This window comes from Erpetoichthys calabaricus, chromosome 5 (assembly GCF_900747795.2).
Source record: "Erpetoichthys calabaricus chromosome 5, fErpCal1.3, whole genome shotgun sequence".
Lineage (NCBI taxonomy): Eukaryota > Metazoa > Chordata > Cladistia > Polypteriformes > Polypteridae > Erpetoichthys > Erpetoichthys calabaricus.
In genome coordinates this window covers 225,631,877-225,920,234 of record NC_041398.2, presented here as the reverse complement: position 1 = coordinate 225,920,234, position 288,358 = coordinate 225,631,877, and the positions used below count along the sequence as shown (strand labels likewise).

The window sequence follows — 288,358 nt, the reverse complement described above, 5'->3', positions numbered from 1 at the left end:
AAACTTCCAAGGGGGTGAATACTTGCTATAGGCACTGTAATCAGTTTTCAGCTAATCAGTTACTATTGAAGAAAGTGGCTGGAATGAAAACCTGTAGCCATAATAGAATTTCCAGCTGAGCTTTCAGTGCTGTTGAGAAAAGAGTGACATGGTGCAAGTGCCAAGTGGTTAATGCCCTTTGATATACACAGCACGTCCCCAGACATGTGACAATGTTCTCTTAATGGAAGCTGTCGAAAAATGTTCAGAGACACAGGAGATCAGCAGGATAAAGTCAGGTGAGTCAATACAAATACAAGGAAATCAGTGATGGACATGTAAAAGTTACTAAATTTTAAGGACTTTACATTCTATGAAAAACATTTATGTTCTGCAGTGAACACTATGCCATGTGATTAAGGAATTTATAAAGAGTACTGGCTGAGATAAGACTGAACAAGCAGCTGCTTGGCTTCCAGTTCAATGCTTTAGCCTCTAAGCCACACTTGTGGTGTTTCTGTGATCCACAGATCAGGGACTTCACCAGATCCTCAGGGCACTGTGCTGCTACTGCAGGACACAGGAAATGGAGGTCAATATAGACAAGCCAAGAATAACGTTCAAACAGAGCTCCTTGGCCTAAGTGCAGCACCACTGGTACTACCAATGTGAAAAAATGCAAGTATGCCTTGAAAAGAGAGTTTGTTCTGCTTACGTTTGTTTACATTTACATGTATTGCTTTTTACCATGCAACCTACAAAAGAGGTCAAACATAATCGAGTAACATCAGCCTGAAGACTGTTTTGAAAGTAGTGTTATGGAACAAGGCTACAAAATTGACCACCATCAAGTAAAGGGTGCTAAACAAAATGTAACCTAGTAAACCACTTTCCTATGTATTAGAACCTATCAAAGCTAGATAGAAGTACACAGAATCAGAGGGTCTTCAAACACTTCTTAAAGACATTGAGGGAGTCAGCAGAATCAAATGGAGGTGGGAAGCTTGTTCCACCAGCCAGAAGTTACACACAAAAAGAACCTGGATTGAAATTTGATGCCACACAGAGGTGGCATCACCAGGCACAGTTCAGCTGCGGATCTGAGCAAGTGAGAAGTAGCACAGAACCTTACATACAGTATACGGTATATCTCAAAGGTGCACAACCACCAACTACTCTGTAGGCAAGCATAGAGGATTTGAACTTCATACATGTGGTAACAGGGAGCCAAAGTAGTGATCGGAAAAACAGGAGTGACATATGCCTGACTCAGCTGGCTGAACACTAGATGTGCCACCACATTCTGAATCATCTCATCAGTTTGGTAACACATTCTAGTACACCTGCCTGCAGAGAGTTGCAGTAGTCCAGACGTGTCAAGAATAAAGCCTGGACCAGAAATTGTGCTGGAATTTCTTTCAGATACAGTCTGATCTTGTGGGTGTTGTATAGAGGGAATCTGTAAGACCAAGAGAAAGGACAGCTGGTCATCGATCACCACCCCAAGGTTGCTTACTGACTTGGTAGGTGTAAGAAATAATGAGACAAGCTGAACAGAGGTGGGATGTTGAACAGACAGATGCCATGAGATAATAATAATAATAATAATAATAACATTTATTTGTATAGCACATTTTCATACAAAAAAGTAGCTCAAAGTGCTTTACATAATGAAGAACAGTAAATAAAAAAAAATAACAACATAAATTAAAATAAGACAATATTAGTTAACATAAAAAAAGGAGTAAGGTCCGATGGCCAGGGTGGATAGAAAAAACAAAAAAAAAAACTCCAGATGGCTGGAGAAAGAAAATAAAATCTGCAGGGGTTCCAAGGCCACGAGACCGCCCAGTCCCCTCTGGGCATTCTACCTAACATAAATGAAATAGTCCTCTTTGTATTTAGGGTTCTCATGGAAGGATTTGATGATGGTGGACACGCAGACTTCTGGCTTTTAATTCTCCACTGTTGGAACATCATGGTGCTTTAAGTAGATGGTGGTTGCGAAAGCCACCACCAAAAGGACACCGGAAAAAGAAACAGAAGAGAGAGTAGGGGTTAGTACAGATTTTAGAGCTACCATGGATAGTTATTATAATGAATTGGATATACAGAGTATCAGGATTAAATTACAGTGCAATTATGAGAAGGCCATGTTAAAATAATGTGTTTTGAGCAGTTTTTTGAAGTGCTCCACTGTATTAGCCTGATAAAAGATAAAAGGCGATTCATCATTGCCAGCCTGAGCTATAGATGTTGCCCCTCCATCCAGGTTACAATATCAGTGAGACATGCAGAGATTCTTGCTGATACCGTGTGATCCTCTGGAAGGAATGACTGGTAGAGCTTAGTCAGCATAACATTAATTTGAGCAACCATGGAACTGGATGATAAATTCTAGTGTGTAGTGGTGCATAGAGATAAGAGGAGGGGGCCAGCTACAATCCTTGGGACACCCCTATGCATATCTGGTGTACCCTTGACATCTCTCCTTGCTCGGAGACATGATAGGATCTGTCCCAGATGTAGAACTCAAATTGCCTGAAAGCAGTCCCCAGTGATGCCAAGGTCAGAGTGTTTGGCATGGAGCTTTTAGGAAAGACCAGGAGATAGTAAAGTCAAAATCATCAGGGATAGCTGAGGTCAAAACCAAAAGGCAACTAAGCCCAATTTCTAAATCAAAGTTTAAAGTAGAAAAGAACATAAACAAAAATTTTTTTTTGCACTAAATACTCTTTAGAGAGGCAACTCGTAGCATTACAAATAATGGTTTTGTTTTGGGAATCCAAAATCTTGGATACCAAGAGGAGCACATAGTGTCCTTATACTTCCTGGAAGTGACAACACAATGTGCAACATCCCTGGATTCCCGTGACAGCAAATGGGAGGCATTTCTATACACAAAAAAGTATACACAATCTTCATGGCCATAAATGTTTGCACCTATCCCAGCAGCATCAGTCGCAAGGCAGGAATTAAGCTTGCATGGAACACCAATTCATCACAGGGTATTTAAGGCATATGCAGAGTGCAAAATCAGCAGGGAAAATCCCACACAGTCGGGGAAACCGAATTCAATGCTCAAATTATATTTATAACTATGATATTAGGACAGTAATAAGTTAGCTATGGTAAAACACTAATACCTGCCTTGTGACATCTGTCTGGTGATTTATTATGTCAGCTCTGAAGTGACCCATGCAGAGTGATGCTGATAAGAATATTTGACTAAACACAAAGGTCTGTAATCTCGCCTTGTTTGCTGTTTGAAATACGTGGCACTGTAATATTGGGGTTTCTGTGAAATATTTACACATGTTAGTCCCATTTTTCAGTATTTTAAATTTCACCGTTGATATTAGTCTTCAGTTTCAGGTGGGTTGCTTATCTAACACTTTTAGGTGGACTGCAATGACACTGCACAGGACAGGGTATGATTAGTTCACTGATCCTAAGGAGAGGAAGCTGTCTGACCTCTAAACAAACACCATCTGTCCATATGACAATTTATTGGACCCTTGACCTACTTTTTGAGGTCATAAGTACATTTAGACAGAAAGGAAGCTGGGGAATGACATACATGAGGTTTAGGCTGGAAATAAATAGAAAATAATTAGGGTTGACCAGAAAGGCTCTTTTACATATTCCATTCTATTAAGCCACTTTTCCTAATTTTCATTTATTTCTGCTCATGCAGTTAAACCTCTGACTCTCTGTACTTGCTTTAAAAATTAGAAGTTCAGATGTGTGGAATCTACTAATGCCATAAAAGAACTTCAAATTCCTATAAAGAGCTTGATTGAACAAAACATATCAGCAATTCAAGATCATATGGTTAAAGATAAATGTAAAATAATACATTTTATTTATATAGTGCCTTTCCCATTTGTAGTATCTCATACACAAAAGTCTCAGGAGTGCTCCTCTGTCTCTGATCTGGTAAGAATGATGGGGAAGAAGAAATCTGATCTGACGGAAAAGCAGATGACCAGGGATCCCAAGATACAGAAGTAAAATTCAGAAGAGGTATGTTTCACGTTATGATGAATTCCTTAATTTCAGAATTGTCCAGGCTTTTTGAAAGCCTAAACAACATATGTCACCTTTTTTGTCCAATTTTAAACTTTAGAAGCATGAGCATGGTGGAGATCTCAGTCTCTTGTGCAAATTTTATTGAAAAATTTCCAAAGGATCTGTCATATCATTTGAAAGATGAGGTGATTCACGTCAAGAACATGCATGACACAAATGTTAAGGTCTGAAGGTGGGCACTGTGATCGTTGATATCATATCATGAGATACATATACAGAAATAAAAATGTTGCAAAAATATACGTTGACTCTATTAGTAATTTTAATTCAGAGCTACCAGACCCACCACACATCATTAGACATGATATGCGATACGATATTATATAAATTTAATTACAGTTGCGCGAGATTTCAATGTGATTGATGTTAAGCTTGAGTGTAGCATACGCACGTCACTCGAGAATTTCTGGTGGCGGGGCTGCTCCATCTTGTCTTATATGTTACTATATATATGCAGTTATCATATTTCTATAATCCTTGTGTTTAGTAATAAATTGTTTTATTCTGTTCTTAAAATAAGTGTGTCTTAGTTACCTTGATATAAATCTAAAGGCTGGAGACTTGCCTCCTACAACTGAGAAAGTTAAAGTAAATAAATTAAGAGCCTTCCCGAATTATTTGATTAATTAACAAAAGCAAAACTGATAATTAAGCAACCCACCTAAAAATTCTTTTTCAGGTCCCCCATTGTCAAGGAAAAAATACAAATTAATCCAAAATAAACTAGGCAGAGAAGCACTTATAGCTTGGCCACCTCTAGAATGATTGTGACCTTGCAGTTTTTAGGTTTGTATATTTGAAGATCATGCACCCATTAATAAATTGTTTGTGCACTTCCAGTGATTTATGACTTTTAAACTCTCCCAAGTGTAACTTGTTTAATTAGCATCACTTTGCATCCTGATTGAGTTTGTCCTGGTTTAAGCCCTTCTCCTTTTCCCTTCCTTTGTTGATTTCCTTTTGCTTTCATAAAAGTGTTGCAGTTTCTCACAGTATGTCACTACTTAATGGTATTCCTTGTTCTAAACAAACCAGTATAATCTTCTAAAGATGGCATACTTGTTCGAAAATGCAATACAATGTGATGTATTACTTGTTCTCTACAGCACCGATGGCACTATTTGAAAATGTCATCCATAACCAGCGCAAAAGAACAACAAAACCAGTAATGCAAGTTCTGCGAAAAATCTCATTTTTCCATATTCCGCCAAACACTGAATGTCTTTCTACAAAAGAACACAAGAAATTTCACAAACATTTATTTACATTTACATTCATTTGCTTAGAAGACACTTTTGTACAAGGTAACTTGTCCAGAGTGTTTAAGAAAAAAAGAGGTCAACATAATTGAGTAACATCAGCCAGGTGGCCTATTTGGGAATAAGATTTACAGGACAAGGTCACAAAACTGATTACCACAAGTGAATAGCTCAAAACAAAATATAAGTGGCTTACAATTTCTGAAGAGAAAAGGAGAAAAGACCAAATATGATCCCAAAAATGGAAGAAAGAAACCATAATCTGGGACGAGGCAAGGTCAAAACCAAGAACTCAAAAATATATAGAAGTGTGTAAACAAACACGAAGATCCACAACAAAGGAAGGTCAAAACCTAAACAAAACCTTCTGCTAACCTCTTTAAATCTGATTATCATTAATAAGTAATTTTGTAACAAAAATATCCACTGCAGAATACAGGACATGTCGATCACTGCCATATTTATACTAGATAGTATATTGATGTCATATTCTGCGAACAACACGATTGTGTGGGAACTTCTGGTTGCAGTACGCAAAAAAAAAAGACATTTACAAAACTTCAGTTAATTATTGAATATTTTTTAAATAAATTGTAGTATTAATGTTCATTTATTTGTTTAATTTAGTCTATTTTTGCTTTGTGCCCTCCCCCAACATAACCTATCGTCTATGGGGGAGGAGTGAAGGCTTTAGATTCGTCAAAAATTTCGATCCCCTGATACCAAAAACATTGATATCTCCATGACGGGTGTATGTCTGTCTGTGTGTGTGTCTGGGGGGGGGGGGGGTGTGTGTGTCACATTTTCTTGAGGACGGTATAGAGCTAAAATGGCTGGATGGAAAAATACCAAACTCGAAACTTAAGCCTGTTATGAGATGACGATGTGCTGATTAGTTTTTGAGCCAAATTGTGCAAGAGCAAGAGGCACGGATACCGTAATTCTGCAATTAATTATGAATTGTTCCCATCAATTGCTATTGTAATTACCTATTCTATGATCAGAAAGATCAGCATCAGAGCAGTTAACAATTACTGAACTGTTATAGAATAGCTTGGGTAACTTGGTTCCAAGGGCGCAAAACCTACTGATGCTCATGTGCAAATTTTTTTTTTAATTGTGATGATTCCATTTCAGTTATTATCTTCCCACTTTGCTTTGTAATTTAAATGTTAATTTTCTTTTAAGTCTTAGTTTTCATTATTTATGTGACATTGCTTTTGAGGTCACATGACCTCGGTCATCTTGCTGTTGAAATAACAAAACCTATAAATATGGTGATGATCACACTATGCGTGAACCCTCAGTGGATGTAAAAGCCTTTTGATCTTCATAGTGATAGCTTTCTTTCCAAGTAAGCCCTAGCAGTATGATTTTGTGATCTGTTTACGACCGTCTGCTGTATCGATTTAGCAGGTGCACTTTAAAGTATTTATCTAATCTAATCTATTGTGTGATGCTTCATATTGCACTTGGCTTTACTTTAGAATAGCTGTGCATGTACCATCAGTCTGTGAGGGAGATGATGTGCCGAGTACATGATATTGTGTTTTATTCTCTCCATCTACATGTGTCACTCTGAATTCCAGACTCTTCTTTTCATGCCAGTTAATCCAAGCTTCAATTCACCTCCCGTTAAAGTATGTTTCCTTTTATTTTAAATGTTTTGGTTGTTTTTCCTGTATTTATAATTTCATGCTATTTCTGGTTTTGAGTTGGTTTTGTCTTTTTTGAAATTTATGAGATTTTATCATTTTTGTTAATAATGTATTGTTTAATTATTCATTGTTCATGTAGTGCTGCTATGCTGCTTGTGATCTGTGGATGTAATCCCAAGATTATGTCACTGCTGATGGCCTTTATATTCGGGCTGAGAATTAAGGGTCTTCACTGTGTCATGGAGTGTTATAATATGCTATGTAAGTATTGTTTAGATTTTTTCTGGTTTTTGGATTTTTGCTTCCATCTTTGTGGTTACTGATTTCTAGAGTATGGACTGGACTTGGTAACTTTGCTTTGCATTTTTATACAAACCTTTCTTGTCCTGTCCTTACCTTGTTATTTTGTACTTCCTTTTTGATTATTTATTAACTCTTTAAAATACAAAAGAACTTTGTTTTGTTCTTGTCCTGTAGCCAGAGGTATTAAATCTCAGTCAGTCTTCCTCCCTTGGCAGGTATTTAATTTCATGCTTTGTGTCTCTCTTGTTTATTTTTGATTCTTTTATTTATGTTGTTTATGTACATCATTATTTATTTTTGTTTTTTTCGATGTATATTAGTTTCCTTTGCTATGTTCCATTTTTTTTGTGAGTCGTTCCCGAAGAGGTGGGTGACCTGCCAATCCCCTGGTGGATCATTATGAACATGTTAGTGAGTTGGTGATTTTATTTGTGTTTTTTTAATTCATTGGATTTCTGGATGTTTTAATCTTATTGCTCTGTTTTTGATTACGCTTCTGGATTACTGTGTTGAGACTTATTGGCATTAGATTGCCTTTGCTTCTTGTTCAACCACAGAACTTCATTGTTATTGAAGAGAATTTTGAGAATGAACTTATTATTTTATAAAGATATGGTGCTTGCCCTTATTACTAGCCAAGGTTTGACTGTCATATCCCCCATCTAGTAGGTATTTTTGAAGAATGTTTAGAGCTTTCTGGGATTTATGTGCTTTGGGACTCCTAGGATCACAACAAGATGTTCACAGTTTTCATTTCCATTGAAGAACACTTTGATTATTTTCCCTGGTTTGAACTTTAAACATCTGAGACCCATTTGGGGCCTGTGCTGACCTTGGAGCCTGCCTTTTGAGTTTGGAGTCAGGTGTCTAGTGAAGTATGCATCTAAGTCAGACCAATGAAGTCCTCATCTATGTTGTTGCTTATTTTAAGGCCTGTGCTCCCATTTTGACATTTTGATATTGCTGAACCACACCACCACCCAACTCTGGACTCAAAGGGACTTTGCTGTGAGGTGAATTTACAGCATCTTCTAAGGTCCTTATATAGGTCTACTAGCAAAATACCCGCGCTTCGCAGCGGCGAAGTACTGCCTTAAAATTGGTATTAAGAAGAAAAGTAAACATTTTTAAACTGAGGGAAAATATACAAATAATTATTTGTTAAGGATCTCTTTGAATACCACGTTGTCAGTTCAGCCCTACAAAACCTGCTTAACTTTTGTAAGTAAGCTGTAAGGAATGAGCCTGCCAAATTTTAGCCTTCTACGTACACGGGAAGTTGGAGAATTAGTGATGAGTGAGTCAGTAAATAAGGACTTTGCCTTTTATTAGTATAGATACCCTACAAAGGCGGAGCCATGATTCCGGTTGGACTTGATACTGTTGATTTACTGTGGGAATTAGTAGTAATTGACAGTGGAGACAAAGAGGTAAAGCTCAGTTCCCTTAACCCACCTGAGATCTGTGAATTCTTATTGTCCACCTCACTCATATTTTTGCTTCCACTTTCGCTCTCGACTGGAGCCGATGCTGCAGTGTGAGGTCCAAGTAGATCCATTCCTTCGCCAGTCTCTTCCAAATAAGTCTCTGGCAGGCCGTATTGTAAACTTAAGACTGGATTAGGCTTTGATGAAGCTTTAGTTGCCTTTTCCTTATCTTTCTGAACCTTTGATCTTCTGCTCATGATTTAATGTACATATACGTAATTAAAACCTCTCAGGTTGATTAAATACAGAAAACCTCAAAAAAGGCAAAATAACATCGCTGTCATTAGAGTTCCATCATAGACATCCATTTCTCAAAATGGATGAAACCAACAGTTCTTCGATGTGTTCATTTAGCTCTTTATGAAGAGCTTCATTTTCCAAACAATTTACTCTTACCACCAATTTTAAATATGTACTCCTTTAAACCATTATCCGCTATATTCTTTATAGCAAAATACCCGCGCTTCACAGTGGAGAAATAGTGTGTTAAAGAGGTTATGAAAAAGAAAAGGAAACATTTTAAAAATAACGTAACATGATTGTCAATGTAATTGTGTTGTCATTGTTATGAGTGTTGCTGTCATATATATATATATACACACACAGACACACATAAACATATATATACATATACATATATATACATATCTACATATACACATATATACATATATACATATACATATCCACATATATATACATATATATATACACATATCAACATATATATACACATACATATACACACACATATACATATTGTCACGGATGAGCGGGGACACTGCCCGGCCGGGACGCCTGGATAGTCCCCGAGTTGGACAATACTTCTCCTCGGCCATGTTTGGGCAGCCGCCTGGGCCTAATTGGGGGCCACAGGAATGGAGCCAGGACACTCACCACTGTGAGAAGACGTGGCCACCGCCAGGGGGCGCCCGGACAGTTAGGGAGTCCTGGATGGCAGCACTTCCGCCACACCAGGAAGTGCTGCCGGAAGTAATCCCAAGGGCACCCGGTGTACTTCCAGGTGCTCTCCTGACACTTCCGCCACACCAGGAAGGGATGTCATGGGGAGCACCTGGGGCTCATCCGGGTCATAATAAAAGGGGCCACCTCCCTCCACTAAGAGAGCCAGAGTTGTTCCCATACTCCTGGGTCCGTCCTCTTAGTAAAACCAATCCCAGCTCTCCCACCCTAGGACAGTCAACTTCCTTGTATCAACACAGAGGACTCTTTCCAGCCTAGCAGAGTCTTGCTCTCTTTCTTTAAGAAGGCCCAGGTTTCTCTAGCATCTACTGAGCTGGTAGAATACTGCACAGTTCTATCCAGGGAATATTGTCTTCTCTGTCTCCTGGTTGCACTTGTATATAACAGTATGACAGGGCTTACTGCAAAGGCTGCAGCCTTTGGTTGTAGCTGCTAGGGGGGATCCCACTGAGCATGATTGCAAATGTAACAATATTATTATTATTGTTACTTTCAAATGTAATTCTTAAATTAAAATTATCTGGGAAAGAAAGTCTGATTGAAGTATGTTTAGTCCTCTACCCTTTAAATTTACACCCACAAACTGTAAGTGAAACTGAGCCTACTTGAACATTACCAATTTTAAGTGTACAGTATATTGAACCTATAAAATACATACAAGCTTAACACTGAAAATCAGACAAATTATTGAAAAAGATGTTGAAGCTAATATGCTTTATAATAAGGAGATCTGAAATATAACTTACTGAGATTTGAAAGAAAACTGTAAAATATAGCAGCCCACAAACCAACCAGCCTGATGCTAGCCCTGTCAATGTGCACATGCACAAACACACAATGAAAGAAAAAAATTGTAAAGATTGCCTTGAACAGATAATGATATTATAAAGTTCACTAACATTATATGGTCAGAAGACAACAAAGGGGAGGAAAACAACAACAACAACATTTATTTATATGCACATTTTCATACAAATAATGTAGCTCAAAGTGCTTTACATGATGAAGAAAGAGAAAAAAAGACAAAATAAGAATTAAAATAAGAGAGCACTAATTAACATAGAATAAAAGTAGAATAAAATAAAATAAAACTTTTATAATAAAAACAAACAGCATTCCTGGAAAAAATTCTGTAAATCTCTTGGCAGTTCAAGGTTATAACACACAAAGTCACAAGGAAAGTCAGACAATGCCACATTTCAAACAACCTAGTCCACCTGAGTGCCCATTCCCCCTGTAAATTCAATAATATTATTTAAGTCCATGCTGGCAAACCTAATAATAATAATAATAATTAATCATTTGATCTTTGGATTCTAAAGTTCCTTATACAGTATTTCTGGTGACATTTTAGACAGGCAGAAGTAACAGGTGGACAATGTAACAGTGGCAACAAAATCCAACGGCAGTTTACCAAAAAGAGAAACACAATAAAGAAGCTCACATCTCATTCTACAAAATCATAAGTATATTTTTGGACAGTGTAAAAAGACAATGAATGCTGTTGTGGAATATGACCCGGACACAGACAGGCAGACATGTTGTAATCACCCCACACACATTTATTGAAGCATTCCATATTTACAAATCAGTCACTCACAGACCCCCAATACCCCACAGTCCAGGCCAACACAATGTCTTCTCTCTCTCTCTCTCTGTCTCTGTCTGTCTGTCTGTCTGTCTTCAGACAGCCTCCTTCTCTCCTCCAGAAACCTTGTCCTTCTCCCACCCGACTCAAGTCCATCTCTGAAGGGAGGCGGCCCCTTTAAATAAGCACCCGGATGTGCTCCAGGTGTGTTCCCGGCAATCTCCCACTGACACTCCCCAGTGTGGCGGAAGTGTCGGCTGTCTCCCCGGAAGCACTCCAGGTGTCCCTGTTCCTCTTCCCCCCAGCACTTCCTGGTGTGGCGGAAGTGCTGAGGTCCAGGGTCCCCCAGGTATTGGGGTCCCCCTGGTCGGTGACCACGGGCCCCTACAGGGTCGAGCTTCCCAGCTCTGTACCCGCGGCCCCCAGGGCGGTCGCCCCCTTGAGGTCTGGAGGAGGCACAAGCCCTCCGCCGGTCTTCTCGGGTGTCCCGGCTGGGTACCACCCCCATCCGGGTACCACACTGTTCTCTTTGATTTCAGACTTTTAATTGCTCTGGCATAACTTTCCATGGTATTGAGTAGTAGCTTGAGAATGTAGCAGTGACCCTTCTTCTATTCAGGACAGAAACAGAATAGAGGAGGGTAGTTAAAAGTCAGGTGAGAATACCTCTATTAAATTATCCTATCAGAGGATCATAGCTTGGGCAGTTCCAACCAGTCTGACAATTTAAGTAGGAGGCCTGCAAAGACTGGCAGGAGACCAGTTCCCTGTACAAGGTGGCAGAGCACAGTCAATGATTGATAGGAGAGAGAGAGAGAGAGAGAGAGAGACAAAGTTTCCCCTAAATGGAATGAGCTGCCTTGGAAAAACTTGGCTTTAAGGGCCTCTGAGTGCTTTGCAGCACAGGGTCAGTGGAGCAGCTAGATGGAATTATACTCTGGGGTATCTTTATCCAAAAATTGTCACCCCTGGTACTGGAAATGATTCAAGGACTTGGCCCAACACTGACCCTAGAAGGGGTTAAATGTGTCTGCAAACATTTAACAGTGGGAGTAAAAGAGAGAAGAGCAGTGAGAGTGAGAGAGATAAAGAGAGAAATGGGAAGTGAGGAGGAGGACTACTTTAGAGTGATACTTAAGAAGTGAGCAAGTGGCACACAGTGATTCGATGCCTGTGACTGACTGGCCGCAGGAGCTTTGATTGTTTTTGTCTGTTCATTTGTACTTTGAGTTCTTTTTATGTTTTTTGACCTTGTGTGGGTTTTATATTCTAAAATACACACACCCGTTTTTATATAGGTAGTGTCCTTGGCATTATTCCAGGTGCTGAGAGATGCCAAGAGGTCACTCCCAGTTTCAATTAAAATAAAGTTTGATGTGTTCTGAGTCAGAAGCTCAACAAACTATGCCTTCCTCTTTTCATTTCCTCACTGCATAAAATTTCCTAATGAATTCTTATAATCTTTAATAAAATGTATAATGAAAAAGTCTGACTGCACCCAGGTAGCTCCATATTCTACCTTGCTAATGATGGCTCCACCACAACCACCATTTGCATAATAACACATGTTTGCATTTGTGCATTTTAGTGCAGTTTCTCAAAAACTATAATATAAAAATGTAACTTATATTTACACACAGGCCACAAAAATGCAGAAAACTAACACATGCTGCTTCTTATGACAGCATTAGCTTGTGCAAATCTCACAGAGAATGTTGCTGCCACTTTGCTCTTCAGTCCTCTATCAGGTCATTGGTTATGCCCTTTCTCTGGCTACCAGTGACCACCTTTAAATCTGAAACCCTGACATTCTTGGCTCTATGTACCTCCAGAGCAGCACATTCCTCAGGTAGACCTTCTGCTTCACCTTTCATGGTATCAGTATAGAAATTCAGCCCCAGACCTGCAATGTTGAACAGACTTCTCATTAAAAATATTAGAAACAATTTACAACAATGGTTACATCGTTGCACTGTTAGTCAGATACTACCATGTAACAAGACTTTAATAAATTCTTTCTTTTGTCCCAGTAATACTGTCATGATACAAAGGTAGAACAATAATGAGAAGAGGGAGTGAGGGCTCCAGAAGGCTTCACCCTAACAGGTGTGGTAAGCAGCCCGGACACAGACAGGCAGACACCGATGGTTCAAATCCAAACACACGTTTATTGTACATTTCGCTATATACAAGTGCGTACACACAACCCAGTGCCCCTGCACCAATCACCCTTAGTCCTGGCCTCTTTCTCCGATGCCTCTCTTTCTGACTGCCTCCACTCCTCTTCTCTGAGCTCTGTCCTCTTCCACCCGACTCCAGCTATCGAATGGAGGGAGACGGCCCCTTTTATGCTAACCCAGACGTGCTCCAGGTGCCTCCCGATGAACTTCCACCGGCACTTCCTGGTGTGGCGGAAGTGCTGGCTGAGCACCTGGAAGCACTCCGGGTGTCCCTGGTATTCCTTCCGCCAGCAACTCTGGGTGTGGCGGAAGTGCTGACGTCCAGGGCTCTTTAGGCATCCGGGCGCCCATCCGGACCCCTATAGGGTTGAGCTTCAATGCTCTGTTCTCATGGTCCCCATACCAACCAGGGCGGCTGCCACCTCGTGGTCTGGAGGAGATGTAATCCCTCTACCAGTGATTCCGGGCATCCTGGCTGGGTACTGCCCCCAGCCGCTCACCGCACTGGCTTAATCCAAACTCCATTGACCCTCCTCAGGCTTTGCAGGCCCAAAAGGGAATTAAGCCTTAAAAATAAACTTAAATGTCTCAAAATAGCAAAATGTCTCTCAAGGAAAGGAAATCATAAAAACATTTGGTTAAAAACACCAACAAAAGAATCTTTGTATGTAAAGAAATATCTATTAGAAGAGAAAAAATGCCACAAAAGCTAAAAAAAGAAGTAATAGGAGTTGCCTAAAAAGGCAATCCACAGCAAACAAATCTAAGGACACAATCCATTAAATATAATCAAATATTAGTGCAATAATTAATCAAAAATCTGGAAAATCTAACAAAGAAACACAATACTTTCTGAAACTCTTTCACAACTACAATGCACTACACCTTGCCGCTTTCAACTCAGACCTGAGTAGCCAGCGGGAGGCTCCGGGGTGGTGACGTGAGGGTGGCCACACCTACACAGTACAAGGAACAATGGAGAATGTCCATTCACACATAGAAACAAAACATTTATACAATAGAAAACCCACCAACCTCCAGTCCTTCCAAGACCAAGGTTCCAGCCCCAGAAATTTCCGAGTATCAGTGGGCTGCTGTGCTGCAGTCAGCAAATGCCAGAGCTATCATTCTTTTTCTAAAATTTGTTTTACACTCAGCAGATATTGCTGCTCTTCCTTTAATTCTGCCATGTCACCTTCTTGATCAATTTGCCTATACAGTTTGCTGTAAGAAATACACAAACCCAAATAACTTCATGGAATTGCCTTTACCCATATTTTTTGCTCCACCAGTGCATATCACGTTACGGCTTTCAATTAAGACCAAGATCAATGTTTTCGCCTCATTGTTTTACAAAAAATCAGATTTGAGACAGCCAAACCTTTATCATCTTTTATATATATAAAAATATATATATCCATCCATCCATCCAGTTTCCAACCCGCTGAATCCGAACACAGGGTCACGGGGGTCTGCTGGAGCCAATCCCAGCCAACACAAGGCACAAGGCAGGAACCAATCCCGGGCAGGGTGCCAGCCCACCGCAAATATATATATATAGTGACAGATAGGGGACGCTGTCGTCCCCTTGAAACCTCAGATCAGATGCCAGACACCAGATAAAAGTCCAATAATTGACTTTATTACAATAATAATGTGCACCAAGCACCCTCCACTCCACAATACTCATAAATGAACAATACACAAATCACTACTATAATCAATCCTCCACTTCCAGACGCATTGTCACCCTTCCTCCCGACTCAGCTCGCCCGTCTGGGATCTCCCACAGTCCTTTATAGTCCTTGACCCAGAGTTGCTTCTGATCCCTGATTTCTTAAGATCATCGAATGTATCATCAGCTTCAATTTGAACTTCAGAGAAGAGCAGCTGATCCTCAATGTCGAGAACACGCTATGGCCCTCTTACTGGGAGCAGATGTTTTGCTTAGCTTCGAGATGATTTTGCAGCGTTGAGACTCATTGAGACGCTTGCCGTTTGGTTTCTTTGACATCGTAGAGAAATGCAAGCTATTTGGGAGTGGCGGCTAAGTACGCGCAAACTTCGCAGGTTCAAGTTGTTTTTGGGAGTGGCCAACCTAAAGTACGCACCTACTGGCTAAGTACGCACAAATTTCGCAGGTTCAAGTTGCGTACTTAAGCAGGAGACTACTGTACCTTGGCTGCTAAAAGGGTTTGAAATAGTTGTGAGATATTCCCAAGACTGAGTCCAAAACAGAACTGATGATGTGGAGGCAAGATGGCAGCTTTAAAGGCCAGGGCAGGAAGTGATGTTGTCTGGGCCGGAACCGGAAGTGATGTCATAAAGACCAGAAATTACGTCATCAACAGGGTCCCCCCTCAGAATATATATATTTTACCTAGTTTCAGTTACTTTGTTGACACTCACAGATTCTACAGTTGTGGCCAAACATTTTGAGAATGACACAAGTATTGGTTCTCACAAAGTTTGCTGCTTCAGTGTTTTTAGATCTTTTTGTCAGATGTTTCTATGATATACTGAAGAATAATTACAAGCATTTCATAAGTTTCAAAGGCTTATATTGACAATTGCATTAAGTTTATGCATAGAGTCAATATTTGTAGTGTTGGCAATTCTTTTTCAAGATCTCTTCAATTCGCCCTGACATCCTGTCAATCAACTTCTGGGCCAAATCCTGACTGATGCCAGCCTATTCTTGCATAATCAATGATTTTTGATTACACGTTTCCATGCAGAATGGAGAAAAAGAACCTTATGACATAACAAAAGGTGATATTGACCAACTATGTACAATGACAAAAATGTGAAAAACATTCATGAAATAAAGAAAAACACAACTCATGTTACATGTGTCACATAAGTCACATGTCAGTTATCACAGCTGTATGGAATCTAAACCCTCATGGGATTGACTTTTTGAATTGAAGAGAGGACTCTTGACAAATGAATGAGAGAGAGAGAGGTGGGTATCTAAGTTTGATGGCTAAAGTTTTGAACTGCTGTGCAAAAGACCTTTTTCAATTTATCCAGTTAATGAACCTTTGGCCTGAGTTTTTGATCATGTTTTGGTTTTGATGAAAGATCTTTTAACTCTCATATTAGGCCCTGGTCTGTTTTCTGGTCATTTTCATTTTTGTTTTTCTTTTCTATTTAATTCAATTAGGTTTGATTTGTTAGCTTTGGGTTGCCTTTTTAGGCAAGCCCCTTTTGCTTCAATTTTCATCCTTTTTTCCCTATTTGTCTTTGCATTTGCTTCTATTTTGATCATATATAAATTATTCAGCGTTAACATTTTCTATGTACAATGCAATACATATGTCTCTGTTTTATGCTGTTTGGTATGGGATTTGTTGAAGCAGAGATAATGTTTGTGATGTGCCGTCTACTGGAATGAAAAATGCAATGCACTTTATTACTAAAAATGTTTATTGTGCACCATATGTTAGAATGACAAACGAAATGCATTTTATTATTGAAAATGTTTGTGATGTGCCACACAGACAGACACCCATCCTTTTATTAAAGTAAATGAAAGCTGGATAGGCTGGTTAGAAAATTGATGGATGGATGGATGGATGAATGGATGATGGATGGATATCTTTTAGTGCACTGGGTTTGCATTCAAAAGAATGTCTGACACCATGGATGGTCATTCTAAACTCTCCAGTCTGTTTGTATATGAGGCTAATACTGCTTAGAAAAAGTAAATACCAGTTGAAGTGTAATTTGAGTCGTGATTATATCTTCAGTATTTTTTTAAGGAATTTAGATGTACAAGAATGGTTGCCTACGTCAAGGTATGACCTCTAGCACTATAAACGCAAACTGTGGTTTGAGTCATTGAGGAAGTCATGGCTAAGACATGGCTTTGAAAAATGAACAACGAAAATCAGAGGCAGCTACTTAACCCCTAGATGTCTGAACTCAAAATAATCAGTGAGCTTAGTCGATAGAGAAGTTCTTAAATTTCAAGAAGTGTGTTATGCAAAATGATGAGCTGTGTTTTAACTTTGCAGGAAGCCCATATGGTGGTGCAGGGATAACTTATACAGTATTTGGAATGAAGCAATCTGACCTGGATAGATTCCAAAATTGAAAGAAACACATATAAATGTAAAAAGTCTCAGTTTTTGATTTTTCATAAATTTGCCAATTTTTCTGAAAATATGTTTTCAGTTTGTCATTATGAGTGTAGATTGATGAGCAAAAATGGCAAATGCACATTTTAAAATGAAATCTACAACAAAATAAAGTGAAGGGGTCTGAATACTTTCTGCATCCACTGAACTGCATAGTCTTCTCTCACTATCTGATCATGAACATTTGTTGTTCTTGTATATTGTGCTATTTAACACTAGGCTTCTCCTAGGCCTTGACATTACCTACTAGTTTTTCTGTGGTTCTCTCACACCAGGTAGGTGAGACTGAACAATGGTTCAAGAACAGGCATCACTTGCACCTTAAGCCCCACTCTGGTCCTTTATAAATTGTCTCTACTGTATGTACATTTTTAGTTTGCCTAATGGAGCATAGCAGCCATCTGACCACTTACTTACTAACCCAACTATCCAAATCAGGTTTCAAGACAGAAATCAGCCCTGGACAGGGTGTGAATCTACTGCAGGGCTCATTCATGTGCACACATGCACTCATTGTCACACAGGGCCAATTTAGAATCCCCAGTTAACCAAGTCTTTGGCACAAGGCAGGAAGTCCAAGTACCCAAAGAGAGAAAACAGACCAAATATTTAAACTGTACATAGACAGAATGGGTGATAATTGAAGGTAGGACTATGTAGGCTGTATATCTGCTGTCTGATCTTAACAAAAACTTGCACCCTATGCTAATATTGTGAGTATTTATATCAACAAGTGATCTCAAGAGGATTTCTATAGCAACAAGACATCAGTCTTACATCACACAGACTGCAAGAAGTGAAAAAATATCATACACTCATAAGAATAAAATATACATAACATGATATAACATAACATTCTCAAGCTCGTCTGAACAAAATGTAAGTGTTTGCAAAAACATCCATTACCTGCCAACACTGGATAAAATCCATGAGATCCTGTGAGTGTGAGTAAGCGATTCTTTGTCTGCGTCAGTTTGTATCCTGAAGGCAAAAGGAGTTGCCAACTACAGTACAGGTGGCAAGGAGAGAACAAAAAAAAAAAAAAGCAACAAAAAAATACGCTTGTAGTATTTGGCAGATTCATTAATTCTCTCTCTGCAACAACAAGCTAAATTAGCTGAGGAATTTGAAGCATGGGTACAATTTGTACGTGACCAAGCCTGAGCCGTGTGTCATTCCAAGGTCATATGCTGAATGCATAAAGGCCAGGAGGATCTTAGTTGATTATAATAGAAACGATGCTTCATTAATCTTCCCAGAGCCATGTGTCTGTTTGGAGCATGAAGGTGAATGAATTATGTAGGCTCTCACCAAGGACGTGTCACTGGAGTACAAGCTGTATAAGATGAAAAAATCACAGGCTGCAAACACGGGAGAATGTCAGGTGGCTGTTCAGCCATACACTATGTTACACCAGAAACGTGCTGTTGACCACATTGCAGGGAGCCTCCAGAGTGTTTTTGTGGGTTTGACCAAAACTGAATAGCTTCTTCTTCTTCTTTCGGCTGCTCCTGTTAGGGGTTGCCACAGCGGATCATCTTCTTCCAAATCTTTCTGTCCTCTGTATCTTGCTCTGTTACACCCATCACCTGCATGTCCTGTCTCACCACATCCATAAACCTTCTCTTAGGCCTTCCTCTTTTCCTCTTCCCTGACAGCTCTATCCTTAGCATCCTTCTCCCAATATACCCAGCATCTCTCCTCTGCACATGTCCAAACCAACGCAATCTCGCCTCTCTGACTTTGTCTCCCAACCGTCCAACTTGAGCTGACCCTCTAATGTCCTCATTTCTAATCCTGTCCATCCTCGTCACACCCAGTGCAAATCTTAGCATCTTTAACTCTGCTACCTCCAGCTGTCTCCTGCTTTCTGGTCAGTGCCACCATCTCCAACCAATATAACATAGCTGGTCTGACTACCGTCTTGTAGACCTTCACTTTCACTCTTGCTGATACTGTCTGTCACAAATTACTCCTGACACTCTTCTCCACCCATTCCACCCTGCCTGCACTCTCTTTTTCACCTCTCTTCCACAATCCCCATTACTCTGTACTGTTTACTGATTTAAACTCATCCACCTTCACCAGCTCTACTCCCTGCATCCTCATCATTCCACTGACCTCCCTCTCATTCACACACATGTATTCTGTCTTGCTCCTACTGACCTTCATTCCTCTCCTCTCTACACCAAACCTCCAACCATCCAGGGCCTTCTCGACCTGCTCCTTACTATCGCTACAGATCACAATGTCACCAACAAACATCATAGTCCACGGGGACTCCTGTCTAATCGTGTCTGTCAACCCGTCCATCACCATTACAAATAAGAAAGGGCTCAGAGCCGATCCCTGATGTAATCCCACCTCCACGTTGAATGCATCCATCACTCCTACTGCAGACCTCACCACTGTCACACTTCCCTCGTACATATCCTGTACAACTCTTACGTACTTCTCTGCCACTCCCGACTTCCTCATACAATACCACAGCTCCTCTTGAGGCACCCTGTCATATGCTTTCTCCAGGTCCACAAAGATGCAATGCAACTCCTTCTTGCCTTCTCTATACTATTCCATCAACACCCTCAGAGCAAACATCGCATCTGTAGTGCTCTTTTAAAACTCACTCAGGACACTCAGATCAATTTACAAAAAAATGCTCCATTTGAAATTATGGTTTAGCTGCAGAGCATCTTAATTCATAATGGTCTAAAATAAAGGACACCCTAACACTGGTCTCAGTGTTTAAATCAGCTGATCACAGACCTGTTAGAAATACTTGTGAGGCTGAACATATTATTAATCCATCAATTCCTGCACCTGTTTACACTGTTTTGGGTTGCAAGCAGATGGAGTCTAGTCCAGAAGTGCTGGGCATAAAGCCAGAATCAACCCAGGATGGGGTGCCAGAGATTATTCTCAGGCCACACTTGCTGATATCAGGCCACTTTAATTAACCAAATCTAAACATCTTTGGGACATGAGGGAAAACATACAGTGCCTGAAAAATATTTTACATGGGCAAAGGAGGATTGTGCCGCAAAAACAATTTCTTATTGCTAGAAATGACTGTCAATTATTTTATCATCAGCAGGGCCATAGTGAAAAGTGTGTGAGACCTTACAGTAAACAACCAGAACTGGCCAGGACCTCCACTGGCTTGTGCAAAATAGCATCACCCCATCCCAGCCAGCCCCAGCACTACTACCTGCAGCTATGGCCTAACCAGGCGCAAAATTATGGAAACTGGCTTTTAAAGTTCAAAATGTCTTTAACAACAACAACAACATTTATTCATATAGCTCATTTTCATACAAATAATGTAGCTCAAAGAGCTTTACATGATGAAGAAAGAGAAGAAAATAAATAAGAATTAACATTAGGGAACACTAATTAACATAGAATAAAAGTAAGGTCCGATGGCCAAGGAGGACAGAAAAAACAAAACAAAAAAAAACTCCAGACGGCTTTAAGTTCCAGAATTTCTTAGATAACTGTCAAGGGGTCGGAAACTATTAAAAAAAAAAAAACTTTGACTAGAAGAGGCAGTCCACAAAACAATTTTTTAGAAAATAGGATATTTATTCAGAAAAGTAGAAAAATAAAACAAAGGCTCAAAAAGGGTACAAAGGGAGTTGCCTAAATGACAATCCTAAGAAAACAAGTCCCACAAACCAAACCAAAAAGAAGAACAAGAACCAGTAAATTAACACAAAAAAACAACACTCACAAATAACTCCAATAAACTTCAATTCACTACTCCTGAGATCCTCATCTCTAGACATTAAATAGCCAGCGGGAGGTCTCAGGAGAGGTGATGTCTGGGTGGTCCCTCCTCTAGAGGTAACACACACAGAACACCAGGGACAGAAGAGAACAATGCATTACACATAGATACTAAATTCCACCTAAACATAATGATATTAACAAAAATTTTTATGAACACCTAAAAATACTTTAAAATAAACAGAAAATATATAGATAAAGAATATAAATCTAAGGCAGGAAAATAAAAATCTGGCTAAAATTTAACACATTTCTCCATCTATCCATCCATCCATCCAATGTAGAATGAGGGCAGGCATCCAAGTCTGGGAGGTGGGTGATTATGTACATGGATGGCATTCAAGACAAGAATGGCAGATGCATTGGCTGGTGGAACAAACAAAAATCTTTGCATCTGGCTGGTAACAAATAATGGAAGGACCAGTAATAGCCAGGAGTCAGGAGCAATTCCATCCCCTATACTCTAGGTGGCAGTAGGCCTCACACGGGAACTCAGTTGGAGGACCTCCCTACTTTCATTATGGCCCGGAAATGCTACCTGGAAGACATAGCGTGACATTCCTGGGACCGGCATAAAAGGGAATTTGCTGCCTTACACGACTGAGTGGGCAGCACTCAACTGGAGGAGAAAGGAAGAAGCATTGAGAAATTATTGTGTGTTTTGGCTGATTTCTGGAGAGGTGATTATGAAATGTTGCATTGTTGGAATGAAGAATTCTTTATTTTAACTGTAGTACTAGGGTGTTATACTGTGTTAGCAATTATGGATGTAATGAAAAGTCAAGCAAAATGACACCTTTTATTGGCTAACTAAAAAGATTACAATATGCAAACTTTCGAGGCAACTCAGGCCGCTTCTGCAGGCAAGATGAAGAAGAAGGGGCCTGAATTTCCTCGAAAGCTTGCATATTGTAATCTTTTTAGCCAACTAAAGGTGTCATTTTGACTTCTCATTACATGTATTTTATCTCGAAAGTGTGCTGGGTATTACTGTGTCTTGGTATTGGGGCTGAGTGGCACCCCCTGGTGGTTACACCATCCATCCATCCATTTTCTAAATTTTCTAAATTGAGTTTTAAGCTTTTGGGAAGCTGGAGCCTAAACTGGCAACACTGGTCAAAAAGCACTAACCAGAAGAAACTTGAGCCTTCTTCAAGAGGAAATATGCTCTATAACATTGGTGAGCATCTCCTTATTTGTAGCCTTGACTTTGAAATGGGTTTGATATCATCAGTGACACACAGTTTTAGACCATCGACATTTTTACATATATGGTTGTCAAACAAACAAGCATGGGGAGAGTCTTATGGTTATGGTGAAAGGACAGATACACTACCAATCAAAACTTTTTGCACATTTAGAAATGTTCATGTTTTTGATACTGTTGATGAGACTGAGATGGCATTAAATTGATCTAAAAATACATGACTAGTGTTGCTAATGGCTATTACTGCTTGAATGACTGATATTTAATTATTATTCACATATGACTGCAAAAGTTAATTTTCAGTAGCCACTCCTTCAGTATCCTAATGGTCAATTCCCTTAGCTTATCCTTAATTTGTCATTTTAAATGCTAATTAGTTATTAGAGAAACTGTTGCAATTGTGTTAGACCTGGTAAAACCCATTCTTCTTTTTACGTGGGTTGCTAGATAGTGACATCCCAAAACGTTCAATTCTGGGTTAGAAAATGGCCAAAATGAAACAGCATTCTCAAGAAACATGTCAGTCTATTGTTTTTTTTTTCAGAGAGATGGGACAGATTGCCAAGAAACTGAAGATTTCATATAAAGTTGTCTGTTACTGTCTTGAGAGAAGATGGTGAACTGGGTAGAAGAAGAAGAAGGGGAAGGCCCAGATGTACAGAAGATAATAACATCTGAGACTGCAGCTTGTCTCAGTTCTTTTCTTCATTAATTACACTCCAAACACACAAAAAAGACAACGCCAGAATGCTGGCCATATTGGCAGAGTTACAATGAAAAAGCCATATGTCCATCAATCCATTTTCCAACACACTGAATCCAAACACAGGGTCACGGGGGTCTGCTGGAGCCAATCCCAGCGTGCAAGGCAGGGAACCAATCTCAGGCAGGGCGCCAACCCACCGTAGGACACACACCCCAAGACCAATTTAGAAACGCCAATCGACCTAACCTGCATGTCTTTGTACTGTGGGAGGAAACTGGAGTACCCGGAGGAAACCCATGCAGACACAAGGAGAACATGCAAACTCCACGCAGGGAGGACCCGGGAAGCGAACCCGGGACTCCTAATTGTGAGGCAGCAGCGCTACCACTGCGCCACCGTGCCGCCAAAGCCATATGGGAATCTGTCAAATAAAAAGAAAAGTTTTAAAGGGGCAAAAGAGCACAGACATTGGATGGAAGATGACTAGAAAAGCATGTCATGGTCAGCAGTCATAGATAGTCATTGATGATAGTGAAGATATCACTGATGTTTAGTGTGTATTGAAGGAAGAAGCCAACTGAGGACCAGTAAGATGTTTGTTTCTCAGTGTCCATATCCTCTTGGGCAGTTGTGAATCGCAGCCTTCCCCTTCATCTTTAGTGTTGCTTAGGTCTACTTTGCCCTTGTCTCTCAACGCAATTGATGAAATCTTCTGTTTCTTGGTAGTCTGTCACATGGAATAAGCATAACTTTGCAAGCAAACAAACAACAGACTTTCTTGTCTCTTGAGAACGTTATTTCACTTTGGCCATTTTTGAACCCAGAACTTAACTTTAGGAATGCCAGTATGTTTCAACCCAAGTGAACAGAATAGCAGGTTTCAGCGGCGCTAATGCGATTACAGAGGATTCTCTAACAATCAATTACCATTAAAAATTAATTAATTAAGGATAAGCTAAGGAGGTTCACCATTAGGGCACTGAATGAATGGCTGCTAAAAATGGGGCTTGTCAGTCATACTGTATGCCAGTAATGCATTAAAAACCAGATAGCCTAAAAAAACTTAGATCTACTTAAGAACATTTATGTTACGTGGAACGCCCAGTTCGGCCTGGGTGGCCTTTTGACTTTGACCCCCTGCAGATTTTGTTTTATTTTCAAGTTTGTTTTCTAAATTTTTTCTGTCCACTCTAGCCATCATCGGACTATCATTTACAAACTTAAAAAAAATTCTATACTCTACTTCTATTAATTATATATGTTTCTTATGTAAGTGTGCATTATTTATTTATCTTTTGCAACCTAGTTATTAATTTTATTCTTATCTAAATTTAATTTGTTTTGATTTGCATTTAACTGCTTCATTGACATGTTATAAAGCACTTTGGGCTACATCATTGTTTGAAAAAGAGGAGGTTGGGAGCATGCGCATCCCTCACATGACGAACCACCCAGATTGGGACCCAAGTAGAGCCGTACAACAGGTGACACCTCAGCACCACACTGAAACAGTGTGAGGGTTTTTACGATGGCTGGAATGCTGATCCTGCCACCAACAATCAACTTTTTCCTGCAGTTTGGAGGACCTACTTGTAGGGCTGGATACAGGTTAACATCATACCCAGGATGGAGCAATTGCAGGTTAAGTCAATTAGTAGAGTCACTTCTGGCATTTATGGCATTCTAACCGACAACCTTCCCATTGCTGATGCAGATCCCTAGCCTCAGAGCCAGCACTCCAACCCAAAAAGTACTATGGAAAAAACTCATTATTAGAAACACCAGTAATGCCTTGGCTGCATTTGTAATGTACAATCAATGTAATGGTATCATGATAAAAAAAAGGAATTGATTTCTATCGAAAACATTAACATTTCTGGGTGTATCCAGACTTTTGACAGGTAGGAGCAGACACAGTGGCTTAACTCTTTTCTGCTTTCATCCCGAGAATGGACAAGACATTTTCAGACCAGAGGTCGGGCTTCTCAGCAGTGAGGTTTAATAGTGGTTAGAAATTCCTGTTATGCTGAGTATTTTGTTACTTGCCATGCTTTATTCACTCTGGGCATGAAACAGGAACAACAGCTGTTTATTTTTATGTATGTGCTTTGTTTATAATGAATTAAGAGTTTCTTGAGAGTTGTGGCCCTCCACACCTTTCAAAAGACTGTATTTGGCCTCCAGCATTTTACATAGGAAATGAACAATCAGAAGGCATGAATCAGCATCATGGGGTGAAATTGCTACAGCACTCAAACACAGAGCCTTGTTCTTTGATTGTGACATAAGAAAAAGGCAGAACACACCTTCTTTTATAGTGCTTAAAATCAACACATCGGAAGTGATACGGAGGAATGTACTGGCTGCTCCTTACTGTCTGATGTTATCAGTCAGAACATGACAGTGCTTGACAAGAGTAATATAGAACTCAGTAGCACAGAGAACAGAAAGTTAGTTGAATGCCACGAAAGGCCTTTGGATAAGGATTAAACCCTGAGTATGATAACATAATACATGCATTCTCAAATCTGCTTAATACAAAGCAGGATACAACCCGGGAAGGGGTGCCAGTCCATCCTATGGCCAGGCATACACTGTGTGGTTTTTAGGAATCATTGTCAAGCAACTACTCACACTGCACGATTGAGTCACCAGTCGCATATGTGCTCAAACTGTACAAGGACATATAATCTGATTGACATGCCACGTGGGTGATCAGACTATTTGTGTACTTGGCTCTGACAGATGGCTTTACCCGTTGACATTTTGTAATAAAGCTTTACCCATTCATAAAAACAACGGGGTCACAGGTGTGTTAAGATCCCAACAAAGAAAAGAGCTGTGTTGCTGATTCTTGCTGTACTGTGCTCAGAAACTACAAAGAAAAGAAAAAGGTATAGCTGGGCATACAAATGGTTGGGAAATTAACATTGGACATTTAATTGTATGTGTGTTGCTTTATGACAGTTAGCGTTTTGTAATCAACAAGTTAAAATTAACATGACAACTACAATACCCAATGTACAACATCCAGCTATTGGACCTGCTGTTGCCAAGACTAACAAACCCTTGCCTCTCAGTCAGATAGGACGTACACCACTGGAGGGCAGTGCCAGAGATACCCAAAGTGTTCTTCATCCTGCAATAAAACTGCAACAAAACTGAACTCCTTGGGATATTCTGCCACCTCATCCAGGACTGTTTACTTCTTTGGGCCGTGTGCTGGTGGGTAAGTTCTGATGGATGAGTTTCTTGACTTTTCTTTCCAAATTCAAACACTTGTTAACTCTGAATCAGCTTTGTTTAATTGACTGATTGTGTCTGTTTATGTGCTGTTCTGCTGAGATCCTCATTGAGTAGGCTAAGAGTAGCAGTGGAAGCCATATTGTCATGTGTAAAGAGCAATGTGAAGCCCTAACTTGCATGTTTGACCAACATAAAATATGTCACTGTGAAAACAAAAATGAAATAAAATATTTAACTTTATTTAGGTTTATGAATTCTTCACACTTCATTTTCTGGAAGTTTACAGGAACAACTTCGGTATAGTTACCTGTGTCAGTCCCAAGCAGGTTTACAGCCCACAGCTCAGAAACCGCTGATCTACAGTGCCTTTAAAAAAGTATTCCATCTCTTGGATGTTTTCACATTTTATTGTTATACAACACTGGATCACTGTCAATTTAATTTGACTTTTTTGACAATAATCAACAATAACAACATTTATTTCTAAAGGCCATTTTCACGTAACCAATGTAGCTCAAAACGCTTTACAAGATATTAAAGAGAAATTTACAAGAAAAGTAAAACAAATAAGATTGGTAAGAATATTAAAGAGAAGAATAAGTAACACAGAAAACACACAAAAATCTATGCGATGTTAAATAACATGGAACAAGTAGAAGAGTAGCGTCTTTACATACAATATTATAATATAAGTCTTTAAAGATGAGTCTGGTGATAAGGTCAGATGGCTGGGAGGACAGAAACAAAACAAAACAAAACCCCAGTTATGCTGGAGAAGAAAAAAGCAAAATCGACAGGGGTTCTAAAACCAAAAGACCACTCAACTCCCACTGGGCATTCTACCCAACATAAATGTTCTTAAGTGAGTCCCCTTTAGTTCAAGGTTTCATATGAGAGGAGCTGATGCAGTGGGTGTTGTTGACAGCTGGGAAACCTGGCTGCGTTACAGCATCACAGATGGCTGCATGGTGCCATGATCAGGTGGTCCCACTACAGACAGGCAAAAAAGTAGAAATTATTAGATTGAAAATCTCTGAAAAATATTATAATTCTATGCCTATATAGTCTATTATTAGTACAGGGTGGCCCACGAAAAAGTGGCCCACCTCCAATCGATCCCACAACGTTGCAAAGAGTGTATGTGAACATACTGAAACGGGCACAGAGATGTATTGATGCACAAGGAGATCACTTTCAGCATCTTCTGTAAATGTGAGTACCAGATTCGATCATTTTTCTCTTCACCACGTAATGCAGTCGTCTCGGTGGAGGTGTGCCGCCCTGTATGACTAAAATGTAGCTACAATAAAGCCAAATAAAAGTAATTAAACTATCTCCCCCGGAACACTAGAGGGCAGCCCTCCTGGCTTGCAGTGTGGCCACGGGTTTGGAGCATGGAAGCTCAACCCTGCTGGGGCCTGTGAGCCCTATTTACCACCATTTGCACCATACCCGGAAGTGCTTTCGGAAGAAGCTCATCGGACACCTGGAGTGGAGGCGGAGAAAGAGAGAAGAAAAGGACTGGGCTTTGGTTCTGTTTATTTGTGTTGTGCTGCTGTGGGGAGCAAGAAAAGCGCTTTCCATGTGAATAAACGTGTGTTGTGTGGCAAACTCATGTCTATGACTGCCTGTTTCGGGGTTTGGGCGACTGGAGCGCCCCCAGTTTCCACACCAGATATACGATGCTGATAGAGTGGGTGACACCTTTGCACACAGACTGACAGCTGTCATGGCTGCCAAAAGTTACTACTACTACTACTAGTCTACTAAATAATGACTTGAAAGGATGAACTCTTGTGCGATCAATTATTTTATTTGATATTTGAAATTAATTTAGACCACTTTGCATAGATCTGTTATCATTAAAAACTTAAAACAGAAATCAGTTGTCATTTGACATTAAAAAAGTCTTGTACTGTTTAATTTTTCAAATTAAATTCATTGTGATTCAATGTTGTATAGCAATAAAATATGAAATGTTCCAATGGGTAAAAGGCACTTTATATTACGATTTTTGTGTAAACTACTGGTTAATATTTTTGTTTGTGAATACAGAAGACACAGAGTAACAGTTACTCCTTACTCCCAAATGGTTTCCTCAGACCTTCACTTTCAAGACTTTCTGGGCTGAACACTTTCTACAAGTGCAACTGATATGGAGAAAGGACTTGTCAGTCTATTAAGGTACAAAACAGCAGCATGTGTGTTGAAAAATCAGAGATCTGTTCTACTGGTCTCTTTTCAATCATGGTAATTGCTTTTTTTATCATTACATTCAGTCTTGACCACAATGTCAATTTATAAAAACTAACCACATAATGTGACTCATCTGCACCTCTATTGTAAATATTAGGAATTCAAGTAAATAGGAAAAAGCAATTCTCCAATGCTGCCAGCACAGAAGCTGAATTAATAGTTAAGCTTAAAGCGTGATTTGCTTTACCCTGATGATTATAGATTTCAGAAGAACCCAAAGGCATTAAGAACACATAAGTGTATTCAGATGAATCATCTCTCGTTTGAAGAGGACAAGCGAAAAAGATGTACTTCAAATGGCCCAGCCTGTTGTTCAGCATGGAATATGTGAGTCACTCTTTAATGTTAGTGTATCCTTCATCTATTTATCCCTGGAGCTATGTCCCTTATTCAGGAGGTTTGTGGTATTTCAGAAATACAAAAATGAATACTCCTGACAAGATTGAGAAGCATCAACTTCATTAAGGAGCATATTGTGGAGGCCGTATTGGGACAGGTCATGTGGGGTGAAAACTAGAGTAGAGATTGAGAAAAGCACATAATATAGGAGATATGAAGGTCATCAATTGTCAACGTGGAACATGGAACAGTATGTGATCTGGATGGAGTGGAGTTGAACTTCACAGAACGTTTAAAGCAAATGTTGCCATTTATTTTCCTTAATTTTAATGTTGTATTGTTTCCCTGGTGCTGCTACATTGCCCCAAGGTTCTGTGATGCCCACTACAAAATGATGACATGGGAGTAGGGTTCACTTAGCTGCCATGAGATTTATACAGCATGGTTACATGACTCTGGCAGCCATTTGGAATCAGTGATTACCAGACTTTTTTTCAGCTTTTAACTTGAGAGAGAGAGAGAGAGAGAGAGAGAGGTTGGGAGCATGCGTGTTGCCGCACTCACCACATGAAAAAAACACCTCAGGATCCCAAATTAGGACCCAAGTGTTTTAACTTGGCAGAATTTTTAATTTTCTTGCCACCTGTGCCCATGATTAATAATAAACCATTTTTCAGCATATTTGTATATTTGTTGCACCTGTTGTACAGCGCATTCAGGAAGAATTTACCCCCTCATGTTCTGCATAGTTTACTGAGTTGTAGATTTAATGTTAAAGAGATACATTTCCATTTTTGCCCATCAATCTTATCTCAATAACCCATAATGACAAAATAACAATGTTTTCAGAATAGTATGTAAATCTATACTAATAAAAGGCAAAGCCCTCACTGACTCACTCACTCACTGACTGACTGACTCACTCATCACTAATTGTCCAACTTCCCGTGTAGGTGGAAGGCTGAAATTTGGCAGGCTCATTCCTTACAGCTTACTTACAAAAGTAAGGCAGATTTCATTTCGAAATTCTACGCGTAATGGTCATAACTGGAACCTCTTTTTTGTCCATATACTGTAATGAAGGAGGCGGAGTCACGTATCGCGTCATCACGCCTCCTACGTAATCACGTGAACTGAAAACAAGGAAGAGATTTACAGCACGACTCAAACGCAAGAACGAAGGTAAATGATGTTAATTGTTGAGTGTCTTTTAATACTGTGTAAGCATACATATTAACACATGTGCAATTAAACGTGTGCATTTACGGGGTGATTTCTCAGGCTTAAAAGCTCGCCTTTTATTAAAAAGGTAAATACAAACTGTTTTCATTCTGAAGGGCACAAACCACGTTAGATTTCAGCCGTTAAACGTGCAAAAATGTCGGTACACCAGATAAATAAGCGCAACATATTATCAGTTGTATTGTATGCTTACAATACATATAGAAATGTGTTAATCATTAACTAATAGTATGGGATGGTGTTTTTCGACTCGCGCCTTGATTTAAACGATTGCATGTCTTGGTGGGTTTGCGTAGGTTATTGTCAATATCTTTACACCTCTTTTTAAGACTTATTGACTGAAACTGGCTTTCACGAAAAAAGTTAGGGCTTTGCTACAGGATACACCCTCCACAAGTTAAGGAAGTAAAAATAAAGGTATATATTTCTGTTTTATTTAAACCTTTTAAGTTCGTATGCATAGCCCCATTTGGCTGTTTTAGTTTTTTTTTTTTCTTTCTTCAGTAATATTTAATCTCCTTAAAGAAAAACAACATATGCATTTTACTTTTTTTGTATCTCTTTAGTAATATTTTAGTGTAAAAGAATAACCAGTATTTAAACCTTTTATGTTACTTTATAAAGTTATTTTACACAATGTTGAAAAATTAATAAGAAAGCTACATATTTTGGCAGCTGCTGCTTTAATTTTCAATGAAATGAAAAAAGCTCTCCAACAGAAAACCTCAATGAAGAAGGAACAGTTTGCACTATCTAAAAAGGAGAAACCCTCATTTATAAAGGTTTGCTGCAGATGACTTAACTGAAAATAAATGAATAGTTCCTATGTGTATAATACATATTTATCTATTTGATTTATGCCTTTATTCCAGCAACTTGCAACATCTGAGGTACAATTTGTTACATTACTTTTGTTTTTTGCAGCACAGGCAGGTGAAGTGACTTCCTCAGGGTCACACAGTGGTGTCAGTACCAGGATTTGAACTGACAAGCTCCGGGTTTGCTGAAATATTACTGAAGAAAGAAAAAAAATGAAAACGGGCAAATGGGGCTATGCATACAAATGTCCATCCATCCATTATCCAACCCATTATATCCTAAATACAGGAGCCAATCCCTGCCAACACAGGGCACAAGGCAGGAAACAAACCCCGGGCAAGGTGCCAGCCCACCGCAGGGCGCACACACCCACACACCACGGACAATTTAGAATCGCCAATGCACCTAACCTGTATGTCTTTGGACTGTGGGAGGAAACCGGAGTACCCAGAGGAAACCCAGACAGACACGGGGAGAACATTCAAACTCCACACAGGGAAGCGAACCCGGGTCTCCTAACTGGCACCTTTCACTGCGCCACCATACCGCCCGCATACAAACTTAAAAGGTTTAAATAAAACAGAAATATATACCTTTATTTTTACTTCCTTAACTTGTGGAGGGTGTATCCCTGTAGCAAAGCCCTAACTTTTTTCATGAAAGCCCCTTTCAGTCAATAAGCCTTAAAAACAGGTGTAAAACTAAACTTGCAGCACCGCTATTCAATTACACTTGCCTAACGCCTCTCCTAAGGGGAGATACTGTGGGATCTGTGCATCCGTCAAAGCAACAATCACAGGCCCGATTAGAAAGCGGGAAGCTGTGATTTGTCGTCTCCCTCCCATGTAACAATCACAGCCCGTGTTACAAAGCACTATGTATGTATGTGTAAATGTATATATGTGTGTATATATATGTTGATATGTGTGTATATAATATATATATATATATATGTGGATGTGTATATGTATATATATATATGTATATATGTATATGTAGATATGTGTATATGTAGATATGTATATATATGTATATGTATATATATGTTTACATAACCTCTTTAACACACTACTTCTCCGCTGCGAAGCGCGGGTGTTTTGCTAGTGTGTATATATATGTTGATATGTGTGTATATAATATATATATATATATATATATATGAGGATGTGTATATGTATATATATATGTATATATATGTATATGTAGATATGTGTATATGTAGATATGTATATATATATATGTATATGTATATATATGTTTACATAACCTCTTTAACACACTACTTCTCCGCTGCGAAGCGCGGGTATTTTGCTATTTATTATAAGCCAAAAACTGAAATTTCTCATTTACATAACTATTAAGACTCTTTGCTGTGGCGCTCCAAATTGTGCTCAGGTGCATCCTGCTTGCTTTAATTCTCCTTAAGATGTGTCAAGATCTTGATTGGAGTCCACCAGTGGCAAACTGAATTGATTGGACAGATTATAAAAAGGCACACACCTCCATATACTGTATAAGGTTTCACAATTCACACTGCATGTCAAGACAAACAACCAAGTCATTATGTCCAAGGAACTCTCTGTAGCCTGCCGTTTTGAAATTATAATGAGGCATAGAGCAGGGCAAAGGGATACAACCATTTCTTACGTTTTGAGTGTTTCCAGGAACACAGTTGCCTCAATAATGTGAAATGGAAGAAGTCTGAATCCACAAGAACCCTTCCTAGAGTCAGACTTCCAGCCAAACTGACCAACTGGGCAAGAAGGGCCCTGTTGTGGGAGGTGACCAAATCCAGGTGTGCAAGGCTTGTAAAGACTTACCAAAGAAGACTCAAAGCTGTAATTGCTACCAAAGGGGTTTCTACAAAGTACTTAGTTGAGTGTGGATACTTACAAGAATGAGACATTTCAGTTTGTGATTATTAATAAATTCATAAACCTTTCTGAAAACATCTTATTGTGTCATTATGAGATATTCAGTGTACGTAGAGTGATGAGCAAAAACGACAAAAGTATCCATTTAAAATTAAATCTACAACAAAATAAAGTGTATATAAAGTGATGAGGTCTGAACACTATCTGAATCCACTGCATGTGTCTTCATGGAGAAACACAAGTGGGAGGCCTCTACTTGAACTACTTAAGCTGTAGACTAATTTTAAACTTGATCTTTTACATTTAGGGTCAAGATGGCCTGACAGCAGCCAACAAGCTGACTCAGTTAAAGAATAATAAAAATGTGATCAGCTGAGAAACCAGACTTATAAAAATCAAACCTGTCTCTTTAAGCAATAGCATAGTAAAATGGTTTGGTTTAAAACTGAAAGATTGAGACAGCTGGTGGGTTGAATTTCCAATGGATGTCAAAGGTCAAATGAATAACTCTTATCACTGTTATCACTGGAAAGACTTTTCTTGAGCCTTGGCCTAAATACTACTGTCCACGTCATTTTCATATTTATGTGTGAGTGGGATATGTCTGTTCTGTCTGGAGATGGTACAAGACTAGGTGTTCTTGTCAGCAATGTCCTATTGATATGGCTTTCAACAAGGAAAACGCAGTTTTAATTTACTAGATTTCAAAACTCCATGCTTACTGAACATAATGCTCTATACAAGCTGTTGAAGTTTTAAACATCCATCAAGAGCATACAAGAAAGCAGAGAGAAGGATATACAACCCTGATGAGCAGCCATTGATGTGTAACACATTGATTCAGTGGTTAGCTCTGCTTCCTTATAAATCCTCATTGACTGTCAGGTTTAAATTCCACCTCAGTCGCTCTCTGTGAGAGGTTTGCATGTTTGTATGTTCTCACCATAACTGTGAGGTTTTGTCCTTTTCTTCAGGACAAGTGACTTAGTCTGAACTATTCCCATGTGTGTGAGTGAGAGAGTGCAGAAATGCACCCTGTGGTGGACTGGTGTTCCCTCTTATGGAGTTTTTGTATGATCCGTGGATGATAATCAATGGGTGGCCACTGATGTTACAAGATCATATGCAACAAGAAGGAAACAATGAAAATGGAGAATTCCCCATTAGATTTCACTTTGACCAAACATCTGCTTCAGATAGCTAAACCAATAGCCACCTTGAGGACCAACAGTCCTCAGTTTGAATCCATGGCTGCCTTAAGTGTTTTGATGTAACTGGGTGCAAGGTCACACTTTCATGATGTTGAGATAATAGGCAGTAACGGCAGTGGAGACCTCAGAATAATCTTTAGGCAAGTGAATGCAGAGTGGCTTAATGGCTGAATTGTTGAATTGTAAATCACAAGGTTGTCAGTTCCCTCATAAGTAGTTTGCCTAATTGGAAAAACATGGAACTGGTTTACTATGCAGTTGTTATTTGTAAGTCACTTTTGATAAAATCATCATCTAAGTAAAAAGATTAAACCTACAGTATATAAATATACATATATATATATATATATATATATATATATATATATATATATATATATACATACATATATATATTCACGGCATTCGTAGTCTGAATCACAATCTGATTGTATGGGTGGTTACCTACCAGGTAACGCTTGTGGTTGGTCAGCAAGTCGGCTAAAATCCGCCACGATGCCCTCAGTTGTGAGAAGCAGATCATAGAATTATATATATATATATATATATATATATATATATATATATATATATATATATACTGTAAAAATGTGGTGGACGGGATGCCCAAAGTGAAGAAGGATAGGGAAGGCAACTACTGTGAGACACTGTCTCCCCCAAGACACCCAAGATTGTGAGTTCCCTGCAGCATAGCAGTGCCCCGGATTCCCGCAGGGCATCATTGAATTTGTAGTTCAGCATCATAGCCCTGCTGGGTACCATGGGTGCCGCCAGGAGATGCTGCAGGAAGATCTGGGGATTTGTATTTCCCATATGCCCGGAAGTACTCCCAAGTCATGGGGTCAGAAGCCCCAAAGTACTTCCGGGCTGAAGAAGATCTCAAGTCAGACCTGCATTTGTCCCAGAAGTGCTGGTAAGTCACGGGGGCAGAAGAACGGAAGCACTTCTGGGTCAAGGACTATATAATGGACTACTGAAGACCCAGCAAGCGAGCCAGAGTTGGAAGGTAGTAGGACAGAGCTTGCTGGGAAGAGTGGAGGAGAATTGCATTGATTTATTGTTTATTTATTTGTGTATGGTGGCTGTAGTGCGTAAAAGGCATTTTGAAGAAGAAAAAAATAAGTAAAAGATCTTTTATATTTTTGTGCTTTTACCTTGTGTCTGCGTATCTGTCTGTTGGGTTTAACCAGTGCCCCCTGGTGTTCACTATATATATATATATATATATACATATATATATATATATATATATATATATATATATATATATATATATATACACACTTGGGGGACAAGCCCCCCTGGTGCATTAGGCGCCCAACCCCCAGTTGCAGCCAGTCTGCAGCTCGTGTTGTGAAGAGGGGGGCTGAACACACCCCAAGAAGACACTGTTGCTCCTCCAAAACCCCCTCTTAAACAGTGATACAATGGGAAACAAATACAATTTTTTTTTTTACTTGCTCTTTGCTCAATCAGCTGCTGGCTTGCTGCCGTGCCACATGATCTGCATCTCGCGAGGTGCTTCAAACATTTAAAAGCCTGTACAGCAGCTCTCCTACTCTACTGGTTAAATCTCTTAGCACTCTTGGTTAAGTCTCGTCTCGTGGGATGTGAGTTCTTGATATTTTTTAGTTTATAATTTAAAAAGAGAATAAGAATTTTAAAATCTAACAACATCAAATTAAAGTTTGATAAACCCTGAAAAGAATGATACCAAACATATATATGTAGGTTTTAAAATAAGCCCAAATTAAAGTGTGACATAAAAACGTTGCATATAATCGTTGCACTTTTATATATATATTGTGGCATACGGCTGAGGCCCTTGCCCAGCCGGGACGCTTCTACACGGGAAGGACCAGGGGAGAGAACAAATGTACAGTATTACCTCCCCTGGAGTGCTAGGAGACAGCCCCCCTGGGTTGCAGCGGTGCCTAGGACTCCCACAGGGCTTCTTGGGAACTGGAGTTTCATCCATTGGTGCTGTCAGGGGGCGCTGCAGAAACTGTTGAGCCCTGTGTTATAGTACTTCCGCCACACTCAGATGTGCTGCCAGAAGAAGGTCAGTGGACACCTGAAGTGCTTTCAGGTGTTCTATAAAAGGAGCCAGCCACTACTAGTCTGGGAGCCAGGGTCGACAGGAGGTGGACTAAGCTTGCTGGAGGCGGGGTGGAGGCGAAGAGAGAGAAAGAAAAAAGAAGAGGGAAAGAAAGAGTTTTGTGCTCAGTATTTGTGCTTGAACAGTGCTGTACAGGTGGGAAACGGGGGAAGGCGTTTCCCACGTGGAAAAAAAGAGAAAAAATAAAAGTATGTATGCTGCAGAAAGGCATTTCCACAACCTGATGCTGCCACGACCATGCTTCATGGTGGGGCTGGTGTGTTTTTATAATGTGAAGTTATAGTCTTGCTTCAAAAATTGACAAAAAGCCCAACTGAAGGTCTCAAAAGACATTACAACCTTCTTACACCTGAGTTTTTGGCATATTCGCTATGCATTATTTTTTTACCAGTGGCTTTCTCTTTGCCTCTCTCCCATAAAGCATTCAAATATATCACCAGTCACTTGATGGCCTTCTTCAAAAGTGTTGCATGATCACTCATTTTTTGGATGGCCTGCTCTAGACAGATTTACAGCTGTGCCATAATCTTTCCATGTGTTAATGATTGATTTAATTGGACTCTAAGAGATATTCAGTGACTTGGATATTTTCTTGTTTCCTTCCCTTGACTTGTACGTAGATCCTCTTTCCACAGAGTGTTCTTTTGTCTTTATTGTGTAGGTAAAGCCACCAAACTGACTCACCACAAGTTTGACCTTTCACATTAAAGAGAATTTAGGCTACAATCACTTGATACCCCAGAGATCTGAAATAATTCTGTGATTTTTAAAACCAACTTGCTGCAGCAGTGATGAGTTATGGGTGTCAAATTAATGGGGGTGAATACTTATGTGATCAATAATTTAGTATTTTATATTTGTAATCAATTTAACCCACTTGCAGACATCCGTTGTCACTGTGACAATTAAAAGTCTTTTTCTGTTGATCAGTGTCAAAAAGCCAAATTAAAACAACTGTAATAAAATGTTGTATTAAAATACATGTGAAAACTTTCAAGGGAGTAAATATTTTTAATAGGCCTTGTAGCTCTGCATTGCTCTTGATGATGCTAAACTTGGTCATGCACCTGTAACCTTTAACCTGAAATAAGCATGTTCAGGAAATACATGAGGAAAAGTTTTGTCAGGAGTGAAAGCATTGAGGCTTGCAGCTTTGCAGGCAGCATGAATGATTCCAAGGTCAAGCCTGAAATTTTTTCCACAAGAATACACAGAATTAAAAGTCAGAGGGAGACATACATGACGAAGTTCACCGCACACAATAACAACCAGCCTCCGTGATTCAGTGGCATTTTTACCCAGTGATCTGGCATCCTAATGGAAAGTGAGCATCAGCAGGATATAAATAATACAAGAGGAATGGTTCAGCTTTTCATTTCAAACAAATGATAGCTGGCAGTTTATAAATACTAAGAAGAAAGCTTTGTTATAGATGAGCAGACTAGATAGACATGGCTTTCTAAACATCATAAATGAGTGGTGCCTTAAGGGAGCACTGTTGCCTCATAAGCTCACCATCCAGGGTTCAAATCCTGGATCTATGGTCAGCAATGCAGTCATGGAGGCACCCCTCATACCCCCAATGCCCACACACATATTTCTGCATTAGCCTTTCTCTATAGTCAATCTACATCATGGGACTGTATTGTCTCTGTTCAGGGATTCACTTGGTAGGACCAAGTGTAGCAAGGGTTGGGTAAGCAATATTTCAGCAAGATTAGGAGAAAAAGAAAGAGAGAGAGGGAAGAAGAAAGGAATGGAGGGCCTGCAGCTTCATAGAGACACCCATGGCCAGTATGCTCTAAAAGGAGCTTCCCTGGCTCGAGGAGTTGTTCTGTAATCCAAAGGTCCTAGGTTTGTGTCTGTTTGTCTCAGGTAGGGTGAGCAGCTGTTAGTGTGTGTTGCCCTGAGCAGAGACATCATGCTTTTGCCTGTGTGGAGTTTGCATATTCTCCCTGCATCTGCGTGGGTCTTCCTCTGGGTATTCCATTTTTTCTCCTGCATTCCCAAAAGATATGCTGGTTAGATTAATTGGTGATTCCAAATTGGCTGTGTAATATTGTGTGTGCTCTACAATAAATTGTGCTGCCAATACATTTGAAAGTTAGAACAACTGTGACAAAACAGGCCATTTAGCCCAGTCCTGAGTATACTGATGCTGTTGTTCAGAGCACACCTTGTCTGGTCTTGGGCTAGCTCTGTATCATTTGTTTGCTACCTGACGCATTTATTCAGTCCATTGTTTATGACATTTCCAGTGATCCATATTCTATTCTCCACAAGAAAGAACCACACTGCTTGGCCCAGAAAAAGGGACAATGGTCCGTGAAATGTATAGGTTGTTCTGCTTTGTGGTTGCCTTCTTCACATGCTTCAAAAAATATGAAACTCAGGAGGTATTTCTTGGTCTTTTCAGTGACTATTCCCTACTTCCTCAGGATAAAGTACCTTTAGATAAACTATTATAATTACTTCTGAGTCTTTTCCTGCAAATTAAAACGACTTGAAACAGTTACTAATTTAAGTACATTGATTTATATTCTAACATGGTTGTCAGTTTATTTGCTGGTTTATATAATTGTTTTTTTTTATATAATCTACAAACCTAACCAGCTTATTAATTATATTCTTGCCCAGATCATTAATATATATTAAAAAGAGCAGTGATATGACCCTGAATTGGGCTAAGCAGGTTTGAGAATATTACAGTCTGTTACACTGGGGATGAAATGCTAGCTTTGCTCAGCGACAGTCTTTTGTGCTGACAGCCAAGATTAAACAAAATACATCTGAGATGCCAGCAATGCCTAAGTTGACACTGGTATCTGAGTAGATTTTATGCCTGAATAAGTTATTAAAATGCAGTTGAGCAGTGTCACTTTTGATATCCATTACTGGGTTTTGTTCATTTTTTTGTAAGCAGTCAATCAGAAGACCTCCAATCTCGCCCTTCTAGATCTGGCTCCTGACTTGCACCCAGTGCCCTAAATTGGTTTAATGAACTGGAAAACAGATGGATGGTGTTACTTACAAGAGAAAATATACTAAGCCTTATGGGGATCCATTTGGAATTAGCACCGGTGAAGGATATGGGGAGTTAGGACAGCCCTGGTTTGTCTAATTTTTCCAAAACTGCAAGGACAAGGCCCAGATGAGTCCTTTTGAACCATTCCCTCACCAATGATGACTCATCAAGTCATTAATATCATCCAACAACTGTAATCAGCACACCAACATGACCAGACAAAGAGCAAAATAAAAAAAAAACAACAGAGAGCACAGATTTATTACTCTTGTTTTCTTTTTCCTTTCAATTTCCCACTAAGCAACTAAACAGGGACCTCTACACCTACCAGGATACGAATTACTTATCATCTTGTGTGTTTCTGACCTGTTCACAATAGTCATCCATAAACCAGATTCACCTGCTGTGAAAAGTGGCTACAAGAAAATATAAAAAAAATGAAATGGATCAACGCTGACCCAGCATTTTCCAACATTTCTTAAAAACAAAAAAATAACAGGAAACCCATCATGCTGAAGAACTACTCCTATAGCCCAAGAGCCATCTGTAGCTTGTGGTTACATGTCTTACAACATCACTGTCATTCTCCATTTGTGAACACCCCTCCTGTTTGCCATTACCTAGACTGCCACTATATACTGACCTTAATGTCCAAGTTGTCAAGGGCTGTGTGAGATAACTGACTTTAGAAAAGTTAGATGTTCAGTATGTATGTGTTATGTGCCAAGTAAATCAATCTGCCAATCAACAGTCATTCAGACAAGCTTGCTTGCTTCAAGAGTCTGATTCTTTTACTGCTGTAAAGGAGTGTGTGAACAAATAGTTGACATGGTTGGAGTGGTTGAGAGTGTCTTACCTGAACAATAAACCAGAATAATGAATGAGCAGTTGTGGACTGCATGCCAAGACAATATATTCCCTCATACCCAGTATGATAAACCTGCCAGCTGCATATCTATTGATAATGCATGTCAGACACATGAGCTTTTTGGTCTGTGACAAGGTAAAAATCCAGGGGAAGGAAAATGGTGTGAGAAAGTCATTTATCAATTGTTCCTCTTTGCCCTTAGAATGGAAGAAGACACTGTTGATAGATATTAATGCAAGAACACAAAGAAGCTGGTTAAGAAGTCTGGCATGGTGCTAGGCAGGACTGTGGAAAGGTGTATGGGGAGGAATGTACAGACCATCCTTGACTGTAGCGTCATCATCTCTGCAACATTTTGGTTGGTCAAAGAAGTAAACACAGTAGTCATCTTCTCTAACAACAGAAAGCTTTAGTAGCTCATTTGTTCCTACTGCTGTGAGATTTTATAACTCTGTTAACAACACAAGTAATTCTTGACCTGGTCACCACTCTACCTTCTGACATTGTAACAATTTACCATTTGTACTTTTCACTATTTATTTATGTTTTGTTTTCCTTGCCTTTTTTGTAACAATTTTAGATAGATAGATAGATAGATAGATAGATAGATAGATAGATAGATAGATAGATAGATAGATAGATAGATAGATAGATAGACAGACAGAAATTCTGTTCTGGATCATGTAAATCCCATCACTTCTGGTTTATTTGCTACTTTAACAACTTCACCACCAGAAGTCACTATCATTTGTAGGACCAGCTTTGAACAAGGATGGACCTCTATATCATGAGTCTTTTTGTGGAGTCCAAAGAAGCTCTTGATAGTTATTGACTACTAACATGTGGGACCCACCAAATCTTTTCATGCATACTTTTCATGCCTACTTTGTAGCAGGCACCACACAGAAAACAAAGCTATCAAAAAGGATAATTAATGTGTAGTGTGTGTGTATCAAGCCCATCTTCCAGACACATGTCTTAATATTATAATATAACATAATTAAACCTGCTGAATGCAATTTCAGGCCATCAGCAAGCAGCGCCAATCCTAGCAGCATTAGGTGTAAGGAAGGAATCAACACTGAACCCTTAACTAATCACAGCATCTACTCACATGCATAGCTAAAAGGACTAATTTAGGGTGACCAATTAACCTGACCTATACATCTTTTGAAATATAGTAGAAGAACCGGAGGAAAACCCATGGGGACACAGGGTGAAACATACCAACTCCACATGGATAATGACCAGCCATGGGATTCAAATCCAGCAGTCCTGACCACTGTGCCACTCATAACTTTATTAGCTTATGCCTTTACCCAATGTGACTTGTTATGTTATTGACATTGTTATGTTGCAGCCTGGTGCTAAAATCATTTACATTAATTTTTTCCCCTCATCAAGTGACACTCAATACCCAAAAATGGCAAAGTAAAACCAGTATTTTAGAAATTGCTGCGAATTTATTAAAAATAAAAAAACTGGAATATCACATTGATACAAGCAATCAGAACATTCGCGATGACACTTGGAAACTGGGTCTGCACCCCATTCTATTAATCATCGTTGAGCTGTTTCTACACTTTGTTTAGAGCGTAGCTGTAGTCAATTGAATTGATTGCACATGATTAGGAAAGGCACACAGTTGTCTAAAGAGGGTCCCACAGCTGACAATGTATATCAGAGCAAAAATCAAGCCATGAGGAGGAAGGAATTGCCTGTGGAGATTAAAGACAGGATTGTGCCAAGACATAGACAATAGACAAGATGAAGGCTACAAAAATTTTCTACATTATTGAAGATTCCCAAGAGCACAATGGCCTAAATAATTCTTAAATGGAAGAAATTTGGAACAACCGCAACACTTTCTAGAGTTCAGCCAGACTGAGTAATTGTGGGAGAAGGGCCATGGAAAGAGAGGTGACCAAGAACCCAATGGTTACTCTGGGTGAGCTCCAGAGAACCAGTGTTCAAATGGGAGAAACTTCCAGAAATACAACCATCACTGCAACACTTCACCAGTTGTGGTTTTATGGAAGAGTGGCCAGACAGGAGCCTCTCCTCAGTAAATGACACATGGAAGCCCACTTGAAGTTTGCAAAAAGGCACCTGAAGGATGATCAAACTATAAGAAACAAGATTCTCTAGTCCAATGAAAGGAGGCTTTGCAATACCATTTCAATGTTCAAGTATGGCCATCATGCTGTGAAGTTGTTTTTCAGCATCAGAGGCTGGAAGACTAGATAGGGTGGAAGGAAAACTGAATAGAGCAAAGTACAGAGCTATCCATAATGAAAACTTGCTCCAGAGTGCTCTGGACGTCAAACTGGGACAAAGGTTCACTTTCCAATAAACAATGGCCCTAAGCACAAAGCAAAGACAACAAAAGATTTACTTGGGAACATCTCTCGAATGTTCTTGAGTCATCCAGCCAAAGCCCAAATCCAATCATACATCTCTGAAGAGATCTGATAATAGTTGTTGTAGATGCCACATGGGTGGGACAGGCATCCCAGCCAGAAGAGGGGATAATTCCTTACCCGGACAAGAGGCTCCTCGTAGGCAGACAGGCATCCTGGCCGGGAAGGAGAAGGGGATCAGACCCAGAAGGAAGGACCAGAAGGGATGGACAGACAGCCCACTGAAGATGGAAGATATTGCTGGGGGCTTTTTACCTCCCCAACAAAAAAGACTGCAGTGGCCCCAGATATCGGTGCCCAGATGTATAGTCTGGCAGAGCAGCCCTGCTGGGGTCACTGGGTGCCACAAGAGAGCACTGCAGGGAGACAAGTTTCCTGTTGTAATGGACTTTCATATGACCCTGAAGTGCTTCCATCGAGCAGTGGCCCTGGCACTGGAGGTACTCCCGGGTCCTTAATAAAATGGACCGCACTCCCTTATCCAAACGAGTCAGAGCTGGGATGGTGTGGAGCAACACTCATTTGAAGGGGGGCAGTGCGTGGTGGTAAGAAGTATTGATGAGAGAGAGAGAGAGAGAGAGAAAGAGAATCTTGTGCTTGTGTTAACTTTGTGCTATACTTGGTTAACTTTCTTGAGGAGTGTCTGCAATAAACGCACTGTTATTTGAACCCGGGACTCTTGGTGTGATTGTGTTTGGGGGTTTGGGGCTGACACCCCGGTTTCCATCACACTGTCCACCGATAATCTCCATCCAACCTGACAGAGCTTGAGAGGAGGATCTGCAGATAAGAATGGCAGAAAATACCCAAAATGTGAAGTCTATCAGGTCAAAGCCAAAATGACTCCAGGCTGGAATCACTGCCAAAAGGGCTTCAACTAAGTACTGAGTAAAGGATCTGAATACTTGTGTCAATGTGAGATTTTAGGTTTTATAAATTTCCTATTTTAGTTTTGTCATTTTGGGGTACTGAGTGTTGCTTCATCAGGGATGAAATAAATGTAAATGGTTTTAGCATAAGACTGCAACATAACACAATGTGAAAAAATGGAAGGGGTCTGAATACTTTCTGAACTTACCGAATTTATCGTAGGATTGGAGGCAGATTAAGTGACCTCCTCAAGGTCTACAGTAAGTAAAAAGGAGAGATTGTGGTTTAAAGTTCAATGCTTTAGCCAATGGATAACACTATCAATGTATTGGTTAGATCTTCCTGCCCACTTACAGCTCTAAGTGACATATGTAATTTCAATCCCACTCACAGTGTGAGGTTTGTGAGTTTCCTGCTTCAGTACAAGTTTTCATTTGATTTCCTAAACATTGCATTCTTTAGCAGGTCTTAACTGGCCTGATATTAATGTGTGAGAGTACTGAACTATTGTCTTCACCAGGTTTGTTCCTGTTTTGTGATCAATGCTACAATCATATTCTCTGTTCCCCCAAAGCCTAACTTAACCTAGTTTGGGAAAAAAGATTTTTCAATAATGTCGACAGCCTGGTGGTAAAGTAGTTAGAGCTGCCATCTTACTGTATTTGGTCTTCAGGTTGATTTTTACCTTGGTTAACTTCTGTATGGAGCTTGTGTATTCTCCCTTCATTTGGCACACTATTTACCTATAACATGATTCACCCTGATGAAGAACGGGAAGGCAGCTGGACCTGACGACATACCAGCAGAAGCCCTAAAAGTAGACCTGGAAGTATCGGTGGAGATGCTGTACCCCCTTTTCGAGAAGATCTGGGAGGAGGAAGAGATACCGACTGACTGGAAGGAGGGTTACCTAGTCAAGCTTCCAAAAAAAGGGGACCTAAGTAATTGTAACAACTACAGAGGCATCACACTCCTGTCAGTGCCAGGCAAGGTCTTCTACCGGATCCTCCTAGAGCGGATGAAGGAAATCGTCGATCCACAATTACGAGATGAGCAAGCAGGTTTCAGGCAGAATTGATCATGCACAGACCAGACTGAAACGCTACGTATCATAGTCGAGCAGTCCTTGGAGTGGAATACACCGTTGTACATCAACTTTGTCGACTATGAGAAGGCGTTTGACAGTGTGGATCGAGGGACCCTGTGGAAGCTCCTCCGGCACTACGGCATCCCAGCCAAGGTGGTCAATCTGATCAAGAGCTCATACGAGGGAATAACCTGCAGAGTGATCCATGGAGGGCAGCTCACCAACAGCTTCCAAGTGAAGACGGGAGTCAACAGGGATGCTTGTTATCCCCGTTCCTCTTCCTCATCGCTATCGACTGGATCATGAAGACATCCACTAGTGAACGCAGGAATGGAATCCAGTGGACCTTGTTGAGTCAATTGGAAGACTTAGAGTTTGCCGACGATCTTGCACTTCTTTCCCACAGTCAGCAGCAGATACAAGAAAAGACAAATGTGTTGGCAGCCACATCATCACAGATTGGACTCAACATACACACGGAGAAGATAAAGATTATTAAGATCAACTCCAGCAGCAACAACCCAGTCACCTTAAATGGAAGATCCCTGGAGAAGATACAGTCCTTCACCTACCTGGGCAGGATCATTGACCAGCAGGGTGGATCGGCAAAGCAAGAGCCACCTTTATCCAGCTCAAGATCATCTGAGCTTCCAGAGAACTGACCTTGACCACCAAGATCCATCTGTTCAACACAAATGTGAAGTCAGTACTGTTGTACGGGGCCGAAACCTGGAGGACAACCAAAACCACCACCCAAAGAATCCAGACTTTCATCAATACCTGTCTCAGAAAGATCCTCCACATTCCCTGGCCAGACACCATCAGTAACACTAATCTATGGGAAAGGACCTGCCAACATTCAGTAGAAGCAGAAATGTGGAAGAGAAGATGGGGATGGATAGGGCACACCGTATGCAAACCGCAAACCAGCATCACCAGACAGGCTCTCAGATGGAACCCCCAAGGAAAGCGGAAGAGAGGCTGTCCAAGAAACACCTGGCGACGTGACCTCGAGGCAGACATCACAAGGATGGGCTACACCTGGAGTCAGCTAGAAAGAATGGCTCAGGACAGAAACCTCTGGAGATCTACCTTTGGCGGCCCATACCCCGGAAGGGGTGGAGGGCATAAGTAAGTAAGTATGATTCATTAATCAATATTTCCAAATTCAGAAGCTAGAGATACTGAAGTCTGCTAAACAACTGTACCTGGTGTAAATTTGCCTTTAAGCTGCAGCCCACATACTCATCCCTGGAAAGTATTCAAACCTGTATTTCAGTGACTTTTCCAAATCAAAACCTAATGGCAAAAGGTGCAATTATCCCATAAATCTTTAATTCCTGTTACTTTTGACCTTTATCTTCAAGTTTCTGGTTTTTTTTTACATTTGTATTTATTTGGCTTTACTCTGCATGTTTTTACCAGAGTCTCTGCAAACCAAAACATGTGCAGATGAATGCCGGCTATAGATGACACACTCATACACACACACACACACACAGGATAGGTGTCAATGAGTTGCCTTGCTTTATTTTTCATTCCATCTGAAGGTTTCTCTTTTCCCTCTCCATTCGCTGCCGCCCACAGTACAGCAGATTCCTGCCATGGTCACATTGAACCACATTTGGCAGTCAGTCTGTGCTGTACTACTTAAAACATTGGCCTCCTCCTGGCTTTGAGGCATAACCTCAGTGTAATCCAGGCATGCATTCTGCAGCCATGGAGCTCATGAAAGAGGTTCTGTGGGACTCCAGCCATGTCCTTGCTTTCAGAGGAACAAAGAGAGTCAATCTTTTAACCAGTAAGATTCTTGATTTCTATTTTAACCTGACAGTAGAAAATTATTTAGATCATTTCTTTCATTAACAAACATAGCAAAATATTAGTTCTGATACAGCTGAATTAGACATTCTTAGGATTTCAAGGAAATAGATGGTGTGAGATTTTCCCGGACACCACCAGTCGGAAACCACATCTTTATCAAATCCACACGTTTATTATTCATAAATAAAGACAGTGTCACACAGCACACAATGCACACAGCAATAATCACCCTTAAATAACTCTTTTTCTCAGACCTTGGCCACCTTTCCTCTCCTCCTGGGAGCTTCTTCCTACTCCCAATCCCGACTCTGGCTCTCCGACTGTAAGGAGGCGGCCCCTTTTATTCCTGCCCGGATGTGCTCCAGGTGACTGATGACGTCCATCCGGCAGCACTTCCTGGTGTGGCAGAAGTGCTGCCCTTTGCCCTGGAAGCACTCTAGGCGTCCTTGGCAGGTTCCTCCGCCATCTTGCCGAGTGTGGCGGAAGTAACTATATCCGGGTACCACAAGGTTTAAAGCCCCCTCTGGCGGTGGCCACGGGTCCCAACGAGTCAGAATCTTTGCTCTCTTTTCCCGTGGTCCTCTCCTGCTCCATGGCGGTTGCCCCCTTGTGGCCCGGAAGCTATTCCTGCCACCTTCCAGTCCTTCTAGGCATCCTGGCCAGGTAATGACCCCGGCAATCTGCCACAATTGATATGTGGAAGGATTGGTTAGGATTCTAGGGGCTGCACACAGCTTTTAACTTTTGGACACAGTTGATATCAAAAGTCTACACATCTTTATTGCTCCTGCCTTGTGCCTGGCACTGCCAAAAGAAGTTTTACCATGAAGTGACCCTTAATGGGAATAAGTGCGTCAGCAAATGTTGGATGAAAGTGAGTGTGTTCATGAGTTTGCCCTGTGATGAACTGGGGGCCTCATCCAGGATTAGTTTCTGCTTTGTACCCAATACACCCAGGCTTCATTTTACATGTCTGTATTAATGGGCCCCTCCTAAGTCTCATAACTGTGGAAACCAGGGGAGCGTAGAGCCGTCCTTACCCGACACAGATAGGCAGAGACACAAGATTTTACCACACAGCACACGATTTTATTACTCTTCCTCATGGGAACCAATCTACTTCACTTCCTACCATTATAACACAGATCTAAATTACAGATCAGCACACAACAGGTCATCTTCTACTGCTTTCTGCCTCCACTCCCTCTCTGGCAAGCTCTGTCCTCTTCCTACTGACTCTCGCTTCCAATTAGCAGTGGCTGGCTCCTTTTAAACAGATCCTGGGAGTGTTCCAGGTGCTTCATCAGTATTACCTGGAATCACTCCCAGGTGTGATAGGAATCCACTGCTGGACTCTGCAGCTCCCCCTGGTGGCCCAAACTCTCATACCCAGTCTGCGCTGCAGGAAGCCATGGTGCAACAGCCATCCAGGAGGGCTGCTCTCTAGCGTCCCAGGGAAGGCGCTCTCTACCCAGGTCCTTCCATCCAATTGCCGTCCATCACACAACATCTTACCCCTTTAAGAACCACAGATGTGGACAAATTTGTTGGTACCTCTCCACAAAAAAGAAGAACCCACAACTGCCTCTGAAATAACTTGAAACTGATAACCTTTAGAGTCAATCACTGCAAATAAGCTATTCCTGTAGCTCGCGATGAAACCTCTGCACCTGTCAACAGGTTGTTTGGCCCACTCTTCCTTCACAAACTGCTATAGGTGTGTCGAGTTTGAAGATGGACTTCTCCAGACTGGATGTTTCAGTTCTTTCCATAGTGTTTGACAGGATTCAAATCAGGGCTCATAGAAGGCCACTTCAGAATAGCCTAATATTTTGTTCTTAGCCATTCTTAGGTGCTTTTTAGCTGTGTGCTTTGGCTTGTTATCCTGTTGCAGGATCCATGTCCTGCAACAGAGACAGAGCTTTATGACACTGGACAGTATGTATCTCTCCAGAATGTCTTGATAGTCTTGAGACTTCATTGTTCCCTGCACAGATTTAGGGTACCCCCTAGAAGACGCAGCAAAGCAGCCCCAAGAAATAACCGAGCCTCCTCCATGTTTCACCGTAGGTATGGTGTTCTTTTCTTTGAAAGCTTCATTTCTTTCATCTCTGGACATAGATTTATGTGACTTGCCAAAAAACTCCAGTTTTGTCACATCTGTGGCTTTTCAATATGCATTTTAGCAAACTCTGGCTTTTTTATGTGGACTCCTGTTGGGTCAGGGGTCCTCCATCACGATCCTGGAGGGCTGCAGTAGCTACGGGTTTTCATTCCAGCCAGTGGCCTAATTAGAACTCAGTCCTTGCTGATAATGATGTTGGTGTTTAACTCTATGCCTTGTTAGTGCTTTCATTCATCAAAGACAAATTTTAGTTAGTTTGTAGATCAGAGGTCTTTAATTACAGTCCTGGAGGTCTGCTATGGCTGCAGGTTTTCACTTTAACCGATTTCTTAATTGTTTTTTTGGGTTTAATTTTAGTTCTCTTTCCTGTTACCATTCAGAACCCTTAATTGTGTATTTTAGATTTTAGCAGCTGCATTTAAGTTTTAATTGTTGCCCGTTTTCTTAGTCAGACATTAGTTAATAATAAGATAACCAATAAACCAGCAGCTCTCCAGCTAACGTGCTTACCATGAAGTATCTGTGATACAAAATGTTTAGAAATGAATGAGAGGGGAATTGGAAGGGCTGTAAAGTTTAAATCTATTCTGGTCCACAAAACACTTGGATAATGTTTTCACAGAAGGAAACTCTACAGTGCAATTAAAATTGCTCTTGGATGAATGCAAACATTAACAAACAAAATAGTTCGATACCAAGTTTCATTATCAGCATGGACTGTCTTCTAATTGGGAAACCAGTTGGAATAAAAACCTGCAGCCACTGCGGCCCTCCAGGACCATGATTGATGACCCCTGTGTTAGGTCTTCTTCCATTGAGGCCACTGTTACTCAAAAAGTGACAGATGGTGCAATCAGACACTAATGGACCTTGACCTCGGAGTTCAGCTTATATATCTTTGGAAGTTATCCTTGGCTTTTTTGTCTACTGTTGTCACTATCGTTCTGCCCATTATGGGGCCAGTTTTCTTCTTGTATCCACATACAGGGAGGTTGGTTACAGACTCATGGACTTTAAACCTCTTAATAATTTTTGCGACTGTAGTCACATGAACATCAAGCTGCTTGGAGATGGGCTTCTAACCTTTGCTTTTAGCATGCTTGACTTTGATTTTCTTTCTGATCTCCTCAGACAACTCCCTTCTTTGCTTTCTCTTGTTCAGTGTGGGACACACGATTATACCAAATAGCAGTGGGATGACTTTTCTCCATTTAAATCAGCAGAATGACTGATTGAAAGACTGGAGATGTGTGATACTAATTAAAGAAAACAGCTAGTTTGAAAATCACTCAAATCCTGTTATTTATGATCTTTTCTAGGATTACCAACAAATGTAGAATATATTTGTAGAATAAGCAATACTTGATCTCTTGTCATACTTGCTTTGTTTTGCATTGAGTTGTAAGGGTACCAATAAATTTGTCCACATCTGTATGTTATAACTGAATGTATCAACATGCATTTTATAACATTACAAACTAAAAGCAAAATTACATAAACACATATTGTGTAACATTTCAGTACAAATGCAAAACATTACCAGTGTGTATTTTTTACATTTCATTTGATAAAAGATGATCAGTTTGTGTTTTGTAACACTGCAAACCAAATGCAACAAAAAACAAATATAGTAAATGACAGGTCTATCGTACTGCACTAATCTTTACAGAATCCACCTTCAAGCTTTGACGATAGTAAAGTAATTGATGACATCCACAAAATTCACTTGAGGCACAAATATCTACTCGGGCAAGACTGCAAGTGTTTTGAGGTTTTTTTGTTATGTCATTGCACGTAAGTAGATAATTTCTCATGGTTTTAAGACCTCAATTTTAAAAGCACTGCTTAGTCAGGCACTGCGGAATAGATGAAATATGGCTGATGAGGTAGGAAACTTTTGCCCCGTGGTGGACAGTGGGGCACCAAAAGCAGGGAGCTGATTTGCACAGTGGTCCGCTTGTTTCAAGTTAATATGTATTTTCACCTTCTGTAGCCCCATGCGGTTGTTGCTACCACTCTCACTAATGTTGTTACTGATGACGTCTTTACAAAAATAATGAATTTCTGCATTGACTGTCTTGGGTCTCCCACCAACCCATGGATCTAGGAAAAGTTTTCCCATTCCCTCCATCAGTTCCCTTGCCCCCAGAATAACAACTATGAAGTTGAATGGGACTGAGCAGGTCAGAAAATGGTTGACTGAGTGAATGTGGGTCTGTTCATAAATGTGGCCTATGATGTACTGGCATTCTTTCTAGGGTTAGTTTTTGTCACGGCCACGACTCTGCCAGAACAGACTAGAGCACCTGAACTGTTCTAAGTAGGTAATAAAATGAATAGAATAGTGTGTTCTTCAGTATGCCCTGTGATAAACTCAAAGCTTAACTAATATTTGTTGCTGTCTTGCACCAAATGGTTTTGGTAAAGGCTTCTTCTCAAATCAGTCTGGATTTGGACTAAATGAGTTGGAAATCAAATGGATGAATATGATTTAGTGCACTCTATGAAAAACCGGTGCCAAGTCCACAGCAGTTTGTTCCGACTGTATTTTTGGTGTTCCTGGCCACAAGCAAGCCCATATTGGAGTAAATGAATAACAATTTCCTGATGCCTTTGTCCAAGGCAATTTGCCTATCGCAACTGCTAATATGGATTGTGTCCATAACTGAAACCCCTGACAGGTTATGTGATTTGTGCCAGTGGAAAAATGCACCAGTAGCCCGGTGGTAAGAGGTTCAGCTAGGTCTCACCACTTATCCATGTCAGTACTGATTTATATATTTAACCCACACTATAGGGTTATGGGTTTTTCTCTATGTTATACGGTTTTATGCTCCAAAGATGTAGTGGTAGGCTTGTTGCAGACTCCTGGTGTTTGCCCTATGATTGACTGATGTCCTCTCTGCAGTTAGCTCTTGGCTTACACATTCAGTTGGACAGGGGTCAGCACCCTTGACCTGATTAAGCAAGTTCAGTAATCAGTGGATAATTTATCCCACACCAAAAAGGAGCACTACATGGAGGTCCTTACAGTGCAAATATTATTTCAGGTGTTGGCATGAGTATAATAAATGTGGTTAAGCTGGCTGATTGTACTTGGCTCTGTGGGAATGATCTGGGACTCATGAAACACTGATATTACGAGAATGTCAATGACTCTGCTGAAGACTCTTATTATTAGATTTGGTAATTTGTGGTTAGATGCACAATTATGATTCCACTGAAACTCTGCAGACTAGAGCACTGCATTTCCCATGACAAACTGTTTATGTTTTTCTAACAAGCTAGTAACAAGAAGGATTTTGCAGAGTGTGTGGTAATGGGTAGAATGACTCAGTTATCATAATGCACCTTCATCCGCTTTCCAAACTTCACATTGTCCATACCAGCAGACACCTTACTTCTTCCTTGCACTTCAATTTAAAACCCAGAAGATCACAGTACCTGTAGTATCTTTGCTACCCCAATTTGGAAGGATGATTATAACTTGGAAGGATAGTTATAACTTAATGAAGAGGTCAAGGGCTGGATTCTACTTTACACCGAATGCTACCAGAATGAGAGTCTACCCTTTATTACCCTGAACTGGATTATGTGGGTTCAATGATGAACAGATAGGTTTGTAGATGATACCATATGATAATACTAATAGTCCTGTTACTGGCCTTATACAGTATCTTTCTATATATAAAATTCAATGTCTGTCTGTCTGTCTGTCTGCTTTTCACGAGAGAACTACTTAACAGATTTTGATTTTTTTTTCTTTAATTTGCTTGAACATTCCGGTTGATTTTGCGACTTCTCTCATCGCGCTAAGAATCATGGTTTGCTTGCAGGAGTGATATATTCGCGCTAATCCAAGACAGAGGCTGTGGGCCGAGGGGAAGGGGAAGCATGACATCAGGAGTGGGGAGCCGGGCAGGGCCCAACTCACTGTCCTGTTTCACTAATTACACGGGTGGAGCCGCGGGGGACGGCTAGTAAATAGATAAAATGAAGACATGGTAAGAAAACGGGACTCAGAAGACTGAAGAAGACAGACTCCTGTTACCTCATCTGGAATTCCTTGAGAGTTTTTGTTGAGACATTGTTAAGCATGTGTGAACGCCAGGGGTTGCTGTTGCCCCTTTGACCCCAACAGACAGACACACACTTTCCTTTCTTTACTTTCTTATTCTCTTTCTTTTTCTCTCAGTCCTTTTCTTTTCTCTTCCACTTCTCCTCAGCAAGCTTCGTCCTCCTCCTCCCAACTCTTGCTTTGAGTAGTGTCTGCTGGCCCCTTTTATAAGGCCCCCAGAAGTGCTCCAGGTGCTTGATGGTGTATTTCCGGCAGCACTTACGGGTGTGGCAGAAGAACCGTTCTCCAGGGCTAAGCCAAAGTTGTAGCACCCACTGGCGACGCCCTCGGATCCCAACAGGGCTGCACCAAACTCCAAATCCCATGAAGCCCTGTGGGAGTCTGAGGCAACCCTGACACCCAGGAGGGCTGCAATCTAGTGTTCCGGGGGAGGTAACGTTCTGGCCACATTTGCTCCCCCGATCCTCCCAGCATGGAGGCGGCCCGGCAGGGGATGGACCCCAGCTGTCAGCTACACATGCTAACCACTATTCTGCTCTCCTTCATTTTTTAAATTGAATTTATTAAAAGCAAGTAACATTCCATAAAAGCAAGTCAAACCTGACCAAACTAAATTCAATTCTAGTGTCTTGCATTTGAATCCTGCACCTCGTCTCTGTCTGTGTGAAAATGGTTTTCTTCGCACGTCTAAAACATGTGTAAATTGTTATCAAATGTTGACACAAAATGTGTGAAAGGCCTCCAAAAGACACATAAACCACGCTAGAGCCTTCATTGGTCAGCATATTCTAATGACAGACTTCACACCAGGCAGCCCGACCCCAATCTCAATAGGCATTCTTTAGTCTCCTTATGCCTGAAATACGGGAATGGCTTTAAAAGTTCAAAAATATACTTTAAATTCTATACGCACAAAGAATCCTTCAAGGGAGAGGAACACTGGCTTTATATATACAGGCAACCAAAGAATCTCTATAAATAAAGAATTTATTCAGATAATGACAAAAATTACCAAAAATAAGGCACAAGGGATATGACAAAAAGGAATCCAAAAGTTAACAAATCCAGATTTTAATCCAATAACCAGAATCCAAGAACAATAAGCAAACATCCACCAGAAACCTATAAACATTGTATTAAATATATACTATTATATTAAGTATATACTAAAAATGCATTCCATGACAATCAATGAACCTCTGCTGTTGGTTTGCAACAGTAGTGACATCACTATGGCGCCACCTCTTAGAGGTTCCACTTACAAAATACAAGGAATGAATGTTAAAAGAACAAATACAAAAAGTAAATAGTATTTAATAAAACAGTATTAATAAAATTTCATTAACAACCACAAACACATGAAAAATAATAATTCAAAATTAACAGAAATGAAAAAACATACATAAGCTAGGGAACACATGCTGACTGACACATACTGTAATATATACCGGTATAAGGTTTATTGGCAACTCTGCAAAAGCCCCTTGGGTTTGTGGGTCTGATTGGGCACTGTGATGGTCTGGCCTCCTGTCCACAGTATTTTCCTGCTTTGTATTCAGTGCTTCTTTTTGACATATTCAGGTTTTCTAAGAATGTTTTTTATTTTTAATTAATGGCACCCAAGTCATGTTTCAAACATTCTACTGCCCTAACTGGCTGTTCTAAACAATAGCCTATCAATATGTGACTGAATGCAGTATTATTTACTGTATCACAAATTGTTATTTGTTTGGGGTATTCTTGTAGTATTGGTATTTGTGTATTTTATTCTACCTTACTGTTGCTTATTCATATTCAGTGTTTTGTATATCCTGTATTATCTTTATTTAGTACTTTTTACAGATATTATTTGTATCCATTGTTGTATATGGCCTGTTGTTCGTTTTGAATTTCTGTGAAGAGCTTTGAGCAAAGCTAAATAAACTTTATTTTTATTATTAAAATGAATATGCTGTTTTACCATTGTGCTCAGACGACATTCTGAAGACTCTGTACCATTTCAGTTTATACATGCCCTCTGGTGACATGCAATGAATCTGCAGCATTAAGAAAAGGCTAACTGTTCTGGACTGTTACATGTTATGCTTGATTGCAAGTAGAACAATCATTATTTGGCACTCATTTGCTTCATATACAACTTTGCATTTCTACCTATTTTACTGTGCGGCTTTGCTGCATTAAGATAGGAGGGTTACTTTGTTCCAGACTATTATTAGTTTGTAGCCAGGTATTTTTGCAAATGGACACATACTTAATCCAACTCAACACAAAATGGGTTTTCCTTCTGAAATCTATCAAATTTCTAAATGACTTATTCACTTCAGGATTGTGTCATAGAATGTAGATTCCATTGTGGCAACATTATGCATAAAACTACAGCCATTCTGAATGGGACATTATTCGGTAATAGCACATGCAAGTAAGAGTTTCTCTTACTCTGTACACATATCAATAACGACCCCATCTACTATACAATAAAATGCTGAGGTCTGTGTGTGTGTGTCTGGGCCCTCACAGAAATTTGATTGGTCAGTTTGGCTTTTGTGTATTTGGTCAGTTTGGCTTTGGTAACTGTGAGTGTGAGACACATAAAGAGGAGTGAAGACATAGGAGGCAAGCTTCGAAAATGGGAAGAATAAAAGTGTAGAGAAGGCGAGCAAGTAACCTTGAAATAATAAAGTTGGAGAAGAAGGCTTTATGTAAGCGTGCTCAACAGAGGGAGCGTTGGTCAAGAGAGGTTTAGACATCGAGGATACAGAGGAAAGGCAATTAAGGTGCACAGTGGGAAAGAGATATAAAATATTTTAAAATGTATTCTATTACCTGTCTTTGATAAATAACATGGCTAGTAAATCTATAAATCCTTAATTGTCTGTACTTTGTAAAAAGAAAGGGAAGACATGCTGGTAAAAGAAAATTAGTTACAGTTTAGATTTTTTACTTTTGCTGGTCTGCTGATTTTGAGTTTGTTTTGCCATTTTGTCTGGTTGGAGTTGTATTTCGTTGTTTGGTTTTAACAAAGGTGAAAGCCAATCACCTCTAAAGCTTGTCTCAAATTACAGGATTCAACACAGTTTCTAGTAGGAAAGCATGTCAAATTTAACAACTATAGGTCCATTTGTTACCTAGGAGGACTCATAGGGGGGACCAATTGTGCAGCTGTTTTCGTCACAATTCTAATTCTCCCATTACATGGGAAAATTATTGTGAGATTGCCTCATTTTGTTGCCCAATCAACTTGAGGTCATTTAGTTATCCTAGAGACTGAACAAGTGCTTACCAAGTACTGAGTTCAGCCGTAATATCTGCCTAAGTTTTTCTTTTTTTTTGAGCAAAAAGACTGATGAGCATCTCCTCCAATTATACAGTCCTAAACACTTATTTTCTTTCCTTTATTGCCCACTGCTTTTGGGCATTATTTCAATTGTGCTCCTGGTCAAGTGCTCACCAGCTGTCAACTTGCACACTCACTATCCCTATTACTGTAACTCACTACAAGAAAATCAAACCAATATGAGTTAGTCATAGCAAATCACAGAATGCTATAACTGAGTTGGTCGAGGTGTCATGATACTCAACTAACAGTCAATATCACTTCATGACGGTCCATGACTGGCTGTAACTTTCTTAAGATTAATTAAATTAAAGCTATGACTAAAAACTCATAAAAAAAATCATCTACTGTGCTACTGGCTTAAGAAATACCTCTTCTGTGCTGTTTTGATTTCTTATTTTGCCATAAAAATTGTCATACATGGGTGCCTGAGGATAACCTTCATGGCACTTCTAATAACATGCCAGGGCAGAAGGGGACACTGTCACTAACTGTCTTGTCTCTTCCATCTGCAACTCCAAGAAAATGCTCAATGAGGGTGTCTCACCCACTTCCAATGGCCAGAGAAGGCCAAAACTCTATAACTGCAGGTATACCTGGAAGGAGGCGTCTTTTTCAGAGCACAACGCCTAAATGGACCTGCTCAATACGAGTATCCTAAAGAGGAAGCCAGTTAAGACATTACAAGTGGCCAACAAACCTAAATTCTTTTGTTTATCAGGTGCCATCATGTACTTACGTTTGTTTACCACAAAATTAAATGGGGTGGCCTGGCTGGCTCCCCAACTATTACTTTGGATCCCTCTTAGTTATTTGGACCACAACAAAATCCTAATGTGGCTAACATCAATAGAAAGTCCCTCACTCTCCAAATGGTTGTTGATATATAAGCAAACAAATAAGGTTTGTGCTTATACCGCCAAGTCACTCCACCATCAGGATGGGAACCCAGGTTGTTTTCTGTTCTAGCTAAGCCAACAGAGAAATTCTCATAGTGCTGCAACTCTTTGGCCAGTTGATTGTTAAGTCTTGATGTTACTTATTCATTGCCCTGTTTTATTTAACTCTCTGTCCACACATTGTCACACATGTGTGAGTAGGAGGCAGCTAAAGGGCTTACATAACTGTAATAAAACATTTGACCAGGGGGTGGTGGGGTGCACTGGCTGTCTTTCTCAGTTCCCTCCAGACCTTTCCCGGGAAATTCTGCAAGGTTCCGGCGCCTCCGAACACATCACTTCCGGTTTCCAGGGCCCTTTGAAGAGGTCACTTCCGGTTAATTATATTTGTATTTGTGGGGCTGTGGGGTGGGGCTGGGGGGTAATGGGGGGTATGGGGGGGGAGGGTTACTGGGGCTGGGGGCCTTTAATGATGTCATTTCTGATCCAGAAGATGTCACTTCTGGTTCTGGGCCCGTTGATGACATCACTTCCTATACAGACCTTTAAAGCCACCACCTTTACCACATGTAAGTAGTTCTGTTTTGGACTCAGCCTGGTGAACATCTCTGTTACTGAAAAGCCTTTTGAAGGCAGGGATATTATACGAGTGGCTGCCCCAAACCTTTTTATAATGTCTGGACTCAATTATTATCACAACATCAATTCACATTTAGAACCTCAGGAGATCTCTGTCCATCACAGGGTGTCATTGCTCACTCCGGGCCAAACAAGAGTGACCAACTGACCTAACTTTGTACAGACACCATGGGCGGTTTGACTGGTTATGTGTTGGAAATCCAAATGGTATGCAAGAATTTGTAACTCAACACTCAGCATGCAAACGTGCATTGTACACACTTTTCTAAATACATAAAATATGACCTGAAACAAACTTAGTTGAATAGAGATGTAAATAAGATAGGAATTGGTTTGTGAATAGAACATTGGTGGGAAGAAAACCCAGCAGTTGTTTTGGGGTACCAGAGCCAAGTCTAGGAACCCCTGCCTGATATTCTCACTCCACGCACTTTGCCTTCTAATTCCACTGGAGCACTCTGTGACCAATAACAGTAGGCAGTTTTGATAACAACTACTATTCTCAAAGGGAGAAAAATTCAAACAGAGGATGAGTTCTAATGAAGCAAAAACATTTTTTTAATTAAGGGTATTATTATTATGTGATTAACAGCTCAGCCAGAACAAAAACCCAGCAGACACGAAGGCCTGCCAAGAGCAGGGTCCGCGCCCCTGGTTCAGCCACTCAGTTTGACTTTGTTATCCAAGTGTGGGACAGGAATGCAAGTAACTTCACCCTCTAGTGATGAAACAAAAGAGCTACAGTTACGGTGTAAAAAAATAATGTTTATATGGTCACAGAGCCATAATAACTACCTTATCTCTAATGCTCCATGTTTGTTATCTGAAAAAATCTCAAATAACATTTGTCATAACCAAGAAGCCTAACAAATTATATACCAAATGTTTATTTCAGTGAAGTAGGTAGATAGAAAAGTCTCCTCTGACTAATATTTGTGACATTAATGGAACCCAATATTCTACCAATATAAAAAAACAGGTGCATTGCTATTGCACATGCCCATATATTGACTACAGGGTGTTTGACTCAGAGAGTATTTCAAGGGATAATATAATATAATGCAATTTTAAGCAATTTAAAATAAAAATCAAACCACATCTCATTCTCTATTGAAACAAATACAATAGCACTTAGTACATTAAGTATCACCTTATTATTGTTGCTTTATCAGATTAATGGTTTGAATATGAAAACTAAGGAAAACATTTCAGTAGGTATACTAACTGATGCACTCCGTAGGCTTAAAAATATCACTTTTTAGTATTGTTGAGCAAAATGATTTGCATGAAATTAAACTCTCAGTGAAACTCAGAGATTCACATCACAAAACAAAATTTCATTTCCTGAAACATTTAAGCCATTCACTCAAGAGGAAAGGCTTGTAGTCCCTATGCGAAAGGATTTTGATGTACTGATTCTGCAAGAATCTGACTGGTATTTGGATTTTAGGGGAATACTCCACCAAAAAATTATATTATTTGTTATATGTTATTAATGGCATGTAGTTTGTATAGATGGCCAACAAAAAGTTTAATCTCATGTTTTCATACAGGAAAAAGTTTATGATATAACAGACCCTAATGGAGACCCATGCTGTACAATGGCAAATAGTGTTAAAAATGTCCATAGAAAAACAAAAAAAATTCTAACATTATCATGTCTCATAATCCACATGTTTTCTGATACTTTTTCTGATACTTCCGTTAGTTACCTGCCAGTAACTAATCTGTTGCTTTGTCGGACCTCATTGGTATAATTCATCAGAAGTCTGCTTCTGACCACGAGGGCTTATGTTAAATGGATTTTTAAATGGTTACCTAATTCCAAATCACCTATCAAATTGATCTACGTGAAAAAACTCAGTAAGGTTTCGGATACAACTATTCTGGTGCATGTGGCACTATGAACCATATGTGCCATTCCATGTCCAGCATCATTTAAATCTTCAGTGTCGCCCATTCTCCCTCTGAATTACACACACATGAACACTGGCCACCAGCACCTGCCTGTCTGTACATACTGTCTGATGTAGTCACTGACTGACTAGCCCGTTACTTGAGAAGGGCATGTGGACCTAATGAAGTGGGGGCTTGGTGCATATTCATGCACATCTATACATACAAATATCCATTCTTCAACCAATTCAAACAAATCAAAGCAATCAATATCAATCCAATTCAGTTGAATTTTGTATAGCACTCTTCACTGAGTGCAAGCTTAGAGCACTGTGGCAAGTTCAAAAGTAAGAGACAAACACAAATCTTACATGTGTGCATAATGAGTACACATATAGGCAAAAATTTGTTTAAACTAGGGGGCTCTGCCCCCTGCTCACTTCACTCGCCCACCCCCCATGTTTGATTTACCAGATATATAATTTAAAGAGATTGTTATTTTCATGGGAATTGCTACATATGCATTACTTTCACTTTTACTTTAAAACTTTTGTAAAAACAATACTTGTCCTTTATTTCTGGGGGGTGGGGGCTGAACACACGCTAAGGAGAAGCGGTCGGATCATTTGCTGCCTGTTCTGCTTGTCACGCTGCCCGATCATTTCCAAGTCTGTACAGCAGCTGTCCTTTTGCCACTTTGCATCTTTGCCGCTCGCATTGTGGGATGTCTGTTGATTTTAAGGCTCCTAGTATGTATGCCATCTTTACTTGAGCAGAAAAACAGTAGATAAAACTTTCCTCATCTAGTGCAGTTGTAAGGCCTAACATAGCATCATCAGTCACACGTTAGGAACCAACACTGGATGGGGGTGACACACAAAAATTAATTAAATAATACACTGAACATTCTTCAGGTATTTTGCTTTAATTTTCCTAAAATAAAGTATGCTAACAAAAGATATGGCCAGTTCAGAACACTGAGTAGATAAAAGGAAGACCTATTGACGAACTCTGTGTCAACACAGTCCTTTGGAATAACTTAAGTCAAGGCTCAATTGGCCTAGGCCATCTTTCTGTTCATCCACTATAAACACACAATTTATCCAAATTAGGGTCACAAACGAGCATTCTCTAATCATAAGCTCACCCCCATTCCACACACTATTATTCCCTCAACTCAACCAAACTCGATGTTACCTCGGCTATTGATTCTCACACATTTATTTTTATTTCAAGACTTTGGAAGCATTTGATCTGTTATTCTTTTATTCTCTAAACATTTTTCCTTTGGCATTTTCTTTCATCTTGTCTAATATTACAGTTTCCTTTGTTCTATTTAAGACTGACCCTCCCAAATGAGTACAAGTGATCCGCTGATGCTTCCTGACAAGCTCCATTAATTGAGGTGAAGCTCCCAGGGCCCTGAATGGCTGTGTTCCCTGCAGTGAGGAGGGTGAGCACTCAGGTCTCACAGGCACACTTTGTTTCCGTTTATCTCATGAGGTCAGACATACAAACACTTTACAAGGAATTCAGTGCTACCTTGAAAAAGATGTTATTATCTTCTATGTGAAATACCAGACAGCTATTCACAGCAATGTCAACACTACTATATTTTCATTTAAAATGTAGTCTCTGTTTTCAACTTTTGTCCACACTACTCCCAAAAAGTGAGACTTTTGAAAATGTTCTCCAGAGCTGTATATTTCTGAAAACGATGACTTGACGTTGCAGTGTTGCCAGGTGAGAATGTATGGTTTTGAAAATACAGATCCTAACCGTACTCTTATACTGTATGTTTGTGCTTATTATGTAGCGTTTCTTTGATTGGTCCAGCACATTACAATGTCTCATTCCCTGACTGGTCACCTTTCATAGAAGAAAACCGTATTCTAACATTACAGACATAGCGCTTTTTGAGTTGCTTAACCTTTATTCATCTAAATTGCATTTTGTACAATTTGAATGCTGCTTAAATGTTCAAAAGCCAAATAATTTACTGGTCACTACAGTTTTCAGATTACAGTAAATCTAAGATCAGCTGTGTTACCAACCCTTCAAGGATTTCTCTGTCAATATGTGCATGCCCAGTGTAGGCAAATGTCTATGACATATGCATTTTTGGTCATTTTAGTGTGGGCGGCGATACTTTCATAAATGATGTGAAAGTGGTAGTGTGGACAGAGATCACTCTTGTTTAAAAGCATACTTTTTAAATTAAAACATGGTAGTGTGAATGTAGCCTGATTTTATGTGTGTCTTTATGTGTACTCATTATGTAATTAGTAATTTGTAAAGTTCTTATTTGTATCTACAAATAAGCTTGTTGTAGTGCTCTACGTCTGCACTCAGTGAAAAATGCCATATAAAATTAAAATTAGTTGAATTTTACATTAAAGCAGGCGACACCTCACTAGTATAACTGCTAGGATAAAGATGTCATTAACATCCCAATGACCCAAAGAATGGATACAGAAAAGCTGGACTAGTAATAAAGGCTGGCATGGCATGATGATGTCACCTTGAATGGGGGCTAAGTGTTATGGCACATTTAGAAGGGTTTCAGTGCAGTAGATAGTTTTACTTGATGAGAAAGACATTTATGAATTAGAACACAATTGCCAAAATAAGAAAAATCTGAACAATTAAGCAGCAAAAGGCCAAACCTGCTGCTTTAACATCTGGACATTCTAGCTACTAACGTTAGATTGAACCTCATAATATTGCGTTCTTTTGAATCCAATATGGAATACACTAAAATCTAAAAAAAAAAGGAGGCATTATTTAATTTGGCCATGTTTTAGCACTCCAGTATAATATTCTAAAAAAAACCCACTTTTTTTTATTATTATTTTAATGCACCTTAAGTGTTTTTCTATGCAACTACACAGTGCAGCCATCTTAAAAATATAACAGGTCAATGTTGCCACCTGCTGTACAATTTGAAAATTACAGAAAAAAAGGAACTTTTTGAATTTTATTTTTCCTTGCCTCATACATTGCTATATCTGAAAGAAACTGGAAATCAGAATCAGAATGCCTTTTATTTGCCAGTACATAATGCTCAGGAATTTACCTTGGTACCTTTGGTGTGGCTTATAACAGAACACAACATTGGATATAAATAACATAATGAGCATAAGTTAACACACATTATACACAGTAGCAGAATAGTGCAGTTATAAAGAAAATGTGCAAATGAAAGCATTTGTGTGTATAGTGTGTATGCACATACACCAACATACATGTACATATACTGTACATACACACAGTATATGAATGAACACACAATTGAGGGCAACGGGCTAATTTACTTGTTTGCAGGGGCTATGGCACTGGGAAAGAAGCTGTTCAGATGGCCATTAGTTTTAGTTTTAACTGACCTAAAGTGTTTGCAAGAGGTGATTTTTTGGAACAAGTGATGAGCTGGGTGAGAGGAGTCAGTGGTGATACTTTGCACATGGTTTATGACACTAGATACATATAGGTCTGTAACAGAACTAACAGCACTGACAATTTGTTTCTCAGAAGACCTCACAACATGCCATAATTTAATTTTCAAGTAGATTTTTGCTGAAGTAAACAACACAACAATCAAGAATGTGATCACACTTTTACTTATGGCTTTGTAGAATTGTACTATGATAAACTGGGGAATTTTTAATTTCTTTAGATGGCATAAAAAGTACATCCTCTGCTGAGCCTTCTTAGTGACAGAGGTGGTATTAATATCCCAGCTATGAGTGTTTGTGATAGTTGTGCCTAACAATTTGAAGGATTCCATCATATTAACTGTACAGTCATTCATTTCTAGTGGGAAGGGTTGTAACTGATGTTTGCAAACGTTTCTAGTCTTGGTGGTATTGGGAATCAGGTTATTGGTAGCACACCAACTCCTGAACTCCACATGAATTCCATTCTATAGGCTGTTTCATCTCGGTTGTTAGTAATTAGTCCAATAATGGTGATACCATCAGCAGATTTCGTGATTTTTACTGAAGTGTTAGAGGACCAACAGTCATTGGTGTATAGGAAAACGTAAGGGGGTGGATTAGTATACAGCCTTGGGAGGCACTTGTGCTGATATGGGGACAGTCTGAGAGTTTGGAGTTCCAAACTGTTTCATGTTTGTAAAAAAACTGTAAATCCATAATACAGATTGAAGCATTCAGTACAGTATGTAGACCTTTAGTTAACAACACTTCAGAAACAATGGTGTTAAATGCTGAAATCAAGAGTATTTTGGAGTAAGTGCCTATACAGTCCAGATGCCCTAGTACAAACTGAAGGCAACCAAATCAGATGTTTTCAAAAAGGTACCACAGAAATATAGATTAAACACTATAGGATTTCTTATTTGTTTTTCCAATTTTTTATTGTAAATAAGTATTTTAAGGTAAAGAAAACATTTCCCTTACATTGTTCACAAACAAAAGATACATGAACAACAACACTGAAGACAGACAGACAGACAGACAGACAGACAGACAGACAGACAGACAGACAGACAGACAGACAGACAGACAGACAGACAGACAGATAGATAGATAGATAGATAGATAGATAGATAGATAGATAGATAGATAGATAGATAGATAGATAGATAGATAGATAGATAGATTTTAATCAAGTAAGTGGATAGATTTTTTTCCAACTTCTTCTCTGTTTCCTCCTTTCTGGTGCTACGCAACACACAGTCATCAGCTTTAGAAGATGGAGGATTGAAGATAAATAGGTTGGAGACAGAATGTTTGAGGTTTAATTATTAGGATTCAGAAGTGAGTCTGTAGGGAGAGCTATTGAAAATAGTGAATAGGTTTACATATCTATGATTAGTGGTGGCCCAAGATGGATAACTGGATGCAAAGATAACCCACAGAGTGCAGTGTGGATGGAACAACTGGAAGAAGGTATCAAAACTATTGTGTGATGAAAGAATTACAGCAAAGATGCATGGAATTCAATCATGGGCAGTAAAGGAAGCACAGGAGAAGAAGGTGGATGTGGCAGGAATGAAAATTTTAAAATTGATGTGTGCGATTATAAAGAAGAAAGAAGGACATGAAACATTGAGAAGTACAACAAAAGTAGGAGAGATATCTAAGAAAGTACAGGAAAGTATGTTGAAGTGGTAAGGACATGTAATGACGAGAGACAATGAATATGTGGGCAAAGAAGTGATGGGAATGGAAGTAAAGGAGGAGAGAAAGTGGGAGAGGACAAAGCAGAGATGAATAGATACAACAGATGTGAAGGAAAGGCGTCTCACTGGGGAGGAGATGCAGGACTGAGCTGTATGGAGAGGTAGACTACTGACGCTACTTCAAATTGTCTCCCGGAATGACTGATGCTACCACCCCAACTACTATACAGGGATTCACTAGACTGGAAGTTGGTGCTCATTGTCTGGTGGAGTCAAAACCCATCCTCAGAAGAGCCTCCAAAGAGGGAAACTTGAAAGTAGACACCAGACATTTCAAGTACTTCTCTTTTTTGTTTAAATTTTGAATGTTCATTTATCATCATTAAATGTGGTTACCCTGAATGTCAGAAACCTCTCACCTTGTTCTGTTCTCATTGTCCATACATGGAGGTCTAGAGTTTCTGCATGGCTTTATTTCTGTCTGTGTACTTTTCTATTCTCCCTATGGTCATTATGGTCTTTTATGTGTATGTTTCCTTTTTAATAAAGGCATTATAGGATGGTCCAGATCTAACTATGCAACTTTTAATGCAATGCAATGCAATAATTGCATAATTAGATCTGGACCACCCTGTATTTTTGATAAATTAGGCTCCTTGGACCTATTCTTGGTAAGGAGGGCCACTAAAAGGGTGCCCAGTCCAATCAAATGTAATTTTATAATAATATTAACTTGCAAATGACATGGTTTGTAAATCAAAGAATACATTTCGCAAAGATAAAAATCTATGACAAAAATTAATTTCCCTAAGTAATGCTGCAAGTGCGGAATTATTACCATAGTAACTGTTGTACATGAAGCAGCTGTTGCCATAGCCCCTTGATTATGAATATTATATGAATATTATTACTGCACTTACTGTAACTAATAAGAGCTAAACAATCTAAGTTAATTGTGAAATTTGTAATTCCATATTTGATTGTGAGAATATTCATATCTGCAGTCAATTGCTGAACTCGACATTACTACCTGTTTTGTTTTTTTACCTGGAGATGAAAGAATATAAAATGTACGTGAAAGGATCAACTAAGGTCAGGTACAGAAAAGACAGAAAGATCATTCGTCAAGATTCAATACACACTTCAAAATCACTGTCAAAAGAATACATTTAAAGGATATTTTGCCTTAATTCACTAGAAAACTTCACTAACAACACATAAAGATTTTTAAGGAAACCAGAATCTTGGATGGTTACTTCAATTGCAGCGGCAGTTTAAATAATGCTGCATAGCTGATGTCACCTGGTGCAACTTCTGGTAACTGGCCACTACTGACTCAGTGTCAAAACATGGCAAAGGCAGCATGCTGTGAATGGTGACAACATGAATTGACATAGACTGGATGTTCTGAGGAATACAGAGTAAAAGAAGAAGCTTGTCATAGCCCAAACACAAACCAATGTTGAAATCTACAAAGCAAAAAGGTCCTAAAGTGTCCTCTGAAACTCCTTTTAACTCATTTATAAAGCAAGAGCAAAATAATAAAATGTTTACATGTAAGGTATAGCCACCATTTAAAACAGAGCCTAACCTCTCTCTCTCTCGCTTTCTGTTTAGAGAACACATCACAAAGTTCCTGTAGTCTTCTCTGAACTTTGTTTCACCTTTCATTAATCTATAGAAGGAATGCAAAAGAAGGAAACGGATGAAATGCTTGGATGCCTGGTATATCATCCATTGTGCTGCTGCTTTGCAGTAAGGAGACTGTGGAAGATTGTGGGTTCGCTTCCAGGTTCCTCCCTGTGTGGATAGCGCTTTGACTACTGAGAAAAGCGCTATATAAATGTAATGAATTATTATTATTTTAAATAGGGTTACACTGGCAGCAACTATACAAAAAACAAAACATAAAATCACTTTATTATCAATAAAAATATAAACAACTAATGAAAACAGCCTAAAAATGAAACAAAACTCTTCCCAAGATACTAAAACCCAGACAGTGTAGTACAATGAATGGAATGAACTAAATCCATAAAAAGATATTCTTAACAATACAAGTTTAAGCTTTACTTAAAACCAACAATATATACACCATAGAGCACCTCTAGTGCAGCATTTTGCCACTTTTTCCCTGCAGATATTTTCCTACAATAAGAAAAAAAAAACTAAAAAAAGCTTTACCTCTATAACGATTACATCAAGCATAAGCAACATCTATAATGTACCTTCCCACATGGTAGATATGGATAAAATTACTGTAAGGCTACTTGTTGTTTTTTTCTTCTTTTAACACTCTTGTTTCTTATGCCTTTTTGATGCTTGTCTTAATGGCCCACTTTTTTACAAATCAAAGTGTCCAAGTCTTGTTGAACACTATGTCTCTGTCCCAGGTTTATAGAGAGCAGATTAAAAAGAGACAATGGAGGGGGCAGAGTTACTAACTTGCTCGACAAAGATGGCAAAATCTTCTTCTTCTTTTGGCTGCTCCCATTAGGGGTTGCCACAGCAGATCATCTTCTTCCATATCTTTCTGTCCTCTGCATCTTGTTCTGTTACATCCATCACCTGCATGTCCTCTCTCACCACACCATAAACCTTCTCTTAGACCTTCCTCTTTCCTGGCAGCTCTATCCTTAGCATCTTTCTCCCAGTATACTCAGCATCTCTCCTCTGCACATGTCCAAACCAACGCAATCTCGCCTCTCTGACTTTGTCTCCCAACCGTCCAACTTGAGCTGACCCTCTAATGTACTCATTTCTAATCCTATCCATCCTCGTCACACCCAGTGCAAATCTTAGCAACTTTAACTCTGCTACCTCCAGCTCTGTCTCCTGCTTTCTGGTCAGTGACACCGTCTCCAACCCATATAACATAGCTGGTCTCACTACCATCCTGTAGACCTTCCCTTTCACTCTTGCTGATACCCTTCTGTCACAAATCACTCCTGACACTCTTCTCCACCCATTCCACCCTGCCTGCGCTCTCTTTTTCACCTCTCTCCCATAATCTCCATTACTCTGTAATGTTGATCCCAAATATTTAAACTCATCCACCTTCACCAACTCTACTCCTTGCATTCTCACTATTCCTCTGACCCCCTGTCATTCACACACATGTATTCTGTCTTGTTCCTACTGACCTTCATTCCTCTCCTCTCTAGAGCATATCTCCACCTCTCCAGGGTGTCCTCAACCTGCTCCCTACTATCGCTATAGATCACAATGTCATCAGCAAACATCATAGTCCATGGGGACTCCTGTCTAATCTCATCTGTCAACCTGTCCATCACCACTGCAAATAAGAAAAGGCTCAGAGCCGATCCCTGATGTAATCCCATCTCCACCTTGAATGCATCTGTCACTCCTACCGCAGACCTCACCACTGTCACACTTCCCTCGTACATATCCTTTATAACTCTTACGTACTTCTCTGCCACCCCCAACTTCTTCATACAATACCACAGCTCCTCTCGAGCACGCAAAATAAAGACTACTAACTCAATGCAAGATCAACTGTAGACTCAGTCTCCATCCCAACATGACTTGTCCATCAATAAAAAAATCTCAAAGACTCTAAACAATATTGCATTAACCATTAAAGGAAGAGAAACTTCCTACAGCAGGAAACTAAACAGCAGAATGGCATACAGTGCCTGCCAGTATATTTTTAGTCTATTTGACTTAAAGTAGCCCAAAACTTTTGACAATTTCTTGTAGATAATTTGGTTACAATTTGTTAAATGCCCAAAGTGAAAGCACAAAGAAGTGTACAAAATAGTAGTTTTTCAAATTCTGCCTTGCAATTTGCATGTAAACAGAGGAAGATGCCAATCTGTGTCTGCAATGTCACCACAACTTTGTTGAGACATTCTAATTGGTGCAGGATCCACAAGCATAGCAGAAATAAAACGATCTTACAAATTCCAGAGGTGGTTCCAGGAACCTTTAGGAAAATAAAGAGAAAAAGCAGTAGTAGAAGAAAAGGGACAGTCTTCATGGAATTTGCTATGTCCTTCCTTTGTAATAACAGGGTTATCATCCTAATAAGATGTATAGGTTGGGTAAATTGATGATTCCAAATTGTACCCAATTAGTGACTCTGCAATTGACTAGTGTCCTGCCAAGGCTGTGTTTTGCCATGCACCCAGTGTTGCAGATACAATCCTACCTTTAAAACCTAAATTGGCTTTACTTACAGAAGAATGTAATGAAAATGATGAAAAAGGAGCCAAGTGTTAATAGAGGAGGGTGAATGTGAATTCATAGTTATTTGCTAAAACTATTGTAAACTTCTGGGCACTGTGCCATTTGGCAGCTTTTACAGAAGGCCTCAAACTATTTTTTTATTTTTCAGAATTAGTACTGTATTTTATGTTATGTATTATTAATGTTAAGATTTGGCCTCTGGATTGTTCCTATAAATTTTAAATGGATTTTTAAATTGAAGATATGTCATTCCATCTGAAATATAAGACATATCACAGGATGAGAGGATTGGACAGCTACCTTATGTCTACAACATCTAACAATGCAAGAGACTCAAATGAACATAAAGTGGGATATATTAAATATTTCCATTATTAGTTGTTAGCACTGTAATCACTGTCTAAGTAGAGTCCTGTTACACTTTATCAAAGGATCAGCTTGTCCAAGGATGTAAAGGGCAATGATCCAGAAGGAGGATAAAAGTAAAGGTTTCATATTCAGCTTTGTGGAAGAATAATTTTAGGGTAACATAGCATTCATCTTAAAGAAATAGTGCAAAGGATTAATAAATGTCAGAAACCTGTTCAGGCACACCAGGAAATCAGACAAAGGTCAAGTGAACAACAAAATATACACTGAAATATAAAAATGAGTTTAGGAAAAATACTGAGATGGTCAAGTAAATAAAGAATGTACCAGAAGAAAGGTTGATGTAATATACAAAATAAACTGAAGGATGACTAAAAGATGACTAAGCAGATGTCCTATAAACGAGAATGGACAGTTGTTATATGCACAGAAATTTCAAGGGTGGTGGCGCAACTCAAAGGTATAAGAAGAACCAGAATATAACAGACTTTTATTTTATATAAATCATTTGGGTGTAAACCAATGAACCAACCAGACTAAAATGTATGTACTGATTGACACTGTATGTAAACTCAACAGTTTATAAAATTAACCTCTATCCTTTGTTTCTCTGACCATTCTGATCATTCTGACCATGTTGTAATGGACTGCTTTTTGAAGAATGCTCCCTCCAAGGCATTTTGCTGAGGAGTAATTAAAAGATACAACGAACAGCTTTTCTCCTGCCTGATTACTGAATTGTCCTGTTAAGAGGATGTTTCTTTCTTTATTAAGATGTTAAATTTCTACCACAGCTTGCCTTCATATACAGTTAGGTCCATAAATATTTGGATAGAGACAACTTTTTTCTAATTTTGGTTCTGTACATTACCACAATGAATTTTAAATGAAACAACTCAGATGCAGTTGAAGTGCAGACTTTCAGCTTTAATTCAGTGGGGTGAACAAAATGATTGCATAAAAATGTGAGGCAACTAAAGCATTTTTTTAACACAATCCCTTCATTTCAGGGGCTCAAACGTAATTGGACAATTGACTCAAAGGCTATTTCATGGGCAGGTGTGGGCAAGTCCGTCGTTATGTCATTATCAATTAAGCAGATAAAAGGCCTGGAGTTGATTTGAGGTGTGGCGCTTGCATGTGGAAGATTTTGCTGAAAACAGACAACATGCGGTCAAAGGAGCTCTCCATGAGGGTGAAAGAAGCCATCCTTAAGCTGTGAAAACAGAAAAAACCCATCTGAGAAATTGCTACAATATTACTAGTGTCAAAATCTACAGTTTGGTACATCCTGAGAAAGAAAGCAAGCACTGGTGAACTCAGCAACTCAAAAAGAGACCTGGATGTCCAAGGAAAACAACAGTGGTGGATGATCGCAGAATCATTTCCATGGTGAAGAGAAACCCCTTCACAACAGCCAACCAAGTGAACAACACTCTCCAGGGGGTAGGCGTATCGATATCCAAGTCTACCATAAAGAGAAGACTGCATGAAAGTATATACAGAGGGTGCACTGCAAGGTGCAAGCCACTCATAAGCATCAAGAATAGAAAGGCTAGATTGGACTTTGCTAAAGAACATCTAAAAAAGCCAGCATAGTTCTGGAAAAACATTCTTTGGACAGATGAAACCAAGATCAACCTCTACCAGAATGACGGCAAGAAAAAAGTATGGAGAAGGCATGGAACAGCTCATTATGCAAAGCATACCACATCATCTGTAAAACACGGTGGAGGCAGTGTGATGGCTTGGGCGTGCATGGCTGCCAGTGGCACTGGGACACTAGACTTTATTGATGATGTGACACAGGACAGAAGCAGCCGAATGAATTCTGAGGTGTTCAGAGACATACTGTCTGCTCAAATCCACCTAAATACAGTCAAATTGATTGAGCGGCGTTTCATGATACAGATGGACAATGACCCAAAACATACAGCCAAAGCAACCCAGGAGTTTATTAAAGCAAAGAAGTGGAAAATTCTTGAATGGCCAAGTCAGTCACCTGATCTTAACCCAATTGAGCATGCATTTCACTTGTTGAAGACTAAACTTCAGACAGAAAGGCCCACAAACAAACAGCAACTGAAAGCCACTGCAGTAAAGGCCTGGCAGAGCATTAAAAAGGAGGAAACCCAGCATCTGGTGATGTCCATGAGTTCAAGACTTCAGGCTGTCATTGCCAGCAAAGGGTTTTCAACCAAGTATTAGAAATGAACATTTTATTTCCAGTTATTTAATTTGTCTAATTAGTTTTGAGCCCCTGAAATGAAGGGATTGTGTTAAAAAAATGCTTTAGATGCCTCACATTTTTATGCAATCGTTTTGTTCACCCCACTGAATTAAAGCTGAAAGTCTGCACTTCAACTGCATCTGAGTTGTTTCATTTAAAATTCATTGTGGTAATGTACAGAACCAAAATTAGAAAAAAGTTGTCTCTGTCCAAATATTTGTGGACCTAACTGTAGTTATGAATGTTCAATCGCTTTTAAATAAGTTGAACAAACTGATATATCTCATGGTAAGTCAAAGTAAGTTCAGATAATCTGCCATTTTGGGTACTAAAGAGAACTTGCCTAAACTTGTTATTTCATGTTTTTTAATGCTGGATGGGTTTCATCTAAAAGAATCAGACAGCATAATAAAGGCAGGAGATCAAACATTGTGTTGCACAAAAACACAAACCCAGCAACCAGGATCAGCATCTTGATGACCGATTGATGAAATTGTGGCACACATTAAGAAAGAAAATAGAGATGCGATAATTTTGATAATAGTGACATTAACAGTAGATGTTATAATTATTACCCTGTTGGGTTATTTAGTATGCGTTTCATGCATGTTTTGTCATTTTTTTACTCATTCTAATTTAATTTAAAACTAATCATTTTAGCTTTATGTGACAAACACACCTCCATTTTGTGCCTTGTTGACTTCCAAATTTTGCTGCCATTTTGCATTTTGTTCAGGCAGCCACAACTGGTTTCTATAATGAAGGTACTGTACAGTAGTCATATCTCATCATTCATCTCATTGCGTCATCATCTTCAAGAGCCTATATATTGGTTGTTCAAGGTTTTGGGCAAACTGTAAGAATTGTGTGAATAATTAGTTTGTACTAGCTGTGTAAGCCCGTGCTGTAAAAAGCCTGGGGTCCTAGAAACTATTGAAATGGTCAGAATAAAAATTGAAATGTAGAGATGTCAGGTAATTGAAAGGAATTACTCTGGGCGTCTCTCTCCTAGGACGATTCGTTTTGCCGACGTACTCACATCGTTTGTGCATTAGCGGCTGGAAGAAAAGTAAAAGGGATACTGTTTTGCTGATGTTAGCGGCTAAGCGACTTTGTCTTTCTTTGGAGGTTTCGTTTTGCTGATGTGCTGGCCCCGCTTGTGTTATTAGCGGCTAAGCGAGTGTTCTGTTTCCTTGGAGGCGGAGCCCTTACCCCGACTCCACCTCTCACTTCTAGGCCGGACAGACACACACACTTCCACACTTGGATGTTTATATATAAGATACTGTACTTTGTTCTCACTTATATCCAGTTAGTTTCAGTTAAGTGTTTGAGTAGATCACATTAAATCACATTCTATTGGAGTTTACATCCATTACTGATTTGATCTGTTCATAGAGGACCAAATAGGTCAGAATAGTTGCACAGGTTAAACAGATACCTCTTTTAAGGCCAATTCAAGAAGAATTACCTTGACAGAACAGAGGACAATTCACTAACATTTCAGAAATCAGAAACCAACAAATAAAACAAGCTTGAAAGTGAAGACAAAACTGGGTTAAAACTAAAATGACCAGAATCCAAAAGGGTGGAAAGATGATATTATTATGTGCCAAGATTACAGTTTTCATTTCAATCATGATAACACCCTCTTAAACGCCATGGCTATGCTCCTTCATATCTACAGAATCACATCTTTATAATGCCTGTGACTGAAACTACTCTTCTTATCTTTTGTAAATTCAGACATTTTTTTTCTAATTAATTCTCTTTTTTTTTTAGTCATTCTGGTGTGTATTTGAGAGAGGGGTTGTTGTTTTTCATAATATAACATTTATTGTTTTATTTCTTGTGTTCCAGATCCAGCTATGGGAGATAACATGTCAGAAATTACTGCTAATAAAGAATTTGACCAGAGAAGCAGTTTTGGAGAGTTCAGATTGGCCAGGTGTGAATGAGTATGCCCTGCAATGAAGTGATGTCCTGTCAGGTTGCTTTCCACCTTACACTCAATCCAGGGATTGGTGCCATCTCCCCACAACCCTAAACCAGATAAGTGGGTTCTAAAATGGATGGCTAGTATTGGTTACATTTTTTTTGTTTTTTCAATTGGAGCACACTATTGACTCAGGCAATTTAATATTGTTTTTTATCAGTATGCTGCTGCTGGAGTATGTGAATTTCCCTTTGGGGATTAATAAAGTGTCTATCTATCTATCTATCTATCTATCTATCTATCTATCTATCTATCTATCTATCTATCTATCTATCTATCTATCTATCTAAGAGGTGCTGAGAATTAACTGTTAGACATAAGAACTTAAGTAATTTGACAAAGGAGATCAGACATTCAGTCCATTAAGCTTATTTGTTTAGCTAACAGCCAAGCTGCCCCAATAATGCTGAATAATATCTTTAAACATATGGAACAATGCCAAAATCTTCTGTACATTTTTATTAAGCTTTCAACAATACCTATCATTCTATTCATCTACTCTAGCTGCCAAGACGCTGATAAAACACAAGCTTAGTTCCAAATAAATTATCATAGTACAATTTCCCTGTGGATCATAGCTAGTAAGTTTTTCTTAAAACAAACTGCTAGTGCTCCATAAGGCTGTGTTCTCCCCACCGTATGGTACATTTTGTGAACCAATGAATGCTGGGTTAATAGTGAGTCATCAAATTGTATAAATTTGTATTCTGCTAAATCTCATACTATAAGTATAAAGAATAAGAAAAAGAAAGTGATAGGCTGACATCTTCAAATATTTGGAGATCAAGGTCAAAGAGATTTTCTACAGTAATTTACATCAAAGACTTACTTTCTTACTTAGACGGAATGACCTCAGCGACAGCAGATGTATTTTGCAGATTTTTTTTTCATCTGGCACAGTCTGTGTTTTAAGAAAATACAAGATAAAGATAAGGTTAGATTTAATGTATGATTAAAACATCAAGCACAATGTCTGGGGATAGTTGTACATCAGTGGAACAGATGCAAGCAGACCTCACCCTAAAAAAACTTCTTCAAGTCCTTAATGATCCTGTTCTTTCTTAAACATATAAAACCCCTGCCATCAAGACAGAAAGATATATTATAGCATTCAATGCCATACCATCAGACTGAAAAACAGTGTTCAGCTGCAGACCAATAAACTGATACAATTAGGTATTTCACCTGCGACTGAGGCTCTGTTATGTAAGCACAGGCTCTAGCAATCACTTGCATTACAGACTCAATGTTACTGATCATCCATACCTCAATTATTTATATTGTGTTGTGGTTACTTATTCTGTCTCATACAATATATATATAAAGTATTCACCCCTTAGTAGTTTTCATACTTTTTTTTTATTTTACAACATTGAATCATAGTGGATTTAATGTTTTTTTTGACACTGATCAAAAAATGAGTCTATAATGTCAAAGTGAATAGAAAGCTCAGCAAAGTGATCGAAATGAATCCACCTCAATAAAAGGATAAGTGTCTGCATGTCAGTTTGGTTGCTACGCTTTTATCATTACAAAAGATGGCACATCACAAACATTTTTAGTAATAAAATGCATTGCATTTGACATTCCAATAGAAAGGGCATCACAAACATTAACAGTTTTTACAAATCCCATACTAAAGGCCATATAATAGAGAGATATGCATTGCATTGTGCACTGCAAACATTAACGCTGAGGTCTACAGTACTTTGATTACTTGGATTTTAACCTGTTTTAAACAGGTTCCTCAGCTAGTTCCTAATATAAAACACATGATATAAAACACTGTAAATGTTGTATGTTGATATATGATATTTATTTCTACTTTTAATTTGACACTTTACTCTGTCATTGTTTGATTTAGTAATGTGTGCTTGCTGTGCCTTTGTACCCTGAACTGTATTATCACTGCATACTTCTGCTTCAGTGGGACTAGTAACAAATACTTTTATAGTATCATAAGATGACAATTTATTTAGTTAAGTAAAACATGCATTAGCATTGTGAAAAGCAATAAAGACAGGAATAATAATAATTTGATACAACAGATGATTTATCCCTTTAGTAATCACAGGGCTGTTTAATGAGGAAGGGTTGCTCAGGACAAAATATAACACATACTTTATGGTGTTGTTTTTATCTCAGTGTGTATTTTGTCTTTCTTCATTTTGATTCTTTTTTGACATTTACCTTTAAAACAAATAACTCACTGAATTTCTCAGGCAAAATAAAAGTCACCTTGACCTTTATCTGAATTGCCCTGAATTGATTCGACTCAAAATAGGTGCAGAGTCTTCTTAGTAAATCTTACTCAAATAAATATTTAATTATACATCACTTATAAAAATTACTTAAAAGAATCCATTTGATGTTCTAGACCTACCCCATCCACAATCTACCCAAAAAATAGTTCGTATTTGTCATTTTTGTAGTTAGGTCTTCTATTGCCAGCAGGGGGCTCTATTGGGCTACTTTCATTGTGCGACAGGTAACTGATGGGTGTTGTTACTCTGTTTCACTGTAATGTTTCCTCTCTTTGTATATCATATTTGAACAGTTCCTAATTTGTGTGTGCATTCACTTGAGCACCGACCTGATCTTTTGTATATCTTCAGTACTCTAGAGGAGTTTCCCTTCAGAATTCCAGTAGATATCCCCACATTGCGAAGGTGGTTGGAACATAACAATAACTAAATAAAGGAGATGTGTGTTTTACTAACTTGGCATTTATCAAGTGGAATCAAAACGATTCTATTTTGCGGTGCATTTTTTATGCAGATCTATGTGTAATATATAATTCACTCATTTATTTTGTTCTTCATTTATTCTTTACTAGCCAAGGTACCTACAGGTAATGGAATAATTAAAAAATATTTGACTTCTCTTATCCTAGGTGTACCTTCAGCATGTTTACTTTGTGTTTGCATTTGTGAATGTCTCTTGACCAGCGCCCTCTTCCCATAAAGCCTGCTTGTCAAACTTTGTCATTATTTTCGAGGCGCATTTCTCGTATCCTGTCCGCTTTTATACTTCCCACCTTTGTAGGTGACTCTCTTAGTTTGCCTCCAATGCCTTTACTCCTCCTCGTGCATCTCACACTTCCTCTTTCGTTGTGTCAAACTGACCAATCACACCAAAGCCAAACTGACCAATCAGATTGCTCAGATGGACTGGACACACAGCCCTTAGTGTTTTATTATATAGTAGATTCCAAGACAAATTTGTGATAAACTGGAATATAGAAGACCAAACAATGTTGTTAAGCCAAGCAACAATTTTAAACTCAGAAACAGTCCTATTTTCACAAAAGTCTAAACTTTAATCAAAAATCATAGTCAGGAAAACAAAGCACAACGATATCTGATCTGAAGTAAAAAAATGAAGCAATGCTTAGTTTATAACTGAGCATATAACTCCAGTTCCTAAACGGGTTTACTAATTTCCAGTTTAGAGCCCATTTTAAAATCCTTCTCACATACAAAGTCATGAATGGTTTAGTCCTCACTTTACCTTAAAAATATATTAGCACTATTGTTCCAGGTCATATATTATAATCTTAAAATGCAGGCCTTCTTTATATTCTGAGGGTAACTAAAACTAGTGTAGGAGTCAAAGCCTTTGGCTATAGGGCATCCAAACCATGGAAAAAAATGCTTTATTCATATTTCATTAGGAACTCCAAAGGTGACTGAGTGATCAATAGGAAATACTTGAACGGTGATTGCAAAGATATATGAGATCTGCTAAGTCTTAGCAATTTCCAGAACTATAAGGAGTTGTATCAAGGGCATTTAATACGTAACGAGACCTGGCCTCATAGGCTATTTTCTGTAAAATGTTTGTAGGAATATCATCATAATACAAACTAGAATTTAAAGGTGAGACATAAAAACATTTAAATTTATTTATTTGACTGACACCTTTACCCACGGAAACTTGTGGCATTTATGATACAATTGCTTACATCTCTTTTGGCTTTCCAATTGGAGCAGAGGCAGGTCAAGTGACTTGCTCAGGGTCACACAGTGTCAGAAGCAAGATTTGAACCCACTGCCTCAGGGTTTGAAGTCCAAAGCCTTAACCACCACACCACACCGCTAACAAGAAGTTTTTATGATTGAAGACATTCAACATACAATGCTGAGAGTATTTTAGTTACAAAGCAGCATACCATAACTGGAATGTTTTAATAACTTCATCATTATGGACTAGCCGCCCATTTAAAACAATAGTCATATGTCAATGAGCTTGTGTTACTATTTGGCCCATTTGAATGAGTGTACTCTGATATGAAGTATAAAAAGCAAGCATTAATCCATAGGTATTGGGTTATATGATGAAATGTAAGTTAAATCAAATAGTGAATCAAATGTACAACATCAGCCATCACATTGAACTTAAAAAATCCAAGAAATGACACCATACACTGATAAAAGGTTAGGGTGACTGGTACTTGTAAAATTGTCCCACTGCAGTGAGTGTGCCCTGCTATCGAATGGTGGGCTACTGTACTTTGGGGCTAATAGGTTGACCCTGAACTCTGTATAAGGCAGGTTTGAAAATGGATGAGTGGCAATAAAACAAATGTCCACGGCTATCCACACTTTCATATGTATAGTAATTTTTTTTTAAATAGTCACTTTTAAAAGTAATAGTATTTCCAGTATTGATTATTGATAATTTTGCACATTTGATATTGTTATTTGTTTGCTTGTAAAGTACCTCGTAATGACACTGTTAATGTACTGTTGATCAAGCACTTATGCATTCATGTGCATACAACATATCACTGATTTACTTTTTCATTATACATTGGATAATCATTTTCTTTCATGGGTGGCATGGTGGCATAGTTGTAGCACTTTTGCCTTGCAGTAAGGAAACTTTGGTTTATGTCCCGATGCTCCCTCGGTGAACATTACATGCTCTACCTGAGTTCACATAGGTTTCATCTCACAATCCAAAGACATGCAGATTAGGTGTATTGATGATATTAAATTGGCCCTTGATCTGTGCATTTGTTCACTCTGTGATGCACTGGCACCCTGTGCAGGTGTCATTCCTGCCTTGCACTCAATGATTTCTGTGTTAGGCCCCAGCTGCCCCATAGACCTTGCCCTTGTAAGTTTAATGGCAGTTATTGTAACATGTATTAATTCATCCATTTACTTAACCCACTTATATCAGTCTTAGGCTACCTTGGCTGTACCAGGATGAAGGCAGGGACTAATGCTATCCATCACAGGTCACATTCGTTCATATACTCGCACTGGGCCCATTTAGAGCCACCTATTAACCTTGTGAAAACATCTTTGAGTTATGTGAGGAAGCCAGCATGGCTAATAAAAAAAGAAGCTCTAACCCTTGAGCCATCATGCCACCCACATTATAATGCACACATTTTTTAGAAAAACAAAATAGATGTTTGGATATTTCTAAATTGACAGATTCAGTTCAGACACAGGAAAGATATTGGTTTTAGTTAAAGAAGGACTTTAATTGAAGATGGCAAATCAATGACCTAATTACTCAATCATTCTATTTTAGAAATTTACTTACTTTGCTATGGGTTCAAAGGAGCTGGAGCTTATCCTGGCATCTCAGTATACAAGGCAGGTATTAACTATGGATGTGGTACATTAACTCATATATTATTAGTAGTAAGATTAATAATAGTAGTAGTAGTAGTATGCAAATGTTCACACCCAGAGCAACTCAGAAGAAGATGACATGGCATTTGTTTACAGTGGGACTCAGGCAGGTTAAGTACATTTCTTGGGGTTCACAGAAAAGCAGAACTGGAACTGAACCTTGTGCTTAAAATCAAGTCCCCCAGTGTACACTTAGTCTACAATGCATGAAAAAACACTGTCTAGCAGCAGCATTGTCAGCATTTATATAAAAGTTGTTTTTTACTGGATGTAGTCTTGCTATAATAAACCAACTGAAGATCCCTTTAACCCAACACACCTTGTATTGCATACTTCCAGTCACAATGCAGCATTTGTACTTCCCAGTATACCAGTATAGGGTCATTGACTCTTAAAGCACAGAAAAAAAGAATGGAACAGTATTGATCTGATGTAGACTACTTGAGCATTCCCCACATATTAACTATGACTGGAACAAAATGTGCCCTATTTTAATATTGAAATCTGTCAAGCCGGAAACCAGACTCTCCCAAGCATAACTTAGGAGTATAAAGGTAGTTGCACAGATGAGAAAGCCCTTCCTCTACAAATACAACACAAATAATGAAATAAAGATTAAGAATGGAAATATTTAGACTAACTTTAAATACAATCATGAACAAAGCAACTGAAATCAATGCACTTACTTTGTAAGAGGTAAAAATAGATAAAGGTTAATTTCATACTTAATTCATAAAAAAGTTAACAAGGCAGTTTTTCTTCTGTTCAGTCACCATAAGTTGTACAGTATAATAATATTGCATTAGTCTACATACAGTACTTTCAACGGCAGGTTTTTCTAATGCCAATATATTGATGTTTTTTTTCCAAACCCATGGGAAATCAGAGTTTATTCAAGTAGCACTGGCTCTACAGCAGAAACCAGATCTGGAAGGGGCATTAGTCCCTTAGTCAGCACAAGGTCACACTCAAGCACGCATCCCCATACTGACTGACACCTAGTCAATTCAGAGTTGCCAGTCAACCTTAATGCATATCTTTAGACAAATGCAAAAAACCCTACCTAAATCAACCCAGTTAGAAGTTTAAATGTTGTAAATTAAAATATGTTTATAAGTAAAATACAGTTTTATCTTCTAATTTAGCAAACTCCTAAAAAATCTTGGAAGGCTTTATTATGATTTGTCATTTTAAAACACTTCAGTCATGTCTCCAATTAATTTTTATTTGCTCATACTGAAAAGGTTCATCTCCTTCAATATCTTCTCATAGTTTTATCTCCTAGTCTTAGAATCAGCCTTGTTGTTTTTCATCGGACTTTCTATCGCACTACTGTGTCTTTTTTGTAATATGGAGACAAAAACTGAACACAGTACTCCAGATGAGGCTTCACTAGTGCATTATATAATTTAAACGTAATGTCCCTTGACTTGTACTGCACATATTGTGATATATGGTGTCACACACGCATGTTTAGGGGACAACCAAAGAGCCTGAATAAATGTAGTTCCACGCTGGACCAGGGGGTGGCAAAGTGCGCTAATTCTCTCTCTCTCAATTCCTTACAGACCATTCTTGGGAAATCCCACCCTGTTTTGGGGTAGCCAATGACGTAACTTCTGGTTCCAGTCCTGATGACATCACTTCCCCCGTGAGGGTTTAAAAGCCGCCATCATAAAGATGAGACTCAGTTCTGTTTTGGACTCAGTAGTGTGAACATGTCTTTGTCTTTTGACAGATTTTGCAGCCAGGAAATATTATATGGGTGGCTACCCCAAACCTTCCCAATGTCTCTTGCTTATTCTTGTGATAGTGGCATAGTCGGCAGGAAGGAAGAATTCCCGGATCTGACTTATGAACAGGTGGGAGAATACTGGGGCCGAGTTTCCGGGTGGGAGTTCGTCTGGAAAGAACCGGTGCAGACTCCGCTTCCTTTGTCTAGTTCCGGGCCACATAGAATGCATAGGGAGAGTGTCGAGGGGACACACAGAACTGGGCTGGTCTCTGTGGGGGAAGCGACAGGGACTTATTATTCCCTCTCGGACGAGAGGGTTGTCCTCCCCACCAGGGCCAAGGCCCCAGAGAAGGGTGGGGATTCCCCAGACCAGCAGGTGAGGTTTTTGCAGACCTGGAAACTACATCCCGAGAGATCTACCCAAGAGCAAGTGGATGCTCTTTGGGAAAAGGTGGCAGAGTGGTTGAATCCCTCTGAATGCTCCTCCTTTTAAATAGTAAAAAAGGTGACCATCTTTATTTTTTTGAATAAAATACCTGAGCATTTCACCGAGCCGGTCTGGGGGGAACTCACTAATATGGACGAGCTCATCAGGCTCATAGAAACCACCAGGACAACTTTACAGTCTGGGACAGCAGAATGGTCCTTTAGCGGACGCCATGGAGGTTACGTCCCTGCTAAACTGCTCCCTCGGTACAAGCCGGAGTTTGCACTGGAGTCCCCTAGTTCGCAGGTGCACCGCTCACTTGGGGATGAGGCGGGATGTAAGCAGAGAGGGGGAGTTGGATTGTGTGCACTTTCAAACCCCCTAACAATGCCTCATATGGGAGTGGTAATTGTTAATGGATTCAAAATGGAAGCCCTATTTGACTCCGGCAGCAACATTTCCATTGTTGACTGCGGTTACGTACTGCTGCGATAATAGATAAATGTAAAGACCAGTATAACTTGTGTACACGGAGATATCCGGTACTATAAAACCGCCCGATGTTTCATCAGCAAAAGGAGGACTGGTAAAAAAGATCCCCATAGTGGTCCTCCTGAAGTACCCTTTTGCTGTGATTATAGGGCGGGACTGGCCTAATATTAAAAGCGGTGAAGCACTACTCACTCCCGATACTAATTTGGGCCTAGTAACAGACGGGAATAATGCGTCGCAGGTTGTCTCCACGCCGTGTACTCAGCCGGTGGAGAGCAGAGGTGGATGGGGAGCTTCCCAGTCCGTCACAACCTGTGACGTCAACAGAATGCGCCTCAACGGATCGGGTCGATTCCCTGGCCCTTGAGGTCAGACCAGACCTTCTCTCTGATCTAGGTTTTCAATTTAGACAAGCACCAGCCTCATTAAAAAAGGAAGCAATGGAATGATGACTCCCTGAAGTTTGCAAAGAATGCAGTGGTAATAGTCAACAGCCAATGCACCAATCAGCCCATGCCACAGGGTCCCCACTTTGTCATTGAAAATGATTTGTTATATTGGGTTAATGAACATAAGGGGGAGGTACGGAAGTTGTTGCTGATTCCATGAACCTTCTGGCGGCAGGTTTGTGAGTTAGCATACACCCACCTCCTAGGAGGACACCTGGGCACCGAAAAAACACTGGAGTGAATTAAGCTCTGATTTTATTGGCCTGGAATTAACGAGGAGGTTCACCGCTTTTGTATCTCTTGCCCAGAGTGTCAACTGTGACAAATTCCTAGGAGGGACCGTGCTCCTCTCGTTCCCCTTCCCTTAATCAATGTCCTGTTTGAGAGAATAGGGGTTGATATTGTAGGACCCTTGGACCCCTCAGCCTGAGGACATAAATATATATTAGTCCTCATGGATTATGCAACCGGTCGATATCGTAGGACACTTGGAACCCTCAGCCTGAGGACATAAATATATATTAGTCCTCATGGATTATGCAACCCGATATCCAGAAGCTGTTCTGTTGCGCTCAGCTAATCCAAAACCATTGCACGGGAACTGGTGGGGGTCATTTCGCGAGTTGAACTCCCTAAGCAAGTCCTTACGGACCAAGGGACGCTGTTTACCTTGGAGACGTTCAGGGAGATGGCCAAGTTACTTAAAATAAAGCATCTAAAGACTGCTGTGTTTCATCCTCAAACCGACAGTCTAGTTGAGAGATTTAATCAGATTCTCAAACAGATGCTCCGCAAGGTGGTCAGTGGGGACGGAAGGAACTGGGATCAACTCCTCCCCATCGTGCTCTGTGCCTACAGGGAAGTCCCTCAAGCCTCGATGGGGTTCTCACTGTTTGAATTATTATACAGACGACAACCCCGGGTCATATTGGACATTTTGAAAGAAGGGTGGGAAAGAGAGGCTCTTCCCTCAACTAATATTTTAGAATATATCGCGCAGTTACGTGATAGATTTGGCAAAATTCAACCTATCCCAAAACGTCACATGGAGGAGGCGCAAGCATCACAGGCCCGCTGTTATGACCGTGGCACAATGCTCTGGGAGTTCCAACCGGGGGATCGGGTCATGGTGTTGGTTCCCACCTCCCACTCTAAATTACTTGCTCATTGGCAGGGACCATACGAGGTTAAGGAGAGGAAAGGGCTCATCAACTATTTGGTGAAACAGCCCAATCGTCGGCCGAGTGAGCGGGTATATTATATGAATATGCTGAAACTGTAGAAGGAAAGGGATCCCGATCCCTCCTCCGGCCAGCCCCGCACATTCTTTGCTCAGACCAACACCATTAACTTTGGCTCTAACTTAAACACTCGACAGAGACGAAAGCTCGAAGCAGTTATCTCATCCATCCTGGAGGTGGTAGACGAAAAACCCGGAAGGACCTCTCTGATTGCCCACGACATTGTGACCAAACCCAGGGTTATAGTCCGAGAGTGCCCCTATCATCTTCCTGAGGCAAAGAAGACTGAAGTAGAACTTGAAATCAAGCGCATGCTGGACTTAGGAGTCATAGAAGAGAGTTACAATCCCTGGTCCAGTCCAATAGTCTTTGTTTCTAAGCCCGACGGGAGTTGGACATTTTGAAACGACTTCCGTCGACTTAGTCAGGTTTCCCAATTTGAGGCTTATCCTATGCCTCGAGTGGATGACCTCCTTGGGAGGCTGGGGACAGGTGGAATGCTTGACCACACTTGACATGACCAAGGGGTACTGGCAGGTTCCTTTAACAGACTCTGCAAAGGTCAAGACTGCGTTTAGCTCCCCTAGTGGACAACTGGCAGTATCGTGTCCTTCCATTCGGGTTACATGGGTCTCCTGTGACTTTCCAGCATCTAGTGGACAAACTGTTAGGCCCCCATAACCTGTATAGTGCTGCCTACCTAGATGACATTGTCATCTATTCCAGCACGTGGAAGGAATACCTACAGTATGTCCGAGCGGTATTACGGACACTGGGTGAGGCCGATCTTCAGATCAATCCAAAAAAATGTTTTTTTTTCTGTTGAAGGAAGCCAAAAATTTAGGCTACTTGGTGTGTCGTGGTACTGTGAAGACACAGTGGTCCAAAATAGATGCCATTTTGAAATGGCCCCATCCGCAAACCAAGCAGTGGGTCCAAGCATTTGTTGGCTTAGCTGGGTACTACTGCCGGTTTGTGCCTTGCTTTTCGGAGAGAGCGGCGCCCTTGACTAATTTAACTGAGAAGAGGGCCCCCAACACTGTGGTATGGACTGATGTGACAGAAGCTGCATTCAGTGACTTAAAACGGGCCCTGACATCAGCACCTGTTTTGAAAGCACCTAACTCTGCCCTTCCTTTCACTCTCCAGACGGACACTTTGGACACAGGCCTAGGAGCAGTGCTGAGCCAAAGCGTTGATGGTGCTGAACACCCCGTCATGTTCCTGAGCCGGAAACTGCTGGATCGGGAGATCAGGTATGCGGCGGTGGAAAGAGAGGCTCTTGGAATCAAGTGGGCAATTACACAGTTGAGGTACTACCTTCTGGGTCGGGAGTTTACACTTGTCACGGAGTTTATACTTGTTACGAACCATGCACCTTTACAGTGGATGGCCCTACACTAGGTGGTTCCTTGACCTGCAGCCTTATAAGTTCTCGCTCATTCATCGGAAGGGCACTCTCCACACCAACGCCGATGCTCTCTCTCGCGTTCACAACCTCTTGGTGCAAGGCGCCCGACCCAGTGGGTCTGGGCTGAGGGGTCCTGTCACACACGCGTGTTTAGGGGACAACCAAAGGGCCTGAATAAATGTAGTTCCACGCCGGACCAGGGGGTGGCAAAGTGCACTAATTCTCTCTCTCAATTCCTTGCAGACCATTCTCGGGAAATCCTGTCCTGTTTTGGGGTAACCAATGACGTCACTTCTGGTTCCGGTCCTAATGACAGCACTTACCCCGTGAGGGTTTAAAAGCCGCCATCTTCAAGATGAGACTCAGTTCTGTTTTGGACTCAGTTGTGTGAACATGTCTTTGTCTTTTGACAGATTTTGCAGCCGGGAAATATTATACAGGTGGCTGCCCCAAACCTTCCCAATGTCTCTTAATTAATAATAATTATTTGCATTTATATAGCGCTTTACTCACTACTCAAAGCGCTCAGCAATCGCAGGTTAAGGGCCTTGCTCAAGGGACCAACAGAGCAGAGTCCCTATTGGTATTTATGGGATTCGAACCGGTAACCTTCCGATTGCCAGTGCAGATCCCTAGCCTCAGAGCCTCCACTCCGCTGTTATTCTTGTGACAACAAACATCCTATTAGCTTTCTTATACACTGTCTGAATATGAATTGTGGTGAGGCCATTATGATTCACAGGTGTTTCTCATAAGGTGTACTTTCAAGTTTCAGAACTCCCATTGTGTATTCAAATCTAACATTTTTACTTCTTACATGTAATACTTTATATTTACTTACATTAAATTTTTCATCTATCGAAAATTGATAATAAGCTTCAATGCTTCAAAATCTCTCAATTACAACTTAGCTGATTCTAAATTATCTACCTGGTATCACCTGCAAACTTAATAAACTTAGGAATTGTATTCTTATCCAAATTGTTTATTTATATTAACAACAGAAGCAGCCCCAGCTCTGGCTCCTGAGGGACACCACTTTTAACATCACCTGACAAAGTTCCTCTGACCTTTACTCTTTGCTTTCTGTGTTTGGACCACCTACAGACTGTGCTCTGAATTCCCACTTCTTTTAATTTGATCAGTAAATTTTCATGTGGCACTTTATCAAAAATGTTCTGTAAATCAAGCTAAAAATATCATATCCACCTCCCTTATTGTATACTTTTGTTGCTTCCTCATAGAATTCCAGCATAACAGTGAAACATAACCTTCCTTGTCTGAATGCATGGTGAGTATTACCTAATACTCCTGTTTTAATACTTTAAGCAGAAGGAGGTTAAGAGGAGATATGATTAAAGTTTTTAAAAATTATGAAGGGAATTAGTCCAGTGGATCAAGACTAAAATTTTTTTAAAACTTTAAAATGAGTACTTCAAGAACACGGGGGCACAGTTGGAATCTTGTTAAGGAGAAATTTCACACAAACATTGTGAAGTTTCCTTCACACAGAGAAACATAGACACATACAATAAACTACCAAGTACTGTGGTAGACAGTGGGACTTTATGGACCTTCAAAACCAGACTTGATGTTATTTTGGAAGAATTACATGGATAGAACTGACAAGCATAGTTGGGCTGAATGGCCCGTTCATGTCCAGATTGTTCTAATGTTCTAGACAAGTGCTGCTCAACATTTTCCCTGATAATTCCTTCATGTGTTTTTTTTTGTTTTCTATGTTAATGCACTAAATTAAGATCTGTTCTGGTTTTCTTTCTTTTTTAAATAGAACACCTTAAACAGTTTTATATAAAACTCCTTTAAATTCCCCAATTGCTGAAACTGCTTACCTGAATTTAGGGTTGCAGGGAGTTGGACACGAGTAGCACTGGGAACAAACTGGGAACACACTCACACAATTTAGAGTTGCCGGTTGAGTTAATAAACACACATCTTTAGGACAGTGGAGGAAAACTGGAGAACCAGAAGAAAAACCCACAAGTACATGAAGAGAACATGTCAACTCAGGCTAGACAGTGACCAGATCCAGATTTCAATAATGTCTCCAAGAAGTACAAGGCAGCAGTGATTACCACCATGGCACCTTAATTTCAATGCAATGTTTATAAAGCTCACTTCTATAAAGTCATCTAAAGTATTGCACAGATCTATAATATGCTGTGAATTTAAGGACAGATAAAATAACAGGCTGGCACTGTGGTTCATAAGAACAGTGGTGAATCAATCCAAAGTTTGAATGTCTTACCCAGTTACTGTCTGTGTAAAGTATGCATGTTTCATCTGTGTCTGTGGAAGTGTTTCGACAGGTATTTCATTTCTTTCCTTGGTAAATGTTAAATTAACCGTGTGCACGAATGAGTGAGTCCTGCAATGGACTGGTGCCTTGTCTTGCCTTGCTCGGAATGCTATAGTCACCAAAGAGCCTGATTTAAATTAACTTGGTTTGAAAATGTTTTTAATCGATAAACACGATTCTTTCTGTATTCTTTTCAATCTTCAATGCACTAAACTGTACTTTGCGTCTTCCTTTTATATATCCATCCATTTCTTGATTATGAAACCCACAAATCCAGTTCAGAGTCAGTGTTCAGGTTCATTACCAAAGTTCACTGCGTTCGAAAAACTTCTGAACTGTTTTACACATTCGCAGCGTACGGCTAGAACTGAAACCAAATTACGGGCGGTATTCTACTTAGGTCGAAACGGTAATATTCGATCAAATGAGAGTGTCTGCAGGCAATTACTAGTACGCTAAAAAAAAGTACCGGACTGATAAAACATACATCGTCGCGATACACTGATAATCGATCCAAGTGCGGGTGTTGGGTGCGCTTTTTTTCCTTATTAAGATGTTTAAAGAAGTACCGAGTATTGGCCCGCTTTAAGCACTGCGGCATCGACTACCCCATTTTCCTTCAGGCGTCAATTCAGTAACCACTACTGTCCAATCATTTACATCTCGCTATTTGCGAGCTTCTTTCCTGGTTCATTCCCTCGCCTTTCCGATTTAACTTTTCTTTGGAAGTACCGTGCGTCAATTGTTTGATGATGACTCTGACCACGGTATTAAATTCCGCAACTTGACTTTTGCTCTTACTTGCAGAAGAGCCAATGAAAAGCAGACTTGGCCGGATGTGTTATGTCCAATCGGAATGTACTTATTTATCGACGGTGTAACACTAAACATTAGGAAGACAGCATTTTTGTAAAACCCCCACCACGGCTCGATGACGTGCTTAGAAAGGAGGGACTGCAGTGCAGCTCTGGTAAGTACTTGGGTATTTGAGCGCAAGAGTTCTTGAACACCGCCCTTGCTGGTGACGTACAGGTGCGCTGTAGGGTCTTCAGCTAGTCATGCGCCTGGGGGGCGGTGCGACCGTTATTAACTCCACCTTCTTTTTCGACGCAATACGAAAGAGGATGTGATTTTGAAGATTATTGGAACAGGGGTTAAGTGGGCGTTGCGATAGTGATGACTCCACCACTAAACGTTGACGTGCCGGGGAAGGAGGGTGTGCACCGCGGCTTCAGAGGTAGCTGGCTGCACAGAAAGGCGAGGAGTGCAGCTCTGCCGGGCGGGGCGAGTGTTTCGGTCGCTGGCGGCTCGGACTTCAGCGGCGCGTGAATGGCGTGTTCTCGGAGGAGTCGTCTACGCTCCACATCGGCTCACCGCTTGCACGTAGCGTTACAACTAGCTGCACGAAAACGCGTTTGATGGGAGCGGCTGTGCTTTCTTTCCTCAAAACGGTGGCGCAGAGATCGAAGATGCGAAAAATCCCTACTGTACATCTCCTTCATGTGAGTGACTTGGTGATTTGAACGGGCAAGGAAAAAATGCAGCAAGAATCGCTGTCTGTGTTTGCCTTTCCGATATTTGGGATACAGCAGATCATACTAATTATGAAGGAGACAGCAGTGATGCCCATGCTGCCTGGGTAGTAAATCCTGCTTCTCTCAATGAAAACAAAGAGGAGGGGTCTGGCTGAGCCATGGCCGAAAAGGAGAACAATCTGAAAACAGCCAGGTTATGGAGAGATGCTGCCTTGCGCTCCAGGAAACTAAGAAGCAACTTACGCCATCTCACCCTCAGCACCAATAGTAATCAGAAGATTGTTCTGCCAGAGAACATCAGTGAGATAGAGGCGCTTAACCTGGGCAACAACTCCTTGCTGGAGCTGCCAGATGGCTTGGGGGCTGCCCTCACCAACCTGCGCATTCTTGTGCTTAGGAGGAACAAATTTACCAGCCCTCCTCCTGCTGTCTTTGAACTGGGATATTTATCTGAGCTGGACATAAGTCATAATAGTCTCACCAGCTTTTCTGAGGATATTGTATGTTTAAAGAGCCTGAAGAAATTGTGCATCAGCCACAACAAACTGAAGGCCTTGCCGACCCATATAGGAGCACTGCAGAATCTGGAAGAGCTGGATGTCAGTTTTAATGAGCTGTGTCAACTTCCTTCATCTTTCCAAGAACTCCAGAAGCTTAGGACACTGGATGTTGATCACAACAGACTGTCTCAGTTTCCCCCTGAGATCCTAAAACTTGGCGACGTTGAAGAGTTGGATTTTTCTGGCAATAAAATTGATTGTTTGCCTGGTGGAATTTCTCAATTACAGTCACTCAAGATCTTGTGGTTAAGTAGCACCAAAATCTCTGAGTTACCTCAGAGCTTTTGTGCGCTGAAAAATCTGGAAAGCCTCATGCTGGATAACAATTCTTTGAATTCTTTACCCCAGCCCTTTGGTCAATTGAAAAAGCTAAAAATGCTTAATATTTCCTCTAACATTTTTGAGCAGTTCCCACTAGTTGTCCTGGAGATTGTGGGTCTTGAGGAGCTATATCTAAGCAGAAACAGGCTGACTTTTGTTCCTGATGAGATATGCCTCCTTGGCAACCTTGCAAACCTGTGGCTGGACAATAACAAAATAACTTACCTTCCTGACTCTATTGTGGAGTTGGATAAGCTAGAAGAACTGGTCTTACAGGGTAACCAAATCGCCATCCTTCCTGATAATTTTGGGAAGCTCTCTCGGGTTAACATTTGGAAAATTAAGGACAATCCATTAATACAACCTCCTTACGAGGTGTGTATGAAAGGTATTCCTTATATTGCTGCCTATCAAAAAGAACTGGCCCATTCCCAACCGGCTGTAAAGCCACGATTGAAATTGGTTCTAATGGGGTTAAAGAATGCTGGAAAGAGTTGGCTGAGACACTGTCTCATTAGTAGTAAAACGAAGGATATTCTTTCAGTGCCTGGAAACAAAGGCATTGATTTGGCAACATGGATGGCTGATGTTGAACGGAGTCTTACCTTCATTGTGTATGATCTCTCTGGTGATCAAAGCTATGACCTTATTAAACCATTTTTCCTTTCACCTGGTGCTTTGTACATATTGGTTGTAAATTTAAAGGACTATATGCCCAGATATTTTTATACTTATGTAGGTTACTTCCTGCACCTGCTCAGTGCCAAGGTCCCACATGGTGTAGCCTGCATCGTGGGGACCCACACAGATTTATGCGATGAACTAGAAGTAGAAGAAAAATGTCTAGACATCCACCGCCAGATAGCTTTCCAGGAGAAAAGAGATGTGGAATTCTTACAAGGCCTGGTGCAAAATGTAGATCAAGCTCTTGGGCAGGATTATGACATTAGAGCCTCCAATCCTCATGCCTTGTTTTATGGTGTCTCAGACAAAAACTTGCGACGTAAAAAGTCTCAGCTGCAGTACCTCCTTAATAATCGGCTTCAAATCCTCTCCCCGGTCTTGTGTGTCAGTTGTGTTAGGGACCTAAGGAATATCCAACATCTAAAGGAAAAGCTTATGTCTGTAGCTGAGCACCGTGAGATTTTTCCTAACCTTCATCGCATACTGCCAAAATCTTGGCAAATGCTAGAGGAGCTACACTGTAAGCCCAAGGAACTATGGCTCTCTTGGTGGGATTCAGCTCGTCTTGGATTGCAAGCAGGGCTAACTGAGGACCGTCTGCAAAGTGCACTCTCGTATCTGCATGAGAGTGGCAAGCTGCTCTACTTTGAGGACAGCTCTACTCTCAAGGAGTACGTCTTCCACAATCTGACCAAGCTAATTGACATACTCAACATTTTCTTCCAACGGGATGCCACTGTTTTGCTGCAGAAGTTGCAGAATGATGCTGATGCAGACCACCTATGGGCAACACAGCTAAATCATTATGTGGAAGGCTTCCTTCTGCATGGCATCTTGCCCTCTAATGTTATTCGGTTACTTTTGAAGCCGCATATCAAGACCCAGCAAGATCTTTACCTCATACTTGAGCTGCTGGAGAAAATGGGCCTCTGCTACTGCATTAATAAGCCAAAATTAAAGCCTCTGAATGGTGCCACTGTCTGGTATAAATTCCCTTGTTATGTCAAAAATGAGGTACCCCATGCTGAGGCTTGGATCAATGGTGGCTCCACCCTTTTGGGCCAGCTGTTTTCTGTTGAGCAGCTCCAGATTGAGTACAGCTTTCCATTGTTTTTTCCCCCTGGTCTGTTTGCCAGGTACAGTGTACAGATCAATGCCCATGTGGTGCAGAGATCAGATGGCCGGTATCAGATCTTTGCATATAGGGGCAAAGTTCCTGTGGTGGTTAGCTACCGGCCATCACAGGGTGGCCTGCAGGCAGGCACTTTGTCCATCACTAGCCATGCTTCACTGCCAAATATATGGACTGCCTGGCAGGCTGTGACTCCACTGGTGGAAGAACTGAATGTCCTTCTTCAAGAATGGCCAGGGTTGTACTACACGGTTCATGTCCTCTGTTCCAAGTGCCTTAAAAGAGGGTCGCCTAACCCACACACCTTTCCAGGTAAGTGCATAATGGAATAAGAAATATGATACTGGCATTTTTATGTAATGATGAGTAAGGATAATGCAGTCATTTGTAAAGGAGGGATTTGAATGTTGTGACATTTACATTTACATCATTTAGCAGACGCTCTTATCCAGAGCGATTTACAACAGTGTTTGTTAGTTTTTTTTTTTTTCGCATACCCCTTGGGGTCAGAGCGCAGGGTCAGCCATTGTACAGTGCCCCCTGGAGCAATTACAGGTTAAGGGCCTTGCTCAAGGGCCCAGCAGAGTAGGATCTCTTTGGCACTGACGGGGATTCGAACCGGCAACCTTCGGGATACCAGCGCAGATCCTTAGCCTCAGAGCCACCACTCCGCCCCCGTGACAACACAACATGGAGAATTTTTAGTCATGTGTTATTTGTAGCTGTTCATCTATCCATTTGTTACAAATTCTTCAAAAATTACAGTCAAATGCTTGAAGTTTAAGGTGGAAATTGGGAAGATTACAATTTGTTGACAATGGTGTGAGACAAGAAATTTGACATGGATGTAAGCAAGCCACCTTAAATGCATACTAGAAGTAGCATCCAAGTTTTCAAGTTTAAGGCTTTTACTTTGCTTTTATTTTTATAATCTTTAAAAGGCAGGTTATTCCTTGAGCCCTGGTAAACACTCCAGAAGTATGTATCATATCTTATGAGAATGTTGTTAGTTTTACTGAATAAAAAAAAAAATTAAATAAGTTTACAGGTCAATGTAAGGGTGAGCCTGTATATAAATGTTAAAGCTGTGCTGTCCTGACAAGCTGATTGATGACCTTAGTAAATGTATTTGTACAGTGTTGATAAAATTAATGCAGATAGTTAAAAGAAGGTTACATAGTCAAGTAAATTTTGCCATGGCCTTTCTTGAGCTGTCACATCTGCCCCCTTTTTCTGTCCTGCAGTGATATTGTAAGTCTGCCTTTTAACTTGCTTGTCCTTTCCCTGCACAGAAAGATAGCATAATCAGATTAACATGGCTTTGACTTTTGTACTGTCAGAGTAAAGCTCTTAAGGTAATACTTAGCTATAGCTCTATTAACAGCTGCTTAGGTTGTGTGTATGTGGGTGGGTAGCAAAAGAGTGCCATTGTCTGGGTATTATGAAATTATTCTCATGACCTGTGTTTCATTCTCCTCTTCTCTTTCATGGTGGGGAGAGGGGGGCGAGACGGATGTAGTATAGAATTATTAATACCCAGGGGTGTTTCTGAATGGTAGATTGGATTGGGTGGATAACAGACCTGCTCTATGAAAAGGCACAGAGCAGACTCAAGAAAAAATTTGATGTGAATTATTTGTTGGTGCTGCTGCATTCGGTGTAGAGGGAGAACCATTCAGTATATCTTTATAATCATTCATCTTTGTTTTGTACATATTATACAATTTTTATCTTTATGAAACATTTTATATGGTGATGACTTTCCTCGAGATCTTTTTGAAATACAGAGCTATAGTACATTTGATCACATGTGTTTTGTACAGTTAGATTAGTAGCAGAGTAAATGTTACAATTAGGGTGATATACCTTGCCAACATTTGGTTTATCATCCAGAGGCTTAACTATTAGGCCACATTGCCTAATCTTACATGTTCTGTGAACTGTTTTTTTATCGACAGCAGAGAGTATGACATTGTTGTAATGTTTTTTAGTAAATTAAAACTAGATAGATAGATAGATAGACACTTTATTAATAGGTATACTGTTTCTGGTTTACTTACACTAATGAATTCCTGCATACATTCCAAACACCTTCACACATGTTACTTTCAATTTCAACTCATTTGCTCAGTTGTTTTAAGGAAAAGGTGGTACTTTACTGCAGGGTTTAAATGTTTATTAACAAAGATAAATATTACACAGTTGTTTGTATACAGTAAGCAAGGTATGGAAAAATATGCTGCCATATCATACATCAGAATTTTGTGCTGAAAAACAGATTGATTCAATGCTATTGAGGTAGGTATTGTAATACAGATTGGTCTTGCTGCTTTAATGTGACTCACAAAATGGCCTCTGCCCAGTACTGGTCCTTCGAGTGTAATTTTAGTGTGTTGATAAATGCTACTGTGGATCTTTCAGATAGGAGTGGTCTGGAAAATACAAAAATGAACCTAAAACATGAAATATGTTGTTCCTTTCTTTTATTTCCTTGTAACATTTTATCCATTATCCCACTATTTCATCATTAGAGAAAGCTTGCCCAGGTGGTAGGAGGATGACATTCTATTTTAAAACATCATCCTGTATGGACTAACTAATTAATTTATATGACCCTCTGTGATACTCAACTGGATATGGGGCTTAGAAAATGAATGACTGGATAATTTAATGTGACCTTTGAACCAATGTCCAGGAAATTCAAGCAGGAACATGCAAAGAATGTGAACATTTTACTGTGACTGGTACTTTAGGTTAAAATTCTGAATATTAAATGGGTAACACATATTTTGAATAGTTTTGTGCCTTATTATTTCAGTTTGTCACTTGTAAATGTGCTTAAATGCCCCAATGCCTATCTTCTGAGAAAAGCTGTGGAGGAGAATAAATGAAATTGAATAATTTGTGGATGGTTAGGAGTCAAACGCCAGCCAGGTCTCTGTGTGTTTAGATGTTTGTGAATTTTTTCCCTCTATACTCAATTCTCAGTACTGGCCCCATGTTACCCTGCATTAGAATCAATGGGTTAAGAAAATGAATGAATAATTCATCTTGGTATCTTGCAGCTGGAAGTAATAGAAGCAGTAATATTAAGTAAGCTAGATAGAGAGAAATGGGACAAAGTTTCCTGGTTGTACTGAATTGAGCTCTTATGCTGTGTCTTTTCTTACTGGGCTGGATGCAAAAATAAATACAGAGGTTTAATGACAAAGATAATTGTACCTTTTTTTCTATCAGAGCACAATATATCCACTTATCTTGATGTCTAGTTATTTGTAAGTAGTTATGGAGATCCAGGTTATTTACTTTTTTTTTTTTCTTTTTTTTTTAAGACATCACCTTGTTTTTTTAAATGTAGCTTTTATGTACTCTTTTTTGTTCTTTTGTGTCACTTTCTTGATGATGCCTTCATGTTGCATTGTGGATGCTTTCCATTTTCTGCAGTGACATTTGTGCATGCACTAACTGATGAAATGCATAGAGGTTAGCGGTGCAATTACTTTTGGTCATAACTGTACTAAAATATAATAAATACAATTTTTGTTTAAGGAGGCCCAATTTGACAATTTATCAGTCAAATGTACGACTTCTGATTTAACCCCATTACAGCTTGTCATAGCTTTGTTTTGTGTTCAAAGTTATGCTGCACAAGAATTAACAATGTTCACATGTATCCACAGATGTCCATCTATGGGTATATTATGACACATCTATTAATCTATCTCTCAGTGACTAAATGCTAATTTTGAACTTTGCACACACAGCCCTGGAGAACTATTGTGTTTCCTCAGACATGCACTTCTTTTTCTTTCACAAAGTGAAATTCAGCTGCAGATAATGCTTAGACCAGCACCTCACTTGGTCAAAGGTCAAGCTGCACAACCAAGCTCATGTTGTGAAAGAAATTTTTCTAACATGCTGTCAGTGATCACTTTTTGGTTTGAAATTTGCAACAAGACATTGCCATTATGACTAAATTTAGCTGTTTCAGACAGAATTTACTTTGTATAGCACCTTTGCATAGTGAGCAATGTTAGTAAATTCACTGCTGACTGTAAAAAGATAAGCAGTACACAGTAAAAGAAATAAAGAAATGTCTACAATATGATTATAATTGATCTGGGTGAGTACACTTTGCAGTATGCTGTTCAGCAGTATCACATCTCATCTAATTTTTTTTTTTACTGCTTTGTCCTGATGTCGATCTCGATGGTAACCTCCCATTCCAGGGCAACAGTTTCCAGCTGAGAGAGAGACGGAGAATCCCTCCAGCAAGTCCCAGGGGCCCTCTCAGAAGGCAATGCCCTGTACACTTCTATTGACAGCACAAAGGGTAGCTTCACTACATGCCCTATTAAGCTCCTTAGCCTAATAGGGAGAGTGAGCCTCTCCAATAATATTGGTATCCTTAGTAAATAAAAGAATGGCTGTTAAAACATGCCTATTGTTAATCTTATTGATGTTTCATTCAAAATGTTATGAAAAAGCTAACCTTAAAGTAAAAAAATTGAAATGGGAAAAATTCTTATCATAAAACAAATATTTTTCTCAAATATATGTGTGCCACAGTTAATGACTTTATGCAGCCTACCCTTTGCCAATATAACAGCTCTGAATCTTCTCCTCTAATGCTTAATAAGGTTGAAGAACATACAGTTAGGTCCATAAATATTTGGACAGAGACAACTTTTTTCTAATTTTGGTTCTGTATATTACCACAATGAATTTGAAATGAAACAACTTGGTTGCAGTTGAAGTGCAGACTTTCAGCTTTAATTCAGTGGGGTGAACAAAACGATTGCATAAAAATGTGAGGCATCTAAAGCATTTTTTTAACAGAATCCCTTCATTTCAGGGGCTCAAAAGTAACTGGACAAATTAAATAACTGGAAATAAAATGTTCATTTCTAATACTTGGTTGAAAACCCTTTGCTGGCAGTGACAGCCTGAAGTCTTGAACTCATGGACATCACCAGATGCTGGGTTTCCTCCTTTTTAATGCCCTGCCAGGCCTTTACTGCAGCGGCTTTCAGTTGCTGTTTGTTTGTGGACCTTTCTGTCTGAAGTTTAGTCTTCAACAAGTGAAATGCATGCTCAATTGGGTTAAGATCAGGTGACTGACTTGGCCATTCAAGAATTTTCCACTTCTTTGCTTTAATAAACTCCTGGGTTGCTTTGGCTGTATGTTTTGGGTCATTGTCCATCTGTATCATGAAACGCCGCCCAATCAATTTGACTGCATTTAGTTGGATTTGAGCAGACAGTATGTCTCTGAACACTTCAGAATTCATTCGGCTGCTTCTGTCCTGTGTCACATCATCAATAAACACTAGTGTCCCAGTGCCACTGGCAGCCATGCACGCCCAAGCCATCACATTGCCTCCACCGTGTTTTACAGATGATGTGGTATGCTTTGGATAATGAGCTGTCCAGGTCTTTTTGTGTTGCTCAGTTCACCAGTGCTTGCTTTCTTTCTCAGGATGTACCAAACTGTAAATTTTTCCACTCATAAAATTGTAGCAATTTCTCGGATGGGTTTTTTCTGTTTTCGCAGCTTAAGGATGGCTTCTTTCACCTGCATGGAGAGTTCCTTTGACCGCATGTTGTCTGTTCACAGCAAAATCTTCCACATGCAAGCACCACACCTCAAATCAACTCCAGGCCTTTTATCTGCTTAATTGATAATGACATAACGACGGACTTGTCCACTCCTGCCCATGAAATTACTTTTGAGCCCCTGAAATGAAGGGATTGTGTTAAAAATGCTTTAGTTGCATCACATTTTTATGCAATCGTTTTGTTCACTTTTGAGCCCCTGAAATGAAGGGATTGTGTTAAAAATGCTTTAGTTGCATCATATTTTTATGCAATCGTTTTGTTCACCCCACTGAATTAAAGCTGAAAGTCTGCACTTCAACTGCATCTGAGTTGTTTCATTTAAAATTCATTGTGGTAATGTACAGAACCAAAATTAGAAAAAGTTTGTCTCTGTCCAAATATTTATGGACCTAACTGTATGGCAAGGATTCTGAGATCCTTCCTGCATATAGAACCTCTCTCTAGATATTTCAGATTTCAAGGTCCATGCTTGTTGACTCTCCTCTTCAACTTATCCTACAGGTTTTCAATGGGGTTTAGATGGCAAAACCTTGCGTTTATGGTCACTGAACCATTTTTGTGCTTTGGACCATTGTCTTCAAAGAGGATCCAACTATGGATCACTTTAAGCTTCCTCATAGAGGGACTCAGGTTTTGATTTAATGTCTGCTTTTACTTGAGGTTCATATACCCTAACAAGTTGTCAATGACTTTTGGAAGGAAAACAGCCACACAACATTAAAGATGTATCACAACACTTTACAGTGGGGATGAGGTAATTTTCTTTATGCTTATCATTTCCTCTACTCCACCCCTGGTGTTTGTTCCTAAAAAGCTCGATATTTTTGTCGCATCTGGCCATGGAGCTCTTTCCCATTGCAAGTTCCAGTAATGTTTCGCAAACTGTAATGCAGCGTTTCTCAACCTTTAAGTATTTGCGACCTGAGTTTTCATAACAATTTTAATCGCGCCCCCCCTAAGGTTTTTTTGAAAGGAGCCCACTAATGCCAATTTGTTTTTTTAATTAATGATAAATTAAACAGACAGATGCATATTTTATTATACCTACGTAACTTTTATCTACATTTGTCTAACTCTATATTTATTTTCTAGTATCAGAATGTAGTTTAAGTTAATTTGTTTTGGTTTCAATAGATGTATTTTCCATATTTTCGATTCTTGTTTTCTTTTTTTTCACATCTTCGCACCCCCCTAGGGGGGCCTGCCCCACAGTTTGAGAACCACTGCTGTAATGTGTAAATATGTTATCGGATGACAGCAGATGATTTTTTTTCTAGTAACCCTCACAAACAACTTGTGGATGTGTTTGTGGTGTCTGAACATAGTTCGGGAGACCTTCTGACACCAAGATCCAACTAACATCTATAATTCTCAAGCTGTGATCTTTGAAGATTTTTTGGCCACTCAAATCATCTTCCTTGCTGTGCATACAGTCAGTATAGAGACTTATCCTCTTCATAATATCTCCATTTGCTTTAAACTTCTGAACTAATGCCATGATAGTGGAAATGGACATTTTTAACCATTTACCAATTTACTAATTGCATTTCAAGATTTGTGTATCTCGAGAACCTTTTCTCAAACATCATTACTGTGTTCTTGGGTGTTTCCCATTGCCATGTAAAACTAAGGGAATCTGGACTTTATGTTTATATGAGGAACTGAAATAGGACATTATGGCTGACCAGTTAAGTATTCTCACATACTGAGATGAATTTGAAAATGTAAAATATGAAAAGGAATATACTTGTTACATTTTTTACTCATATGACTTTGTAGGGATACTAATAATTGGGGCATATTTGAGAAAAAATTATTTTTTTCCTTTGAATTATTTTCCTTCAGTTAAAACTTGGATTTGTGCTAATATTTTGAATGAAAGACCAAGAGATTAAACAATAAAGACGTTTTTTACAACCCATTTTTCTTTTATTTACCATGGGTGCCAATATTACTGGAGGGTCTGGTGAACTATGGAAAAGCTGAATATGAATTAGTTGTTGTTCTCTTATGTGCAACTGAGACATGAATCAAAACATTTTTAATGACTGTTCTAAATTTTTTATAATGTTTAAAGTTACATTTTTGGGGGTGCGAATGTCAGATTTTTATTATAGCTACCAGTACTGCTGGACATTACCCTAACTAACTCAAATACTTCCAGATTTATGCCCTGTTCTTTTTACTTCCTTTTTTTATTTATAAAAATGTATGTGGAAAGTGGCAAAATATTGCTGCCACACAGCTTGATCTTGGATTTAATTCCTGGTTTTTAAGTGCAGTCTGCATGCTCACCAGGACCAGGATAGTTTGCCCTGCTGTCATTCTGACAGGCAGCCTGGCCTCTGCTTTAAATTGCTATCTTATACAGGTTTGGGTCTTATATTATAACTTGTTATTATTACTAATGATAGTTAGAGTGAGGCCTTTGATTAAAGGGGACTTAAAACATTTGAGATAGAGTTGGTTACATTTCTTTTGTTTTTCCAGTTGGAATACAGGCAGGTCAAATGACTTACTCAGGGTCACATAGTGTCAGAAGCGGAATTTGAACCCACAACCTCAGGGTTTGAAGTCCAAAGATTTAACCACTTGGCTAAACACTTGTAAATGTTTGAGAAAGGGTTTTGTTCTCCACAAAACTCAATGTGTTTTTAAGACCAATTTCTATCTTTTTTTTTTTTTTTTTAGTGAAGCTAACTTATAATTTTAACAAAATCAACTTTCATGTAAAATGTATCTAATCAATATAAGCCAGGACAGCTAATTTGAATTCAATGCTAAGTTGTTATTTTTCCTTGCAGTGCTATATAACCGCAGTTGTTGACTGTGCCCAAGTGGTGCAAAAAATTGCAGCAACAATACAGGGCAGGGTAGAATGACAGAGCATGCACAAGTTTTAGATACATTTGGTGTGTGATTGATTTTTTTTAAATACTATATTAGAAATATTACACACATCTCTGACTCAGTCCTTCCCATAAAATTCACATACAATTTTTGGGTTTCAAAGCCACATACTAGCCACTGCTAATCACAATATCATGGCTGTTTATGTAATTATGCGTGCCTTGTGCACATACTGTTAGTTAGGGCTATCATTCATACACTGTGTGGGAACTAATTAAGGGTTGTAATCCAGATGGATTTTGTTCCAGAAAAAGAGACTATGTTTCTTATTGTTGGGAACCTGGTTATCCATGTAGAGCAGTGGTAGGAACTGTGCCTGTTACCATGAAGGAGATCAATTTTAGAATAATTTCCATACTATGTTCGGTGGAAGAAAAACGGAGCATGTCCTGTGCTATAGCAATAATGCAGTGGTCTACTACAGAATACTACTAAAGTGAATGGCTTTATTGTGTTTTTAAATGGGTAGTATCATTCTTCAGTTAACCTTTGATACAATGTAGCAACTTTTCATTTCTGCACTTAGCAGTACAAGTCAAAATGTTGCACTGAAACACAGAATACAATACAAAGACTGCACATTAGACTAGCTTTAAAGTCAGTAGCACAATAAATCAAATAGACAGAAAAAAGATAACAAGTGACAATTTACATGGTTTATGATGTATTGGATAAAGCAGACAAGTGGATTGGTTGGCACTGCATGTTTGCTCCAAGTGTGGCTGGGAGAGGCTACTGCCCTTGTGACACTAAATTGGTTAAGGTGGGTTTGATAATGTTGCGCTTTACCACAGTTCTTCAACCCTTGCCCTCAATGTCATGAAAATAAAAGATTCTTAGACTCCTTGTTGTTCAGTATTTTAAGTTTGGGGCCATGCTGCACTTGTGGGTCTGTGGCGGCCCCATTGAAGATGATGTTTTAAAGATTGTCTTTACATTATTTAATCAAGTTTTTAAATAAGCCTAACTCAAAATGTTATTCAATTATTACTTTAAAGTAGACATATATCATTGTAGTCAGTGACTAAAGCTGCAGGTTTGCATCTTGTGTAATGTGTGAGCAGTTCTCAGGTGATACTTGAGAGAACACAATAAATAAATAGGGAAAAATCGTGGCAGCTGAAACTGCATCTCAGTGTTCAACTTCACTTCACTTCAGTTCCATCTCTCTGCTAGACTTCACTCCCATCTCACTAATCCCACCCTGTACTCCTCCTCTGTGTCCACCATCTGTGCAAACTAAAGTCTCCCCCACCTCTTTGCCAGATTTGCACCTGCCTGAAATCTAGGCATCAAAACTGCTCAATTTTTGCAGAAAGGATGAGTGCTCCCTTTCTCTTACCCTCCACTCCCCAACATGAAGTTTGCACAGTTTGTGTATGTGTGTCACTCTCTCTCTCTCTCTCTTTTGTCCAATCTGCCAACATTACAATATTTGTTTTAGTTTTGCTGAGTGTTTTTAGTGTAATATCATTTTTCTAACAGTTGTAGGAATTGTCAGACTGATGCAGAAAAATATATAATTAGGAACAAAGATGAATGTTAATTTTTAATAAAATAAACATATCTAACTTTTTTTTTGACTAATATTAATCAACAGTGAAAAGCTTTTGTTTTTGACAGGGTTGTCCATATTCAGGATTTTCATCCTTCCTTAAAAATAAATACAGGAACAGAACTAGGTACCCATGAAGCAGATGCAACCTTCATATTAAATTTAAATTACTATGGTATTTTTTTTCACCTGAAGTAGTATGTAACTGCTTCTTTTGATCTTAATTCATATGTATCCTTACAATTTTTGTAAAAGCATTTTTCTTACATAAGAAAAATTAAAAGACACACACCCACAAAAATTTTTTTTCATGATTACTTGTTAAAATCGCAAAATGTAATATTAGGGATGGGGGATTGAAGAAACATCACTTGTTGTTGTTTGTGGAGTGCATAGTAAGAGATCAGTACTTAACAATTTAAGACTAAACAAATTGTGGTAATTCCTAGAGGAGGTATGCCAAGAAAAATTATTGAGGACCCCAGTCTTACACATATCAAACAACATTTGATCACATATGTCTCAGCGGTCTACTGTAGTTAAGCTTAAGCATTTACTTTGATTAATGGGTCTTCTAATATCCAAAATCATGTTGTCTGACTATTAATAGCAGTAACCAAAAATCCAAGATCATGCTGTACTTTGCAGCATTCAGTTTACAATAGTGGAGAGCCCCTGAACATTGTTTTTGGGGGCCTTGGTATAAAAAAGTTTGGCAAGCCCTGATCTAAGTCACAGTTGCCGTCCAGCAATTAAAGTGCAAACTGTCAATAAAATACAATGATGCACAGTTCTACAAAACAGGAAAATAATTGTTTCTGTCAAAGCAGTGTGAAGAACACATTGACTGAGAGTGTAGGGTGTTTGCCAGATGTGATTATCTAAAAGGGTCTATTCTGATCTGTTCTGTTTTTGAACTGCTTTGGCAGGAGGAGCTTTTTGACTAAGTACTTTCATTAATGGAGAATTTTGCATCACTTAGCCTTTTTGCTGCCAGCATATACTCCTTTGGTTATTTATGGTTGATTTTATGTTAGTTGGCGACCCAAATAGTGCCCTGTCTAGGGCTGTTTCATGCTTTGTGCCAGTTCCTGCCATGGTTGGCTTCATCCCCGCTTCAATCCTGAACTGAATTTTGTGAGTTTGAGAATGTTATTAATTTAACCTGATACAGCATGGTGATACATTGTTTATCAGCATCCTGGATTAAAGTCCTGTGCCCTGTAGTCATCTGTGTAGATTTTGCATGTTCTATCCATGTCTGCTTGGTACTTTCTTCAGACGTTTTCCTCCCACATCTTTAAATATGTGAGTGTTTGGTTAACTGCAGATTTTAAATTGGTCCTATGTGAGGTTAGGTGTGTATATGAGTGGGCCCTGTAATAGACTGGTTCCCTGTCCAGGTGGGTTACAAATGTAACAACTCTAAAATTAATTAGACAGACTCATATGTGTGTGTGATTTTAACCTCTTCTTTCTCTAAAATGCATTAGTGTCTGAGTTTGCTTTTCTTTAACATGCTTACAGATTAGTGTTATTTTTTTCAAGAAATACTGGTTCTGGCACCCTGCAATGTAAACCAGGTTTAGAAAACAGATGAATGGGTATGTCTAAATTGTTTAACAGATTTCCACTGAAAGATAATTGTTGCTGGTGATTTAGACCCACAAAAATGTTTTACTATTGACAGATTCGTAACCGTTGTCCATAGATTCTGAATCAGGAGATTAAAGGATGTGTTTGGTATTTTTCAAGTTAAAGTTATATCTTCACAATTATGGTATATATTAATTCGACAAATGAAGTTTTGTTTTATATATTTAAAAAAGCATCTAGCCCGTTTTTATGTTTTAAAAAGGAAGTGATGGGGGTCAGGGTCCAAACTAACCTTCATTAATCTGTGAATTTCATAACCAACTTTGAGAGACTTAGTATTTCATTGATCAAAAACATTAAAATAATTATTAAAATAAATTAGGGAAATTATTCCCTGGTGACTTGTGTCATTGTATGAAAAAATGGAAATATACTGTATATTTAAACACTTTTATCCTTATTTAAAAGAAGAATATGGAAAACTATTTTGATTGATTTTTCTCCTGAAAGTAAGGAATGGGGTCAAGTAAGCGAGACGATCAAAGACGTTGACAAGAATCATTTGTTTTCCCTGTAACACAGGAAGCAAAAACTGAGTGAGTGCATTTCAGATGCCTTTGACTGAATATAATGATGTGTGAAACAAGCTTCAAAATGTAGAAATTGAGCTGTTTTACATAAAGAGAATTTATTATAATCAATTCCACAGATTAAGTGAAATCAATTTATTACTGTATTAAGATTAAGTAGTTTAGTTATTTCATTCGTTCAGTAGTATGCATCTAGACTTTATAGCTGGATTCTACTTATGGTGGTTTCACAAAGCATTTTATTTCTTTTTAAATTCTATTCTTTAACATATGGTGTTCCAGGAGAAATCTGTGGTTGTCCTTTTTCTAGAGTCAATGAAGGCAGCCACTATTAAAAGTGCTGTGTTGAATAAAATGCAATTCTTTGAGAATTATAGGGGTTACCTGTCACTTAGAGTGTCCTTTCCTTGACTTAGTCTGCACTGATTCCTTTAAACTGGAGGGCAGACTCCTGACGGCTTGTGTTGTCTAAGCGGTGTTCATTGCTTGCAGTAGATAGTTCTGACATTTGAGGAATGAAGCACTTCTTGTCACAGGGGACTACTAAAGTCTGTGAGATTGAAGATTGTGATCTTAAGAGCATTTAGCATACACCGAGTATACAAAACATACCTGTTATTTATTTTAATCTATTTTAATTTCTCAGCCTGTTGTGATGAGTGGTTGGGGACTTGCTCAGCTGGAAAGCATATATTGGAGACAAGGACACTATCAAAGACTTTGGCTATTACCTCATCTGTAGAAGGAAGAGAGTGTGTGAGAGTTGCACTGGCAGAATAGAAGTACTGCAAATGCCAGTGTAAGAATGCAGAGGCCACTAGGCACTGGGTACTGGCTGATCTGGAAGGCTATAGGTAGGCATAGCAGTACAGATATATGAGAGAGAGATGTGACCTGGGAGGAAGTATGATGTTCCACCAAGATGCTAAGTGCAGGCAACTCTAACTAAAGAAAGAATAATATTAGGAAGGGGTGGCAGGTGGCTCACAGCTGGTATCACATAACCACAAGCTGAGGGAAGATTGCTCATTCCAGGGCGAGTCCAAAAACGACCGGCATGTGACTATTTGCTGTAGGAAACATGGACCCAACTGTGCTTCTCCATTTAGGGAAATTTGACAGGCTTCTTTTGGAGACTGCCCCCTTAATGGCAACTGAAAGCATATCCGTGGCTGCTGGGTGGAGGAAGAGTAAAAGTAATCCCTAGAAGTGATTCCAGGGCTTGTACCAGAAGTGACCCTTGCAAAAGGGTGCAAAGCCAAATCTTTGAGCCTAGAGCTGGAAAGAGAATTGGGGTAAAAGGTACTCCTGTTTTTCTTCACATCCCTAAAAAAACTTGCACATTAGGTTAATTCACAATTCTGAATTGTTTGTGTGTGTGTGTATGTGTGATTGGGGGCTACAGACCATATGATGGACTGCTTCATTCAGGGTTGCTTGTTGCCTTGTGCCTAATACTGTCTGAATAAGCATGAGCTCCCCTGAACCTGTTCCGTCACAAATAAATTTGTCTGAACATCTTTACATCAGGCTTTACTGTGGATCTCACAACAACTGTTAACAGGCATATCACACCACTGCTACTCAGGTCTTTTGGCAGCCAGCCAGCACAATGAGGATCACTATCTTCACTTTGTTTGCTGTAAATTATAAGGACAACAGTACTGAGTGATAGCCTATATAGGAAAGGTCATCTAGCCTTTGTTCCTTTCTAAAAGCTTCACTTCAGTTTTTGTTTGATTATAAACATAAGGCTCCAGAAATATTCTGTCATACTGTTCACAGGAATATACAGAACGGTTGTACTTTGAAATCTGTCTCTTGATTCGTAATATACATGGTCTCGTTTACAGTATCTCCTTTATTCCATTTTGTGTTGCAGGAATGTTGGCCTCAGTTTAAAAAAAGTCGTTGCCAAAAGTTATATACACATACAGCCAACATACACCAAACCAGCTTATTTTTATTAGCACAGGTAGGAGAACTCATTAGTTGAATCAGCTGATTTTAGTGCTTTTTCGTACTGTGTTTAATACTTCTTTTTCTTGTGTCATTTCACTTTATTGTATATAACTTTTTATGGATTGGAATGTTCTTTGTTGTTTTATTGAGTTAATACCAATGTTTGGTCTAAATGTCATGTCTAGTTGGAGAAATATCTCCTGCCTATAATAAAAATATATTATAGCAGCCCAACCTAAAATAATAATGTGTAATGGTGTGAAAAGTTAGCGGCTAAAGAAATGGTGAAAAGAAAAAAAACAGGACTCTGAAGGAGATGTCATTATTATATATAATCTTACTTCATTAACATATTACCACTTCAGTATAAGGAAAGGTAAAGAGACAAGACAAAAAGACACAATCTGAAGATTCAATTGGTGTTTTTAGCAATAATCAGTTTTTAATAATTCTTTCCCCAGTTTTTTTTATATTTCTTTTCCCAGGCATTTATATTTCTTGTCTCTACTTCACCTTTGTATCAATCTTGGTTTTGTAAAATTAAAAGGACTCAAACATCCGTTAAAATTATCACCATTTTCACTAGTTCACTCCCCTGTCGTGGTCACATTTCAGATTCTCTTATGTTCAACTTTTCTTGGAGAGTAAAATGTGCTTGGGGGCACTAGAGAATCCTTGAGGGGCTTCTTGTAAAGGTTATTGATGGGATCAGCTTTGCTGAGTTTAAAAAAAGAAACAAGGTCGAAAGGTAAGAGCTGAGGTCAGTAGCCAGAACTTTTGAAAGGCTACACATTAGAAGGAGAAACTGAGGATAATAATAAGGACTCGGGTCAAAAAAATTTCCATGGATTATTTGTTCTGAAACGTGAGAGGCAGAAACTGTAGACAAAGTACCAGAAATAGTAAAGGAAACAAATTACAAAATTAAAAGTAACATTCAAAGAAAAAGGAACTATGGAGACACAGAGACTTGAAAGGAACTCTATAACTGGAGAACCAAAAAAATAAAGTAACACGACTGGTTGCTGGGGTGAGCTCCGGCCTCCCGCAATCCTTCAATAGATAAAGCAGGTTTAGGAGATGAATAGATGAATTGTTGTTCATGGTGCTGGCCATCTAAAATTATGAGGCTTGCATGTGAGTGGTGTCAATAGAGGTAAGCAGCATGAAAGAAGCGTGGCTAAAACAGAATTCTAGAAATTGCTGTGGTTAAGGGAGAAGCATGGAAGTTTCATATTCATTTCACATTCTACATGGAAGATCCTGTTCTTGTCCTTGGATGGTTTAATGTATTTAAATAAAGAGAGAAGGGAGGTATAAACAATGGAAGAACAAGAATGTACAATGCTAATAAAACTGAATCAAAAATCTGCTTTGCTCTGGACCTACCAGCGCTGGAATTATAACCCTGCTTAACAGTAGAAATACTGTATTTATCTTAACTGTTCAATAGACTTATGTGTGTTTCTTTGTAAAAGTGTAGAGGGCAACTTTTGATGCAGTTGATAATTTTTGTATGGCATTCCACTTTTTCTTTGTATTTGGTTGTGTATTAATCCCAGATTAATTACTATGGTATTTACCACATGGCATTTATGTTTGCGGGGGAACCTGATAGTACGTGGGTGCCCCTTCATTTATTTCCTTTTTTACGCAGGTTTTTCTTTTTTGCTGTTCAGATCATTTTTTGGAATGAGACTTGTGTCCTCTATAACGTTAAAGTGAAAATTTGGAGTACTTTTGGTATACCATTTCAGTCATAAAATATTAAAAGCATTTTTGAATATTGTTCATTATTTCCACTTCTCTGATGTGTTTGGAAATCTGTGCCAAATGAGGACTTACATAAAGCTTGCGCATTTCTTTTGTCATGGGAATATGGAAGGATTTACAGTATATAGTGTTACAGCATTATTCATTTTAGTATGTAAAGCAGTAACTTAATGAAACAATTCTTATTTATTTATATTTACTTGCCTTTGTAAATAATGTATTGTTTTCCTCATTTTGCATCAATTTAACTGGGTGCGTTTGCATCCTAAGTTGAGTTTTCATTATGATTCATGTATTGCTAATGAGAAGGTGTTTTTATGCAGTTCTGTAAATTCCATTCCAGTTGACTGGACACTAGCTATTGGATTACATAATTTCCCACTGTAGTATAAGTAGACCTTTGCTGAGTAATTGATGGAGGAATGGCTGGAATGGAAGTTGACCCTGAGTAATATTACTTTCTCTGCCAGCTAATGGCTACTGCTTAATTTAGATGTGAAGATCTGATTTAGAAATGCTCCTGCACTTTAGAATGTCTTATCTGCAAACTCAACTAGCACAGCAATTTGCATATTTTTCTACATGTAAATATTTTCCATGTTGGCATCAGTTAATGGAGTGTAGGCTTTGTCGTCAGTGACCTGGAACCAGATTATGAGGCTTTGTATGTCATGTTTTATTTATTTATATATGCATACACTGTGTATGTGTGCGTTTGCATGTGTATGAATGCATGCAGATTGAGAAACTGGTCACATGCGGTATATATGCACAAGTACAGGATGTAAGCACTAACAGTCAGAAGTTTTAGAACACCTCAGATGTATCAGTTGAATTGCAGTGAATGACATAAAATCGTGAAAAGGTAAGCATTAAACTGCAAGAGGTTTAAATTTAAAGTTTAGGTTAGCAAAAATTGAAAAAAGGAAAATTCTGAATATTACAAATGAGCTTTATTCAGGGAACAAGTAATAGGTTACAACCTACAGATGTTCTGCAGCAATTTAAGTAAAATAAGCCTTTCACGTTGAAGCAAACAATTTGCACAGGTGTCCCAACTTTTGTTGATTACAGTACTTAAAAGCCCTCTGTCTATCTTAAACCAGAATTGGAACAGACTGTGTTGCTACATTCTCTGAAGTACTACTTGGACAGTATTACACTGTAGAAAGTTGTACATTCAAGTGATAATGGCAAGAAAATGTCAATTAACAAATAAAACGAAACAGAGCATTATAACCCTTAGAAGTGTATGCCTTTCATTTAAAGAAACTGCAAACAAATCAAAGTATCAGTGAGTATGGTGTCCTACACAATCCAGAGTGAATTGGAAACTGGACAAAACTCTGATAGGAAAAGATCTGGACAGACTCTTCATCTGTCCTCTTATCTTAGAAAATAAATTATCTGTCATGTTTTAAACTTATTCAAGAATTTTAAATAGCAAGCCTTTGCACATACAGTTCTTGCTTTTGATGTCTGAAGATAACTTTAAAGCTCGTTGGTTGAATATACATATCGGACCTGCAACAAAAACTTTGATATACATTCAGCAAAACAGAAACCCGAGAAGTCTGAATAACTATTTGGCGAAGTGTTTCCTCTATTCTCAGAGGCAGATCAAATACTGCCAGTTCAGATTGATACACTTTGCAAGAAAGAACTTTTGATCTAGATTATCAGAATTTCCATATTAGTCCTTTCTCCATCTGACATAACCTGATCCAGGATCAGATATGTTGTGTTAACACATCTATTATCCATAACGACTGGTACAGTGGAACCTCAGTTCACGACCATAATTCGTTCCAAAACTCTGGTCGTAACCCAATTTGGTGGTGAACCGAAGTAATTTCCCCCGTAGGATTGTATGTAAATACAATTAATCTGTTCCAGACCATATGAACTGTATGTAAATATATATATTTTTTAAAGTTTTTAAGCACAAATATAGTTAATTAAACCATAGAATGCACAGCGTAATAGTAAACTAAATGTAAAAACATTGAATCACACTACGAACCGATTGCTGTAAACAGAAGTGAAAACAAAATCAAGCCCGGTGCATTCTTTAACTGCCTTATGCGTCCAGCCCCCTCTCTCGCGCGTCTGTATGTGTGTGTGTGTGTGTCTCTCTCTCTCTCGTGCGTCTGTGTGTGTGTGTCTCTCTCTCTCGCGCGTCTGTGTGTGTGTGTCTCTCTCGCGCGTCTGTGTGTGTGTGTGTGTGTCTCTCTCGCGCGTCTGTCTGTCTGTCTGTCTGTCTGTGTGTGTGTGTGTGTGTGTCTCTCTCGCGCGTCTGTGTGTGTGTGTGTCTCTCTCGTGCGTCTGTGTGTGTGTGTGTGTGTGTGTGTGTCTCTCTCGCACGTCTGTGTGTGTGTGTGTGTGTCTCTCTCCCGCGCGTCTGTGTGTGTGTGTGTGTGTGTCTCTCTCTCTCTCGCGCGCGTGTGTGTGTGTGTGTCTCTCTCGCGCGTCTGTGTGTGTGTGTGTGTGTCTCTCTCGCACGTCTGTGTGTGTGTGTGTCTCTCTCGCACGTCTGTGTGTGTGTGTGTCTCTCTCGCACGTCTGTGTGTGTGTGTGTGTGTGTCTCTCTCGCGCGCGCGCGTGTCTCTCTCTCTCGCGCGTGTGTGTGTCTCTCTCGTGTGTGTGTGTGTGTGTGTCTCTCTCTCTCTCTCTCTCTCTCTCTCTCGCGCGCCTGTGTGTGTCTCTCTCTCTCGCGTGCGCCTGTGTGTGTGTCTGTCTCTTGTGCGCCTGTGTGTGTGTCTGTCTCTCTCGCGCCTGTGTGTGTGTGTCTCTCTCTCTCGCACGCCTGTGTGTGTCTGTGTGTGTGACTCGCGCCTGTGTGTGTGTGTTGCGCTCTCTCTCTATCTCTCTCTCTCTTGCTTGCTGCACAGGAAATGCACAGGGAGAGACTGAACACGTATAAACTGAAAGGGAAACTGGCTTGTTCGTATACCGAGTCGTGAACAGATGCAAAAGTTTGGCAAACTTTTTGGTCGTAAACTGATTTGTACGTGTTTCGAGACATTCGTGAACTGAGGTTCCACTGTATAAGGAACTTTAATTTTTGTTCATGCCATTGTAAATGTAACCCCAGGCTCAGTAAAATTGGGGTCAGGAAGGAATGAGACCAGAGGAGGAAGAGGCCAGTAGAAGGATGCCTGTTGTAGGGGGGCCTGTACATTTTTTTTAGATTTATCATCCTTAGTCCACATGATTTTTTAATTTATTTTCTCAACTTTATTTTCACTTTTATACGTCTTGTCTATAACTGTGTAATATATTCTGCTAAATACATTTCATGTATTACATTTCATAACTGGAACTCAGTTTTCCTCACAAACCTGATGTAAGATGCATTCATGTAATTATCTAAACAAATATATTCAACTGTAAACATGACCTAAAGTGAAGTATTCTGGCAATCCTGTATGTGTTTCAAAACCTCAGTGGTCAATTTATACACCCTTTTATTTTTGTTTAATGGACTTTAATTCTTGTGTATAAGTAGAGAACAAAAAAATCTGTGTGATCCAAATTTTGTAGAGCAGGACTGCAGAATAGTCTAGCAAGTAGTTAAAGTCGCTAACGATGAGAACTTTCAGGGCAAGATATTTATTCTCAGCTACATTGTAATAATTTTTGCTTCACAGAGAAGGGCATCTTATATTTCAACTTCACTACAGCAGAAAGTGTTAGTATTAAAGCAGACTCTCATGCCTTTAAACACACTGCAAACATTGGGAAACAATTTAGGGATGAAATTATTAAGGCAAGTTTAATATAAAACAAAACATTCAAAAGAGCAAGTTATTTATCTAGAAGCTTCTAATAATTTGAAAATTATTGATGGGCTGCTGCCTTGCGTCTTCCATTTTGGATCTGTGGCTTAAATCATTCTTCTGTGGAAGAACTGCATTAATGAAGAAAGAGAAAAACAACAAGAAACTGCTTGGCATTGTAAACTGAATGTGCACTATGACAGTGCATGTGAAACATCTTTTTCTTTCAACAGTGGGATTTGGCTTTGCTTTTTGCACATTCCTTGCTTTATACTGTATGGTATACTTTTATTAAAACCATAAACAACATTTACCTGTACAATAGAAACCAACACCCTTCTTTTTGGACATCTTTTTCTTAACTTAACCTGCCAGCGTTGCAAAAAGTGCAGAAGTGTTGTAATGTGCTTCGAGTAAAAGAATAAACTAAATAAAATAATAACATACAAAATTCATACAGTTTATGTTCCTTTTTATGGACTGAGCTAGTAGAGAAGAGTGAACCTACAACCTGAGAGTTTACAGCCTAGTGGCATTTTTCTTCGTCATTCTGGCTTGAGAAATCTGAAAAATTATGTTGTGTGATGTTTCATCCTTTTAGATAGTTTAAATAACACTCATGAGCCCTAAATAAGCTTTGCATTGTTTTCAGAGTTTAAATGGACATATTTTGAAAATTCATGTGCTATTTTAAGAAGAGCAGTGCGGCACTCCTGTGTGCTTTTTGAATCCCTTGTCTATTGAATCATTGTTCATTCTTGTATGGATATCTGTCCTTCAAAATTTCACAAGAGCCTTAACTCTTTGAAGGAAATAAATCTAGCTAGATGGTATTAATACAAGGTTGCATTTCAAGGTTGGCTCTTCTACTGGACACTGAGATTAGGGGGAGATGGGAGGGGGAGTGTCCTTGCCTTTAAAAGAATTTAACCATTGAATTAAAGCTATTGAATGGCAATTAACCGTGCTAGTTGACTAAGGAAAGAATCATCGGTGGTTTCTAACAAGATGCTACAAATTTTACAGTGATCACTCAGGACAAGAGGCAGCTGTGAGGGTTCAATGTCCTTTACTAAGAAAATGCAGTTAAAAAGTGAAATGTGTGTGTATTGGAAATGATGCTGAATAATCAAATGATCACATTTGCTAAGATCATCTTCAATATTTGAAAGAGTTCCCAATACACAGTGCAGTCAAGATGCTTTAAAATTCTGGAATTTAAAAAAATAAATAAACCTTAGTGGATGTATTTTATAACACAGGAAAATAAAAGATCTTACCACGAGTAGCATATTTTATGGCCTCAGGTGACACTAGTAAATGCTGCCTTTTTCTTATTAATAAGCTCCTATTTCATAACATAGTGCAAATGATGATCATTGTTCTCCAGATTTAAAAGATATCTGTGTATTAACAACCGGTGGGCCAATGCCTACTGTCTTTTATTAATATACAGTAATGAAGCATCCAGACACCCTCATAGTTTGGTTTACACTCTTTTGAGAACATGTCTGGCAGTCCGTTTTGTTGAAGAGAAAATAAAGAATAGACTGATGCCTCTGAGAGTTATGTTAAGTATTAGGTTACCCATAATTTAAAAAAAATAATCTTTAGTATGGTAACAAAATCAAACAAGCAACTTTGGAAAAAAACAATACTGTTGATTATGATTCCTGTACTGGGCTAAATACTACTGAAACAGCATGTGTTGTCATGATCTGATTCAGGATTCCCCTCACTTTGTCAGTCTTTCAGCATTGTAACTCTGACACTGACTGAGGCATCTCCCGCTAACCTATTTACATGACCAAGGACAGTCAGCCTGAATCTATAATGTCGTACAGTATGTGACATTGCTGATAAGTGTTTGAAAAAAAATATGTCACAGACCCCCACCAAACAGGTAGTGGAATTGAATAATGCAAATGGTGAAATAAATATAATCGCCTGTCATAGGTAACGGGAAAACAATATTAAGAAATGACAAAATTGCAACTGATAACATTTTCTTTTCTTTAAATTTGCAAAGCTTACATTATTTTCGACTTTGGAAGAGTTAGAGTTTAATGGTGTTGGAAGAGTAGTAAAATATGAGTAAACATTGCATACAGAAACAAACCTATAGTGTATGGCTTTATAAACAGATTACGTAACCATGAAGGATCACAGCTGCAAAAGTGACAGGCAAAGAATATTTTTTGGTGCTGTCACAGTTTTGCGGAGTGATTCAGGATTGTGTGATTCAACGAGAAAGCAAGTATGTTATCTCCTTGACCTAAATAACAATCACATGTTTATGATAGTTATAATCTCAACTAATATTTTTATTTTTATGATACAGACAAGTTTATATAATTATTTCGTAAGACAGCATTAGACAGATTATCAGAAGTAGCTTATGAAGCTGGATAGCAATATGATGACTTGGCAGGGTACAAAGAGTAAAAGAAAAAGAAAAGCAGAATTTCATATTCATCAGTGGAGTCTATCAGGTATTTGAGAAAGGATGTTAGTTATACTTTAATATTAATGACACACATTAAGATTATAGTGAGTAATACATTTTCTAATGAATCAGAAACTAGAGGGACAGTACATATCGAGGATGCAGCAAAAGAAATTCTAAATGACATGAGAACGTTCAAATTAAAAATAATGAATGTAAACTTATCTGCCCCTCAATTTTAAATGTTTATTTAAAATATTTCAAGGTCACAGGGGCTGGAATCCACTGTAGAAATATAGAAAATAAAATATAAACTTGAACCTGCTACATGTTAAAAGTAACTTAGAAAATGTAATAGAGAAAATATTGGGACCAATTAGCTATTTACAGTATTAACTATAAGTAATCTTCATGAACCATCAAGGGGGAATGAAAGTGTGACATTTACAAGACAATATAGTTCTTTTTTTACCAAAAACATGCAAGTCTGTATTTTTGTTCTCTTAAAACAATTACAAGTTGTCAAACTGCCAAAAGACAAAGTAAAAGACACCTCCCATGCCAATAATAACTGAAGATGAGCCCACACACCTACAGGTAAAAATATAATTGAAGCGATTACAGTTATTTACAGAAAATAGACTCCAGTTTTAGAAAATATATAAAACAATTACACCCTTGTCTAACTTTCTCAGTTTGGATGTCATTCTGCATTTTCTTTTCTGGATTCTGCACAGTTGTACATTATTGTTGGTATAGGATTTTATTAACAATACCATGTGTCCTCTGTCTCTCCATGCAATGTATAGTGCAGTGATTCTCGAGTTCAGTCTGGTTGGGTCCACTGTGGTCACAGGTTTTGTCCCAATCAGACATCCATTTTACCACTAACTGATTTCATTGTTTAATTAGCTGATCTTTTTTATTCTCTCTTTGCATTGAAAAAGATGAGTATTGTGAGATTTCCATTACATATGTAGAAATATTACTATTTATGCCATAGTTTTAAGTTCTTAAACCTCTTTTGTCATTTTCCTATTGATTTGCATTTTTTTCTGTGGACTTTATTTCTTTAATTGAGTCATAATTGTAACAATTAACAGTGAATAAAGTAAACAGCACATAATGATGGAAGGCTTGACTGTAGAAATTTCAAAACAGGGTTTGCTAAATTTTATTGGAGTATAACAAACGTGTGTATGAGACAGTGTGATAATTTAGTAGGTTTTTATTTTTGTTGTTAAGATTTTCAACATCATCATCATCACCACCATCAATATCAATTTGCTTCTGCTTTTCCAGGTGTTCTGGTTATTTATGCCATTATTTATTAATAAACAAGCTAGTGGATCTAACACTGAAGTAGCTGTATGCTTTCAGGATTTGGGTGCCTTTTGTGCTTGTGCAATGATCATAATCTACTGGTATTTGTCTCAGTGATCATCATACTGATTAATAATCTTCAGAATTGAAAAGGTAGTTTAGCATTATTTCCAGTCTTTTTAAATACTTCCAGTGAATTTCTTTGTTGATCCAAGTTTTTGATTAATCAGGCAGCTCACTCTAATATTTTTTAGGGATTAAGAGTGCACTGGTATAGGTTAAGTTAATAGGCAACTGTGCATTGGCCATGTCAGACAGTGTGTGGGTGTAGTGTGTAGATTGTCCAGGGCTGGTTCCTGTATTGTGACTAGTGCTTCTGGGTGGAGCACCACCTTCTTGCATACTGGAGATAAATACAGCTGATAAAATGGATGGAAAACTTGTTCACGGGACCAAAATTCTTAAGGTTTTTTTTATCTCATCAGTTAACTGTGGGCATTCATTTGATTAAGACGCTTAGGTAAGAAATATCTCTGACTTTTTTGTTAGTGGCTAGATAAGTGCCTCTAGCATGGTGTTTTGCTTAAAATATGCATGTATTTTAGGGAGCAGATTAAAGCTACTGACATACTTTCAGCAAAATGGGCACAGCTTTTTCACATTCATGTAAAGTAAAAAAAAAAAGAAAAATAATTGCAGTCATTATTTACATATTATAAAAACTTAGCATTAAATGGCAAGAGTACAAAACTGGTTCTGCCTGTATTGAAGCCTACCCACAAAGATGATTATATTTGCTATTTATTCTTTCTTTCTGTACTTTCCCTCTCTATAGCAGTGAATTTGTAAAATATTCTTTATTAGTACTGTATTTGGTATGATTTATTGTCTGATATTCTGTCATTGTCATGATGATTAATTAACTTCAGAATTAACAAAGTAAGCAGTTTTTCCAGTCTCTTTAGATACTGTACTTCTAGCCCAAATTGAAATTCTTGATTAATCAGATGGCTTGCTCAACTTGTTTTTTTGTCAAAGAAATTATTAATGATGTGTTTAAATTTATCAAAAGTCAACTAATCATCCTTGTATTACACAGTTTGGGATTACAAGGTCTGAAGCCGGTCTTAATTAGTACCAGGAGATGGCAAAGATAGGGTGTCAATTAAGCATGTGTCATAAACGAAAAAAAGATAACCACCAACAGTAACACCATTTTGTTCTCTATGTACAGCATATTAACCATTAGTTGGATTTTTATAAGAAAAAAAAATTAAGCAAAAGCATTCCTGGTTTGTTTCTTGTACTTGTTTTTAAATGACAGTCACTTCTGTACAGTTTTGTTTCTCTTTTTTGGCTTTATAGTGTGTTCCTGAAAATGAACTTTTTTTGTTTAAGCTGCAAATATTTATATTCAACAATAGTTTCAGGTTTGGTAAAGAACAGGCTTATTACCTGTTGCTGTCACATAAGCTTCAGCTCCCAGTGACCCTGACCACCAAGAAAAGTAATTTAAGAAATTGAGTGGTTTGAAGTTTATGGAAAGATTGCTCTTTATTTTCTGTTGTGCACTTGTTCCAGTAATATGACCATCTCAATTCTGCTTTATCTAATTCAGAGTGTTAACGGGCCACAGCTTATCCTGATAGCATGGAAATAATCTCTGGTTGGGGCACCAGTCACTTATAGGGGCCACTCATGAACACTCAAAGAGACCAGTTTAGAATGGCCAACCAACTTGTCATGCACATTTATGAAAATGTAGAGAAAACTAGAGTAGCCATGCTAACAAAAAACCCACATAGAAGTGGGGGACTTGACAATGCTAATACTACTGGTATTATATAATCCACACAGGCAACTTTTGAGCGTGGCCTTATTTACTTATTTATAAGGGTCTCACATGTGACCATTTATATGCTAACATGTATGTTTTTAGGGTGATGAAGGCAGACTTTGCGAAGAGCCTACATAGTCCCTATCACACAGTGATTAGATGGGGTATTGGACCTACAGTACTAGACCTCTAAGTTAGCATTGTCATCAGTACTCCAGTCCGCTACCCCAGATTAAAAAAAGATACTATATAATTACATATAAGTAAATGGAGCAATAACAAGTTAAATTGCGTGCTTAGTGTTGGCAGTAGGCCATTCTATCTGTTAATTTGGTTATTGGAAACACACACACCACTGTAAAGTGAACCTGCTTCCTAATATACTAAACTTTATAAATGTAGTTCAGCAGTAGTTTTTAGCTTGGCTTATTGCCTAATCACAAATATCCTGTATTTCATTGTATGTTCAGTATGATTTCATACTGTAAATATTGTTTTAGCTGTATATGACCATTTTTACCAGTCAGTGAAACATTTAATATATAGAAAGAAATAAAATTTTATTAAGCCAATGTAGCCACTTCTATTTTGTTTTCTTTTATACCACCATATATTTCAAAACAGCAGGGAACATTTATTTTTGCAGTGCAAACTAATAGAAGCACAGCAGGTTAGAAGGAAATAAGAACCATCTCTGTGTATGTGTAGCTAAAAGCTCACGTGTTACAACATTTTGCACAAAAAAAATCTCCCAATTTCACATATGTTAGGAGTGCTTTAGTTTATAAAATGCTTCCAGAATTTTCTTGTCAAGGTGTGTATTTTGCATCTAGGCCAGTTTTATCTAATTTATTTTTTTTTTCTTTCCTGTTTCTGTGAGGACATACAGATTTGCTTCTAATTATTATTTTTTTGTCTATCCCTCAACTCCACTTCCATCTTTTGACATTAGGTTTTCTCAGGTGTATTGAATACTTTAAACCTTTTTTCTGCCAACTAAGTTATGTTAATTGGTGACTTTGACTTGTGAATGTGCCCTGCGATGGATTGGAGCCTCATCCAGAATTGGTTCCTGTCTTTGGCATATGGATGCCTAAATTGGATCCATATGAGATGGAATGTCAGAGTGTGTATTTTTGTCACTGTGCCCTTCAGCAGGTTGCTTTTGTTCCCAGGGGTGGTTCTTTCCCTTTGCCTGATACTGCAGGGGTAAGATATCCATCCCCAGCAAACCCTGGATTGGTTTAAAGGAGTTCATCAACTTGTTATTCTAATTAATACTCTTCTTCATAATGCACTATAAGTTCCTTTTTTTTTTTTTTAACTAGTTCCATATGTCTCTTACAGTATGCTTTTAAATGTTACCATCGCATTAAAGCCATTACTATTATTATGTACCGATTCTGTACCCATTTTTGATTTAACCTTATAACTTTTGTATTAATGGCACTGGTGGGACAAAGAAGGAAGTACTCAGCCCATAAAACATGGCACAGCATCTCAGATACTGGCCTTGCCAGTCAGATAGTTTCTTGGCCCTGGAAAATTTCTGTTACGATGGCAAATATACAGTGTATCCTGCTGGTTTTAATGAAGTATTTTTGCACAAATGCAATGGAGAGAAATTTAATCTGAACTTTATAAGATGACTTCTAAACAAAATCTAAATGGAAAAGCTGAAAAAACATAAATGTAATAATGGTAAATTCTAGATTTCATAACTGCTCCACCACTAGATACTGAGAGTTAGAATAGTGAAAAAATATATAACTCTTAACTGATTAGTTTAACTGGAAGAACACTGTTTACAACAGCACTTGCAAGCAAGAATTTGACTGTGTTCTATACATGCGAGAATACTGACCTTATAAACCTACCATTTTTAGTGTACTGTAGAATAAGTACAGTATGGTGGCAGGTGCTCTAGACAGTCCTCACTAACAACCCACACCACGTGTAACTCTTAGCAAGTCCTTTAATCTGCCTCTGCTGCAAATGCAGAAATATAGAAACAGTGGTATGTGTAAGGATCTTTGGATAAAAGAGTGCCTTGCTTTCCAGTTTGTATGAAAATTATTAAGTATAAAATAGTTTAAAAAAAAAAAAACAGTGGCAGATTTATAGTTTGCCAAAAAATCAATTGGATGATAAAATATTTATTGCCTCAGAATCAGGTATATATGTTAAGAAGAGTTAGAAAATAGATAGATATTCATTATAAAGTATTAATTTATTATCCATATTACTAACCGAGAATAAACCGGATATGGACGCAGGGACATGGCGATGGGACCATGAGACGTACTGCGCAGGCGTGCGTCTCATAAACCGCAAGCAAAGTCGTATCCACCGCGAACGAAGGAGTCACGGCCCAAGAACGAAAGAGCTCAACTAACGTGAATGAGAAATGAAGCAACAACGTGCCCATAGCTACCACTAACGACACAACCACACAAAAAAGAGGATTCTGCGCTGCACCCCAGAGTCAAACGTGAGAGGCTACGGAGGCCCCACAGGTCCACAAAGACAGTACGAAAGGCGCATGCGTCACCGCCATATTGTGAGTGGCACTACTGCTTAGTGAAGTTAGGAATAATGTGCTGCTTGGGATTGTACAAACTGCTGAACGCTTTACACCAAATTCAAACTCAATACAGCTCAATGATACAAACACGAGCCCACCTGGATAAGATCAGTGAACGCAGGCGCCTACAACGCGCGTCTGAAACTGCGGAAGCAAAGCAGGCACGGGTTCAAAACGAAAGACCACAACTGACGGAGATAAATAATCTCTTTCAAATCTATTTCGGGTTACCCAAGACCAGGGGTTGGCGAGCGAAGTGAGCAGGGGGCAGAGCCCCCTAGTAAATTCCTGTTTGAGTATTGCCTGCACATAAACTAGCAAAATAAGATTCCACACAAATAACAAAAACAATAATAATAATTAAAAACAAATAGAAACCTAAAGGATAACATTTAAGGTTTGGGTATCTACCGAACTGGAAAGAGAATCTACTAAAATATAGACATACAGACACTCATTTATACAGGCCCAATTTATTCTTGGATTAATGCAACACATTTTTCCTTAGGATGTGAAAGAAAAACAGTGGACGTGCTAAAAAAGGGTTGCTACATATACATATACATATGTTGCTGCTGGAGTATGTGAATTTCCCCTTGGGATTAATAAAGTATCTATCTATCTCTCTGTCTGTCCTTCCATGCAAAGATGGAGATCAGGCAGTGTGGTGTAGTGGTTAAGCCTTTGGACCTCAAACCCTGTGGTTATTGTTTCAACTCACGCTACTGACACTGTGTGACCATCAGCAGTTCACTTCACTGGCCTGTGTTCTAATTGAAAAAACCAAAAAAAAATGTAACCAGCTCTTTCTGAATCTCTCAAATGTTTTAAGTTCCCTAGGATAAAGGTGTCAGCCAAATAGTAGGCAGTAGTAATGATACAGACCAAGCTAAGATTCAAATCCAAAATCCAGAATCCTGAATCACAGGTCTTTTTATTTGATTAAATTTAAATGATCAGAATAAGAGCAACATCAAGGGCGATTGTTGTAAAGAAGCACACCACAAAATGATGATCTGTGTATTCCATTTTTGTTTTTCATGAGCTGGTTGAGTAACTCACCAGCCTCATAGCTGATTAGAGACTGTCTGAAATGTGCAAGACCAGTTGCATAGCTGTGCAGAAATCAATAAGTTGTATTACTCTAATTGGTGAAGTAATTTTCTGTAGGGCTAGAAGTAAATGGAAAAAGAACCTGAAAAGAGTCCATATCATGGCCTATCTAGGTTTTATGGAAAACTCCAGATTTTGTCAAAATGTTTTGTAGGAGTTAGCACTGCTTCTTCACAGCTCCAAGGACTTGGATTCAAGTAACAGCCTGGGTACCACTGACAATGGAGTGTTTTCATATTCTTGCAGTGTCTAAATGGGCATTTCACCTGAACCTCAAAAAACTGTACAAAAGGAACTTGTAAAATAGGTTAATTGGTGTTTATAAATTATTAGTCAATTTGTTGGTACTATAATCAAAAATTAACAGTATATGTAGCAGCAAGAAATTACTGTATAGACAATATAATATATATGAAATAACAAACCCAAATTGTGCACATGACCAACCTTCTACTCTTGTGTCAAGTCCTGTAGAACAGCACCAGAAAACACAATGATACCAACTCACGGCCCCGCCAGATCCAGCTATGGGAGATAACATGGCAGAAATTGCTGGTAATAAAGAATTTGACCAGAGAAGCAGTTTGGAGGGTTCAGACTGGCCAGGTGTGAATGAGTATGCCCTTCAATGAACTGATGTCCTGTCCTGTCTGGTTGGTTTCCACCTTACACTCAATCCAGGGATTGGTGCCATCTCCCCAAAACCCTAAACCAGATAAGTGGGTTCAAAAGTGGATGGCTAGTATTGGTTACATTTTTTTTTTGTTTTTTCAATTTGAGCACACTATTGACTCAGGCAATTTAATATTGTTTTTTTTTCCAGTATGCTGCTGCTGGAGTATGTGAATTTCTCTTTGGGGATTAATAAAGTATCTATCTATCTCTCTTCTCTGAGATTTAAGTTTTGCTGAATTATCAAATAAATGATGATGAATCTGGTGAATATTATAAAACATGTCCGTTACCAAAAAAAACTAAGAAAAAAGAACATTTTAAAGGATGGAGATGAAATTTCAGCAAAAAGTAAATTGTCAAGAAAATAAAAGAGGTGGTAATGCTCATCATTGAGAGGCCTTGATCACAGCAAATGGAATGAGTGCTGATAAATTTAAAATTGATGTGCGTGTTGAAGGAAAGATTAAATAAGATGATATAAGCTATATGTATTGGTAAAGAATGGAACTGTGCATTTTACAACTGTGTGTGTATATGCATAAATCTTCATGCTTCGATGAATGTTGTCCATGCGCTATTCATTTGCTAAAGCATCTGGTTTCATCTACAGATTTTTCCTATTCAGATAGAATGTGTTTATAGTTAAAGCAGCAGGGAGGATTGTGTTTGTCTCTTATCCTCTGAAGTGGACAGGAATTGTAAGAATGCTTTGAAAAAAAAATGCTTTGGCAGTACATCTTTTTGTAAGGCTTTCAGAAATGTAAAACAGGGAGCAATGTTCATAAAACCAGAGAGGTTTACTTTTGACAAAATGCCAATATTTCTCAAGCAGAGCAGAAAGCAGATATAGTAAGCAAGTGTTATTAAAAATGTCTGTAAACAAAAATGTTATTCAATTTGAAAACTTTATTAATTTTATTGATAATTTTAATCAATATATATGAGTGCATTTTATGGTTTAGCTACAAACAGAAAAGAGTTTGTGCATCATAATGCAGTAGGCCACTTCATACAGGCAACTACAACTACTGAATGTAAATTCTTCATTAACAGTTTTTCATACATCAGATTTAGCTCTCTGTGTCAAGATTAGCCACTGAATTTAAATATAATTGGGTATTCATTTCATGACGATGTATTTGTTACATGTCCTTTTATCTGTTAAATCTCCTTTATTCTGTTCAGAGTCACAGGGGGGCTGGGTTCCAGTCCAGCATTGGAGCCAGTCTTGGATGGGAAACCAGTTCTCCATGAGGCAAACCTATATGAAGCCAACTTAAAGTTCTCTGTTAACCTGGTCTGCCTGATCTGTGGAAAACCCAAACAATTACATTGTGAATAGGTGAAATCTACAAAACAGTTCCATCCTTTATAATTCCAGTTCAACTCTGGGCAATGATTAATTGTAAGCATATTCAGTCACTTACACCGTGCCAGTTACCGGTTACAACTAGATCTACCCTGCATGTGTTTGAGATATAGGAAGAAACTTGAGACAGTGTCGACTCCATACAGACAGGGTTAAGGGAAAGGTGTTGATCACAGGAGTCTAGAGCTGTGAGGCAACACTGTTAGCCACTGTTCCACCCACTATTACAAATACCAGCTTACCCAGTGTCAACACAAACAGTTGAAGGAGACTGTCCAGTTCATTTCTTTGTATATGGAAGGTTGCGTGTGTATTTAAACAACAGCATGAATTTTAGTTTGTGCTAAGCTGAATAAGCCTGCTTTTGATGCCAATATATACAGTCTGGATGTTTGTTTGAATTTGTTTCCTTTTATTGTACAGTGCCAACAGGAAAATGGGAAAAAAAATAATAAAAACCACAAAAGGTGGAACAAGTTCCAGTTAAATTTAGCTGATAACCAAATCAGTGTCCACATTTTTTGGCACACCAAAGAATGTTTTCCTCTCCTTCAACTGCAGGAAGCAGCACCACATCAACTAGCAAAAAATGAGCCATAACATCAATAATTCAGATATCAAGTGTTTGTTTTGGACTTGAAGGAAAGGAAAACAAGCTGTGGTTTTTTGCTTTTATGAAAAGAGGTTTTTGCAGCCATTCTTTATAGTTGGCATGGGAATTATAATATGTAGGTAATTATTACTGCAACAATGAAAGTAGTACAGAGAAACAAATACATTTCCAGCACTTATTTTCTCCACCATTGCTCAAAAATGAAACTAAATTTGTTTTCTAGTCTAACTATACTGATAATTTAGCTTCTTAAAATGTTTTACATACCTATTAAAATAACTAAAACTTTTTCCTCTTCTTCTTTCTGCTGCTCTTATTAGGGTTTGCCACACGGATCATCTTTTTCCATATCCTCCTGTCTTCTGCATCTTGTTCTGTTACACCCATCACCTTCATGTCCTCTCTCACCACATCCATAAACCTTCTCTTAGGCCTTTGTTTTTTTTCCTCTTACCTGGCAGTTCCATCTTTAGCATCCTTTTTCCAGTATCTCTCCTCTGCACATGTCCAAACCAATGCAATCTTGCTTCTCTGACTTTGTCTCCAAACCGTCTGACCTGAGCTGACGTTCTAATGTACTCTTATCTAATCCTGTCCATCCTCGTTATGCCATGCCCAATGCAAATCTTCACATCTTTAACTCTGCCATCTCCAGCTCTGTCTCCTGTTTCTTGGTCAGTGCCACTGTCTCCAACCCATATAACACAGCTGGTCTATCTACTGTCCTGTGGACCTTCCCTTTCACTCTTGCTGTCACCTGTCTGTCACAAATCACTTCTGACACACTTCTCCACCCACTCCACCCTGCATGCATTCCCTTCCTTACTTCTCATCCACCTTCACAAACTCTACTTCCTACAACCTCACCATTCCTCTGACCTCCCTCTCATTTACACACATTTATTCTGTCTTGTTCCTACTAACCCTCATTCCTCTCCTCTCTAGAGTGAATCTCCACCTCTCCAGGGTCTCCTCAACCTGCTCCCTACCCTCGCTACAGATCACAATGTCATCAGCAAACATCATAGTCTACGGGGACTCCTGTCTAATCTCCTATGTCAACCTGTCCATTACCATTGCAAATATGAAAGGGCTTAGAGCTGAACCATGATGTAATCCCACCTCTGCCTTAAATGCATCGGTCTCTCCTACAGCAGACTTTACCATTGTCACACTTCCATCGTACAGTACATATCCTATACAACTCTTACATACTTCTCTGCCACATCTCCTTTCTAGGCACTTTGTCATATGCTTCCTTCAGGTCCACAAAGGCACAATGGAACTCCTTCTGGCCTTCTCTATACTTCTCTATCAACATCCTCAAAGCAAACATTGCATTTCTGGGGCTCTTTCCTGGCATGAAACCATACTGCTGCTCGTTAATCGTCACCTCCCTACTTAACCTAGCTTCCACTACTCTTTCCCATAACTTCATGCTGTGGCTCATCAATTTTATCCCTCTGTAGTTACTTCAGCTCTGCACATAGTCATACCCTTCCTTCTTAAAAATCTCTACCAGTACACTTCTTCTCCTCTCCTCAGCTTCCTCTCACTTTCCAAGATTGCATTAAACAATCTGATTTAAAAACTCCACTGCCATCTCTCGTAACCTTTCCATTCTTCATCCTTTTCATAGCTGACATTACTTCCTCCTTGCTAATCGTTTGTACTACCTGATTCACTACCTTCACATTATCCAACCTTCTCTCTCTCTCATTCTCTTCATTCATCAGCCTCTCAAAGTACTCTTTGCATCTGTTCAACACTCTTCTTGCTTGTGAGTACGTTTCTATCTTTATCCTTTATCACCTTAACCTGCTGCACATCTTTCCCAGCTCCCTTCTTGGAGTTCAACCTTGCATTTAGCTCATCATATGTCTTTTCTTTAGCCTTCGCCACCTCTCTCTTCACCTTAAACTTTATCTCCTTGTACTCCTTTCTACTTTCTGCATCTCTTTGACTATCCTACTACTTCTTTGCCAACCTCTTCCTCTGTATACTCTCCTGTACTTGCCCATTCCACCACCAGGTTTCCTTTTCCTTCTTCCTTTGTCTAGATGTCATGCCAAGCACCCTTCTAGCTGTCACCCTTACTACTTCTGCTGTCTGGTAACTCTTCACTGCCACCCAGTACCTGTCTTACCTCCTCCCTGAACTCAACCTTGCAGTCTTCCTTTTTTAACTTCCACCATTTGATTCTTGGATCTGCCCTCATTCTCCTCCTCTTTTTGATCTCCAACATCATCCTTCAGACCACCATCCTATGCTGCCTAACTACGCTTTCCCCTGCTACCCCTTTGCAGTCTACAATCGCCTTTAGACTGACCCTCCTGCATAGGATATAATCTACCTGTGTGCAACTTATGAATCATCATAAATAGGCCTGTAAAGGTCTATTAATTTTTTACTTTTAAGATGTCTCACTTCAATGTTTTCCAATGCAGTATCTGTCTTAGTGTCTATATAACACAGGGAATTCCTGTTTCTGTATTATATCTTGCTTGAAGAAGGGGCCTGAGTTGCCTCAAAAGCTGGCATATTGTAATCTTTCTATTTAGTCAATAAAAGGTATAATTTTGCTTGACTTCTCATTTATCCAAGAGAAATTTTAATTGCACTATACATTTTCCTTCTCTGAGAACATTATCCATGTGTTTTATGGTCCAGAACAATCATTTTTTAACACTGATCCTTCATACTGCATATGCAGAGGTTTAAAAGGAAGCACGTTAACAGGAGAGCTGCTGGTTTATTGGTTTTCTGCATTCCATTATTAATTAATGTTTGGTTAAAAAGCAGACAACAATTAAAACTTAAATGCAACTGCAAAAACTAAAATGCACAATTAAGGGTTCTGAGTAGCAACAGACAAGATAACTAAAATTAAGCCCTTAAATGTATTGCTTTAGTAGTAAATAAATGATTTCTAATTAAGAAATTGGTTGGAGTGAAAACTTGCAGCCCCTGCAGATCTCCAGAACTGTAATTGAGGACCTCTGATCTACAATATAACTAAAATTTGTCTTTTATGAGTGAAAGCGCTAACAAAGCTTATAGTTAAATGCCAAGTTTCATTATTATGAAGGACTGCGTTCTAATTAGGAAACTGGCTGGAATTAAAACCTGTAGCCCTCCAGGGCTAGAATTGAAGACCCCTGGTTTACAGCATTCATTAGCTGTCCCAATCTACTAAATAAAAAGTTTGACTCTAGATACTGTATCCTTAATAGAAAAAAACTCCAGTGAATGCTCTTAATAGCATAATTTGTCAACATAATTATTGACAGCATCATTTGAAGCTTTTAGCGCTACTGAATAAAAGAAGTGTAACCCATTTTACTGCAGTTGTCTACTCCCCATCCTTCTCGGCCTTTATATCTATCTCTTATTTCCTCAATTGTCTCTAGTGATACTCCACTCTCAATCCATGTGTTTCCTCCTGGACTTCCCTATGATTTTTTTCTCCTTGCACACTTTTTTTGTGATCAAGTTAGCTCTGACCTTTGCTGGAAATTTCCTAATTTTCTGATTCTTTTTCCCACTTACACAAAAAAAAATTGTATGTGTTTCTTCATATTTCAGGTTGTTAATGCATTGGATCTGGTTCTTTTTTCAGTATTTTACTGTCTTTTAAATAGTCTTCTCAGTTTGCCTATTTTGTTCTTTTTGTTTTTATGTCTGTTGCTTACTGTACATAGGCAGATGGCTTGTGGTACCTTCATTTTTTCAGTCAGTCTAAAGAACTTTTGGGACACTTTGCCCATGACTTTATAAGTTTCCTGACTCCACTTCAGCATTTCATTATTATGAACTTTCTTAGTAGGTTATGCAGTAGTTAAACCACTGGTGGAAATTTACAGTAATTCAGAAAACTAAAACTGAATGGAATTTCCAAAGATCTGTTATGAGGTTTACAAAACCTTCCAATGGGGGCATCAAATTTTTAAATAGGCGTGCGTTTAAAGTAGTTAGTGAATATCCATGGATTGTTTTATATCAGTAGAATAATAGTAATTTTTAAATAATTTGGTCAGTGATATTGTGTGATAAGAGGTCCATGGCGAAGTGCGGTTTTAAATAAATAATCAAGTCTTGGAGCATGCAGCCTCTGGTAGGGTATGAGTGCGTGCATGCTCGCACTCGCTCAGGGGTTGAGTGTGGTGCTTGGCTGATCGCACATTTACGTGCAAATGTAACTGGATCAGTAAAGTGCCTCATTCACACCTTGGAGTGTATTTTTTATGGATGACCAAATGGATAGAGAGTGAAATATAAAAGGCACTACATAGCAGGCAGACTGAACTTCATTGATTTTTGAAGGGGAAATTCACTTTCACCTCCAGCAACATAAAACATACAAATATATTGCAAAATAGTGAAACGCTGCAAGCTATCACAAAAGTGCTAACTCAGAACTACACACATACAGTATGTATTTTTTTTACATTTTCTATAGGCATGTATGATAACATAGGAAATGCTGTCCCTATACCAGCGTGTCTGTTATAACTGGCCAGGGTGAACACAGGCCCAATGGGAGGAAGGATTATACAGTCAGATTATATTAGTGTTTGTGTTGAGTTTATTAATTACAGTTGTTTGCACAGTGTGTGTGTAGCACAAGATACAGTCTACTTGCACAATGCATCAGTCCATCCATTCATTTTCAGACATCTGCAATCTAATACAAGGATATAGGGTACTTGATCCCAGCAGCATCGGGCACAAGGCAGGAAGCAACCCAGGATGGGGTGCCAGTCCTACAAACCCACAATTGGGCAAATTTAGAGTCCCTGCACATCTTTGGAATGTGGTAGGAAAACCAGTGTACCTACAGAAAAATATACTGTAACTTGCCGAACATCTGCAGAAAGTAAAGACACCCCCATATAGTAACCAGGGAAGAATTTCAACATAATCCTTGTGCTAATGTGCTGTTCCAGTTTTAAAAATCTAAATAAAAAATCATCTTAGCATCAAGGATTTCTTTTTAATTATACTATTATAAAAATGCACAGGTCAAGGATGGCCAGCAGTGAGCAGTTAGTATCAGGACCACCTTTAAAATTATGCCTGGCTGACATTTGAAAAAGTAATCATTCTACTTAAGACAGAGTCCTACCAGGAAATCTTGAAGGCCAAATGTCATTCTCAGATTACAGAGAAAAAGTCTTAAGATGAGATGCATTTGAGAGGTATAAACTGCTGATTGGGGATGATTGATTGATGGAAGACATGCCATGAAAAAAAATGATATTAAAAAAAAAAAAAATATATATATATATATATATATATATATATATATATATATATATATATATATATAATGTGTGTGTGTGTGTGTATGAAAGAAAGAAAAAAAAATTGTAAGATACGGAAAACTGATTATTTCTTTTCAGTTTCGTTTCAACTATATGTTCATATAAGACTCGACTACAAAGTAAAAAATATTTAAAGTGTTCAATTCTTTTTGTGTGTGTAAATGTGTGTGTGTATATATATATATATATATATATATATATATATATATATATATATATATATATATATATATATATATATATATATAAAATCATCACAGAAGAGCGACTAGACTGATTCTGGGACTAAGAGATGTGAACCATAAGTACAGATTGAAGGAATTAATTTTTTTCAGTTTAAGGGGAAAAAAGAATAAGTGACAATATAAGTGTTTAGTTAGTACGGAGGATCACAGCTGTTACTAAATTATTAAATAACACAGGGACAAGTTGTTAAGGACAGATTTCATACAAATGTTGAAGTTTTTCTTCATACCAGGTAGTGTGAAGGAGAGTAGGATTTTAGGGACCTTCAAATCTCTACAATCTAGTTGAATAGGATGGATGGGCTTGTTGGGCTGAAATATCTGTTTCTCTTCACAACTGTTGTAATGTTTTAGTGTTATTAGATAATATTGTCATGATTTGTTTATGTCAATCAGATAGAAATCGCTGTCTTTTACTGCACATGTATGTAAACTATGAATGGTTCAACCACTATATTTCTGTAACTGGAAGTTTAATTTGCCAGAAAGCCTATTTCATGTGTGACCAAAATGTAATCATCAAACAACATTTGCATTGCTACAGTATTAACTTTGGAGAGTGCTTTGCCGTGTACATGTCAATAGTCTCCTTTGTCTTAAGTCTCCAATGTAAGGCAGAAATTACAATGTTGTTACTATAGATGTGAAGGGTTTGGATAGTGGCTCAAGCTATGGTTTCCTTAATTGTCAGCTTTTTTTTAATTCCAGTTTGATTAATAACTGTCTTTTGTTACTGTCTTTTTTTCTTTTTCAGGTCACACTATCCTTTTCCTTTGGTTTAATAAAACAGACATATTTAATCTCTACCTCAAAGTGACTCCCATTGTATTGAATATATATTTGATCTTTATATGCAGTATACAGTGCATCCAGAAAGTATTCACAGCGCATCACTTTTTCCACATTTTGTTATGTTACAGCCTTATTCCAAAATGGATTAAATTCATTTTTTTCCTCAGAATTCTACACACAACACCCCATAATGACAACGTGAAAAAAGTTTGAGATTTTTGCAAATTTATTAAAAATAAAAAAACTGAGAAATCCCATGTACATAAGTATTCACAGCCTTTGCTCAATACTTTGTTGATGCATCTTTGACAGCAATTACAGCCTCAAGTCTTTTTGAATATGATGCCACAAGCTTGGCACACCTATCCTTGGCCAGTTTCGCCCATTTCTCTTTGCAGCACATCTCAAGCTCCATCAGGTTGGATGGGAAGCGTCGGTGCACAGACATTTTAAGATCTCTCCAGAGATGTTCAATCGGATTCAAGTCTGAGCTCTGGTTGGGCCACTCAAGGACATTCATAGAGTTGTCCTGAAGCCACTCCTTTGATATCTTGGCTGTGTGCTTAGGGTCGTTGTCCTGCTGAAAGATGAACCGTCGCCCCAGTCTGAGGTCAAGAGCGCTCTGGAGCAGGTTTTCATCCAGGATGTCTCTGTACATTGCTGCAGTCATCTTTCCCTTTATCCTGACTAGTCTCCCAGTTCCTGCCGCTGAAAAACATCCCCACAGCATGATGCTGCCACCACCATGCTTCACTGTAGGGATAGTATTGGCCTGGTGATGAGTGGTGCCTAGTTTCCTCCAAATGTGACGCCTGGCATTCACACCAAAGGGTTCAATCTTTGTCTCATCAGACCAGAGAATTTTCTTTCTCATGGTCTGAGAGTCCTTCAGGTGTCTTTTGGCAAACTCCAGGCGGGCTGCCATGTGCCTTTTACTAAGGAGTGGCTTCCGTCTGGCCACTCTACCATACAGGCCTGATTGGTGGATTGCTGCAGAGATGGTTGTCCTTCTGGAAGGTTCTCCTCTCTCCACACAGGACCTCTGACAAGAGTGACCATCGGGTTCTTGGTCACTTCCCTGACTAAGGCCCTTCTCTCCCGATCGCTCAGTTTAGATGGCCGGCCAGCTCTAGGAAGAGAACTGTCAACTGTGGGACCTTATATAGACAGGTGTGTGCCTTTCCAAATCATGTCCAATCAACTGAATTTACCACAGGTGGACTCCAATTAAGCTGCAGAAACATCTCAAGGATGATCAGGGGAAACAAGATGCACCTGAGCTCAATTTTGAGCTTCATGGCAAAGGCTGTGAATACTTATGTACATGTGCTTTCTCAATTTTTTTATTTGTAATAAATTTGCAAAAATCTCAAGTAAACTTTTTTCACGTTGTCATTATGGGGTGTTGTGTGTAGAATTCTGAGGACAAAAATGAATTTAATCCATTTTGGAATAAGGCTGTAACATAACAAAATGTGGAAAAAGTGATGCGCTGCGAATACTTTCCTGGTGCACTGTATGCCTTGGATACAAACCAAACAAAATCATTTGCTCATCATTTTTTTTAATCCTGTGACTTCAGATTCTTTATTCTTGCTTTATTAGCCACAAGTTTGGATCCCATCCTAGATAGGATACTAGTCCTACCCTCACTGATACCAGGCCACAATAAAGCTGACAATTAACCTAACACCCTAACACACACACACATAGAGAAACTAGAGAAAATCCTCATGGGCTTTGGTAGAACATGCAAATTCCATATTGAGACAAAATTTGAAATTAAACACCGACCCCTGGAGCTGTGAAGCAATAGCAGTAACTTCTGAAACACATTACCACCTTGAATTTATGTAGTATTTGAAAAATATTTAGAAAATACCTTTTCACCCCTTAATTTTCTATACTGCCTTTATAGCCGTGTGTGTTAGGCTAACTGGTAGCTCTAAATTCCCCAGATGTAATGTGCGACTATGTTCTGTGATGGACTAATACCCTATGAAGGACTGGTTCCTGCAAGGTACTTAGTTGGCCTGAGTTAAGCATTGGCTCCTTTGCACCCTGAACTGGGTAATTTAAGCACTTAAATAATAGGACCTTACAATTGAAATTGTTTGTTCTTTTTTTTTTTTTTAACTGTTTTTGCAGTTTCTCTTATAAACCATACATTTTGTTATATGTTTTTAGAAATTGAAAAGTTAGTATTTTAGATGCCACAGTATAGTACTGAAACTGGTAAATGAGACTAGGAAAGCTAAAATAAAAACTGACAAAATGTAATATGTCATAGCCTTACCATGATGGAGCGGGGTTGATAGAGTAATTAAAATTCTAAAGTTCTAAAAATATGTTGTTCCTTTGTGACACTTAATTTAGCATTTACATCTTAAATGCACTTTGTTTATCATACACAGGGTAGCTGAATAAAAACTAAGTCTGCACCTTTTCCTCCATATGTAAAGATTGCTTAGGTATTATTCATTTGAAAGTATCTTCCTTCAAGCAATTTTTGCTTCAGAATCTTCTCAAGGATGTGTAGCAGAAAATGTTTTTTGGTTATTTTGAAAGATGTCGTTTTTTTTTCCCCCCTCAACTCCTCATCAGATGAAAATTTAATTCAGTGCAAGATGTTGTGAGGTTAGGAATTGTTGAATGCTGTGCTGCTCATTGTCTATTTTCTGCCAGTATGATTCAGGTAAGTATTGTGGTGCGTTTGAGGCTTTGTGTTTTTTAGATGGCAAGTGATAGGGGTATTTAAGGCAGTCCCCGGGTTACGTACGAGATAGGGAGTGTAGGTTTGTACTTAAGTTGAATTTGTATGTAAGTCAGAACAGGTTCATTACTTTAATAAATGTTATTGTTGACTGACTGTAACTAAGTGCTCTGCCAATGAATGATGGGAGTTTCACCTCTTTCTGACCTTTTTATTATTTCTACTTTATTTTCAATGGTGATGGTTTTTCTCTTCTTTACTGTAGCACCAACACTTGCATCAGATTTATGTTTCAGAGACATTCTTGAAGGGTGAAGACAAAAGGTTAAGATGAGCTCTTCTGTACAGCACTGTACACGCTATCACAGCAGATTAGGCATCAGTCGTCAACACGTCTGATGTATAGGATGGTCCAGATCTAATTATGCAATTTTCATTACGTTATAACTTATTCAGTTTATTACATAGAAAATCACCCGAAAAATCCCGGACCATTGAGAAGTGTGCGAACTGACGACACGAAGAATCATCTTCGCGCTGAACTGAAATCGTCCCCACATAAATCAAAGTCATCCAGACGATCTGGATCTGCAAAATTAGACCTGGACCACCCTGTACTGACAAGAGACAACTTCCTGCTATGTGCGTAACAGTACAAGGAGGCTTGCTATTGAGAATGAATGGGGGCAGCGAGGGGCGCTTCATCAGCAGCCCACATCACAGTCACCTCCACTAAAGTATGCTGCCTGCAGTGTCCGCTGCACCACCGCCCCCATTCAACAGGTAGCCACCCAAGGCACACTACAATGCTACCCCCCGCCTCCCCGTTCACCCTCAGTGGCCTCCGTTCAGCCACAACAGGGTCACCACTTGCTGCATTACTAGCCGCCCACCTAGAACGAACGAGGAAGCCGTGTGTGGTGAGTGGGCAGTGAAACCACTTGCCGCTGGGAGCCGCCCAACGGACACTACACTGCGCGAGCATCGAAATCGACCCCCTCCAGCCACTGCTTGCAGCGTCCCCGGGCCGAAGATGACGGAGCGGCAGTTACTGAGGCGCATGCGTCGCAGCTGCGGCCCCGTTCGTATGTCGTAGGTCGGATGTCCGTAACCTGGGGACTACCTGTAAAATGTTTGGAAGGAGCAGATATCACACAGTTTACAAAATATCATTTGTGGCCACCATCTCAAAGCAAGGATTAAACTGCAACTCAAGGACTAAACCAAAACTTGTCCAATGACTAGTGTACAGGAACCAGACCTTGACCTCAACTCCTGCACTACATCACAGGACATGTGTGATGCAGTCACTCTCAAAATGTTTCAGTCAGCTTTTATAGTGAATTATAATTTCAATCATTTGCAACATAAAGAATATTTAATTTTTTTATTGTGCTTAGTCACTGTCTATCTTTACTTACAACATTTTGATAGTAACAATGAAACAGTATTTTTAAAGAAGAAAGTTTCATTAAGTCTAGCATATGTGTGGGAATTATTGTCCTAATGTGGTCACCTCAAAAATGTTTATTACATTCACCTAGTTTAAAAAGTTAAAAAAAAAAACAATGAATCCCTGTATTTGAAACTAATGTAGTAATACGATCCTCTGCATTGAATGGGCTTTAGAACAGTAGGCAGGGCTCGCAAAATTGCTAGCCCTACGTCCCGGGGCTATTGTGTCTTCCAGTCGGGCTACCAAAATCTATCTCAGCCCTGCCCGTCGGGCTATCATAGGAAGGAAAAATATATGTCAATGCTTTTGCATTCTTTCGCAAATGTAACTGGGTAATTATGTAATTTTCGGGCATCGATGAGCCACTGTCAATATGTGAAATGTTGAAATCACGTTTGAATTCGCGCTTGTTTTTTACTTTCACTTTGCGATCGCGCGAACTGTGAATAGAGAGCGGCAGTACTGATTGGTCAGTGACGGATTAATTGCGCACCAATTCCTCTGACATCGTCTTATCACTCATTAGCTTACTATTCAAACGTGACAAGTGAAATCTCCCGCAGCAAGCTTAAACATATGATAGAGGTTGATTGCGCAGAGAATTTAAAAAATCGCCGACCGTTATGTGTGTGTGTGTAAAAATAGATGGATTTACGCAGGTATTTTAGTTCTGCTGAGCCAAATAAGACAGGTCAGGGTGAAGAAGGGACAGCCAAAGAAAAGCCTACCACAAAGCGGAAAAGTTATGACAAATCAAACTATGAGGCAAAAAAAAAAAAGCCTGACTGATTCATGGTTCATGACTGACTGATTCATGTTCTACACAGTTCTTACAAGTTTATAGAAATTTCTGTTCAATTAGAACCAAATATTTGAGTTGATGATTGTAATTTTTATACAGTTGTTGTAATTTGTGTTTTAACAATTTTTTGATTGATGTTTTGTTTCCTTTACAATATTATACATTTAAAAATAATCTTTTTTTATTCGGGCTACTTAAATTTATTTTGGGCTACCAAAAACTGAAGAGTGCCTGCCCGAAGGGCTACCAGGGATTTTGAAATTTTGTGAGCCCTGGTAGGAATGAGGAAAAAAGTGAGAGAGACAGTTCATATTCTATTTTCCTTGAATTCTTCACAATACTTTACATAGTATAGGGCGGAGTGGTGACTCTGAGGCTAAGGATCTGCGCTGGTATCCAAAAGGATGCCGGTTCGAATCCCCGTCACTGCCAAAAGAGATCCTACTCTGCTGGGCCCCTTGAGCAAGGCCCTTAACCTGTAATTGCTCCAGGAGCGCTGTACAATGGCTGACCCTGCGCTCTGACCCCAAGGGGTATGCGAAAACTAACAAATTCCTAATACAAGAAATTGTATAAGGCGAAATAAAGAACAAAAAAAATACTTTACAATGGAGTCCATGGTCTGCAAAAAGTGTCATATTTTCTTTTTTTCTTTTTTCAGTGTGTACTCACCTAATGTTTTCAGGCCTCAGGCTCTCCCTTTTTTGTTGTACTTATAGTATAATAAATGACTCTGTTGCAGAAGGTCCGGGCTTCCATTTGGGAATGATCTTGGCCAAGTAGCAAATTTGTTTTTGAATCTAAGACCCTTGATCCTTGCCGACTGCATGTTTCTTTTCTTGTGTCGACAGGTTCAGACCATTAAAACCTGAGATAAAAAAATTTATGTTGGCATTCTATGCAACTCCATTGCTTGGGACTTACTTATTTGAATGTTTGTTATCTTCTGAACTTTCAGGCGATTTTTTGCAAAATCTGATTTGCAGTGATACAACAAAGCTTATATATAATACTTTGATCAGTTTGCTAACAATGTACAGACATTTTTCTTAAAAAATCTGAAATTGTAAGTTTATCTGTAAAGGTAATTGCATGTTGTAAAATGGAAACTGAATATAAATGGAAAATGAATACAAATGAAAGTTAAGTGGTTTAAGAAATCTGTCTTACTAGAAAGATCTGTTTTAGTGTACTTATGTAAAGTAGTTGACATTAAAGTAATAGAAAAAATTCTGCTAGACTCCCTCCTATAGGATGGAATAGAGTAGGACTGTTTTGAAGCATGAAGTACTTGTATGCTATAGTGAATACTGAACACATGGGTAGCAAGGGGTTGCCAAAACAAGCAATGGAATCAACTTTGTGGGTTCATGAAAAGAAGAATGCATCCTAGTAACTGAAGATCTGCTCTGGTCAGGCAAAGAGTCTTTACTTAAACAAACAAAAAAAACAGACATTTACTTAGAGGATGCTATGGAAATAATTATTCACTGAAGTAAAATAAACATCACTAAAGAATTGACAGAAGGTCAACAGTATTCCACCAATCTATTGTGTGGCAGTAGATGGTTCCTATATGGAAAATATGAGACCCAGCTACATTTTACATAGAGTCCCACAGATGCAGAGATACCTGGAGGCATCAAAAGATACTCTGAGAACAGGTCCTCGGGATTTCCAGAGAGCACATCTAGAGGGTCTAAAAAGTTTTACTTGCAGGTGGTTCCATGAGTTTCAAGTCAAGAGGTGATTTTAGGCAACAGCTAAGTTGGCAAGGAAGTAATGCAACAAGAGAGTTGAAAAGGCATGAGTATGTACTGGGGGGTGATTGGGCAAGATTTTGAAAAGGTGTTTACCAAAAATTGCAGTTTTGTTCTTTCTTTGTCCAACCCTCCTTTGTGTGTTTTGTTTAATAAAATAAGTGACTGATAAAGACTTTGTTTCGGTTATATATTAATTGGTTGTAAGCAGCCCAAGATAAGGATCAAATCTGGAAGGAACAGTTATCTAACAGTTGGAGAAATATTATTTGTGGTGACCTGTCCAAAAATGATTGTTAAACTGCAGCTTAAGGACTAGAATTGGACTGTCACTAATTTTTTTTTAAACATTTTATTGAATTTATTAAAAGCATGCAACATTCCATACAAGCGAGTCAAACTTGACAAAGCTAAATTCAAATCAACCCCCACCCAGAGCTAGGCCAACAGTTTTATACACAATTTACATAACATTTCTATTATTATTAAAGTTATTAAGCAGTTCGCATACATTTGCAATCGTAGATTTTTCTTCTTTTTTTGCATATAACAAAGACATATGCTTTACATTTGCCAATCCAACAGATTGCACATCACAAACATTAACACTGCAATCTTTTTTTCGTGTCTGCCGTTTCTATAGGTGGGTGACAATGAGTTAAATTCCAATGGATGTTTTTCAAATGTTGACAAGCAATAAGCAAAAGGAATCAATGAAAACTACAGACAACAAAAACAGCAAAAAAAAAAAAAACAGTACTAGGAAAGTTTGAAGAAAGAGATTTTTTTACAATGTTTCTGTTTGGGGATCGTTGTGCAAACAGGCACAACTGAGCTGCGACCACAGATCTAACTGCTCTGTGGATGATTCGTTCAAGCATTTCAAGGTCACTTCGTTGTAATGAAAGCATCTGTTGAATGTACTTCGTAGTAACGTGATTTCTATAGACTCATGTCATATGGGGAAACTGTCTGGACCATAAAATACTTTGTTGTAATAGTCTCTCACCTCGGTCTCTCTCCTCTCTCTGCACCGCTGCAAAGCCCCACCCGCCAAGCGTTCTGAAAAGTCTGAGTGAGTTGCCGTTGCCGGCAGTTCTCTCGCGGCCCGGCTGTCAGATGGCTGTGGACCGGTAGTGGGCCGCGGACCGGGGGTTGGGGACCCCTGCTGTACATTACCACAATGAATTTTAAATGAAACAACTCGGATGCAGTTGAAGTGCAGACTTTCAGCTTTAATTCAGTGGGGTGAACAAAACGATTGCATAAAAAATGTGAGGCGACTAAAGCATTTTTTTAACACAATCCCTTCATTTCAGGGGCTGAAAAGTAATTGGACAATTGACTCAAAGGCTATTTCATGGGCAGGTGTGGGCAAGTCCGTCGTTATCTCATTTTCAATTAAGCAGATAAAAGGCCTGGAGTTGATTTGAGGTGTGGTGCTTGCATGTGGAAGATTTTGCTGTGAACAGACAACATGCGGTCAAAGGAGCTCTCCATGCAGGTGAAAGAAGCCATCCTTAAGCTGCGAAAACGGAAAAAACCCATCCGAGAAATTGCTACAATATTACGAGTGGCAAAATCTACAGTTTGGTACATCCTGAGAAAGAAAGCAAGCACTGGTGAACTCAGCAAAGCAAAAAGACCTAGAAGACAACAGTGGTGGATGATCGCAGAATCATTTCCATGGTGAAGAGAAACCCCTTCACAACAGCCAACCAAGTGAACAACACTCTCCAGGGGGTAGGCGTATCGATATCCAAGTCTACCATACAGAGAAGACTGCATGAAAGTAAATACAGAGGGTGCACTGCAAGGTGCAAGCCACTCATAAGAATAGAAAGGCTAGATTGGACTTTGCTAAAGAATATCTAAAAAAGCCAGCACAGTTCTGGAAACACATTCTTTGGACAGATGAAACCAAGATCAACCTCTACCAGAATGATGGCAAGAAAAAAGTATGGAGAAGGCGTGGAACAGCTCATTATCCAAAGCATACCACATCATCTGTAAACCACGGTGGAGGCAGTGTGATGGCTTGGGCGTGCATGGCTGCCAGTGGCACTTGGACACTAGTGTTTATTGATGATGTGACACAGGACAGAAGCAGCCGAATGAATTCTGAGGTGTTCAGAGACATACTGTCTGCTCAAATCCAGCTAAATGCAGTCAAATTGATTGGGCGGCGTTTCATGATACAGATGGACAATGACCCAAAACATACAGCCAAAGCAACCCAGGAGTTTATTAAAGCAAAGAAGTGGAAAATTCTTGAATGGCCAAGTCAGTCACCTGATCTTAACCCAACTGAGCATGCATTTCACTTGCTGAAGACTAAACTTCAGACAGAAAGGCCCACAAACAAACAGCAACTGAAAGCCACTGCAGTAAAGGCCTGGCAGAGCATTAAAAAGGAGGAAACCCAGCATCTGGTGATGTCCATGAGTTCAAGACTTCAGGCTGTCATTGCCAGCAAAGGGTTTTCAGCCAAGTATTAGAAATGAACATTTTATTTCCAGTTATTTAATTTGCCCAATTACTTTTGAGCCCCTGAAATGAAGGGATTGTGTTAAAAAAATGCTTTACTTGCCTCACATTTTTATGCAATCGTTTTGTTCACCCCACTGAATTAAAGCTGAAAGTCTGCACTTCAACTGCATATGAGTTGTTTCATTTCAAATTCATTGTGGTAATGTACAGAACCAAAATTAGAAAAAAGTTATCTCTGTCCAAATATTTATGGACCTAACTGTATGTTCAAAGACTGTGAGGCGGGGGTTCCCTCTTTGGTGGCTGAAGCTAGATATAATATGTATATTAAGTCAAACAATTGAAGACTTGAGGGGGTGTTGGGGGCGGGGGTTCATTCCCTCTTGGAGTTCCTACTAGTACTAATAAATGACTATTGAACGGTACTTGAAAACTACCTTTTACTTTTGATATCAAAATTAAAGAAATCCTGGTACTGTACTGTTTTTAAAAAAAAAAAAAAAAAAAAAAAAAAAAAAGTGGCTATTTCTGTACTTTTTTTCAGTATCTGTAAACGATGCAGTTGTATTAAGGATTGAACAGAAAATGTCCTGTTACTAACGTGCTGTATTTTTGACAAGAAAATGAGTGCAGATATTTTTCCTAAATCTCATGTTAACACTTCCACTTTGATCTTTTTCCAGTCATGACTAGACAGGGCAAATTACCAAATGAGCTATGAAAAGGCAAATATCATTTGCTCATCTAAAGGCTAACACGATGAATTGAGAAAATAAAGTTAACAGATCTTGTAGTTTGATTGGGCAGAAGACAAGAGATTACAACAGTTAGAATATGGCTGGAGAATATCTTTTGATTTAGAAAAATCTTCTGACACATGAGGGGTGTTGCTGTCTCTAGACTGTGCTAAATTAGAAATAACCACCAAGAAAGTGTACATGTGCTTCTTCCACAAAAGCCAACAGATCACCGCCATTACTTAGAAAAGTGTTTTGGGCGTAATGCCCAGTCCTAAATAGAATAGTAAAGGTATACAGAGAAATGTTGTTTGAATGGCTTGCTAGCCTTGTGCTTTATAACAAGAACCTGCTCACACAGCTATAGAGTCTCTTGTTTGAATCCTACAGTATATGCAGTTTACAGCAATTCTGAATGGGATGTGTTGCTGTTTTAGTTTAGGCAGTTCCCAGCCAACACATTTTCCTGGACAGTAGGTGGCTGAGAGACCCATGGTTTTATGTGTGAAGCCTGTGGTGTGTACAGCTACCCTAATCCAGACAGGTAGGACATCACACAGAACATGATTTATTTACAGTTGGGGAAGCGTTTTTTCTTCTCTTCCCCAAAATACAGCACGGTCCATACAGCACCTCAGTCTCTTCTGTTTGCTAGTCCTTCCATCTCCATTCCTCCTCATGAGCTTCGTCCACTTTCACCCGACTCAGGCCATTAAGTGGTGGTATCTGGCTCCATTTATAGGCTCATCAAGATTACCTAGAATCACTCCCAGGTGTGGTAGAAGTCTGTTATAGGGCTCTGCACCTCCCCCTGGTAGCACCCATGGAACCCAGCAGGGCTGTACCAAACTCCAGCTCCCAGGGTGCCCTGCAGGAATCCGTAGTGCCACATCCACCCAGGAGGGCTGCCCTCTAGTGTCCCAGGATAGGTACTGCCTCATCGACGCTGTCTCCCCTGGTCCTTCCATTCTGTTGGCATCCTGGCCAGGTAATGGTTTTGGCCGCCTGTCACATATGTAATATTTAAATATATATTTTGGCAGATACTAATATACTGATGCAGGGTTAGATCTCCAGGCTCTGATGTATCCCATCTTAATAAATGAGTGGAATTTTACACTGGTGCTGGCCGCATCATTGCTGCTGTTGTATCTCAAACAGGAAATTCCTACATGAAGTCATGAAAGTGTTTGCTGAAAAGGTCATCGGTTACACATAAGATGGATAATGGTTGAAAATTGATGATTCATTTTCTTTATCTAAATATCTTTTGTCACAGATGTCCAACTGGATTGATACTTGATACAAGGAGAGGCTACTGAAATTAATTTAGTCTTTTTCTGGAACCATTCCATGATTTGATGCATTATTCACCAGAAAAAGACTATTGTATCAAAAAAAATAAGAAAAAAAGATGCACTGAGCCTCAAAGGTTTACTGCATGATGTTATATCACCTATATTAACTGTGTTGTTTGAAAACATTCACTGACTTGTTTCACCATAAGGTCATGCAGTGTGCTTAATATAGCCCTCAGAAATCAACTCCTGTAGAGCAGCAGCTCAGGCCCTTGAGTATAGAGTGAAAAGGAGTCAGGTTGCAAAAGAAAATTCAGATGAATTTCTGGGATAAGGAGCAGCCAAAGTGAGATACAAATTCTGAATTTAATAATAATACAAAAAATGGAATTAAATTAATAGCTGTACATCCAAAAGAGTAGTATAAAGGTAGAGGGTGAAAAGCAAATGAACAGTAAACGGAGTTAGGCATAAAACAAAGCAGTAAGTGACTGCTCTCAACAATAACTCAAACTGGTAAATATAAAATCCTTGAAGAAAACTACAAGTTTTTACAAAGGCTGATTAGGTACAATGAGTACAGAGCATGGCTGTCCCTATTTCGTATAAATGATATATATTGAATATTGCATACTAGCAATACCAAATTGACATGACTTGAAGCAAACACTAAGTGCTGGGAGAGGCCAGGGATGGGGCAGAAACAGTTAATTGATAATTATTAACTCCCAGTGGAAGTGATACATATTTTCTTTTGCTATATCCTGTTATTCCCTTCAGCTTCTGTCATCTGATATTGAAATTCATTAACCCAGTGTTGAGTATAGATGTGTGCATGAGTAGGCCCTGCAGAGGCTTGGCACCCAGAGCTGCCTAGGTAGGTTCTGAATTAGAGTAAACCGTTTTAGGTATGTTATGATGTGGTTATGTTGTTTTTTAAGGATTATCATTGTTTTGTGGACATATAGTAAAAAAGTGTGCCATGTTAACATGCTGTAAAACACATAACCCTGTTCTAACAATTTGTGAGCAAACCCAGACACATCAGTGATTCAGACAGTAAGTTAAAGAAATTATTTAAACTAAGAGTGAAATCTACAAAAAAGGCTTGGAGTACATTAGAACAACTTCTGCAACCAGAGCATAATTTATACATTGCTACTTCATTTGATACAATAATGGGCTAATAATAGGCAACAGTGCCCTGCTTAGTGTAATTCTAGTGAATGACAGTGTCCATCAGCTGTTCATAGTACCAGAAGACTGCAAGGAGTGTCAAATGCTATAATGAAAGAAAGCCAGCCATATTCTCGAGTAGCATTTGGTACATAATACTTGTTTTAAAGTTTTTAGATAATACATAGTTTTTATTTCCCTTGAAGATTTAAAGCATTTTAATAAGAATGATGCTTTTAAAGTTAATTTACATAATATTTGCTCCCATTTAAATGCCATAGATTTTAGTCCTCCTCGGGGAAGGAATATGCGTGTCCTTTTCTTTAGTTAAATTCCTGAGTATGCTATCTTGTTTTTGTTTTGTTCTTGTTATACTTTATTGTGCTTCCTCCTATGGTCCCAAAAGATTATGTAAAGTTTATTGGAGTCACTAATGTGATTATGGGCTTATGTTTATGATTCCAATTGGATGCCCATTGATACAGGGATTGTCCAGACTTTCATCCACCTTGCACTGGAAAAAGTGGGCATAGATAATCTGTGCTGGGATCATTTTATATATAGATTTGTGATTTTGTTAAAATATAAAATGATTTTTTCACTTCTCTCTTTAATAGGGTCTAATGTGTATAACACACAGCTATTACATAAACCAAATTCCAGCAGTACTTTATCATAAATGTGAAATATGAGTCTGCAAATGAAATTCTAGAACACATCACATTAACAAAACATCTCTGAAGATATTGAAAACTCATTTAATTGCATATTAGTCACAGTTTGGAGTCTTAGTTAATTAGTCCTGTAAAAGTGTGTGTAATAAATGTTAAATATGTAACTTTGATAAATAAACATTGATAGGATGCTGTCTACAATTCTATTAAGTTTGTAACATTAGAAAAAGTAAACAGCAGACCAATATGGTTCCCATCTTCATCAATATTCATGAGCTCTTCATAAGTACAGGTAGTTTGCTATAAATGTTCATATCTGAAACCCATGCTGTTAATACAAAATATCTTCAAGCATTTTACAAGTCATTGTGAAATCTAGATTATGTACTTTAACAACCACATTATTCTCATACGTTATCTGTCTTCTGTCTTATTGTATTTGCAAAAGTTCTTCTTGATTGATCATGTACCCCTCTTGTTTAATAATTATCTCTGAACCTTCAATTTTTAGTTATTTGTGTCTCTTGTTTAATTAAAACAAATATAAAGTGTTTCTGTCTTTGATTTTTTTATTCATCAAATGACTGATAAGTGTATAATTTAAAACTTCTTAGGCAGACTTTTTGGCATCTAAAGTCATGTCTAAAGTTCACAGCAGAATTTTGGCAGCCTACCCGCAGAACAGATGAAGTCTGCCTTGATATCTCCTTGTTTGGAAGAATCATATACACAAGTAGAGGGTTGGCTGGCTCTTTGCTGAACCAAGAAATGTTAACTTCATCTCTCTCTTGTTCCTAGTCTGTTAGTAATTCTGTGTTGGAGTGTTAGGTGTCCAAAAATGGAAACAAATGTATTCTTGTTTAAAAGGTTGTAACTAAGAAGTGATATTTTTGAGGTTCTGAGAACTGCCACGTAAAGTGTAAATGCTTTAGTTTTTATATAATAACATTTTCAAACTTACTTAATCCAATCATCTGGAAAACATAAGTCACAATGCAGAAATCAACCCTGGACAGGTTGCTAGTCCACTCATGTTCATCCCAGCATAGGGCCTAATTATAATTTCTGAATAAATTAACATACTCTACATGCCTCGGGGGATTAGAAGAAAACTGGAATTCCCAGACAAAAATCAATACTGGGTTTGAACCCTGATGTGAGAACCATTAGGCAGCAGTGCTGAACACTGTACTATCACTTTTTAGTTAATGTAAAATTTGAAAATTATTTTTGTACCTGGAACTGTTTCTGGTTGAGATGTATCAGCCATATCATTTTCATTAATTTATGTATTAGGCCTGGAGCCTTTATAAGTCTGTCTATAGTACACTTTAATTTAGGGTGGCCTTTTTATTATGATGTCATTCTTCTTGTAGTAACAGCCTTATTTTGCTACTCCCTGTTCTTTAATTGCCTTCTCACATGAGCTCAGAGTGGATTGTTTCTATGTGACTCCAATGGCAACTGTCTCCAGTGACTTTAATTTTCTGTATTGTTCTAATATATCAGAATTTGTTTGATGCTAAATATGTCAGTGTGAATTCATACCTATCAAGTCTGACCCACTTTTTTAGGTAAGATTCAGTTAAAATTATTTTTGTATAGCAATCTTCCCTGAGAACAGGCTCAGAGCACATGCACAAATTTACAGCTGTAATATAAAAACAAAATATTACCAAACCTGGCAACATACAATACCCATGTAAGTTATGATAAATAGGCAGTAAAACTTGGCAATTTCGATTTGAATAACACAACTTTATACTATAAGTCTAATAACATTGGATCAGCTGGTCAGTTGGTAGGCACACAACAATCTTAACTTGAATTCCCTGAAAAAAGTAAAAATGGTTGTGGATTTTAAGAGACACTCCCCAAATCCTGCTTCCCTAGTTATTAATGATGTCACTGTCAATTGGGAAGAATAATAAAAATCTCTTCGCACAGCTGTTACTCACAGTCTAAACTGGGATGAAAACATACTGTAACTGGTCTTAACAAAAAAAAAAAAAAAACCTCAACAGCAGATGCTTTTTCTTCATTAATTTAAAGAGTTTAAGCTGTTCCAATCAGTGCTGGTCCAGTTTTGTAGAACCGTGACTGAAAACATCCTCACTTTCTCCATAACAGTCTTGTATGGCAGTACATTTTTATATTGTCATGCTTGGGTCACGGATTTGCACAGAAACACAGGAGGTTGTAGAGAGACAGGAACGTTATTCAAACACTGCAAACAAACATTTGTCTCTTTTTCAAAAGTTTAAACTGTGCTCCATGACAAGACAGAGATGACAGTTCCGTCTCACAATTAAAAGAATGCAAACATATCTTCCTCTTCAAAGGAGTGCGGGTCAGAGAGAGAGAGAGAGAGACAAAAAAAAGCAAACAGTCAAAAATCAATAGGGCTGTTTGGCTTTTAAGTATGCAAAGCACCGGCGGACAAAGTAGCTGCGAGGAAGGGAGCAAGCATTTTTCAGCATTTTTTAGAGGAGCGTCCGTATCCTCTAGGCCAGTATGCGAACAGCCCCTCTGCTCACACCCCCTCCGTCAGAGCGAGAGAGAGAGAGAGAGAGGAAAGCAAACAATCAAAAATCAATACGTGCTGTTTGATCTTTTAAGTATGCGAAGCACCATGCGGGAAGCATATCGCTTGCAAAGCAGCCACATGTAAGTAAGCCCAGCAAAGAAGGGAGTACTGTGAAGGTAATCTTTCAGCTTTTTTTGAGGAGCGGCCGTGTCCTCTAGGGGTTCGAACAGCCCCCGTGCTCACAATATATTTGAGGAGTTTTATTTAATACATAATACGCGCTGTGGTTGGGTAGCTTCTCAGCCATCTGCCAATAGCGTCCCTTGTATGAAATCAACTGGAAAAACCAACTGAGGAAGCGTGTACCAGAAATTAAAAGACCCATTGTCCGCAGAAATCCGCGAACCAGCAAAAAGTCCGCGATATATATTTAAATATGCTTGCATATAAAATCCGCGATAGAGTGAAGCCGCGAAAGTCGAAGCGCGATATAGCGAGGGATTACTGTACATTTTTTTCAATGGCTGGAGGGAGGAAGAGCTGGAATGTTGACAAAATGGCTGGAGGGAGGAAGAGCTGGAATGTTGACAAAATGCATGAGAAATAGCCTGTCTTGTGGGTCCTGGAGTCATTTCAGTGACATTTTCTGCTGCCATCCTGCCTATAACTTGATGTAGAAGTGAGGACAAAGTGATAGCATTGTTTTTCAACATAAATGTCTCCCTTGCTGCGTCAGAGTCATCTTCATCCTCTCCCTCAGAGTCCTCTTCATCAGAGGAGCTGTAATCAGTTTTCCTCCATGTTGTTTTCCTGCTCTTAAACATTCTCCTCCAAATCATGATCTTCTTCCTCATCTTGGAAGATCAGCAACACAGTAAGTCTTGTTGCCATAACCTTAGTCACTGAAATGGCAGCTCAGATAGCTTTATAATCTTATGACCCTCAAAGCCTCTTTTGATCTCTGTTCAAATCTCAGGTAGCTCAGAGAAAATTGATTTTAATTTGTTTATTTTTAAATTATTTTGTTATATTACAGGTGCAGATGTTGTGTCTGTGTCGAGGCACCCTCTGACCTCTGTATGACCTTTGTTCCTTATGTGCACCATGTATAATCACTCCTATGCTGTTTTACTATTTCACTGTTTCATGATTCCCTCATGAACCTTCAAAGACCAGCAGGTGGGCAAACCTGGGCAAATGTGGTGGGAACACACAGAGTTCTCGTGACAGTGTCAAGATCCTCCTTGAACTCTGTCATCGCTATCCCATAATACTGTAAATACACACAGACATGACATGTATAGTTTCACAGTTTCAAGATTCCCTACAACCACTCTTTTCCTTGATTTGACCCACACTAGTGAATCTAAAATCCATCTCATTAGATACAGTTCAAATTTGACCCGGAACAACTTCAGTGTACAAAAATTTGTAGTGCTTGTACAACAGTACAGTAATCCCTCGCTATATTGCGCTTCGCCTTTCGCAGCTTCACTCCATCGCGGATTTTATATGTAAGCATATTTAAATATATATCGCGGATTTTTCGCTGCTTCGCGGGTTTCTGCGGACAATGGGTCTTTTAATTTCTGGTACATGCTTCCTCAGTTGGTTTGCCCAGTTGATTTCATACAAGGGACGCTATTGGCAGATGGCTGAGAAGCTACCCAGCTTACATTTCTCTTTCTTTTGCGCTGACTTTCTCTGATCCTGACATAGGGGGATTGAGCAGGGGGGCTGTTCGCACACCTAGACAAGATACTGACGCTCGTCTAAAAATGCTGAAAGATTATCTTCACGTTGTGATCTTTTGTGCAGCTGCTTTCTGAAACGACATGCTGCACGGAGCTTCGCATACTTAAAAGCTCGAAGGGCACGTATTGATTTTTGATTGAAAAACAAACTCTGTCTCACTTTGTCTGCTCCTGACGGAGGGGCTGCCGCCTTCAACAGCTTTGTGCCACGGTGCTTCACATACTTAAAAGAAAAACAGCCCTATTGATCTGTTTGCTTTTCTCTATCTCTCTGTGACAGTCACTGCTCCTGACAAGCACTCCTTTGAAGAGGAAGATATGTTTGCATTCTTTTAATTGTGAGATGGAACTGTCATCTCTGTCTTGTCATGGAGCACAGTTTAAACTTTTCAAAAAGAGACAAATGTTTGTTTGCAGTGTTTGAATAACGTTCCTGTCTCTCTACAACCTCCTGTGTTTCTGCGCAAATCTGTGACCCAAGCATGACAATATAAAAATAACCATATAAACATATGGTTTCTACTTCGCGGATTTTCTTATTTCGCGGGTGGCTCTGGAACGCAACCCCCGCGATGGAGGAGGGATTACTGTATACAATTTTAAAATATTTTCATTATTGTGTATTTTAGTCACTTTAGGAAAGTCATCAAATTTCAGGCTAAAAGAATGTCAAATGTCAAAATAGGTTAAATATGACTTGAACAGTATGTAAGGGTTCAGGGTCATACCTGGCTGGTCTAGAATGCCAATCAGTTTAACTACATATATTTCTGGGATGTGAATGGAAAGCCAAGTGCAGTATTCGACTTATAGAGTGTTGCCATAATTGGTGAATGTAGTAGAATACCTTCCCCACATGCTGGTAAGTAAAGACCAGACAAAGACAAATGTGGCAGTGAGCATTTATATTAATCAAATTATTTCACAACCTTGACCTATACCCATTGCCCTTGACAGACCACTGATCTGCATTTCTGAGCAGTATTCATGCCATTAAGCAACAGCCTGCTGCCAAAGTGAGCTGTTTGAATTTTATTTTATTTTCTGTACACTGGGAAGGTGGTTTGCTCTAAAGCAGGCATACTGAAATTCACTTCCTTGGGTGCTACTGTGGCAGCAGAGTCAATGTTCATAATTAAAAGGCACTTATTTCATATTTTTGGTGTAACTTTAGATTACTCACTTGCTAAGATTCAGAATCCCTAATTACTTCCTTTCAGTTTTAAAAAGAGTCTTTAACTGCTTAACTCCTGACATTTAATAATGAGATGAAAGTAACATGGAACCAAAAGCTGACCAGCCCTTTTGGTCCCATTTGTATGTGGGTGTATTTGTCATAAAGTATTCAATTCAATAAAATATTAGAAAAGAAATAAAATTGAAAAATTCAAGGTCCACAAGCCATTTGGATCATATCCCCGCCCAATTAAAAATGTACAGTTTTGGAAGTGGTATTACATTCAGTGTTTCATTAACAAAAAGAATTATGTTCTAATTAAGAAATTGGTTAAAGCAAGAACCTGCAGCCAGTGCTTCCTTCTAATGTATTAACTGAGTTTGATGCAACGCTACGAAGTGTGATATGTGGTATATTCTGTGGTTTTGGATGACTGAAAGATAAGTCTCTCGAACAATGTTTATTCATTTCCTCTAGCGACTATTGAAAAGTGAGTAGAGGAAGAGGATAGTTCTATTCCTATACCAAAAAAACAGGATGTCAGATTTTTTTTCCTTACATTTTTTACAGTTAGATTGCGTGTTAAGTGTTTTGGGAAGGATTTCTGTCTCGCACTGACCGATTTCATCTTTTGACGGTGTATTGTCATACCAGCTGTGTGCAGTTTCATGTTCTGCAATGTTTATTTTGGTTTTCCCAGGAATTTTTTTTTTTACTAAGTTTAAAGTTAAGACATGAGTGTACAATGTTGTAAAATATTGCTGTGGTTTTTTTTATCTTTGTTATATGGCAAAATCATCTACTTGTATTTGTTGGTAAGACTAATTTATCAGACTCCATGTTACTCCTGGGGAGGGTTTTTTGGATGTGAGGACATTTTCCTTATATAGTCTTCTTTTGTAAATTTTAAGTTTAGGTTTATTGTTAAGTGTACAAAGTGCAATTGGATTTTTAATTGCATGTCACCTACAGACCTCGCAGTTAGGAGACCCGGGTTCGCTTCCCAGATCCTCCCTGCGTGGAGTTTGCATGTTCTCCCCGTGTCTGTGTGGGTTTCCTCCCACAATCCAAAGACATGCAGGTTAGGTGGATTGGAGATTCTAAATTGTCCCTAGTGTGTGCTTGGTGTGTGGGTGTGTGTGTGCGCGCCCTACCCGGGGTTTGTTTCCTGCCTTGCACCCTGTGTTGGCTGGGATTGGCTCCAGCAGACCCCAGCAACCCTGTAGTTAGGATATAGTGGGTTGGATAATGGATAGATGGATGGATGTCACCTACAGACTAATGACAGTAGTATAATAAAATAATAATAACAAAAGACAATAAATAAACTTCAACTAAACTTAAATACAACACAGTGAGTACTGATCACACATTAACTACAGCAGCAGATGTTATATCAGCCTCTTTACCTTTAGATAAAAACGGTCCCTAAAGCTAATGGTGAAAATGCTAACCACTCAGAAAAGAGAAGGGATGAAAGTGACCATGCAAGATAGCTGCTGTCTCTATGATTTGCCCTTAGGTCTGTGCCCTCAAATAAAAAGAAAAAAAGAAGGGTTTCCTGTACAGTTAAAATAGATGATACATAAATAAACCCCCAACTACTGCAAATTAAAAGTACTTAAGTAACAGTGTGTTCACTTACGTTTTATTTTACACTTTTATTAGCCCACATTCCATTAAGGTAGGTACTTGGCTGAGTCAAAAATCTGTGTTTAATCATAACTGTCTATACTGGGGGATATCCAGCTAACAGTGATCCAAAAGTGGGACTCATATAGCCAAGGACACTATAAGAACTGAGCATTTTGCTTACAAATGCAATGCAGCTATTCTTACAAATAAAAAGAACCATGCATGCAAGTAGTACAATTATGTTACAGCCTGAAGCAGAGTGGAGAAGTTTATAAAACAATAAGAACAACTAGCAAACACCACTGTAGTTCAAAGAAGTGGATTGAATGGATGACATGTCTGTTGTATATAAAGGAGACACAGCAGTAGAACTGGACCGATGGACATGGGAAGAACATGTCAGCTGCTCACAGAAGGCACCTAAAATGGAAAATAAACTTACCCTACTATCATCGTTTAATCTTATTAATGTTTACTAGTAAAGTTACCTGTCAAGACAAATCATAGAATACATTTAAAAAATATTTGATATATCTTGTTCTACATATACCTTCAGGACCTTTTCTTGGTACCCTTGCCTTAACCTGTCTTGACTGGGGTTCACTCTCTCAAGCGCATTCTGATTAAGTCTGCTTCTCAGACTGTCATTGTTTTCAAAGCGCCTTGCTCACCTTGCCTGCTTTTATATTTCTTGTCTTTGAAGGCATCTCTCAGTATGCCTCCTATGGCTTTACACTTGTGTCTCACACCTACACTTCCTCTTTCAATCGCATTACCAAAGCCAGACTGACCAATCAGATTGCTTGTTGTGAGCAGACGCACCCACACACAGAGACCCTAATGTTTTATTACATAGTTGATTCATGGTTTTTCCTTTATTTATTGAAACTATTTTTCTGTTGAAATCTTTTGATGCTTTAGTCATACTCTAGGACATATGTGTCAAACTCAAGGCCCATGGGCCACATCCGGCCCGCGAGATCATTTTATATATTATTGTTATTAATGGCCCGGCGATATGAAGCACTGGTAACACAATAAACTACAGATCCCATAATGCAGCGCTTCAGCTGCCTTGTCGAACACTTCCCGCGTTAATCAAGTCTAGCTTATGATGCTGCAAGTTATTACGAAGCTAGCCCTCACGATGCCGAAGACAAAAGTTGATTCTGAAAACAGAGCCTTTAAAAACCGATTGGAGGCTGAGTATATGTTTACTGACATTGCCGGTAAACCCATGTGTCTCATTTGTGGAGCTAATGTGGCTGTAATTAAAGAATTTAATCTAAGACGGCACTATGAGACAAAACATCAGGATAACCTGAAAGACCTGAATGCAAAGCAGAAGATACAGAAAGCAGAAGAGTTAAAGAAGAACCTGACACTTCAGCAGCCGTTTTTTACCCGTGCAAAATCACAAAGTGAAGCTGCTGTGAAAGCAAGTTTTATCATGGCAGAGGAGATCGCCAAATCAGCCAGGCCATTTACCGAGGGAGAATTTCTGAAGAGCTGCATGATCAAGGTGTTTGATGTCTTATGTCCAGACAAAAAGCAGATGCTGGCAAATGTAAGCCTGAGTAGAAATACGATTGCTGATCGAGTTTGTGAGATGGCCACTGATTTAAGAACACAGTTGAGTGAAAGAAGCAAAGACTTTATTGCATACTCTCTTGCTGTGGATTAAAGTACTGACATGACTGATACTGCACAGCTGGCCATCTTCATCCGTGGAGTGGACTCCAATTTGCGCGTTACAGAGGAAATAATGGACATTAACTCGATGCACAGGACAACGACTGGAAAAGACATTTTTGAAAATGTATACCGACATGAAACTGCCCTGGGACAAACTTATTGCACTTACAACTGATGGAGCACCATCTATGTGTAGTGAAAAAAGTGGACTAGTGGGAAGGATGCGAGTAAAGATGCAAGAGGAGAACTGTACTGGTGAGTTAACGGCATATCACTGCATCATACACCAGGAAGCACTATGTGGCAAAGTCCTGAAGATGGACAATGTAATGAGCACTGTAACACAAACCGTAAACTTTATCTGAGCTAAAGGTTTAAATCACCAGCAATTTCAGTCCTTTATGCGGGAGATAGATTCAGAGTTTGCTGACATTCCTTATCATACAGAGGTGCGTTGGCTAAGTTGGGGAAAAGTTCTCAACAGAGTTTTTGAGCTCAGCAACGAAATCTGTCAGTTCATGGACAGTAAAGGAAAAGACTCCACCAATTTTAGGGATGAAAAGTGGAAATGCGAGTTGGCATTTCTGGCTGATATAACAGCTCATCTCAACACCTTAAACCTCCAGCTCCAGGGACGTGACCGCATGGTCACTGACATGTGTGACGCAGTGAAGGCATTTCAAGTGAAGCTGCTTTTATGGGAGACACAAATGCACCAGTGCAACTTGCCCCATTTTCCCTGTTGCCAAGTAATGTTGAACCAAGTCGGCACAACGGTGTTCCCAAATACGCACTTTGCTGATAAACTGAGCGCACTGAGTTCGCACTGCGCTTTGGTGACTTTGAAGAACAAAAGTTCGCAACCCATTTGCCATCGATGTGGAAACTGCACCTGTGCAGATTCAGATGGAGCTGATTGAGCTGCAGTGTAATGGCACACTGAAGGCAAAGTACGATACTGCAGGGCCCGCACAGTTTATTCACTCCATTCCCGCAGAAATGCTCCAGCTCCGTCTACATGCGGCTCGAACCTTGTGCATGTTTGGTAGCACATATCTGTGTGAGAAGCTCTTCTCAGTGATGAAGACTAACAAAACAGCACACAGGAGTCGTCTCACTGATGAGCACCTGCAGTCCTTCCTGAGAATCTCCACAACACAGAACCTCACACCAAACATAAACAAACTTATTGCCAAAAAAAAGATGCCAGGCGTCCAGCTCTGATAAAATGACATAAGAGCAAAGACAACTAAATGATTTGATTTGTTATTGCTGAAAAGCACAAATTTTATTTATATTTCCAGGTTTTGTTATGCAGCATGTTCATATTTTGAATTTGTATAATTTTGACAGGAGAGCAAAATCCTTTGGGATATTTAAAATTTAAGTTTATTGTTTATATAAAAAGACATAAGAGTAAAGAAATTTGAATGTTTGTTCTTTTAACGTTTACTTTATTTCTAACTTGTATAATTTAGACAGGATATATTTTTATGGAGAGCAAAATATTATAAGTTATTTAAGGTTTGAGTTGATTTATTACGGAATATTATTCCTGTCTGTTTTTATTCATATTTATGTTCAAAAAAGTTAAGTTTTAAAAGTTTAGTTTTAGTGTGTTCAATAAATGTTTATCCTGTTCGGCCTGCGACCTAAAGTGTGTTTTGGATTTTGGCCCCCTGTGCCCTAGAGTTTGACACCCCTGCTCTAGGACATCTCAGTATGACACCACTAACTTTGAATGTAACTCTTAACTTTATAACTTAAATATACTATATTAAGCTGTTTAGTACGGCATTAAGTCCAACAGAGAACAGATCTGTGTTTCACATTCCATCTGGGATACATCCCACTGTTGTGTAATAACCCTTCACATATTCTGCATTCACTGGTACTTGATTGGCTTGGTTCATGTGACTTTGTGCAAACAGTCTTAAAAGGATGCATTAAAATACTTTTGCTTAAAGTATTTTAAACATCTTGCCCCATATCTAGCCTGGTGACATTTAGTTTTCTTTTAAAGAATTTTTTCATCCTGGTAGCACTTTTTTTTTTTTTTTTTTTCCTTTTTCCATGCAGTGACCTGCGGGCTATTGCAGCTCTGGTAATATAAACAAAAAGTACTGCTGAAATTCTGCTGCTCTAATAAAGGCAGTTTGGCCTTGCGCTTTAGAAATTGGATGGCAAACCTCAGGGTCACTCTTTCAGTGCCCTTCATTGGCTCAGTGGTTTAATCCTGAGCAGGTTTCTTCACAGGCTAATGACATTTGTAGTTTGTGGAGATGTTTAGTAACCTGTACTAGACTATTCTAAGCTTAATATAATGAACCATGTACCCACATTCCATACCAACTGGCATTAATAATTATTATACCATTTCTGTTTAATAAATTCATTTAGATTTTTCCATATTTTTTTATTTTGGGATTAGGTGATATGAAACATGAATAACAAGTACACTGAATTATGTAGTGCCCAGCAACATTGAATATGTACAGCATCACCCAAAAAAGTTGTTGAAAGAGTATGTTAAAAGTATTCAGATCACTCCAATGATTCTTCTTTCATACAGTTAAGATATCATAATTCTTGGGCCATATAGATGAATAAAAATTTGTCACTAAAAATGTTTCAGTTTTGGTATAACTATAATATTTAGGATTTGTGATTACACAAGGTAAATACACTACCAGACAAAAGTCTGGACACACCCAGAAATGTTCATGTTTTTGTTTAAATTGATGCTTTTTTTATCAAGAGTTCATTAAATTAATTTAAAAATAAAGCTAAACTAGAGAAGCAGAACTCTGTGATGCTGATCATAATACACTTTAAACATTTCTGTCTATTTGCCTGTTTCAGATATGTCTTTTCTTTGAAAACCTCCCTCTATGGCCAGCATCCCTTAGTGAAATTTCCTTGTTGCATGACACTGGTATTTGGCATGTATTTAAGGAAGAACATACCTGAGGTCCTGTAAGGTATAGGTCTCTCAAACTACAGACTCTGATGCTCCTATCCTCTTACGTAGTTGTGCACTTAGAACTTTTCTCTTCTTTTTCTATTGGAGTTAGATCCAGTTTGTCCTCTTCTCTGAAGACAGTAATTAGACACCTGTGTATGAAATCTTATAGTTTCTTGGTAACCTGCCACACTGAATAACCTTCATTCTGTATGAAAACAATAGCCTGAAAGAATACTCTTAAAGAAGCTGTTTCATTTTGGCAATTTTGAACCCAAAGCTAAACTTTAGGAGTGCCAATTCCTTGCAACCCAAGAGAACAAACTAACAGGTTTCAGCAGTACTATTGTAATTGCAAAAGTTTTTCTAGTACCACTTGCATTATACGTGACTAAAGAAAAACTAAGGGAGTTGACCATTAGGACAATGAAAGAATGTCTACTGAAAATGGGGCTTTGCAGTCATATGTGAATCATTTCAAGCAGTAAAATCCATTAGCATAATTTTAAATCAAGTTTAATGATATCATGAACATAAACATTTCTGAGGTTTGTCCCGACTCGTGACGGGTAGTATTATGTGTGTGCCACTGTGCAGTCACTAAGCCTGAATATTCCTTTAGCTATACCAGTATCAACTGGTAGTGTATATCCATAGAAGATTGGCAATATACAGTGGAACTGTTTAGAGCTTTAAACACCAAAAAGTAATATTTCAAAATAAGTGGCAGGCTTCACTTTAAGCTGGTATAGTTCTTTTGACACAGGAGATGTGATCAAAAAATTTAGATGTGGTTAGCACTTGTGCTGCAGCATTCAGAACTTGCTGAAGCTTTCCCATAGTTTGATGAGGTAAACAGCAGAATACAATAAATGATTAGTAGTAGTTTATATGTGGCAATAGAGGCATAAAGCAGTTCCTCTGCAACCACAGATTTTTACTGTAGGAATACCTGATGTGCAGTATTACCAGACAGCATACCGCATGTTTTTTTTTTAAAAGTACAAGATTCTCATGCTAACTGTATTTTCATCCGAATAAGGATATTGGATTGCTACATTTTAATAACGCTCATTCTCACACATGGGGAGCTGATGCAGAATCATCACTAATTTACAGCATCTGCTGCTCGTATGTTTAAATATGTTACAAGGGTAGTTATGCTCTATTATGTTAAAGTAAGTTATGCGAGGTGTGACAATTTAATTCCTGGAATGAACCTATAGAAAAAAATGTCTGCATATCTGAACACTAGCAGCTACTGTACCTTCAAAGTAATCACCTTCGACAGCTATGCATTTAGTTAGACAGTGCTGGAAACATACTTCAAAATCTGTTTCTGGAATACCCTTGTGTTCCTTTGTCATATTATGCTGGATGTCAGAAATGTCTGAAAATCTGTCTTTTTGTGGCAGTTTTTATTTTTGTGAAGAGCCAGAAATCACAAGGGGCTAAATCAGGTGAATAGGGAGGAAGATCCAATTTGGTAATTGATTTTTTTTAGCCAGGAAGTCACCATGGCTTGGGGGCATTGTCACAATGGATGATTCACTTATCATGCTACAGTTCAGGTCATTTCCTTCAAACACAATCCCATAACCTTTTCAGCACTTCTGAATAGCATTGTTGGTTGCCTGTTCTCCCTGTTAATCCTCTTGTGATTAACAAAGCACGTGATTTTTACCCACATGGGTGACACTTCATGGCTGCTCCCAGAATTAAATTGTCACACCATGTATACTTATAAATAGCTATTTTGATATTTGGTCACATGTATTCATTGTAAATAATAAGTATGTCCATGTTCAGGTCAGGTCACGGTAATTGAATCGGAGGGTTTATTTGCAGGCCACATTTGGATGAAGTTTTATTGTTGCAGGCATGGGTCTGATATCATTCTTTAAAATTAAATTCCCACAGGTCTTTACCATGTGAGTGTGCATGAGGAAACCTTCCAAATTGAGGCTGGTTAGGCTCCAGGCCTCCCAACTTTCTCAACTGAATTAATTGAATTTAAGAATGTTATGGTATATTTTTAGCTAAATTGTTTATTTAAAATCGAAAAAAAAGCACAAAAGACAACACTGTGTTATTTAAGGGAATTAATTTAACAGAATTTTGCACCCAGTTGCACATCAATTCATGAATCCTTATCTCTCTGACGGGATACCTTGTCAGAAGTTTTTAAAGTCAGAGTTTATTATGTTGTACACTCAACTATAATTAAATGCACATGCTGCTTTCTCTTTAAACTTGGCACATTAGAGAAACATGATTTCACCATCAATTTGCATCATGACTCTTCACTAACACACCTGTACTGGACAGCTGCTTTATAATTCAATCCATCTATTACTAAGCCCACTTAGTCTAATTTTCTGGTCATGGTAAACTGGAGCCTATCATTGCTGCATAAACTAACATGCACACTTTTTAAGATTTGCGATGAGACTTGAGAAAACCAACATAGACTCAGGGAAAACATACAGACTCCACCTAGACAGTGCTGCTATTAATTTAACAATTATGTCTGTTTCAATGACTGGCAACCTGGATCAGTTCCATTATGTTTTTGTATAATGATGTAATATATTTAGCCTCTAGTTTTTAATAAATCTGTTATTTTAGTGATGTCTGAAAAGCCTAGGTAAAGTGTTTGTGTATATATAATCATTAGCGTTTTTAAACACTGTAGGGTAAATGCTGTCCAATCCTAGCAGTTTATTTGCTTTTTTTAATCCATAGAACACTTCACTCTCTATAATACCTTTTAGTATGTCTTTAACATTATTGGAGGCAATAAACCTCCTCACAGATAAAATCCAAGCATACTATAAATTAAGAGTATTCTTTTTCTGTACATTTCATTTTCCCCTTCTGGCTTTTTGATCATCATCTGTGTAATTTTGAAAGAACCCAGTAGTGTAATCTTTTGCATTAGCAGTATTCCTAACTTTTCTTTTATCTATACACTAAACACTGCTATTATTTGTCTAATGTGCACTATAGAAATTACCAAATGCCAGATTACTTTCCTTACAAATGGCATATTGGCATGTTTTACTACTCATTGCCCTTGGACTGTGGGTCTATTTTGAGATGGAAATGGAGTTTGCAAGTTGTTTCCTTGTTTATTAGCCATGTTACCAAGGACTGTAGGCTCATTTAAGTTCCTAAAGCCTGCTGGCAGAATAAATAGAGATGATAAATGGTGCTGTTGTGAATGTGTGCCATGCAACAGAATGATGTCCTTTGCCTTGCATTTACTTTTTTTTGAAACAGACTTTGTTCCTTTCAGACCCTAAACTGAATTAGCTATGATAAGGAAAAGAATTGTTTGGTTTTTAACCTGTTAGTATTCTTGGTTATTACTGAACACCACTGTTCATTTTGTTCATAAAGAAAGGCAGTATATTAAAGTTATCATAAAAATGTTACTTTTGTCTGTATATCTCTTCATGAATTTAGCAGCAGAGTTACCATATGCCACAGTGCATATTGTCCTAGATGGGCTAGAGAGACTAGCATTCAGCTTGATTAGTGCCATGGAAATTGGACCATTCTGGTATCACTCCAGGACATCTCAGCCTTGAGGTTAGCCAAAGGTTAAATAATTTGGAATTGATTGCTTGCTGAATTTATGGTAAGTCTTCTCGTGATATAGTAAGAGAAAAAATCTGAACTAAAAATTTTGATGATGAGGAGAAGGCATGCTAATATTTTCCACAAGCTGCTCTTTATCTTTAATAAATATGGACAACAATGGCAGCAAATCAGAATGTTTTTTGTTCAGTAATTTTAGAGAAAAGAAAATAATTGTGGTACCCTTTTATAAATAGTTGTGTAACATTCTGAAATCCATTTAGTAATTTAGGCTAACAGGATAGCAGAGCCTATTCCGACAGCACTGGACCTAAAGTAGAAAACAGACCCGGACAATAAATCAGTCCGTCTTAGGGCCCACTCACGCACTTACCCACAATCCCACAGCATCAATTTAGTGTTGCCCATTAATCTAACCAACATATCTTTGGGAGGAAAGTTGAAGTACCTGGTAAAAAACCTCACATGAACACAAAGAGAATATTCAGAATCCACACAAATAGCTGTTGGGCACAAGATTGGTTTTGTGTGTGACTATGCCCTGCGATAGACTAGTGCTCAAACTAAGTTTGGTTACGATTTGTATTCAATAGATAAGCACTACAACAGTTCCCCACAACCCTGAACGCGATGAGCAGGTTAGAATATGTAGTGTGTTGGTCTCGTCCGTTATAGGAGATGGACGTCTGAAGCAGAGCTCCTCTGGCAGCGGCTTTATTTTCCCACGTATTTCATATTATTTAGAAGTATCCTGTATTTAACCCAACCAAGGAACTTCCACTACAATATACAAGCATGAGTAACAAGCAGAAGAAAAGTCAGAAAGAACCGGAAAAGAAACTTAAAGCTGCATCAAAGTCTGGACAGACATCCGGCCCGAGTGCAAGGTATGGCCTCTTGGAGACGGACCTGGAACAGGCAGACGAATGCGCAGATTTCCTGGGTCCCCGCTCCATTGTATCGTCTCCAGTCGAGAGTGAAAATGGGAGCGAAGGTGCAAGTGATACAGGTCGCGATGGATCGCCAATTTCTGAGGATCATTCGAGACTAGAAAAGGCCCTACAGGATGTGCTCTCATCTACTCATCGCGAGCCCGCAGCACCTGCTGTAATAGGAGCTGCATTTCCACTCGCGGAGCACAAAATCCGAAACGAACTGTACAAACTGAAAGAGATCATCGCTACACTGGCCACTGCCATGGCTACGGCCATAAATGAGCTTAAGAAGGATAACAAGAATGAGCTTAAAAATGAGCTTAAGAAGTCTAACATTGAGCTTAAGAAGGATAACAAAGACCGGGAAATGCGTCTATTTAAACGTTTTGACGTGAACTTTAAAAGCATGTTGTAGAAATTAGAGGAACACATCAAAGAAAATAGATCCAAACTGAAAATACTTGCCGACCAGATTAATGACGTTACAGATCAGCTGGATGACGTTAAGTAGGCATTCACGGCTCGAGTTGAAACAGCGGAACAATTGGCGTCTAACGGTGATGAAAAAGCTACAGCTGCGAATTCCGAATGCAAAAAACTCGGAGACAGACTTGCGGCCCTGGAAGATGGGTGCAGAAGAAATAATATAAGAAATGAGGGTATACCTGAGAAACGAGAAAGCTCAAGCCCAGTGAAATTTGCAGTAGAATTACTCTGTAAAATAATTGGAGATGATTTTAAACTCGACATTGAGATAGCAGCAGCTTATCGCATATACAGATCAAGCACCTTTAAACCTAGGTCTTTTATTGGCCGCTTCGAGCGATTACGATGTAAGCCTGATGTGATGGCACTTCTCAGACACAAGCAAGAGATTATATTTGAAAATAATCTTATTCGTATTTTCCCCGACTTCTCACCATTAACAGCTGCAAAACGCGCAGCCTACTTTAACATTTAAAAAGTTGCTACAGAAAGCCGATATCAAATACAGCCTCTTGTATCCCGCTAAACTGAAAGTGGAAGTTCAAGTCCAATATTATGTACTAGTCATTTAGCCCGTTACAATAACGGGCGCTAGAACAGTACTGCATAAACATTAGTAGGAACAGTCTATATTAAATGGCAAGGGACTTTGACCTCATTCTTTTTGTTGGTCGTATTTTTCTTTCTTTCAGCCTTTCTTTTGTTGATGTTTACTTGCTGAGCTGACCGTTCTTTGTGGGCTGCCGCCGTGTATTGTGTGTCATTTTCTGTGACAGTAATACTGTCTTGTACGTCCGCTGGCTTGTACGTCCGTAATATACCTTTAATTTTCTCTGGCGGTAATACAGGCGTGTGCGTCGGTAATATGCCTTTAATCTCCTCTGACAATAATACTGGCTTGTACGTGGCTGTAATATGAGTCACTGTATTGTGTACCTTTAATTTCCTCTCGCAGTAATACTGGTTTGTATTTCCGTAAAACACCTGTAACTTTCTGTGACAGTAATATCGCGCATCGCACCGCGCATGCGCACTTCACCAGAAGACACACACACAAGGACACCTGGATGCACACAGGGATTTTATTAAAGAGGATTTTCAAGCAAGGAGGAAGCTGAAAAGGAACTAAAGAAGCTGTTTCCGACACTCTTTTGAAAGTTAATAAGGAGCTGTATTCTGTCAAGGCATGGGAAGGACCTATCATCTGCTGTCGGATCCACTTTTAAAGAGACTGGTATTATAATTATACATCCTTTTCTTTACTTGGACATTATATGTTTATGTCTTAATTACAGTTATAGACGTAAGTGTGGAAGTAATTAAAGTAGGGTTTGGTTTTTTGTTTTTTTTTTACTACCTTAAAGTAGACTGTTTTACATCATACTCTTGGTTTATTGCTATTTCTACTATTACATTACTATTACTATTACACTACTATTACATTTATACTATTACATTAGGATTTACTATGTTTATCCTAGACTACTTTTTAAAATCATTCCCAGGGTTCATTCTTTTATTATCTTAATATCTTAAAATTGCTGAAGATTATTTTAAGCTTAAAGACTGTTAATGATTATATTTTCAGCAGATAGTATTTAGAATTCAGCTGCAATAGATATCTCTTTGTTTTAATACTCAAACGCCGCTGCGGGGTGGGGTTTGTTTTGTTTTGGACGTGCTCTGTCTCTTTGTATGTCAGAGGACCGGGACATCGCAAAGTGGGATCAAGCCTCATGTGGGGAGGAAAAATGGGGGGGGTGGGGGATAAAGGGGGGAGAGAAGGAGAGCAGGCTATATCTAATCTATTCTTCTAATCCTTATAATTATAAATATCAATGCAACAATAGGCTAAAATGCAATAACTCATGGGGAATTTTGAAATTAAGATTAAAACTGCCTCACTACCAGTTAAGACTATAAAATGACATTAAAAACGCAGAATCAATGTCTCCATGATGGGACAGTTAACTTTGTGAGCTGGAATGTTAAAGGCCTGAATCACGAATTAAAGAGAAAGAAAGTATGCTCTCACCTAACAGGCTTAAACGCTTAAATAGTATTTTTACAGGAGACCCACTTACTAAGCAAGGATCAGTTCAGACTACAAAAAGACTGGACTGGCCAAATGTTCCATTCTAGCTTTATAAAGAAAACTAGAGGGGTGGGAATTCTCATACACAGAACAGTTTTATTTGTAGCATCAGATGTAGTATCGGACCCTGAAGGGACATATGTGATGGTCATGGGCAACTTATTTAACAGTAAAATGATTTTGATAAATGTTTATGCACCCAATGTCGATGAAAAGGAATTCATGCAAAATCTATTTGCATCCATTCCCAATGTGAACACTCATAAAATTATAATGGCTGGGGACTTTAATTGTGTTTTAAATCCACTCTTAGATAGGACTCCTGTGGCAGGGGGGGACGACATCTAACACTGCAAAGACAATTACACAGTTTTTAACATACCACAACTTATCAGACCTCTGGAGGTTTCTTAACCCAAACTCAAGATCATATTCGTTCTACTCACCAGTGCATCATAGCTACTCAAGAATTGATTATTTTTTTTATAGATAATAATTTCCTGCCTACGATTAAATCGTGCAAATACGACACAATTGTTATCTCCGACCATGCCCCTCTAGTCTTGGAGCTAAAATCATTAAGCCCCTCACACTCACCTAGTAGATGGCGTCTTAACCCTCTTCTATTAACAGACAAGAACTGCACAGAATTTATATCCAAACAAATCCGCTTCTTCCTAGAGACAAACACGCCTACAGAGGTTTCTGCAGAAACACTCTGGGGAAACTCTAAAGGCCTTCTTAAGAGGACAGATTATTTCATATCTTTCCCACAGAAATAAATTAGAAACCACGAAAGTGTCAGAGCTAAGAAGCGAAATTACTAGAATAGATGAAGAACAAGCCAGGCGTCCAAGTGAAGCTCTTCACAGGAAAAGGCAGGCCCTGCATACAGAACTCAATATCTTAACAACTAAAGAAACTGAACAACTTATTTATAAGTCAAGACATCATTATTATGAACAAGGAGAAAAAGCTAATAAGCTTTTAATTCAACAAATTCACAAACAAGAAGTTCGCAATGCAATACCAGTAATCACCAACACGAATGGAGAAGAAATCATTGACCATAAAAATATAATGCACGCATTTAGAGATTATTATGAATCCTTATATTCTACTGAGTTTAAAGAAGACAACACACAATCTTAATGCATTTCTGGAAACATTACAGACACCACAAATAGATGCTTTAAGTGCTGAGGAACTGGATAAACCTCTGACGCTAACAGAATTACTAGATGCTATAAAGTCTCTTCAAAGCGGGAAATCAGCAGGCCCTGATGGTTACCCCGTAGAATTTTATAAGAAATTCTCCACTCAGCTAGCTCCCCTCTTATTGGCAACATTTACAGAAGCTAGAGACAGCCAAATACTACCTCAAACATTTCATCAAGCATTAATCACCATCTTTCCTAAACAAAATAAGGACTTGTTACAATGTGCATCATACAGACCAATTTCACTCCTGAATAATGATGTTAAGATACTCTCAAAAATTCTAGCTAGAAGGATGGAGAAAGTGCTGCCCTCGGTAATATTACAGGATCAAACTGGATTTATTAAAGGCCGACACCTATCTTCCAATCTCCGACACTTGTTTAATGTTACATATTCACCAGCAAAATCAAACACCCCAGAGATAATACTACCATTAGACACAGAAAAAGCATTTGATATGATTGAATGGAACTACCTTTTCACTGCATTGGAGAAATTTGGGTTTGGCCCGAATATTTGTGCATGGATCAAACTACTGTATACCAATCCAGAAGCTTCAGTTTGTATTAACAACATTTGTTCAGACTACTTTAAGCTAGAACGTGGTACCAAACAAGGATGTCCCTTGTCACCACTGCTGTTTGCAATCGCCATTGAACCACTGGCGGTTCACTGTCGAAATTCTCATCAGATAAAGGGGATTATCAGAGAAGGACTGGAACAGAAAATTTCTCTATATGCAGATGATATGGTTTTATATATATCGAACCCAGAAAACACTGTGCCTGCTGTTTTAACAGCACTCACAGAATTTCAAAAGATATCTGGTCTTAGAATTAATCTGAACAAAAGTATACTCTTTTCAGTGAATTCACAAGCATATAATATTAGATTGGACACCCTACCTTTTACCATAACAGATCAGTTGAAATACCTAGGGGTAAATATCACAAGTAAACATAAAGCTCTTTATCAACAAAATTTTGCCGTCTGTATGGAAAAAATTAAGCAAGACATGCATAGATGGTCAACCCTTCAACTCACTCTAGCCGGAAGAATTAACGTTGTTAAGATGAATATCCTTCCTAGACTTCTTTTTTTATTTCAAAACATTCCAATATATATCAATAAATCGTTTTTTAAGCAATTAGATTTAACAATAACCTCATTCATTTAGAACTCAAAACACCCACGTATCCGAAGAGTGACCCTACAAAGACCTCAGGCAGAAGGTGGCATGGCTTTACCTAATTTTCAGTTTTATTACTGGGCAGAAAATATACAAGCCATAAAAACCTGGACACAAAAAAATGGAACATACACAGGATTGGTTCACAATAGAAGTAAAATCCTGTAGTACTTCTTTATATTCCCTGCTCTGCGCTCCAATAAATGCAAGTTATCGCAAATATACTAATAACCCAATTGTGCTCTACTCACTAAGAATATGGAACCAACTTAGAAAGCATTTTAAGATGGAAAATCTTTTATCCGTGGCACCTCTGCAAGAGAACCACCTCTATCAACCCTCGCAAACATATCCAGTTTTTAATACCTGGAAAAGTTTTGGGATTAAAATGCTCAGAGATCTTTACATAGACAACATATTTCCATCTTTTGAACAATTACGTTCCAAATTCAACCTCCCAGCTACACATTTCTTTCACTATCTTCAAATTAGAAATTTTGTTAAACAGAAACTGCCAGATTTTCCTCACCCTCCACCATGCTGGAAAAAATACTGCTCAATTTCGAGGAATTAAACACCATTTCCGCATGATATAAAATCTTATTAGAGTCCCTACCTTTCAAAGACCCAAGAGGACATTGGGAAGAAGATCTCTTAATCAATATATCAGAAAAGGAGTGCAAGGTAGCAAAGCAGAGAATTCACTCGAGCACCATATGCGCAAAGTATAGAATTGTTCAACTAAAAATTATATATGGAGCTCATCTGTCTCGCTTAAAACTGTCCAAAATGTTTCCAGGGCAAGATCCAACCTGTGAATGCTGCAACCAAGTTCCTGCCTCACTGGGACACATGTTTTGGGCCTGTACCAAACTAACATCATTTTGGACCTTTTGGCCTTTCAGACAGCCGTGGGGTCACAATCCCTCCTAACCTATTAACAGCTGTGTTCGGTGTTCTTCCAGACAGACTTGAAGTGTAGAAGGACAAGCAAACGGTGATTGCACTCACTACACTTTTGGCACGCAGACTTATTTTGTTAAATTGGAAGAATCCTAACTCTTCTCTGATAAGTCAGTGGGAAACTGATGTTTTATATTATTTGAAATTGGAAAAAATCAAATTCTCAGTTAGAGGATCTGTACAGAATTTTTTCAAAACCTGGCAGGATCTAATCAATATTATTTTAGAATAAGAGAAATAACTATTACCGCATTTATTTCCCTTCTAACTATAACCGCATTTATTTCCCTTCTCCATTTTTTATCTACCTATATATATTTCTTCCTTTCTTTTGTTTATTGTTGCCATATTAGAAAGCCCTAAGCAATTCTCCTTTGGCTAAGCTCTCCTTCTCAGGGGTGGGGTTTGATTTGTCTTCAATTTTTTTTTTGTTATAAATTGATCTATTTGTATGGAATGATTACAATAAAATTTATATATATATCAAAAAAAAAAAAGAATATGTATTGTGACGATGACTAGAATGCTGTCAGTCACTGTGATTTTTCACATACCACTTGGGGTAAAAACAGTTTCTAAATGTGATGGCCTGAGTTCTGTTATACCTGATAGTAGAGGTGAGAACAGATTGTGGAAAGAATAATTAAAACACTATTATAGAAAACGTTTGTTTCAGCAGAGGTTTATTTGGACCGCTACAGTTGATGGCAAGTCTGAATCCTTCACTTTTTTGGAGCAGATTTTAAAACCTTCTATATGCCTTTTAGTCATGTGTGGTTGTGTTACCATACCAAACTTTGAGCTGCTTTCTGTAGTACATGGATAAACATTCAAGAGTATCATATTACTCATCTCACATTGCTTGAAGTATGAAGTCAGTGTTGTAGATCCAAGACTAGCTCATTTACTTATCGGCACATTTAATTTAGGTTCTGAACTGAATCTGTGGTAAGCTGGAATACATTAAAATATATGTTGTTTACAATGCCTCCAGTCTGCAGCATGTGTTTGCCTTATTATGTGTTTATTGTAAATGTCTCAGCATCATGCAGAAAATAAATGCATTTTTCTGTCTATGAACTGACAGAATAATTGATAATGGATAACAGAGAATGTGTTTAACAAATTATAAATAGTTTCCCCAATAAACAGTTTCCCCAGAAATGTGAAATGCTAAGAACTGCACCTCGAATGCCAAAATATATAGTGCAATCTTAGCCTACTCTGTGCAGATAAACAGGAAATTGCAGAATTGTCAAACTTGCAGCTTTCCTTAAATCTATTTGGTCTCTTTCTGGGAATGGATTAGAAATCCTGCTTGTGTGTGTCCTGGCCTAGCCCTCAGTGTCCTGGTTTATTTTTAGAGGAGTAATTCTTTGCGAAGCAAGCCACCGCCACTATAATTATCAGTGGAATTTCCTATGCTCTTACAGTATCTGTAGGAAGCTTGGAGGGTTGTAGCCAGAGAAATGTGGGGCACTTTTTATTTCAACATTTCATCTTATAGTTTATTTATGTATTTGTCCTTTTTTGATCCACTTTCAACCAATCTCCCCCCCTCCCAAAAGCTCATCAAGAGACAGTGCTGTGCTCCTTTTTTTTTTTTTTAAGCATGTGTCAGTACAGGGAATTATGATTCGGCCTGCTGAAGGTCAGCACTTTTACTTTCTCTCCACACTCTGCACTGTGATTAAATCTTTATCCGACATTTGTTTAAACCCTTCAAATTGTAGGCTGAGATAATTAAGCCTGTCAAGCTGGGTTTCTTGTGGTAACCTAAAAACAACTTGCTGCACTTTCTGGATATTACACATTTGTCTGTAAATGTTTTGGGTAGGATATGATTGAATGCTCATGTAAGCTCCTGGAAAAGCTACAGCAGATGATGAGATACAGTTTATGTACGTTGTGACATCTTTAAAAATTACATTGTTTAGTCTAGGGCTCTAGTGTGTCTTCAAGAATCTACATTCTTATAAAAAGAATAACATTCTCTAGACTGATTTATTTAATTCCAGCTAACAGAGTGTCAGAGCCAGCACTAGACACAGACAAGAAGGAGCTCTGGACAGGGTGCCAGTCCAAGCCATGGCCCACTCTTGCACATGCCACACTCAGACTCACTAAGGGCCAGTTTGGAATTACCAATTTATGAAACATGCACATCTTTGGGAGTGTGGTGGGAAACCCCACACTGACATGGGAAGACTTTGCAATCCTCATTCAGAATAGTACTGAATGCAGGAATCAAACACAGCCTGATTGGTGTGTTTTAGCACATTTTATTTAGCTTACTAAGGGTCTAATACTAGATGCTTGTTTTTATACTTAAAATTGGCATTATGTACCCATCCACTCATTCATCTTCCAAATTCACTTAGCCTGGGTAGGGTTGTGGGGATGTTTGAGCCTATTACAGCAAGCGTCTGACACTGATAGGAACAATCCCAGAATGGGATGCTAGTCCATTGCAGGGTGAAAACACACACACACTCTCTAGGGCCAATGTAGCAACGCCATTCCACCTAAATTGCATCTCTGTGTAAGGAAACTGGAGGTAATCCATATGGACATGGAGAAAACACGCAAACTCCACACTGTGAGGCAGCAGTACCTTGTATCTTCCAGTCTTATTTCCAGCATTTTGAACATTTGAATGTTTTAGATGAGAACAGGCCAACATAGCTCACCAGTCCTATCCATTTAATTCTTCTAAAAAAGCTAGTCTAGTTTTGAAAGTCCCTAAAGTCTTACTGTCTACCGCGCTCCCTGGTAGCTTATTCCAAGTATCTATGGTTCTCTGTGCAATGAAAAACAAAGGCAAATGGTTTTTTTTTTTTGCTCTGTACACTTGAAATATACTGCAAGTTTCAAGAAAATAAGTGAATGGCTTGTTATATCATAAAGGTGCAGTTTCTTAAATATTTATTTTATGTTTCATGCTCTCTAGACATCTCTTGTTGGACAAGGCACATCCCAGCAATCACAACATAGAGTTTTATTTAATTCTTGTGGTCACTGTCACTTTCTGTACACAAGCAGTAAGCTTTTGTAAACATCAATTTTTTAATACTGTTCTTTCCATTACTGAGTAACTTGATATGATAAGGGAATGCCATCATACACAAGTCTAAAGCACACAGGCTCTTTGGTTATAAGAATAATGTAGAATAGACAAAAAAACAAAACAAAACAAAAAAACAACTCAGCACTGACAACTTGAGTATGAGCACATTTTATCCAAACAGAAACCAGGCCAGGAACTGAACACAATACACACTATTGTGCAACCACCTTTTATTACTGTACTTGTATAAATTAGATTAAGTGGGTTTAAGTATGTGTGTGTGTCTGTATGTGTGTGTGTATATTATAACATATATAGAAATACAGTTCTCATTTTATTAGAGCCACCTATCTAGTACAAAGTAGGACTTTTGTTTGCCTCAAGAATAGCGTAAGCAACCACCAAGGCTGTACCTTTGGCACAAGGCAGCGTGGGTCCTTGGATTCAAGTTGTATACGTCCAAATTCTGACCCTATCATCTTCTTACAGCAGAAATGAAGATGCATCAGACCAAGCACCATTTTTCTAGTTTTCAGTCTTACATAGTTTGGGTGCCCACAGTAACCTCATCTTTCTGTCCCTAACATGGGATGATCATCTGCTGTTGTAGCCAGTCCTCTTCAGAACACCCTTGTTGTGTGTTCAGTGATGCCCTTCTGCACGCAGCTTTTGAGACTCTGAAGACTATAGTCCATGAAAATCCCAAAAAGTGTTTTAGAGGTGCTTCTGAAAATGTCTTACATTATACATTTTACTATTCTAATGTTTGGTCAAACAACACCTAAATCTTTTGACCAAGTGTATATACAATACCATTGAGTTACAGTGACAAATCTGTCTGTTTGGAAGAGTTGGCTTTTTGTTTTACGCCAGTGTACCAGATAAATTGGCCACCGAGTGTATATTAAGGCTGTCAAATTGGCAAAAATTCTGATGTGAATGTTGATATAAAAAATGTATATATTTAAGCACAGATTACAAATTCTAGATACTACGTCTATGCTTGTTCTGTTTCTTATAGTATTATTATAATTAATATTTTTGCTCATAGTATGCCTAAATCATGAAGTGCTTCTGACTCTTGTACTGCAGATTAAATTATGCTTTTGAAAACTGCAGCTGGAGCACTTGCAAACACACTATTTCACCATAAAAATAGGAATCAGTGCACACACAATTATAAGAAAATAATTAAAGAAAAAATGCAGCCACTTTTTAGCTGTATTGCATATAAGAAACCCCATCAAAGTCATTTGTGATTACTCAAACACTTTAAATGCAGTCAATTATTTTTTTCTCCCAGCCTTCAGAAAATATAATGTCCCTAACCCATCTTTCATTTATATAAGCTGAGACATTGTAAATCATTCATTGTCTCATAGATAAAACTGAATATACTAAATGTTACACTGTAATACTCAAGTATTTCCTTTTCAGTATAATTATGTAGCAGTTGCTTTATAAAATGAGAATGAATGTTTTACACTCACACTTTCAAGTTGCTAAGCAATACCTAACAAAATGTTAGAGTGCAAGAAATGTATTGTATAGTTGGCTCTGTATGTAGATGAAAAGTAGCAGTCTTAAAAAAAACTAAATAGATAACTGATCAACACTAGATATGGTTTACAGGATCTGAATTAATACTTTGCAGAGTAGAATGCTAGTTGAGTGCCACAGGTAGAAGCAGGCAGGCCAAGAAGAAACTTACAGGACTAAACTCTGTATTTCTAATTAACGTTTACTTTTTCCCCTTTGCAGATGCAGCAAACATGCAATACATGTCCATCATCAGGCCTGGCATTGAGACACTATTTAAGCCAGCATCACAAGTCAGTCAGGATCCATCAAGTTTGCAAAGAGATTAGTTTTTTAGATGCAATGAATTTCTGACTAGATTTTAAGGCTTTTATTTTTTTTTTACATATTGGGCTTTGATGCTTTGATCATTTCATTTGCAATTTTGACCTCTGCTAATACTTTACTGATGATATCTTCTCCTTATTCATCATCTTCCTGCCCTTTGGGCCCTGCCAAATTTTCACCTGTGCCAGAACAGACACATGCTCCAGAAAATGACACAGGCAGTAGTTACCAATAAACTGTGATTTTATTTTTAATGTCTCCTATACCTATCATGCACTATTATTGAATGTTTTGAATAGTTAGAGTTAAGAGGGCAAACCAATTATAAAATACTTAGGAGTCTGTAAACCTCTGTCAAACGTAGCTACCTTGTGGAAATATGCACTGTCTTTGTAGTCTTTTTAGAAAGCTCTCCTTCCCACCACCCCAATATGATTCACACCTTTGTAAAGTGTGAAACATTAATTGCTTTTTATAGCATTTTTAGTACTTTTAACTGTTTTACAGCTGCAATACTCAGCACTGTGTATAAAATCTTTCAGATTTAAAATAAAAAAAAAAAATCAAATGACTGTAAGGAGACACATGAGAGGCACTAATTTTTACATTTTCTCGATTTTTATGAACATGGAAATAGCCACAAAAACTATACAAATGTATATTGTACATTTTGTGAACCTGGCTGTTCCAAGAGTTGAAAGTATCTCTGCAATACTGAGTGCAGAACTGGAGGGAACCCTGTACCAGCCACCAGTCCATCACAATTCAAACTCACACATATACCATATACACATGGCCAGTTTAGAGTTGCCAGTCCACCTACAATGGAATTTATTTGGGATGACACAGAAAGAATGTACAAACTTCATGTAGATGATGAGTGGGTCATGCTTTATACTCTGATCTCTGGAGCTGTGAAGCCAGAGCCTTAACCAATACACCATTGTGCCACCAGCTATAAACACATGGGTATGATTATGTTAAATAGTTCTCATAATATACAAACTGTATCAGAAATGTCTATATAGTTAAATGCTTATTTTAGTTCTCCGTAGCAGTAAAATATATGCCCACCAACTATTAACGTTAAGGGATTGTGTAAGATATACAGTATTACACTTTTAACAAGAAAACAATCCCCATTACATGCCCACACACAAGCATCACAGGTCAAGTGCAGATGTACAATAAATGTCTGTGGCCGAGTGACATAACAATGATGGCACATTGTTTTTTTTTTTTTTTTTTACATTGTGAGGTATTTTAATGCTGTTTTCAATAGTTTGCCAGTAGCTTGGACCAGATCTGTCTTCCCAATTTTTCAATGAGCAAAAACATAAAAGGGTTTGATGTGAAGTAATCATTCATAGACCTCCCAAGGGCTATGACAGTTTCAGCATGCTTAATTATGCCAGAAGAATATTAATAAACATCTTCTTTATTCCAAAGAAGTTTTGAAGAGAATCCCAAACAGAATTTCATTCTTTTCTAATTTTAATAAAATTCGGCTTCCATTTCCCAGGGTGTTATGGGATGTGGTTAAGATTCTTTCAGCTGTATAATGCTAGCACTGTAGTCTAAGTTACCATTAAGCAGGGAAATCCCTTTGGGTATTACTAGTGATGGTGACATGAAGCTTTATGAACCACCAAACCATTACAGCAAAGAGGTTCAAGAAAAGGTTCATTTCTTGATGTTTTATATCGACACTATACCATCTGTTGGCAGCATGTGAAACAGGCAGAAATACTCTAGTCTCACTTAGTAATTTGCGATCTCTCATCAGGCCTTTAAATTAAAATTGTTGAAATTATAAATAAATGAAAAACTTTGTAAGTCTGGACTTCACTAAGAGGCATATATTTATAATAAAACTATTACTATGTAAAACAAAATACAAGTTAAACTGAAATTTTCAACTGTATTCTGGCAGAGACCTTTTTTTAATTACCTTTCCTGCCTTTAACAATACCTGTTTACAAAGCACAGATGAGGCTGGAGCACACAAAAACCCCATTGCCTGCTTGTTACCCTTATTTACCAAATCTTTGCCATCTATCAAAGTAATTTTCTATACACGGACATCCTGCTCTATGATTCAAGCCACGAGCCTAAGCAGTCACATGACACGGATGTGCCAAGAGGTGTCAAACGTCATTGATTATGTCAAAGGTCCAAAACGGCCTCACGGAATATTTCATGGATCACTCGAAGCATGTTTCAAAGGCTCAATGTTTCACATAATATCACTAGATAGGTATTATTAATACAAATGCTGCTACAGTGTTAGAAATCACTTTCTGAAAGTTAACCTAGTATTTTACTCTAACGAGGTGTTAGTATTAGTAGTAGAGTACAGTGCATCCGTTTTTCTTTTGTAAATATCGCTTTCATACTGAAAGTCTACACCAGGGGTGCCCACACTTTTTTGGCTTGCGAGCTACTTTTAAAATGACCAGGTCGAAAAGATCTACCTACATTAAAAATGATATATATATATATACACAGTGGAACCTCGGTTTGCGAGTAACTTGGTTTATGAGTGTTTTGCAAGACAAGCAAAAATTTTTAATAAATTTTGACTTGATAAACGAGCGAGGTCTTGCAGTATGAGTATTATGTATACGCTTTGTCTGCTGAGCGTCATGTGATCACAACTGAGCTGATGGTTCTTCTCTTCTCTCTCGCTGCGGGATTGTGGGCAATCATCTCCTATTCTCCGTCTGAGTCGGCGTGCCTCACTCATATAGTCAACATCCGTACGAGCGTATACTGTTTACTGCAGCATTAGCATTGTGACTGTGTGTATGTGTGTGTGCGTGCTCGCTCGCGTGCGTGCGTGTGTGTGTGCTCGCTCGCGTGCGTGTGTACTGTGACATGTGAGTCCCCGTCTTGCACCCTAAAACACGAAGCTGAGTCTCAGTACTTTAGCAACACTAGCTTTATTCAGCTTGAAACAGCAACAGAGCAGTTATTTATTGTAGCGGGATCTGCCACTCTCCTATACACAGACACAGCAGTCAGGCAGGGCCCTCGCATTTATAATGTTCCTTGTATCACCCATCGACGGCGAACTGCTACAGCGCTGGGAGACTGTGATTGCTTTGGGACACTCTTCTGCATGTCGTCCCATTGGGTGCAATCCCACAAGAGTTTAGAAACTCACTCACACCAGCCATGATTCATTTCAAAGCTAAAGTGCAGGTTAATTTGTTTTATGTATTTTTACTTTATATTTTGTATTAATCATTTTTATATGAATAGTTTTGGGTTGTGGAACAAATCATCTGAGTTTCCATTATTTCTTATGGGGAAATTCACTTTGATATACGAGTGCTTTGGACTACGAGCACGTTTCCGGAACAAATTATGCTCGCAAACCGAGGTTCCACTGAGTGTATATATATAATATATAATAAATATATATATTATATATAAAAATAGAGAGAGAGTATACTTTATACGTAAAGTATATGTCGTTGTACCTTGCATAACTGAATAACCCTTATGGCACATTAACAATTCAATACATTTATGGTCACTACAGTATTTGGATTTAATAATCTTCATGTGGGAAAAGGCTGACTCGCATACATAAGTAGAGCCGAATAATGCAGTCAAGGAGGTAGCACATTTCCTCATGTTTGGGTACTTTTCCTTTGTGACTAAGTTCCAAAAGTGTCCAAGAGCCCCAGACAGCTGAATGTCATCCTGTAGTGTCAAAATCTCATCCTCCACTGTAGAGGAGTTTTAGGTGAAACAGTGTTGTAATTTTTGATGCGGGTGAATCACCCTCAACATCTTCCCTAAATGCAGCGTTTCTCAACCTTAGTATTTGTGACCCGAGTTTTCATAACAGTTTTAATTGTGCCCCCCTGACGTTTTTTTGAAACCCTAATAAAATTTATTCCTATATTTTTTGCTGCCGATACAGCGCTACAAGTTTAAAATTTTCCTATGAATAGCGAAATTACGCCACATATGGCAACATTCGCGCTCCCTTTTGCTTCGGTGTGTCTGCCTTTGCTTTTGAATTCAGCCGAGTGAAAAGTGATGGCTGTCCAATTAACTGTGATTTTAGTTCCCTCTCCTTTCTCTTTCTCAAATCGCTTTTCAGAAGGAGTCAGTTTCATAGTTTTTATGAACAGTTCGAAAGTGCCTTTCCACATTTTCCTTCTTTGGAATATCAATGATAGTTTGACAGATCAGGCAAATGCACTTCGATTGTGAGAAAAAAAAATTCTCTTCCAATTCCACATCCAGCCCAAACCCTCCTCAAACAATTTTTTTTAAAAATATCTTCTTGAGTCGATTATAAATTGGAAGGCTAACTAGATCACAGCCGGAGTTTTGCAGTAGCTCGCGCGTTTGATCGTGCGTGCGGGATGACCAGTGTGTTAGAAGAAAACAGATCTTAGACTGGCCGCCCTGTATGTCAATAAAGTGGCAAATGCCATAGGGAGGATAAATGATAATTTTTTTTAAATGTTAGTCTTTTTTTGAGTGCAACGCGATCTATCAGTCGATCACAATCGACGCATTGGGCACCCCTGGTCTACACTATAAGCTCATATTCTTTGTTTTATTTTAGTACCAGTATGCTTTGGTAGAGAGCCATACTAATAACAATTATGTCACTATCCAAATATTTATGTTTATATAATGTGCAATTTTGACTTGAATTAGACCGTGTTTCACAAAAATTGGTAAAGGAGTATATTTTAATGATTACTGCTTTCCATTCATTTCCTGAATTTAAATGTCCAGTTCCTAGTGCTGCCTTACATTATTTAAGGGTGTACTATTTTAAAGCAACTGGAAAAGTCTGGACATACTACTTATGGCTTCATCAGTGATAGGCAGTATTATCGACAGAGAAGATCTTGAAGGAAGGTTAAGAATGATGGCTAGTGTTTTTTTTTTTTTTAAACAAAATGACTAACTTGCTTATAACAGAAGATTTGTGTTGTTGAGCGGTTATATTTTAGCTAGGGTTGTTCAAAAGGTATAAATAAAATTACAGCGTAAAATACTTCATTACCAAGGGCGGTCCACATGAGATAAATCATGTGATTAAAGGACTAAAGAACAGCAATATATATGGTTGGCTTGAAAAGGTTTGGCTCAGCTAGTGTTTTCTGCATTGGTACCATACACTGAGTGAGGTACTGAACAACCAGACTTGTGCTTGGTTGACAGTAATTATCAGCCAGTAGCCTACAGAGAAAAGCACAGCATACGTGACAGAATTAGTGCAGGATTCCCCCACAATGACTAACCAAATTAGAATGGCGTCATTGTTTCACAAATGCTTTTATAGTTTCATAATCCATACTAGATTTACAATCAAGTTGTAGAGTTGGAAATTAGGCAGCACAATTAATTTCTTAACAAACATGCCTGCATTATAGGAAAAGCAGAAAAGTGAGTTAATATTGGATCTCACTTTTGAGGTACGCAAGTTGTATCGAACGATTCTGCAAACTTGAACATGCTGCAAGTCTTAGGGTACTGTATCTGGTTTCTCAGGTATATTACATAGAGATATGTTAAAATAATAAATCTTAATGAAGCAAAAAAATATTCTGGTTTACTCTGCTGAAAAGGAAATTGCCCGTAATGTGTTCACAATTCTCTAGCAGAGAGTGATGAAGTCAAAAAAGGTGTGTGATTGAACTAGAGGGAATTATTCAGCAGAAATTTGTAAGGATGGATTTGCCCTGTTTTTGGCTAATTAGTTTAGACATTCCCTGCATTCATTTTCACAGTGCTGCTGGCAGAATGTCTCATTTGTCATTTTTCACTTGATCATTAGACACAAAAGACATCAACTTTGTCTGTTGGATGAATTATCCAGGCCCCATTGTTACTGTCTACACAGGAGCTCATTCCATTGTTGTGACTTCATAGGAAATAAATGTAGTCCATTGACGCATCACATATGCCAGCACATTGGAATTCAGAAGTCAACTTTAGAGCAACACAAGCATAAAGACTGTGGTGTTGGAAAAGATGTGGGTGATCGGCTGTTTGTGTTGTTTTATGTTTGTCATGTAAGATCTGAATGTATAATGTATAATATACATTGAGAACACCCAGTGCCTGTGGGATGCTCAGTGCAAAAAAGTATGTGTAAGAAAATATTTTGTGGAGGGCCTAGAAAAATCCATATATACAAGTAGAGAATGGGTAAACTTCAACTAGACAATTACATGCCAGGAGTTCAACCTGATGCATCACTGCATCACTATACTACCTTCTTATATTAACAGACATTAAAAAAAAAAAAATATATATATATATATATATATATATACAGTATACCACTGATGAGACAAAATATTATGAACACATCCATCAGAGTGAATGACACTGACTATCTCTTAACAATGGCACATGTCAAGATCAGGGATATAGAGGTGGTAAGCTGACATTAGGCACTCATAGTCAATGTGTTGAATACAGAACATATAGGCAGGTGAAAAGACCTAAGTGACTTTGATAAGAGTCAAGTTGTTATTGCCAGATGACTGGGTCAGAGCAAATTGTAAAGCTTGTGGGGAGCTCACAGTCAGCCGTGGTGAGTACTTCCTGACAGTGGTCTAGGAGGGAAAAAATAGAATCGGAAATAGAGGGTGTTGGGTGGTTAAACCTCATTAATTCAAGAGGTCAAATACGGCTATCCCGTCTGGTAGAAATCAACAGAAGGGTTACTATGAGACTAAATGCAGATAATATTAATAATGGTTACAGAAATAATGTGCCGTGGCACACAGTGCATCAGACCCTGCTGTTTCATCATATAGACGGCCAGGTCATTTACGTGGCTAAGAAATGGCACCAGAATACACTGTGGGAAGAAGGCAAGCTAGAGGAAGGAGTTGTGATGATCTGGGAAAAGTTCTGCTGGAAAACCATAGGTTTGGGCATTCATGTAGACATTATTTGATGTATATCATTTACCTAAACGTTGTTGCAAACCAGGTACACTCCTTCAGGGCAACAGTATTCAGTAGTCGTCAGTATCTTTTAGTAGGATAATGTGCACTGCCTCACTGAACCAGTTGTTTGGGAATGCTTGAATAAGTCAACGCGTTGCCCTGGCCTCTGAATTCTCCAAGTTTATATCTACAGAAATAAACATTTAATGTTATCTCTTGGCTTAATCTTATAAGAATGCTTTGTAATCTTGTAGGCTTCTGCCTACCACAAATATTGCTGTGCTTGCTTAACATTCTTTAGCACAACCAATGTGATGGCTTTTAGTCTCTGTGAGGGAATTTTTACATAATGTTTTGCAAAATGGGTTGTGTAGCAGCATAATGTTTAGAGTGGTTGTTTCACAGATTCTGGAGACTATGTTAGTATCCAGCCCTGTCTGTGTGTGGGTTATCTCTGGGAGTAAATCTTTTAATCAAAAAAAAAAAGAACGGTTTAAAAAGCAGCATAAAATGTATCATCATTCCACAAGTACCAAAGCAGCCCACACCTTTCACCCTTCACCCAGAGAGCACAGTAGAGTCTAATTCTGGCATACTTTTTGTTTGTCTAATGTTAGAACTGGTAAACTAAATTCATTATGCGTATTTATTGGCTTTGTTTGTTTGCTCCTTGACTGACTTGTTACTTTTCATGAGGTCTTTTGGTTACCATGTCTTATCTAACTACAGCATAGTATTATGAAGAGACATTCCCTGCATTCCCTATGCAGGTTAATAGATTTAACATGTTCACTTTATCTTGTAGAAATGGTACAAAATTGTAGATATTATCAGATAAACATGCAGAGGCTCAGTTTCCTTGCGTGCTGGTGATTGTTTTGGACAGAGATAGGGTCTACTCCTGTCATGCAGGAGGATTTGGAAAAAAATAGACAGGATGCAGCGAGATGTGTGTGTGTGTGTGTGTGTGTGTGTTTTGTGCCTGTGACCTCAACTTAAGGGAACAAGATTCTGAGGAGAAACTAACAGTTGATGGGTCATTTAGATAAGACCCACATTGAAACAAATGCATGCAGTAGCTGCCTAAACAAACAACTGTGCAAACCAGAATGGTGTTAATTCGGCATTTATTAGCAAGAGAGCTAATGACATGTTCAAGTGCATAGCACAAATTTTGTTAAGGGGCTGCACAACACACTTGTGAGGCCTCCTCTGGAACAGTGCTTGCAGCTTTGGTCTCCGTATAGCAGTAATAGAGAAAATCCAGGTAAGAACTCATAAAAGCTTATTTCAGGGGTGTTGATCCATGAAAGATTGAAAGACTTGAAACTTTCCAATGTAAACAAATTAAGATTAAAATATGACTTGAGAAAAGTGTTAACAATTATGAATTTATATAGTAGGGTGTATGACGGCTGTTATTTTAAAGTGACCTCTTCAGCTTGAGCACAAGTCCACATATGATGATGGTTAAGAGTAAATTTTGCAGAAAATATTACTAAGTCTTTCATCACAGAGAGATTAACAGATACATGGAATGAATTATCAAGCAGTCTAGTAACGGGGTCCTTCAATTCTCAACTTAAAATATATTTTACAAATGTCAGATGATCTTTTGTGAGTATAAAGATCTGTTTTCTGGTGTAATTGTAAATAAACCAGTGATGTTCGGCTGGAGGTGGCAAGCTTTAGTCACCATAACAGATTACAATACTCTCATTTTATTGTAATAGTTGTATATTGAATCTCCTACAAGATACATAAGACAGTGCTAAAATTCTTCACTACCTCTCACAACCCATTATCATGACAGCCTGTTCTTATCACTTTCCTGTGTTTATTCCAGAGCTCTTAGTTTTCTCTATGTAACAGCTGTGTAGGCTCAAGCGGTGTCTGTTTCACATGTAGTGCTGCTTAGAATACAGCAACCTCATGGTTGCCTAGAGCTAATATAACAACACACAGACAGAAAAACATTTTGTTTTTTGCTTCTTCATAATGTCCCTTTGGTCATTTGTATTTTCTACGTGTGTACTCATACACACTTTTATATATCATATTTACAGATCCAACATCTTGTGTTCAAAATGCACTTCTAGCTGCTGTTTATGCTGATTCTCCTGTCACAGTCCCATGCCCAGTCATTGTCTTCACATTCTCCCAGTATCTGTGTGTTTTTTTTGATTTGGGTACTCCAACCTTCCCACACATCTCCAGTGTTATAAATATTGGAGGTTTTAAGCAGGAGTGTGTGTGTGTGTGTGTGAGAGAGAGAGAATGAGTGCTATGATGAACTAGCACTCTGTCGAGGATTAATATCTTCCATGCACTCCGTGCTGCCATGGATGGGCTTCAGCAGACAGTGACTCTGAATTGGATTGAGGAAGTTATGTTATACTTTATTGGACGGTAATATAATTTTATTACACATCTAATTTTTTTTTTAATATGTTGTTTATTTTGACTTTAAGAGTGAACATGCATTTGTTATTTACTGCAGAACGGTCAGCAATAATCTAAATAAATGTATAGTTTTGTCTGTCTTTCTGTTACTATATCAAGAAAAAGCAATAGATAGATTTGTATGGAAAATATTTGAAAAATATGCCAATATAGGGTACAGATTTTTTTTGGTTTCCATAATGAAACAAAATGATAGCCAGAATAATGGCAGAACTATTAAGATATTGATTAGTAGACTGGTTTAAAAAAATTGCATATACCATTAGGGCCATTTTCAATGTAAACATTTTAACAGGTGCCAGTAATAAAGGCAGTTTCTTAGGTGTTGTATAAGCGGAGTCATGGAACTCAGTCATCACCATCCAATAATTTAGCCCCATGTGACCACATGTATAAGTGGACCTTGTGATAGACTTGGCACCCATTACAAGATTGGTTCGTTCCTTGTACCCAATGCTGCCTTGAAAGGTCCTGAAGTGAGTTTGAAAATGTACAGTAGATGTGCGCATGAGAATGACCTTCAGTGAGTAGGCACCCAGTGTAAGACTGATTCTTAGCTTGTGTCTGATTCTTCATCTTCAGTCTCTGACTTCCTACAATTTTGCAATGTAAATATAAGTTTTAGAAACAGATTTCCAGTTAAACAAGATTTTGCATGGCTTAGTTTTACTTCTGCTTACATAATTGGAAGTGGATGATCTGGAAATTCAGGTGCAGTTACACTACACCAAGAAAACTTTTTTTAAATTTAGAGAGAAATGTGTCCTGTAATAAAAAATTACAAGTATCATTTAAATCTCACCTTTAGCTAAACGTAAGTGCAAATAAATTGTGAAATAGTAAGTGGCATATACTTATGATCTAGAAGAAAAGGAATGCTATGGGCATTAATTAGAGTCTTGTCTAAGCACAACTTGTGTTATATATAAACGTCTATGTGTGGAAGTGTGTGTGCCTGTCCAACCCGGAAGTGAGAGGTGGAGTCGGATTTAGGGCTCCTTCTCCGAGGAAACAGAAAAATCGCTTAGCCGCTAATAATACAAGTGGGGCCAGCATGTCAGCAAAACGAAACCTCAGAAGAAAGGCAAAGTTGCTTAGCCGCTAACATCAGCAAAACGGTATCCTTTTTACTTTTCCTACCACCGGTAATGCACAAGTGATGCGAGCATGTCAGTAAAATGAATCCTCCTAGGAGAGAGATGCCCAGTGTAGTTACTTTCAATTGCCTGACATCTCTTCATTTCAGTTTTTTTTTCTGACAATTTCAATAGTTTCTAGGACCCCGGCTTCTTACAGCATGGGCTTATACAGCTAGTATATAGCATAAGAGACATAAAACTGAAACTTGTCATTAGTGTTGAAAATTTAAGGGAGAAAAAAAAAATCACAGAATTGGAGAAAATGTGTCACGATAGGAAAATCAAGGTCTGGAACATGGGACTCGAGTAAATCTGTCCACAGTAGGAATTACCAGTGTTAACACACAAGATTAACTTGACGTTTTCTTCACCCCAGATATGCTGTGTGATCAAAAAGTTTTCAGCCCATACCTGACAAGTTATTCTATGGCACTAATTTTGTAAGAGGGGCCAAGATTATATTGTAGCTTCCTTGTTTCTAAACCAAGTCAACGTGGATGCTAAACACTGAAAGTCAAATGTTGGTTCATCACTAAATTTTTAATGCTAGAGAACAATCTGCTTTCAGAGATTCAGTCAAGCCTAGTCAATGTTAACAAGAACCTCTCTATTTCATATGCCAGTGTGGTACAGTGATTAAGGATTTGGGGCCTCATGTATAAACTGTGCATACACCCGTTTCCACTTTCACTTCGAGATGTATAAAAACTAAATTTGGCATAAAGCCACACACATTTTCACGGCAACCTTACACCTTACGTGCACATATCTGCTTGGTTTTGCAAATGGGTGGTAGCACTGTTTGTGTCGTTTCCCTTTCTTTTTTAGATTTGCATCCATGACAAAAGTTTTATCAAATAAACTGAAATTAATTGCATATCATTTATAAATTTAAGACATTTGATTTGTAATCATTCTGTAACCATATAATGGTGCCCAGAATTTCCAAACTATTCCAGCCACCATAGCTGCTTTAGCATTGTTAGAAGACATCGCAAATGGAAGAATTAGAAGAAAACGCATATTTACAGATCATACCGACTTCTTGACCCATGATGATGACTGGCTTCTAAGTCAACTTAGATTTCCAAGAGCTATTCTCTTGGAGCTGTGTGCTGTTAGAACAGTAGGATTTATACTTGATATAACGTTTACAATTAAATGCCATTAAATTATGTATATTAAATTTAAATAATGTATATTGTTCATAATTAAACATGTGGGGGCACAGTGGTGCACCAGTACTGATGAGCTGGCATACCGTCCAGGGATTGTTCCTGCCTTGTGCTCTATGCTTGCAAAGACTGCCGCAACCCTGGATGGATGGATGGATGGAATAATTGAACATGTATAATGAAGATTTTTCAATGTTCCTTAAAAATCTTGTAGAATCGGCTTTCTAAGCCTACAGCTGGTTTTACATTTATTAGTGACGCTTATTGTATGGCGATTGGTTACATGGAGAAAGAAATGGAAGGACAGGAATTAGCTATTGGTACGTTTGACAAGGATGGTACTGCTGCAATAAATTATTCCATGCAGGGTCACGCATGTCCCATCAAGCATCTCATGGGGCACCAGCTCATTGTTTCTGCTGTGCCACTGTGCCCCCACACGTTTAGTACATGCTTTAATGCATTTCATCATTAAAATGATATCAAGTACAGTAATCCCTCCTCCATTGCGGGGGTTGCGTTCCAGAGCCACCCGCGAAATAAGAAAATCCGCGAAGTAGAAACCATATGTTTATATGGTTATTTTTATATTGTCATGCTTGAGTCACAGATTTGCGCAGAAACACAGGAGGTTGTAGAGAGACAGGAACGTTATTCAAACACTGCAAACAAACATTTGTCTCTTTTTCAAAAGTTTAAACTGTGCTCCATGACAAGACAGAGATGACAGTTCTGTCTCACAATTAAAAGAATGCAAACATATCTTCCTCTTCAAAGGAGTGAAGCAAACAAATCAATAGGGCTGTTTGGCTTTTAAGTATGCGAAGCACCGCCGGTACAAAGCTGTTGAAGGCGGCAGCTCACACCCCCTCCGTCAGGAGCAGGGAGAGAAAGAAAGAGAGAGAGAGAGGGACAGAGAAAAACAAAGTCAAAAATCAATACGTGCCCTTCGAGCTTTTAAGTATGCGAAGCACCGTGCAGCATGTCGCTTCAGGAAGCAGCTGCACACAGAAGGTAGCAACGTGAAGATAATCTTTCAGCATTTTTAGACGAGCGTCCGTATCGTCTAGGTGTGCGAACAGCCCCCCTGCTCACACCCCCTACGTCAGGATCAGAGTTAGTCAGCGCAAGAGAGAGAGAGAGAAAGTAAGTTGGGTAGCTTCTCAGCCATCTGCCAATAGCGTCCCTCGTATGAAATCAACTGGGCAAACCAACTGAGGAAGCATGTACCAGAAATTAAAAGACCCATTGTCCTCAGAAATCCGCGAACCAGCAAAAAATCCGCGATATATATTTAAATATGCTTACATATAAAATCCGCGATAGAGTGAAGCCGCGAAAGGCGAAGCGCGATATAGCGAGGGATCACTGTATACAGCTTAGCATTCTAAAAATGTTCAGAGATTTGTAATATAATGAATGTTATATATTCTGTGCGCCGATCACTGCCTGCATGCTCCTTTTGGCGTAAGAGAAAACCAGTTTAAGAAGCACAGAGTGATTAATGAATGGGTCGGGGAACACTTACAATATGAAGCATTTAACGTGCTATTTTAGTTACACTGAGATTTGAGAAACTAGTAAATTAAACATCGATTTTTAAGATGACGTTTACAACTTTCTACTTTAATGACAAAATAATCTACAAGTTTAAAGTGGAAATTTCAAGAATAAATTCGACATTTCGACTTTAATCTCGACATAGACCTTTTTTTCCCTTCAGTGTTTCCCTATTTTTTTTTCTTCTCTGTGGTCCTAATACACTTCCGTATGAAACTCGAGACACTCGCCTTTTCTTGTTGACCACTATCTGACCACTTGTGTGTCTTCACCACGCTATAACACTCTCATCTGTTTCCATTGGTTGTTTTCACCACTGCCTAAGCCACCAAACAGTATGTTTTTCATTGCCTCCACTAAACAGGACCTCCATTTCACAGTCACCAAAATTCTTCTTTTTTGCTTGTGCTGTTGCATTGTCTTTTAACAAAACACTGAACAGAAGGGGCTATTTATATTGATTTGCATATTCAAATATGTGAAATTCACGTTCATTGGGACTTATAAAGGGGAAGTGCATGGAACTTTGCTTATGCACAATTTTATGCATCTGAATTTGTTTGTGCGCACACACATTTCTAATTTTGTCTGTACGCCATGTTTTAGTATGAATTCTATGTGTTTTAGTTTGAATTCTATGCTTTATACATGAGGCCCCTGCACTTTAGGCATAAAACTCTGGGGTTGAGGGTTCAAATTCCATTTCTGACACTATTTGACCATGAGTAAGTCACATCCCCTGCCTGTGCTCCAACTGGAAAAACAAAAGTAATGTAACCAATTGTAAGTCACCTTGGATAAACGCAAAACAAGAAAAGAATAACAATATACCAAATCAAAACATGACCTTCAGAATTTCATCATAATAGAATGTCTCTCAAAGATGACTTGCTAGCCTTTCAACATCAGCAACAGAGAAGAAGCACTGTCAGTGTCAGTGTTGAGCAAACAGAATCTCATGCTAAAGAATTAAGACTGTGAGAAATTTAAGAAATATTTCATTACCTGGGGTATGAGACTTGGATACTCCAGACAACAGTCAAACCAATAAAAGCATGGTGATTCTCCAACAGCAATGATATGTCTAAGCCAGTGTCTGCAATATCATGTGCAGAATTTCTTATTATGTTGAGGGCATTGTACATATTGATTACATGCCTCAGAAGGGCCAAATAGCCTGTGAGTACTACACTGAATTGCTTTACTGTTTGTGGCTGTCAGTTAATAAGAAGCAATAGCTTGTGCTATATTAGTAGTGCAATGTACAGTTGACAGTCAGCCCAACATGCATATCTTGGGGGTGAAAAGGAATATTAAGATACCAGGAAAAATCCCTATGCAGAAAAGGGAGGAATGTGTAGACAGTGACCAGGCCCAAGATGCAATATTCAGTAGCTGTAGGGCAATATTGTTTATTCCTGCGTTACTATGTTATTGAACATTCTATTCAGCCTTTTCTTGTATAGTGGTCTTTACTGATGTCAAGCTGAAAGTACTTTCATAGATTCATAGATACAAAAACACAAAAAATAACAATAATCTTGCAATACAAACATTGTGAATTTCCCATTGGGATTAATAAAGTATCTATCTATCTATAGCATATAAGCCCAAATATATTTAAAGTAATAATAATAATAATATGTGGTCTGTTTGAAGTGGTCAGAAGGAAGGGTTTTAGATGGCTGATTCAGTGGAACAAAGCATTGTAGGTGATGTGTCAACAATCACCCCACCCCACCTGCTCCTCTGGGTTCAGCATGCAGCACTGACTGCCAAGTGCATCTCTCAAAGGAGCAGTACTCCTTTGTTAACTGAGCAATTTGCGTCACATGAAGGAAATCCCCTGGTAATATCCTGGATACTATTGTTCATTCAGTGTGTGTCCCCTGAAAACCAAAATAGGCCTAGAATGTGTGTATAGAGCACAAAAGAGGTTTGTTTTTTCCCTTTTCTCTTAAAGCCAACAAATTATTTGAGTTTCACTAGGATGACTTTTCATCCTGGTATGATGTCATCCATTGAGCAAGCAGGACAATGAATGAAAGTGGAATGCAGGGCAGTCCTAATCCAGTTGGATGACTCAGACTGGAGTACCTTCATATTGTTCATATATTTATTAGTTAGTCGTCTAAATTCAGCATCACATCTTTGGAAGACAAGTGAATTTTGTAAAATAAAAATGTTAAATCACCGCATCTATTAGAGTGTTCATTTTTGGATTTCAACAATATGAAGAAAAACTGCATTGCAGAATACTAAATGATATACTCATGCGAGAGTTGCCCTTATAACATGATAAAAAAGCATCCATTACACACTGCCTTGCCATATCATTAACTGAAAAATTTTAAACATATGTTGTTTTTCCACTTGGTGCAAGCTTACATTAAAAAGGTACAATAATAATTTGGCTTCAGCTGATGAAATATTCAAATCATCTCAATGTTCAGAAAAGCCCAAAATGTCATGTGTTAAATCACTCATCTTGGCCACTGATTGGCTTCTATAAATGCTAATATCTTCACAGCTGTCCTACTGCAGTTCCCTAATGAACATTGCTTAAGGCTAATTGATGTCCCCAGATGAGACTCGTGCACTTCATAACTCTTCAGAGTGACAGAATTGTTTTGAAGGGGCTTTCATTTTCACTTTGTGCTCTCGTCTGTAAATTCACAGCAGACAGTAACAGCTAGTTGAAAGCAAGTAGTTGTAAGTGCAACCATAAGACACTACATGAAAATAAAGTTTGAGCGAACACAAACAAACAATTAAGAACATGCAGTATGCTAGAATGGCATTTTTAGTATTCTAGTGGAGTGCTTGTATACAACACAGACACAATTTGCAGAAGACAAAGATTGATTATATTGTTTTTATCTTTTTTGTCTTAAAAAAATGGTAACATATACAGTATGTAAATTAATAGAAAGAAATTACATTTGAAACTTTCCATTTTGTGATTGGAAGAATGAGAGCTGTATTTGCTGTCTCATTTAAGATGTATCAAATGCATTTCTGAAAAGAAAAAGAAAAAAAGCTTGTGTGAAATAAGATTTTTCTTGCAATGTAAAGTAGCTATGCTTATTTAAGAGACAGGACTTTTTTTGTTATTTTTAGAGCTAAGCCAATAGTTTCAAATAAAGACTAATGTAAATAAATGTAAAAATATTACATATAATTGATGAGAAGTCTAAAACATAAAAGTATAGCTTATAAAAAGAACTTAGAAGTTGTTATGAACTCATCACTGTTCACATCCAGGAAATGTACTAAAATAATTTAGAAGGCTAATAGGATATTGGGTTTAGTACACTCTTAAAAAAAAAAAAATCAGAGGACTTTGTAAATACATGGTTGGTAGGTAAAAATTCTAATTTAATGATTTTGTTAAACTTCTGAATTGTAAACATCCACTAAACAGTGTCATCTCCAGACAGAAGAGCAGCTTCAGCGACAGACTGCTGTCACTGTCCTGCTCCACTGACAGATTGAGGAGATCGTTCCTCCCCCAAACTATGCGACTCTTTAATTCCACCCGGGGGGGTAAACGTTAACATTTAGCATTATACAAAGTTATTGTCTGTTTTTCACCTGCATTATTATCATTCTTTAATTTAATATTATTTATTGTATCAGTATGCTGCTGCTGGAGAATGTGAATTTCCCATTGGGATTAATAAAGTATCTATCTATCTATCTATCTATCTATCTATCTATCTATCTATCTATCTATCTATCTATCTATCTATCTATCTATCTAAACATTAATAAGTTGTGCTGACACTATAATAGTAATTACTTCAACTTACTACTGTAAGTAATTTGAACTCCATTTTAATTACTTCAACTTACTACTGTAAGTAATTTGAACTCCATTTAATTAATTCACAGATAAAAAGAAAACTTATGCTGTGGTAACTTAATCATTTATTAGGTAACCTGATGTCTACGTTCCTTCCCACTTAACATGTCCGCACAGATTTGTAGCTTGTTACCTGCCCGCTAAACACTGTAGTGTAAAAGACTGTCGTAGAGTGAGTAATAAACACATTGTCATGATGAAAGTGATGTCTGTATGCAAGCTTTGGTTTGTAATAAATTGTTTTTATAATGATGTCACATTTTAACTTGATTATGCTAACAAATAATGAGATAAAACCATTTGGAACTACCTAAATGTGTGAAATGTTCAACTTTAAAACTTTTAGTCTGACTTAGCACTGCCTGGCCACGCAATAAGGAGACCAGAGTTCACATCCCTGGTGCTCCCTGCATATATTTTGCATGTTCTCCCTGTGCTCATAGGGTTTCTTCTCATAGGTAAATTAACATTGCTAAATTGGCCCCAGAGTGGGTGTGTTGTTCACCCTGTGATGGACTGGTGCTCTGTCCAGGAGTTGTTTCTGCCAGTGCCCATTGCTTGCTGGGATAGGCTGCAGCTGCCCCATGACCCTTTCCTTCATAAGTGGGTTTAGAAAATTTAGAAAATGGATGATACTTATATTATCTTTACGTACAGAGAAAACAGTAACTTCATGTTTTGTTGCTAACTTAAAAACTTGAGTTTATACTATAATTATTAAGTACATGGCAATTAAAAATACTTTTAAATGTGAAGGTGAAGTATGCTGGATCTGTTTAATTTTAACAGAAGATGACATAATTCAAAAAGCTAGTGGCATTCATTTTTTTGTTGATCTGAACCATTTGTTTTTAGGGTACATATTGATACCCCTAAAGGATAAGGTTGTTATTTTTCAAGGCAATGTTATCCTTTCACAATAATTTTATACATTAATTTGCTGTGGGGAACTCTCTTCCTTGGTGGAGCTTTTGTATAAATTTTGAGAACCAGTGTGTCTGTTTTTGCCATTTAAAATGGGGTCTGCAAGACCGAGCATGATTTTCTTAAACAATTTTTTAAAAATTCTTTACTGAGGAAATGCAATTTATCATAGCAAATATATACCATAAATTGTGAAAAAAATATTTTTGACTTGGAAAATACCAAACTTATTATGTAAGATGTACCATGCATTGTTTAGTGCAATTTTGTTCTGCATATTATAGATAGGACAAAGCAAAGACACTAAAATTCTGAAAAATGTGTAAAATAAACGCACTATGTAAACCCTAGGGCAGGCATGGTGAGAAGAGAAGAAAGCTTTATGGCCTGCAGATTTTCTAAGGCAGCGGTTCTCAAACTGTGGGGGGCGCGAAGTGACAAAAAAGGGGGCATGAATGTTGCCATATGTGGCGTAATTTCGCTATTCATGGGAAAATTTTAAACTTGTAGTGGTGTATCGGCAGCAAAAAATATAGGAATAAATTTTATTAGGGTTTCAAAAAAACGTTAGGGGAGGCACGATTAAAACTGTTATGAAAACTCGGGTCACAAATATCGCAAATAAAGGTTGAGAAACGCTGTTCTAAGGAATACCTAGTCCGGACTCCACAGCTTGCTGTCAGTTTTCAAGAGGGTATAGCAAAGAAGTTGTCTGCAATGTGTCCATCACAAATGCCTTCTTTAAGTGAATATATGTAAACACTTTTTGTTTACAGAGATTGTCAGGGGCTATTCAAGTATCTCCTAGAGGTAAAGAATATGGACTTCATTTATGTTACATTTAACAAGAGTAAGATTTTCCTTGGTTCATTTCAATTTTTGATTAATTCTTATTCATTTTAAGGTTATGGAGAATAATAGTCCAGCCATGCATCACTGGGTGCACGTCCACCACAGATACCCTTGTATTCATATGAAGTATAGTATCTAGTAAGTTTATGTAAGGAATTTATTTAATTACTATTTAATTATGGATATTACTACTGTTTGACTCTATAGGCTGGAAAACATAAAATTTGTTTATAGCCTTTCATCTCTTAACAAAAAAAAAAAAAACAAAATAAACTCTACAAACGAGAGTTTCTCCCTCTTAGTTTATTTCTCTTAATGGAACTGCTGTAAATATTTAGGTTTGCTTCTTGCTATCTTGCAGTTGTTACAGTAAATAAAATTACATTTTGCATAATATAGGCTCTTGCTGACCTGATAATAGCTGACTTTGCATCTTTTATTATAATTCATTCATTTATTTACATAGCCATTCAGACAGTGTGAACTGAACTTGCCTACCTATGAAATTAATTCACAATTTTTTATTTTATCTCCTGCTCCTATAAAGCACTTGAGTGTTTATAGTTACGTCATGATTTACACATTGCAATGTCTGAAGATATAGTTGTGCACATTATTCCAGTGTACTCCGAGGACTGCCATAATAATGTTATTAGAATAGCAAATATTTTAAAGTACATTAACTAATCTGTTTTTGGCTTATTACTTATGTACTCTGATTATTTTTATTAAAATCTTCATCTGCCTACTTTATCCAATTTAGTGTCTCACGTCTGGAGCCTAAGCCATGTGATTATGTGTTTATTTGTTTTTGTACTCAAATAAGAATGTATGTCTGTCCTGAACATTTGCTGGGGAAAATATATTAAAAAAAAAAGCTTCAAAGGTTTTAAAATCTATGTACAAGAGTGTCTTTTCAAGTCCAATTTATATGATTAGGGGGCTCTTCATGTAAAAATGTTTTTTGGTAGCCCGTTTAGTGACAACATATTACTTAGTAGCAAATTCCTGATAATAAAGAGCTCATCTGTTTAATGATGTTCCTTTAGGATAGCCAATACTATTAAAATGGTCTTCCTGTCTGGATGAAATGAAATTGAAGCTAATACTTTAGATGGATGCAAAGCAGTCACAGCTGCTCCTCCTTACAAGTGGCGCCTTGCTAATGAAAGCAATTAGCATTCATTCTTCAGATCATATTGGCTTAAGGTGGAGAAGAAACCAGGCATGGCAGACTGTCTGCATCTGATATATGATGTCTTTCGTTAGACAGACTGAAAGATGGGAGACTGACAGATACAGATGTTATTGAAGGCCACTTGCAAGCAGTGGTCTTTGTAAATACCCCGTAACCAGGCTGGTTTGTGCTTGTATGTCTTTGTGAATCAGCAGCTTAGAGCTTTTCAGGAATCATCTGCTTTCTTCTGGGTGAACAATAGCTCCTCTCTCTGCATTCAGATTAGGCAAGCTGTCTGCAGTGAAAGGCTAGTTGCATTATGAGGCAGGGTTTCTACGGACTGTGTTTAGGATTACCAGCATTTGATTTTATCAGTAAAGTTCAGTTTCTTTGAAATTAAAATTCCTATCAGTGAAACCGGAAATATTGAAACCGAAACATCCTAGTGGGTAGAAAGTTAGAGGTTTTCAGAAATAAATGTAATACGTAGTTATAAGGTATGTAATATGAGGGTAGGATTTACAGTATAATGTGCCATGCTTGGGTCATAGTTGCAGCTCAGTATATTTACAAAAAAAATACACTTCAGTTTTTATGTTAACACCACCCAAAGGTGCTTTTAAACAGAGACTGTTAACAAATACAATGTAGTCATGGGATGGTTTGGTACCTGGCTCAGAATGAAAGAGTGAAAAAGAGGCATAGACTGATCTTTAAGTCCTGTGCCTTAACCACAAGGGCACACTTTCTGCCGGTTATAGAAATGGTAAGCATAAAAAATAAACATACACAAGACTGTAGTTTACTTTGAGTATGTTGCACACATTCTATTTTTTTTTTTTTTTTTGCAAAGTATCTGCAAAATTTCAGGTATATACTGCAAAATTATTCCCATACCCATTCATTCATTTAATTAATTATTTCTTAATTTTCAATTTAAAATGTAACAATAAAGCTGCACCCTTCAAACACACTTAAAGAATGACAATCTCCACACATTGAGATTAACACAGGCCATAAATTGATTAGCATAGTTTATCATTACAAACCCTCTAGACTATATCAACATGCAAGTTCATGCCTGGCCGAGCTTTTAGCGGTATTCTCCCACTATATATATATATATATATATATATATATATATATATATATATAATCTGTCTGACTTTCAAGCCTTCTGCTTTTAATTAATTTTGAGTAATTTTTTAATAGTATGATCACGCATCTATATTCCTCTGTTATATTACATTACAATTACATATTTGGCCAACACCTTTATCCAAGGCAACTTACAACGTTTATGAAACAATTGGTTACATTTTTTTTCGGTTTTCCAGGTCAAGTGACTTGCTCAGGGTCACACAGTATCAGTAACAGGATTTGAACCCACAAACTCAGGGTTTGAAGCAGCGGCGTAGCAAGGTTCACAGGGGCCTGGGTGCAATCATCATTGAATGGGCCCCCAAACCTGCGCGCTTCGTGCGCTCGCAAAAAAAAAAAAAAAAAAAAAAAAAAGAGGCCTGATGGGCCTGCCCGGGGCCCGGGTGCATTGCACCCCTTGCCCCATTGTAGCTACGCCACAAGTTTGAAGTCCAGAGCCTTAACCACTATATCACATTGTCTGCCATATATCACAATGAATGCCAGTTTACTATTTAATTATCAGATGCAGTCAGAGCAATGTAGTGGAACCAGCAGGAGTTTATAATGTTATTTAACAACTGACAAACAAGGTGCTGTTTACAATGTATAGAAAGTATACTCTTCAACATTATACAGTAATGGAAATCTGTGTTCACAGCCATACTTCATTATATAACTTCTGTATAAATTACACAAGTACATAATCATTTATTCTGAACACATATAAAAGTGGCATATATTGGTGTGAATCATGAATAACATGTACAGTACAGCATTGTATTTCATCATTGTATAGTGATTGGTGATGATACTCTATGGACTTGGTTTACAATAAGCACCCACGATCTTCTGAGGACTCATACAACTTGTGGCTTACCTGTGGAGTCTGGTGTACCTACAGCCTGTTTGAGATGATAGGCTACTGACTCCATTTCCCTCATCTGTCAACTTCTCTTTTGTGTTTGCTTATCATGTTTTCAGGTTACAACTTTAAGACTTACTTGAGAAAGATCTTGTTAATAAAGTGGGTTTTTTTTATCCTCTGACATACAATTACTACATTTACATGCACTTCAATAATCTAATTATTCACAGAAACCTGATTTATAAAATGGCATGTATTCCGATTAGAGAAATTGGGTAATTGGCCTCTGAGAAGCTTGATCAACAGAAGTAAATTTCTCTGCAAATAATCTGATTATATGGTCATGTAAACCTGTAACCGGGTTGCTGTTAAGGATTTTTGCAGTCTGCACACATCTGTAGCACTTTGCCAGCCTGCGTTTGTGTTTGCTTCTCACATGCTTTCAGCAGCCATGGGTAGAAGCGTCCACAAAATATATTTCCAGTGGCAAATGTTCAGGTGATCACATTATTCTTTTCTTGGCTGAAATAATCTTTGTGAATATTTCAGAAATCAGTAAATTTATGTTGATGAGCTGAATATACAGTGCTAAAGTCAGCAAGACAATCTCAAGAGCAGTAGGGTAACGTTAAAAGTAACATAGGTTAAGTAGTCAGATTACTTTTTAAAGTAACATGTAACATAAATCAATATTTATCTTATTGAAGTAAAAATAGGTGCATTATTATTATTCCAGGAGCAGTGAAGTATAAAGATTGAAGAACACATATTGGGTCATTTACAGGGCTCAATCGCACAGCCAAGAAGGAAGGAGTTTGCTGCATGCAATTCGATAAAAGAATCCTATAAATAAAGCATCAATTTGACTAAACACATTTATAAAACACAAAGAAAATTATAACAGGCCTCATGCTTGTTTTCATATTTACAGTGGTCGATGATGATGTTTAATTCTTTTTTGTACAGTTTAATGATATTGGAGTATTTTGCCAAAGGAGAACTCCAGAAGATTACTTGCACGTTCAAATGTGGTTTATTAAGAAATTAGATTTCTGACTTAATCAGGTTATTCACTTAGTGTGATTACGTGTGTATACATAAACACACTGAGCGTTAGCCTTTCATGAATTCTTCTTTCTAGTTACAAAATTAATTATGTTAGTTTTGCAGGATGGCTATTCAAACTGTGTTATGAAAGATTTGCAAGGATGTCAGCTGCATTTCAGTTTTGATTTATTGACTAAAAGCATCTATGTAGTCAGAGTTGGTAATACTATAGAAAAATAAGAGTAGCATGATAGTATTAGCATCTTAAAATCACCATTAAAATTAGAATAGTATAGAATAAACAGAAAAGGTGTAGTTAGTATTTGATGAGATGAATCAACATGAAGTAAGTTCACCCTTCAATATAATAGTATGTTTGTAAGATAATGTGTAATTGTATGAAAGACTAAGATACCACAATTATGTTCTACTAGTGTAAATGTTGACCAGCTTCCGCCACAATATGGAATCTCTCTCTTCAACCAGCATTGTGACCATAAGAGTGTAATGCTCAAACCAGCCCTATGTAGGCACTAGCCTTCTACAGAAAGGGAGTAGTTAATGTGCAATCCTTGGTTCTGTGCGGTTTAATTACTGCTTTTTCCTCTTGAATGCTTTAGTTGGCAAGCTGCTAGAGTGCTATGAGCAAGTACTAAAGAAGGTCGATCTTTGATGCAAACATTGTTTTGTTCTTTTATATAGGGGTCTGCGTCATACTAATGGTTAAAGCTCTGAGCATGGGGCAGATGCTATACAAATGTATTAAATAAAAAAAATAAAATGTAAGAAGAACAATGAAAACACTTTGCAGTATGATTTTATAGAGACATTTTTACACTGTGTGTTCCCCCAATATGTTTTCTAATTAAAAATTGAGGTAACAAAACCATATTCTCCAGTCTAAATGCTGTAAATTGACTACTAGGAAACTGAACATCTGTCAAGTTTTTATTTATTTATTTTTTTTTGTGTGTGTGGTAAGCTGGAATCATACTCATATTCTATTTTGCATTTAAATGTGATCTTCCAGAATAGGGGTACATTTCATAAGCAAAAATTACAATCTCACTGAGCGTCACTTATTATTGAGAAAGACATAAAAAAAATCTTGCAGTTTTCTTAAAAATGGTAAGGGTTTTTATTTCTTTACTTGATACAAAACAGGGGCCCGGCTGTTCGTGCTGATCACACACAGAGTTCAAATTCCACACCAGGAGACCACTATCTGTGTAGAGTTTGCACATCCTCGTGATGTCTACATAAGTTCTTCTTAAAATACTCCAGTTTTGCACAGACATTCCAAATACATGCAGAATACGTTAATGATTAAGAGATCCTGTCTGAGTGATTATGGCTGTGAGCATGAGAGCACCCTGCAGTGAACTGGCACCATGTACATTTGGCTATTGCTTTTTACCTAATGCTGCCGCCAGGATAAAAAAAAGATAAAAAAGTTAGTGGAAAATATCACATATTTTGACTTTTAATGTTGATTTAACTTGTTTAAATTAGCCTTTAAGGCTCAGGAAGGCAACATATCATTACAACAAGAATCTCTGGTACAACAGGAACATCAGCTGTGACTGAGGTCTTTTCTCTCCATATGTGCCCTGCTGGCTTGGTTTGGAGAAAACATAGTCTGAATGAAAGAGAGCACTGAGATGTTGCATCTTTGTGACACACAGGCAAACAGTGAGCAAGTGTGCATCAAAATGTTCTGGCTGCTGTTTATCAACATATTCAAATATTGTTTCCAAGACTTTGTGGAACTGATGACATGATTAACTTAGACATCCATCTTCATTCTCTCTCTCACTATTTCTGTAAATTAAATATTCCAGCAAGTTCTTGTTATATAATAGATATTGGGTATGATCTTCAGCTTTGCCTCATTTTGAAGTTTGTCTCTTATTGTTTGAATTTCAAAAGAGCCTTATCTCACAACTCATATAGCATATAATTTGTCAAGTGCAAGCTAAAATATTTGTGTACATGTGGATACATTTGAGCTATCCATCCATTATCCAACCCGCTATATCCTAACTACAGAGTCACGGGGGTCTGCTGGAGCCAATCCCAGCCAACACAGGGTGCAAGGCAGAAAACAAACCCCGGGCAGGGCACCATCCCACTGCAGGGCACACACACACACCAAAATCTGTCTAAATTCAGCAAAAAATCACAAATATATCTGCAGACATTAAAGAGGTAAATCAAAGCAATATATAGTACTGATTACTACTTTTTGTTTGCTTCACAATGCAGCATTATAGCGTACTATGTATATGAATCATTACAATAGTATTTGCTAGATAATAGTACAGATGTACTTTTTGCATTCCTATTACATGAATTAATAGAAACACCTAGCAATATTGAAATTTCAGATACTCTGTTACATACTGTACCTGCTTAATCAGGATAAAGAACTGCTAATCAGAAAATTAGTTAGAGAACACTCTTACAGATCACGTGTTCATTGTGGAAGTAAGGATTTCTTCTATAGAGGGTAACATCCAGCACTTGTCTTTTACATGCATGTAATGTATATACTGCTTATTTTGCTTGCTGGTGCCAATCAAAAACATAAGTTTAACAAAGTTTTTGTCAGTTGTTATTTTTCCGGAATTATTGAGTAATCTGTGTTATTTTAAAATGACATGGCTGATAGCTAAGCGCTGCTTTTTAAACATGACCAGATCAACTAGTCAGTCCTGTCCATCATAATATGTTTAAGGCTGACACCTTCAAATAAATCTGTCAGGTTTGCCCATCACAAGACCAATTAGGTCACTGGAATTACTACTGTTGATTTTTTTTTTATTTATTATATATAATTTATTTAATTTCCCAATTAGAAGAAATAGTCTTTAGACAGTTTTCAAGGGTGGTAGTCTTTTCAGATCTGCATCTTTGTTTTTATAATTTTATGTTTTCACTTTTTATGAAGGAATATTAGTTCTTATTTTTCCTCTTGATCAGAAGTTAGATAGTCTGGTCTTAGAGGAATGCAGCATCTCCTGTCCCTCTTTACAGCTTTTTTGTTGTTGTTGTTGTTAACTTAATACTGTACTGTACTTGTTTGATGTTTTTGATTTAGAGTCTCTTTTTTTCTCTCTTTTACAGGTGAGTTGCTGAGCCAGGTGAGGCCAGAGGGAGTAACTGAAATCATCTGCCCAAAGAATGGAAGCGAGCGAGTAAATGTGGCCCTGGTGTACCCTCCCACCCCTACTGTTGTCAGCCCTTGTCAGAAGTGAAAGGCTCTGTGGTAGAGCTACAAGGCTTCCCTATCTATTCCCCCTATTTAACCACTTCACCTGCGCAGACAACTTCATATCTACTACACCAATCTTCTAAACTGACAAAAGCCACACTGGAGTACTGTTGGAAAGGTAAGAAAGCAGCCAGTCACTGCCAAATGATGTGTGTTGAGAGAAGAATTAATGAATACAGTGGTCACTTTCAAAATGGAAAGGGATACCACATCCATATACCGTAAGTAATACAGAAGTGTATCATCAGGTATAACAGGTATATGGTGTCCGTTGACACTCCACACAAGGTGAGAATAGCTTAGAGTCATTTCAAAGTTAATTTAGAGCAAATAATAAAGGAGTTAATAAAGAATTCTTCAAAGAAAAATACATTTCCATTTTTGCTGCATAATACCAGTCTGCTGTGTTATATTTATATTTCAAAACAAAAACTTTAAGGAAGGATACTCTGATCACATCTTTTCTAAAAATAAAACAGTAGGCATGTTTGATGGATTCATTACTTGCTAATTGTTGGAAAATGATCCACAAGGATGATTCTTGTTGTCCTGATGCTGAATATTTGTTTTGACATTTGTAGGCACTTCATAAAATTGATTTCTAACTATTGGTTATACTTTGACAATAAATTAAAGTTACTTGAACTTTAAACAAGGGCGAAGAACTCTCCTCTGCTTACCGTGAAACAAGTGTGGGTTAGTAAACCAAAATTCGTATTACTGTTAACTGTATTACAAAACTAAAAGCAATTAAGATGGGCAAGGCAGGAGTGCAACTTTGATTTCTGTTGTGGGAAACACTGTATTGACTGGTATGACTGTGTGAGGAATGAGCAGCCTAGTTATAACTAATAAAACATCCAAAACTGGCAGAGTAAAATACCCCTAAGTTTTATCACATATCTCTAAACCCCAATTACTTAAATTGATATTAGTATAAATGTATTATAGTATAAACATCCATCCATTATCCATCCATCCATTTTCCAACCCGCTGAATCCGAACACGGGGTCACGGGGGTCTGCTGGAGCCAATCCCAGCCAACACAGGGCACTAGGCAGGGAACCAATCCTGGGCAGGGTGCCAACCCACCGCAGACATCCATCCATTATCCAACCCGCTATATCCTAACTACAGGGTCACGGGGGTCTACTGGAGCCAATCCCAGCCAACACAGGGCGCAAGGCAGGAAACAAACACCGGGCAGGGCGCCAGCCCACAGCAGGGCTATAGTATAAACATGCTGAAAATATTAAGTACTGATACTTGCTACAAATGTCTCCTGAATAGAAAGAAGGGAGTGCATGTATTACAGAACATCTTGTTACTTTACTGTGACAGCATTGATTTGATTTAAATCTGTGTTGCAAATAATAAGATAATGTGCTGAAACTATTATAATGTAGCTAAAACGATTTGAAAAATTTAGCCTAATAATGATTAGGCCATGGTGTCCGTTTTGGATTCTAATGCTAAATACTTTTCTTTGACATTTGGTATATTTTTCAAATCTTTAGGGCATGATATTGCATTTATAGCAACTTTTATGACATACCAGTCAAATAATTGACAAATAGAGTAAATCAAGCTTTAAAATGTGCCTGAACTGTTGTTAAAAATCCCTCCAATAACGGAGTGTATTCATTCTGAAATATTGCTGGATGCTGAAGAACCAAAATAGGTATCATTCACACTGAAGTTAAAATCAGATGTTCCCATCCTATGTCTCATGTGTAAGCAATCATATGTTGTAGCTTTGTTTGGAATCGAAAAGTGCTAATCATATGTTGTTATAGTGGCAAAGATGCATTTGTGCACAAGTAGGTTAAAGGATATGTTCAGTATTTTTCAAGTCACCTATTTATGTCACATTCATGGTGTTCAATTGCAATGGGAAAGTGTTCTAAAGTGAAAAAAAAAGTTTATACAACATTGTTTCAACCAGTAATCATATCATGCACATGCCCCACAAGCTGCTATGAATATAAAAGTGAAATAAAAAACACCACGCATCACAGATGGCTTTTATATGTATTTAATATAACATTGATGATAAATTAAAATCATGTAGCTTCTAAATAATTTGCGTTTCTAGAATTTTCTCAAGTGTTCATCAATGCTCTAGCCACCCACTCAGCACTGCAGGAATAAAGTTGACTTGCCTGCATTGCAAACAATTATGGAAATGCAGACCTCTACTTCAGAGTTGTAATGGTAGTCATTAAGTCAAGACTCTGAATCTACGTTCTGTACAAATTGTGATCAGTTCATTCAGAATAATTTTTGGGCACTTATGATCTTCAATCAGTCAAAGTTTTCTTTTCTGTAATAATGAAGATACATTGGGTTGACCCACTTATTCATCAATGCACACTTTAACTACATGACAGAGGTATCAGAGTATCTCCACTCCTGCTTATGAGAGACTCTGGAGTAGTGCAGACATCATCTCGCTCAAGCATGTGTGGTCCTAAATCACTCTCCTGGAGCTAAGTTTCAGGAGAGGGGTTTCTGCTGGCCAAGTGCTTGGTGGCCAGGTGACATTTGTATTTCTGTCAGACAATATGGAGACACTTTATTGGTACTGTGTGAGGGTTCAGTACAATACCAGACAGGTGACAGGTTTATGTGGAACAGATCTAGGCATTTCAGAGAGTAGAATATCTATCAGCAAAAAATTTTACTTCCATGTAGTTTCAATTGCACTGTTTTTTAATGTTCATATTTGAAGCAACTTAAAAATTACTGCAGGTAATTGAATTTTTGTCGTCTCATATTTGTCTTGTCTTTTGACATTTTCCTGTGTACGTTTCAGTGCAGCATAGCATAACATTGCTCCAGACAGTAACATAATGCTTTCATTATATTTTATTTATTTATCCACTTCAACTACTACATATTGTAGTAACAGACTTATGGTTCACCAATGCAAAGTGGAAACTGGCAACAGTTGTAAACTCTGAGTTAAGGAGCAAATGAATGTTATTTGAAAATACTACACATGTTAACAAGAATTACATTGTATCAGAGAGAGGACATGCAAGTGATGGGTGTAACAGAGCAAGACGCAGAGGAAAGGAGGATATGGAAAAAGATGATCCGCTGTGGCAACCACTAATGGGAGCAGCTGAAAGAAGAAGTACCATAAAATAATATCCTCAGTTGCTTCTCACGAGGAACCTGGAGACTATCCTGCCAGCACAGTGCACAAAACTGGAACCATTCCTGAATGTGGACCAAGTCCATACTACATGCAGATATCTAAGGCAGTTGCACCTTATATGTCAGTCTTTTTAATTTATTGAAAAGTCAATGTAATTTTCATTAAGTGTGTAATTATAATTTAGTTATAGCTAGTGTCTTACTTAGAGGAGAAAATTCAAAAACTTCAACTGGAGTTAAGTTAGATGTCAGTTCCTGTTCAGCTAGTACTTTGGAATTAATATCGAGCTAAGGTTTAAAGGTGCTGAAGTTGCCCTGAGCAAGGTAACAACTTCCCTTTATTTACACTTATTTTGTGGAAGTTTTTTTTTTTTTTTTTTTTAAGACATTTCTGTGCAATTTCAATTTTTTCCCTAGATTTCATCTGCCCTCTTAACTGAAAATACAGCAGCTCTGAAATAATAATAAATAATAATGAAACATAATTAATAAAATAATAATAATAATAACAATAAATACCTGCCGCTCTGAAGTAATAATAATGGGTAACATAGTAGTACAGTTGTTAGCGCTATGGGTTCAAATCTCATGTCCAATCACTGTGTGTTTAGATTTTGCACATTCTGAAGATTTGCAGGTTAGATGTTGATGGATAGGCTGTTTGATGGACTGGCGCCCCATCCAGGGTTCCTACCTTGCACTGTGCTACAAGTATAGAATTTGGCCTTCTGTGACCCTCAATTGGACGAAGCAGGTTTGATCTTTTTTTTTTTTTTGTAATTTCTTTCAGCATAAATTGTGATTTACAGTAGGTGGAAAAAAATTAGGTTCATTGGTTCCTTAAAATTATTCTTATGATTTTGTGTGGGTTAGTGTGCTTTGTGATGGACTGGTACACTGTTCAGGACTGGTTCCTGTCATGTGCCTAATGCTACTGGAAAAGTCAGGGCCTCTTAGTGACCATGAACTGGATAAGTATGTTAGATAATAGATGAATGGATAAATGAAAATGAATATAAGGAAATACTAGACTCGGATTGGGTTTTACCTGAACTTATTGAAAGACTACATTAGTATCAGAAATGCCTACAGGACCTTTTAGCTAGAAAATCACTCAGGGTGTTATCAGATGCCAGGAGTTTGGCAGTGTAAAGACTTTTCTTTTTGCCAGTGCAGTTCTGACTGACTTAATAGTGAGTAATTCCTGTACCGTGTGATCCAGTTTTGAATAGTGGCAGTGAACTTATAGCAGAGGTTACAAGGTTAACTGCAAAAGTGCTTAAACTGTAAGCAGCCTACTGATATTTACATTTTCTTTTCTGTCTTTTCAGGGGGCACATCGGCCATTGAAATGGAAGATTGTTTACTGTGAAGAGCAGTATTCCACATAACTCTGGCAATTTACAAAGCTGTATTATGGACTCCTACTAAAATGTAACTGTTTGTGATCGGAGACGCAGCACATCACATTTTTTTCAGACTGTTACTCTTCAGCTATTCCTTTCAACCACAAAGATCCACCATCCAATACCTAGCCTGAATTAAAGATGGCAAAATGACTGAGAAGACACAATTTTATTTATGTTCCATATTTAAGCTTTTTTTTTTTTTGATTTACAGGCTTCTCAGGGATTTCTTGTATCTGAAGCACATTTGAAAGCCATAATAAATATCTTGAAAAGGTTGTCTTAAAACATGCATGCGTTTTCACATCTAATCAGAGTTCTTCTTAGTGGTAAATACTATATATAGAGTCACGAAGAACAAGCATGCTTGCCATTTCTGGACCTGACTCAATGCTCTTACCTTTTGTACTGTTATTTTTATGTCCTTCTCTCACACTCTAATTTGCCTACCATACTGATCCTTCACAGATTTAAGTTTAAAATTGAGTGTGAAACTGTTTGCTGTCTGTGAAGTACAACGTAGCTCTTAATGAAAAAGGGGCCGGATAACAATTTAAGGACATTATAAATCTATGAAAACATTTTAGCCAGCATTAATGCAAATACACAGTGAGAGGGGGAACATTAAAAGAGAAGGGAATTATGTCATCACTGTGAACTTATCACACTGTTCAGACAGCAGAATGGTAGTACAAGTAATCTGTAAATTTCTGTTAAGGTGGATGCTTTAGAATATCTGAAAGGCTGATTTGGTGACTTGGTTACTCTCCCTCTGACCTCACCCAAAGTATTAGAAATGTGCCTTCTGCCACAAATACAAATGGTCTTTGAGATAAATCATTCATTATAACAGGGTATATGGCATTTGGCCCCAAATATCGTATCGATACTAATGCACCACACATGAAAGAGAAGATTTCCTTTTGTGTACTGCTGTTTATTGGAAGCTAGCAGCCAAAGTAGAAATTAGCCAGTGCCCAGTTACAAATGCACACTGTACATGTTAGGGATTTTGTCATGACGGATTTAAATTTAGAAATAAATGACCCAGATTGTTGACAGCTTTGACCAGCAACATCTGAGACATCTGTCTGTGTAGCTCATCCAAACTGTTTCGGAGAGACAGAACACGGCTATTTTATGCACAGCCTACAGTATATGGTGTAGAACTGCAGGAAACATGGAGGTAAACACACACGTGACTGCTTGTTAAACTACCTAATTGCATTCCAAATGATTGTTACCCCAGCTTAATTTAATTCAGTTTCATTCATTATCCCATCAGCGTCAGGCACAAAGCAGGAGCCAGGGGCCTCATGTATAACGCCGTGCGTAGAACTCACACTATAACATGGCGTAAGCACAAAAGCGGGATTGTGCGTATGCACAGAAAAATCCAGATGCAGGAATCTGTGCGCACGCATACTTTCACGTTCTTCCACTACATAAATCCCGATTTGCGTGAAAAGTAACGCACGTGCACGCGCCTTCTGTCCCGCCCCAACTCCTCCCAGAATTACGCCTCTTTGAATATGCAAATCAATATAAATAGCCTTCTGAGAAAAGACAATGTGAAAAGCACAGGGGAAAATATAAGAATTTCAGCGAATACCAAGTGGAGGCAAAGGAAAAACGTACTATTTGTTGGTTTAAACAGTGGTATAATCAACAAAAGAAAGTTGATCGAATGACAGAGTGTCGGAAAAACTCGAAAGATCAAATTCACAAAGTCGCACAGTGCCCGAAATAAAAAAGAAATCACATATCAAAGTCGCTGTGAAAAGGCGAGTTGTAGCCCACCGTCTGAGTGTCATATGAAAGCGTATTAGGGTACAAACAAAAAACATAGGCACACAGTGGGAAAAAAGCACGAAATGTCAACTTTAATCTCGAAATTTCTTAAAATCGTTTATTTTACTACCGTAGTTTCTCAAGTAGCATGTTAAATGCTTTTTTCTGTGTTTGATCTTCTATGTGCTCTATGTGTGTGAATCACTACGTGCTTCCGTTCTTTCTCTTTCTCCGACAGGACACAGAATCCATTACATTCGTGATATTACAGCTCTCTGAATAATTAAAATACTGAGATGTATACGTGATATCATTTTCATGATGATAGGAATGAAAGCATGTTATTAAACATGGGAACACGGTGGCGCAGTGATTGTTCATATCTCACGCAAGAGGCTTGTTGCACCATGTGTGACCTTCGATGAAATAATTTATTACAGAAGTACTGTCTCTTTCAAACGTACTAACCTCCAATTCCTGTCCATACTTTTCTTTCTCCAATCGCCACACAATCAGCTCTGTAATAGACGTGAAGCCATTTGTAAGCTTAGAACGCCGATTCTTCAAAACTTTTAAGGAACATTGAAATATCTTCGTAGTACATGTTTAATTATTCTATTCGTCTATCCTTCCAGTGTCGCGTCAGCACCAGCAAGAATACAGCGCAAGGCAGGAGCTATCCATGAACTAGCTAGCGCTGCGGCACCGTGTCCTCACATGTTGAATTATTAGCAATACAGATTATTTAAATGAAGTTAAAGTTTTATCTGTATACTATAAGCAACATATTTTGCTGCATTTCATCTTAAAAATGATATTGTCATCATACGCGCTTTATAAAGTAGTGCAGGTTGTGCAATATTATAACTGTAGTGCAAGTTTACAGTGAGGTGATTGAGTGCGTTTATAGTTCTTGGGATGAAACTGTTTCTGAAACGCGAGGTCCGTACAGGAAAGGCTTTGACGCTTTTTGCCGTGGTTGAGGTAGTGTGTACTTGAAACTGTATACCGATAATTCTCTTTCCGATCATCTGCTGCTGTGATTCACACTCAGATACAGTGATATAAATACTCCGAGTGGTGCAGTGAGAGTAATATGGAAAAAAATGATCCGCAGTGGCAACCCTTAACGGGAACAGCAAAAAGAAGAACAAGATGCAGTGAGCGTAACAACGCTAAAGCAGTTCTGGTATTTGGAATACTATGGCTATTCCCTGGCCCATTATATTGTAGCAGGTTAATTACAATCAGATGTATTACACTAATAAACAATATGCAGTTAATTTCAGTGTATTTATAAAGCCGCGTCAGGAATGTGGAGCTAAGAAAGAAAGGATGAGCACACAGGAACAGTAGTTTGACCATTCTGTGGACCATTATATTGTTACAGGTTAATTACAATCAGATGCATTAAATTTATGAACGATATGCGGTTAATTTCAGTGTATTTGATAAAGCCGCCACCGTGGATGTGGATCTAAGAAAGAGTAACCACATAGGAACAGTAGCACTGCTTTGACGCTAGGTGCCGCCAGTCTGCAAAACCGGGCGGATAAATTGCGTACGCCAAGGAATGAGTTACCGTGGAAATGTGCGTGGCTTTACGTCAAGTTTAGGTTTTATACATCGCGATTTGAGCGTGGAAAGGTTCGTACGCAACATTTCTGTGCGTACGCACCGTTTATACATGAGGCCCCAGTTCTGGACAGCATGTCAGTCTGTTGCACACTCACAAGTGGCCAATTTGGAATACTTTCTTAACCTTACAAGGTGTGTCTTAAGGGCTGTGTAGCGAAAACCCACATAGACAACCAGGCCTATAAGTCAGCATCACTAACCACAGTGTCAACAGATGGTGTACATTTTCTACCACAGCAGTGAATTAATTCACTCTGAATTTTAGATTTTCCCTTTATATTTTAAATGCCTTAAAAAATGGCAGTTTAAGGAAACAGACACAAGTGTAAACAATGATGTGCACATTTTTAATTCATATGTATTTTTCTTTTTAAGAACGTTTGAACAAAAAATGACAACATAGCCAAAATGGAAGGTATGTAAAATGCAACTGTTTTGCCTTGCAGTGAGGTGTTGTTGGATGAAGGACTGAGTAACTGTAGCTGCAGCTGCCATTACAAAGCCTTTCTATCCAACTTTCAAAGTGTATCCCAGCAATGTTAGTTGCAAGACAGAGAACAGTCCTAGTTGGGGAAGCTCACTGAATTTGGTTTTACCAGATTTTTAATGCAAACATCTTTTGGGATGTGTGAGAATACCAGAGTAATCAAAGAAATATCCATGCAGACATAGGAACACTGTGGATAATCCATGCAGACCATGACAGATCAGCAGTAGAACTCCGGTCCTTGGAGCTCTGAGGCAGTAGTGATAGAAATTTACTGCGTTGCTGCATGTCAGAAATCAAAAAATGTAGTATGTACACATTTAAAAAAGAAAAATTACAAGCCGATTGTTTGGAATTGTACAAGCACAACTGACTTTTTATTTTGAACTAGTTTTCATGTCCAGTACATTCATTCAGCAATTACCAAGCTTATTTAATCCAGAGGAAGATGACTAGACAGAGTCTTTCTCAGCAGCACTGGACATATGTTGTAAACCAGCCCTGCATAGGTCCACTCACTCAGTCAAATCAGGTAAGCATGAAGTCCTATCAACTAACCTGTTCATCTTCTGGATGCAGGTGGAAGATCTACACACACACAGTAAAAATGTTAACTCCACACAGAAAGTGCACAGGTTGGAATTCAAATATAAGACTCTGGAACCATGAGGCAGTAAGATTTGATCAGTGTTACCTTGCTGCTTGTCCAGAAGCAAAAACTAAAACATTTATTTACTGTACAGATAAGGATGGTTTCTTATACTTGCAATAAGCTCCTGCTTCCCATACCCCTATAATGGAAGTGCAGATAAATGGATGAATACTTTGGCTTAGACAGCTCAAGTGTGAAGAGAACCTTTTCATGGCTAGTAGTTTATCACCTCAGTACAACATTTAATTAATAACATAACCCCATTTAATCCAGTTCAACATTGCATTGGGTTAGATTCGATCCTAGCCATACTGGGCATCAGGTAGGAAACAGCACTGGACAGGGCAATAGCCCATCACATGGCCCACTCACACATGTACAGAAACCAAGCAGACATGGGGAGGGGAAGAACACGCAAACTGCACTGAAAACAACATTAGGGTATTTGGTATACCCACTACACCACCATACAGCCCCACACAACCCTTAATATTTGCCTACAAAATAGGGTTAGGCTTAGGGTTAATCACAGCCATTGTTTACCAAATACTTTAACATGAGAAAGATCATACTGTTGAGAGAGCACTGCTGTAGTAAAGTGAGCTGCAATATTTAAAAGATACTTAATTCCTTTCAAGAGTGTTTTATTTTTCTGAACCGTTTTGGTTTAATATTCATTTTATTACTTTCTTTTTAATTTGTTTGAACTACACTTGCATTTTGAATGTAACCTTCAGCTTTAAAAGGTTAACATACACTGATGTAGAGGGTGCCGATTCTTGCACTAGGCAGTTCAGCAGTAGTACATGATATCCTGCTGCAGAGTAGGTGGCAATCTCGAGGAGTGAAATGCTCCTTACTGCCTTCATTTATTTATAGAGTTTCCTGCCTTGTGCACAATGCTAACCGGATAGGCTGCAGCTCACACCTGATTCTAAACTGAATTGTGTGGATATGTTATACTTTTCTTTAATAAGTATCATCCCAAGACACTTCTATTTACTGATACATAAAATAAGTGTCATGTTTATTAGTAGCAGAGGCAGGTTACGTGTCCCAGCTCACCAATACTTCTTGTGGCATTAAGGTGTCTTGAACATTTCAGCTAGACAGCCTTAATTGTATTAATTGTATGGAATTTCTTAAACTGTTGTTTATTGTGAATTACATTGGTCTGAAAATATTTTTTTTTTCTGCAGCTGTCAAAAATTTTAGGTGTTCTTTATAGATCTAAGGGTACTGAATCCAGAATTGCTTTATCACATCCATCTTTTGAGAGCTGGAGATTTAAATTGAAAACACTGTTTTACAAAAATGTCATTTTTTAAATTTCTTAGACTTGGAAAAATATATATATTTAAAACAATTACATGTGTAATTTACTATTACTACTTAACAAAAAGTAGTCACTTGTTAGTTTTTTTACTCTTATAATCCTCTGACGGTATTTCATGGTGCAATGACCAACAGATGTGGCTCGCTCCACTTTCTGCTTTCTACCACCATGTTCATCTGAGTCTACTCCCATGTTCTTGGGGGGAAAAAAATCCAAGTGAAAGTTTAGGAAAAGGGATATTTAAAGACATGCTGCACCTAAGTGCTGGCTAGGAAGAAAGAAGCTCCTTAACTCATTCCTTGTAGTTCTTCATCTTTGTATTCCCAGGAAAACTGTGACCCAAATCTTTTTTTCCAATAATGAAAGGTTATGTGTTCTTTTACCATCTGCTTAGCAGTTACCCGCTCAAGACAAGGGATGGGTCAAGCCAACCTTTTACATTTAAAACAACGCCCTTCTCTCGTCTGAACAATAAAAAGACTCTAATTGTCTAAATATAAATAACTATTTTGAAGGATAAGAAGAGGGGAAAAAAACCTATTGAGAGTAAAAAAAAATGTGAGTTAAGTACTTGACTTTGGGTTGTTGCCACCTTAACTAGCATTAAGAATGAGGAAGACTGCCATCCAATACTTAGACTATTTGTTTTGTGGTCATATATTTATTAAAGTTTAATTAATATAAATGAGGAACCCTAACCACCAACAAAACAATTGTCAAGACTGTAATATACTACGTTCCTCACTCCAAATCATATTCTGAGCATGAAAAATACTTAGGCCACAAAAGTAATTTTTTTAATCAATTTTTCACTGAATCCAGTAACTCACTGAAACAGTTTGTGATAAAGATATTTCAATTCTTATGTGGATTCAGCAAATCTAAATCTATAAAGTACACTTTTTTTTTTGTGCAGACTAGTGTTATTCCATAAATGACCAGTGGGTAACCATTATTAACTTTGAGAATGTTCTCATTTTTATTATGACACATACAACCAGATACATTTCAGAGATGTTTGTTTATTGTTTTGCATAACAGTAAGAGTGCATGGATCAAGCATCAGTGACCTTGCATTCTGTCTGCAGAGTAAGAGAGTGCCAGGGTCAAGTCGGCTTTCACATGGTGCAGGATGAGCTTTGGTGTTTAGCTTGTATTTAGTTGGCAAAGCAATGTTTCATATGTTCACATTCTTTTATGTATATAAGATGTATTTAAAGTGTACAATTTGTATATAATATCCTTTATTTTTTTATGAAAATTAAAAATGTATTCAGTCAAGTACAGTCATAAACTTATTGTGCAATATTATGCATGAGCAAGAGCTCAGTTAATGAAAATGTGCTTTTATATTTTTCTTTTATTCAATGAGTCAGTTTTATTTAGATTTTTGGGGTGCAGAGAGAGGAAATGTGAAAAAATGGCTTACTTTTAAAAAGTAAAAAAAAATGGCTCACTTGTTTTATATACCTGCTTTATAGAGAGGTCATGCAAATCTGATCTGTGCCTTTTGTTAGCAAAATAAGGGGAAAAAGCCTTGGCTCAGTTCACCATCTTCAACAAGGCATTTGCCAAGGAGGACAAACGGGCACAGAAGCGAAGCAGACATGCACTGAACATTTTAGGTTTCTGTTTGGAACTCTGTTGTTAAATTACTGATAATAATAAAACTATCCCTTCCAATCATATACAGTCTTTTGCTTGCTTTGCATCATTTACAAGGCTGTTCAACAAAAGGAATGTTAAAAAAATGTTTGCTTTTTATTTGCTTGGCTCTTTTGATTATATTTGTTTTCATGTGAAAACTATTTTCTTCTTTCTATTCATTCAAATTCAAATTGCGAAGAAAAAAATAAGCAGTTAGTCAGATATAAATTTAATAAAAGTACATGTAACACTGTATACCAGAATTGTTAAATTAAGATAAGCACATTATCTGCTCAGCTCACAGTGGATGTGAAAAAGTCTGCTTTTATCAGTTTCCAACATCTTTCGCTATCACAAAGAATACAGTACAGTATAATGAATATAAACGTGTTTTTAGCTACAATGAATATAAACGTGTTTTTAGCTACAATCATCTTAAGTAACAAGTCAGCAGCTAAATCCACATGACCACTCATTATATTGACTGGCAAGCAGGAGAAAGAAGACCTCAAGAAACAACTTCAGCATCTAGCAAAACTCGCCAGAATACTGAAGTGGACAAGCTTAAGTTTATACAGCAACCAAATGAAAAAAGAAAAACAAAACAGCTATGATCTGAAATCTTTCTTGCAGATCTGGGTCAATCAGAGTTAAGCATTTTATATGGCACCTTTCATAGTCAAGCAAGGTATATTGATAGGTTAAAGTGAAACCATATTCTTGTAGCTTCTGTCCTTATGTCACCATTCATAAACAACAACAACATTTATTTATATAGCACATTTTCATACAAAAAGTAGCTCAAAGTGCTTTACATAATGAAAAGAAGAAAAATAAGACAAAATAAGAAATTAAAATAAGACAACATTAGTTAACATAGAAAGGAGTAAGGTCCGATGGCCAGGGTGGACAGAAAAAACAAAAAAAAACTCCAGAAGGCTGGAGAAAAAAATAAAATCTGTAGGGGTTCCAGGCCACGAGACCACCCAGTCCCCTCTGTGACATAAACTGTGACATTTGACCCGTGTGAGTAATAATAAGTATTGGTGGAGTAGAGTTTAATGTCACAGGGCCAAAAGATGGCAACAGATAAAGAGGGTGTAGCTCAGGGATTGGACTCCTTGGCTATCTAACGACACGGGGAAACTTAGACCAGCATATTTCATATTTTGAGTAAGTGGAGAACCACCATAGCTCTAGGCATTTTGTTACCAATCTTATCAAAATAAGTTATTTTAAAAACAAGTTTTTTGTTGTTTTTTTCATTTGGCATGGTAGTGCACTGACTGGAACTATAGCTTCTTAGAACCAGTGTCCTGTTTTCAAATCCCTTGTCCAATCATGTCAAGTGTGTGATTCCTCCATGTGTTTACATGAATTTTCTGTCATATATCCAAAGACATGAAGGTCAAGTTAAGGGAATACTCCACCAAAAAATAATCATTCTTAGTCTTATATATTATTACCAGAATTATTTAACAATATTTTAACAAAAAATACATGTGTTTTGTACATTGCGAGCATATGACTGGATGTCTTGACATGTGCATTATGCAACACAAATAATGTGACATTTTTTTTTTCATGGATGTTTTTGATATTGTTTGCTGTTGTCCAGCGTTGGTCACTATCAGGTCCCGCTTTATGAGAAACTTGACTATTACAGAAACATCAGATTAAACTTTTTTCTCAGCCACCACTATGAACTACATTGAGTAAGTCTCTCTATTATAAAAAAAATCTTGGAAGGAAACGAGATGTGATTGTCTCAGAGACACTTTCACGTCCCACAAGACGAGTCTTCGTGCCAAGAGATGTTACCACGCCCAGGGCCGGAAGCCCTGTGATACAAGAGCTTATGCAAAGAGATTTGGAAAAGTCCTGCGTGGTTATGTCAGACATAATTCTTGTAAAGAGAAAGAAATGATATTCACTCACAGGCAGTTATACGTTGCATTGTCACAATGTAATTCCAAACACGGAATCAAAATTCAATGTGATATTGATGAAAAGGTAAAAGCGGAAACAGATCGAATATATGGACGTAGGTGATATGACAGAAGTGCGCCGTGCGAGAAATGCAGATCACATAGCACGGCAGCAGCAGCAAGCCAGCAGGTGATCGAGCAAAGAGGAGGTAAAAAAAAAAGTGTTTCCCATTGTGTCACCATTTAAGAGGGGGTGCTGGAGGAGTCTCCTTGGGGTGCGTTCAGTCCCCCTCTTCACAATGTGAGCAGCAGAGATACAAAGTGGTTGGAGCGTTGCGCTGGCGGGGGGTTGTTGGGGTAAGGGGTGGTGTGCAAGTGAAGCGAGCAGGGGGGTGAGTCCCCCTAGTAATATATTAAAAACAAAACAAAATGACTGCAGTGTGATTCAGTAAACTGCATTAAGTGGATTTGAGAATTTATGTATTTTTGTTAAATGTACCTGGGCTTTACACCTTCCTGTGACTCTCTTTTCAAAGTTTTGCTTATAGAACAGGTGTTGTAAAGCTGATGACACAAAATATCACTTACAAATGGTATGTGTTGGTTTTCTGCTAAGAAAAAAAGAGGCTTGCTGTTTTTATTGAATCCTTGGGCATTACAAGGCTATACTCTAAATCACACCAGCTCAGATTCTTAATTCCACAGCATCAAAATGCTGCGCTACTTGACATTCAGCACACCTTAGTCATGGACTCGACTTTCAGAATGATATTCAAGCACAGGCCATAAAACATTTCAATGGCCTTCACTGTCTAAAATTCTCCTGTTCATCTTGGTGCCTTAATTTAACTGCTTATATTACCACAGGTCAGAATTAGGAAACAAACTGACCTCTGGTCTTCAGATTAAGTTGGCTCATATACAGCAAGCTGAATGTTTCCATTTTGGTCATACATTCTTTTGCTTTCTGTATGAAAACATAACACCTAACAGGGACAGCATTGACGGTCTAACTGTTCTTAAGTAGTGTTCTTCAGCCAAAGCTTGACTTAATGATGTGCTGTAAAAGTAGCATTAGCCAGATACTCAATATTTCTCTATTCAGGCTTATCTATTGTTGTTCTTCATCACTGAAGCACCTCCTTGGTTTGGCTTGACGCTAAGAGATGTTGCCACAGGAGTTCTGGAGCACTGTATTTTCCAATCATAGTGATCACTGTGGTGTAATAACACACCGTTCAGTTTGAGCAGGCATTTGTCCGTCAAGCTTGCATTAAGTACTTGACATGCAGCAGATGGAACTGCTTTTGTTCTTCCTATGAGCAGCCTCAGCAGTATGCTTCACACTCAGCAGATGTTGCTGCTAAGCTATTCCTTTTTGCCATGTCATTCTCTTGTGCATTTTGGTGTAAGAAAGACGCAAACCACAACAACATTGCAGAGGTTGCTGCTACCAAAATTTTTTGATTCACCACAATGTATCATGTCATAAGTTTTCAATTAAGACAAAATCAAGGCCCTAGCCAGATGTACACAACTCTTAGCATTCATTTTATATATTTATATATATATATATATATATATATATATATATATATATATATATATAGAGAGAGAGAGAGAGAGAGAGAGAGAGAGAGTTTAAAACATATTTAACCCAACTGTTTTTGTCCACAACAACTTATAACCCACATATGCATCAAGATAACTGTTTTCATAAATATAGATGTAACTGGTCAGACAGAGTCAGTAATGAGAGCTGAACATGCAGCCTTTAGGACTACAGTCCAGACCCTGAGCAACTAAATTGTACTACTCACATTCAACAGACATGGTTATCTATTTTTATTTGGAAATGTTCTTTTAGCCATATTTGTTGGCCTGGCTTATATCACGGGATGAAAGGCATTACATTTGCCATGCATCTGTTCTGCTGTATTAGTAAACTAATATATTATATTCCCAAACACACTTATTTCTATTCAGGATCTCACAGTCATAGCTTATCCTGGACACATTAGGGGAAAAGCAGGAACCAATCCAGAACAGACAGCCAGTCCATTGATGAGCTAAATCATGCACACACCCACACATTACCAGTTTAAAATATCCAATTAATATAAAAAAACATCTTTGGGCCATGGGAGTAACATACAAACCACACACAGACAGTGGGAGTCAACCCCAGATCATTAGATCTGTGGAGCAGTAGTCCTGTTCATTTCAGCTGTGCTATTATTTAAGTTAGATAAAAGTATTTACTTTTGCATAAAACATACAACATCATAAGATGCTTTACAAAATAAAAAAAATACACAACCAGAAACATTATAGAATGATTTATGCACTTGTAAAACTAAAACAATCTGAGGAAATAAAAGAGACAATATAATTCAGCACTCACGCAGATCTTCAGGAATAATAGCAAAACATGTGGTGCGCATATGGGTGTAGCACTCATTGTGGCTACCTAGGCACACGATGTCCTCTCAAAGATTTTGGCAGGTGTAAATTTTCTGACCAAAGAAAAGGGGTGGGGAAGACTGCCATCACAGTCAATGGCATTTCTGCCACCTGCTGGCCAAAAGGAATTCTACAGCTGAGAAAAAACTAACAAGTTCAATTTGATCTTCAAGTTTTATATTGTGTACAAAGTAAAGTGAAATTCTTTATTGTATATCTGACCAATAAACAACCTAAAATCCTTTCACTGAATCTGCTTAATTAAATTTCAATGTCAGTGGAACCCGGAGATCATTTCAATACATGGCAGGAACCAGTCCTGAATGGGGCATCCAACCATTGAAATGTACACTTACATACATAGCCGAACTCTAGGTGCCTGGAGCATGGGAAAGGTGGTATATAAATAAAATGTATTATTATTATTAAATCAGCGCACATCATAAACAGGAAATGCATTATCATAATACTGTCTTTTGAATTGAGGTTCTGCCTCTCCTCTGCATTTACTGTACTGGTCAAGACTTCTATCTTTATTTCAAAAGCACAGTATTATGGGACTATATAAATAAAATGTATTATTATTATTAAATCAGCACACATCATAAACAGGAAATGCATTATCATAATACTGTCTTTTGAATTGAGGTTCTGCCTCTCCTCTGCATTTACTGTACTGGTCAAGACTTCTATCTTTATTTCAAAAGCACAGTATTATGGGACTATATAAATAAAATGTATTATTATTATTAAATCAGCGCACATCATAAACAGGAAATGCATTATCATAATACTGTCTTTTGAATTGAGGTTCTGCCTCTCCTCTGCATTTACTGTACTGGTCAAGACTTCTATCTTTATTTCAAAAGCACAGTATTATGGGAATGTGTTTTCCTGTTCAAGATGTGTGCAGATGTTTCCTGAAGGAATTATTAATAATATATTAGCAAAACACTTAATCATTTTTCATGTTTTGAACATATGACTGGGCAATGGATATATGGATTATGCAACATGAGAAACATGGGTATTTTTCATATTGTTTGCTGTTACACAGCATTTGTCAACATTGGGTTTATGATATCATAAACTTTGTTATCTTTTTATACCATAAAGGTTGTTCTCTTTTCTGCATTAAAACATAAGATTAAGATTTTTCTCAGCCATCATTACAAACTACATTGGGTAAGTGAGGTAATGGGTATTATATGAGGAATGAGTGAATTTTCAAGTTTTAAACTGCTATCTTACAAGATGGCTGTACTACAACTGGAGTTGTAATGAAATGCTAAAGTTGTAACAAAGCATTTTTACTAACTTTGCACCACTTAATTCCTAGGATGTGCGACAAGTAAACTAAAAATAAATGTAGTTTTCAACTTGGTTAGTTCAACTATTAAAAATTTGGTGGAATAGCAAGTCTGTAATAGCTAGACTGACCAAATGGGGTATTGCATATGGACACACTGATAAAAATTCAATAGGACTATGATGAATCTAGCAACGAGCAGAAGATGAAGACAAAGTCACAAGCGAGTCTTTCTACTTCTCGTTTCATGTAATCACTAAACCAAACTGAAGATATCTATTCAACGCTTACATGACTTTCAGTTTGCCTTCACTTCCTTGGGGAATTTGGTCTCATTAAACACTGGGTGTTGCTTATTTGACTTTACATTTTGCAATCCTGTCACGTTGTTGACTGTATCTCCTATATTTAACTGTCATAATTGTTTAACTGCTGTCAAGTATGGTATTTTAAAGTAATAGAATACTTTAATGGCACCCTTGTAAATCACCTACGTAGGTGATTAGCTAAATAAATAATAAGAACGTCATTTAATGACAGGTCCTTCTGTACTGTGGAACTTTTGGCCCTGCCAATATATAAACCTTACATTGTTGAACATTGGTGCAGATGATTTTTTTTCCCAAGAAATGATTTGTTAAACCAGAAGTATTCTGACCTGCCACAGTTAGTTTTAACACCTTTAGAACATTAGAACAATCTAGATGAGAACAGGCCATTCAGCCCAACAAAGCTTGCCAATCTCATCCACTTCATTCTTCTAAAAAAGTCATCAAGTCAAGTTTTGAAAGTCCCTAAAGTCTTACTGTTTATCACACTACTTGGTCTCTTATTCCAAGTGTCTGTGGTACTCTATGTAAAGAAAAACTTCCTAATGTTTGTGTGAAATTTACCCTTAACAATTTTCCAACTCTGTCCCCGTGTTCTTGATGAACTCATTTTAGAGTCACTGTCTCGATCCGCTGGACTAATTCCTTTCATAATTTTAAACAAGGGCGCTATATAACCTGACATTCTGTTTGCCTTCTTAATGACTTTTGAACACTGTCGGGAAGTCGATAGCTTAGAGTTTACTATCCATCCATCCATTGTCCAACCCGCTGAATCCGAACACAGGGTCACGGGGGTCTGCTGGAGTCAATCCCAGCCAACACAGGGCACAAGGCAGGAACCAATCCCGGGCAGGGTGCCAACCCACCGCAGCTTAGAGTTTACTATGACTCCTAAATCCTTCTCATAAGGTGTACTCTCGATTTTCATACCTCCCATTGTGTATTCAAACCTAACATTTTTACTTCCTAAAATACTTTGCATTTACTGACGTTAAATTTCATCTGCCACAAATCTGCCCAAGCCAGTATGCTGTCCAAGTCCTTCTGTAATGATTTATCTGATTCCAAATTATCTGCCAATCCATCGATCTTGCATTCTGTCCACAAAACACTCCTTTCCGCAGCTTTCCTGAACTGTACTGATCCTAACAGTTGTCAAATAACAGTATATTCACACAGTATTCAGACCTCTTCACTTACTGAACACTTTGCATTATAGGTTTAAATCTAAGTGGATAAATTTGACATTTTTAACCATCAGTCTACACTCAATAACTCTTGACAAATTGAAAACATGTCTGCAGAAAGGTTTGCAAATCTATTAAAAATCAATCCCTAAATCTTTCATTTATGTAAGTTTTCAGGCCTTTAATTCATTAATTTGTAGCAGCCTCTTTAGCAGCAATTTCAACTTCAAGTTTTCTTGAGTAAATCTCTACAAGCTTTACACACCTGTGTTTTTCTTATATTGCTAATTCATCATTTAGTTGCTGGACTAACTGGAGTGTTAATCTTCGTGTGCAATACAGTAATTTATTGTCTCTTAACTTTGTACTTCCTAATAAAATATTCCTATGAATCCATCCATCCATTATCCAACCCGCTATATCCTAACTACAGGGTCACGGGGGTCTGCTGGAGCCAATCCCAGCCAACACAGGGTGCAAGGCAGGAAACAAACCCCGGGCTGGGTGCCAGCCCACCGCAGTCCTATGAATAATATGCATTTAAATTTTTGGGTAAATGAGTTCACCAAATAATATTAATAATTAAGAGTAGCACAGTTTTTGCATTCTGTTGTTGGCAATGATGACATTCACTGAGCTACCTACTTTCAATATATTGTATTAGTGTTTTACTCCCGGAGCAATATAAAAATATTATGACTTTTGAAGTGTGAGAAATATTGCATTGTTATTTGATTTCTTCTGGTGGAAATTAAAGAAATCAGGTAATGTAGAGTACTGGGTATGAAAACCATACAAGACTTTTATGAAGTGGTATCTCTCTCAATAATTATTCAGACATAATCATAAATTATGTACATTACACATACATCTGTCCACATACTTAATCTGCTTAACTGAGTTTCAGGGTTATGTGCAGCTATAGTTGTGCAAAGTAAATGAACTAGGCCTAAATGGGGTGCCACTTCATAATGGGGTACATATCAGTTTAGAGTTGCCAATTAAAATAACATACAGTTGTTTGGTGTAGGAGGGAAAAAGAGTTCAAATAAAATAACATTGTTTTTTTATTTGACACTTCTATCCATTGTGGCTGACCAGTCCCTTACATTTACTTACAATATACCTATATATCTACTCTGGAGTGTTTAATCAAGTGATTCCTACATAATAAATGACACCATTACCAGTCACTGCCACACTTCAAAAGTATTAAATAACATTGCTACTTACAGAAATATGGGAATGGCATAGTACTTTTTGAAAAAAATGGACATCTTGTTCTTTAGAAATTTGACAAATAGGAAACCATCCAGTCCATCATGATCCAACAAACAATTTTCCATGGAATGATCAAACAGATAGGCTGTACATGATGTACTGAATAAATTATCTTTCCATTTTTTCCTGTGATAACATCTTTTTGTTCCTCCAGGGCAGATAATCATCATCTCCAGGTTGAGTATCCCTTGGGCTTAAGGTTGCACGGGGACAAAAGAGGCCATCAACTCTAACTGTCACTTGAACGCACTAATGAGATTGAATCTTCATGACCTCAGTGCAACTGTTGTGCAGGAGGCAGGCAACACATCTAATGAGCATTAAGATGCCAACTTAACATTACTGTGTTCAGAAGTAATTCATTCTACATTAAAGAGAATGAACCTTTTTGTTGTGTTAGTCAGACAAACGGTTTTGTTTGCTGCTTTGTGTTGCATTAAGTCTATGTCCTGAAAGCTGTCTAAACTAATTGAGAGTCACCGCTGATCACTGATCACCACTGATCAGGTCTAAAACTAACTCATAGAATATATATATATATATATATACAGTACTGTGCAAAAGTTTTAGGCAAGTGTGAAAAAATTCAGTAAACAAAGAATGCTTTCAAAAATGGAAGTGTTAATCATTTATTTTCATCAATCAACAAAATGCAGTGAATGAACAAAAGAGAAATCTAAATCAAATCAATATTTGTTGTGACCACCCTTTGCCTTCAAAACAGCATCAATTCTTATAGGTACACATGCACACAGTTTTTGAAGGAACTCGGCTGGTAGGTTGTTCCAAACATCTTGGAGAACTAACCACAGATCTTCTGTGGATTTAGGCTTCCTCACATCCTTCTGTCTCTTCATGTAATCCCAGACACACTTGATGATGTTGAGATCAGGGCTCTGTGGGGGCCATACCATCACTTCCAGGACTTCTTGTTCTTCTTTACGCTGAAGATAGTTCTTAATGACTTTGGCTGTATGTTTGGGGTCGTTGTCCTGCTGCAGAATAAATTGGGGGCCAATCATACGCCTCCCTGATGGTACTGCATGATGGATAAGTATCTGCCTGTATTTCTCAGCATTGAGAACACCATTAATCCTGACCAAATCTCCAACTCTATTTGCAGAAATGCAGCCCCAAACGTTCAAGGAACCTCCACCATGCTTCACTGTTGCCTACAGACACACATTACTGTACCACTCTCCAGCCCTTCAACAAACAAACTGCCTTCTGCTGCAGCCAAATATTTCAAATTTTGACTCATCAGTCCAGAGCACCTGCTGCCATTTTTCTGCACCCCAGTTCCTATGTTTTCGTGCATACTTGAGTCGCTTGGCCTTGTTTCCACGTCGGAGGTATGGCTTTTTGGCTGCAACTTTTCCATGAAGACCACTTCTGGCCAGACTTCTACGGACAGTAGATGGGTGTACCTGGGTCCCACTGGTTTCTGCCAGTTCTGAGCTGATGGCACTGTTGGACATCTTCCGATTTCGAAGGGTAATAAGCTTGATGTGTCTTTCATCTGCTGCACTAAGTTTCCTTGGCCGACCACTGCGTCTACGATCCTTAACGTTGTCCATTTCTTTGTGCTTCTTCAAAAGAGCTTGAACAGCACATCTTGAAACCCCAGTCTGCTTTGAAATCTTTGTCTGGGAGAGACCTTGCTGATGCAGTATAACTACCTTGTGTCTTGTTGGTGTGCTCAGTCTTGCCATGACATGAAACTGTCTTCCACAACCTCACCTTGGCAACAGAGTTTGGCTGTTCCTCACCCAGTTTTAAGCCTCCTACACTGCTGTTTCTGTTTCAGTTAATGACTGTGTTTCAACCTACGTGTGACATTAATGATCATTAGCACCTGTTTGGTATAATTGGTTGATCATACACCTGACTATAATCCTACAAAATCCCTGACTTTGTGCAAGTGTACCTATAAGAATTGATGCTGGTTTGAAGGCAAAAGGTAGTAACACCAAATATTAGATTTTTCTTTTGTTCGCTCACTTTGCATTTTGTAAATTGATAACAATAGACAATCATTATTTATATTTCTGAAAGCATTCTTTGTTTACAGCATTTTTTCACACTTGCCTAAAACTTTTGCACAGTACTATATATATAGTAAAAAAGGTGCTATATTGCACCCGACCTAACACAGATTTGACACGGGAGGCACGTAAAAAAATAAACTTTTTATTTTTCTTCAGCTAGAGGGCATGTCTTCCCCGTAATCCCTCCAGCCACAACACAGTCCCAAGCACAAGACACACAATGTAAAGCACAATCCTCTCTCTCTCTCTCTTCCACCATCAATCATCTTGTCTTGCTTCGTCCTCCTCCTCCGACTCTGGCCCCTGAGTGGTGGTCGCTGGCTCCTTTTATTGGCTACCCGGAAGTGCTCCAGGTGGTTGATTGCCGACATCCGGCTGCACTTCTGGGTGTGGCAAAACCAGTGCCCAAAAAGGGCCAGCCACTCCTGCTGCAGCACCCCCTGGCAGTGCCTGCGGAAACCAGCAGGGCTGTTGAGAACTCCATCCCCCATGGAGCCCTGTGGGAGGCTGAGGCACCGCTCCAAGCCAGGGGGGCGGCCATCCAGCGACCAGGGGGAGGTATTGCACTGTCCAGGGCTGCTCCCCCTGAATATATAGTGAAGGGGCGGCCAAGCCGTCCGCCACAGTATATATATACAGTGGTGTGAAAAACTATTTGCCCCCTTCCTGATTTCTTATTCTTTTGCATGTTTGTCACACAAAATGTTTCTGATCATCAAACACATTTAACCATTAGTCAAATATAACACAAGTAAACACAAAATGCAGTTTTTAAATGATGGTGTTTATTATTTAGGGAGAAAAAAAATCCAAACCTACATGGCCCTGTGTGAAAAAGTAATTGCCCCCTTGTTAAAAAATAACCTAACTGTGGTGTATCACACCTGAGTTCAATTTCCGTAGCCACCCCCAGGCCTGATTACTGCCACACCTGTTTCAATCAAGAAATCACTTAAATAGGAGCTGCCTGACACAGAGAAGTAGACCAAAAGCACCTCAAAAGCTAGACATCATGCCAAGATCCAAAGAAATTCAGGAACAAATGAGAACAGAAGTAATTGAGATCTATCAGTCTGGTAAAGGTTATAAAGCCATTTCTAAAGCTTTGGGACTCCAGCGAACCACAGTGAGAGCCATTATCCACAAATGGCAAAAACATGGAACAGTGGTGAACCTTCCCAGGAGTGGCCGGCCGACCAAAATTACCCCAAGAGCGCAGAGACGACTCATCCGAGAGGTCACAAAAGACCCCAGGACAACGTCTAAAGAACTGCAGGCCTCACTTGCCTCAATTAAGGTCAGTGTTCACGACTCCACCATAAGAAAGAGACTGGGCAAAAACGGCCTGCATGGCAGATGTCCAAGACGCAAACCACTGTTAAGCAAAAAGAACATTAGGGCTCGTCTCAATTTTGCTAAGAAACATCTCAATGATTGCCAAGACTTTTGGGAAAATACCTTGTGAACTGATGAGTCAAAAGTTGAACTTTTTGGAAGGCAAATGTCCCGTTACATCTGGCGTAAAAGGAACACAGCATTTCAGAAAAAGAACATCATACCAACAGTAAAATATGGTGGTGGTAGTGTGATGGTCTGGGGTTGTTTTGCTGCTTCAGGACCTGGAAGGCTTGCTGTGATAGATGGAACCATGAATTCTACTGTCTACCAAAAAATCCTGAAGGAGAATGTCCGGCCATCTGTTCGTCAACTCAAGCTGAAGCGATCTTGGGTGCTGCAACAGGACAATGACCCAAAACACACCAGCAAATCCACCTCTGAATGGCTGAAGAAAAACAAAATGAAGACTTTGGAGTGGCCTAGTCAAAGTCCTGACCTGAATCCAATTGAGATGCTATGGCATGACCTTAAAAAGGCGGTTCATGCTAGAAAACCCTCAAATAAAGCTGAATTACAACAATTTTGCAAAGATGAGTGGGCCAAAATTCCTCCAGAGTGCTGTAAAAGACTCATTGCAAGTTATCGCAAACGCTTGATTGCAGTTATTGCTGCTAAGGGTGGCCCAACCAGTTATTAGGTTCAGGGGGCAATTACTTTTTCACACAGGGCCATGTAGGTTTGGATTTTTTTTTCTCCCTGAATAATAAAAACCACCATTTACAAACTGCATTTTGTGTTTACTTGTGTTATATTTGACTAATGGTTAAATGTGCTTGATGATCAGAAACATTTTGTGTGACAAACATGCAAAAGAATAAGAAATCAGGAAGGAGGCAAATAGTTTTTCACACCACTGTATATATATATATATAGATATAATATAGCAAATTGCAAGTCACAAGTTGGTAAATGGTTTCCATATGTCTGCAGTTGACTGAGGCTAGCTGGTTTGTATGGTACAGGGCTTGAACCAGGACCCTAATGATTAGAGTCCTCCAACAAAAACCCACACTGCTGAGTTAATTTAATAACCTCCACTTGGTCTCTAGTCACAGTTACTCAGGCTTACAGATTCAGTTTATTCAACCCTTCTGAAGAATACAGATATGTGTGTTCTTCATTTATCCATTGTTTACTTTTAATTTCTGCCTTCTTATTTCAAATTTAAAAGATGGCAGTCTTTTATGTGTTCATATCCTACATCTGATCACTGAAGCTCACAAATTTTCTTTGTGGCTTTATGGTTTATCCTGGTTTCCAGTTACCTAAAGAGATGTATTTTGTTGATTGGCAATTCCAAATTGGCCCTGTGGACATCTGATGAATGGAACTTGTGAGCTGGCATCTCATCCAAGCCAGGTTCTTTTCTTGTGCTCAGTTTTACTGGGATGTGATCTGAATTCCCATGACTCTAAATTGGATTAAGTAGGGGTTTGAGAATTTTGCATTATGTTAATTAAAACCTAATTTAAGAAAAAAAGAAAACAAGTTTGCTCAAAATGTTCAATGGGAGAAAACAGAAATCAGAGTGAAGACTCCCTTATTTCAGTTAGAGATATGTGTACACTTTTAAAATGTTCAATGGAACACCCTGTAGTAGTCAGAGATAAAAAGAGAAATCAGTGTTACTTTATTGGCATAAGTTCTAGTCAAAAGTGGATAGTGACACAGTGTGGGACAGTACATCTCACAGTATATTGTGAAAGCCGAAGCCTGAAAACAGCAAAAATCAGGTGCAAGGCAAGAACAAACCCTATACAGGGAACCAGTCAAGGTATAATTTCCAGGTGTTGGCCCAGTGTCCATCTGGACTAATGCAAAGCAGACTGAGCTGTTAAAGGAAAATTTGTTCCACTGTAGTATATGATGAAAATTTCAATTCGGAGAGCCCTACATGGGGGTTACAAGATCAACAGCTTAGATTAGGACAGACTTTAGAATGGCTATTGGACCCATAAAAGTGGGGTACAATTTAGCAAAATAGTGTATGTCAGCACCAATATCACATCTGTAGTGCTATTGTAAATAGATATGACTTTATTTATATTTTTTGTTGGCCTGGATATTAAAAGAGTAGGTAATTTTGGTTTACGTTAACCAGGTAAATTATTAAAGTCTAAAATGTCAGTCATAAAGACAAGTATTAATTACCTAGTGCTTTATCTAAAGACAATTTATCATGTTGCCAATCAGGCATACAACACTTTGTGCGTGTGCCAACCTGTAGGGCTGAAGGTGGAGCCCATTCACATTCCTCAGCCGATGTTGTTCCCTGTGCTACAGATACTCATCTCTCAAAATTAAAACTGACAGGGACAATCAAAGATTCTGAAAACTCACTGCACCTCTTGTACACAGTTCTTTATTGAAGTGGTTTACTATAAATAACAGAGTATACATTAAGTTAAATTTCAGCTTCCATTACGCCTGGCACTGATGTACGCAAGCTCTCTCACTCTGTAAACATTAGTTATGATATGATGTGTAAACACAAAACTAATCTGCTTTCATTGTTTAATGGATAGTGGAGCCGATAATGCTGTTCTGCATGAAATACCTTTATAACAGGGGCTGCTCAAACTCAACCTTGCCAGTCAAATTAATAATGCAGATCCGAAGCAAAGGAATGAGTCAAGCCTTCGTTGCTACAGCAACAACAACAAACCCCTTTGCAAGTAATTGGCGCCCAAGGCCTGAAGCCAAGAATTTGGAAAGGGTGACAAACTTTGTTGTGACTGCTAACTGCAGCTCAGTCTGTCATGCTTTAGCACTCTGGAGACTAAGGCAGCTCATTTGCTTTTCACGTTGAATTCTTCAGAAGTACAGGTTCGAGGATGCCCATCTCATCGGGAGGCACAGGCCATGTTGGCATAGGAGTGGACACATCTATAAAGTGGATGCCAGAGGGATATGTACAGGACATGCAGGCGTCCCCCAGAGGCTATGACTCTTACTTGCAAAGGTAAGAACAAAAATAAATAATGTGTGAACTAGACATTTCAAGAAAGTGTGGCTATGCAGTTTAAGAGATTATATGTAAAATAATGGTAAAACTGTTAATTATGCACCTATTCCTCCATCACCAAACATACTTAAGAGATGCACAAGTCTGAAAACTATTCTGATCACAATTGGCACAATACAAGTAACCACCACACTTACACACAATCATTCATACAGTGCCAACAAATTTAAAACTCATAGCTTTGAGGTTTGTGAGGCAAAGAAATGTACTCAGAAAAATACCTATAAACGCACAGGAAGAAACATACAAACTGCACAAAGAGGATAAGCAAGCTATACAAATATAAAAAAAAAATTTTTAAAGGAAAAAAAATGTCATATTCTACTTTATGTAGTCAAGTGGCTTTATTATCTATCATACACGCCATAAAGAGTGCTGCAGCATAAAGTGGAATAAAATAATATTGCAAAGGAAATAGTACATATCTAACATAACACAGGACAAGTGCAAGACAAGTACTAAACTTTACTAATACATAAAGAGAATAAATAATAGATAGACTAAACAGACAGCAATAAATTAATATAGATAGTAATAAATTATGACAACAACAACTAATAAAGACAGCAGTAGTAACGGACATACTATGTTTGAATAAACTATGCATAGCCTGCCAAGCTCAATGCCACCTTGCCTGCCATACTCACAAAGTGGCTTCCTCGTCCTGGAGGGCACAGTGGAGAGCTATGATGAGAGGATAACCACCTCTTACAGTAAAGTGGGGCTACAAGCACCTGACATAACCCTTGGGGCACAACAATCCTGCAGATTTTGCCACCTTTCAACTAGATGGTGTTGTGGCTTCTTGGATTTAGTGTCATTCTCCATTTTGGATCCCATAACTGATCTCACCTTTGGCAACAGCTGATTTTGTCTGCTCTTTACAGTCCAAGGAGAAATTGCACATGTTGCCACATAGAGCAGCACTTAACTTCTCATCTACACTGATGCCACTGAAGGTTCCACTTCTAGGTGACAACATGACAGGATCATCCAACTCCTAGAAGTTCTCCCAGAGTAGGGATTCCCTGAAAGACTTCCTTTTACTCTTGCCACCGTCCTGATGCACTTACTCAAAGCAACTTTATATATCACACAAGCTTTTTTTTACACTCTACAGCAGAGATGCCCAAAGATTCTAGCTTAGTGTACCAAAATGTAATTAACAACATGGACAGAAAGCGGGGTGTGACATGGGGGTGTTCTTGCTTAATATAATGGCTAATGATTGTGTCTATTCAAATACAGACATAATCCTCTATGAATCCTGTCTAAACAGACTGTAATGGAGTAAACTGAAGAATACCTTATGTGTCAGCAATAAAGTTTTCATTCAGGAAAACTCTCATGTAAGTCAACTGGAAAGTAGGATGTAACGCAAGCGGATCTCACTTTCTGTCTTCACCTTACGCAATCATGAAAGTGACCCACTTTTGCTTCTGTTATTTTATAATGTATCTTCAGTGCAGTGTTACAGTATTTAACAATTGGCATGCTTACTGTAATAAGCCCCTGTAAAGATAATTTATAAACTGAGCAGTCAATAAAAGAGATACTAAATAGAACTCTCCCATGGAAAAAGCTCTTCCACTGTTCACAGTCACTGCTTGTGGTAAATAACCTTTGCAGCACCCTTGAAAACTTCTTTACTTAAGTGCTTTGCTGGAACCATAACATAGCCTTTAATTGGAGGAGAGGCGGCATTTGGGTGGGTTATATTGATTCATTCATATAATTATTATATTTACTATATTATTAGTATTTTTATTTACTTGCTGAATTTGTAAGAATACTATTAATTTATAATAATCATTTGTACATTTTATGTTCATGTTTTTGGTTAATTTTGGTTTCTCTTTGAATTATTCATCTAATGAAGTCTATATAGCACATTAGTATGCACATGAAAAACCGGTCCAAATATAAATTACTGTGGACAGAAACTTGGTTATCTTATTTATTTCAACAGGTAAAAGCATCAGACTTAGGACAGGTGAATGTTGCCAGTAGCTAAAGTCCATAGAAACACTTTACGAATATGTAAAAGCAGCAATATTACTTCACTACACCTGGGTGTGTGTGTCTTACATCTTTTACATTGTAATCCTGCTTAGCCCTGCCCAGAATTTCTTTTAAATTTTGCAGCCTTCGAAATTGCAGATAAAAATGATGGTAGAATTGCCACTACAATATGACCCACAATCCATTTCCTAAGCTTTCTTGAAATTACCTATTGAAAAATTTTTTTTAAGTGTATAAAGGTTCCAAAACAAAATTATGTTTCAACTCTTTTGACCTTTTTTTAAAACCATTATACAAAACAATGAGGGTAGCTTGCTACGGAAGCTTATTCCCACCACTCAAAAAAACCCACCAAGGGTATACAGGTATAAATTTCATGTTAATCAGGTTAAAGTTTAGCACATATGTTTTAACACAGGCAGGGTGGTAGTGTAGAACTGTGTGGCGCAGGGTCTGCATGTTCTCCCCAAGCACTTATGAATTGATTGGCATTAGAGAGTGTGCATAATTGCATATAATTACCTATTTTAGAACGGGGTACTGGGAATGTGTCAGGAATACTTCTCAATTAGGAAAATACATTTAGTCCTTCATGTACTGTGAAGTAAATAACATCCATTCTTTTTTTCCATCTCCAACCTGAGCCCCTAAGGCAGGGGTCCTCAATCACGGTCCTGGAGGGCCGCAGCGGCTGCAGATTTTTGCTCCCACCCACTTGCTTAATAAGAAGCACTTATTACTCAAGTAACACTTCATCTTCACTTTAGTCGTCTCACTCGTTAAGATTTGGGACCCTTATTGCTTATTTTACTCTTACAGCTGTATTCTTGGGTTTTAATTGCTCCTAATTTGCAATAACATGCAAATGACAAAAGAGACCAGCATTTCTCCATTTAGCTTGTTTCCATTTACACCTGTGTGTATTTATTATGCACTATTGGGTTTAATTAAATACTTGTAAGGAAAGTGAAGAGAGAAAAGTGAAGGACTGAGAATTAGAAAGGGGAAGAAAATCTAGGATATGAGAATTACCTGACATAGCAGTGTTAAACACTAACAAGCAATGAAATTAATTAAGCAACTGGGTTAGAACAAAAACCTGCAGCCACTGAGGCCCTCAAGGACTGTGATTGAGGACCCCTTCCCTAAAGACTTGAGGTATGAACACTGGCCACTGTGCTTCCAGATCATACTGTTTCAAAATATCTGTTTCCAAACTACTAGATTAAAACTAAACAGACACTTCATAGGTTTTTGTTACTGTATACAGCATACTGTCTACTGATTGGCTGCAGGACAGACCCCTACAGTGGGCCAGGGTACAGTCTACCACATTTGCAAAGGTGTATTTTGTGATTAAAGTGGAAATTTCAGATTTAATCCCACAGTTTACTTTATCATTAAAGTAGACTGTCGTAAATGTCATCTTTAAACCGACCCAGTTGTTAATTGCTACGTGCTTCAGGGGCTTCCTCCTGACCTGACAGCAGCGGCAAGCAGCAATAGATCACCACACAGAACACATTAAATGTATGATATTCCAACTATCTGAACATTTAGAATTCTTAGATTTATACTTGATATCACTTTCATGATGAAATGCATTAAAGTATGTATGTTACATTTTACAGATAAATCGTTAATTTTGTGTAAATAATGAATACTGTTAATAATTACACACATGGGAGTGACATGGTGGCGGAGCAGTAGCACTGCTGTGTCGCAGGGAGTCACATCACTGGTGTTCCCTGCCTGGAGTTTGTATGTTTTCCTGCTGGGTTTCCACAGTGTGCTCTGGTTTCCTTCCAAAGATATGCAGATTTGGGGATTTGGTGATGTTAAAATGATGCTAGTGTAGATGAGTGCTTGTATTCACCTTGTGATGGGCTGATGCCCCATCCAGGGATTGTTTCGGCCTTGTGCCCAATGCTAGGTGGAATGGGTGCATCACTGGATTGATGGATTTAATCATTAAACACCCTTTTCAGAGATATTGCAGCAAGGTGTCCTCGGAACTTAATGGGTGTTGCAGGCAATTCACAACACAGCGAAGCCGAACATTTTCTCACCATGATGATATCTCGCACTGCCTGCCACCTGGTGGAATCTTCCAGATTTACGTAAAATTCAAGCGCACGTATGAACAGCAAAACGCTTGCGTAGCAGTAGCGTCCACGGTCGCGTGAAGTATAAAGTGGTCTTAACCTCAAGGCTTCTGGGATAATCACGGGCTCCCTGTGACCCCAAGTATATACTCTTCACACCATATACAATTAAATGCACAGTATATGCCCATAACATTTGTTAAGTTCTTGACACTTGATTGCACACTACATAACTAAATGTCACTCAGTTTGTGTAATACCACAACTAGAATCCTTTCCAGGCTTTGACCCTAATTTGCACTTGATGCTACCAGAGGAGGCTCCAGAAGTAACAAGCCAAAACTTAATAGATTATAAAACCAGACAGATCCTATTTACAAAAAAAAAAAAAAAGTTTTAAAAATTATTTGGGCTTCTTTTATTTTTCTTCCCAATTTGTAATATGAAAACATCGTAATTAACTCACATTTCCTCTTAGAAAAAACTTGTTTACACATTATTTATACTACAGTGGCCCTTAATAAAATGATTGCACACGTCTTTAATTACATGGCCATTTTAACCAACCTGCACAGGTGAATTGTGAATTCTTCAGCAGTTTGTACTGTGGAGACACTTCAGTCCTCTCATCATATTCAAGACCTTAACCCCTATAACAAAAAATAATTTTAAATTTATCATTAATACATTTGTTCAACAACACTGAACGTACTTTGACACCGTAGTTGGCAAAGAGACATTCATTTTCAGACACCGCACTCCTTCCGAGAAAACCAGGCTGAACAAAACGAGGCCGGCTGGCAGATTCCGAATAGTTTTCCCCTTACAAGCAATAACGGTAATGAAGGTGTTAATGTATACATTCAATACATGAAACCTGCAATATTTTTGTACTTACCAAGGAAAAGATATTTAAAAATGCGCCTAGTTCTTCGATTAACATGACGACGGATACTTCGGTAAAATAAAGTTTCTTTAGCAATGTTGGTTAAGCTTTTTGCTAACTATCTACAAGAATACAGCACATACTTGGATAAATGGGTTTTTATAGTTAGTTGTAATTTGGAGTAAATAACCTAAAACTCGAGTGTTACAGCAAAGACCACTCAATCAATTACCTCGAACGTTTAAAAATAAAAACGGCGGGCTACGTGAAGGCGTGGCAGCCTCCTGACGTCTCAGTTTGAAACCAATCAGGGACTGCCACGTCATCATACGCTAAAGGAAGCCTTCCAGTTTCCAAAGCAAGCTGCAGAATTTCGTTCTCGGCTCAAGCAAATATAAACTGCCATAAATAGAGCACTTTGTATGTAGCGCATGGATTTAAATGAACCACTTTTTACTGACTTCTACTTCTACTCCACTGTCTGTGCTAGTGGTTTCCAATTTCAGCCGGGCTAAGCCACGAGAAACATTTTGTCAAGCAACTCATCACACACACACACACTGTCGTCTTGACCGGTGCGTGAGGTGAGGCGACGAGGCAATCGATTCAGATAGCACTTTACAGGCGACATTGTCACGTAACGTTATATGATAATAATAATAAAAAAAACAAGTTAGATGTGAACCCTAAGAATTAAAGACGCATTCAGCGCCTTAACGAATATGAAGAGTATAATCATCAAGTCATAGATGATACAACAGAGGACGGGATTTGCAGAGTTTTAACGCAGGTTTTAATGTAAGTCAATTTGAAAGATGCTTATGCTTGGAGTTGTGTTGCCGTGCTGATCATTTCTCTCATATATGCCAGACTAATAATGAATTATGATTATTGTTGTTGTTACTGCTGGATTGTTATCTATGTTGTAATCAATGCCTTTTTGACCCCTCCCTAACATGCACATCGCATTGTATTGAAACGAATTAGGCTAAAGGGACGCGCTGCTCAGGTCCAAACCCAGGGGTGCTACAGTATATACAGGTATACTGATTATATCATTTTGTTAAATTCTGGAATGTGTCGAAGGTGTCAATCACAATGTCTGTTTAAAAAGTGTTCTCAGTGCGTTGTTTATTTTGAAAGATAAGCACCTTTCAGCCTGCAGTACAGTTTAAAAAACCTAAGGAATTTGGAGAAGCATGAAGGAGGAGGATACAGCTGAGGTCCATTTCGTGTTATACATTTTATAGTTTTTAAATGCAAATTTTGTGTTTTTGGTGCTTTAAGGGTAATCATTTTTATCGTTTTATGTTTTTTTTCCCAAAAAAAAAAAATATATATATATACGAGTATGCAGTATATATTTGCCGTATACAATATATATATAAAATATATATTATAGACTGTATATTTATTAAATGTTTTCGTTTCTGAACATCCGGATGATACCAGCTACCATAAAGTGACTAAGGTTTGACTGGACTCCTTGCCCATGCAGATTCAAACCATCGTCGAGAACATGATCAAGCATAGTGGCCCAGATCTGATCCTGGTTCCAGCACCCTGAGCCCCACCGTTGGACTTGGTACTCCAATACTTGTGGTGAGGTAAAGGAGACCGAACACATCCTTGTGGGCAGAGGCTCTTACAAAACTGCTTGTCGTTGCTAATCTGAAGATCCAGTTTAAGTCCAGTAGGCTACCACTTATTAGGAAAATGAGGCTGGACCTGCCACACTCCAAGATCAAGTTATTTCTGATGAGTTTGCACGCAGTTTGTGTGAGGAGCTTACGGACTTGGGTATGACTGCTGATCCTAATGTGATGTCGGAGACCTTCTGTGACAAGACCCTGAAGGTTGCTGAGGGTCGTGTTGGTGTTACCAGTGTTCCCAGAAGGAGGTGTTTCATCTCGCAGGGCACACTGGGTATCATCAAGAGGAGTCGCAGCACACGGCTTGATGGCAACTCCGGTCTGTACCAGGAACTGAGAAAAACAGCTGTGAGGGCACTGAGGGCAGATAAGGAGGCGTTTGTTATAAGAATCTGTGAGCAAGTGACACACCATCTGTGGTCTAGAGACCCATGTCCTGCTTACAAAGGAATTGAAGCATTACACACATCCGAATCTGTTCCTCGGAGAGTTGCAGTCAGGGCGGAAGTTGGAACTGCCCTTACGGATGACGCTGCAGTTGTGACCCACTGGGCTGGCTACTTTGAGCAGCTGTTTAAAGCTGATCCTCTGGCTAGGACATTGGATATCTTTGGGTCCACGATTCTTGAGGCAGATCCTCCAATTAGCTGTGAACCACCCAATCTCACAGAGATTGCACAGGTGGTGAATCAGCTGAGGGTAGGGAAGGCTGCAGGGATTTGTGGTACCTACAGTGAACTTCTCCAGGCTAGTGTCCTCCTGGCAATGCAAGCAATCTTTGCTTCCATTTGGGAGATGGGTGTCATCCCAACTGATCAGAAAATGGGCTTGTCATTCTTGTCTGGAAAGGGAAGGGTGATCGCCTGGATTGTGGCAACTATAGGGGGTAACACTGCTTTCGGTGCCAGGTAAGGTTCTTGCTAGGGTCATCCTCAATAGGATCCGTGATCACTTGATCACCTGCCAGTGACTGGAGCACTCTGGTTTTACACCTAAGAAGTCTGTCATTGTCTGCATCCTGGCAACAAGGGTTCTAATGGAGCACAAACGCGAATATTAGCAGAGTTTCATTACAGCCTTCGTCAGTTGTGGAAGTGTTCGACTCAATTGATTGAGCTGCACTGTGGGACATCCTGAGATTTTGCAGGATCCCCTCAAAGATGCTTGATATCATATACAGCCTGTACACTGGTACTGTGAGAGCTGTGCAGAGTGGAGGTAGAACCTCTGTGTTTTTCCCAGTTGATTCTACAATTTGTCAGAGGTGTGTTCTGTTCCTACTCTGTTCAATGCTTGAAATGACTGGGTGTTGCGCAGGGTCATGGAATCCAGCAACTGTGGGGCATCTGTTGGTGAAGAAAGATTCACTGATCTTGACTTTGCTGATGATGCTGTGATCTTTGCGGAATCAATGGTGGCTCTGATCGGGGCTCTCGAGAGACTGAGCGAGTGTCTGGGCTTGCGAGCGTCCTGATAAAAACCAAGATCCAGGCCTTTAGTGACCTCTTGGGCACAGCCATCAGCAGTGTGTCTGTCTGCGGAGAGAGTGTCGACCTCATCAAGAGGTTTACTTACCTTGGCAGCGACATTCATGTCTCTGGTGACTCTTCCTATGAAGTCAGTAGACAGATTGGGAGAGCATGGGGGGACATGAGGTCGCTGGAAAGGGGTGTATGGCTCTCCAGATATCTCTGCAAAAGGACGAAGGTCCAAGCCTTTAGAGTCCTGGTGCCTCCTGTTTTGCTATATGGTTGCGAGACATGGATGCTATCCAGTGACCTGAGACGAAGACTGGACTCCTTTGGTATTGTGTCACTTTGGAGAATTCTTGGGTACCGTTGGTTTGACTTTGTGTTGAATGAGCAGTTGCTCATGGCGTCCTGAATGAGGCACATTACCTGCACTGAGAGAGAGCATCAGTTACAGCACTACAGCCATGTGTCGCGATTCCCCGAGGGTGAGCTGGCTTACAGGATCCTCAGTGTTGGGGACCCGAGTGGATGGACCAGGCCAAGGGGTCGCCCACGTAACACCTGGCTGTGGCAGATAGAGGGTCATTTCCGGAAGGTGGGAATGGACTGGTCTGCCTGGGGGGTTGCCAACCAGGATCCCAAGCTGTATTGTCATGTGGTGGATGCAGTAACACCCTGTACCAGTGCAGGCTGCCAAACCTGACCTGACCTGATAAAAAAGTATATCAAAATCAAAAAAGAAAAAAATTATCATCTTTATTACTTTCATTCCACTTTTCCATGTGTTCTGATTATTTAAGCTTTTAGTTAATGATGAGCACCTTAGTGGGTCTAACACAAGGGGGCTGCAGCCTTTTCTGCATTCTGTGTTGTCTGACTGGGGGTCTGTTCCAGAAAGAGGAGATTAGATAATCCTGGATCTCAAAAAGCCCTTGTGAGCTGAGCACTGAACAACTGATGAAACACAAACTACAAGCCGGAGAAAAAGAGGCCTAACAGACTTAAAACGTGCAAAGTAAGAGGTGCTGGTGGCAGTGCATGAAGATTACCAACATATCCTCTGAAAAAGGAGTAATACAACAGCAGCAGCAGCTACCAAAGAAAGGGAGAAGAGGTGGAGGAACCTCACTGAAAACAGTTAATCTGTGAAATCAGTGATATCCAAAAGGTGTAACACCAACTGAGTCATTCTAGCCATTACTTTGAGAGTTGTCAAACATTATCCTATCTGCACTGAATCATGTAATTACATGCCAAAAGAGACAAAAGGTTAATTACTTTGATGTACAAACCTACAACAGATGACTTAGAACAGTACCCAGTTTTTGAATGGTAGCTTATCATGTTCAAAATTAAGACCCCTGGATATTTGGTCTCAGCATTTGTAATTATGTGTGCGACATCACAAAATTATTTTAAAAAAGGACAAGACAAAGCCATGATATTTGTATGGAATGTTTGATATATAAACTTGGGCTTTTTTTGTATCTGCACATTGATTCTGTGAAAGATCTCCTGTTTGTATTATTGTAACGATATCAGAATATTCAGCCTACCAAATGTTGTGATTAGCTAAGCAGTGTAGTAACCAAGTATGAGTAACCATGTTTGTTAATGTGTGTTTAGTATATGTTGCAGGAGTAATTATTATACAATGTACATACATTAAAAATGATATTTCTTGGCCGATACGTGTTACATGTCCAATGTGGCACAAGTGCATTGAGCAGGGTGAAGACTACATTGTTTTGTCAAGTTTTGTTCCATTTTCTAATAAATCCCATTTTCTAACTTTAGCTTGACTCCCCCTCGTATGTGTGTGTATATAGGGCTGCCGTACAGAACTATATTTTCCAGTATGTCCTGTGGTTATCTGTACAGGTACTGTAGCCAAGGGATGCTGCCATGTAGCGTATTGGGGGAGCAAATAGTCCAAGCAAGTTACCTCCCACTGTCCCTCCATTATACTGGCTTGCCAGCTGGGTAAGGATTTTCGGTCAAGCCCTGCTGGGCATTTATACGTCTGTGTTTGCAACTCTTGCCAATCTCTTGGCTGAGGGAGGGGCTCTGCCTTTCCTCTTTCCTAAGCACCAGACTGCCATCCCAGCCACGTAAGGAATCTTGGAATATCCAGGCAGGATCACTCACCCAAGTCCACAGTCCAAACGTAAAACAATAGCATTTAAGCGAGTCTTCTCTGGGCATGCTAGATTGGGGTCTAATCATTGTCGATTATTTTTTCAGCAAGGGCCTCAACAGTCTCTACATTTCATCTTATTTTTCTGCCTCTTAAATAATGCAGTTGAATCAGCGTTCTAACAGGACATTTAAGAGCTTTGATCTTATGATTGGATGTTCTACTCCTTAATTGTTAATAATAGAATGAAACTTCATGTGTTAGCAGATGACATTAAATATGCACTTTTTAACAGCACTTTACAATAAAGTTAACAGCGGAGCACAAAGAGGCTTGTGATAGCTCAGGGGCTTTCATGCACAGCAGATTGCAATAAGTGATGTGAAGAGGTCATCGATTGATGTGTGTTAGAGGTGGAGGATCCGAGACTAATTGTTGTTTCATTTTCTTAAACATAACATGTTTGAAATTATACCCAACGGAGTAGTATCCAATACATCCATCCATCCATTTTCCAACCCACTGAATCCGAACACAGGGTCACGGGGGTCTGCTGGAGCCAATCCCAGCCAACACAGGGCACAAGGCAGGAACCAATCCCGGGCAGGGTGCCAACCCACCACAGGACGCACACAAACACACCCACACACCAAGCATACACTAGGGCCAATTTAGAATCGCCAATCCACCTAACCTGCTTGTCTTTGGACTGTGGGAGGAAACCGGAGCACCCGGAGGAAACCCACACAGACACAGGAAGAACATGCAAACTCCACGCAGGGAGGACCCGGGAAGTGAACCCAGCAGCGCGCTACCCACTGCGCCACCGTGCCGCCCCTATCCAATACATATCAATTGAAAATATCTTATTAGTAAACATGACCAGTACTAGCATTTCATCAGTATCAATATTACCAAATGAAAGGAGAACAGAAACTGAAATAAGTTCTCCATCTAGCAATTAATATTAGTTAAAATACAGTAATTCATTAAAATGATGTAATTAAGTAAGAACTTTACAAAATACTGTGCCTACAGTCCTAACTGCATCAACAGAATTTCAAAAGATTTCTGGTCTCAGAATTAATTTGACTAAAAGTGTGTTCTTTCCAGTGAACTCTCTAGCACACGATACTAGATTGGACACCTTCCCTTTTATCATCACAGATTGGTTCAAATATCTACGGCTAAACATCACAAGTAAACATAAAGCTCTTTATCAACAAAATTTGCTGTCTGTATGGAAAAAATCAAGCAAGACTTGCATAGATGGTCAACCCTTCATCTCACTTTAACTGGAAGAATTAACGTCGTTAAGATGAATATCCTCCCTAAGCTTCTCTTTTTATTTCAAAATATTCCAATATACATCAATAAATCATTCTTTAAGAAATTAGATTCAATCATAACCACATTATATACTAATAACCCAATAGTGCTTCACTCACTCAGAATATGGAACCAATATAGGAAACATTTTAAGATGGAGAAACTTTTATCGGTGGCACCTCTGCACGAGAACCACCTTTTTCAACCCTCGCAAACATATGCAGTTTTTAATGTCTGGAAAATATTTGGGATTAAATCACTTAGAGATCTGTACATAGACAACGTCTTTGCATCCTACGAACAATTACATTCTAAATTTAACTTTCCAGCAACACATTTCTTTCACTACCTTCAAATTAGAAACTTTGTTAAACAGAACCTGCCCAATTTTCCTCATCTCTCACCTCTCTCTATGCTGGAAAAAAAATAATCAGTTTCGAGTACTTAGACAGTATCTCTGCAATATTTAAAACCATTTTACAGTCCCTCCCTTTCAAAGATCCCAAAGGACAATGGAAAAGGATCTCTCACTCAACATCTCAGAAAAGGAGTGGAAGGGAGCAATGCAGAGAGTTCACTCGAGCTCCATAAGTGCAAAGCATATAATTATTCAGCTAAAAATTATATATCGAGCACATCTGTCTTATTTAAAATTGTCCAATATGCTTCCAGGGCAAGATCCAACCTGCGAACGTTGCAATCAAGTTCCAGCCTCACTTGGTCACATGTTTTGGGCCTGCACCAAATTAACATCATCTTCGACCAAGATTTTTAAGTGCCTTTCAGACAGCCTTGGCGTCACAATCCCTCCTTATCCACTAACTGTTGTGTTTGGTGTACTTCCAGAGGGGCTTAAAGTGGAGAAGGACAAACAAACTGTAATTGCCTTCACTAAACTATTGGCACGTAGACTTATCTTGCTCAACTGGAAGAATCCTAAATCTCCCCTTTTAAGTCAGTGGGTAACTGATGTTATATATTACTTGAAATTGGAAAAAATAAAATTCTCACTTAGAGGATCTGTGCAGAAATTTTTCCAAACCTGGCAGGATCTGATCAATAACATTTTAGAATAAGCTTTTAAAGCACTGAGGAAGCAGATTCTCTCCCAATTCTCTTTTTTTTCTTTTTCTTCTCCATTTCTCTATATTAATTTATTAATTTATCTATTTGCTTATTTTTACTAGGTTTAAATTGTATTCTGCTGCCCACGCTCTCTTTCTCAGGGGTAGGGGTTGATTTGTTTTCAATCCTATTCTTGTAAAATTGATATATTTGTATGAAATGTGATTTCAATAAAATAAATAAAAATTTAAAAAAAAAAGTAAGTAAGAACTTGAATCAGAACTGATTTATTGTATACTGGAAATACGAATGGTACAAAAAGGGTAAGATGATCAGGGGCTTGCCGCAATCACTTGTTCATATCTGGGACTGAAAGACGGGTCTGGCCGATGCCGCTCGAGGCAGCCAAGACAAGGGTCGGGTGGAGAGGACCACCGTGACCGCTAGTGTCTCTGCCAGCTGAGCAAGCAATGGGTGAGCTGGGGAGACAAAGTGGGTGTTGCACTGGAACAAGGACCCGATCACTGTGATGCTTTTATTCTCGTTTTAAGTTCGTGATTTTAATCGTATGGATGTTCACTGCTTTTATGGATTATTTATTTGTGGAAGAGAGCACTGCACTGCGGGAGATGGTTTGATTTTGAACTGTTCTAATATAAGCCCTTCGGCACTTTATTGTGTCTACCCCTTGCCTTGTGTGAGTGTCTTCATTTGCCAGGCTTATCCCTCAGGTATGTTATTAGCGGTAGCAGGTTCAAGAGACTCCGCGGAAATACCCCGGTAGCATGGAGCTGACCTGCACCATCACAGGACCATGAACTTGTATTAGAGCAAGAAGGTTTCAAAAGTAAATAAATGAATGATCGTACTCTTCAATGGATAGTTGCTCTGCCCTAGATTGACATCCAGCACTGGTGGGATTACTCTCAATCACTGAGTTCAGAAAATGAATTGCTAGAGAGATGAATGAATACACAAATGAGTGGACAAATAACTGTATACAAAAATAATTCAGGATAAAATGGAGCATCAGCAGCAGGTTGGTAAACCTTAAGTAGCTATTGGAATAAAGGCAGCAGCATGCTAAGTAGACACATGCAAGTCAGATCAACAGAGCTGCACCATGTTTAACTCAGCAGCTTAAAAATCCAAACTGTAGATGCCTTTTTCATGCAGTTGATATTTATGTTGTCTTTATTGTATCTGTGAGGAATGATGACTTTTATTTCCAGAAATGAACAATTCAATCACATTTTTTTTCCCTCCCCAGATTTTTAGAATCCCACCCTCATGTAAGAAAGAAAGAAATCGGCGATATGAATAATGTAAGTAACCCACCGACTGGCTTTGTTCAGTCAAGCATTACATGGATGTGGCTTTAGCTGTGACAAATAAGAAGCCCTCACTCCATACCATTGCTTGAATTGAGCGTAGTTAGTAAAAATTATTCTGGGGGGGGGGGGGGGGGGGGGGGTCAATGAAGCTAACCTGTATATTTTTCAGACATGGCAGAAAATCAAATTCAATTAGTAATGGTGAGAACTTACAGAATCCATACAGCGAACTCAAGTTCAGGAAACTGTGAGGTAGTCTGGCAAAGAAAGAGGGGCATTAAATAAACGTATGCACATAGGATTTATATTTTTGTTCAACATATAGTTTATAGTCAACACAATGTGCCAATGTTTTGTCACAAATAGTGGTGCCTAGCTTGTGACTTCATTAACGTACACTCACTGAGCTAGTTATCCAGAGCACTCTGCTAAGACTGGCTAGGGCTTCCCTTCACTCTCAATACAGCCTCAGTTCTTCACGGCGTGGACTCAACTAGATGTTGGAAACATTCGTTTGAGATTCTGATCCATGTTGGAAAGACTGCGTCACACAATTTTTGCAGATTTGCCAGCTGCACATTCATACTGCGACTCTCCCATTCAACCACATCATGAAAGAGTTCTATTGGATTCAGATCTGGCGACTAGGAAGGCCACTGAAGAGCGCTGAACTTACTGTCACGTGACAACTTTTGATTGGAGCGCATGCTCCCAAACTCTCTCTCTCTCTTTTGCTTTGTGACATGGTGCACTGTCATGCTGGAAGCAGTCATCACAACAGAGGTGGGCAAACATTTCTCCCCTCGAGGGCCACATGGACATCTGTAAAGTCTCTAGCGGGTTACAAGTGACAAAAATCTAAATTTACTAAATAATGAATGGTACTTTCACACAAAAATGCATTTAGTAGTCATATAACTATATGACTTTGGTACACAAAGAAAGTACCAAATAAACTTTCTTTATTTTATTACAGTCTTTTGCTGTAATTCACTTTCTGATAAATTATTTCCAAACTTACTGTTCTTAGTTTGAAAATGTCTCTTTAAATTGAACTCCTTAAAAACAGCAACACTGTCATGGCATATTAGGCACACTGCTTTGCTTTCATTTCTGAAATAAATTACTTGTATGTCCATTCCTTGTTAAAAACAAGGCATTCACCTTCAATTTTATGTTTTTCACAGTAGCACTCATCGTTAGGGATAACAAAATTTGAAATATAACACACGACGGTCGAAGATATTTAGACGCTTTCACTTTCTGTCCACTCTATTGTGTTGTATATTTAATTTTAAACAGATACATTTGACATGTTTGACCACTGACCTACATTAAATGTATATTTTAACAATGTGAATTGTTTCATTTGTAATTTTAAACTGTTTAGGAGAGGGGGAACTTATGGAAAAATGTTCCAAAGATTGTGGAGGACACTGTATGCGTTTCAGTTCAGGACTGGCATGGTAGAGCAGGCACTAGGACAGCTGCCCCATAGATTTAGATCAGTGGGATCAAATGTTGCACTTATCATAGATGTACTGTAGAAATGTCACTTTCTCTCCAAGTTCATGTGGGACATTCTCTGAGGACTCTGGTTCTCCACCGACAGGCCAAAACACATGTTAGATTAACTGGTCAGTCCAAACTGGCCCTGTGTGTGTGTGAGAAATGAAATGGCACTCAGTCCAGTCTGCTAGTAGAATAGCTCCCCGTTACCCAGTTTGATAATTTTATACCACTTCAATCTAACACATAATTTTATAGAAAAAGCAAAGGCAGACTGTAAATTTCTCATGTTGGTCTAAGGTCCTCTTCATAAATTCATAAGTTTGCCTTTACCTGACGAACAACTCTAAAATAACAAAAAAATTCAACGTAAATGTTACACTTAAAATGTAATCTAATATTTTATGGAAGGCCAGCACTAGTTTTATGAACTATAAAGAAGCTCTTTCTAAATTCAGCTGGTACTTTGCAAATACTGGCTTGCCCCTCACCATTTCTTGTTGATCTCCTAATGGTTGTGGTCAGCCAGAATTCAAGTCCTCTCTTGAGGATGGCACCATCACACGGTGGCTGCCTCAGCAGTGTTTTATATCCCGATCTGCACCATGTCTGTTTGGAGCTTTTATGTTCTCCCCTGTGTATTCAAGGCATTTGCCCTGGGTACTCCTGGATTTCTGCCTCCATCCTATAATCAAGTGTGTTAGGCCGATTAGTTGTTCTATATTGGCCAAGTATGTCGGGGTGCACACAGAGATGAGCTGGCACCCGTCTTGTGCCAAATGCTGCTGGGACTGGAGCTGGCACCCACATCTCTGGACTCGGTTAGGTGACCCCGGTATCGGATGAACGTTCATTGTAGTTAGTTTGTGACTCACAGTGCTTCAGTTAACAAGTTGGTTAAAAAAAGTAAGAAATACCTAATGTCTTATCCAGAAAGACTTGGGGACAAAATGTAGCCAAGATTACAGTGTAATCTGAGCAGCAAAATAGAGCTGGGGCTGACGTTTTTGCACAGACCTTTGTTATTTTTCTTTCTTTGATTTGCAGTGCATACCAAAAATCTACATAGCTTTACTGAAATTTCAGCTTTGTTAATGTACAGGCTGAAAACAAGACGAATCACGTCAGACCATTTCAATCTCAATAAGGTCTTGCAACTAACAATAATTAAGCCAAGAAAAAAAATATTAAACCTAAAGACTTTACAGTGCCATGATGCAGTCCATACACATGCACACTAATTCTACTGAAGGTTGAAATTGTGTTCAGATTTTACAAAACCTCAATGTTAGTCACATTCAAATGTCTAGGCTCAACTTCAGACAACAGAGAGCTGGATTCAGAAATAAACTATAGGATGCAATCAAGTTGGAAAAAGGTATTGGGGTGCTATGAGACTGAAGAAAGGGTGTAAGAGCGAAGAGCAAAGTGTGTAAAACGGGACAGAGCAGCACTGTGGGGTAGAAAGAACGAAGGGGAGCAGCCGTTCACAGTCCATGCGCATGTGTGTCTACATTACGTGATGTCCTATTGTTAACTGTCTTTCATTAGGTTATTTAATTAGTTATTACAAATCACATTTTTGAAATTCTATTAATGATTCTGAATAATTATAAAGTTATGTATTTAGATTAGAATAGATAAACTTTAGTAATCCCAAGGGGAAATCCAGATGCATACAGCTGCAGAAACATAAAAAACTAGAATAAAGACTCACAGGACAAATAATATTGCCAATCAATCAATCAATAAATAAAATATATATTATATAATATAAATATACACTGCAGATATTTCAAAATTAATTTAATGACTTTGCCCGACAGCAGTTTGCAGTAAAGATCTCTATAGGTGCTTCTTGGCCCACCATGCTGGAATGAGCCTATGGCTAAAAGTGCTCCAAGACAGCGCCTCCTGGGGGGGATGGAGAGGACTTTTCATTATGGCATCCAATTTTGCTATCATCCTCTTTTGCATAACAGCTTCCAGTGTGCCCAGGGTTCACCCTGTGATGGTGCAGGCTTTCCTGAGAAGTTTGTTCAGGCTTTGTGCTTCTTTTGACCTCAGGTTGTTTCACTAGGAGACCACAGCCTGAACACCACACTGGCTACTATGGACTGGTAGAACATTTCCAGCAGCTTGCTGCACATATCAAAAGGCCTAAGTCTCCTTAGCAAGTATAGCCTGCTCTGGCCCTTCTTGTACAGCACCACTATGTTGTCAGCCCAGTCCAGTTTCTTGTTTATATGGACCCCCAGGTACTTGTAGCTCTGCACCACTTTCACATTATTCCCCAAGATGGTGACTGGTCTCAGAGACTTCTTGGCATGCCGGAGGTCTATTACCAGTTCTTTTGTGTTGCTGATGTTGAGTTGCAAGTTGTTGAAGTTCTCCACAACTTTCCAGTACTCTGACTCATCTCCATTATTAATGCAGCCTATGAATGACGAGTCATCTGAGAATTTCTGTAGATGGCAAGTGCTGGTATTGTACTGCAAGTCTGTTGTGTAGAGGGTAAATAGGAAGGGAGAGAGGACAGTTCCTCAAGGTTCTCCAGTATTACACACCACCATTTCTAACCCACAGGCCCTCGGCCTCACAAACTCCTGTCTGTTGGTCAGGTAGTCCATGATCCAGAAGACTGTGGGGAATCAAGATTCAAAGCCTTGAGCTTTTTTCCCCCAGTTCATGAGGTAGAATAGTGTTAAAAGCACTGGAAAGATCAAATAATATTTCTGGTTTTTATTATTATCCCTGTTATGTTCTTCTTAAAGGCACAATCATTGCAGTTGAGCAACTAAGCACTTCACTACCTATTGTACTGCATGTATATTTTGATTGTGACAAGTAAAATTTTCATCTCAATGTTGAATCATAAACCTGGGCAGTTAAAAAAGGTGCATGACAGGAAACTGGATACTACAGAAATAAGATGGATGCGTGGAATATCAAAGCATAATATGATCAGCAATGAGACAATCAGGGGTACAGTTAAAGCTGGGGACATCTCAAATAAAGTACAGGAAAGAAGGTTAAAGTAGTACGGGCATATCATGAGAAGAGAGGTGAAGAATGTGGGGAAAAGAATTGATGATACGTAGGTGAAGAGGACAAACAAGGAGAAGGGAGAATCTAAGGGAGAAAGGTATGGCAGGTGAGATAATGTACAATAGATGAGAATGACTCATGAAAGTCGGAAAAGCTTCAGATTTTTGGTCATGTAAAACGGTCATTAATAATCTCCTAACAACAACAGAACTCGTGCTAATTGGTTTAAAATAAAAGCAGCTAGTTTCCTTGGCTGCAGTGTAGTGAAAACCACAGCCCTGAAGGAAAGTAAAACAAGACCAAAGAAACATGAGAAGAGCAATTGGGCAGGTCCCATTTATTTCTAGGGATTATTGTAAAGTTGGGTGTGCTAGCACACTGAGAGGGATTTACCTGTCGTTCAAAGAATTGTAGAGACCTTGCCAGCCAGTCAGAGCTGGTGAATTACTGGTTTAGAAGACGTATATACATAGTGGCAGCGAGCTGGCAGGCTAAGGGGTAACATCTGGCAGGGGCCACCCTTTTTATGCAGGTCAGTGACTTCTCGACAGTGGTGGTGATAGACAACATTATACTTTTGGCACCCATAACTACATCCCCTCCTGCATCTGGTTTAATTTAAACAAAAGGTCATGATGCAGCCAGGAGCGGAAAAGATCGATATTACACTGGATAACAAAGATTTTGCTTCCTGAACTTTTTTTGGGTGTATCTTAAAGATTTTAGCCTGCTGATCACAAAGTCACCTTTGTATTTTCCTATCACGTACCATTTTATTGCAATCACCTCCTTTTGTGACTTCCTCTTGTACTCTAAGTATATATACACAATACTGTATACAGTACAGCTACAACTAGACCATCTGAGGTGATCTAAAAGTAGTACCATTACTACTATGAATGAAGCTCGGATATCCCAAGTCCCGTTTTAATTTGTGAACTGTTCACTCCATAAGCATTTGGATCAAAGACAGGAGAATAATGTGGCACATAAACCACTAGTTATCTTTGAGATAAAGCTTAGATTAATGTTCAGCACTTTCACAAAAGTTTTCAAGTAAAGGATTTTGATATTTGAGACAGATGTTTCCACAAATAATTCATGCCAAGATTCAAGAAGGCATTTCTGTTGGTCTGCAAATCAGACACATCATCAATGACCAGCAGGTTAAAGATCTGCTAGTGGGTCTGACGGAAATTGCATGGAAGGCATTCAAAGAGGTTGTTGAGAATTTTCTTGGCAACTACAGCACCAAACTACATCCAGGTGGTTGACAAAATGCTTCAAACACACAAAACCATTAAGTGCAACATGTTGCTAAAGATTCATTTTCTATATTTACTGTTGGACTGCTTGTTGCAGGGAAGAAGGATAATGTGGAGAAAGGTTTTACCAGAACATTTTAATGATGGAAAAGCAGCATCGGGGCAAGTGGGATCCATCAGTACTGGCTGAAAAACATTCAATCAAATGCATCAGCCTCATTAAGCAATTAAACACGCGAAGTTCAATAAAAAGATAAATTTCACGTTTCTCTAAACTGCTACTTAAAAGTAAATTTGTGTTCTCCTTGACGCTGCGTGTCATAATACTTTAAAAAAAAAAAAAAAAGTGTTCAGTGTTATTGAAAAGTATAGATCAAGAGAGGGATATCAAAGAATTTCAAAGGCATTACATTTATTGTAGTACTCTGTGTAGATCAGTATTTAAAAAACAGAAAACACCACCAAGACAAAGCAAAGACAAGGATGTTCCTCTAGAATTTATGAACAGGCAAGGAGAAAACTCATCAGGAAGGGCAATGGCAACCTTAAAAGATCAGCAGGAGCCACAGCTCCAAAAAAGACACACACATTTTGCAAGAAAACAACAAAGTCCTGTACAAAAGTGTTTCATGATTTCAAAGATGAGTTTGCACAGCACCAACACAATACATTTTTCACCAACACCCACCATCAACCCAAAAAAATAAAAATATATATTCTAAACATGCAAGGAGTCAGATATCCATAAATCTGTCACACCAGTTTAGATATTGTAACATGAGAGTCCCTGTCTTGCTCCCCAAAGCACAAGGCTGAGTCTCAGTATTTTAGTGACACCAGCTTTATTCCTCTTGAAACAGAAACAGCACGGTTATTTATTGTAGCGGGATCTACCACTCTCCTATACACAGACACATGAAATGGGCAGAGTCGGGGCCAGGGTAGTGGCCAAGTAATACTGTTCCCTGCATTTATAATGTTCTTTGCATCACCCATCGATGGCAAGCACTTAAAGCGCGACCGCAATTGGCTCAGATTTGGTTTTGCGGTGAGCCACTGCAGTGCTGGGAGCCTGTGGTTGCCCCGACAATGAATAAGCTGTCTTCCACAGATGCAGCAATCGCTCTTCGGCGTGTCATCATGTTGGGGGGAGTCCCAAAAGAATTTAGAAACCTTACAATATACAACTGGGCAACACTCCGTCATTGGACACACATCAACACATTGTGCTACTTAAACTGACTGCTTGTGTCTGATATGTGGATAATAACTGGTGAAGTTGGAGAAATCCCATATGGGCATGTGGAAAACATGCCAAAGTTTCACAGAAAGAGACTGGTTCAGAAATCAAACCCAGATCAACAAAGCTGAGAGGCAGAGGTGTTAACCAATGTGCTTTGATGCTGCTCACAATAAAATAATTTCAGAATGAATTACCGTTTCTCCCTCTGGCAGCATATCTGCCCATTATAGTCCCACACCACTGCTATAACTACCAGGTACAATTACTACATTTTCTTACTTTGTTTTTCCATATCTTCTTCTAGGACAGTATCTGGTCTTCATCTGAAATGCATAGAGAAGCAAATGGTCATGTTGCCAATGGTAGGATTTTTTATATTTCTATTGCAAATCTAGAATACAAAAAAAAAAAAAACATGAAAATTAAATCACTATAACATACCAATAATGTGAAGTGTTTTGGAAATATTTGGAGGCTCAGATGAAGAGAACTTTTTGTTTCTTAATGCCACTGTTACAGATGTTAAGGGGGCACAGCAGGTGGGTCAAACACTTTCTGGCACACGTTCCTCTCGGCCTCTGACTGTTGGTAGACAACAATGCACAGTGAAGGAACTTGAGCCGAGCAAACCTGAAGCTTCTTCAACAGACATGACCAGCAAAGACAGAGCCAAATGGGTGTGTTGTGGCTGTTAAATGTCTGGTCATTATACAAACATAGATCATACGGTAACAGACCATCAGTGGGGAAAGGTTTTGATTTCTTTCTTTTTTTTTTTAAACTGCAATCAAACAAACCATAGCAACATTTTGTGTCTTGTAAACGCAAACAATGGGACAATGCAGCCCGAGTCTGGATTTCTTAAATAGCTTCATTAATTCACTGCTCTAAGTAAACCAGTAAGGGACACACCCAGTCTCAGGAATTCAGGGTCTTGAGGAAGAATTTTCTTAGTGTCAGAATTCAGATGCCAATATGCAAGTTTCAATAGAAGCTTCCTTCACAATATGTTTGCTTTTATCTGCTGGTGTAGGTGTTGCCCACTCGCCTGTGAACTCAAACAACAGAACACACCCTGGGTCAGAGGATTCAAAACCAGATGTGTACACTCCTAAGGCTGGACAAACATCACCCACTCCTAAGGCTGGACAAGCATCAAACTCAGAGGGAAGTCCTGGACACCATCAGCACAATAAAGGTATCAGACCAGGATAAGATTTTAGATTTCACACATTAGAAAGCCAGTGGAGATTAATACTGCAGTCAAGCAGTCAATCAGGGAACTAATCAATTCATTTATACTTTCACATGCTAGTCAAAAAAAAAACAAAAAAAAACAAAAAGGAGATTAATCACACCGATAAACAAACAAGTCCATTAGTCAACCAATCATTGAAAAAAATAAAAGGAGTCAATTTATTTAAGCTGTCAACAATCAACTAATACTTTTCTACGTGGCAGAAAACTCATACAAACTCTGCAAACAATCAACCAATTAGTTGATCAATTACACACTTAAATAATGTTGAAATATTAGAAATACAATGGAGAATTCCCCTTGTGGCTATCCAAGGAAATGAGAGGCTCAACAGAAAATACATTTTGTGGTACCAACCCGACTGTCACCATTTACTTAAAGGTTCAAACAAAAACATGTGATCATGTGAAAATGAAACAAAACTGTCACCACCAAATTAACGTGGCTGAAACAAGTGCAACCGCTTCTTTGACTTTTTGATTGAGGAGCTCCTTCGCTCTGGTCGCCTTGGTTAGAAGTGACGCCTCCTTCTGGGCAGTCGTGCTTTTATGGCCCAGGGACCGGTAAGGGACAGAGTCAGTTGCCCTCACTGGGCAGTCACTATTTCCTCAACAGTTCTGAGAAGATGACAAAACAATGTACAAAATACCTGACAGGACCTTGGAGGGTGATGCTCTGACGCACATGCGTGACATGCTACAGACACTGAATGTCAAGCTATCACACAAATGAAAAAAGAAAAAAAAATTAACCCTGCAGATGATCAGTCATTCGATCAACAAATTTAATTTCACTTTTTAGGAAACCAACTCAAATTAACTCAAAAGGCAATCAACCAACCAATCAATTAGATTGTCACAAACCAATGAAGATTAATTCTGAACAATACCAACCAATTAACAGATTAACAAATGTTTTACATGAGAATTAAAATTAACTCTGCAGATAAGCAATCATTCCCTGTATGAAGAGATGAACAAATAAATGAACAACGTAGTGTATTAATCAATAATTAATTAATTTACTTGGCCAAGTAATCATTTATTTGATTGATGTATTTTCTAAATATGTTTGTTCTAAATCAGGCCCTATGCCTGGGGCATCCACAAAACAGGAGCCAAGCCTGAACATGGTGCCAGTCTACCACAGGGCACACTCTTTCATCCCAATCCAATTAACAATCAATCAATCAATCTAACCTGCATGACTGAGGAAAAAAATGATCTGTAAAGATCATGACATAATAACATTTAATATTCAAATTAATATAAACTGCATAAATTACATTATTCAAAGACAGTTAATGAGTGAACTGATAATGTTGAACAACTGAGCCTTCTATAATGAAATTATAAAATCGGTTGGAATTCAGAGCTAGAAATGGTAAAGAAAATCTAAGTGAGGATGAGCACAGCAGAGTTCGGAATTGAACCTGTACCACTGATGAGTGCAGCGAGTGCCACACTGAAAAGAACCTTCTTGAGCAGCAACTAGAATGGTCAGGGATAAGTTTCAGGGTGGAATATGGAAAGAGAAGAGATACTGGGACAACTTAGCGCTTAGCTATCCAAACAAGCTTGATGGGTCTCTCATTTTTGAAACTTGTGTTCTATATATAACGCATCAAACATTTTCAAAACTGCTCAAACTAGTTTATAGTTGCTGGAAGCCAAAGCCTATCCCAGTAGCTTTAGCCATTAATTGAGTTCACTTCTATTTTCTTTTTTTGTCCTGCAACTTCTCACACGGAGGCATGAAAAAACCCACATTGTATTCGGTTGGACTCTTCTTGATGTCTAATTATGTGAGACATCAAGCTTTTTGGGGTTCACCCTTATTATTGACCCTCTAGACTTGAAAAACCTCATTATACCATAATTTGTGCAGGAAATTACAATTTTATGGTAAATGAGTAAACCAATAGGTGTCTTCAGCAAAAACAATCAGTAGCACTTGAAGTTGTGCATGCCACAACCACCAACCCCATGGGTTCAACCCCTACTAGGATACGAGGGGTCAAAAGGACTCCTTTTCACAAAACTTTGGAAAAAAAATTGGGACTGGTAATGTAGGTATGTGGAGTGCCGTTTTATGGCATTACGAGGTTTCCGATCACAAAAATGATCATACTTTTGATATTTGATTCTTTATTGGTGATCACAGGTCACTAAGAGGCCCTCCCAGAAGGTTGAAAATGACAAATTTCACAAATAAGTATGTGGGGTATTGTTTGAAAACTATTTCAAGGTCAGTAATTATGAATATTATGTTTGATGGGTGGCACGGTGACCCAGTGGGTAGCGCTGCTGCCTTGCAGTTAGGAGACCCGGGTTTGCTTCCCGGGTCCTCCCTGCGTGGAGTTTGCATGTTCTCCCCGTGTCTGCGTGGGTTTCCTCCCACAGTCCAAAGGCATGCAGGTTAGGTGGATTGGCAATCCTAAATTGTCCCTAGTGGGTGCTTGGTGTGTGGGTGGGCTGGCGCCCTGTCCGGGGTTTGTTTCCTGCCTTGCGCCCTGTGTTAGCTGGGATTGGCTCCAGCAGACCCCTATAGTTAGGATATAGCAGGTTGGATAATGGATGTTTTTGATTTTTATCTTATAGTAGGCTCTAGCCTGCTATGGACCTCTGTCACAGAGTGAAAAGTTAAGAATTTCTATTACAATTACGAATATTTAAACTGAAGCACACATTTTAATACCTCAAATATCTGACAACTATTCTCGTTTATCACACATTTCTACCTGAAATGAAGGAAATCAAGAATGAACACCCTGAATTAGGGAAGCTTACGCTAATTCAGTCTTTATTTAATGTAGGTGGCAGCAGTGGGATAAGTGCTGTAATGTGGATTGCAAAAGCAGTTACAAAAGGATGATTTTTTTTTATATATAATTTAACTGATCAAAATAAGTGGGATTATCTGCAATTTTTTATGCTACAGTGTCTTAGTGTCTCTTTTTTGCTTTTATTACAGGTGTTGAGAAGATAAACCAAAATAGTGACCACAAGGAAGGCACAGTAAAACAACAAACAACCACCAAAGCAGCCAGCCGTTCATCAGTTTGTGTCATCTTATAGCTACGACTGAAGCCATGGTTAAAGCATCGTGAAGGCTGAGCTCCCACTTCTTCTATGCCATGTAAGCTCAGGGATACCCTGGGCCTGCAACCCAATACTTTATTTTCATATAAGCCCTGGACAATCCCAGTAGAGTGTTAGGATACCTATGAGGCTATATGTTATGCAGATTTCTAGAAAATAATTTCTGAAAGGATGAACTGATGTAATAGGAGTAATCATGAGATGACTTAATATCCCATAATTCAAGAGGAAAAAAAAAAATCTCTAGTAGATGGATACGCACATGAATAATAAATACAACATGTCCACACCTCTACCCAATACCTAAAATGGCTTACTCCTCTGACTGGTAACACACAGGCTGAGCGTACCATAGGAAAAAAACAACAACGATGATCAGGTTATCTATGCATGGAACAAAGCTGGAAGAGATGACGCTTTTCACTAGGTGTACAGCCATTGGCAAAATATTTTGTTATTTTGAAAATGTTCTATATGATGTAGTAAAGAACTATGTATGAAAATGTTCTGCTCTGCTGGTACGTACTTAAGTCACACATGCATAGAAAAGTAAAAAATTGCCATGTAGATTTGTGTGTCTGGAGTCACATGGCAGCTTAGGGAATAATGCATAAAAAAAAAACAAATACACAAAATTTACAGCGGAGTACATCCTGTATTTGTCATGGGGAAAATCCATCCATTTATCTATCTATTTAATAAGCCTGCTTGCTCAACTTTTTAGCAGAGATGGGAATACGTCCTACATTCAAGTTTCAAATCAAGTCTTAAATTGTGAAGATTAAGTTCTATTAAGTCAAGTCATAATTGAGAAAATTTCAGTAGAAAAGTACTTACATTATACTGACATCTAAGGGCTCGTTCATACTTCACGCTCAGAACGCGTACGCATCATGGCTGCCACGCGTTCCCGGTGTTCATTTAACACGTCCTCTGAGCAGGTCCTCAGAAATTAACGCGACGCGTGTGCGAGTTGCAATACCAGTAAGAAATGGGAGGGCACAGTGTGCTAAAAGTCGGAATGTGACATCAGAGTCTCTGTTTACTATCCACGTGACAGAAAGCCGCTTTGCAGATCTTATAGGATCGATGTGCGTGCTTTGATGTTTGATGAATGGTTCGATGTGGTGAAGCAAAATACCGACATACAGATGCATTCGTGGTGCTTTTATATTCAAGCGTCGCATATTCCCAATCGTAATGACATGATACATTTTAAAAGTCTCACATACCATCTTTTGTGCCGTCTTTTTTTATAGCAACTTCACAACAGCAACATAATGTACAGCGCTGTATTTGAGCCACAGAGAAAAAAAAAAATAAGGACATGGTGAAAACGTGTATTTTGTGAATAAAGTGGAGATTTCAGCTTTAATCTTGAAATGTCCACATTAACCTCGTAGTTTACTTTATCAGTAAAGCAGACCGTCGTAACATATGGGGGTGACATGGTGGCGGAGCGGTAGCACTGCTGTCTCGCATGGAGTCACGGCGCTGGTATTTCCTGCTGGGTTTCCACAGTGTGCTCCGGTTTCCTTCCAAAGATGTGCAGATTCGGTGCCGCTAAAATGACGCCAGTGTTTGCGAGTGCTTGTATTCACCTTGTGATGAGCGGAGGCCCTGTCCAGGGATTGTTTCTGCCTCATGCCCAATGCTAGCTGGAACAGACACATCCCTGGATTGATGGATCATTAAACATCCTTTTCACAGTGATGATATCTCGTACTGGCACCTGCTGGATTCCTCCAGATGTATGTAAAGTACGCGCACAAGTATAAACAGTACAACGCTTGCATAGCTGGACTATCTGCTGCAGCATGTGTCGCGTGAAGTATAAACCCAGCCTAAGCTGAGAATAGACTTTTTTTTAGAGAAACCAATTCTTAATAAGAAGTAACAGTGATTGGTATATAATAGTTTGTATATATGTAGGTCACATCATAGTAAGTCAAAGTAAAAAGTATGTGAACCCCTAGGAATTACCTATATTTATGTGTAATTCCCATATAAAACATTGTCATATCTTCATGTCAGTCACAATAATGAACAAACACAGACTCCAATAATTAAATATACACAGATTTTCAGAGAATTTTTGACCATATTGAATAAATCATTCAAACTGTGAAACTGAAGGTTGGAAAAAGTAAGTGAACCCTAAGCTGATGACTTTTTAAAAAGCTCATTGCAGTCAGAATTTCGCACATCTTGAGTCCATTTAATGAAACGAGTTCAGAGTTTTGTGAATTTCCCATTGGGATTAATAAAGTATCTATCTATCTATCTATCTATCTATCTCAGAGGTGTGGCCTAGAATGACTTTGATTGATAAAAAAACATTGTAAAGTTTGAGTTTGAGCTTTTGACAAGAAACCTATCCAGATGGGAATCATGCCTCGCACAAAAGAGCTGTCTGAAGAGCTACAATCGAGAATTGTTAATCTACATTAAGGCTGGAAACGGTTACAAAGTCATCTCAAGGATTTTAGATATTCATCAGTCTACTGTTAGGCAAGTTGTCTATAAATGGAGACAATTTGGTATTGTGGCTACTCTACCTAGAAGTGGGCGCTCTGCCAAGATGACCCCAAGAGCACAATGCAAAGTCAGCAATGAGGTAAAGAAGAAACCTAGAGTGACAGCAAAGGACTTGAAGAAGTCATTAGAACTGGCTACCATCTCTGTTCATGAGTCAACTATGAACATTGAACAAGAAAGGAGTCCATGGCAGGACACCAAGAAGGAAGCCACTGCTATCAAAAAAAGATCATTCTTGAACACCTGAAGCTTTGCAAAAGAGCACTTGGACACTCCACAACGGTACTGGGTTTTATGGAGTGATGAAACCAAAATTGAACTATTTGGAAGGAACAAGCAAACCTTCATTTGCCATAAAAAGGGAACTGCATATCATCATCAAAACATCATCCCTGCAGTAAAATATGGTGGAGGGAACATCATGATTTGGGCCTGCTTTTCTGCATCAGGGCCTGAACAGCTTGCCATCATTGAGCGGAAAATTAATTCACAAGTTTATCAACAAATTCTCCAGGATAATGGGAGGGTGTCTGTCCATCAACTTAAGTTCAGAAGAGCCTGGGTGATGCAACAGGACAATGACCCCAAACATCGCAGCAAATCCACAGCACAATGGCTTCAGAAGAACAAACTCTGCCTTTTGGAGTGGCCCAGTCAGAGCCCAGATCACAATCCTATTGAGATGCTGTGGAATGACTTGAAGAGAGCCATACACAGAAGACAACCAAAGAATATGGAAGGGTTAATGCAGTTCTGCAGGGAAGAATGGGCTAAAATTCCCCCCGCACGATGTGCAGGTCTGATCTGCAGTTACAGGAAGCGCCTAGTTGACGTCATTGCTGCCAAAAGGAGGGTCAACCAGTTATTAAATCCCAAGGTTCACTTACTTTTTCCACTACTACTGTGAACGTTGAACGCGTTTATAAAATAAAGTCATGAAAGAGTAGAATTTTTTGTGTGTCATTAGCTTAAGCTCATTATGTATATCAGTACCTATGACTTAGATGAAGACCAGATCACTTTTTAAGACCAATTCATGCAGTAAACCAGATAATTCCAAGGGTTCACATAATTTTTACTTTGACTGTACTTTTGATTTTTCATAGTTTCCTCATAAGTGCACAGCGTCAAATACATTTTGAAAGGCTATGTCACTACAGAGAAACCATTTACCCATTTTCCAAACCTACAATACCCCAAGTAGGGTCGTGCTGAAGATGGAGCATATCCCACCAAGTATTGGACACAAGGCAGAAAGCAGTCCCTGGTCAGAGTGCCAGTCCATAACAGGGCACATGCACAGATACTCTCAGTTGAGCCAGTTTAACAAAGCCAGTTCACCCAGCCTAAGTGTCTTTGGACTGTGGGATAAAAAACACCAGCATCAGGGAATTAAAAGTATTGATCCCAATATAGTACCTGTCCAGCATCAGCCACCAAACCTTTAGTTGAATCATTGGACTATTTTATGAAACTCGAAGCAAGAACAGGGCTTTTCTTCGTTTGCACCATTAAATCCAGTGGAAAACATCTATTAAGGGAAGCAGACACAGGCTTAATGTGTTTTCATGTTAGTAAAAAATTAGATGTAGTCTTTATTTATTAAACATGAGTTGAAGGAACTTACCCGTTTCTCTTTCTCAAAGTCCTGAAACAATAAGCACACCTGCAGTAAAGCTAGCAGTTAAATAAAGATGTGTACACAAATGTAAAAACAGGACCTCATTTGCCTTACCCTATACCTGCACCCCCGTCCCTTCCATAAAATTGATATACACAACTAAATCATGGCTTGGTGTCTTTTTAGCTTCAGACAAAACTATGATAAATTACTGGTCGTTAAAACTTCACTGGAAATTTATATATATATATATATATATACACACACATACACAGTATATATATATATATATATATATATATATATATATATATATATATATATATATATACACACACACATACACAGTATATATATATATATATATATATATATATATATATATATATATATATATATATATATATATATATACACACACACATACACAGTATATATATATATATATATATATATATATTGTGTATGTGTGTGTGTATATATATATATATATATATATATATATATATATATATATATATATATATATATATATATATATACTGTGTATGTGTGTGTATATATATATATATATATATATATATATATATATATATATATATATATATATATATATATATATATATAAAAATAAAATAAATATTGTAAAACAGAAAAATTATACCTTGCTATTTTAACGGTGTGTCAGGGGGGAAAAAAAGCAATGCCCACTTTATACTACATCACATTTACAGTGGCATGCAAAAGTTTGGGCACCCTTGCTTAAAATGTCTGTTAGTGTGAATAGATGTGTGATCACCAAAAGGCATAAAGTAAAAGATGACACATGTCTTTAATACTTTAAGCAAGATTACATTTTAAATTTCCATTATTCACAAGTGCAAAATATTAAAAAAAATTAAAAGGGCCCGAAGCAAAAGTTTGGGCACTTGACATGGTAAGTATTTTACAAGCTGTGATACTTGCCAAAGGGGGTCTTGCTAGCACTTTTTGTAGCCAGCTAAGGGTCTTTCAATTACTTGGGAGTATTTTTGCCAAAAATGGGCTTCTAATTCTGCAAGATTCTTGTACTGCTCTGTTAAGATCTCTCCACAGATTTTCAATGTTTAGGTCAAGGGACTGCAAAATGCCATGGCAAAATCACCAGCTTACACCTCTTCAAATATTCCATTGTAGATTTTGAGGTGTGCTTTGGATCATTATCTTGTTGTAGGACCCATCCTCTTTTTAACTTCAACTATTTTACAAATGGCATGAGGTTTGCTTCCAGAATTTGCTGATATTTGTTTGAATCCATTCTTCCATCTATCAATGACATGTCCCCTGTGTCACTACCAGCAGCACAAGCCCATAGCATGATTAATCTACCCCCATGCTTAATAGCTTGAGACATGTTCGTTTTCTGGAATTCTGCACCCTACCCTTTTTTCTTCACACAGACCTTTGCACATTATGGCCAAAAAAATTCTAATTTGACTTCAGTGGACAGGACTTGTTTCCAGCTGCTGAATTTCATGGCTAGGATGCAGAAAAGGTTTTCTTCTGCTGACCGTACCAGGAAGATCATATTTGTTCAGGTGTCACTGCACAGTAGAACAGTGCATCACCACACCAGAGTCTGCTAAATCTTCCTGAATATCTCTTGCAGTCAAACTGAAGTTTTTGCCTTTGTAGCAATCCAATGAGCAGTCCCTTAAGAAAGTTTTCTTGACCTCCACTGTTCCTGTTAACTGCCATTTCTTAGTAACATTACTAACAGAGGAAACAGCAACCTGAAAACGCTTTGCTATCTTCTTGTAGCCTTCTCCTGCGTTGTGAGCATCAATTCTTTTATTTTTCAGAGTGCTACTTTGAGGAGTAAATGGCTGCTGACTGCTGGGACAAGGTTTAAGGAGTCAGAGAATTAGTACGGCTTTGCAATTTGCATCACCTGGGGTTTCTCGACAATGTCTCTGTGAACAAGTCATAGCCCTAATGAGTTAATTAGTGTCTGAGACCTCGGGAAAAGTTATCGGAGACCTCAAATATTTTGGGGTACCCAAAGCTTTGCATGGTGTTCCTTTCCTTTTTTCACTGCACAATTGTGTAAAACAAAAATAATACACTAAACTTCCATAAATTGCTGAAAAGAAATGTGTCGCCTTAAATTTTATGCCTTTTGGTGAGCAGTTCATCTTCTGCTTACTTAACTATTCACAGTAACCGATATTTAAAGCAAGGGGAGCCCAAACTTTTGCATGCCACTGTACATTTACTTAGTGGGCCGATGCCTTTATCCATGGCAATCTAGAACATCTGAGTTACAATTGCTTCCATTTCTTTTGTTTTCCAAGTGGAGCAGAGGCAGGTCAAGTGACTTGCTCATGGATACACAGTGTCAGTAGTGGGATTTGAACCAACAACCTCAGGATTTGAAGTCCAACAGCCTTAACCACTATGCCAAACGATTTTTTAAATTGTTCAGTCACCTTGGCACATTAAGAATCTTAAATTGTTCCTCTTTGAGTGAATAAAATCAACTCCATTTAAGTTTTTTTTAGCAAAAGTGATTCATTTATTGACATAGATGTAGGGAGAGAACACACACACACACACACAAAAAAAGAAACAACTAAAATGTAAAGACCAATACTGCGGACAAAAAACAAGGCACTAGGAGATAGGAAACAAATGATACGTGAAGATGGTCTGAAGATTCTAATAGAGACAGCTTCAGTGATCAAAGCCAACACGACATTGCGTTTAAACTATACGTAATTAGTTATAATACTGTACATGCTAATTAAGCGCTTAATTGGCTAATGGACTTCTTAAAATGGAATTAATATTTCAGGTAACAAACAGCAACTCCTCTCTAACATAAAATATGTATCTTTCAATGACACACTGGTTTGCAGAGTAACATCAGAGTATTATTATGAACACGTTCAGTATTTCCATTAGAAATTTAAAAAGACAGACCTTTCAACATGGACATAACAATTCAATCAAAATGAGCGCAAAAATCTTCAAAACTGAAAAAGACAAATAAAGCTATGACAGGAATGAAGCAATCCCTCTTTTTTATAAAGAATGTCATTAGCCTTAGAAGTTATGAAATTCTGAAGAAAATACTGAGTAAAATACATTTTGAAAATGTACTCATTTAAAGTGCTTGACTTAAAGGATTCACCAAAATTAAATGCGTTTCTTTAAGTAAACAATGTCAAGATTTTTTTTTAATCACATCTGGACCATTACTTCCTTCTTTATGTTCTGTGATTTTTTTATTTTATATAGTGCTACACTACCTTCCATATTTTTGCATTTTGTCCCAAATTAAAATTTTGGATTGCATCTATAGACGTATATTTTAATCTTTAAACTAATACAAAATTGAAAAATCTGAATAATTTTAGAGTACATCTCGGTACAATAAAAGCTTCAACTTGGTTGCATATCCTTTATTTAGAAAGTATTCAGTACCAAGTTAAAATTAATAATTAAAAGGGCATATGCTCAAGTAAGCAAATGAAAATGCAAACATAACTTGTCATCCCTGCAGTTAAAAAAAGAGATCTTCCTAAAACATTTTAATGTGGCCCACAGAGCAGATACAGTGGGAATATTTACAATGAGATCAAAGAAATGAACGTTGGTTTTAGCAGACACTGTTGTTTAACCTCAAAAAAATAAAAAAAAAAACTTCAACAAATTTTATAACTGATTCTGCAAACAAATATAAAATGAAATCTTCAAAATTTGGAACATTAAGGTAAAAACTTCAAGAATTCTATTTAAAACGAGGTATGCCATAACTGTTAATTTAAAACAGTTTTATTAAAAGCGGATCCCCTTATTGATTATATAACTGTAACTAGATGTACTTGCTGTACACAAAATACAAGAGGTGTGAACTTAAAAGTATTGCAGTGCTGAATATTTCTAGCAGCTACTGAAAAATAAAATTTCAAGTAGATCATGATCCAGTAAAATAAAAATTGTAGAATTGCAAACTAATCAAAAATCATTTGTAAATAACAGCTACTTAACCAATTCTAATTTTTTGCTGCAGACAAATGAAGCACAACACCTGAAAAGTTCCATCTGCATATTTCAAGTTTTTCTTTTCGGGTCTCCCATTAGTGTTCATTCCAAGAAATGTTGATACCACTTGTCAAGATCTCATCCTCATCAGGAGCACAGGCTAGGGCCGGAGACAGGGTGGGTGAGGTACCGGAGCACCCTCTAACCTGGCAGTGGAAGGCACACTCATCAGCTGCCCTGTATGCATCTTTTCATTCACACGCAGTTCACAGCCATCCTGAAGCATTCTGATGGCAATTCGAGCAATGTTTTTTGAGTCATCTAAACCACAGTGGGGCCTTCCATCATACTTCATACCCAACTTCTCCAACATGGTTGTCAACTTTGTGTGTGTTCTGGGGACCTGCAAATTACAAATGAGAACCGATTATATGACAATAAAACAAACAAAAAAAATTTTTTAAAAAGAATTCTCCCACTGCAGCATTAATTACTACCCGATGAATAAAAAAAAAGAGCACTGCATGACGATCTGCACAAACCTGATCTTAATACAAGTATGAATATTTTAAGAAAAAAAAAAAAAAAGTTATTAGGAAACTTAATGATGTTACACACATGAATTCACAGAATAAACAAATTAAAAAGAACCTGGAAAGATAAAAAAATAAAAAAATAAATAAATAAAAAAATGAAGATTTTACTTTTTGAAGATGCTATTACATAAGCAGCAACTAACGTATGAAGTGTGTTTCACAGAACACTAAGAAACAGACAGACAGCATGCTTTTGGTGTTTCGCATTAGATTTTTTTTTAGAGTGGCATTTTTGCTGCTGTTGGCCCTCGAGAAGTCGGTCTCAAGATTAAGTATGTTTAATAAATTTTCCCCATTATTTCTAATAGTTATTGCGCAAGTAGTTGTTGCACCATTACAGTGCCGCTACCCAGTATGGCTCCAAAATATAAATCAGACATTCTTTGTCTTTGTAATGGAACAGAGTCCACATTGGCATTCTGTCAGTAGGAGACAGACAAAGAGAGTCTTGATACAAAACAGTAATGGAAGTAACCAACAGTCATCTGGCAACATTAAAGTAATTTTCCTTACCGTGACAGAAGGTGGTTTGCCAGCACCCAGCTGTCAACATTTTCTATTTCATGTTGCAGCATCCATGAAGCGGTTTGTTAATATGTATACAAATATACCACCAAATGTTAATATGCATAGCTCTGGTATATTGTTTACTGTTTACCTATAGCCATATTCAGCATGGCTATTACCAGTTGTGGGTAATGTCTTTCTACTTGCAGTTAATTGTAAGGAATTATTTACTTTTGGCTTAAGCTTATTTCATAGTACTTTGACAATTTTGGGTCACCTGGTGCTGGTGCATGCGCTTATGTGTCTAAAGGTCTTGAGCAACAAAAATGGAGTCATTTTGCCTTTTCAAGCAAACAGAGAAAAGCCAAGCAAAATGACACCTTTTATTGGCTAACTAGAAAGATTACAATATGCAAGCTTTCAAGGCATCTCAGGCCCGTTCTTCAGGCAAGACGTAATACAGAAAATGGAATTCCCCGTGTTTATATAGACTCAGGTAAGCTCTTAATTCAGATTGCGTATCCATTTTATGGATGCTACATTTTTGTGTTTAAACAAATAGAAGGGCATTGCACAAGCAATAATGCACCTTTATCTAATGAGATACTGCCTAAAAACAGGACAATAATCAGGGAATGGCTCCACATACAACCAATATTTAACAACCCTAAAAGCAATGGCCGATCAAAATGTCACGTGAACATGCCAGAGTAAATTGACAATCTAGTCTCAATGCTGCATATTAAAATGTGACCTGTTGCCAAAAATGAGAAAGCTTTCTGAGTTCTCTGAAGTGAAATCACGAAGTAAACAAAGCTGTTCTCAATTACATGGTGACACAGATGACTGGGATCCTTACCCAGCCGGGACACCTCTTCGCTGGAAGGATTGGGAGAGCAAGCCTGGTCATGGCATTACCTCCCCCAGGACACTAGATGGCAGCCACCATGGGCTGCAGCGGTGCCTTGGACTGCCACAGGGCTTCATGGGAGATGGAGTTGGATACAGTCCTGTTGGGATCCGGAGGTGCTGCCAGAATTAGGTCAACGAGCACTTCCAGGTGCCTTAGATAAGCGGCCAGCAGAGACTATTCGGGGAGCCTGAATTGGGAGGTGGAGGACGAATCCTGCTGAGGAGGAGTGGAGGAGAGAAGAAAAGGACTTAAAGATAAAGTAAAGAAAGGAAAGTGTGTGATTGAGCTGTTGGGGACACCGTATATGTAAATAAATTGACGTGTGCCTCTAGCGTCTGTCTGTGTCATGTTAGCACGGTATAGCGCCATCTATCTTCCACAATGGTCATTACCAATAATGCTACAACATAATGTTTAAGATGTACTTAAACGCTTGCTATATAATGGTTCACAAATTCTATATCTTCTGAGGGATGGTTTTGGGGTAATGAAATAATGGCAAAGTAAAATTTGTTGTGGAATTGCCTTAAGTTAAGATTTATTTTTTTATTTTTGGGTTGTTGTAAGGACTAGATAGTTAAAAGATATGTAAAACTACAGACTTGGACATTTTTATTTCACTTTTGTTCACTGGGGTCAAAATATCACAGGCTAAAACTCAATGGTTCAAGGATACTGTGATATTACAGACCACAGTGCAATTCATACACATATAATTCTTACTTCCCAGTACAATGATCAGCAAGTATTAATAGACAAACACTGACCTCCCACTGAAACCTCTGGAGTCCGCCTTTATCATAAGTGATTTGTATACTTTAAATATGAAAAATACAATCAAAACACAGAAAGAAAACAGTAAGAGGGACGTAAAAACACATTTAAATTCTCAATTACCTTGTAAAAGTTACCATATGATTTTCGAATGTTTATCCATTTTTTGGCAAATTGAGGATATCTGATTCGGCTTATCCGACATTGTATATTTAAGAATTTACTCATATCCCAAGACCTGGAACACAGAAGGTATGTTATTTTTAAAAAATACACTGATTTTTTACAGTATCTTTTAATCTACTTTGTTAAATACTTTTCTTCTATATTTATTTTGAAGGTATGACTACACCAATCAGAAAATTAGTGACATTGGTTAATCACTAATTTACCCAAGTACAGAGGTTTAAGAGTTCAGTTTATCACTTACTTGAAACTCAAGTTACAAAGGTACTTTCAGAAGCTCTTACATTGAAACTATACTACTATTTCTGTGCATAATAAGAATATTATAGAAAGCAATAGTTGGGCAACTTCACTCAACTTACCCATCAGTCAAAAAAGTATATTTGTATTTGGTTCCCAACTCTTTCTGTTTAAGCCAGTGCACTACCTTCTCAAGTACTTCTGGAAATGTACCAGCATTGTCCACGGTTTCCTGAAATATTAAAACTTGCTCTCAATCTTATGATAGAGAAAAAAAGAACACACACCACACACTCTGCAGATAAATCTCTATTCATTTTTTTCAGTTATGCACAGTTGTATCCAGGGCTGTGGAGTCAGAGACAATTTTGGGTACCTGGAGTCGGAGTCAGCAAAAATGTACCAACTCCGACTCTTAATAAATTTAACTTGTAATTTTTTTTTTTTTTTTATTACAGCAAGTTCAAATGTCCCATTTCACAAACAATAGTCATAATTAAGTACTTCTCTGATGTAAGAATAAAGCCCAGTGCATACTTGTGTTAATACTAGTGTGAAGTTCAGCTGAGATTATACAACCCGACATTCAAAAATTGTAATCTGGATTATGGAAAATTACAAAAAGTGTTTTCATTTTATTTCAGATATAATGTGTTTAACAAGGTAATACAAGTGTAAACAAGTGTAACGATGTAGGTGGATGTGTGTGCTATGGCCTGATGTGTGTTCAGGGGCTCGTCTTTTGTTTAAACTGGCCAATACGGTAGAGAGTCAGCTTCCTAGCCAGTAGTTCTGTGGTTAAATGACATGTGTGTTGCCTTCCTTCAATCAACATGGAACATACATTAGCATATTAAATACAGAAGAGTCGGAGTCAGAAGTATCGGAAACTAAGAAGTCAGAGTTGGAGTCAAAGGATTTATCAACCGACTCCACAGCCCTGGTTGTATCACTTTCATTTTGTCAACTTTAACAAATTACTGGCCTTGACTTGGGGCTGAAATGAGTGAAATAAAATTTCACAGTGTGAAAGTGCCATGCAAGTTGAGATCGTGGTGTAAAGGTTAGCACACTTGCGTTTCAAGCAGGATATCCAAATTCAATTCCTGCCCATTAAAAACTTTCTTTAGCATGCATTTTCCTCACTATTCTTGTATTGGCCACAAGTCATTGCAGATAGGGCCATAATGGCACCACACATAGCTATTGCAATTTGCGATCATAAACGCCATCCCTCACCATTACAACACCACCACTGATATACAGTTGTAACTCCACACAGCCAAGTCAAATCTCATAAAAAATATAAATAATTGGGATCATTGATAGTATGTATTCTAAATACAACAATATTTCCCATTAATAATTTACAACAACACTCTGAAGAAAAAAAAATGTCCAAGGAAAGCTGGGAAACACAGCTAAATCTACATAAATAAAAGCTTCTGGGAATTTGTTTATAGGTTTTTTTATGCCAGAATCACTCAAAAGTGGCTATATAGATCTTCCTGAAAGCCGGAGTATAGCCCGACTTAAAATATAGTCTGTACAGTGTCTTGATATAGTGGTTGGCATCTTTTAAGACTGTTCAGCATTTTAAAGGATTCCGGTAAATGATGCAAACACACTGCACTTTTCATACAAACCTTTCAAATTACCTGTGTGATTCCGGTTAGCTGAATACAGAAATCAGATAGCTGAGTATTAACTTCTGGTCGCACATACTCCTGAAATACATCTTCCTGTGTTTAAAAAGATTGATACAGTTATCAGTAAAATTATGTAACAGTGAGTACAGAAAGGTTACAAAGTACAACAGAAAAAGATTAGATATTCAGAAAACATTACACATACACTAAAGATTCAAAAGGATAAGCCAATTTTATAGTGAATTAAATGATTGCTTTAATCAAAAAAAAAAAAAAACACTAGCTAAGAGCAGAAGTGTTATAAACAAATTTTCATTTCCTAAAATACGAGTCATAGGCATAGTTGCATAGTGAATTAAGGACACTATAATAAAACTTTCTTGAACACAATTTAATAAGTGTTTGCCAAAATTAACATTACAGCTGCAGAAGCTATACTCCATAACTTCCAAAAATACAGTTAGAAGTAGAAGCATGAAAGGTAAAATTAAGTAAACAATTGCATTATCGGAGTCTCAGGAAATAGTGTCTACAGCAAAGACTGAGTATGTCATTATGCAAGTATGTTCTGTCTTTAGCAAATAATATATAGAATCTCTACCCAAATTATGAAAATTTTTGCTTAGATCATATATACAGATTGCTTGTATGATAACCAATTAAATAGACAAACTATTGAGCTTTTTCAGTGTAAACAAATTAAAATTCTGTTTCTAATTACTGAATGCTAGCTTGTACTTTTCAATTCATTGATTCTATTTAATGTTATAAATGGGCTGGCTCAGCTCACACTTACAATCTCCAGTGTTTGGGTGTTTATAAGGGCCATGGGAAACTCAATAATTTCATGGAGGTAGTCAGCAGGATTATTCTCTTCACAAGTAGCTTCAAAGTCCACAACACAAATATAATCATAATATGTGTCCATGTTGCTGCTTTCACACAAAGCTGTTTGCATCAGTTTTTGTTTCTTGTAGTAACTTTTCAACCTCTTCTTCAAAACATCTTTCACACCTCTGTAAGACACACCACATTCAATAAAACTGAAATGCACAAGACGGGTTTAATAGAATTAAAGGAGTTATTAAAAAAAAAATCTTTTTCTGAAAAAATACATTAAATTGACAAAACTATGTCAGAATTAAGGTATTGTACATTTCAAAAATAAACACATTCAATAAATTAATCTTGGTCTTATTAGAACATTATTCATGGAGGTGTGTGAGAGAGAGGCACACACACTAATGATTTAATCATTTTCTCCAATTTGATTTTGAATACACTGCACAGTCTGAACTCTGTTCTAAAGTTCAATAATTAGACACAATCCAAAAGAAAACGGCTGCACTAAACCCATATTATCATCTGAGGTTTCTCCTCATGTAATTCCAGCAACAAACAGCAAATTATATAAAATGGACTCTTTTAAACAGTCAGAAATTTCATTTTTCAAAGTAACAGATAATCCCACATAAATTCAAAAGAATATCAAGCAAACACAAACAGATTGTGCTTTAAAACTCAACAATTATATAAGTAGACACAATCAGTTAAACTTATTACATCAAGCTAGTATCCATAGTTCTGTATAGCAGCCTGATCTAATCAATTCAACTTGTAATTAGACTTTTTAACAACATATAAACAAAAAAATTGATTAATAATCTATGAAATTAAAATTCAGTCATTTCAGATCATTTATTCTGTAATGTGCTCATTAAAATGTTGCAACATATGCCTAAACACAGAAACATCAGACCAAATATCACACAATCGTCTTACCTTGTATCAAGCTTTAATTCAGCCAGCTTTGCTCGAAGTTCATCTTTAGTCATTCTGTTGATATGGCCGTTAGCCACAGCTATCTCTTTATAAACAGGATCACTGAACTCGCTCCTAGCTGGTGTACATGTGTCTTTTGACTTATCACAAGATCCATCGACATTGCCACGTGCCTTATCCTTCAACATGAAATAGTTTGGCAAGTTAGTAAAATTGCAATGAAATGAATGAAAAACACAACATTTTTATATACCCATTCTACTCCACTCTATTTATTTACTTAAACTATGGAAGAAAACAGGAGCACTTAATTCTTGATATAAAGTCTTATGTATGAATTCATAAGGAGACAAAAATGCAACATTCTGTAACTTTTTTTTTTCCCTCATAAAACTGTACCAGGTTTTGTTCTTACATTGGATAAAGTGCATAATACTTTTAAAACAACACTACTCAAAAACAGAACATTTTTTTCACTGACTCAAACTCAATGTTCAATAAAACCTACTGGACATCCTGTATTACAAACTAACTCTCACAACTGTAAGCAATACAGCCAGCAAATCCAGCCGTGCAGTGACAGCTATAAACTTTAAAGACATTTCTCTTCTCTCTATTATAAAAAAAATCCTGTAGAGAAACAGTTACGGCTACGATACGTGATCTTCACATTAAGATCACGGAAGACACTTAAGACCCGCGAGACTAGAGAGATTGGCCACCGAGCGTCTCACGGGGACCTTAAACATGAGACTTTGTGCCAAGAGATTGACCCAGGACCGTCTCGCGATGACGTAGAACATGACATTCTTGCAAGACACACCCTACTCACAAATGAATAAGAGCAGGGGCAGCCAGCAACACACACACACTCGTGTTTTGGCTTTGAGCACACACAGATCCAGGGCTCTCAGTGCATATAAAGCATATAAGGACAATACGTTATAAATGAAACGTAAACAACAAAGCAAAGAAGAAAGCAGCACGGAGAAAAGAGACTCAAAAGCGTTGGAGAGACAAAAAGAAAAAGAATAATCTAGGTGCAAATTCAGAAAATAAGGAAAGCAATTATCAGCCCGGAACAAGTGGAACTGGAGGAAGAGGGAAAAAAAAAAAAAGCACGTCCAATCTGGACGTTGGCGCTATACACATGCAGAGCAGGTTAGAGATTATGAAAGCAGTGGAATTCAAAATGCTCAAAAAAAAAAAAAAAAAAAATTATTACAAAGAAAGTAAACATCACATTAGTGCAAAGAAAGAGAAATTATTACTCAGAGAAATAATGAAAACGCGAATAGAGATCAATTATATGGACACAGGTGATATGTCAGAAGTATGGCGAGTGCCCTCTTCTATGCCATGGTGTGCTGGGGAGGCAGCATTAACAAGAAGGACACCTCACGCCTGGACAAACTGGTGAGGGAAGCAGGCTCTATTGTAGGCATGGAGCTGGACAGTCTGACATCCGTGGCAGAGCGACGGGCGCTCAGCAGGCTCCTATCAATCATGGAGAATCCACTGCATCCACTAAACAGTATCATCTCCAGACAGAGGAGCAGCTTCAGCGACAGACTGCTGTCACCGTCCTGCTCCACTGACAGACTGAGGAGATCGTTCCTCCCCCAAACTATGCGACTCTTCAATTCCACCTGGGGGGGGGGGGGTAAACAATAACATTATTCAAAGTTATTGTCTGTTTTTACCTGCATTTTTATTACTCTTTAATTTAATATTGTTTATCAGTATGCTGCTGCTGGAGTATGTGAATTTCCCCTTGGGATTAATAAAGTATCTATCTATCTATCTATGTAAATATTGTAAAGCTTTGAAGTTTAAGTCAAGAGAATTTCAAAAACGGGGTTTACCTCACATGCATTTATTGATTACTTTGCAAAAAAAAATTAACAACTGCTGTGGATTAACAAGATTCAGCACATTGGGACTCGAAAGATTCCAAATATTGTTTTTGCAGAAATTCAGAAATAAAAGTGAAAATAATGAAATAGCAACAATTCAAAGAAAAAAAAATCTTAAAAAGTGTGAATCCGGAAAAACAAAAACGGGGGTTGGCGAGCAAAGCGAGCAGGGGGCAAAGCCCCCTACTTTTCTCAAAAATTAACTGATTAACTATGTTAACATAGATTTCAAATCTTGTTTTCAGAAGGTATTTAGAGACCACAAATAAATTTGTGTCAAAATCATCACCATGTTGACCTTCAGTATCATTCTGAGGTGCAACATGCCCATTTACACGGTTATTAACCTTTAGGTTAGCACAGCCAGTGATTTATGTATACAGCTACATTAAAGTTTGTCACTCTTGGATTGGGTTTTTCAAAGGGTTGCTCTTGCTTTCTCGGTTCAGCAGGTCCTGAGAGTATTGATGAGGTTTAGGCCTGAAAAGCATTTTTCACACTGCAGTGTTCGAGAATAATACAAAGCACACTGAGAACCACCAGTAGAGGGAGACATGACTTTCTTTTAGTAGTCCACTGCGTATGTATTGTTTAGTGTTTAGTGCAGAGCTAGTTAGTTTTCATGAGATTCTTTTCAAGGCTTTGCTGTGATTGCACAAGGAAAGACTGCACAGATTCCAAAGGCAAATGACTATTAACTAAGCCTGCACACTACATTGGAATGGGGTGCCGAGACCTCTGCTTTGCTTTTTTTTTTTTTTTTTTAAATCCACAACAAAATATGCATTTATTATTGTTTTTAGTCTGTGGTGGGCTGGCACACTGCCCGGGATTTGTTCCTGCCTTGTGCCCTGTGTTGGCTGGGATTGGCTCCAGCAGACCCCCATGTTAGGATATAGTGGGTTGGACAATGACTGACTGACTGAGGTTTTTGGTGATAGTATATCATTACCTTTCGACATTCTTGATCTCAATACTCCAGAGGTTTCAAAGCTAATGCTATTGCTGTTGTTGCTTGCTTTAGAATTTCATTAAATTGCTTGCTAGGTGGTGTACGCATGCAACACCACTGTTAAACCAGTTTGGCACATTATAAGCAGGTGCCTTTAAAAGTGACATCCAGCCAAGGCAGTGGTTTGGATTCTTTCAGTTTTATCAAATTGAATTTTTATTGGGAAAATACTGCGTGGACCAAAGATCCAAAACATCCAGTAGTCCACTGGGCTGTGGGCGTCTACAGTTTGATTGTCTGGAATAAAAAGTTGGCAGTCCCAGGTGTCTGGCCTACCAATTTGCCCACCTCCGTTTAATTTCTTCTAATTAAGAACTGACAGTGATTTGGGCACAAAGTGAGCACTAAATCTCAGTATCAGGTATTCAAGATTAAATGACATGTAGAATTCCAAAAAATAAGAATTTAAAAAAAATTTCATTTCACACAACATACATTTCGTTGTGCATTTTTTCCAAACTTCATAAAAAAAAAAAAAAAAAAAAAAAAGTATAAACAGGAACTATTTTAATTATTTCAAAAAGCACACTTTTTTCCATGACAGGCAGATTAAATTTATTTACCAACCACTCTTAAGTTAGTTTTTGTAACTGAATTGGTTATTCCATTACACTTACAATAACAACAAACAGATTATTAGAATATTTGAACAATAGATATGAGCATTGGCAAGACCCTTCAAAGGGAACTGGGGCAAGTGCAATTACATACCAACGAACTGTAATGGTTAGTGTATAATGTGCCTAAAACGACTTAAAAAAGTTATTAAATCTAATTTTTAAAAATAAACTCCAAATTCCAATTTTCAGAAGTCAAGAGTCAGTAAAGTGTCATTATAATTTTAAAAAGTTATCTGGATCAGGAGTAAGCAGCTTCGTACCTCTTACGATAAAGACCAAAGCTTTACTTTCGTACCGGAGAATCACACATTACGCAAATTTGAGAGGGCGGTAGGCGGGCATAAGAAAAAAATCTGACCAATGAGGGGCTAATGATTACGTGCGATTGAAGTACCCATTACAAGTCACTGTCTGCAAATAAGCTTATTTTACTATCTGAATGGATCTATCGTTTAAATGTTAACACCGTTTTTTGATCACCGACAAACGTAACCTATCTGCATAGGTTACGACACAAAATTCATGCCGTCTTCTCCAGACCCTGCTGCAAGTGAATCGGGACTTGGCGTTCAGAAAATAAACTGTAAACTCTGTGCATGGTAATCCTAAAATAAGCACGCAATAAAAAAAGAGCATCGCTAACAAAACGTTAACGGAGAACACCGAATGGCTAACTTAAAAAGGAGAAGCCGTGACGATCTCGTTCAAGCAGTTAGCGCTTTTAACACTTACGGCGACACCGGCATCTCCCCGGTCGGGAGCATCAGGTGGCTGGTTTTCGTCCTGTACCTCTAGGCTTTTCGTTTGCTCCTCCATTTTCATGTCGCTCAGGATGCACCGCTTGCAGGATTTGTGACGCGGGAGGAATGTCGCGCTCTTTCCAAAAAGCCTTCCGCGAGCAGCCCGCCTTTCTGTTCAAATGACAGCTCCTATTAGGACGCAAGTCACTCCTTCCAGAGGACTGAGCGTTTCCAGTCTTCTTTACGTCTTAACACCGCCGAAGAAACCCGCTACATCAAATAGATACAGCATCCGATGCATTGCTAAAACAGTTAAACGTTGTAATAAAGAGTAAACGGATTAGCAGCAAAGAAAACGTGTAACTAATTTTCATTTCCAAGTTACGGCAGTCCCTTCCGGGTTAATAGCTGAACAAATGCTCGCGACATCTCGCGTTTTGGGTGTCCTCTCGCGAGATGTGAGTGAACCTCTGGTGATGAGTCTATGTACAGCCCGCAGTTTACATTAAGTGATGTGCAAGTAAGACGAAAAGAAAAAGACGTGCGTAAGGCCGCTTGGATATTTTAACGACACTGTTCGGTACATCTGATCTTTTACAGTACACTTTCTCCAGTATTTTTCATATCATTTTACGTATACGTAGTGACATTTATCAACCAATTTTGGTTCCAATGTTAATAATAGCTTACGGCAAATTAAATCATCTACCTTATGGGGCGCCTTCCGGGTAATTAATCCCAGTGAAACCTAAATTACTGTGTATATAGTAGACCTTACACCGCATAAAAAGGAACATATAATGAAGTTTGTTCTCAAGAAGCCATGTAAGACGCGCTATGTTCTTCTAAAGTGCCTTTACACCTTCTTTTTAATTGTAGAAGAGATTTTTAAATGATACAGTTAGATGCATAAACTGGTCAAGACACGCTTGAATTTCTGCAAAAGATTCAAAATCCCTTTGGTTTCCAGCAGGTATCAAATCCTCAGAATGGAGCCGTGCTGCCTCCTTGTGGTTTAAAACAGGAGATCAAAAAGGTTCTCAGTTTTTGCCGAATGTTTCCTATAACATTAACCTGGTTTTTAATTACAGTACCATTCAAAAGTTTGGACATACTCAAAAATGTTCATGTTTTTGATATACATATTGATTTCTTTTTTTAACAAGATACGATGAAGTTGATTTAAAAATACAGCCACGACATTGCTAGTGTTAATTTATTATTCACATACTGTATGACTGCAAAGCTCTATTTTTAGCAGCCATTCCTTCATTGTCTTAATGGTCAGCTGCCTTATTTATCATTAGTTATTTTTAAATGCAAGTTGGTTATTAAGGAAACCTTAGTAACTGCATTAGCACCACTGAAACCTGTTGCTCTGTTCACTAGGGTTGCAAGGTAACAGCACTCCTAAAGTTCAGCTCTGGGTTCAAAAATGGTCAAAATGAAACAGCTTTCTCAAGAAAAATGTGTCAGTCTGTAGTTTGTTTGGATTTCTAATTTTTTTAACAGAATGAAGTTTACTCCGTGTGGCAGATTGTCAAGAAACTGAAGATTTCATACAATGGGGTCTATTACTGTCTTTAGAGAAGATGGCAAACTGTATCTAACCAGGATAGAAGAAGAAGGGGAAGGCCAAGACAGGCAGCTGCATAATCCGTCCTCAGCAGGCTTCTGTCCCAAATACACACCTAGTCGAAGTGTGCAATTTCAGGTGACTCCTTTTGCCTCATGTGCTCCGTAGAGCTTTATTTTGTTATAGGGCATTTTGTTGTACAAATAAATGTTTTTACTTATAAAGATACTACTGTTACTAGCTAGGGTTTGATGGTTTTCCCTGCTCTAGTGAGCATTTTAAGTAATTCTCCGGCTCATTGTGCTTATAAAGTCTCTAGTTCACAACAGTAAAGTGTTCACCAGTTTCTGAAGGATACATAGACCTTCCTGGTCAAAGAGGTAGTAAGTTCTAGCCGTACATATTTGCCAAACCACTGTCAATATAAATTAGGGAGTTAGTTAGCAATCCATCACTGAGCTAAATCTTAGTCTTGTCTCCTGATAAATGTGTTAACACTAAAGAGGCAGTCTCGACAGACGCTTAAAGCAGTTGGTCTGGACTGGGTTTGTCTGGCGTTTTTCAGGGCCTTTTCTGCTTTGGAGACTGAGACTACAGCATCATATATAACTGAACTGGTTAATAGTCTTCAAGGGCAGTTACAGACTGAATATCCCATAACATACACAGGATTTAGTATGGCTTTTGTCCACAGCATGCATATTCTTACTTGGAGAACTTCATAGCATCTCCCGTCCTGGTCACATAACACACCTCTTAGAGTGATGGGCTTATTCTATAATAAGTGGACAGATGGATGTTTTCCCAAAGTCGGGGGGGTTTGGTAAACAGGTGGTGTGGAGGGTGTTGGATCTGTACCAGAACCAGCAGACTTCTTTCAATTTAATGCTGAATCACATAATAATAATAATTCTTTAATTTATATAGCACTTTTCTCACTACTAAAAGCGCTCTCCACACAGGGAGGACCCAGGAAGCAAACCCACAATCTCCTTACTGCAAAGCAGCAGCACTACCACTGTGCCACCGTGAAAATTAAGAAGTGCATTTAAGATTGAAACCAGGAAGCGCATCTTTACACAAAGAGTTGTGGGACTCTGGTATAAACTATGGAGACATGGAGTTGAAGCAGAAACCATTATGAAGAATCTGGATGAGATACTGGTACAGCTTACCTATTGGCTGGATAAATGAGCCTGATGGACTGCATGGTCTCCACTCATCCATCATATTTCTTATGTTCATCAAACACCAGCCTATCTCTGCCTTATACCTTACAAGAAGTAGAAGCAGCACAAATGGAAGAAAAATACAACAGTGAATATGGAAAATATACAGACAATAGAAAGACAAAAAATATTTTGGCAGCACAGTGGTGAGCCCTGGTGCTTCCCATGTCCAAAGTCCTTGGTTTGAAGGCCAGTTAGATTGCTTTCCACATGGGTATTGCACATTTTCCCCTGGTCTACATGGGTTTCTCTGGGTATTTGGGATTCCCTTACCGCTTAACTAGCAACTCTAAACTGCTGGTGTGTCCTGTTGTGGGAAAAAAACTTTCCTCTTTTTTCAAAGAAGTCATTCACAGAGACCAGATGAGAATGCAGAACAATTCTTTATTTACATATAGATAGGCACAAAACCCTCGATCCAAGAGTAAGCAATTAATCAATTCATTCACTTTTATATTTTTCTATTACCGTTACCTTATTTAATACATCACGTCATCTAACTCTTGTCCTGCAGAATTCTATCATCTTAACCAATCGACTACAGCCTCCAGTAATTTTGTATACATGTCAGTTCTTTTCTGAACATTGCTTTGTTAACAGGGGTGTCCAATGGGTTTTCCCACTGATCTGATCACTGTGTCAGAGGTGTTCAGGCTTTCTCACTAGTTTCTCCTCAGTTTTTAAGGGGGTGTTCATTACTCATTTACTTCATTCTAACCTTAGTAATTATGTTCGTGGCTCTTCTAAGATGAGGAAAAAGCCTCACGTGTCTAAGCTTAAAACAACATTTAGTTAATCCTTTACTTACCTCCAGACCTTTTCTTTTATGTTCTAATAAATTATTGTTATAACATTTAAGTATATACTTGTAAGACTGTAAAAGATTATATATTAACTAAAGATTCTGTAGTCCGTAATTGTACCCTGTGATGCACACTGTTGACTGTGGGACCTTCTACAGACAGGTGTGTGTCTCTACTAGTCAACTGAATTGACTACATGTGGGCTCCAAACAAGATGTAGAAACATCTGTCGCGATCAATAGAATGGGATGCATTTGATCCTGGAGCCTGCATTTGACATGGTCTGAATACCCATGTCAATGTGATATTCCAGATTTTTATTTTTAATAACCTTTGCAAAAATTCCTAAAATCCTGTTTTTGTTTTATCATTCTTGGGCATTGAGTGTTGTTTGATGTGAAAAAAAATAATTAATGTAATCGATTTTAGCACAAGGCTGCAACATATCAAAATGTGAAAAAGCAATAGGGTCTGAATTCTTTGTGAATGCACCGTATGCTTGCAAGAGCATCATTTGGTTGTGAGTGATGCTGCCTTGTCAGATGGAAAGAGCTGGAGAGACCCACTCAGTTCCTCATTCGTTAGCATCCTGATGAACTTCACTTTGGCAGAGGTTGATGTTGTAGTGGTTGCAGTTTTGGACTTTAACCCCTGAAACTGTGGATCCACTGTTGACACTGTGTGACCATGAGTAAGACGCTTCTGCCTGTGCTCCAACTGGGAAAATAAAAGAAATTAAAACAATTGTATCTCAAATGTTGTAAGACATCACCCAAATTGTAATAATAGGTGGGGGTTTACTGCAGCTTATGACTTGATGGTGTAATAGAAACACGGGACAAATGAAAGTGTTTTGGGGCACCTTGCAGAACAACCCTGTCTCTTATAATATACTAAAATAAAAGAAAATGTGCACATAAAACACAAAATGAGTCTCCTTAGACCGGAGTCTTATTCTGACTCTCAAAGATGAAGGTTCTTCTAGTCATAAGAGGCTGCTGGGCAGGAAGAGGCAGGTCCAGGTGGACATATATACCAGAAGTGACGTCATTGGAGAAGAGCCATCAGTCTTCTGGTCTCCAGACGGAGAAAAACAGACAGCATTATCACACCCCTTGGACTGGTGGAGAATTACCATCACCTGAGCCCTTAAACTGTCTCCCATGCAGACTATAGCTTTTATATTATGGGTGATTCCTTTTTGAATTTAACCTCTCTTGTATTCTTCCAGAGTTTATTTCAATCATTAAAAAATATATTGAATTTCCATAAGTTTAAGTGTCTGTGTATCTTCTTAGGTTTCCCTACCAAGTTGTGGCATGCTTACAGAATAACTGTAATCAGTGAAGAAAAATGGCACTTAGTCTGGTATTTTATTATTCATAACATGTAATTATGTCTAAAAGTCCACTATCAGCTAAAGCAGACACCGAAAAGCCTTGTATGTGTGATTATAGATAGATAGATAGATAGATAGATAGATAGATAGATAGATAGATAGATAGATAGATAGATAGATAGATAGATAGATAGATACTTTATTAATCCCAATGGGAAATTCACATTCTTCAGCAGCAGCATACTGATACAATAAATAATATTAAATTAAAGAATGATAATAATACAGGTGAAAAAACAGACAATAACTATGTATAATGTTAAATATTAACGTTTACCCCCCCTGGTGGAATTAAAGAGTCGCATAGTTTGGGGGAGGAACGATCTCCTCAATCTGTCTGTGGAGCAGGACAGTGACAGCAGTCTGTCACTGAAGCTGCTCTTCTGTCTGGAGATGACATTATTTAGTGGATGCAGTGGATTCTCCATAATTGATAGGAGCCTGCTGAGCTCCCTTCGCTCTGCCACAGATGTTAAACTGTCCAGCTCCATGCCAACAATAGAGCCTGCCTTCCTCACCAGTTTGTCCAGGCGTGAGGCGTCTTTCCTCTTAATGCTGCCTCCCCAGCACACCACTGCGTAGAAGAGGGCGCTTGCCACAACTGTTTGATAGAACATCTGCAGCATCTTATTGCAGATGTTGAAGGAAGCCAGCCTTCTAAGGAAGTATAACCGGCTTTGTCCTTTCTTGCACAGCGCATCAGTATTGGCAGTCCAGTCTAATTTATCATCCAGCTGCACTCCCAGATATTTATAGGTCTGCACCATCTGCACACAGTCACCTTTGATGATCACTGGGTCTATGAGGGGTCTGGGCCTCCTAAAATCCACCACCAGCTCCTTGGTTTTGCTGGTGTTCAGGTGTAGGTGGTTTGAGTCGGACCATTTAACAAAGTCATTGATTAGGTCCCTATACTCCTCCTCCAGCCCATTCCTGATACAGCCCACGATAGCAGTGTCATCAGCGAACTTTTGCACATGGCAGGACTCCGAGTTGTATTGGAAGTCCGATGTATATAGGCTGAACAGGACCGGAGAAAGTACAGTCCCTTGTGGCGCTCCTGTGTTGCTGACCACAATGTCAGACGTGCAGTTCCCAAGACGCACATACTGAGGTCTGTCTTTAAGATATTCCACGATCCATGCCACTAGGTATGAATCTAATCCCATCTGTGTCAGCTTGTCCCTAAGGAGCAGAGGTTGGATTGTGTTGAAGGCGCTAGAGAAGTCTAGAAACATAATTCTTACAGCACCACTGCCTCTGTCCAAGTGAGAGAGGGATCGATGTAGCATATAGATGATGGCATCTTCCGCTCCCACCTTCTCCTGATATGCAAACTGCAGAGGGTCAAGGGCGTGTTGAACCTGTGGCCTAAGGTGGTGAAGCAGCAGCCTCTCCATGGTCTTCATCACATGTGATGTCAGAGCAACAGGCCGAAAGTCATTCAGCTCACTAAGACGTGATACCTTTGGGACTGGGGTGATACAAGATGTTTTCCAAAGCCTCGGGACTCTCCCCTGTTCCAGGCTCAGGTTGAAGATGCGCTGTAGAGGACCCCCCAGCTCCGATGCACAGACCTTCAGCAGTCGTGGCGATACTCCATCTGGACCCGCTGCTTTGCTGGCACGAAGTCTCCTCAGCTCTCTGCTCACTTGCGCTGTTGTAATTATGGGTGGGGATGTCTTTCCTATGCTGGTATCAGCAGAAGGATGTGTGGAGGGTGCAGTACTCCGAGGTGAGAGTGAGAGTGGGTTAGGGTGGTCAAACCTGTTAAAAAAGTTGTTCATTTGGTTTGCTCTCTTCACGTCTCTCTCAATGGTGGCACCCCGCTTCGAGCTGCAGCCAGTGATGATCTTCATCCCATCCCACACTTCCTTCATGCTGTTATTCTGCAACTTCTGCTCCAGCTTTCTCCTGTACTGCTCCTTCGCCGCCCTGAGTTGGACTCGGAGTTCCTTCTGCACGCGCTTGAGCTCATGCTGATCACCGTCTTTAAAAGCCCTTTTCTTCTGATTCAAAAGGCCCTTGATGTCACTTGTAATCCATGGCTTGTTGTTAGCATAGCAGCGTACTGTTCTTACTGGAACTACAATGTCCATACAGAAGTTGATGTAGTCAGTAGTGCAGTCAACAACTTCCTCAATGTTCTCACTATGAGATCCCTGCAGGATATCCCAGTCTGTAGTTCCAAAACATTCTTTCAGAGTATTCTCAGCCTCCGGAGTCCACTTCCTGAATGATCGTGTGGTTACAGGTAAGACTCTAACTTTTGGTTTATAGTGAGGCTGAAGCAGAACCAGGTTATGATCTGCTTTCCCAAGCGCAGGCAGCGGGGTGGCGCTGTATGCATCTTTAATGTTTGCATACAGTAAATCAATAGTCTTATTTCCCCGGGTGTTACAGTGCACATACTGGGAGAATGCAGGTAATGTTTTGTCCAGCGTCACATGGTTAAAGTCTCCAGCGATTAGCACAAGCGCCTCAGGGTGCTGCGTTTGTAACTTAGCAACAGCGGAATGGATGATGTCACTCGCTGACTCCTTGTCTGCCCGAGGAGGAATGTATACAATAACAACAATGACATGTCCAAACTCTCTGGGCAAATAGTAGGGACGTAAACTTACGGCCAACAGTTCGATATCCCTGCAGCAAGTGGAGATTTTGACGTTAACATGTCCAGAGTGACACCACCGTGTATTAACATAGAGAGCGAGTCCTCCTCCTTTGTGCTTACCACAGGTACTTGCATCTCTGTCCGCTCTAACTGTGCTAAACCCGGGTAGCTCCACGTTGGCATCTGGGATGGTGTTATTTAGCCAGGTTTCGCAAAAACACAACAAACTGCATTCTCTGTAGGTCCTGACATTTTTCACCAGCGCAGCCAGTTCGTCGATCTTATTTGAGATTGAGTTTACATTCCCCAGAATCACAGAAGGCACCGAAGGCTTGAAACGCCACTTTCTCGCAAGCCGCTTCTTTTTTAGCTTAGTGCCGGCTCTGCTGCCACGATACCGCCTTCTTACCTCGTCGGGTAAATATGGAACCACACCGGCACTGGTTTTTGTTCTCAGCGCCCGAAGTTGAGTACTTGAATAGGCGAGTCTCGGCGTGTTGAAATCCATGCCCACGTTGTAAAAGTAAGTGTGTCCAGGGAAGGAATCCACATAAAATAAAGTAATAGGAGTGATCAATAAATAAACATAGAAAAATAAAAGTAGAAAAGTACACATACATATACAGTCATACACAGAGCTGCTGAAAAGGCTGCCACTCACGGCGGCGCTGGATGCACATGAACAGAAAGATATTGTCAGTGAATGTCAGAAAATACCACAATGCGGAGATATCTGAAGGAACCAAGCACTTCCTCCCTTTTTACAAAGTAATAGAATTCAGAACTCCTATACAGAACTCCATGGAGGGGTTTATCCAGTGTAATATCAGAAAGATTTTTAAATATTGATTTACAAATGATTCAAAACAAGTCTGGAGAAACACAAGCCATGCTAATTCAGAGTATGTGTATTGATATACTTCATGAGGTAGAAGTACATATTAAATAAGAGTTGTGTCGCATACTTAAAATATTAGTATGTGTTCTTCAATTTAAATGCAAAAAGTTGAAATATTCTTGACTGTAAAATAAATTTGGCATTTTTCACCTCATGAGACAGGTCCATAGAGGAGTAGATCCCTAGTAAAGAATCAAAAATAGCATCATATATGTAACTGCTGACCTTAAAATAGTCTAAAATGATACCTCACATGCTTACGTTTGAAACTTGTCAATTTTTACCTTTGGGAGTGGCTCTTAGAGGACTAGGTCCACCAGTAAAAAAAAAAAAAAAAAAAATCAGGTATCAAAAATATATTGGTGATCAGTAACCTTGAAATAGCATAAAAGAACACCCCACATGCCAATATTACTGATCCCTATTTTTTTTCAAAGATTTTTGAAAAGGAGTAAATTTGACCCCTTTTATCCCATTAGGGGGTGAACTCTTCGGGTCCGTTGATGTGGCTTGCATAACTTCAAGTCCTTCTGATCATTTTTGCTGAAGACACCTATTGGTTTACTCTTTATCAGTAAGGGTCCAATCTCCAGAAATAAATATGATCCAAAAATAGGCTGAAAACCTGAAATGCTCCACATCTTGCATCACTAGATATCAAGATGAGTCAAACAGTGTAGCGTATGTTGGGATTTTCTCAGACCGGTGATCCAAGTGGCGTCAGGCGAAAAAAAAAAAACCTGAAGTGACTTGAAAATGTTCATATCAACAGAATAAGCCTTGACCCAGACTGGCATGTTAATTAGTCAGTAAAGGACTTCACCGTGTGCACCGAGTACCAGCCATCCCTCATATTTAGAAAGGCACTGGACTTCAAACCCTAAGGTTGCCTGCCAGCTTACTTCCCATTTCTGCCTCGCTGTGTAACATTGAACAAGTCACTTAATCTGCCTCTGCCTCATTTGTAAAATAAGTTAGAAATAGTTTAGTCATCATCTATTTTGAAATTTGTAGCATATTTCAGTTTGGTTTATTTACTTCATTATAGACCCAGATGTTATATTTAAGTTAAATAACTGCAGGCATCCCCTGAATTACAAACAATCACTTTATGAAAATTAAGTACACACAGAAAATCTTTTAAATAAATGCAGGCATCCCCTGAATTACAAACAATCACTTTATGAAAATTAAGTATACACAGAAAATCATTTAAATAACTGCAGGCATCCCCTGAATTACAATCACTTTATGAAAATGAAGTATACACAGAAAATCATTTAATACCCTATGTAGTCTGAGTGGCACATTTCTAACGCTGCTGCCTCACAGTAAAGAGACCAGGGTTTGCACTCCAGGTCCACCATGCCTGGTGCTTGAATGTTTTCCCCAGGTGTGTGTGGGTTTCCTCCCACTATACAAAAACATGTAGGTTAGGTGAATTGGCAACGGTAAATTTAAATTGGCCCGAGTGTATGTGTTCCCCCTGTGATGGACTGGCGCCCTGTCCAGAGTTTGTTCCTGCCTTGTGCCCTATGCTAGCTGGGATAGGCTCCAGTGTCCCCAGTAACATTTGTCTGGACAAAGGTTAGAAAATGACATGACCCTATTTAGTCTTAATGAACCACAATAAAGCAGAGTTTATGAAATTAGGAATACCAAGATCCATTTAAGTGTGTGCCGCCAGTACTAACACTGAGTCATCTTCATTCTAGATAAACTTCACTGCAGCACAGAGCTGGGCAGATAGTTGGTGACACAGAATGAGAGACTTAGCTGTTCTCGCATCTGGTTCAGCCATCTTGCCATGTGTGTGTGCTGCTCTCGCACAGTGGATTTAACCAGTAATCCGATCCCTTCACTTTCTGAACACTATTGTGTTGTAGATTTAATTTTAAATGGATAAAAGTTCCATTTGTGTCCATCAAACTACACTCAATAACCCATACTGACAAAGTGAAAACATGTTTGCATATATATTATTAATCAAAAATTGAAATGTCATTTCTATAAGTAGTCAGACTCTTTGCTGTGGCACTCCAAATTGTCCTCAGGTGCGTCCCATTTGCTTTAGTTCTCCATGGGATGTGTCAAAAACTTGACTGGAGTCCACCTGTGGTCAAGTGAATTGAATGGACATCGCTTGGAAATGCACACACCTGTCGATGTAAGGTCCCACAATTCACACTGCAGCTCAGGAAGAGATGAAGCCCTGTGAAGTGTTTGAAGCTTCAAATCTCGTGACATCTGGTGGGTTATAGAAATCATAGCAGCTATGAGCTTGACACAGCCAAAGTACTCCTCACTCTTGTTGATCACATAGTTACTATTGGACAGAGGCACCAAAACTCTAAAAGCTCGAACACTCTGTGCGTTCATTTTGATGTTATGATAATCATATTGTCATTAATCCTAAAGTTGTAATTTGCTACAATTATGAATACTGTACTCGTGATCACCAGCCCCAAGAGTCAGTGGCACCTCCCTCTTCTCATGGCTCTTTTAGGTAAGCTCACTATCCTTACTAGGAGCACCTGCTGCTGCCGCCGCACTTGTTGGAATTATTTTGAGACGTTGGCAAGCTTGCAATTTTAATCAGCTTCCCTGCAACTGGCAATAAACTGCTCATTTGTAAGATTGAATGCCAACTAAAACTGCTGGTGACTTGTACCCAACCTGATACAATTTGACAGTGCCGTTATGATAGCAATGGAGACAACAAAAATACATTGGTGCTTAGAACTAATGTGCACCAACAAGACGCTGCCATTCGTTATAAGCCACCACTGATTATCATCATTAATCATCAGACTACTTTATCAAGTCCTGCGAGACAATGTGAAAGATTAATATTTTTTCCATTATAAAATGGGTATTTATTGTCTTAAGGGGCAAAGAGAATCATACCAGAGTTTAGGGAATGTGCGTGTGGAACTGGGCACACGTAAGAGAGTTTAGAGAATGTGCCTGCAGTAGGTTAGAGTATTAATAATAAGTTTCAGTACAAAAGAACAGTATAGTATGGGATTGTTGAGCTACAGGTTCCACACCTCTGCACTCCTAATTTAATTCAATATCGACTGTGTATAAGATACTGTACGAGTGGTACCTTCATGTAGCACAAGGCTGGCATTTAAGATAATAAATGCTCATGCCTATATAGATTTATACAAATAACATTTATTACAGACACAAGATAAATAAATACAACATGACTCGTCAATGCTTCCGTTAGACCGTGAATACAAATGAATGTCGTTATGTGCAATAAAACCCAACAAACCTCCCAAGAACTAGTGCAGGGATAGGCAATGTCGGTCCTGGTGAGCCACAGTGGCTACAGGTTTTCATTCCAACCCAATTGCTTAATTAGAAACCAATCATTGCCAATCTCAGACCTTATTTCCAAGGATATCATCCAAATGATTTGAAGCCTAAAACACCTCATTTTCAGTGCTAGACCAGGGGTGGGCAATGTCGGTCCTGGAGAGCCGCAGTATGTGCAGGTTTTTGTTGCAACCCAGTTCCTTAACAAGAACTCAATTATGGCTGATGAAGCACATATTGCTTAAGTGACATTTTGATGCTTCATTTTAGTGGTCTCGCTTGTTAAGGTTCTCTAACCTTAATTGCTTATTTCAATCTTAAACTTCTGCATTCAGTGTTTTAATTGCTCCTTATTAGCAATAAGATGTAAAAGATAAAGCAGCCAGCAGTTCTCCAGCTAGCTTTTTTCCAATTACATCTGTGTGTGTTCATCATGCACGGTTTGATTTAATAAAACACTTAATAGAAAAATGTGACAGACTGAAAATGATCTGTTTTAGGCTTCAAATCATTTGGATGATATCCTTGTAAAGGAAACAAATCTACGATATAAGAGCCTTACATTGCACAGACTAACAAGCCATAAAATTAAATAAGGTCTGAGATTGGCAATGATTGGTTTCTAATTAAGCAATTGGGTTGGAATGAAAACCTGTAGCCACTGCGGCTCACCAGGACCGACATTGCCTACCCCTGAACTAGTGAAACAATAATAAAACTGAAAAAATCAAGATCTATAAAACAAACAGTGCAATAACAATGCATAGCAAATCAATCTAACAATATTGTGAAAAGAGTAAAGAAAAACATGACAAGCCCCATTGTATCTACAAAACAAAACTTATAATTAGTTAAAACACCTTGATTCTTAAAAAAATATACATATTTATACAGGTGGGTGAATTAGTCACTTAAAGAGACAACACCCACCTTATTCACAAACCACATGTACTATTTGAGCCGTTCTTATTTATCAATTCTACATTCACATACCCTTCCACAGCATGTGGGACAGTGCAAAGATTCGAAGCAGTCAGAGAGCTGCCGGGGCTTCGGTGTCGTTTGAAGCTTCAGACATCATCAGTCACCTGGTTGTAAAACTTCACTACACCGCTTCGAAGCACTGTGCTTCATTAAACCGATACAAGCCTCAAAGCCTGTGTCAAACGTCCCAACCTTAATATCAGGACAAAAACTAAGCCATGAAGTTGAAGAAAATCCCTGTAGAACTCCGTAATAAAGATTGTGGTGAAGCATAGATGAGGGCTTGGGGATAAACCATTTCTAAAGTTTTCACTGTTCCCAGGAGAACAGTGGCCTCAATAATTGTGAAATGAGAGAAGTCTGGAACCCCAACTAGACTAGTGACCAAAGAGGATGTTTCAATGATTAATCAGTTGCTTCCTCAAAAACTGGGATACCTGGAGAACATCCAATGTGTAAACTCCACACTGACATGTGAGTTAGGGGATGTCTTTAATGGAGAAGGACTTAATGAATACACCACACAAGGGCTTGGCAGTTGCACCGTCATCTACTGGTCTATCTTGCTGCCCTCAGCCAAGAAGAACCAGAACAAGTGCATCCTTAAGTTCACCCATCAAGTAAATGTGAACAAAAAAAGGAAGTTGATGACGACTAGTGACATAAGAGGACATATCTCTGTTTATCCTGTTACTTCCTTTTAACCCAGACTGATTAAATAGGGATCTCCAGACTGCAGCTCCACTGTGTTTCAAAGTCTTTCTAGACAGGGTTTGGACTAAGCAATCAGCAATAACCATAAAAGTACATTCTTGCTCTTCTCTAATCTAAAGCCGAGTCTAAAATTCTTGTTCTTCTTTTCCTCCACGACTAAACCAAGTGTTAGCCTGACTTTCCATAACCATAACAATATGTAAATAAAAACCTGGCTGTCTTCATCTGAATCCCCTTTTTGGCCAGGCTAGTTGTATTTATATGGGCTCGTACTGACAGAAGGTGTTCCCAGAAAAAAAACCCCAGCCAACAATGCCTGCATGATTTGTTTGAACTCCTTATGTTATGTTAGGACACACGAGCAACCTTAAAATTTGTTATTCTTCTTTTAGGTGACCACTGGTTTTATCGGTTTTTTTTTTGGAAATTTCCCTTGGTGTGAAAACTTGTTAAGACTTTTCAGTTGTGAAGCAGTCTTGATTTCCTAGCTGAAACTTCTCTCTGACACAAGCCATTACCTTTTTCATTTGGACAGTATGCTGTTCTCTCAGTATGCCTGACTTGACTGATCCTAACTTTTTTTTTTGCTGTGATTATTATTATCATTATTGAGACAACTCTACTCTGCTATGCAGTATAGTGGACTCTACAACATGAAGCACAACAAACCAGCATGTATGCTGGCTGTGAATTCCTGTTAGACTTAGACTACTCTAAAAATTTCAAACTTCTGTTGCTCCTGTACAGAATTATGGGTAAAGATTTATACACTGGGATTAGACACCGCTACATTTCACATGCAGGTCAAAAGAGAAAAGGCCAGATTTGTTGAAAAACGTGCATATCTTGTGCACAACCATTCCACAAATAACAATAACCAACCTGTGGCTTGTCGTTTGGCAGCTGCACCCATGAGATCTTTTCAAAGAGTTTGGTCTTGACAGAAGCTTCGTCCATATCAGTCCTGCAATACAACTATTCACTGCACAACAGTAAGAAACCAAATTAAGACAAGATATAAAAGCATTACCCTTAAAATGCTATCCATCAATTGTTTTACATAAAGTAGTCTGGCTTTGTCACAACTATGAAGCTTTGATGACATACAGATAACAATTAGTGTGTTTACATGTGCTGCAATAACCCAATTATTTACTGAAACCTAATGCCATGTAAATCCTTATTTCAATTATCAATTACAGAAATTGGGTTACTGGCCTCTGAGAAACCTGTTCAATAGACGAACTGCAGATGTTTCCTTTAATAATCAATTACAGTACAGTATATGGCCTATTTAAAACCTTAACCAGTATGACCAGTAGGGGTGCTACAGCACCAGAAATACATACACAAGTCCCGGTACAATCAAAAAAAAAAAAAAAAACAAAAAAAAAAAAAGGTTATTTTCACAAATAACTTACAAATCATGTAATCACAAATGTTCTCATCTCTCTCATTCCTCCACTCCTCCCACGTGAGTGTGGTCCAGATCCTCTTCCAACTCTGACTCGTCTGTATGAGGCTGAGCAGCTTCCTTTATCTTTGACCCAGGAGTACTTCCAGGTGTAGGTCACAGACCAGGGCTACTAATTAACTTCATTTATTTACTATTTAAGACTCAGATCCTTTAAATCATTTTAGTTGTCTCACTTGTTAAGATTTTGAACCCTTAAATGCTTATTTTAGTCTTAAACAGTTGTATTTGTTGTTTTAACTGATCCTTATTAGCAATAAGAATCAAATGACAAAGAAACCAGCAGTTCTCTATCTTGCTTGTCTCCATTCCCACCCGTGTGTATTCATCATTCACTATTTGGTTTAACTGTTTCAGGGCAGATGTCGACTTTTGTCAAAAGCAGGAGCAGACAGTGGTAATCAGCTGTAAATGTTGATAAACCCGCTGTTAAGTTTTAGTTGGAATTTCTTTGCTGAAAGGAATGTTAGCTTCATTGATTTGATCAAGATTCCCTGCGCTCGCATGAGCAGTGAGCAGTAAACAATGGCAAGAATAGAATCAACATCTAGCGAGAGATTGAGGCGAATGTGTAAAGCAAAATACTCAGTGGATGACCTTTTGCATATTATCGCTGAATTGGACTCTGACTAGTCAGACTCAGATTTTGATACAAGTGATTGAAAATTAACGTACCAGCATCAGCTGATCGATCCCCAGCTGATTGTGATGCTGAACAGGTTCGAGCAGCTGATGTCCCCATGGCAATGTTCGCCTAGGAGGACCGCCACTAACAATGTCAAGAGGTACAAACCAAATTGCAATGCACTACAACGGCTGCCACCAATGCCCCACAAAGACAGCCTGGCAACCAGGCAGACGCACATTTCTGACAAATTGGCAGCCACAACATGCAGCAATAGATATTTTATGTTGATTTCTGTGTGAAATCATTGCTTTGTGTGGTTTTCAGAAAACTGCTTTTTGGAGAAAATAATCAGCCCTCAAAAAGTTAATTAAATACTCTTAAAACTAATTAAAACTTAAGAGAAAGTGAAGAACTGAAAATTTCTTTTGTTATTGACTTCAAATCACTTGGATGATACATGTATCATTAGAAAGGAAAAACGTAACTGACATGGTAGAGATAATACACAAACAAGCCATGAAATTAAAGAAGATCTGCTATTGGTGAGGACTGGCTTATAATTAAGAAAATGGGTTGGAACAAAAACCTGCAGCCACTGCGACTCTCCAGGATCAGAGTTGGCCAACCCTGGCATAGGTTGTTGGAAGCACATTCGGGTTGAGCAGAAGTCCCTGAAAGTAGGAATCACAACTCCCCACAGCACCTGCTGGTGGCACCCCCAGAACCCAACAAGGCAGCTCCATGGGACTACAGTTCCCAGCATTCCATGTGGGTGTCCATACTGGTAGTGCTGGCACCTAATGTGCCATTGAAGCATGTAGCCCAGACCGGTTGTCTCCTTAGGTCCTTCCATCATACTGGCCTCCAGACCAAGTATTGTTCCTCGATCCATCCCTGCCGGGACACCACCATACCTGGTTCCAAACTAGCATCTTCTGCCAGCCTTTGCGCTTATGCTTCTGATAGGCTGGCCTCCCCTCCAGGTAAGGACCCTTGTCCTATTCCAGCTGTGATGTCCACCCATGAGGACTGTCTCATGCACTGGACAACAGTTGAGGATTTTGTAATCTGCGCATATCCATTGATCTCTGTCAGCCTGCACACATATTTGCATCTTAACACACTTTCAGCAGACACAGGTAGAGAAGTCTACAAAATACATTTCTGGAAATATTGACCAAATCGCATTATTCCTTCTACTAGCTGAAATAATCCGTCTCAATATTTCAGAAATCACTATATTTTGGATGATGAACTGAACATACAGTGCTAAGCTCAGCAATACAGTCTTGACAGCAGTAGGTTAACACTTTAAAATAACATGCATTACATAGAATGATTGCTTTTTAAAGTAACGAGTAACCTAACACATATTTTACTGAAGTAAACATACCTGCATTATTACTACTCCAGCAGCACTGGGTGTGAGGCAAGAAGCACATGCAGCAGGTCTTACAGGGCTCAATCGCATAACCAAGAAGAAGAAAGTTTGCTGTGTGTAATCAGGTAACAAAAACCTACAAATAAAGCACCATCTTGACTAAACATGCTTATAAAACACAAAAAAATCATCACAGACATCAAGGTTATTTTTTAATACTCTGGCCACTGATAACTGTTACTGTTTTTTAGGCAGTTTAATGACATTGGTGTGTTTTGTCAAAGAAGATCTCCAGAAGATTACTTGTACATGTAAACGCAGATTATTAAGAAACCAGATTTCTACAGGTTATTCACCTTAACTATATTGTGTGTGTAGGTATAAACACACTGATTATTACCTACACCTAGAACCCCACAGTACAAAATCCTAAGTCCATTCTAACATTGTTGGAAGGATAAGACTGAAAGCTGTCGATGGCCAACTTTGTTGTAACATAATAGTTATAGCTTACCCATCAAAGTTCACAAAGCTTAGCATTTGTATTGTGGGTTGTCCCATTTTATATTAAATCTGCAACACTGACTGCTCTTCTAGCTGTGAATCTACATTACTTGTCACTGCACACTACGTCTAATATGTCACATAAAACACATTCGTGAACTCTGCATTGCTACATTTTAGACACCAGTCACTGGACACTGGCAAAATGGCCACATTCACTGCAACCACTTTGTTTTTGCATCATTGTACAAAACATAATGCAGCACACACTGCCTAATTGCATAGAGGGGCTTCTTATTTAGAGCACTAGGGGGCTTGGCCCCCTGCTCGCTTCGCTCGCCAACCCCCGTGTTTGGTTTTCTGGACAACTTTTAATTTTTTTTTTTCTTTGAATTGTTGCTATTTCATTAGTTTCACTTTTATTTCAGAACTTCTGTAAAAAAAAAATATTTGGAATCTTTCGAGTCCAAATATGCTGAATCTTTTAAATGAGATCAGTGAGACATGTTTAATGACTTTGTCAGGTTAGAGATAATGAAAACTGAAATTCAAAAGACCCCAAAACAACGTAGGCGCGAAACACATGCAGAGTAACATACAGAATATGAAAGCAGAAAAAAAACAACAGTGTCAAAAAAAAAAAAAGTAAACATCACATTAGCGCAAAAAAACAGAAATTATTACTCAGTGAAAAAACTAAAAGGCGAATAGAGATCGAATATATAGACACAAGTGATATGTCAGAAGTATGTAAATATTGTAAGGCTTTTAAGTTTAAGTCAGAGAATTTCAAAAACGTGTTTTACCTCACATGCATTTACGGTTTACTTTGCAAAAAAAATTAACTGATGATGATGTAGATCGCTTTGTCTGTGCTGAAATTCCAAACAGAGAAACCTATTTGGCCCTTTTGTTTTGTAACCTCTTTATGACTTTTTACTTTGTTTTCTACTCTGTCTTTTATTTCTGACCTCACTTTGTCCTGATTTTTTTTTATAATAGAGAAATTACTAAGAGTTTTCAAAGTTGCATTAAACCCATAGTTTCTGGGAACATTTAAAATATCTGTTAATTATTGCACATGTCAGTATTGCTTAACTTTCTGCTTTTCTGTCAGCTACTGCACAGTGCTGCTGCCATTTTTGGGATTGTACATCAAGATAACTGGGATGCTTATATGAGGTAATGAATTTCATGCTTATCTGCACATGTATTATAAAGAAGTAATAAGCTTTAGTACCACAAGCTAGACCTGGTTATGTCAAAAGCAGTATTTACAGCATCACTGCACTGATTATGTGCACAGGTATTAAAACTTAGGATGCATGTAGTAGTGGTTTACAGGGGCAGGCAGGCAAAAGTAGGTTTAAGTTATTCACATAGAAAAAGACATCCAAGTTATGATTATTGCATTAGCTTTATCTTTATTAACCCAAATGAATGTCACAGTGCAGTTAGGTACAGTTTTATAGGTACTCCAACTGTAAACCTATTTCTGCCCACACATGTATATACCAATTTATGTTGTTTTTTTTTTAAAAAAGAGAATTTATAAAGAGCATAATATTCCATGGTCACTTAATGAACTAGACAGTGTATCAGAATTTTTGGAGTCATTATCCCTGCACATCCACCTTTTAAACTAACTGAAAGAAATGGCACAAAAGACATCTGTACGAAAATTGCCATTTTTGTGTTAGACAGAGTAGGAACACAACAGTCCATTACATGGCACTCAAACACCTGGCTAAAACTGGCAATGCCAATCAACCTAGAGAATACATATTTCACGATGTTGGGGGAGAAAAGAAAAAAAAAAAACCACCTTCGTCTGCCCCAGTGAAAATCCAAGCAAACAAAAGGAAAGCGTGCAAATTGGCCAAGCCAGCAGGATTTGAATCTAGGACTCTGCAGAAGAACTTTACACACTGATTTTCTAAAACCACACTTGTGTTAGGTTTTGACTCTGCAGACTAAACAAGTTGGTTTCTCAAAGTAGTACTAGAAATTCATACTTTTAGTAATTCATTAATTACACTGAAAACTAGCAATTAAATCCAAAATAAAACAAAAAAAAAAAAAAAAAGTCTACGCCTCCCAAATTATTGACAAAATAGGGCTCAAGTACTCATTAAAAATAATATTCAAATATGTGACAATAGGTTAAAAGTTCTAAACAATACTACAACCAAGTTTCTATTTACTATGCTCTTCTAGGCTTCAAGATTGTTATTTTTGCTTGTGGTGTGTCTACACAGCACACAGTGCTTATGACACCTGCATGGATGCAGCCCTCACTTGGAAAAACCCCGTCTTCACAAGCCTGAATTTTCCATGCATTGAAAGTGACGTGATTGAGGACAAAAGTGGAATTTGGTCACTTCCACATGCCTGTAATCCAAACAAGAATCACCCCAGATTAAAATGTTAAACACACTTGTTAACTTAGTCCCCTACACCCTGCCCACTACTTCATTGCAAAGCACTGTTCTGCTTCGTGCCTTTAATGATCCTTTGGTGCAAAACAACTTAAGTCAGCGCTTACCTATGATCTAAAGAAATCAACGCATATCAAATCTATTTGTGTTTCACAAGTGGAGTTAATTGAATGCTGCATTGTAACCATCTTTGACTATTTCCTCCATATTTTATTTGGCAAACATTTTCATTAAGAGCAATATAAAAATGCTGTTCAGTATTACTGCCAAGTAAAGCTTCTGGAAGGTAAATCACATGTGCAAAAGAGTCTGAGCTGATTGGGGTGACATTCAAGTGGCGAGGCCGTGATCCAGTGGTCAAAGAAGAACATAGCGAATTCAACTAAACAGATCTCTTTTATTCCTTTACAAATCCAGTAAACACATAAGACACGTAACCTTAATACTCATTTTTCATTATGCTTTTGTGGCAGGAATAATGTGTCAAGGCAGTA

The 288,358-nt window shown here is 38.5% G+C and overlaps 2 protein-coding genes and 1 long non-coding RNA gene across 3 annotated transcripts; 2 read left to right on the top strand and 1 right to left on the bottom strand.

Moving 5' to 3' along the window:
• The first annotated feature begins 88,399 nt into the window (after window positions 1–88,399).
• Window positions 88,400–202,998, top strand: mfhas1 (multifunctional ROCO family signaling regulator 1). Its single transcript, XM_028802602.2, has 3 exons — window positions 88,400–91,759; window positions 196,111–196,376; window positions 200,753–202,998. The coding sequence occupies exons 1-2, from the start codon at window positions 88,909–88,911 to the stop codon at window positions 196,239–196,241; spliced, it is 2,982 nt and encodes a 993-aa protein (XP_028658435.1). The 5' UTR covers window positions 88,400–88,908; the 3' UTR covers window positions 196,242–196,376; window positions 200,753–202,998.
• A 53,574-nt stretch (window positions 202,999–256,572) lies between these two features.
• On the bottom strand, window positions 256,573–268,300 carry eri1 (exoribonuclease 1). The gene is made up of 7 exons (XM_028802601.2): window positions 267,888–268,300; window positions 263,608–263,786; window positions 262,622–262,841; window positions 261,835–261,918; window positions 260,299–260,408; window positions 259,874–259,988; window positions 256,573–257,363 (listed from the first exon to the last, which is right to left on the bottom strand). The coding sequence occupies exons 1-7, from the start codon at window positions 267,975–267,977 to the stop codon at window positions 257,121–257,123; spliced, it is 1,041 nt and encodes a 346-aa protein (XP_028658434.1). The 5' UTR covers window positions 267,978–268,300; the 3' UTR covers window positions 256,573–257,120.
• A 245-nt stretch (window positions 268,301–268,545) lies between these two features.
• LOC127527886 (uncharacterized) lies at window positions 268,546–269,699 on the top strand. The gene is made up of 2 exons (XR_007935060.1): window positions 268,546–268,623; window positions 269,432–269,699. It is a non-coding gene; the product is annotated as an uncharacterized LOC127527886 (long non-coding RNA).
• Window positions 269,700–288,358: the final 18,659 nt, after the last annotated feature.

What these genes read in the sequence shown, in the direction of transcription:
- mfhas1 (XM_028802602.2), top strand. Translation starts at nt 88,909, where the DNA reads ATGGCCGAAAAGGAGAACAATCTGAAAACAGCCAGGTTATGGAGAGAT. An exon ending in TAACCCACACACCTTTCCAG is followed by an intron (nt 91,760 to 196,110) that starts GTAAGTGCATAA and finishes TCTCTTTTACAG; the next exon opens with GTGAGTTGCTGAGCCAGGTG.
- eri1 (XM_028802601.2), bottom strand. Translation starts at nt 267,977, where the DNA reads ATGAAAATGGAGGAGCAAACGAAAAGCCTAGAGGTACAGGACGAAAAC. An exon ending in GGGGAGATGCCGGTGTCGCC is followed by an intron (nt 263,787 to 267,887) that starts GTAAGTGTTAAA and finishes TTCATGTTGAAG; the next exon opens with GATAAGGCACGTGGCAATGT. An exon ending in ACACCCAAACACTGGAGATT is followed by an intron (nt 261,919 to 262,621) that starts GTAAGTGTGAGC and finishes TTTTAAACACAG; the next exon opens with GAAGATGTATTTCAGGAGTA.